This window comes from Pinus tabuliformis, chromosome 4_1 (assembly GCF_031772625.1).
Source record: "Pinus tabuliformis cultivar Carrire ecotype Pingquan chromosome 4_1, CPIR1, whole genome shotgun sequence".
In the NCBI taxonomy this organism is placed as follows: domain Eukaryota; kingdom Viridiplantae; phylum Streptophyta; class Pinopsida; order Pinales; family Pinaceae; genus Pinus; species Pinus tabuliformis.
Window position 1 is genome coordinate 468,780,194 of NC_142303.1, and position 288,358 is coordinate 469,068,551.

At 38.9% G+C, this 288,358-nt stretch overlaps 1 protein-coding gene and 1 pseudogene across 1 annotated transcript; one reads left to right on the top strand and one right to left on the bottom strand.

The window, feature by feature from the left end:
• The first annotated feature begins 34,112 nt into the window (after positions 1-34,112).
• Positions 34,113-238,227, top strand: LOC149176471 (Nucleotide-diphospho-sugar transferases superfamily protein). Its single transcript, XM_089419923.1, has 14 exons — positions 34,113-34,470; positions 34,689-34,744; positions 60,869-61,043; positions 61,441-61,542; positions 115,738-115,809; positions 127,658-127,774; positions 127,980-128,057; positions 177,561-177,623; positions 177,728-177,824; positions 206,370-206,448; positions 206,539-206,747; positions 207,009-207,154; positions 207,303-207,425; positions 237,606-238,227. The coding sequence occupies exons 1-14, from the start codon at positions 34,384-34,386 to the stop codon at positions 237,756-237,758; spliced, it is 1,557 nt and encodes a 518-aa protein (XP_089276049.1). The 5' UTR covers positions 34,113-34,383; the 3' UTR covers positions 237,759-238,227.
• A 23,276-nt stretch (positions 238,228-261,503) lies between these two features.
• Positions 261,504-262,439, bottom strand: LOC149176472 (peptidyl-prolyl cis-trans isomerase FKBP42 pseudogene; annotated as a pseudogene).
• Positions 262,440-288,358: the final 25,919 nt, after the last annotated feature.

Here is a 288,358-nt window from a genome sequence, read left to right on the forward strand (position 1 = left end):
CACAACCTAGAATAATATGTAGTAAGCCTTTAACAAATAATCACAACATATAATTAAAATGAACATGATTAAAATGAATAAAAATACAAAGTAAAAACAATTACAATAAAACATAAATAAGAAGATATTATTAACACAGTGATGACCCTAATAAAATAACAATAATAATTCAATAATTAACATAACAGAATAACTAAATCATAATCAAAACAAATAGAATAAGGGATAATTAACACAATTAGAATAGGGCAACATATCCTAAACAAAATTAAAATGAACAAAACATAAGAGAATAATTAATAAAAACAAATAGAGTAAGAAAAATGGATTAGCATAATAAACAATTAAAATCAATATAATTAATAAATTGATTAAAATAAATATAATTATAACAATTAAAATAATTAATACAAATATAATTAATACAACTATAACCCTAATGAAATAATAATTTTAAAATTCCTAAATATCACAAAAATACAATTAAATTTACAAAACATAATAGAATAATTAAATTAATTCTGTAATAATTTTAAACCCTAAATATCACAAAAATATAATTAAATTAACAAAATATAATAGAACAATTAAATTCATTTTACAATAATTTTAAACCCTAAATATCACAAAAATAATTAAATTAACAATTAAATTATAATTAAAACAAATAGAATAATTTAATAAATCCTAATATCTGTCGGCAAAGCAAAGCATCTCATACATCTCTATATATATGGAAAAATAAGACCAGTCTTTCAATAATCTTTTACATCCTGAATATGAACCACTGTTGCTAGTTCGAAACGTTGAAAAAAAACTAATGCGATGTATGCGGAAGATAATCTACATAATCAAGAAACAGGTCGCAGAATCCTTTGCCCCCAAGAAACCTTTTCGCTCGTTTAAAAGAAATCTTTCTTCTACCTCACAACCGCCAAATACTTTTTCAAATGCCGAATCTGATAAAAAAGAAAAAGAAGACTCATCAACTGAAGAGGACGTCGAAATAGAAGAAGAAGTTGAATTAAATGGAATGTGGGATTTTATCCTCCCAACTGAAGAAGAAGCACAATCTATGCCAGTAACCACAAGAAGTAAAAACTCCCCTGATATGTCTATAACAAATCAGAAACAAAAGAGTGCTACCCATGTAAAGGAGAAAACAATAAGCAAGAAGTCTAAAACTATCTAAACTGACCTTATTCCACTAGATCCTCCAAATGCTTCCAAAACCTTGGTACTCTGAGATATAGTGGAATATAACATAGTGGAAGATGTGAAAATACTAGAGTAAACATTTCATTACACGAACTCACTAAACTCAAACAACAATAGAAAATTATATTAAGAGAGTTAAAAGCAGTTCTTGTATCTCCCTTACCATCTGTTGTGGTTACTCAAGTTGCCTACGATATGGGAAAACCTCCCTCATCTTCAAACAAAGTAGATCCTTCAGATTTAGTCCTAATCGGTGATAGATTTATTTCTCATATTCCTCCATTTCTTCTTAATTATAAAATTTTCAACAAAAATGTTCATAATTGCCTTATTGATTTAGGAGCCTCTTCAAATATTTTGCCAAGATTTGTGTGCACCAAATTGAATATTACACCTCGAAAATCTGTAGTACACATAATTCAATTAGACAGGACAAAAGTAGAGGTACTTGGAGAAATAGCTTCAGTTTCAGTTAGGCTTTCCTCTAATCCAAAAGTTTCGCAAATAATTGATATTCTAGTGGCTGATATCCCTGAATTTTATGGTTTAATTTTAAGTAATGATTGGTTTGAAAAGTTGCATGTTACTTCGCAACTGATTGGTCTCACATGTGGTTGCCACATAATGGTAAACCAAACCAAATCAAGGTAGACCGAGAAAAGTTTGTGAAATACACAGTCACTGACCTCGAGGAAAGCAATGAACCCGCTGCCTTCACCAATAACATCACTGGAAAAAATCCTTTAATGCTCAGAGGTCTCCCTTCTCAGATAATACCATAGTGTCTCAAATAGAAAAAATTTCACAAACAGATGCTTCCAAGTGTGTAAATGTAGTAGATAAAATTTCAAATAATTCTTTGTTCTGAACTCTCTATTTTGACGGTTCCAAATATGAAGACGGTGCAGGCGCGGGATGCATTTTGATCAACCCGCAAGGTGAGAAAACCATGTTATCATGCAAACTTGAATTTCAATGCACTGATAATATCGTTGAATATGAAGCATTGATCCAAGGAATGTATAAAGCCATTGGTCTTAATGTCAAATATTTGCAAGTCTATGGAGATTCCGAAATAATTGTTAAGCAGGTAAGAAATACAATTCATTGTGTCTTTGGGCACCTTAAACATTATCAATCATTAGCCCAGAAACTTACTTCTCATTTCACTGCTTTTAACATTTCTTCATTTCCTAGGTTGCAAAACGCAAGGACTGACTTACTTGCTAATGTGGCATCCAAACTTATACTCTCATAAGGTTTCAGTCCAAACAGATTTTCAATAGAGTTAATATTTAGGCCATCTATTCCCGACAATGTAACAAATTGGAGAGTATTCAATAATGATACATAAATAGTTAATTTCATTACATCAGAAGGGTATGAGGAACATATCATAGATGAACATGAGCATGATTTGAAAATTAAACATAACCAAGACCAAAACCCAATCCCAAAGTCTGTAGTTAAGATGGAAGATCTTTATGATCTAAAGGATAGGTTCAAGAAAGTTACCAGTTCCAAAACTCAAAGTTCTACTTTGAGATTTGAAGTAGTCAACCTAGGGTCAACCGAAAAACCTCAAAATGTCAACCTAGGTCTTGGTCTATCATATGAAGAAAGAATATCATTCATTAGGTTGTTGAAAACATACAAAGGTGTCTTTGCCTGGGATTATGCAGATATCAAGACCTATGGTACCTCTGTGATTCAACATACCATACCTATGACTTCGAATGAAAAGCCAGTTCAACATAAGCTTCAGAAAATTCACTCAAACCTTGAGAGTCAAATCAAATCCGAATTGAACAAGCTTCTGAAAGCCAAAATAACCTTCCCTGTTAGACACTCAAAGTGGGTATCAAATATGGTGCTTGTAAGGAAAAAGAACGGTGTTATTAGGATTTGTATTGATTTTAGAAACCTGAATAAATCTTGTAAAAAATATAACTTTCCTTTGCCTACCATGAAGCAGATATTGCAATCAATTGTAGGTTCTGAATTAATGTCTTTTTTAGATGGATTTTCAGGATATAATCAAATTCTTGTGCATCCAGATGATAGATTAAAACAACATTCAGGACCAAGTGGGGAACATATGCCTATCAGAGGATGCCTTTCAGACTCATTAATGTAGGTGCTACATTTCAACGTGCTATGGCTATTGTTTTTAAAGGTCTGATTAATAGATCAGTTGTTATTTACTTAGATGACATCGCAGTCTATTCTAAGGATAGGAACAATCATTTAAGTGGCTTGAAGCAGATTTTTGAAAGAAGCAAGAAATATGGCATTTCCTTAAATCCCAAAAAACCTTATTTTGTTTTACCATAAGACAAAATTCTTGGGTTTATAGTGTCCAAGAAAGGATTTAAATTGATCCTGATAGAGTCCAAGAGATCGAAAAGGTTCTTCTCCCACATAACAAAAAGACCATGCAATCGTTCCTAGGCCAAATTAATTTTGTAAAAAGATTTGTTCCAGATTTTTCACAGATCATCCTACCCCTTCAAGCAATGATAAGAAAAAATGCAGTTTTCAAATGGGGCAAAGATGAAAGACAGTCATTTGAGTTAATTAAAAATGCCATTATTAATTCTCCTTCTTTAACAACTCTTGACTTTCTCAAAGCATTTGTATTATATAATTTTTCATCTGATACATCATATGCAGTAGTGTTAACACAGTTGAACGATAGAAATATCGAGGCACCCATCTCTTTTTTCAGTTCCAACTTTCAAGGTGCCGAGTTAAATTATTCAGCAATTGAGAAACAAGCATTTGTTGTTTTTAAGACCTTGAAACATTTCAGACCTTTTTCTTCTCAAAACGCATACAAAGATAGTAATACCCTACCCCGCAGTAAGGAAATTATTGATCCAAAGGGAAGTAGTGGAGAAAAGAGCCAATTGGGTTACCACGCTTCAAGAATATGATGTAGAAATCCGGCCAGCTAAAATTGTTACGGGCCAAGGTTTTTGCAGGATGTTAACTGGAGCTTCCCACTTATCAACAGAAGAAGATCAAGGTAATCAAGTACAAATATCAGAGGTAATCCTCAATGATGTACAATCACAATATGCTGATTTGAAATTTTATTTGAAGAACGTGTATGCTCCTATGCATCTTAATTATAAAACAAAGTGTGCTTTAAGCTTGAAATCAAAATAGTTTGAATTAGTCAATGATGTATTGTTTAGAAAAAAAATGATTTACTATTGTTAAGATGCTTGGAAAAACCTGAAGCTGAGAAGGTCATGCAGGAATTACATGATGGACCAGCTGGAGGACATTTCGGAGGAAATACCACAACTCACAAAATCCTGCATGCAGAATATTATTAACCAACAATATTTAAGGATGCACATAAATATGCAAGAAAGTGTAAAAATTTTCAAACTACATCAGGAAGAGAAAGGAAGCCATCATTCCCTTTGCAACCAGTAAACATACAACAACCATTCGAATAATGGCGATTCGACATAATTGGTGAGATTGTTCCTAACTCTTCCAAACATCATAGATACATCCTTATAGCCACTGATTATTTCACAAAATGGGTATAAGCTATCCCACTAAAGATAGCTAATACAGAAAGCATTATGGATTTCATTGATCAGTACATAATTACCAGGTTTGGCCTACCCTCAGCTTTAATGTTTGACAATGCATCTTATTTTTCTGGAAATACAACGGTAGAATTCGCTTTAAAGCGAGGTTTTAAGTTAAAATATTCAGCCAACTATTATCCACAAGGTAATGGATTAGAAGAATCGACAAATGAAAACCTCATCAGAATTATCAAAAGGACTATTGACCAAAATCATAGGAATTGACACAAAGCATTGACATTTGCTCTTTGGGTAGACAGGATTACACAAAAGGCCTTTATTGGTTCTTATCATTTTGCTTTAGTTTATGGAAAAGAGGTTGTTCTTCCCACAAACATAGCAATCCCATCTCTTGCCCTAGTGCAATTCATCGATGAAAACCCTTCCTCTTCTCTTTAGGCAAGACAGTTTCAGATTCTTAAGCTTGAAGAAGAATGAGAAAAGGCTAAAGCAACCCACTTCCATCATCAACAATTAGTCAAAGCCTCTTTTGATACAACCTTTGTCAGTCAAAAAACCCTTGAAGTAAGTGATTTGGTTTTGAAATGGGAAAAAGCACACGAGGAAAAAGGTAAACATACCAAATTCCAAAGACTATGGCTTGGCCCTTTTCAAATCATTGAGAAAATTGATTAATCAACATTTCTTTTACAAGACTTGCCAGGTAAGATAGAGTCCTTGCTCGTTAATGGGAAAATCTTGAAAAAATACTTTTCTTAGAAGATAGACTCTTCCAATTTTGTATCATATCACTTTTAAGATTCTTAGGAAAATAAAGGTTAAGTAGTATTTACTTTTGGCTTTTCAAAATAAAATCTTTGACAATATTTCTCATTTTTCGCTTCTATAAGTAAGTAAAAGTTAAAAGAAATAATTAGGACATTTGAGTACCAAAGTAAACCTGATTTATTTGGAAAAACTTGATCTTGCAAAAAACATTTATTCTATGAACAAACTCTTATCTTTATAGAGTATGAATGTTTTGTTATCAGTCAAGAAAATAATCTTTAACCTAGTAAGGACTTTCTGCAGATCAATATCTTAAAACTCTATCATTATCATCCAAAACTCTTAAAAGAGCCAATGATTCACCCCATCTGATAAAATTTTCCTTTTTCAGAGTGTAATTCTAAAATATGCAAGACTTAGAAGATAAAAAATCTCATTAAGAGCTTATTTACCATGATCATAGGAAATAATTAAACTGATATTCCAAAACTGCATATCAAAACAGGGTAATAGCCACTGATCTCATCGATCAGAGGACAAGGGGTCTCATCAAGAGCCAACTTGTTCAGTTTAGTTACAACCAGTGAATGGCATTGTCATTATTAGGTCACCAAGCCTAAACAATGTCTTTTAAGAAACCTAAAAGAAAAGATTATATTAAAAATGAAAAAAGGACAAGATCCAAGTGAGATTCAAAGTACGTGAATATCACCTTGAATTTTGAAAATTGTTTTAGATGGTATAATGAATCATTGTTGGTTAAAAGATAACCCTGTCGAGGCTATAAATGCTTGCTGGCAGCAGAGGCTCTATCTGTGATAAATGAGTAAACACCAAAAAACTAATCTGTAGAAGGCACCTGCTATATCACTTTAAATCTTATAATTGACTTATACAAACATTTGTATTTTTATCACTACAAGAGTAAAGTAGTTGAATAAATAGTTTGAGTAAGTGATTATGATTATAGAGAAATGTTGTTTACCTTATAACTCATGAAATTATTATTCCTATAACTCTAATTACTTTGAAAGTTTTAGGAATTTCGGAAAACTACTTAGAGATAATTGGTTCTCCAAGTGAATCACCAATTGTTGTACTATGAAATGACCCCCCCCCATTTATATATAGCAATAGCTAAGGTTAGAGATATAAATGGGGGCCCTTTTTAAATTTTTCGTCTTAGAATAATAAAACCTAAATCTAAGAAATTGTCTTAAAAAACTCTTAAAACAACCCAAAGATAGGATCCTTATCACAAATCGCAAATCACATTTTTCCATGTGATGAACATGAAACACCTTTAAAAAATTGGGATGCACGATCAAACCTCCCGCTGCGATATCCCGATCAAACAACTTATGAACTTGCAATCGCAAGTAATTAAGCTTTTCCACTATGAACTTCATTAACGATTTGCGAAATGCGATATTACGATGATCATAATCGCATTTCGCCTTATAAGCAGGGAACACTACATTACATCATTTTAAAGATTAACAATGTAAACTTTGAAACGGGAACTATAAACTCAAAACAGGAACTCTGGCCAAAAAAACCCCGAAAAAACATCAAAAACAGTGCTAAAAAACGAAAAGTGTGTATACTGGAACGATGTTTTTTTTTTTTTTTTAGGGTCAATTTTGAACATGTTTTAAAATGACAGTGAAAATGAAATTTTCGTGCAAAAAACACATTGAAAATGAAAAAGTGTTGATACTGGAACGATGATTTTTTTTAGGGTCAATTTTCAACATTTTTAAAAAATGCTAGTAAAACCGAATTTTTATGTGCAAAAAAAAAGTTGTTTATGAGAACAAACACACTAATGTTTTGGGTAGAATAACATTTTTCTTTCCTAAGTATAAATTCAGCATGTTTTCAACCATAACATGCTAGATACAAAAGAAATTGGAGTTTTTTCAACCATAAAATTTAAAAACCATGACATTATGAACAAATTACATGACTAAATGAATTCAAATGTCATTATTTGTATATTGAATGAAACATACATTATATCTCTAATTTAATGTTGCATTGTAGATATTCTAAACAATAAAAATTATCATAATTAAGACATATAATCCAACAACATAAAAATGACTCATAACTTCTGATTTAACACCATATGGAAATCAAAAAATTTATTTCAAGATACGATGCAAACATCAGTGATATAAACTGCCTTAGACAATTATTCAAAATCACTCATAATTTCTTGCACACCATCAGAATTCACATCTTTAGATGAATGACTGGATGTTGACGAAGATGTTCCATATTCTTCTCTTTCATCGACTAGTGCCCCATCTGAGTCTCTTTCATCGACTAGTGTTCCATATCCTCCAACTTTAAGATGTCTGTGTGGTGGCGATTTATATTTGTACCCTTTCTTTTTCTCTTTCCACCATTTTTTTTGTTAACTACCATCTCTGGCTTATACACATCATTGAATGGGTGTGTATTTGTGGCATACCAATGTACTTCAACACCTGTAACATCCTCATTTTCTGTAACTTTAGCAATCCAGAATGGATAGCCATTGGGATCTCCATCTGCTAGCACTGCGATCGTGCAACCCTCCTTAATATCTTGTACTGAACCCCTGTAAAGGTCTTCCATGGCTTCATGTTGTGCACGAGATTTTTTGGAACCAATATACATGTCTCTTTCCTCTGCCTATGAAGAATTAATAATACCTTGAGATTGTTGTTGTTCAACATTGTTTATTTCCTCATGTTTATTCGACACATTTTGTGGCCAAATAAATGGATTTTTCAAAGGTATATCTTCATTTGTTGTTGTTGACATGATATCACTTTGATTATTGAAAAATGACTCCCACCAAACTGAATCAACAATGTCAAAGTACTCATATGTATATCTAATACATTTTTTAATTTCTTCTAGGCAATCAGAATAATTTATATCTATATTCTGTCTTTGTACATTATGAACTTCACCAATTGACTTTAATAACAATATTTTTGATGCAAATATTGGATGATTTGGAATAAACTTCAAAAATTCCAAACCTGATGATGGTGCCCATTCTGCAGTAGTTGAATACTTTTTGCCCCATATTAGTGTTTTCCAATCAATCTTTTTGATACGAAATTGATGTGGAAGCTAATGTCATTAAGTTGTTTAATGCATTTCTCCTCACCATGCAATCCTAGAATAAACCTTCGCATGTCAACAGTTCCTTCCAACACATCAAAAGTAGGCTCTGGCATGTATGATTTCATTCAATTAATGATGGCAAGCTCCCAACTTCCTTCCTCCTTAATGTGACTGAAAAACGACTGAACATCTGATCAATATGGTCATGAGTGTGCCCAACAAGAAGGAAACCAACCTTTACCTTCTGAAAACTTCTCAATTCAACAAGCATGTTTAGATATCCAAAAACAACTTGATTTTTGTTTTCACAGCGAGTGTTGTCCAATTGTAGATACAAAACTTCAAGAAGATTACTAGACCAATGAGAAAGCACATCATGAATTATGGTTATTATCATATTTGCATCATTATGAATATTTGGAGCTGTGAAGTACACGCTTAGCAACATTTTCCCATTGAAGACCATACAACTGACCAAGTGATACTGAATAACATTTTCCTCCAGTAAATTTTTGGGTGTGCGAACAAAATGTAGTAAAAGTGTTTCCTTTTGGTCCATACCATCAATTATCAAACCCAAATATTTATTTGGATTATCATAACACTTCTTTCGATGCTTGTACAACTTTTTCCTTTCACTTGTTTGTTGTTCGCGATGCTCCCGAAGTTCTTTGACAATTGAATCTACACAACATAAAAGAAAGCCATTAAGAAATATGTTTTCATAGTTGATGACTATGTAATTTTAAAAGTTAAAGTTATGAGTGCTTACCTCTTTCTGACCCTTCACATTTGTCCCTTTTTTATTTAAGAGAAGCACATGTACTGCAAATCCCCATCCTTGTCTTCTTAGGAATACAAACATTGTTGAATTCTTTATTCCATACCTTCAAAAATATTGATATGTAATAAACCGGCCATGTCCCTCAGCACCTTCTGCATATTCTTTGTATAAGTTGTAGAGTCTTGAAAATTATCTAGAATATGTATTGTCTCTCTATTTGGCATACACTCTCCATGCTTTGAAAAGAAATCTTTCATCAATGACATTGCAGTGTTTGATAATGGCCCAAACTATCGTTTATGATGTACTTCTGAATAAAATGTGGGATCCTTTTCCAAATTTTCTTGAATTCTCGAGAGACGAAAATTCCTTATCGAATGAAACGTTTTGAAAGCCTTTCTACAGATAAATAAAGACCCAATATGATAATCATAACTTGATAATGTAGATTGCATGCACCCAACTAAATATGAATTTTTCATGTTTTTATTCATTGATAAATATTTCTTCCTTCTCTCTAATGCAAATTTGAAATCCATATGTTTCAAGCAATATTTTTAACAACATTCACTTGAAATGAGAGCGCATATAGAACTTCTTCTTGTCGGATATTCTGATCTACCCCTTGTATAACTAGAACATCTTGCATTGATACGAAAAGGTCTGCTCCTACTCCTCGATAAAATATTTCTTGGCAACATCTCCATCATTTGATCATCATTTGTATAAGAATTTTCATCATCATTAAGAGGAATGTTATCCACATTATGATTAGTTGTGCTTTTCAAATACTGACTTGGAGGATATTCTTCATCTTCCCCTTCTTCAGTGCTACTGTCATAGTCCATAGAATTGGGACTAAATGGAAAATTTGACTCGATGTTTATTGGATATTCTTCCTCGTGTGCATTATTAGTGTTGCTCTCATAGTCCATAGAATTAGGACTACGTCGAAAATGTGATTGTTTACTTACTGAAAATGCTACATCTTGTCCTTTGTCACTGCTACCTTTATAGTCATTAGGATTAGGACTAAGTGCTTCAACCTGTCCTCCATCACTACTACTCTCATAGTCCATAAGATTGGGACTAAGAGGACACCGTGACACTCCATTCTTTTGAAATTTTTCATCATGCTCTTCATCACTACTTCTCTCATAGTCCATAGGATTAGGACTAAATGGACACCGTCACACTCTATTCTTTTGAAATTTGTCATCATGCTCTTCATCACTGCTGGTCTCATAGTCCATTGGATTAGGACTAAGAGGACACTGTGACACTCCATTCTTTTGAAATTTTTCATCACGCTCTTCATCACTGCTACTCTCATAGTCCATAGGATTAGGACTAAGTGGACACCGTGACACTTCATTCTTTTGAAATTCTTCATCACGTTCTTCATCACTTCTGCTTTCATAGTCCATAGGATTAGGAATAAGTGGACATTGTGACACTCTAATCAGTTGAAATTCTTCATCACTGCTACTCTCATAGTTCATAGGATTAGGACCTAGAGGACACCGTGACACTCCATTCTTTTGAAATTCGTCATCATGCTCTTCATCACTACTGCTCTCATAGTCCATAGGAATAGGACTAAGAGGACACCGTGACACTCCATTCTTTCGAAATTTGTCATCATGCTCTTCATCACTGCTGGTCTCATATTAGGACTAAGTGGACACTGTGACACTCCATTCTTTTGAAATTCATGATCATGCTCTTCATCATCGCTACTCTCATAGTCCATAGTATTAGGACTAAGTGGACACTGTGTCACTCCATTCTTTTGAAATTCTTCATCATGCTCTTCATCACTGCTGCTCTCATAATCCATACGATTAGGAGTAAGAAGACACCGTGACACTCCATTCTTTTGAAATTCGTCATCATGCTCTTCATCATTGTTGCTCTCGTAGTCCATAGGATTAGGACTAAGAGGACATTGTGACACTCCATTATTTTGAAATTTGTCATCATGCTCTTCATCACTGTTGCTCTCATAGTCCTTAGGATTAGGACTAAGTGGACACTGTGACACTCCATTCTTTTGAAATTTGTCATCATACTCTTCATCATTATTGCTCTCATTGTCCATAGGATTAAGACTAAGTGGACACCGTGACACTCCATTCATTTGAAATTCGTCATCATGCTCTTCCTCACTGCTGCTCTCATAGTCCATAGGATTAAGACTAATTGGACATCGTGACACTCCATTCTTTTGAAATTCTTCATCATGCTCCTCATCACTATTGCTCTCATAATCCTTAGGATTAGGACTAAGTGGAATCCGTGACTCCTTATTTATTTGAAATTCTTCATCCCCTCTTTCATCAGTGCTGCTCTCATAGTCCTTAAGATTAGGACTAGGTGGAAGAATTGAATTTCTATTCATAGTGGAAGAATTTCTATTATATTCATTAATATGATTAGAGTTGTTACGTGATGAAGATGTTGATGCTTTACAAAGTGAAACTTCACTATCGGGAGAATCCATCCCTTTCAAATAGAAGAGGTTGAATGATACAAATGTAGACTCTCCTAAAGATATTATATAGATTAATAATGAAATTTTCCCTCCAAAAAGTTTCGCCAAAATATTTCCCTCCAAAAATTTTGTTTCATGTATTTCCCTTCATTATTTTATTCTACAATTTATTAAAGAATGTTAACTATATTTTTTAATGAAATAAATCTTTAAATTTAAAATTGTAAACTAAAACTTTTACCTAAATTATTTTAATAGTTAAACTATATAATATTTACTAAACAATTGAATGTTTTTTTTTAATTTTTATAATACTTTCTAAAACAAATTAATCCCACATTCACCGTGCTGTGAAACAATTCCATAATATTCGCTTTATCATAGTTTCCTATATTGCCATAAAAAATTAACATGTTAATTTTTTTAAAACAAATTAATCCTGCATTAACCGTATGGTAAAACATCTCCGTAATTTCACCTATATAATAAATTTCATTATCACTATTACTCACATCACATCAAGGTTTTGCGAGGTTCGTTGAAAAGCTTGGAGCGAATTTGTGGAGCAGCTACATTGTTATCAACAACATATTCAATGGAGAATTCTCGCAATTAAAAGGTTAGTTAATTTTTTTCCTTGCAAATTTTAATATTAAATAGGTTTAATGAAGTTTTTTTATTTTTATTTTATTTTTTTTTTTTTTTTTTTTTAATTAAAACTTTTTACGGACCAGATTTACCCACTACGTCCGTTGTGGGCATGGTGGGCCTGGTAAAACTCACGGCGGCCAAACGGGCCCGGTAATGCTCACAGCGACCAAACGGGCCCGTAGGTTAAGGGCGATGGGGATGGCTACCTGCCTATCCGCCCCTCCCCACTGGCTCACGGGGTGGTGGGTCGCTAGGGTGGCAAGCCGTTGGTGTGGCTCCCCCTGCGCCACCTCAGCGGCTTGCTCACTCACGGGGTGGCAGGCGATTCTGACTCAAGAGTCCGTCGGGATGGCGCGGGGGGAGCTACATAGCTTCCCCCGTGCCACCTCGGCAGGCCGTTCGCCACCACGCAGGCCACTAGGGTGGCGCAAGGAGAGCTGCACAGCTTACCCCGCGCCACCTCGGCAGGCCGTCTGCCACCTCACAGGCCGCTGGGGTGCTGCGGGCCAAGGATGGGCGAAGGGCAGTGGTTGGGCCGCTGATGTGGGCTAGGGGGCCGGACCCAACGGCCAGCTCGGTTGGCCGACCGATTTTCAGTGTGTGGCGGCAGGGCGATTTTTTTTCGAAATTGTTATGATTTATAAAATTAATTATCATTTATCGTTTTCGTTGTTAATTTGAGTTACTATGTTTTTGTCTTTTACTGATTTATGTGTTTCTTTTTTTTAAGGAAAATGGCATCAAAGAATATTTCTATGAATCTTTCTGGACCAAAGACTCCTAAAGGTGGATCTTCAAAAAATATTGGTGAACGAACCCCACCTGAGTTGATGGCTACAAATCTTTCAAATGCCTCAAATGATAAAAAGATGATTTCATATTGGAAGAAATCAAAAGAAGTGAAACTTCCATCAAGAGTTTGGTATGTGAAAGAAAGAGAAAGCCAAAATGTGCAGATATATCTATATATTGATATACCTAATGATAATGGAATTTATGACGTGATGGGAAGAGTCATAGACATGTGTTCGGTACCGGACAGTGAAGTTGTTTACATACTTACAAAACCGCCTAAGTCACATGAAAGGATTAAATACCAGTTATCATATTCATTGTATGACACGAGAGAGGTATATACAAAGTTGTGTAAACAAATCGTAAATGAGATGAAACAAAATATCGTAAGTGTTGTTATTTATATTTGTGTTTTGCGTTCTTGTAATTGTGTTACTATATTTTGTTAATTTTGTTTTTATTGACATATGATATTTTGTTTGGAAGAATTTTGTTGAAAGTTGTCAATTAGGTTGAGAGGCATTCATTTCATAGAGCATGATATTATGAAAGTTGTCAACAGTTTCTACTCAGTGTCATAAGAAGATATGGTAAACAAGCAAAATGTAGTAATTCATGATGCTACAAAACTAAATCCAAGGGATCAGAAAAAAATCCCCTAGTGGATAAATCTAGCAAGGGTAGACAAGTTACTTTTGAATACGAGGAAGTTGAAACTGGCAGTGAAGAATATGTTGTCATTACTGAGGATGACATTAGAACTAAGAAGAGTCGTAAAAGACCAAAAGTAACAATGCCCAAGGCTAAATCTGTTACAGTTAATGATGAGAATGTTATGAAGAAGAAAGTAAAGTTGAACATTTTGAAGTAATCATTACCAACAGTCAAGAAGCTAGTGAAACCTCAAAAGAAAGCAAAGAAATCATTATACCAGGAGCTGATTTAGAGGATGGCATTATCAAAACAAAACAAAATTCCATTCGACATAACTTGACAAAGAGAAACTTAATTGAGGGTGGTCGTTCATTTCAGCTTAATGTCAGACAAATCTATAAGGCAAGTGAAGGACAATGTCAATATCAAATCAGAAAGGCACATCATCTGCATGTTCACAACTTGAAGACATTGATGAGGTACAATCCATATGTTCATGTGGTCATTTATGTGCTTCTTGTTGATCCAGTTCAAGTTCCCAACAAAGAAGCATTTGATAAGTCAAAATGTTTTGAATACAATTATTATGTGCTTGGAGGGAACCATTCTGTAGAAGCTCAAAGACAATTGATGGAGGAATATCCCAATAACCCACGTTTTGAAACAATTAAATGTATCATTTATGCTGGTTGATCAGATATAGAAGAAAAGTTAGTGGCATGGGATCATAATTCAGATAATGAATATACGATGTCTATGACTTTCATCCAAAGGGTTATATTTATTCATAGTGAATTTGAAGAAAAATGTGGTGGGGATAGGATAAATGTCACTGTAGATTTCCGAAAGGAATGTTGTATGGAAATAGGCTATCCAATTGAAGAGAAAAACAATTCAAAAGGCGGCAAAGGCGACAAATTTAGTGATTTATTCAGAGGTGTTGATAACATTTTCTAGTTGGCATTTAGATCTGGAGAGATATGGGAGTTGATTAATGAGATTTTTAGCATGTGGGAGAACATTGGCATTAAAAACCAGAAGGTCAAAAATTCTGAGCCATTGATATGTAGCAACAGTAAATCAGGTCCTGAAATGAAGCAGCTTCCAGAAGATATGACTATCACACCATGGAGAGCATTGCAAGGAGTGAAGGAGGAAAAAATTATCACAACAATATTATCTCGTGTGAGGTCAGGGGAATTATCATTGGAGGAAATATCTAAGGAATTTAAAAAGTAAGTTTGTTGAATTATTTGTATTTATTTCTAGATCATAATTTTATTTTAAATATAACATATTGTTCTTGGTAGTATTTGTTATACATATCATTATATTAACTTTTTTTACTTTATCTATGCAGTCACAAAGTTTACATGAAAATTCAAAAACAAATGGTTAAATTGTTGAATAAAGATAGTTGAGATGATGTTGTATGCAACTATCAAGATTCAAGTTCTACATCAACATTAATTTTTTTTTTATCTTGCATTTAAAAATGTATGTTGATTTATACATTCATTTTTATTCATCAGTGTACTATTTTTAATTTATAACTTATACATATATTTGTTTATTTTATAAAAGATGAAGAAAGATTATAATGGAGCACCAGATAGTTTCAGAACCTTTATTGAAAACATAAAGATCGAAAAACTAAAGAAACAACGTCTTAGGAATGTTGAACTTGATCTAACTCTTACTCATTTCATTTGGAATGGGCTAGACACTATTCAATATCAATTAATACAAGACGGCTGTGAAGACATTGCTAAATTCATACCTAAAAAGGATTATGCCATAGTTATTGCAGATATTCCCCATGGTTTCAATATTCCAAACATTGACTATGATAGTGACCCTTATACTTATCAAGCTCTTAGTAAAGTGGTTGTGGGATTTCTAGAAGTCACGTCATCACCATTATGGAGATTTGTGACATTTCATTCAGACACATAATTGACAATGTTATTGTCAAGCTTCAAGGGGAAAACAAATTCAAGGATGCAACTTACATTGTAAGACGTTTAAAATGTATATTTGATTAATGTTAAAAAAATTCATTTATGTACAAGTTATTTGAACTTTTACTATTTCATGTTACAGGCAAAAGTCTTTTTTCTTCCTAGAAAAAAGTCGTAATTTTCATTAATGAGGAAAATTACATTTTGCAGATGCCAGCGGCATATACTGTACTGTGGGCTAAAAGCATAACCTTGTGAGTTCAAACTAGATAGAGGTGTTCTCCATGCAGGGAGACACTGCTATGAGATATGATCTTCAAAAAAAAATTACTTATGTACTTACTCTACAGAGAGAGTATCAAAAAAATAATTGTCATGTGAAAATAAACTGCTTAATAAAAACTTCATATAAATATTTATATAAAGACAACACTGGAAAATATATACAACAAAACCTTAAATCAGATCCCATTGAGCTTTACTAATCTGATATCTCTATGAAAGGTCTATGATAATACTGATGGAAGGTTCCATCAGTTTGCTCCAGATAGGTAAAAGTCAAATCTTCTTAACTGTGAAGATAAACTATTTATAAATTATTGTGAGTTCATCCAATTGATAGTTGGGCAAAGGATGATAGCTATATGTCTATGATTTTTAATCGGGTCGATGGAAAGAGTCATAGCCAAATACTGACGTATGATGTTGTTGTGAGAAAACTAACATATGAAGACAAAGAAGCAAAATGAGAGATAGTTAACATTTATCAAAAACCACAGTTATTGATTAACTATCTTATAGACATATGTTCAAATGAAGGAGATTGGGTTCTGGATTTATTTTCTAGCTCAGGTAAGTTTTATTATATGGAATTGAATTTCAATATGTTATTTCTTAATTTATGTGTCATTATACTAATTTACTTCATTATTTCTTTTGTACTTGATAATTAAGTACAACACTAGCATGTTGCCTTCAAAAAGGAAGAAATTGCATTGCCATTGAAAAAGATCCAATACAGTGCAATTTCGTTCAGCAAAGAATTAATGCTCTTCAATTTCTTCCAAATGCAATGCAATTAATTAGGTTGAAGAAAGGGGACTTTAGTGAATCACGTGGTGGTAAAAAAGGCAAAGGAACCCCAACCACCAGTACTCGAAATGATTGGAAAGGCATACATTGAGAGATTCGCAAACATCAAAGATCCATTAGAAGAGGAAAATGAACAAAATGAAGCAGAAAATATTGTGGAAGAAGACAATGATGAAACTCTAGAGGATGAAGAGTTTGGATTACGTGACATTGTTGATTAAATTTAAGTTATGCTTGGAAATCAAGCTCATTTTTTGTAACTATTAATTAGTTATACTTGTAATGTTTTGACTTTGACATTTTATGAGAAAAATATGCAGTCAATTAAGGTTGTTATGCGTTCAATATTTGTATGATGTGATTTTCGCATTAATTTTTATGTTAATCATTATTTTTTGAAAAAAAAAAAGTGATTATTAATTATTTTTTTGACATGAAATTCAAAAAAAAAAACACTATTATTTAACCATTTTTAGTTAAAAATTTCTCATAAAATTTGTGATTTTGACATGTCATTTCTAGCAAAAATTTATCAAAACATGTAGTTTTTTAGTTATATTTAAGTTAAAAATGGTTATTTTTATGTCAATTGTTAAAAATTATTGTTTTTTAGAGAATTATTTCATGTGGATTGAAAAATTAATTAACAATGTATATTTATTTAGAATAACGAAAATTCAAAATATCAACCTTCTTCTTTAAATATGCAAAACAATAAAAACCTCACTACAAAAAAAAAGAGAGGCCGCTTCAAAAATTATTAAATATAGAAAATAATTATTTACATTTCATACATTAGAAAATTTAAAGTCAAAAATAGGTCTATTAAAAAAATGTTTTGATGTAGAATTACCACTTTTTAAAATCAGCATGAAAATCATTACCATTCTAAAACGCAATGGACATAAAAAAAAAATTATAGTGCCAAAAACTATGCTCTAAAAAAACATGTGTGTTCTGCATCACCCATTTTCAAAATCGGATCACTTTTTTGCTATCTCTACGAAACGGGTAACAACATTAGTTCTCGTTTCAAAGTTTACATTGTTGATTGCGATGTCTGAATAGAGCAGTAAGCATGTGAAATAATTGCATTTAATATAATAATGAACTGTTTGACAGGGTAATAAATGTTTTGCGGCCCGAGGAGAGGTAATGATTTTCCAAGTTATGGGCAGGTAATGCTGGATATCTCATCTAAACCTTTCCCACGATTCAAAGTCATTTCATAAGAGCTTTCAGTCTTAATTGCCCAATACCGTATGCGCTAATATATCTCGTCCATTTCAGGCAAGCTACAAAAGACATGTCATTGAGGAAGGTGATGCAGAAACAGAAAAAACAGAGCATTGCAGAGTTCGTGTTTACAGAAATGGCTCCTATTTTCTCTTATACGGTCTGTAGCGCTGTCGAGGGAGCAACAGCTTGGGAGGTCATATACAACAGGCTCGTGGATGAGTGTCTCAAGGTTACTGTCACAAAAGCGACAACTGATTCAATAAAACCTTCAGGACTCCAATTCAAGGATGTTGTTTGTTTTTTCCTTCATAGGATAGGAGCGAGAGCTAAAATCCTGCCATACACTAATATGACCAAGTGGGTGGTGGAAAACCTCAAAATTTAAGATAGGCAATTCAGGAATTCGAGAATGGAACTCATGAGGTCATTCAGAGCAGAGGACCTAAAGCAAATGTACCATATACCTGACCCTTAGGATATATATGACAAGACATACGTAGCCAACTTCGCAAAGAAGAACCAAGAACCCCTCAAGGTGATTCAGGGCTGGAGAGTATTGGAGAACAAATTCAAATTCAAGAAATCAGGTATGTATGCTATAGCCTCTTTGGAAAACCCCTAGAAATATGCAGCTGCTATGTTATGTAGACTATATGGGTTACCCAAAAATACTAAGTTTTCTATATAATGGATTCTTCTTATTGATGCCTGTGTTAATTCCCACATTATGAATTGGGCCACCATCCTATCTAATAACCTAGCCACCATCATCATTGAATATGAATAGAAGAGATCCTCCTCTCCAAAGAACCTTCCTCCATTCTATTTTAGTGCCTACATTATGGATTCCATTTGTTTCTGCATTAAATTTCCTATCATGGGTTGGAAATGGACCTTGCAGGACCCCTATCCTATCCATCTCAACCATAAGCAAATTTGGGAATCCCATTATATGACCCATTTCTGTAAAATATGTCATGTTGTTATTATGCCGCCGCATCAATTAATTTTCAAAAAGAAAGCCCCCAGGCTTTCCTAAGAAGCCGCTACAAACCTTCTAGTTGTCGGCAAATATTTTGTTGAAGAATGGTTCACCTATATTAGGGTTTTTGGTAGCACAGTAGACCCACATGTCCTCCCTTTGTATATTTATGATAAACTATTTGCAAGGGAAATCGCCCACTAGACCGTGGGAAAAGACCTGACTAAAGTTCTCAAAGAAAGCAAGAAGTTATTATGGCCATCTTTTCCTATCAAGTGTTGTTCTTTTTCTTTAGCGAATTTTAATCATGCGATAAAGGAATTAGTAAGCCTAGAAGGCCCCAGGCTTCATACTTTGTCGAAAAGGCAATTTGATCTAGACAAGATAGCATATAACATCACTAATGCACTAAAGATTAATCCATATAACCATGAGGCTAACGATTTTCAAGACTTGTTACAGTTAGCTAAATCCTTCGAACAATCGTTTGAATGGGCAAGGGAAAATTTGAGTCCTGGAGATTTTGAAAACTTTCAGGAGTTCAGAAACAATAGGCTCGAAGTAATCCCGATGCACTTGTTCAAAATCGAGGACAAGCCTACACCCAGTGTGACTGTCAACAGCGAAGGACCTAGTGCCACATCTGTAGCTCAAACTGAAGTGCTCCAAGAGGATAAGATAAAGTTTATAGTCTAAATATTATTATGAGACAATAATATTTGACTTTTCTATTTTTGACTAGTATTCTAAAAATAGACTCTGATCACTCCTGCTGTGATCACTCATGTTGTGATCACTCCTGCTTTGATCCAAAAATAGACTTTGCGCCATAATTTGCCTGCGGGTCCACTTAGTGAAGGTGACTCCTTTCCACTAAGCTCCATCATCCTGTTGCATTCTCAACAAGCATTTCTTGTTGCACACTTTTCAACACTCCCTCTCAACAAGAAAGGCTTCCTCTCAAACCCGATCTTGTAACTCTTGAATGTTCTACATGCAACACATCTGCCCGGTCCACTTTGCTCCAACAACACTTGGAACAAAAACACTCCCAACTGACCACTCTGTTGGGCTAGGAACATACTCTGATGCTGAAGCTCTACCTGCTGCTGACAAGTGCTCCCTCTCTGACATCTGCGCTACTGCAACATCTCCATGCATCTCGCACCATTGCACACCTCTCTGTGCCACCTAGCACTGTGCAAAACACTTGTGCCTCTCGCATTGCTGCAGCCTGCATGCTATGCGCTGTCCTGGGATTCCCTGCATTGTCGCTCTCTCTGCCGCTCCATCCGCATCTGTCTCTATCCAATCAGTCAGTTCCTGCTACTCCACATCGGGGCTCCCGTAGCAAGGTCTCATCCAAGAGGTTGGGTACCTCAAGGATCCTGCCCCTCCTCCTTGGGACGATCAATCCACATCACCCCACCTCCTACTTGGAGGTATGGCTGCATGCGATCCCTCAACCCACCTGGCTCGAAGTTTCCCCCTACTGGAGGTCTCTGCATGAGTAGATGTCTCTACTCGATCTCCTCTCAGCTTCCCTTGTTGTGGCTGCTCCACAACCTCCTAAAGCTGTTGCACCAATCGTGGCTCCTACACAATCGTCTGAGACTTCTTCTGGCTCTGCATGTTGAGAGGTAATATACGCTCCCTCTCAACCACCAAGTCTCCATAAGTTGCCTTGCTGCTCAAGGGTCTGCATGCATCTTGAATCTCAAGAGCATACAGGTTCTTGACCCGTGAACCAATCTGCTTCACATGTCTAGTGATGATGTGTCTAAGGAAAACCTTTCCCTTACTGAAGATTACATCATAGCCTTTGTCTTCCAGCATCGCAATCGACACCAAGTTTCTCTTCAGTCCTGGTACATACTTGACATCGGTCAAGGTAAGGCTAGCTCCATGCTCCCTCTGAAAAATAACCATGCCTACACCTGAGACACTATACTTCTCATCATTACCCATCGCTATGAGTATATGGAGATCTTTCTCCTCCAAAGTACTAAACAAACTCTTGTCACTGGTCATGTTGAAAGAAGCTCCACTGTCAAGAAACCAACCACTTCCCACCATGGATGAAACCATGCATGTGAAGAGTGTGAAATCCAACTCAAACTGTGAAGCAAGTGCCTCACCTTCAGATCCTTCCCCGGATCCCTTCTTGGATTTCTTCTTTGGGCAATTAGTAGCATAATGGCCCAACTCATGACAACGAAAGCATCGCACCTTCGACTTGTCAACCTTCTTCCCGTCATTGGAAGAACTGGATTCGGAAAGAGAAACTTTCCCCTTCCCCTTCTTTGCCTTACTCGCTAAGGCACAGTTCTCCTCATCATGCATAGATGAAGAATTGTCTCTGGTGCGCTGTCTAATCTCCTCTTGCACAAGATCCGACCAAAGTCTCTACCATCCTGGCAATTTCTCCCTTCCATTCACTAGGTCCTGGTAGCTATGCCAACTCTTAGGAAGGCCAAGGAGTGCTAGACTCACCATATCCTCATCCTCAATAGTTACCCCCACACTTCCCAGCTCATCCCGACATTGGGTGAACTTCGTGAGATACTGGGGCATACTGTCTCCATTCTCACACTTGATGTTTCTGAGTTTATCCTTGAGCGCCAACTTCCTTTGGTTGCTCTTGCTTTGGAATAATTCTGTCAACGTTTTCCACATCAAATATGGAGAAGCCTTTCCATGGATGCTCGACACAATGTGATCCCTCACACTCTCCAACAGAATCCTTCGACATTTTGCTGCCTTCTTTTGCCAATCCCCGACTTGAGCAGCATCAGTAGGTTTTGGGACATCCACATCTATGAACTCCTTCAACCCTTTATCATCTAACACCGCCTCCATCCTGTCCTTCCATGCAATATCGTTCGAGTTGCCCTCAAGGGCATGCTCCAATCGCAATCTGTTGAAATACCTTTCAACTTTAACACCAAGAAAACACTGCTGCAAATTCGAATTCCACCAGCTCAAAAAACTCAACCGCTTCTGATCTAAAATTCGTGAGAACAAAGTATTTCTTGTACAGAGATCGAATGTATGGGCATTCACCGGATATCTCACCTTCCAAAGGAAGGATGAATCCAGAGGCTACCTGGCCCGATTACAGACTCTGCCTGAAGAAATAAAATGTAAACACTTTCTGAATAATAGATCTGATGATCAATAGCTCTGATACCATGTAGAAATTTTGAATAATAAACACATATTCAACAGAGATTATCTCGATTATACACTATTGCAGAATACATGCATAATACATAACCTCCTCTACGTTGATCATCAATTTGCAGAAGCAGAAACAATAACATGCGCACATAGAAGCATCAATCACACATATCAACACAGTGTTTTCCCGGGGAAAGCATCTCGCTAAAAACCCCAACTATCTGTATATTATATTGATTGAGAACATGTAACAAACATAGTACAATACTCCTCACAAGTACTCAGTACTATCTCCACCTGTTACACACAATACAACTCAGATTTGATCTCCAAATCTCCTCCGCTGCTTGCCTGCCTCCACTGCACAATACCTGCTGAGAATGAATGAGAATGGCTGATCCAAACTCCTATTTACCTTGTGAAAATCACCCACACTGTAAATCACGTGAGCACAAGCTATATTTCACTTGGTATTGGCCCACACTACGCAGAGATCATTGGCATAACTCAATCCCATGCATGTGCACAATCTCATGCACAACTGATAGCAATCTCAACCTCTAACACCTGTCTCCACTGAACTGTACATGCACTGAGTTAACTGATGTATTCTTCAGTTGCATTATGATTTAATAATTAGTGAATTAATTAATAACTAATTCACACAACTCATCACTTAGTCTATTGATAAGTTAGACTAAATACAACTAGTTCAACTAAGTCAAACTGAACACAACTCCATTAACTGCTCATCCAACTCCACATAACTCAACCACATGAGTTCTAACTGATGTCCTGCATGCAATAGCTCAACTAACTCATAAGAAAACGTATTTCCTTCTGATAGCTGCATGTGCCACATCTGCAGCTCAAACTGAAGTGCTCCAAGAGGATAAGATAAAGTTTATAGTCTAAATATTATTATGAGACAATAACATTTGACTTTTCTATTTTTGACTAGTAGTCTAAAAATAGACTCTGATCACTCCTGTTGTGATCACTCCTGCTGTGATCCAAAAATAGACTTTGCGCCATAATTTTCCTGCGGGCCCACTTAGTGAAGGCAACTCCTTTCCACTAAGCTCCATCATCTTGTTGCATTCTCAACAAGCATTTCTTGTTGCACACTTTTCAACGCAAATCATGACCCTTAACTGCTGACTTCATTCAACTCGGCGGATGCTGCCACCTCTCACCGATGTGATTTTCGCAGGACAAATCAGAACACGTTTTGGGGCACCTCCTCAAGTCAAATCGATGGCTGACATATGTGATTTGAAGGACAAGGTGGCAAACAACAAATCATCATCATAGCCTCTACTCATCAAGCCACTGTTTATTTTTAGAGTTAGTTAACTAGTTAGGAGGAAGGTTGTTTGAAACCTCCTCAAATTTTTGTATAATCTATTTTTGCACATTAGTTAGAATAACATTTATACCCTTCTCATGCATTTAGAGAAGGGTCCAAAATTTTATCAAAAACATTTGCAAAGAATGCACTTTTGTAAGTTTGTGAATGCTTTGCTGAAATTATGGAACATGATCGTTTCTTTTAAATATCAGACTACTTTCCTTTGTTGATGCACTATTGTATACTTGGGAGATAATTTGATCTAAAGAAAGGAGTTGATCCATGTCATTAGTCAAATGAGCAGAACTTCACACATATGGTACTTTTATCTTATATGATTGATTATGTTTCTGTTTAATTAGTGACAACACTTTATTTTCATGAATTGTGTATGGGATATATTCTTTCTGTTAAGCGTTAATTGCACTATTGTATGATGCCTAACTGAAATTGTCTACTTTCATATATAAATCATCATATATGCGATATAGTTTATACAATTTCTTTGACTAACTATTTAGTCAAAGAAATTATCTTTATACGTTATCATCTATGTTTTATGCGTGATTGATCTTTATTATCACATGTCAAGCAGATATCTTTGTAGATCGCATATCACATAGAAATACCCGGGTTTATGTTAGAATACGTTAGTTAGAGATTTGCAGAATAACTAAACTCAAATCTATTTCCATTCTATAACTAGAGATCAATTAATTGACAAACACTAGAGTTAACTCCACTAAATAGCTAATTTTAGCCATCAACTAGTTCACAACTCATTGTATGCCATCTAACTAGAATTAACTGACAATAACTCAATGATAGGCCACATCACACATGTTAACTAAATGCTAACTCAAGCAACTATGAGACTGAATTCAAATTAGCATATTTGACTAAGGCACAAGACCAAGAAGCCATTCCTTGCTACATTTTCAACATCAACATACTTGGAACCAAACATGCCTTTACAACCTTGAAGGTTTGCTTCATGTGGCTTTTCAACCTTTGCACTAAACACTCACATTATGCAACCCATAGGTCTATCACAAAAAAATTCCATGATAGCCTTGTTCTTATTGCACCTCTGTCTACAATAGGGCTCGACCCTATCATCACTTTAACATCATGACTACTTCAAGTAACAATTCTCTTAACATTACCTTAGCCAACCAGAATCACCCTGCAAAGATCCATGCAATAGTTCTCCAACAAAGCTCAACCACCTCAAAGATTAGGCCAAAACTTGGTCTATAATAAGATTGCAACTTCAGCCACAAACTATGCTTCAACTTGGCCTTCAAAATACCAGAAACCATACCTAAACTCGACCATCAATGCACCAAAACTTGGCCCTCAAACCATACCTGAATTCAACCTTCAAAACTTCAGGACTCGACCTTCAAACTAGGCTTTAACTCAACCTTCAAGCATTAGAATTTGACCCCTAGAACAAACCTATAACCCCTACATCTTGCCAAGCCACATATTAGATAAAGCCAAGTTATTCCTAGAGGAGTAGTGAATGAAAAGTGCATACACCAAGGAGGGAGATAACTAATAAAGAGGATTGGAGGATCAATTAAGGGAAGGATTGTATCTACTAAGAACCAAAACCCAAGCCCACATTGTCTCGTCTAGGGAAAGAATACAATCCACCCCACATTAGAGAAATGAAGGCAACCAACTAAGCCAATGTTGTTGAATAGGGAGAGACGTACAAGGGATATAACAAAGCAAGGAAGTCGAATGAGACAAAAGGACAAAACAAGCTTGAGGGCCACACAAAAATGACCACCTCATCAAGCAACCAAAGATAGAGCACTGATAATTGAAAAATTGAACACGCTATATTGAGATTAGAGGGACGATAGTTAGAGAAAGGAGTTGTAAGAAGCCTCATGAAATGATTACAAATAATAAGGCATCCTGATCAGGTGCTCAAAAAATAGCTCAGATTTCAAAGTTGTTGGATTGGTGTGGAACTTGAATGACTGCATAGTGCTCGTCATCTTGAATTTGGTGCAACTTGTTTCACACGAAACAAACTCTGTATGACTCCAGAAACAAGTTTTGTTCACTTTCCCAAAAGGTGAATTTTCAAAAGAAAAAAGACAACTCAGTCAGCAGTTTGTACTGCTGAAGTGGCGCTAGCTGGGCAGATGATGTGGACGTTGACTTGGTCAAACGTCTCCTTGGTTAATGAAATTGTGCCAAGTGGCACATTTTGACTGGTCGAATTTTTTTGGTTCTTCATTGGTTGAAATGATGGCCAACGACGGGCTAACACATGGCCTAGTCGAAGGCCGCCACGTGGCAGCCCGAGAGGCCACCAAAATTGTTGTTATATTCCGGGTAGAGGCAGCGGGGGTTGAACCCGCGACCTCCCAACATACAACAGAGCCCATTGCAAATGCACCACACAGTAGTTCTTAACATACGTAGACCGCATATTATATTAAAAGAGTTAAGCTGCATAATATGAGGGTTGGCACGAACTTAACTGCCCCATATGAACACTGCTACTGTCTAATCGCCAAGAGTTATGTCACTACCAGAGCTTTACTGCTAGGGTAGCCCATGTGAACACCACCCTTGAAGCCTCCAAGTTTTATGTGACCGCTAGAGGGAAGGGGCTAGCGCCGGGGGCTAGCCCCTGGGCTCATGGCCCTCTATATAACCCGAATTTCCGCATTTATAGGCCTTGGCGGCCAAATTACCTGTCTGACAAATCCACTCCGATTTCGACGAATTTGGTGGCCAGTTAGCAGAAATCTAGGCGGAAATGAGGGTTCGTGCCAGATTTTGAGCAATTTGTGGAGCGAATAGTGGAGAAACTAGGATAGGTCATAACTTCCCCAGTTTTCGACCAAATTGGGTGTAGAAAGAGGCTAGGTAGCCATTTTTGGACATTTTGGACTCATTGGAGCAAGTTATAGAATCGTTTGAGCATTGTAAACACATATTTTTACACATTTGAGCATAATGGAGAGGTCTAAGCCTTTGGAAGTTGGACCAAGGAGACGTAGCCCATGAGGGGTGAAATCCTTCATCATGTTCCTGTTGTGATGTGTTGTTGGTGATGTTATATACATTTATATGATGTTGTTCAGTTTCTTATTTATGTTAAAAAATTCTCATAAAATTAACATAAAAACTCATTTTCACTAGCAATAAACTCATGAATCCTTAAGCACATGAATAGCGTTTTGTTTATAATATGAGGAGGAGCTTAGCACAACAAAACTAATATTCTCAATCAGATCATTTTTTGTATCAAAGCACTAGGTTTTCTTTGTGCAAGAAGGATTTAACTGTTTACAAGTTTATGTCATGCTTACAAGGTTAAAACTCAAAAGGGGAGAAGGGAAGATGGTTGAAAGCCCTGAAGTTGGGTCAATGGGAAGGAGCGCAAGGTTGCCATAATCTCCAACACCAATTCTTCCTCAATTTGCGGTTGAGGATCTAGTGAGTATGGCTCATGAAGGAGAACCTACAAACATGGAAAAAGATGAGAAGGTCTTCAGGAAGACTTTCTTTGATATGACAAAGATGGTGAAGGTCCTCTATGACGATAGGAATACCAAGCTACAGGTGAAAGCTCCAAACCTCCCAAAGGAGAAGGTTCTTCAAGAGGAGGTAATGGAAATGGAGGTAAAACTCCACCCTCTCCACCATCTTATTCATCTTCTTCTTTACATGCATCTTCACCCTCTTCAACTAACACAACCCTTACTCATACTCATCAACATACCTCAAAAGGAACTGGTATATCACCCTTATTAAAACTTGATGTTAAATTTGAGTTGGCCATGTATAATGGTGAAGTGAATGCAGAGAAGCTTGATAATTGGATTCGTCAGTTGGAGGTCTATTGCAAAATTCAAATCTTCAAGAGGATCACATAAAGATTTAGTTAGCTTTCTTGAGAATGGAGGGTGCAACACTAGTATGGTGGGAATCAAAGACATAAGAGGAGATTAAAAAACATGGTAAGATCTCAATTTATTGTTCTGATTTCATTGTTGCAATTAAGAGACAATTCTACCCTCTAGCTTATATATAGAAAGCCATCATGAATTGGTGGAACTTTAGACAACTTAAAGGTCAAAATGTGCATGATTACACCCAAGAATTCAGAAAAAGGTCTCTAATATTAGGTGTAGATTCGCAATCACAAGACAAGTTGTTGAAGTACATAGGGGGTTTACACAGTTACCTTAGGCATACTATCTTAATGTTTAATCCCAATTATCTAAATGATGTGTGTGTGCAAACCACTCATCTTGAGGCAAGAGGGAAAAACACTCCAGAAGAAGGTAGTAAAAAATCATTCAAGGGTAAAGGAAAAGAAAAAGGTTTCAAAGGGAAGGGAAAGAAAAATGCATCTATCAAGAAGGAAGGAGAGAAATTAACATGCAAACATTGTTCCAAAGGAAGTCACAATGAAGCTTCATCCTGAAATGAAACCAAATAAAATCAACAACAAGGGAAAACAAAAGACAACTGAAACCACTCAACAAGATTTGGGATCCGATTCAGGTGATGAAACTAAATTTACAACCATGGGTATGAAAGGAAAAGAATCCATTGCTAGCACTAGTACTTCAAATTCACACAATGAAACTCCAAATGAAAAGAAGAGGATATAACTTTTTCACACAAGGGTGATCTTAAAACATAGTAAAATTGATACACTTTTCGACAATGCCTCTAAAGCCAATCTTATCTCTGAAAACATTATCAAAAGTTTAAACTTGGAAACCATTCCACATCATAAACCATGTCCACTTGGATGGTTGTGTGACAATGCACAATTGTAGGTTACTAGAAAGTGTAAACTGAAATTCGCCATTACTGCAAATTTCATAGATGAAGTGGAGCTCGATGTTGTGCCATTAGACATATGTGGTATAGTTTTGGGCAACTCGTACCTCTATGATAGAAAAGATATCTTCCATAGACATGAAAACAAATACAATTTGTTTAAAGATGGAGTAGAATATATTGTTAGAGGTCACAGCAAGAAACTAAATCTTTCATTAGTTAATGCAGGGCAAATGAAAAGACTAGTGAATTCAAGCAAGAATTTTGTGCTTCTAATGATCAAACCCAAGAATGATGTTGATAATGAAGATTTTAAAGGTTGTGATTCAAAATTGAAATATGAATTGGTCGATGTAGTTAACCAATATGATGATATGTTTCAGGAACCAAAAGAATTACCTCCCAGGAGAGGAATCCAACATGAGATAGAGTGGCAACAAGATTGTACTCTTCCAAATGTTGGCATGTACATGATGTCAGTGATGGAAAGTGCAAAAATTAAAAGGAACATTCAAGAGTTGTTGGATAAAGGGATCATCAGGCCATCTTCTTCGCCATGTGGTTCACCTATTTTTTTGGTGCCAAAGAAGGATGGAACATGGCACATGTGTGTGGACTTCCGTGCATTGAAAAAATTACGGTAAGGAATTGCTACCCACTGCCTAGAATAGATGATTTAATTGATCAATTGAAAGATGCAAAGTATTTTACTAAGTTGGACTTAAGGAGTGGCTACCATCAAATTAGAATAGCTGAAGGGGACATTTGGAAGACAACATTTAAAACAAAACAAGGTTTGTTTGAATGGCTAGTTATGCCTTTTGGTTTAGTTGATGCTCCTGTTACATTCATGCGTGTGATGAATGATGTGTTGAGGCCATTTCTTGACGAGTTTGTTATAGTCTACTTAGATGAAATCTTAATTTTCAGTAAATATCATGATGAAAATGTCATGCATGTGAGAAAAGTACTTGATGCCTTAAAGAAAGAACAATTCTATTTAAAGATGTCAAAGTGTGAGTTTGAAAAAACTTCTTTAGTTTACTTAGGTCATATTGTTGGAGGAGGTGAGTTGAAAGTAGATCTCTCCAAAGTTGATGTCATTTTGAATTGGCCAAGGCCCAAAACAGTTACTAAGGTAAAAAGTTTTTTGGGAGCAACCCAATATTGGAGGAAATTCATTGCTAACTTTTCTTCTATAACAACTCCTTTGCATGCATTGACAAGTGTGAAACAGGGTTTTCAATGGGCGGGCAAGCAACAAAAGGCCTTTGATGCATTGAAGGAAAAGATTAGTTCAACTCCAATACTTGCACTTCCAGACTTGAGATAATCATTTTAGATTCAGACTGATGCTAGTGACTATGCCATGGGTGCAGTTCTCATGCAACATGGTAAGCCTATATGTTTTCATTCGAAAATTTTCAATGGTGTAGTGATTAATTTGTAGCGACAACGACGATGGGTTTTCTTCTACTATTCCACTTGGTCAAAAGGAATAAGAAAGGTATAAGCGACAAATTTGTTGATGTACTTTCTAGGCCTATTGTTTGTGTAACTACTTTCCTCAAACATCATTTTGTTTCACATGAAAGTTATGTTCAGAAAAATACATACTTTCAAGATGTACATTCAAGCTTGAGTCAAAGGAATCAAGTGAATGAATTTGTTTACCATTTGCATCATTATGTATTGTATCATCTTGGTAATATGGATGTTGCTATTGATGGTAACATGGACAAAGCCAAAGAGTTCATTGAAGGAATCCAAATGGTACATCAAACAGTGCAAGATCAGCTTGAAAAGAGCAAAGGCAAGTACAAAGCAAGGCACGACAAGCATTGTGTAGATTAGAAGTTCCAAGTTAGTGATGAATGGATCGAGATTGGAAAGGTGAGGGAGCTGTACCCTCACTTGCTGGACAACTGAAAGTGATGTTTTAGGGTCCAAAAGGCTTCCAGTGGGGAGGAATGATCATGTGCTCAAAAAATACATCAAATTTCAAACTGTCAGATTGGCGTGGAACCTGAACGACCGCGTAGTGCTCGTGATCCCGAATCCAGTGCAACTTGTTTCACGTGAAACAGAGTCCGTATGACTCCAGAAATGAGTTTTGTGCACTTTCCCAAACAGGCGAATTTAAAAAAAAAAGACAACTCAGACAATAGTCCATACTGCTGACGTGGCGCTGACTAGGCAGGTGATGTGGACGTTGACTTGGTCAAAGGGCTCCTCAGCTAATGAAATCGTGCTAAGTGGCACACTCTGTTTGGTCAGATTTTTGTGGTTTTTCATTTGTTGGAATGATGGCTAACCACGGGCTGACAAGTGGCCCAGCCGGAGGCTGCCACGTGGCAGCTCAGGAGACCACAAAAAATGTTGCTATAATCCGGGTGGAGGCAGCAAGGATTGAACCTGCAACGTCCCAACATACAACAAAGCCCATTGCCAATGCACCATGTGGTAGTTCTTAACATACGTAAACCGCATATTATATTTAAAGAGTTATGCCACATAGTTTGGGGGTTGGCGCGGACTTAACCGCCCCATGTGAACACTGCTACTGTCTAACCGCCAAAGAGTGATGTCACTGCCAGAGCTTGACAATCGGGGAAAATTGCCAGGGTAACCCATGTGATCACCACCCTCGAAGCCGCTAAGTTTTATGTGATTGCCGGAGGGAAGGGGCTAGCCCCTGGGTGCATGGCCCTCCATATGACCTTAAATTTCCGCATTTTTAGGCCTCGATAGCCAAATTACTTGTGTGACAAATCCGCCATGATTTGGGCAGATTTGGTGGTCAATTAGCGGAAATCTGAGCGAAAATGAGGGTTGGGTGCTGGATTTTGAGCAATTTGTGGAGCGAATAGTGGAGAAACTAGGAGAGGTCATAATTTCCCCAGTTTTCGACCAAATTAGGTGCAGAAAGAGGCTAGGTAGACATTTTTGGACATTTTGGACTCATTGGAGTAGGTTACAGAAGCATTTGAGCATTGTAAACACATCTTTTTACACATTTGAACATAATAGAGAGGCCTAAGCTATTGGAAGCTAGACCAAGGAGGCGTAGCCCAAGAGGGGTAAACTCCTTCATCATGTCCCTGTTGTTATGTGTTGCTGGTGATGTTATGTACATTTATATGATGTCGTTCAGTTTCTTATTTATATTAAAACTTGCTCATAAAATTAACATAAAAACTCATTTTCACTTGCAATAAACTCATGAATCCTTAAGCACATGAATAGCATTTTGTTTATAATCTGAGGAGGATCTTAGCACATCAAAACTAATATTCTTAATAAGATCATATCCCTTACAAACTAAGAAGAGTAACCATTATATCCTCGAAAAGCTAGGAGTAAATCAACATTCCTTACATAACCAAAATAGAAAAATTGCCATTTAAAAGGAAACCTCAACCAAGAGGGTAGGGAAAATAGTAGGAAGAGACAACCTATTACAAAATGCACATTATGAAGAATTCGCCAGAGACCTCATGATGCTCAAAATTGAAGTATTATCACTTTGAACTCCTACATTCCATATAGTTGGCCTAGCTTGTTCCATAATACAAATGTACTTGCCTAGCATTCTAACTTCACTCTGTCTAGTGGCTCTGCAGTGCAATCAACCCCTGCCTTTGCATTAATAGCCTTTGATTAATGTCTAAGCATTAAAAATGCTACATGGAGAATAGTCCATAACAGAGGAATGGCTAATGTGTTGAGCCCAATACGTGAAATATTCTATGGTTTAATAGACAATTTAATCCAATGAATTGTGACGAAGCAACCACCATAGGGAATAATGTATATATTAAATATATTCAATAATATCATATTTAATAATGTATATATTAAATACAATTAATATTATCATATTTAATAATGCATATAGATATAGTGAATCATATTTCCTCACATGGAAAATATTAGTATATTTTATATGGGGAATATATATGTTCCTTTATGAAGGGGCTACTCATTCTCAAGAAGAAGGTCAAAGTCATTAATTACATCAATACTCATCATGTACTATTCATTCTCAAGAAGAAGGTCAAAGTCATTAATCACATCAAAACTCATCATGTCATTTGTGGAAAATGACATGATCAAGAAAATCCCAATCATTGTTCTCAACTACCCAAATAAATTCAATTCACCCTAATAAATAATATTTAGTAATATATATAAATACAATCAATGCTCCTATAAAAATATATAATGGTATATATCTTAAATATAATTAGAATTATTATAATTAATAATATATTATAACTTAGAAATATATTATATCATATTAGATCTTAGGCTTTTATGATCCATAATGTAATAAGCATGTCTTTCACATTAATCACATCAATATTATCGATGTGATTATAACATATTTAATATATATGTGTGTGGGGTGTATATCTTAAATATATTTAGTAATAGTATATTTCTTGAATATAATTTGTAATGGTGTATATTAGTATTATTATATTTAATATTTTAATATACTAATTAATTTTGATTATTAAATTATAAATATAATTAATATGGTTATATTTATTAATGTATTACAATAATATTTAGTAAAATTAATTTTGATTATCATTATTTTTTAAAATTAATTGATATGTAGTTTTTTAAATTAAATTTATTATATATGTGAGAAAAATTTAATAAAAAATTTTGAATATGTTTTTAATAAAGGAGTTGTTTTTAAGTGTGATTTTTTGGAGTTTTCGGTCGATTTTTGGCTAGAATCCAGTGAAAAAATTTGTGTTGAAATCTTGACTTGTGTTGTTTAAATTGGTTTTTTCACTGCATACATAGATTCAACCCCTAAAAAACTTTTGGAGCACTTTGATTATGCAGAGTTCACTAATCAAACTTAGGATCTCAATGAATCCTTACTAGATTTTAGACAAATTAGATAAAAAAATATTTATTTTTTTTCAAAATTCATTAACAACTCGTTTAAAAAATTAAAAGGTTTGAAAAAATCGATTCTGTAATAAATGTTTTCGCAAATAAAGACAAAGGAAAAAGTTTTTTATACTCCTCCTATGTTGACAAACTTTTTTTTAATGGCACAAAAGTTTTAAGAATTGTGCAACACGTTATTTTGCTATCTATTAAATATAAATAAAATTAAATATTCAAAGTAAATTGATTTCTAATACAAAATTTGATAATTTAAAATACAAATCTAACTGGGCGCTGAACCCCCGAACCTGTACAACTGTAGATATATATATATTTTATATTTTAACTATTTACCTAACAACCTTTTTGATGTTAAAAGTCAACTTCAACTGCTCGTCAACCTTAAAAAGCAGTTCACAAACTGTCAATTTTCAAACCATGGAATTATAGATAGCTATGTAGCTCTAGCATATTCGTTGTGGATTTCGTTCGATGCCGTGACAAAATGAAGAAAAAAGGAGGGAGCCTTGTTTGAAGGGGGAAGGCATTACGTTGTCCAGCTGTGCAGACCTGCAATAGCCAATGGCAGCAGCCTTTTGCCCTACATGCTGTCCAACAGGGCGCTTGGCATATCCACGCTGGCACGGTGTTATTGTCTGACCTGAAAGTCCTTAATAATGTCCTAAATCGAATCCTCTCCCCGCCCCTTCTCATATTCGTAGGTCGGTTTTCTGGTGAGAAGGCAACTCTGCTCAGCCAAAGACCGTTCGCCATGGCTGGATGGGAGGCTTTGGATGCAGTTTTAGCTTATGCCAGTGAGGTCTTCTACAGTCCTTTCGCCATTGCAGTGCAGATCCATGTATGTAGTCGATACCGGTCTCTTGAAAAGGCTGTTTTCTGAATGCTCCCGAGCAGTTTCTTTGGTCACGGAATTAATAGATTTGTATGTTTTTGTTGGGGTGCGAGGCTAGTTCGCATCCTTCTCGTTTCTTCCGCTTATAGCGCTAGATATTATTAAAATGTTTCTGGTTTTGAAATAATTTTGAAATAATTGATGATCTCATTTGTTGTTTGTAGGGCTGCGTCATTTGTTTGATACTTGCTTTCGGGTGGGCTTCAGCTGCTCGCGTCAGGTAACTTTATTGCTGATACAAGCTCTCTGGTTTATGAATGGAATGCTTTAATTGGTAGGTTTTATCGGAGGGTGAGACATTTGATTTCATTTTTGTTGTCCTTAGATAAGCATTCTTTGAAGGTCAGTCTGCGTAGTGACCTAATTAGATGGGTAACACGACCCTTTCAGGATTGATTCAAGTGCTTTCCCGTGTCACTTAAGGAAAATGGTACATTATTTTGACAAAGTTCTTAGTTTTCTAATGTACAGCACACTCACGAAATCCTGATGAACAGAGTATCTGATTAATTAGAAACTTAATTCTAGCAATTCTCCCGTTTCCTTTTTAAATGGAAGTTGCTTTGAGAAACATCCTTTGAAGTTTGGGGTTGCATCGCATGCAACTGACATACTGCTATACATTGTACAGCTGGAAATCCAACCAACAGGGAATTTTCATTTGTAAATAAGGTGCTTTTCATATTCCATTGGAAGCAGAGCATTTCAGCTCTCACACACAGAAACAGATCTATCTATCTATCTATTTGTGTGCTTAATGAGTGTAACAAGGGCAGTGCTGCAAATTTCATTGTGTATATTTCCTGTCTCTGTGCATGCTGTGGCTGCAAATTTTTTTATTCTTTAACATGGTATTAGAGCAGTACAGGTCTGATTCTCTCACATGAGAGATCCGTAGTTACAAGATTTCCATGTACTTAGTCCTTGTAGATCATAGACGGTTAGGGTGGAGTCTAGACGTTAGGATGTAATTTTTGTGCTTGTATTTGCAGTATGAACTGAATGCGTTTGCAGAAGAAGAGTTTGCCACTCTGTGGAAGCAAGAAGATTTTAAATGTAATAATTTACTGTTTCAAATGTGTTGCAGCTGTTTGATTTATTCTTCGGAGAATGTGAAATGACTATTCTGCAGATACAATTGTCATTTCTTTTGTTGATCACATTTTGCTCAGAATCTATAATTCTCCCAATAGTCTGGTTGATCAAAATTTCCGTAATCGATGATTGAATCAGCAGCCATTGTGCAAAATATTTGGATCAACTTCAAAGTAAATCAACATTATATAATTGATTTTGAACAATAGCAATATGCCCAAGGTAATAGTGGGCCTTCTTGACGAAGAGTTGAGATTGTTGAAACCACAGGTTTTGTAGGTTCATTATACCTCTAGATCTTCTAGAGATAGTGAATGGACAGTCGTTTCGGAGGTCGACTAGGAGATCAACGGGATGGTCAACTGAACATTTGATTGGTTGAGCAAGTAGAACAAACTCTCCATTGGTGCACAAAACAAAGCAGAAATAACGGAGTTTGTTATGTGCCTGTTACCACTCAAACCAGCAGGGGACCTAAAAGGGGTTCCTAAGAGGGCAACTGTTAGGTTAAGGGCAATGGTGGAGGCTTAGCTCACTGTCACTACAGTTAAGTCTCCCTGCTCTTTACGGACTTTCACCGATGGGAGGAGTCCCGGTAGTGTAGGGATCAATCGTAAAGTATATGGCAATGGATAGGTGGAAAGTGACCCTAGAAACCCTTTCCCAAGGATGGAGTGAAGAATGGAACTTGCTTGCTCTTTAAGCAAGGGACTTGGTCCTCCAGGGTAAGGGATGACTCGATGAGGATTGGAGGGTTGAGGGAGAAGGAATAGGCTTATAGATGAGGTTCTCAATCCCTATAATCCTTGGAAACTTAGATTCCCAAAAAAGTGAAAAGCAATTAGTTAGCGGCCATGAAAGTTCAAATGATGGATAGGATATAATGAGAGTAATCAACAATGCTGTGCTTTTTGGCTAACGATGTTGTTGCATTATCGGTAGTTAGCTCTCCAATGTATTTATAATGCCATTCTAGATCACAGTTTCTTTGGAAAATATGAGGCTGTTTAGTTACATATTTCCAATTTCCTTATGGCAACATTTGAGGAGCTGTTTCCCAACGTTGTTTAGTTTGTAGGTAGGAGACTAGGAGTATGGATGGTCCTCGGGGCCCAAGAAGCATAACTTCCTATGTTCAGGAATCTTTAGAGAGTAGAGTCATTATGATTGTTTCAGATGTTTTGGCTTGGTTCATGTGGGCTTGGATCAGTGGTATGTCCCACTACGTTGAGACGTACATCCTCTATTATATATTACATAATGATATTGATAGGGATCTATTACCACCCAAATTAGCAGTCTTGTTGAGGTCCGTACAATACACTAAGATGGCACACACAGGACAAGTGCTCACTGCCACCTTTGCATGAGTCCCCACTCTTTACTCCCAAGTTCCAACTACTGAAGGCCTATGGGAGGATTCCCTACACAAAACGCTTCACCAAAAAGATTAATAGACTAGTGCCTAATAATGGAGTCTAGGTTGAAGATAGCAGTTAATTATTTTAAATTATGCCAATATGTAAATGATATTAACCCAGAAAATAACGTAGACCGACAATTAAAATTACTTACAACTCAAGATATTTCAACTTTTATGAACCCAAAAGAGTGAGTATAGAATGCCCTTACCAAATGTGGAAGATACTCTTGAGTTGTATTTAACATCCCTTGGGAAACTTTACCCTTAGGATTAAAAGAACATATGACAAAGTTGTGCCAGTATCACAGTATCCTTTTTCAATTCAACAGAGATGACATTCAATGCACAACAATGTAAACAAGTAGATGATTTTTCAAAAATACCAACAGTACACATCAAGTTACAATTTTCATAGTCTCACTCTAAGGAAGTTACACCAGCAGAATCTGATGTACAAGACTCAACAATTTAGAAACAATATCACTCTTTTACATGAATTAAAATATTAATTACCCTATCAACAACACAACTGACCAACTTACAAGATCTTCCCCTTACCACTCAATTTGCCTTCACAATTCTGCTGCCTTGCTGCCCTATTATCATCAGAGAGCCCTAACAGATCTTGTTGCTGTCCTAGAATGAACACTGTTTGCCCAGACTACCTTCTCCAGTACTGGCCTTCACTGTGCTGCCTCAAGTGTTGCTTCAGAGAGGAGCCGCTGCCACAAGATGGCTCACCCAGTCCCTCGCTGCCTCAGGTTGAGCCTTAGGGAAGCTCTACTGCCTTGAATAACTTCGTTGCCACAGAAAAATATTTTTTCAAGAGAGCCACTGCCTCAGACCAAGGTCTCAGGGGATTCCGCTGCCAAAATCTATCCCCCTAATAACCTCACTGCTATAGGAAATCTCCGTTAGGTTAGATGCATGCCTTGAATTTGGGTTTCAGGTCTGTCTTGCTACTTGCAGACCCTTGTTGCCCCTGTAAATGCCTTAACAGGCCTACATTGCCACAGAGTAACCGTTTGCTACCCAAATAAGCCACAGAACTTTGATACCAGAAAATTTTTCTCTCAGAGACCCTTGATTGACACAAACAGATAAATGATGCTTCGGAAATTATGCTAAACAGAATGAGGAGAAAGGATTGGCTAGGGTGGAATCTTTCACTACCGAAACCAATAAGAGATAAGGGGTCTTAAAACCCTCCAAGAGCCTCAGCTCACAAATCAGAAATATCCACAAACCATGATGAGAAAAATGATTCTCCTCTCTCCTTTTTATAGATTCCCTTTGGGGTCTTCCCTCCTAATTTTAATTTGAGGGGCTAACAAGTTTCCCTCCATTTTGCCCCAAATTTGGCATTTTCCACAAGTTTTCCTCCAATTACCCCAATTTACCCAATGTTACCCCAATAACATTGAATATTGGGTTTCCCTCTTTTTACAAAAGACTATAAGCCTATGGGGCTGGATAGGCTACTTCATCCTCCCTTTGGCAATTTAATTAGAAGAGGACATTACATTGTACCTTTGATAAGCGACTGTACTGTGTAAATCTGCTTGCTGTCCTGCAGCTTTAGATCTGAAAAATGTAAAAAAATGCAGGAACAAGAAGATAAATCCCCTTTCGAGGCCACCCAAAGTACGTATACACTCTAGACTGATGATCTAGGGGTCGAGTAAGCTATGACAACGAGTATATATCAATATATAACCTCCTAAGCTTTCAATTTATTACAAAATTTATGTTTCCAACAAGCTGGAAACTTGTTGCACAGATTTGTGTTAAAATCCCCGTTGGTGAAAAACTCAGAAATTTATCATAGCAAATATGAATGTTTTCTAATGGCTGGAATGTGTACTAAGTAACCCTAGAACATATGAAATATACTTGTAAATGTTAAAATTTGGGTACTAGAGGACAAGTGGTTCCTTAAGGCTTTGATCTTTGGCCTAGGGAAAAGTGTCCAAATTTATTTGTACTTTTCTCCTAAAGTGACTTTATAAGTGGTAAAGTCAATTTAATTTAAAAGTGACTTTATAAGTGGTAAAGTTACATTCTAATTTAAAGGTGACTTTATTAAAGTCAATGAAGAATTAGAAAGTGAAAAAGTGACTATGAAAATAAAAGGCTAAGTGGGTTTTTATTTAAGTGGGTGAGTTAAAAAATAGAAAGTGAGAATTAAATGCACATTTATTCTCATCTCTAGATCTAAATGAATCTAAGCCATTAGATCTTAGGGTAACCATAGTTTTAAAACTCCGACCCCGACTCGGCTGAGGATCGACTCCGACTCCGACTCCGAAACGGTAATGACTCGGCCGACTCGATTTCAATGACTCGGTCGTTGTAAAAAATACATTAAATATTTATTTTTTTTATAAAAAAACATAATTTTAAAGATTTTAAACATAATTTTAAAGATTTTCATTCATGTTTCCAAACACACAACATTATAATATAGATGGAAGACAAAATATGATCAAAGTAGGCTCATGAACCAATCCATTATATCAAAATGGTACCCAATGGCGATACATAGTCAACTGTCATACATGATCAAAGACTCAAAACAAAAAACACATAACCAAGGAGGCTAGAAATGGCCTCTACAACAAAAGTAAATTGTGACGGTGACCAGACTCCAGTACTAGTACTACTGGCTAGTAGCTACTGCCAGAGGAGCCAAGATCATGTCGATTAATCTCTGGATCATCATCATCAGAGTTAGACAGGGGGCCCCATGGCTCCTCCTCCTCATCATCATCTCCAACTACAATTGTAGAAGTGGTACTACTAGTAGGCTGTGCAACTGCAGCAGATGCAAGCTGAGATAGAGTAGATATGCGGCCGCGCTTCTGTCGTGGCTGAGCAGAGGAAGCACCTACAACTGGAGTCCTTGCTGACTGTGACACTGAGGCTGGTGGATTGGGATCTGCATTCAACTGAACAACATGTTCAAGTTCAACTGATGTCTCGATATCTAAATCTAAATCAAGATCCTCATCAGGATCAAACTCTACTGGACAACTCTCCACTACCCAATCTGATGTTGGATCAATGTCTTCCAACACAATGGGATCTGAATCAGGTCTTTTGTTCAGCAAATGGTTTCGTCTGAGCCGGAGGTTGTATTGGACATAAACTAGATCATTTAACCGTTTTTGATCCAAATGGTTTCTCTTCTTTGTGTGAATCCTCTCAAAGGCAGACCAATTGCGCTCACACCCAGATGCACTGCAAGTTTGACTCAAAATACGAATTGCAAACCTTTGCAATTCAGGACAATGGCCACCAAAGGCCTCCCACCATTGTGCTGCAAAAAACATAGGAGTGTAATGAGTTAGCTCAACAAAATTACAAATTATATCTAACTTTCAAATTATAAACGATTTAACAAACTTAAAAAAAAAGTAAAACTATTAAGAATTTGAAAATTGAAATTTTTGTTTACCAGGTTCATCTGCTTCTCTTGCAATCTTTGCTAGGTTCTTCCCAAAGGTACCTGATGCATTGCTGAAGGTTGTGGCCTGTCGGTGTATCTCCAACTGATTAGACTCCAATGGGATCATGCGATCAATGCAATCAATCAGTCCATCTCTGACCCCCCCCTCAAAGCTCCTGACTCCTTAGCTTTATAATGATACCGTGGGTTCAAAAAATGCTCAGCTGCATGTATAAGGCGATGGAGTTGATTGTTCCATCTTTGATCAGTGATTGCCCAAATGGGCCCATACTTTGCCACTCTATCCTTGTATACCGTCTTTATTTGCTCCTTTGCTTGATCCATAGCCTCATAAATGAAGCCCATAGCCAACCTTTCCCCATCCACCAACCGCAACACCTTAACTAGTGGCTCAAAAAGCTTCACAATCTCTGCTGCCTTTCTCCAAAAAGTTTCTTCATAGACTTTCCTTTTCAATTCTTTGCCTTCCGGTTTGTTAGACCAATTGCTTTGATTCCATTCATCACTGGAAAACATCTTTTGCAGGTTCTATGTTGGAAAAGCATAGATTGCAATATCAAAAAATGTGTAGCAAATCTAGTGATGGCAGGTCTAATAATATCCTTGCCCCCAGTGTGTTTCCTCATGAGGCTCAAAATCAATGTATGATTGTAGATAAATTTTGTTATGCTTTTGGCATGATCTATAGTGTTTTTGACCCACTCTATTTTTCCAATATCCTCAAGCATGAGGTCTATGCAATGTGCAGCACATGGGGTCCAAAAGATGGTCTTGTGTTTTTCCTCTAACAGTTTACGAGCAAGAACATAGTTAGAGGCATTATCTGTGATGACTTGAACAACATTAGCCACCCCCACCTCCTCAACAACCTGATCCAATAGCTGAAACAACAATTGCCCATCTTTACCTTATCGGATGCATCAACTGATTTTAAAAACATGGTTCCCTGTGGGCAGAAGACAAGAAAGTTTATGATGGTACGATTTCTTTGATCAGTCCATCCATCTGACATGATGGTACATCCTGTTCTTGCCCATGAGTCCTTGAACTCTTTCAAATACTCTTTAATGGATTGAATTTCTTTCTGCAAACGATACCCCCTTAGCTCATGCATATTAGGGCCTTTGAAGCCTTTTCCAGCAGCATGTATGGCATCAAACGTAGGCTCATAATATGGTGAACGAGCAGCATTAAAGGGAATATCAGCATCATACCACCATCTAGCTTTGTACTCACAAGCAGTCTCCCTCAATTCTTTCTTCCAATGGTCATCTAAAGTGGGTTGCATTTGACTTTTACTAACTTCAGGACCATGTGCATCTGATGGAGAGGAGGGAGTGAAATAACTTTTGATAGTCACATCAACCTTTTTCATTTTACCCTTTCCCTTATCTTGAATAGAACCAAAAGAGGGAGGAACATATCGGAAAGGGTTGGATGTATTAGCTTGAGGGATAGAGGAAGAACCCTCAAAATCATAATGGGGGTTGGTAGCCATCATTTTTTGTATCTTCCTCTTCCTCCCAATTTCAGCCTGTATGTCTCTTTGCCTAGCCTTATCTTCTTTAAATTTCTCAAAGCTGGCCAACAAATGCTTCCTAATCTCCCCAATTTCTGGTGAGGTACATGGGGTAATTTGGCCTCTAATCCCTGCCAAGTGTTGTTTTAGCCTATTAATGCCCCTAGGACCTTCCTTAATTTTCCTATGGCAAAAGTTGCATTGCATTTGACTATCAACCATTTCAACATATGCCCAAGCAGGATCTCTCACTCTAGGTGGCATTTTTTGACTAGGAAATGAAAGCAAACAATTTGAAAATGAAAAAAAAAACATTGATTCAATGTTCATTTCTTTGACAAAAAACACTCTCTAGGCTTTCTAGATATGCACCTAAAATTTAACAAGCAAAAACAGATTTATAGAGGTGAAAAAAATACCTCCAAGCACAAACTGCCTCCTCAAGCTTGCTCCAAGAATCAGCTCCTCAATGCTGCTCCAAATGGCTGCCCAAGAAGCTCCTCACTCCATCTACAATGCTCCCCCAAGACTCCTCACTGCTGCTCCAAAAACAAGCTCAAGAACTGCTCACTAACTCTCAAAGAAGTTCTCATTCAAATGCATGAGATTGCTGTGAGAGAATGAGAGCATTTGAGTGTGTTAAATAGGGTTTGGGAGGGGGAAATGGACCCCAAATAACATTTAGCTAATTCATAAAACACCTTGAAGTCCAAACCAATCAGCAAACCCCTTAAAATTTCATTAAAATAATGTTAAATCGCTGTTTTAGTGGGTTACGGGCCGCTGTTTATGACTCAGCCGAGTCAGTACGGGAAATGGCCGAGTTGGCCGAGTCATTCAATGACTCGGCCGGGCCGCTGTTTATGACTCGGCCGAGTCAGTACGGGAAATGGCCGAGTTGGCCGAGTCATTCAATGACTCGGCCGAGTCATGGCTGACTCGGCCAACCGAGCCGTTTTTTCTGCCGAGTCACTCCGGAGGGCAATGAAACGGACCAATTCGACCGTTTCCGTTTCGGAATGACCGTTTTTTAAAACTATGAGGGTAACCCAAAAGGTCATTTAGAGAGTAAAAGGAGAAGAGGAGAGAAAGATAAATTCATTCTTTCATAAACATTTGAGAGAAAGATAAGAGAGAGCAAGGAGAAAATTATTAAGGAATTTAGACTTCTGTGATCCATAACATTGTTAGATAATCTTCGGCAAAATCACATAATCAATCTTTTGTCAACGCGTTTCGAACCAACCAGTGTGGTTCATCGTCAGGACAAGTTGAAGACTAATCTGGTTAAGCTGGTTTAAATATAGTATGCAGAGATTCCAACGGCTATAATGCCAACGGCTAATTTTGACCAAAGGTCTTAGTCAAACCACTAATTATATTATTAATATTGCTAAAACATATAATTTATTTATAATAGTTTATATACTAAGGGAGTTCCTTTGTTATTTTTGAGTATGAATAATATAATATCATTCCAATGTTATTTAGTATTAAATTATTCTTATTCTAAAAAGTATTGTTACATTAGGTAAATTGTGTATTAATTTAATAATAATTGTTTAAAGCTAGAAGTCCAGAGGTAAACTCTAATATATTATTTTAATTAATTATATCAAAAGGCCCAATCGAAAATAAAAATAATAATTAAATCATCTATATAATTGATAATCCCAATATTATTAAATTAGTATTCTTGTTAAATCTTTAATATTTAGTTACAATAGGTAAATACATAATTAAAGAATATGTTTATTAATAATAGAGTATAGTTAAATTGTGTATTAATTCAATATTAATGTTTAAAGCTAATGGTCCAAAGGTAACCCTTATTATATTATTTTAATTAATTATATCAAATTGGCCCAAAAATAATCTATGTTTATTAAAAGATCTATATAATATATAATTCCAATGTTTTTTAAATTAGTATTCTTGTTAAATCTTTATTATTTAGTTACATTAGGTAAATACATAATTAAAGTATACGTTTATTAATAATAGAATATAGGTAAAATGTGTATTAATTTAATATTAATTGTTTAAAGCTAATGGTCCAAAGGTAAACTCTAATATATTATTTTAATTAATTATATCAAATTGGCCCATTCGAAAATAATTTATGTTTATTAAATAATCTATGTAATTTATAATTCCAATATTTCTAAAATAGTATTCTTGTAACTAATGTAACTAATTAATAAAGATTTAACAAGAATACTAAATTAAAAATATTGGAATTATACATTATATAGATTATTTAATAAACATAAATTATTATTTTTATTTTCGAATGGGCCATTTTGATTAATGAAAATAATTTATTAGAGTTTACCTTTGGACCATTAGCTTTAAACAATTAATATTAAATTAATACACAATTTACCTATATTCTATTATTAATAAACATACTTTAATTATGTATTTACCTAATGTAACTTAATAATAAAGATTTAACAAGAATACATATTCCTATGTCCCCAAGGAGAACATGACCAAGCTAGAGCCAATTGCAGACAAGGGCATCTTTGTGGGTTATAGCGAGACCTTCAAAGCTTATCGGATGTATATTCATGCGCAGAGGAAAGTGGTTGTCAGGCGTGATGTGAAGTTCGAGGAGGAGAGTGCTTTTAGGAGGTCATGAGAGTTAGAGAATCCAGAGTCACCAGACCCTCAGGAGCAGTTGAGTCACTCACAGGGATCCAATGGTCAGGGATAAGGAGGTACATCGATTACAGTGTCAGGTTCATCAGTGAGCAGTGGCTCTCAGAGTTAGCTGGGTGGTTCTTCGGGCAGCATGCAAGGCAATCCACAGAGCAGTTCACAGGGTAGTCCACTACTGGACAGTTCGCATGGTACTTCAGCATCTACAGGCACAAATTCAGGCATGAGGTCAGTTGGCAGGCCTTTAGGAGTTCAGGCTTCTGATGATGATGAGGATTCTTTCATTTCGGTGGGAGAAGTATGCTCAGGGAAGAGGAAGCCCAAGTGGCTTCAAGATACCTTGCGCGAGGCCACATCAGTTGCTGTGCCAAAGAGACAGGTTAGAGAGAGTAAACCACCTGAGCGGTTCTGTAGTTACATGGCATTGGTAACAAGCATTGTCTACTTCGAGCCTTCTAGTTATGAGGAGGCAGCCAACCAACAGATCTGGAGAGAGGCCATGATGGAGGAGTATTCTTCTGTTATGAAGAACGATGTTTGGGAGGTAGTGCCGAGGCCTGAAGGTAAATTAGTTGTTACTTGTAGATGGCTCTACAAGATAAAGCATGCTGCAGATGGCAACAACGAGAAGTTCAATGCTTGATTTGTGGCGAGAGGGTTCTCACAGGTAGAGGGAGTTGACTATGAGGAGACCTTCGCTCCCGTAGCTCGGTATACATCTATTCGCTCCATTATATCGATTGTAGTAGAGATGGGTTGGAAGATCCACCAGATGGATGTGAAGACCACATTTCTCAATAGCTTCATTCTGGAGGAGGTTTATATTGAGTAGCCACAGGGCTTTGAGGTGCATGGGAAGGAGTCCCATGTATGCAGATTGAAAAAGGCACTCTATGGCTTGAAGCAAGCTCCTAGAGCTTGGTACTCGAGGATTGATACATGCTTGCAGCAGTTGGGTTTCACAAAGAGTGAGGTTGATCCGAACCTATACTTCATTGTGGTGGGTGAGGAGTTGATCATCACTGGTGCAGAGAGACCCATTGAGGGCTGCAAGAGAGATCTTGCTTCAGAGTTTGAGATGAAGGATATCGGCTTGATGCATTATTTTCTGGGATTCGAGGTGTGGCAGGAGGAGGGGCATTTCTTCTTGGGACAAGGGAAGTACATTGTGGATATTCTTAGCAGATTTGACATGGAGGACTGCAAACCCATGTCTACACCTATGATCACTAACTGGAAGAAGCTTCACGCTTCTGATTCCGAGTTGGTGGATCTTACTCTATACAGACAGCTGATTGGAAAATTGATGTATTTGGTCAACACTCGACCAGAGATATGTTTTGCAATTAACACTATGTGTAAGTTCATGTGTGAGCCCAGGAGGGTGCCCTGTGTGGCTGCAAAACACATGCTTCGTTATTTGCAGGGGACTGTGGATTTTGGTCTGGATTATAGACAGGGTGATGGAGTGAGACTGGCAGGGTACATAGATTCAGATTGGGCAGGTTGTGCTTTAGATAAAGAGAGTACTTTCGGGTGCTGTTTTGAGTTGGGTTCGGCAATTGTGTCGTGGATCAGTCGAAAACAACAATCAGTTGCATTGAGCTCAGCTGAGGCAGAGTATATGGCTGCTAGTTTGGTTAGTTGTGAGGCCATATGGCTTCGCAAGGTGTTGTTTGGTCTATTTCGTCAGGCATTGAGACCTTTAGTAATTTACTATGATAATCAGAGTTGCATAAAACTCATGGAGAATCCAATTTTTCATGACAGGTCAAAGCATATTGAGATCAAGTATCACTTCATTAGAGACTATGTCCAAAAGGGCGCTGTCAAGATTGAGTACATTTCCACAAATGAGTAGGTAGTAGATATTTTCACCAAAGCCTTACCACGGGGCAAGCATGTCTACTTCAGTGACAAGATGGGAGTGGTGAGGAACACTTTCCTCGGTAAGAGGGAGTGTTAAAATTTGGCAACGAGAGGACAAGTGGTTCCGTAAGGTTTTGATCTTTGGCCTAGGGAAAAGTGTCCAAATTTATTTGTACTTTTCTCCTAAAGTGACTTTATTAGTGGTAAAGTCAGTTTAATTTAAAAGTGGCTTTATAAGTAGTAAAGTTACCTTCTAATTTAAAGGTGACTTTATTAAAGTCAATGAAGAATTAGAAAGTGAAAAAGTGACTATGGAAATAAAAGGCTAAGTGGGTCTTTATTTAAGTGGGCTAGTTAAAAAATAGAAAGTGAGAATTAAATGCACATTTATTCTCATCCCTAATCTAAATGAATCTCAACCATTAGATCTTAGGATAACCCAAAAGGTTATTTAGAGAGTAAAAGGAGAAGAGGAGAGAAAGATAAATTCATTCTTTCATGAGCATTTGAGAGAAAGAGAAGAGAGAGCAAGGAGAAAATTTCTGAGTAGTGAGGAAGTGAAGGAGAGCAGCAAGAAGACATTTCAGCAAATCTGGGCAACAACCTTTATTGACACGCATCCCAAGGCAAAATCGTATAGCAGGAGAAAGGCATAGAAATCAAGGAAGAGGGACAATAGTAATGGCATGAATTTCGAGGCAGATTTGCGCACAATGTTCGAGGCATTTGTACTGCTGGAATCCGTACAAGAAGTTTTGGGCATGTTTTTTGAGGCAGGCCGTACAACATTTAATGTTGTTTTGTTGCTGGAAAATTTATGTTTTGGCTATTTGCTAATTGGCACGATTTTTGAGGTGGAGTTCAAGCACGACAATCGAGATAAGGTGTAATTTGTGGTTGCTGGAGTTTTTAATGTGTATTTCAGTTTCTTTGTAAAAGATTTTTCAGAAATAAAGAAGAGCTCTCAAACTGGTTTTCCCCAAGAGTTGTAGGGGGTTTTTCCAGGGTCACATTGACCAAAAATCACTGTGTTATTTTCTGTGTGTGGCTGTCATAATTTTTCTGTGTTTTATTTCTGCAATTTCAGCAGTTGTGAAATCTCTAAATTTGTGTTTTCAGAAAATATTGTCATTTCCAGATTTTAGAATTTTGATCATGCTTGAATTTAAAACTAAATGCATGGAGTGACAAGGAAAATTGATAACCAGAGTAGGGCTTGAAATTTCTTCAGTAAAGCAATTCTAGAATTTAATCGAAGGTTTGGATAAGTGAAACTTACTTGATTGTAATGCTGAGCGCGACAAAGGCTAGGGTTACAAGGTTTTTTGTCCATCGGCATGCCGCTGCCAAGGTTCATGACTCAGTTTCACACCAAGTGATTGTGCCATGGCTTGGAGAAAGGATTCGTGGCTATTATGTGCGCAATGCCTGCTTCCAATCGCCGGTGTTGGATTTAGGAGAGGCTTCACACGCCAGCTTCACTGCTCTGTTTCGACTGAACTCCCAGGGAGCTTGCAGATGAATTCTCTACATTTATCATCTTATAGTGCTGTTATAAGTCTCTTTCTGTTTTCTTGCACTATATTTCTCTACGTTTTTCAATAATAGGGTGTGGCGGTTGTGTCCAATTGATTGGGGGAATTTATCGGTGGGTTTTCTTTCGGCCACTACCCCCTTTACCTTCTGCTCGTTGTGTTGTCGTTTCTTAAACATTGCAGAGTTGGGGGCGGTGCCTCCACATGTTCCCTCTTTGGTGGCCTCTAGTCAGGGGGTCTCACTCTCTAAGCCCCGACTTGAGATTTCATCCCCATAGTCAGAGAATAATCTGAATTTGTTTTTTGGTTTCAGATTTTATCAAAAGTACCAGTAGGGAGACCTTGATATTTTTGGTAAGAGAATCATTCTCTATCATTTCTCTCAAATTGTTTATCTAAGGAAAATGGGGTCTGTCTACAGATTTTCAAAGCCTACAATTTGAAGGGAAAGTTTAGTGAGACCCCCTCCAGCTTAAAGATTACAGTATTAAAATAAATTCAACCATTATATTGAACTCAAGGCTCTGTGGGGGTGCTAATGGAACCAGGTCTACAAATGGTTCCTTTGTCTCTTTCAAAGAAGCATTGCAAAGGCAGACCACAACCCTAGTAGATCAAAATCCATAGATTCCAGGACCCTATATAGTAGAATAGATGGAGAAGGCTCCGAGTATGGAATTAAATCTCCCCGAGGTTTCTTCCATTTTCTCTGTTATTCAATCTAAAGCAGCTATTTGTAGATTTAATAGATTTTGGCCTAAACCCGAAGCTTTATTTGAGTGGATTTTCTTCTTATGAACTCCAAACTATGACATATAACTTTGCCCAAATGTCTTTTTCCTATTCCAATTCAAAATACAAAAGGATCTGGATTATGCTCTTAATGAAGGGCCTTGGTTCTGGGGTAGTGATGGGATGTTCATCACTCCGTGGTTCCCTTGAGTTTGATGCCAATATTGTGGTGGTTTCTTCCATGCCTATTTGGGTGAGACTTCCAAATCTATCTTTTCCATTATGGCACCATAAAGTCCTTGAAAATATAGGAAAAAACATTAGGAAAATTTAAGAAAATGGATCTGGGAAGAACATAAAATGGTCTCTTCACTTTTGCCAGAATATGTGTGGAGATTGATCTAAGCAAATGACTCTCAGATCATATAAATTGAAACACAATAACTTCCACTGGTCATAGGTTTTAGATTATGAGAACACGACATTCCAATGCTGTGTATGCTTTCAAAATGGACACTTACATAATTCTTGTCCACAGGCAAAAAAGAATCCAAAGAAGAAGAAGAGGCAGTCAAACTGACCAAAAGGATGGCAGTTCCTAGAGCATTATCTTTATAAGGAAGAAGAAGAAACAAGAGAAGTAAACCAAAAAAAGAAGAAATGCGTGATATGGCCCAATAGGGAGTCAAACCAAATGAGGACACAATAGCCCAGTTAGTGACAATTATCACTCAACAGAAAGAAATGGATCGTGAGGACTCTTTGACATTGGATGGAATTGGGGGGCACAAGAAGAGGTCATGTCTCAGAGAGCTTGGATTCAGACAAAGAAATCCCACAAGCGGTACGTGATTTGTTTTTGGTTCTCGTTGAACCAAATTGCGATGGCTGGCAAAAGGTGAAAAAAAAAAAAAAAAAAGGAAAAGATTAACACAAATTGTTAGTGTTAATTCTATTAACTTTTTTGTTGGTTTGTTGGCTTATGCTCTGTGGTTCATTGCCAATTATTGAACCTTTCTATAGCCTTTCGTTTCTTTTCTTCTTTGTCATGTACTTTTCGATATTAGATGCATACACACTATATGTGTCTACAAAATGTAATTTCTATACCATTAATAAAAGTTATGGTTTTTTTTCTCTGTGGAAAAAAAAGTGAAACTTATTTTGATATGTCCCTTGTAATTGGAAATTTGCTAGATTTAGTGTATGATTTGCTGTATGTTAAGAGCAGAAATAAGGTTATATTTATCCCTTGGATAAAATGTGGGAAACTCAGCTCAAAACCCCAATGGTCAACTAGCTATGTCAAGATAAAAATTATAAACACAAGCTAGCAATATGTTATTGTTTTTTGTTCTATTTAAACAGTAAAAATAAAAGATTTTTGAATAAATTGGGTGTTGTAAATAAGCCTTACCTTGGCCCAATATTACCTCTTCAATTGCTGAGCAGCAAATGACAACCCTTCTGGTTTAGCCTTGCAATTTGGACAAGAAATAAGCTTGGAGTCGAACGGCTAATTGCCTACACTCTTGTCTAAGACAATTTCATTGGTTTCGAAGTCCAATTAGGAGCAATTCATTGCAAAATGTCTTCGATCTATGGGTCAACTATGAGGTTGGTTGAGATCTTCTCTTAGTTGAAGATATTTTTGACAAGGATTTGTCCAACCACTTGGATCCAAAATCACCAACCAATAACAAAGGGTATAATGAAGAATAAGTACCGTGCTTATCACTTCCACGTGACCATGTGGCCCCTTGATGGATCATCCCACAAATTTATGTGTGATCTGGATCTATCTTATGAATAACAACTACCACAAGCACTAAGAAGAAAAGGAATAGAAAAAATCAACCCACAATGTACACAATGTTTGCGAAGGAAAAAGTTTGGTTATGGCATTATGATCTCACACTTCAACAACTAATGGGAGGAGGATCTTTCCTTTTATAATATTTCTTGTAACAAGTAGATAAAAACTAGTTTGACTCTTTCAAAAAATAATATTATTTGACTTGTCATCCACACATTTGATACTAAGTCACTTTTTATAATAATTTTTTTTGCATTAAAAATTGAATTGATTAACTCACAAGAGCCTCAACTTGGCTTGGAGAGGCAACACGTAGATTTGACTTACACACATGGCTAGGATGAGAGGTCACCTTGCATGGATAAGTGATTTGCTAGATCTCCAACTCCCTTGCTGTTTTGAGGAATTTGACACATGGATATTGTTTGGAATAAAATTTACATTAACTTTTGATGTAAAATTAGTCTCTACATGTCAAGTGTGGACCTTGATTTGCTACCTTTTGTCCCACCTGTTAGTTTGCATGTGTTTTGACTAGTTCCGAAAAATGCCTGATGGAGAAGACGCCCTCCCAACTTTGTCCTACATTTTGCTTAAGGGAGGTAGGCCACGCCATGAGGATTCCAAAGAGCTATCACTTGCCCAGTTTGGCCTTAGGATGTTACTGCTAGGTCCACTTGAATCTTGCCACATGAGAGCTAGAAATGTGCTGAAATTTTGCTTGCACAGGTTATGCCCCGCTCGATTGATGAATTCTGGCATCTGGTTTTCTTTGAAGCATGATTTACTTCAATTTTGATGTGAAGTTTGTCCATGCATTTCAAATTTTCACCCTGTCTTGCCACCTAAAAGCCCCACATGTCACTTAAAGTCTACAACCACCATTTGGATGCAATTTCTGAATATTGCCTTTATCTTTTACCAATATTTTTATGTGGCATGGCATCTATAAATTATTTTGAGCAGCTTGAGACCTTGCTAACTTTTTGACCTCAGGACCCCATGCATTGGGATCTGTGTATTGGCTTGGGAAATGTGAAATGCTGTGAATTGTGAGATTGGCATGTTGAGAACTATATGATGAATACTACACTAAAGCTAATGATGCGTAGAGACTCTATGACACATGACCACGTGGCAAGACATAGGTGCACAAAACATGGGCTGGATTGGCCCTACAACTACGATCAACCACATAATCAAAGGCTCCCTCAAACCATGAGTGCCGATGAGATCCACTCCAAGTCCTCCAATCCTATCCAAGACGAAAGGAGCTAAGAGTAGGGATAAAAGGTACCGGCCATGGTCGTCCTTACTAGGCCTAGGATATCTTAATACATAACTTGACATGGCCTACAATGCTTTAACTTGCATCCTTTGGACTTACAATGGTGTTATCAAAAATGAAAAATTGACCATATGTTCCCCTTTTGAAATGACCCTTATCTAGATCTATACGATTACGTTGTTTAGTACTTGATTGTAGGGGATGTCATCCTTCTAGGGGATTACGATGCACATACCAAAAATTCCACTCCATGAGAGATCTAAGGTGCTTTTTGTCTCTAAGAGATCAAAGTAGCTTGGTGGACCTTCACAATGTATCAAATGATGGTTTAGAACCTCTTTCGACATATGGTAGACACCACTTACATCTTGTGAATCCCATGAGCTGCTAATTTCAAATGATGGTTTAGAACCTCTTTCGACATATGGTAGTCACCACTTGCATCTTGGTGAATCCCATGAGCTGCTAATTTCAAATGATGGTTTAGAACCTCTTTCAACATATGGTAGACACCACTTGCATCTTGGTGAATCCCATGAGCTGCTAATTTTGAACGACGTACCTTGCTTCTTGGATTCTAGTAATTTCTCTTGTTTTCCTCATAGTGGGGGCATTAGTGTTGTTCACTATGACTTGACCAAGTAAGGCCCGATCTTTTTTATTAGTTAGTTCTCGATTACCATGATATTTTTTATGGACCATGCTCTCCTTTTATTTCACCCTAGAATTGACCCAACCCTTGTCCTATCTCACCCCCACCTTTGGTGCCCCCCTTGTACCACCATCTTGTTTGATATTGGGGTTCCAAATGTCTACTATTCTCACCTATGCTAGCTTCTTCATCCCCTCTTGTTTTTCATCTCTTGAGTTCGTGTCTTTTGAAGATATGATATGCTTTCCTTAGTTATTGGGATGGGACCCTTAGGTCCCATCCCCATATCATCAACTCTCCTTGTGTCATGTTACCCTCTTAAGTGGGTAGCCCCTAGGAGAAATTTTTTTCTCCTCTTTGGTCCACCAACCTACCAACAACCTTATGATGGTCCATAGATAGCTTCACCTCATAGCTCTCCACTTATGCTTCGGTTAGTGTTTTCTCCCATCAAGCATACTTCTTGAAAGAAGATGAGTCATCTATTAGAAGGTACACTAACCATTTCTATAATCATGTGCTTTCATTTAATGTTAAGGGCACTGACATTCTAATATGGATCACAGGTTGAGTTGGATGATTCACCACTTTTGATTGTATCCTTGTTCACACACTTCACTTGGGAGGTCATCTTGTGCCCCTAGTCCAATGTGATCTTCACTAAGGTATTTTCTTTCCATTGTTTAGGAGGGGCAGGAATAGGAGGCACTAATTAATGTAGCATGCCGAAGGCAATCCATACTTGTTAGTTTCCATTTGTCCTTGTATCCACTTGCATTCTTTGGGTTAATTGTCATTTGTCACTAGTATTGGCACAATTTATCCACATCTTTGACTTAGTGATCGAAACCTTGCCCTAAGAGGTTGATAGGCTGAAAGAAAGGTGAAAACATATATAGCCAGAAATGAAAGAAAATGAAAAATGCAAAATATGGCTAGGACTTATAATAAGCACATGGGAAAAAACCTAGCCTGAGCTCTACCCTTGTCATTAGCCATCATCCAGTTGCTAAGCATGTCGTGCTCTCTCTAAATCAAAGGAACTTATAATGTCCCTGCCTCAATGAGCAATGAATCAATACCTTTTTAAGGGGTATTAGAAAAATATAAAGCAAGTTGGTCATCCAAGCTATGTAAGAAAGAAAAGAAAAATCCTTGAAATAAAAGGCACATTAGAAGGGTGAAATGAGCAGGTTGAGGAAAGAGATAACTCAAGCCTCCATGACTGCTCCCTCCTATCATCATCACACTCAAGATGTTGGACCTCCTTCAACTTACACCAAGACAATGGGATCTTCCTTAAAGTCTTTTCCATTCCATGTACACATTTATCACATGCACTCATGGATCGATGGGGCTACCTAGGAAATGTCCTTCCCAATGAAGTGGGAAGCACCTAACAAGGCTAATTGTATAATCATCCCTAACACAAGTGTGGCAATTTGCTTACAAATCACGAGTTAGAAAGAAATTTGAAGGCAAGGCTTGTGAGAAATATTCTTGTGCTCCTAGCATTGAATATGTTTCACTATGACACTTCAATGGTTTCTTTACCTACGGATGTTGATCTCACTTGATCTTGAGGGTATGTTTTAGGTGGTTTCTCACAGATGCATTGGATATCCCTTGAGGGATGGCTTGACACCTTTCTAACACATTGAAGAGGATGTCTAGCCTAGCATGAGAGCACTTGTGACATTGCAGCCTCAGTGTTGCCCACATAGAGATGAGCGTTGGAACTTGAGGAGCCTCCTCATGGATATATGGTCTCTCTCTTCCTCGCCATCAAATGTTGAAAAGCTGAGCCAAGAAGTTAGACCCTTGGCAATATTGATGATGTGCCTTAGAAGACCTAAGACACCCCCAGGCTAGCCTTATTCCTTCTTGTGTTAGTTTTTGTAGCATTGGATGTGTTCTAGCCTTGAAATTTTGTGGAGAGGCTAGAATACACGAGATCTCTAAAACCTAGAAATCGTTTCTGGAAATTCCGCTTAGAAATGACTTGATTAGATTATTAACCAGTTTTTAAATATTTTCTAAGTCTAAACTTAGGGAATATGGTTTATTAATCAATATTAATTAGGTCAAGGCAAGAATCATATAGAAGCTCACACGGATCGATTCAAAGATTATCCTAGCCATTGATTAAGTTTTAATCTTGGCCATTTGTGCTCGAACAGAGGACTAAAGAGGAGGTTGATGTGGTGATGGAGAATACACTTGAGCAGTTCGATTTTTAAGCAAATCGATTTCCAGAGTAGCAACAGTCAATTGTTGGAGAGAGAGAGAACTAGAGATCGAAGCAATGTGAGAGGGGCAAAGACAGTGAGGTCGGAGGAGGCATTCTAGATCCAACGAGCGCATTTTCAAAGAGCCAGAAGAGGCACAGATAGGCTGACGCTGGGGCAATGCAACAACTTCTAGAGGCAGAGTTGAATTCCTGAGAGAGATTGACGTTTTCAGTCCCAGAGGCCGGGAAGGAGTCCTAGAGTGCCGAAGAAGCTTCTTTTTGGTCAGCATAAGGCAGAACGACTTCATCAGAGACCAGTCTGAGGCTAGACGTCCAACAAGCTGCGCAGAAGTTGACACAGAGGGTTAGAGGGCCGAGTTTCAGAAGGCAAGTCGTGCTGGGAGTTTGCCTGTGGGGTGAGGAAAATTCCTCACTAGATTTTTGCCAGTATTTTTCTCTGTAGGATTGCCAAATTTTAGCATCTAGTTGTACTCAGATTTTCTCACTGCTGCATAATAATAAAACCCTCATCTGTTGCACCGGTTTTCCCAAGTTGGGTTTTTCCAGGGACTTTTGTCCAAAAATAACTGTGTTATTTTTATGTGTGTGCTAGCATTTCTCAGCTTCCAACATTTTATTTTCTTCCGCAGTATTTTATTTGTGAAGGTTGCAGTGTGATTTATTCAATATTTTCCATAGCAAACAACAAATAAATTGTTAAATAAAATTAACAATTAGGAGAATAATTTCTAGTTGCTGCAATAGGGTTCCAGTTTGGAATTTTTCACAGATGGGCATTACCTTATTCTAGAGCCTAGTTCAGGATGGTGATCACTTGAGACACTTTGGGATGTTCAACATGTCTCTTTTGATGAAAATAACATGCCCTAGGGTTTCCATGTCACCTATGCAAACCCCAAGAAGATGATGCAAGGCTTCTTGATGATAACGTCTTGAACGAGATGTGGCTTGGAGATACACCCTTTCACTTTGATGAGATGTCTTGGAGTGTGGAGCACTCTTGGACCATTTTTGCCACGTTACTTGATGAAGAGGCTCATTAGTTGAGGATGACGTCATGTTGGAGAGCCATTTCTCCCAGAGATGTGGAGAAAATCTATCTTTTTATTATGTTTTATCATTATATGAAGCTATTTTTTGGTCTTGTGACCTACTAGTCTTGTTGGATGTTTTAGGCAAACTTTTAGGGCTTTTAATTGTAAATTAAGGAAATTTGATTTGGTTACCGTCATATATATATAAAGGGGAGTTAATTTACTTTGGATCTTTGTCACACACACTTGTCATTTCTCACTTGAATGAGTGTATACTAATAATTCTTTTCTCTTGGACGTAATGGCTAAGTAGAGTGCGAATTGTCTCAGGGAGGATATGTTTTGCACAAAGAGGCTTTCTTTGGATTTGTTAAGTGATGTTTGCTTGAATGGCGTAAGTTTAATGCTATTTTATTCCATTTTGCATGAAATTTTGAAAATAGGGTTTCACATATGCCATATTAAAAAGTGCAATATCTTTTGTGAACTCTTGTTTTTATGTATTTGTGCAAAATTTGCTATCAAGTATCCATCAAAGGGAATAATTTCTTGCATCCTTTGACCTAAGTCTCCTATATAAGAAAGTCTCTAGGGTTTCTAAAGTGAAGCGAATTGTCTTCCATCCTCTCTATTTAAGGTCCCCATCTATCTTGACCTCACGCTAGTTGACTCCATTGCTTGAATGATTAGAGGATTTGGTCTTGGTGTGTTTATCAACTTTAAATTTCATTTTTTTTAATTACTTGACAGTAACGACAATTAGGGTTTGGTTATAATTGCATTTTATAGCAATTTTGCACCTATATTTTATAGTCCTTTAGGTAGGAATTGCAACTACTTATGTTTAAAATGCAAAATCTATCATTTTATGTATGTTCTACCACTAATTTAAGGGTTGACGTCTAGGTTATTGCTGTTGTCTTGTGCATTTTCAGCCATTAAAAACCATTGTTTAAACTTTCCCTTGTTTACCTCTTTGAGCCACCTCAAACCTTTATTGATCTTACCATTAGAAGGTTGTTTTAATTGTTACATTGTTTTGCATGCTGTAAATCTACATATCTGTAAAACCCTATCTTGTAACAACATTCTTTATTTGATGATGGCTAGTGGGAAAGTTTACTTGGACATCTCTAGGCCATATCTCGGCCTCCAAGGCCTTGCCATTTCTTCCCTGTATATCATCATACTTGAGCTTGTCTTTATTGAAGATCCTTTAGGGTGTTTAGTTGCAAGTTCCTTAGAAAGCTATTTGGCTTGGATTCCTAAGTCATCTAACCTCTAAATCTTGCCAAGGAAGTCTCCCTTGTGGGGATCATATATAAACATAAATAACAGGGGGAGAAACCATTGAGGTGACAATGGTGCTAGATCCCAATCTTGCCCTAAGACCTATATTGCCAAGTGAGGCTTTGCACTAGGTTGTTAGATTTTGCGGTAACATGTCCCATGTCTAAATCATGTCCTATGAACTATTGGTATGATGAGGAGTGCAAAATCCATGACATTTAGCTTTGGCATTCCATATTGCACAATTGTACATATTACCCCCGTTTATGGAGATCCCATTGTTACCTACTTCGTTGTAAGAAACATATCTTCTTTTCTTTAAGCATACATGAACAATGCAATGCCGTTCTTCTTTCTCCCAAAACATTTTGGGATACTATCTTTCCTCACCACTCACCTCGTTATAGACCTTGGCCTTGACTCCCTCTTCACCCATATGAATGCACCTTATGATGTCCTCCGTCAGTCTCAAGTTGTTGTCTCCTCCCATCAATTATCATGCTTTTGTTCTTCTATATGGATATATGGTTGATAGAGTGAGAGTTGAACACCAGTTGAGTGACCAATGAGAGCAATTTGATGCAAAACTCTTCAAACATGGTATTTCATCTACCTTAGACTACATTGTAGATCTATTTAATCATGTTTTCTTAGGATTTTCGCCAACCTAGTCCTTGTACACTATTCACCCATTACACAAATCAGGGGCAATTATTGATGCAATTAGAGAATGATCATGGTGTTGGAAAATGTAATTAGTTTCGGTCTTCATAATTGTCATTGTACTCATGTCAATATGTCTATCTTAAGTATCAAGCAAAAGAAGAAAGAAAAGATATTATTTTCAAGCATGGGTTTCATGCTTTGTTTGATTGATCTTCTAGGTAAAGCATGTTCTTCATGCTTCTAGGGTTTGTCATGTCATAAGATTTATTTTCATGAGTCAAGAGAGTCAATGTCATGTATATAAGACCCATATGGGCAAGATGTATCATGTAAAATAATTTATTTTGAGTCTAGAAAGACAAATATGCCTCCAAGCACAAGTCGGCCCCAGTCAAGGACAAGTCGGTCTAGAGAGGGCTAATTCGACCTCATAAGAAGGCTATATATAAGAAGAACTTAACCTCCTTTAGCACACACTTTTGCAGTTCACATTCAAGAAAAAAGAGGCAAGACAAAAAAGAGCGAAGAAGTAAAAAAGCAAGGAAGATAACCCTAGTGAAGGAAAGAGACTAAAAACTTAATTTTTTTGCTCACATGTGTGAAGACTAGGGTTTCTGTTCTACTGCAGGAAGCCGAATATTGCAGGTCGAACTTACAAAACCAAGTGAGAGCCGGTGATATCATTAGGAAAAGTGACTTTAACGTTAGGAAAAGTAAAAAATAAACGATAGGGAGGAAATAAACACCCCTAACTCAAAGAAAAACTACAATAAAAAGTAATATTGTATTCTTTAATATAATAATAAATAATTAATGATTAAACATGATTTTATGAACTAACTAATAATACTAAACGTTTATTTTTGACTTTTCCTAATTTTCAATTCTCATTTTGACTTTAGGTTTTCCTCCCCTATTTATTCCTTTGTGCTTGATCAAATTTCTCATCACTGTATTGTCCTGAAGATGAACCACACTTGCTGGTTCGAAATGTTGACACAAATAACCTAAAGTGATGGATCCGGAAGAGATAAGTCACTGTTATAAGAGAAGTCGACCCTCTTTGATGATGAAATAAGGCTAGAAAAGGCACTTTGAAGAAGGCATTTTGGATGCTTTGACTTAGAGATGGTTTGCATAAGAGAGTGTAATGGACGTCTTTTCTTGCCTTGGAGAATGTGATTTGTTCCTTGGGGAGCACAAAATGCATTGTGAACTTGAGACTGCCATGTAGAATGATGGGAAATAGAAACCATGGCCAAAGCTGTGCATACATAAGATAAAATGGTCCATATAAGGAATAAAATAGGTGTGGTAAACATGTGTGTTTCCACCCGTACATGGTGCAATCACCTTTACATGGCAATAATCATAAGTTAGTAACTAAGGGCTCCCCTAAATCATTTGTCCATGTAGATCCACTTCCAAGACCTTCAAAGCCTACCTAGGACATTAAATGCCCATCAACGCAAGGAACCCACTAAGGGTTAGTCAGTACCTAAGTTGCATGGTTCGGGGAAATGGAAATGCATATCTGAAATGGGAATGTGTTGGAAACATGAACCCCAAAAAATCAGGATACGACGAAACATTATAGATATATATATATATATATATATATATATATGAGAAAATTATAATAAACTTTGAAAGAAAGCATTTAAGTTTTAACATTATAATTTAGAATAGAGATACATATTCATGAATAAATATAATTACATATCATCGAAATCATTTCCTATATTGGGATTCTCATCATCAATATCACCCTATAGGCATTAAAATAAGATAGAAAACCCTTACCATGTCAAAACCAAATTTTGTTTGAGTGAAGCGTACACAATTTAACAAAGTGACATTCTCATCCTTTTACTTCAAGAATTTAACATTACCATTAATTAAATAGCATTAATAGGGTGCTATGGTTGAATATTAGGCTGCCCCACTCATAAATTATTGCATTTTAAAAATAATTTGCATTTGGCCCACACACACTACGGAAGCATGTTCTATTGCCCCTAATGTGCCGTTTGGACGCTGAAATGTTATGTACAGATGCTGAAATGCATTTCAGCGGAGCTGCAATAGGTTTCAAAAAAGTGAAACATGTTTCAGCCGCGCTTAGGGGTTCCATACCAAAATGTGGCTGGTATGGGGGGGGTGTTCCACGTTCCTTGTTACTTAGGTCAGTACATAACTACCATAGACCTAGAGGCAATGAAGATGGGGATTAAAGGGCTTGGGCATGACCGATCCACTAAGGGAATCTAGGATACTTCACAGCCAACACTTGTACATATCATCCCACATGGCCTTACAGAGCAAAAATTGCACATTTGGGCTTCTAATAGTGTCGACTCTGGCCAGAAAATGTAGGGTACGCTGTAGAGGATTTGGGGTGTTACAAGACCCGAAGAGGTTATTGTATCTATCCAGCTTTTCTAGCATTTCTTTCTATTCTTACTTTATAGAGTATGGATCTTAGTTTAGATCTGTTTTTTACTTTTATGGGAGTGGCCCTTGCGCTGCAGTGTATTGGTACTTTTGCACTTAGCCATCCCATTGATAAAATTTTGGACATTAATAAAATTATCTTAGCTATCTTATCTTTTCTAACATGTTTTCACAAAGCTAAACTCATTATAGATTTGCGGACTTGTCTTTGTTCAACCAGATGGTGAATTGTATCGTATTTTTTGGCATCAATTATTTTTTCCCAAATTTCATTGCCATCAAATTTGAACATGAACATGGTCAGGGTGACTTAGCTTAAATATATATTGATATGCTTCCAACTTTAGTCAGACTATTAGATGTTAACTTTTACTGATTTCCTCAACTGTTTTTAGCCTCTCATAGTTGAAATATAATTTCATCCTTGCTTCTATTTAATCAGAATGAGACTTTGAGAAAGTAAAAATAAACACATTTGTTGCATCATAATAAACTGTCGTAATAACTTTATATTTTTTCCTTGTGAATGCACTGCTTCTCAAGTTGTTAATGCGTGAGTTTCTTATACTCCTTGCTAAGTTTTTCAGGTCCAGGGAGTTGAAGCGAATTAAGGATGGAGAAAAGGCTGGTAACAGCCTTGCTTTTCTTTATCCAAATATCAATGACCTTGAACACTCCACTCAAAAGAGGTTGCCAAGAGTTTCTGTTGTGATGCCTTTGAAGGGTTTTGGTGAACACAATTATAATAACTGGAAAAGTCAGGTTTGGAAATTTACCTCTTAAATTGGATTAGGTGTGCCTTCACATTCAATATGAATATTAAAAGGATAAGTGATTGTTGACATTATTACAAACTTCTATAGGCCTCTTTCAAATGCTTCTATACTTATGAAATGTGCATAACTGCTCAAACTCTATTAGCAAAGTAGGATGTCAAGGATCATACTTTCGAGTTGTCTGTGTGGTTTTGCTTTAATTATAAACCTTACTGTGTTAGCTTTGTAAGTTATTAACCTAAGAAAGTCACATTTGGAGATGCTTTGCAGATCAATAATTCACCATGAAATATGTTTGTTGATGCATGCCACCTTTTAATATGGACATGCATGGTTTACAGGATAAATATTTTAACTCAGTATAAATCTGTGGCATTGAACAGTTGGTTTCTCTCTATGGCGGGCCTTTGGAATTCCTTTTTGTTGTTGAAAGCACTGACGATGCAGCATTTCCTGTTGTATCACAACTGATTTCTGACTGGAAGGTATGTTTTAGCATTTCCTTACTGCTAAGTTCTATTATATGCATTTGGACACATGTTTTCATTTTGTGCATGTAGAAAGTAATGTTCAATATGTTGATGGCAATTAAGTATGTGGATTCTTTTGTTTAGTGTGGCTACCTGTAATGAGCCATGCATGCTTTAAAATCACTTTAGAGAGTTGTTTGCCTGAATAACATAAGAGCAAGCCAATCTGGTGTGTTGATGTTGGGAAGGTACATGGACCTAGCTGCAAGGTTCCTTCCATTCCTTGATCTCTCATACTCCCGATGAACTCATGGCAAACTGTCTGCGGCAACTGCCAAATCTTCTTGAGAATGCTAGAACTAGAAACTCTCAAGGCGGGATTCTTTCCATTTACATGACACAGTGAGGATTTACTGGCTATGTGTTTTTCTTTGTCATAAATTCTATATATTGAAGATGAAGCGTGGTATTGGAGGGTAGCATAAAAACATGGAAATTAAATGTATCTTGGCCTTCTTTAAAATATCATTACTCGTGAAAATGCTTGGTAGATGGCAAAAACTGGGAAGATTTTCATACTGTCCTCCAAGTAAATGGGAAAATGCCACATAAACATGAAGGTATTGCAAGAAATATAAAATCATGATATCAGAGAGTGAATGGAATAGATTGATGCCTAGAGCATTAGGAAATCCAAGGTAGACAATGCTACTTGCTTATTATTTGCAAACATTGCATGCAAGGATGAAATGAATGAAAAATTTCCTTATTTCAAGTTCCAAAATCTTGTGGCAGTCAATAATGATGATCCTTGCCTTCTCATCCAATAGGCTTTCTTCCACCCAACACATATGCATCCTCGACTTTTTCCTTGGTCGGTGTCATGTCTTCTGCTTCAATGTAAATATAAAAATGTGTTCTATGTGATTTCATTTTGATCATCTCATATTAATAATTATCTTCTTTCGTTTATATAGAACTTGTCTGTTATTGGTAATTTGCATAAATTTTAAATAAGATCTTTTCTGTTGATCATGAATGATTGATAAAGGTGACATGCTCTTACAGGGTCTATTTTGAAACTGAAGCTCGTCACAGATGACAAAATCCTGATTTAATTTTTATCAAGTGGCATTTTGACCAGGAAACTGTCATTCTTAGAGCCTATGTTCATGTTTAGATTCTATGCCAAGATCCAATTCATGGTTCACAGTGAAACCAAGGAGAGATTCACCAACTTGCAAATCTACATGGTATTCATGTTTATGCCAATTAATGGGCCTCTCCCCTCTTTCGTGTATATACACAAGATTATTGATGGTTATAAGCAGAAATGTATGCTATACTTTAGGCTAATGTTCTGCATTTATGATATTTTCTGCTTTATCCAAGACTAGCAAGAGTGCTCTTTCACTTATTCCAGCCCCCAATTTTTTGTTAAATCTCCTAATACCAGTCCAGATTTGTTTTCTCAAGGCAATTATTTATTCCCAGCATTTTATATAATTAACCAAAAATTCTGAATTACCGAAAAATGAAATCACAGGTATTTTAACCTCTAGAAATATATGCAGCAGAAAATGAAATTTCGGAGAGATCAATCACACATTGCAGCAGATAAATACCCACAACAATTCTCTGTCATTCATTAATCTGGAAAATTAGGGTTTTTGACCCACAAAGTATTACTAGGGAAATTGCAATTACTGGAACCTGTGACTCGGCCAAGCAAACCTATGCAAAAGACCTTCCGAAGCTACTATAAGCTTCAACATTTTTATCCCTTCAAATTCTTCTTATATCTTTGTAAAATATTGCCATATTTTTCATGGTACGAGGAAATTTGTTGATTTTTGGTAGCATCGGATGTGCTCTAAGTCTCAAAATTTGCAGGGAGGCTTAGACACAAGCATTCTCCAATACCTAGAAATTGTTTTGGGAAATTCCACCTGGAGACAATTTTATTAAAATAATTAATTATTTTTAATGGGACCGTAAGTCTAAACATAGTAAAGAAAAATAATTAAAGGTTATTAATCTAACTGTGGGTGAAACATCTAGAAGAAGACGAGAGTCAAACCAAAATGATCTAAGCCATTGATTAGAAGTTAATCTGAGCCGTTGGTTGTCCAACAGAAAGATATAAGAAGAGGCTTGAGGGGCACTTGGAGAACACATCGAGTAGAGTTCAAAAGATCGAATTTCTGAAGCAGAGCAATTGCTGGTGAGAAATTCGAAATGAGATTTTGCAGTGAGGGGCAGGGATAGTATTCGGTGAGGAGTCTTCCTGGGCTGGAGAGTACAAGGCACAGAGGACAAATGAAGTTCGCAGTGCTGACGTGGTGGTAGCGCAGAGCTTAGATGGAGATCGAATCTTGCTGGTGAAATCGAGTTTCAGAATCCAGGAGCCGGGGTGTGAGACTAGAAGGTTGGGAATTGAAGTTTCTGGCTAACAGAGGGTCCAAAGGAGGAGCAACGCAGGCCCCAACAGAGGTGACATAGAGAGTGCGTGGGGTTGACGTAGTTCTACGCAGACGCTGACACAGAAGGGGCGCAAAGCCTCTATTCCAATAAGATCAGAGTCAAATTCTTCCAGTGACAGGGTGAGAGTATCTCACTACTTGTTTTGTCCAATTTCTCTCTGTATAGGATAGCCAGTTGGGCATCCAACGAATTGTACTAAGAATTACTACTGCATAATAATAAAACCCTCAACTGCTGCATCAATTTTCCCACATTGGGTTTTTCCGGGGACATTTGTCCAAAAATAACTGTGTAGATGTGTTGTGTATTTCTTTCTTGTTCAGTTTCTTGTTTCTGCATTTTATTTTAAATGGTGAAGGCTGCAATGTATTAGTTTCGGTGTTTACTGTAGGAAACAATAAATAATTTGTTCAGTAATTAACAAATAGAAGAAACGTAATCAGTTGTTGCAGTAGAAATTTGGGCATCCAAATTTTCACATGGTATCAGAGGTGCAGGTGAAACAAGAGAGCAGTACCAAAAGAGCCCAGTGCTGAAGGAAGAAGGGAAGTCGAAGTGCTGCATAAGCAACAAATCGAATCCCCAGAGGGAGTGTGCAGTTCAGGCTAGGAGGGCAAGATTTTCGTGGTAAATCTCTCTTTGAGTGAGTCGACAAAGAGGTAGGATTTCCAGATCGAGATTTGTTAGCGGCAGAGGGAGCAATGCAGCAAAAGCTTCAACGAAGAGGGGTTTTATGGTGTGACGCAATTTTTTGCAGGCAGTTGCTGGGCAGAAAGACGTAAGAAGGAAGAAGAGAGACACTTGACCGAATTTCTTCCTCTCAGAGTTCCTAGCCAGGGAATTCGAATTCTCATTTGCTGAGCATCAACAAGAGAGAGGAGGACATTCGACACTTTCGTTTGGTAGAGATGGCAGCCAATGGGTTGAGAGATCAAGATCGGTTGGATGGTGCATCCAACTATGTGATTTGGAAGGCGAGGATGTCATGCCTTTTGGATGAACATTTTCTCAAAACCTATGTTGACAGCGTGGTAAATGTGCCCGCGGATCCAGATCCATTCAAAAGTACAAGGGAAAGGTGGCGAAGACAAAGAGAATGATCCTCAACGGAGTGAATGTTCATGTAGTCTATCACATCGCTGGCAGAGGGACTGCCAAGGATATGTGGGATGCATTGTCGGTGTTTTATCAAGGATATTCTGAGCAGTGGAAGATGTACTTAGAGCAAAATATGTGGTCCTCGCAGATGCGGAAGGAGGAACACATTGATCCGTTCCTTGCTAAGCTTCATGAGACCTGAGATGAGCTGGCAGATGTGGGGTCAACACCTCAAGCTTCTAAGATGGTAAGATTGACCCTGAATTCAGTTTTTGAGGAGTGGCAAGTTTTTGTCTGGGCACGGCGACGTTGACAAAGTAGAGGTCAGCCATAGTGCAGAGGCTTCAGAGGGTCAGTGTAGAGACTACCAGCAGTCAAAACTCCAACAATGAGATGCATCATACTGAACACTTGTTCAATAATTTGGGATGCTTTTTCGTTGCTGATGCTATAGCAGCAGTAGTTGGAGAAGGTTGCAGTGTAGATGCAGTATTGGCAGTGGTAGTGCCAGTAGCAGCACAAATGCAAAATTGAGAGGGAGTTGCAGTACAGATGTAGTGTTGACACTGGCAGGGTCAGTAGCAGTACAGATGCAACATTTGCACAGTTGTTGGTGGATAGAATGTCAAACATCAGGAATGCAGAGGGAGATGTTACAAAGAAGGGTGATGCTTCAGGGAGTGTTGATTTCTGGTAGCATCGGATGTGTTCTAAGTCTCAAAATTTGCAGGGAGGCTTAGACACATGCATTCTCCAATACCCCTAAATCATTTTGGGAAATTCCACCCGGAGGTAGTTTTATTAAAATATTATTTATTTTTAATGGGACCCTAAGTCTAAACTTAGGAAATTAAAATAATTAAAGGGTGTTAATCTAACTGTGAGTGAATCTTCTAGAAGAAGACGAGGATCAAGCCAAAATGATCTAAGCCATTGATTATAAGCTAAGTCACCGTATTCGTCCTAAACCCCCTGCGAATCCCGAATTCGGCGAGGCCGACACGATTCGGTCCGGATTTGTGTCCAAATCACAGGACACGTCGTGTCTGTTTTAGACACGTCATGTCCGAGGGCGTGTCTCGATTTTCAAAAGCGTGTCGTGATTTTAAGACACGTGTCCGGTTTCCAGGACTCGCTAAGCTCAACGCGGGAATGAAAAGGGCATGTTTGCTCATTAAAATTGTCATTTGGCAAGTGATTTGTGCTGTTGGAGCGAGTAAAGAATTTTGGCAGCTTCATGATCAAGTCTAGGCCCTAGTATTGATATGCTATTCATGGTAATGTTAAATTCTTAAAGTAAAAGTGACGTTCTCCTTAATCTTCATTTTCATCCTTTTACTTAAATTTTTAACATTACCATGAAATGACTCAGGATGTTTGAGAGTGGTTCCGGCCTCATTGGATTTCATATGGAGAAAGTAGAATTTTAGATTTCATTCAAAATCCAGCAGACTTATCAGTTTTTCAGGATTTTAGGATTGGGGGATTGCAATGTTTCCATTGAATTTTGTCATGTATTAGGGTATGGAACTCGTATTTAATCAAGAGCACCAAACCAAGAGCTTCTGAATATGTCGCTCCCGCTCCCGTTTTCGCTCCCGCTCTCCGCTTTCGCTCCCGCTCCTAAGTAACACTGTTCCTGATGATATGGGTCTGGACACCACTGTTGACTTGGCATTGGCCAACATGGATCTCAATGATCCAGTGCTAGAGCCTGTTAGATTTGATGACTTAGAGGGGTCAACCTCCATACCAGCAGATGCAGAGGCGACTATGGATACAGCGGAGTAGGAGGATGTAGAGGAGAGCAGTGGGGACCATGATGATGGGGACAGTGATGCTGATTGATGCCTTGAGGCTTGTATACCTGTAGTTGTTTTATATTTTCTATTTCTATTTGCCATTGGCATTGCACCAACACTACCTATGTAACACATTTTGATTTGATGACTTAATGAGAAAACTACAGTTGTCAGTGTGTTTATCTTACTATCTTGTAGTTGTAAGTTGTCTTTCAATTATGAATTATGAATCATGATTTAAATTTTTAATAGATTTATCATTTATGTGACCAGTACCATTGACATTTATTTGAATTTTGTATGTACTATGCATGCTAATAGCTATAGATGAAGATCTATGTTTGAAATCAATAAATTTGTATCATTAATTAACATTTGTGTAAGAAATATGATAATATCTAATTTTTAATATATATGTATATTTTTTAAATATATATATATATATATATATATATATATTTTTTAATAAAATAATATATAACGTGTCCTAACGTGTCTTGTTCCGGGGGGTCAGCGTGTCCGGATCCGACACCACGAATCTTGAATTCTACGTGTCCCGAATCCCCGTGTCAGGTGACTTAGTTATAAGTTAATTTGGGTTGTTGGTTGTCTAACAGAAAGATATAAGAAGAGGCTTGATGGGCACATGGAGAACACATCGAGAATATTGAATTTCCACGACCTTGGGTCTAGGTTAGAGTCTTAAAATTACTGACACTACCAAACCAAGAGTCTCAACCATAAACTACTTTGCACAATGGAAATATAAAGCAGTAAATCACACATGCACAAAACGTAGACAACTTTTTAATTTTCAACCCAACTTTGTTATATTAGCAACATATAATACAACAGTCTAGGGCTCCCGTACCAGTTATAATGGAGCTCATACATCCACTAGTACAAGATACAAACTGGGGCTTGGTGTCAGTCCATCGACAACCAATCTGTCCTTAGCAAGATACTCTGACCATCTGGCTGATGTAGAAGACCAAAATAGGGCACGGAGGGCTGCCACCTATCACTGCAAGATGTCCATCTCCCACAATGAACACAAGCTAGGAGGACTGCCCATCTTTTGCTGTAGATGTCCTTCCCCACACACACGTCTTGGGCTCCACAAACTGCTCCTGGTTTGATCAGACCCTTGAGCTCAACAACTGCCTCTCTCGCAACTACGTTTGTCCATTAAGGTGTTGCTCATCGGGCTCCAACTTGGACACTAACTCGCTCCAACAGACCCTGATGGGAGTCTGTCTCAATGTTCTGAACAGAAACATGTTCAGAATGATGACTCCACTGCTGTAATTCTTCTTGCTGAAGCTGAGATTCAAGCTCCAAAAATTGTACCTTTTCCTATGTATGTTGCAGACATGTTCGAATGTCAACAAGAGTGGTTTTGTTGATTTCGACTGTGTCATGATCAGAGGAATGTATCAGAGTTTTTAAGAACTCTAATACTATATTAATTTTGGTCATTTTCATTGAACAAATCAGGTGAATCTCTCGAATTAGATGGCTAAAGTGGTTGCAATGATAAAAAATACCCTTGATGGAGTATTCCTATGCCAGTCGATGGAGGCTTTGCACAATAAGTATAGTAGAGGTGAAGATAATAATTTTTCCTATGATACCATGGGATGGAAATTTTCCTTCCAATAAATCATCCAAAAATTTGTCCCTTGAAGTGAGTGACTCGACCCTCCAAAGGCAATTCGACCCTTTGGTATATGATGCAATAAACTGATGAAAATATATCAGATGGCTGCCACTGGGAATATAACACCTGCAATGAGCTCCCAATGATAATAAGATTGAATTGATTGATATGGAGGTGTTACTGAAAGAACTCGACTTCTCCAAAATTACGTTGCTACAGGTATAAGAAAAATGGTTCTTTAAGGCCACATCGATACATTTTTAGTAGTTTTTTGTATGAGAACCCACTTTGCCTTATAGCTAATACTTCCCACTTGTTAAAATTTGGGTACCAGACGACAAGTGGTTCCCTAAGGCTTTGATCTTTGGCCTAGGGAAAAGTTTCTAAATTTATTTGTACTTTTCTCCTAAAGTGACTTTATAAGTGGTAAAGTCAATTTAATTTAAAAGTGACTTTGTAAGTGGTAAAGTTACATTCTAATTTAAAAGTGACTTTATAAGTGGTAAAGTTACATTCTAATTTAAAGATGACTTTATTAAAGTCAATGAAGAATTAGAAAGTGAAAAAGTGACTATGGAAATAAAAGGCTAAGTGGGTCTTTATTTAAGAGGGTGAGTTAAAAATAGAAAGTGAGAATTAAATGCACATTTATTCTTTTCCTTAAATCTAAATGAATCTCAGCTATTAGATCTTAGCGTAACCCAAAAGGTCATTTAGAGAGTAAAAGGAGAAGAGAAAAGGAAAAAGATCATTCATTCTTTCATGAGCATTTGAGAGAAAGAGAAGAGAGAGCAAGGAGAAAATTTCTAAGCAGTGAGAAAGTGAAGGAGAGCAGCAAGAAGACATTTCAACAAATCTGGGCAGCAACATTTATTGGCACGCATCCCAAGGCAAAATTGTACAACAGGAGAAAGGCACAGAAATCGAGGAAGAGGGACAACACAAAAATTGAGGAAGAGGGACATCAACGAAGGCACAAATTTCGAGGTAGATTTGGGCATGAATTTCGAGGTAGTTGTACTATTGAAATCCGTACGATCCGTACAAGAAGTTATGGGCACATTTTTCGAGGTAGACCCTACAATATTTAATGCTGTTTTATTGCTAGAAAAATTTCTGTTTTCGTCGTTCGCTGATCGGAATGATTTTCGAGGTGGAGTTCAAGCACGAAAATCGAGATAAGTTGTAATTTGTGGTTGTTGGAATTTTTATTGTATATACTAGTTTCTCTGTAAAAGCATTTTCAGAAATAAAGAAGAGCTTTCACACTGGTTTCCCCAAGAGTTGTAGGGGGATTTTCTAGGTTCACATTGACCAAAAATCACTGTGTTATATTCTGTGTGTGTTTGTCATAACTTTGTTGTGTTTTATATCTGTAATTTCAGCAGTTGTGAAATCTCTAAATTTGTGTTTTCAGAAAAATATTGTCATTTCCAAATTTTAGAATTTTTATCATGCTTGGATTTAAAACTAAATGCATGGAGTGATCAGAAAAACTGATAACCGGAGTGGGGGTTGAAATTTCTTCACCACTCTTGGGTGTATTTGCTTACCGATCCTTTTTGTTTGAGGTGAACGAAATTTTCATAAACATCGTCTTCTTCTTTGTCATGGAACCTTTTGAGTAGGGCGTTCACAAAATTTTTCCAGTTGAACGAACGTGCCTCACATCAGTTGGACCACCATTGGAACCAATCATATGGTTCAACCTCTAGGTTGTTGGATGTCGTCATGACATGCTCTTGTTCACCTATTGGCGGGTTTGCTCCAAAGATGGCGTCCATTTTATTTACCCACACAATGGTGCCCTTATGGTCCTTACCATCGTACTTAGGTAATTCTCTTTTAATTCTGTGGAAGTCTCTTTCGGGAAATTTTGTATAGTATTGACTTCCTTGGAACTATATATGCGGTATTCGTGGAACTTCGTGCATCGACGAAAATTCATGACTTGGGAAGACTTTGCCTTTTGGAGTCTTGGGACTTTGTGGTGACTCTTGTGTGCTTAAGGGATTAAAGGGTGGATTGACTCCTCCCATAAACTGGCTCATCATGTTCTCTATTTTTTTGATATTAATTGCCATTTGGTCTTAACTGCTAATTATCCTTTCTGTGTCTTTTCCTAGTTCATTTTGCTTTCTTTCGACATTGTCAAGGCGCTTTCTTCTTGAAATGTCTTTGAATCACATCGACAATTGGTCCACTCTCATGCTGCCCTCCAACAGTCCACGAGTGGCCAATCCTTGCTGCAGCATCTACTCCTACTTAGGGCATCCAACACCTAGGAAACCCTTCCACATGGCTGCTAACAAACTTCCAAACTGTCCTCTCCTAGGACATCATCCACTAGCATCAATTCAACCTTAACACATCAATACAATACATACTTAGCCCGTTCTTGCACTTGCGTGTTCCTGTACTCGCATTCTTGCACTCGTGCTGTCCTGCACTTACGCGTTCCTGCACTCGCGTTCCTGCACTTCGCGCGTTCCTGCACTTGCGCATTCCTGCACTTCGTGCATTCCTGCACTCGCGCATTCCTGCACTCGCGCATTCCTGTACTCGTGTTCCTGCACTCGTGCGTTCCTGCACTCACGCTACCCACACCCGAGCTAGCTTTCTTGATGTGTAGACTATGAAAGATGCTTCTTGGATGTGTTAAATGACTCTCCTCCACCTTATATTTATACACAATACAAGGGCTCCATCAAATCACATGTGTGGGCTTGACAACCTGTCACAAGGCTTATTAACATCAAGCCGACCTTGACACTTGTTGTTCATGCCCACTCTTTAACTTCAAAAATTCATAACTCAACAACAACAACTCAGAATTGGACGATTCTCGATGCGTTGGATTTGTCTTGTCATCTACTATCATCCTCATCCATCACATGTCGTAATCCCGTCACGGTTTTGGCCCGGTGCAAACCCCAAGCTTGGGTTTCAAGCCCACAAGGCCATTTGTGGAGTTCCTTCCTCCAAATCCTCGATCCTCAAGGCTTGAAGTAGCTACCAAGCTACAAAAATCAGCAGAGTAGAGTTCAGAAGATTGAATTTTTGAAGCAGAGCAACTGCCGGTGAGAAATTCGAAGTCAGCTTTTGCAGTGAGGGGTAGGGATAGTATCTAGTGAGGAGTCTTCCTAGGCCGGAAAGTACAAGGCAGAGAGGACAGAATGAAGTCCAGAGAGAGGCTAACACTGGCTCACGCAGAGCCTAGAGGGAGATCGAATTCTTGCTGGTGAAATTGAGTTTCAGAATACAGGAGCTGGGGTGTGAGACCGGAAGCCTGGAAATCGAAGTTTTTGGCTAGCAGAGGGTCCAAAGGAGGATCAACGCAAGCCTCAGCAGAGGTGACGCAAAGACTGCATGGGGTTGATGCAGTGCTGCCCAAAAGCTGACGTAGAAGGGACGTAGAGCCTTTATTCCAGATCAAAGTCGGATTCTTCTAGTGACAGGGTGAGAGCATCTCACTACTTGTTTTGCCTAGTTTCTCTTTGTATAGGATAGCCAGTTGGGCATCCAACGAATTGTACTCATAATTACTACTGCACAATAATAAAACCCTCAGTTGTTGTACCGGTTTTCCCACACTGGGTTTTTCGGGGCACATTTATCCAAAAATAACTGTATATATGTGTTGTGTATTTCTTTCTTGTTCAATTCCTTGTTTCCACATTTTATTTTAAATGGTGAACGTTGCAGTGTATTAGTTTCGATGTTTACTATAGGGAACAATAAATAATTTGTTCAGTAAGTAACAAATAGAAGAAATGTAATCAGTTCCTGCAGTAGAAATTTGGGCATCCAAATTTTCACAAAATCACTATGGTGTAAGTTGCAAAAGTTGTTGAATCTTCCAAGATTCAAATGGGAAGGGAAATTGGTTAAACGTGAGACATTAAATTTATTGCTATGCATCTTCTTCAGATGCAATTAGTGTTATTTAGCAAACCGTTTTATGACTTGGAAAATCTTTTGTAAGTTGAACTGTCCTTTATGGCAAGAAGAAGCATGCAATGTAAGTCACTCCTTATTGATTCTTGTCAGAATATATAAAAGCCAAGGGTACAATTACGAAGATTATGAATGACCTAAAATTTTGTGACAATTCCTTACAACCGGAAACAAAGAGAATCTTCCCCACCTTTACATAAGGCTAAAGAGGATTTATTTCAAAAATCAACTCACACAATATCCAATAATATTAAGCATGTTTTAGATGTGTCAATTATACATATCCAGTGAGTTTCAGATAGGAGGGAAAAATGGATGGAATGACTACCTTCCTATGCTCATCAACACGGCCCCAGAGAATTTTTTTTTTGCTAAACCATGTGAGATTTCCACAAACTACGTCAACTAGAAATTTATCTCCTAACTTATGCAGTTTATTTAGCTTATGTCAATTATTAACGACAAATAACGATAAAGTCACACTGTAATTCTTCACAAACAAAATACGTTGCGGAAAATAAAATATTGGAACTGAGAAAGTAATGCACACACACAATAATTTTAACACCGTTATTCTGGGATAATCGTCCCTGGAAAAACACCAAAAGGAAAACCAGTTCAATATATGAGGGTTTTATTATTAATTCTTTAGTAATTTAGAGAGTACAATGATATGCTTTCCTAACACTGCCAAAGCTTCGGAAAATTTTCTCCATTACTCCAATTGGAAAATCAATCTGTAAACTCAACGTTTCCTCTGCAAGACCCATCTCGGCCTCCTCCAGTAATTTTCACTCCCTCCTGCTCTACACACTGGCTCAACTGGAACTCGAGCTGCTATTGGAAAGTTGTTCCTGCAACTCCTTTGTTCGCCTGCAACTCGCACTAGGCAACTCGCTCTTCCTCCGGAACTTGTTTCCAACAACTGGAAATCGATATGCTGCCCAGATCTGCACACTGGATGATTCGTACAACCTCTTTGCAGATAATTTCAACCTCTCTTTGGCTCTGAGAATATTGGAAATATTTGTGGAAATCTTCCTTGGAAATCTTTCCCAAATATGCTAGGCATCCCCGCCCAACATCCTCTGTATTGCTGCATCCTGTACTGCCGGCCATGGCCTTGGCACTGTCACTCCTGCATCCGTACTACAACTCCCTCTACATCCATGCTGCTGCTGGTCCATCCTCCCAGCATTGCATCTGCACTGCAACCAATGTTGCAGGAAGCGTCCACCCCCCCGGTTCTAAGGCCCGAAGCGCGTCCCATGCGGATGTGTCTAGGAAGTGTCCCCGGAAGCGCGCTTCCTCCTGTTTTGGACGCTTCCTGGAAATTTCGGAAGCTTTCCTCTGAAGCGCGCTTCATACGGCTCTTCGGCAGTACGAAGCTTGGCGTTTTAGAGGGCGAAGCATACGCTTCCGTACGATTCTGGAAAAGCGCCACGCTGTTTAGAAAATCGTTTTTTATTTTTATTTATTTATTTTATTTTTCAATTTTTTTTTTAGGTGAGTTTGCTTGTTGGGGGTGGGTCCACCTTGGGTTAGGGTGAGGAATGAAGGCAAAAAAACGTAAATATCACAAATGCTCCCTCATGGTAATGTTAAATTCTGTAAGTAAAAGTGACATTCTCCTTTATTTTTCATTTTCATCATTTTACTTAAATTTTTAACATTACCATGAAATGACTCAAGATGTTTGAGAGTGGTTCCAGCCTCATTGGACTTCATATGGAGAAAATAGAATTTCATATCCTATTCAAAATTTCGCAGACTTAACAGTCTTCAGGAATTCAGGATCAATGGGATTGTGGCATTTCATTAGCATTTAATCAAGAGCACCAAGCCCTATATGTACCCTAGTGTTGATGGTGTTAATTGTTGAACTCCTTTGTCACGCGACACGCCCTTAGCAAAAAATTACCTATCAATCAAGTCAAAATCATCGATCAAGCATGTTAAGCTTTTTCTACCATATTTTAAGTCTTGAATTAGGTGGTTTGATCAAAATTGGGCAATGTTGACTAATATCCCTAGACAATCGAGGTAGAGGCAAAGGCTAGACAAGAGGAGAAGAATCTAGATTCGAGATGGTTGATGCTCGAATAATTAATCCTTAATGTACAATGGATGTTATATCTATCTTGATTTATGCAAAAATATGCATGTTTTCATGTCTTCTACAACTAATTTGGTATGTGGTATGTTTGTTTTGAGTATAAATGCAAATATACATATATATATAGCAGACGCTTCGCTTCCTAGATTTTTGGAAAATGACGCTTCCGCGTCCCCGCTTCCAAAAAACGTCCTCGCTTCCAAAAAACGTCCCCGCTTCGTGCAACATTGACTGCAACCCCCTCTCATCATGCTGCATCGTGCTACTGCATATTGCTACTACACTACAACTTAGTTACTGAGAAGTAAGTAACTGATCCACCCAACTTTTGACATCCCTGTTAGGCTAGAAACGCTCGCGATGCTGAAGCTCCCTCTGCCGCTAACAAGTGCTCCCTCTACTGACCTCTGTGCTGCTGCAACAACTCCCTGCATCTTGCATCGTTGCACACATCTCTGTGCCATCCTGCACTCAGGCAATACTCCCGTGCCTCTCGCATTGTTGCAACCTGCAAGCCTCGTGCTGCTCGGGGACTCCTGCACTGTAGACCTCTCTGCCGCTTCATCCGCATCTGTTTCTACCGACATCTGCCAGTCCTGCTACTCCTCTTTGGGGCTCCTGTAGCAAGGTATAATCCAAGAGGTTGGGTACCTCAAGGATCCTACCCCTCATCGCCTGTAGTCCTCCTGACTACAGCTCGATGTCTCTCCACTTCTTCTCAAGTGGCACATGAGCACTCATGGCACAATCGTCATCCTCCTCGACTTCTTTCTCTGCCCTCGCTGGCGCTGCCTTTGAGTCAGAAGCCTCTCCCTTACTCTTCTTCCTTGGACACTGGTTCACAAAATGACCTAGTTCCCCACAATGGAAGCACTTGACCTTGGGGAGGTCCTTCTTCTTCCTCTTCTCCTGCTTTCCTGTAGATGCTAGAGCCGTATCCTCTTCCTCCTTCTTGATTCTGACCCCTTTGCTGCTACTCCTCGCCTTGGTCCACTGTCTGATCTCTTCTTGACAAAGAGCTGCCCATAGTTCTTCCTAATCTGGAAGACTGGTCTTGCCCAATATGCTTTGGACAAGTGTCTCCCAATCCTCGGAGACTGTGTTGAGTGCGGTCCTTACCATGAACTCTTGATCCGGTGTGGCCCCTATGGAAGTCAGTTGATCACGGATCTCCTTCAACCGACCGAGGAAGACATCTATCTGCTCTCCCTTCTGCATCTGGTATGACCTTCGCTGATTCTCTAGGAGCATCTTCCTCTACACGGAAGTATGCTGGTACAATGTCTTCAAAGTGTTCCACATCTCCTTTGCTGTTTCCTTCTCGGCAATATGTGGGACCACATGATCCTTGACCCCATCAAGGATGATACACTTTGCCTTAGCCATTGCCTCCTCGTACCTTTAATTAGTTATCGGGTCAACTGGGATAGACATCACTCTCAAGGCGAAGCCCTTGATACGATGTCTGTCTAGAATGGACAAGATCTTGGCTTTCCAGACGACAAAGTTGGACGCTCCGTCGAGCGTGTCTTGATCTCTCAACCCATTCACGACCATCTCGCTGCTCTTCTGTTGACTCCTGCGAGTCTTTTTACTTCCCTCCTGGAAGTCCTCTGTTCGACTCTTGTTGAGTCTCTCTACTTCTCGTTTGGAAGTTCTTGGTTAGACTCCTGCTAAGTCTCTCTACTTCTCGTCTGGAAGTTCTCTTCTGGACTCCCTCTGAGTCCTGATTTCCCTCTTGGAAATCCTTTTGCCAACATCAAGTTGCCCCACTCCGATCGTCTGTGTAGCTGCAACATTGATCCAGGTTCCTTGGCTAGAAATCCGCCTTGACAGGAACTCCCTCCACCTTGGTCTTGCCTTGTTAGGTACTGTTCTGATCACAGTACCCCACTAGCTTCGCTTTGCAAATTACCCACAGCCTCCTATGCCCCAACAACTGAAGGATTGAGCCTTTTGGCTCTGTGCAATCCCGACACTGGCAAAACAACTCCCTCAGCCAACTGCGTCAGCCCACCTGGCCTCTGCGTGGCTTTGCGTGAGCCTGTTTCTGCCCTCCTCAGCCTCTGCGTTGCCTCTCTCTGGCCCAGACTGATGACGCAGTCCCTCTGTGTCACTCCTTCCTTTGTTGCTTTCTGCAAGGATCAACTCTGTCACTCGGGACAACTAAATCTGCTGCAAATGCTCTGCTAAGCTGATGCCTTCAGTTTTCCTGTGATTTGCAACCACACTCTGATACCATGTTGAATTTTCTAAGTCTATCCATTAGAAAATTAATTTGTATTCTGCTGGTTTATTTATTCTACTTGTTTAAATTCGAACAAGTTATTTAATACATTTAAATACCGAAATAAACACAATACAATCACAACATCTACAGATCAACAATTGAAAGAAAACAAGCACACAAGTGACACTGTTATTTTTGGACAAATGTCCCCGGAAAAACCCAATGCGGGAAAACCGGTGCTGCTATTCTAAGGGTTATACTATTATGCAGAGTTTCTGAGTACAACTGGGTGCCTAACCGGCTCACCCTACAGAGAAAAATATATGGCAGCAATACCTCTATATTCGGAAACCAAGTATTTAGAAAACATGTCCCACGAAACCCTCTCTGGCATAACTGAAGCTCAGCGCTGGCCCTTCTGGCCTCTATGTCAGCCCCCTGTTGACTTGCGTTAGCCCCCTGAGGCACTGCACAGCTTCTGGGACCCTCTTCGTCACTCCAACAGCCTCTAAGTGGATGACACCATCCCTCTGCCTCTGCGCTGTCTCTACTGGGCTCTATGTAGCGTGGACTGGCTGTTGCTCTCACTCTCTCTGTTTTTGCGCTGGTCTCCTGGTATTGTCTCTGCCTCTCTGCCCAGTACTCACTGCCCCTCGCTGTTGATCTATGATTCAACTTTGCTTAGCAACCCCGCTCTAGCAAAATGAATGACTGATTACCTCGGTGTATTCTCAAACTGACCCTCAAGCCTCCTCTTATACTTTTCTCGTTGGTCCTTCAACGACTGAGATTAAATTTCTAATAGTTTTGGCTTGATACATGACTTTTGGAACCTTCTAACCCAGTTTTATATTAATACCCATTAATATTTTATTTTTCCTAAGTTTAGGCTTAAGAACTCCATTAAAAATATTAATTATTTTAATATCTCCCAAACCGGGTACAATCTGTCCAAACCATTTTTGGGTCTTGAAGAGCTCATGTGCTTTAGCCTCTCCACCAATTTTCATGGCTAGAGCACATCCAATGCTACCCCAAATCAACAATTGGGGTTTATTGTGCTAAAAAGAGTCTTTGATGTAGGACACTGGTATTTGTCAGGAAAAAGATTGTAGTGTAATTATTAGTAATGGTCATCATTATATTTAGTATTTAGTATTTACTTTATGTAAATTAATTGTACATTAAGCACTTTAGATTTAGAAATCAATAAACAATAAGAGGCCACATAACTTCTTTTTCCTTCTTCATTTGTATGTACATAAGAAGACATACTGATGAATGATAATGTGATGGTTCCCTTCTCAAGATCTCGGTCTCATTTTTGTTCAATATGTGTGTAATCTAATAGAGGAGGAACAATTGAAATAAGGATGTGTGGAGAAGGTGACTTTCACTACTATGTGGAAGGACATGAAAGAAAATTGGCAACATTGTTGAGAGTAGCAACAACTCACTTAGGTAGAGACAGGAATAATGAATGAGCAGGATCATTGTCAACATCATCATCCAATAATTATTTATGCAGGTGGAAAGTGTTATCACTAGATTGAGTGTCACTAGATAGAGAAGCATCACTAGGTTGCAAATTTGGGCTCTTTTGAAAATAGAGAACTAGAAGTTACATTTCGGAGAGTGGAGGGATTGGGGGTAGAAGGGGTCCCAACAGAGTATCTTGCAACTGTAGATGAAGTAGTCAAAGGAGTACATATAAGTTGCCCACCATCGAATGGAGATGGAGAAGGGTTCACTACAACTAGCTAGGAATCATCAATAATAGGTGGACCACTATTAGATGGAGATGAAGAAGGGTTCAATAACACTAGATGGGAACCATTAACAAGTGACCTAGTAGGAGGAGAAGAGACATGATCCATGGTTCTATGTTGAGAACCATCACTAGAACCATCAGTGGAAAGAAGAATTGTTGAAATAGGTCCTAGCAAACCATGAGGAAAATGTTCATCAAAGATAACATCATGATGCTAAGTCACCAAGTGAGGGTTGGGGTCATAAAGATGATACCTAGTAAAATCCTCATTGTAGTCAACTAGAGTAGAGTGAGGAGTGTAGTAGACAAGTGATAACATCATGATGTTAAGTCATGAAGTGAGGGTTGAGGTCATAGAGATGATACGTTGGAAAATCGTCAGTGTAGCTGTTACCCACCCAAAAGTGGGTAAGCCACAGGAGAAATTTTTCTACTAGGACAATCAGCAACCCTATTGATTAACACTTGACATGATTCCACGGACCCTTCGTATATTGCTTCTGTTAGTTCTCTTTCTCCCATCCAACATTCCTTCTTAAAGGAAGGTGGGTGATTCATCGGCAAGTACTATAACCATTTTGTAATTATGTGCTTTTACTTAGTGTTTTGGGGCATACTAATATGAATGTAGGGGTGATTCAAATGATTGAATGATATTGATTGTATTTTTGTTCCGTCACTTCACTTGGGTGGTTAGTTTTTGATCCTAGTCTTGTGGGAGCTCCTCTAAGGCCTTAGGGTTATAGGAAGGATACCATGGGGGAGAGGCTCTGATTGAAGTAGCACGTGGCCATGATATTCCATACTTAGCACTTTCCATCATACTCTTTATTCCATATCCATTCTTTGGGCTTGTGGTCATTGGTCATGGGGATCGGCACCTTCTCATCCTCATCCTTGAGTCTAGGCTAAAAAACATTGCCCAGGAGGCTAATGTAGCTAAAAGAAGAATAAAAGCAAAGAAACCCACAAGGAACGAAAAATATAAATTGCAAAAGATCGTTGGGACAAAAAATAGTACATGCAAAAAAGCCTAACATGAGCTCTACGCCCCTCATTAGCCATCACCTAGTTCCTAAAGCACTTGATGCTCCATCCATAAAAAGGCACCCTTGTATTGTCCCAACCTTGATGAGAGATAAACCACCTCATCCTAAGGCGTAATAAATGCTAGATCTCTCAAATTCAAGTTTGGGCTGGTAAGCTATGCACCCATATCAAAGCATTATCATAAAGAAGTAAAAGGCGCACCAAAGGGGTGGAAAAAGCAAGCTGACGAAAGAGGTAACTCATGCCTCCATGATTGCTCTCTCTGTACATTTATACACTCAAGATGTTGGACCACCATTAGTTGGTCACTTGGCTATGGCACCTTTCCTTGAAGTATTGGTTGTGCCCCTGACATCAATTATGCCCCACTATGATGTATTTATGGTTTTAGTTGCCTAATGATTGTTGATTTGCACTTGATCTTGAGGAGGTTTTGTTAGGTGGTCAATATCACAACAACAAAGGCTCCTAGTAGTGATTGGCCCACCTGCCCAATAGAGTACTAGAGGTTGTATTATCCAGTGCAGAGAGAGAAATTGACTTTGAGGGTGCAACGTTGCCTACCCAGAGCAGAGCATTGGGCTATTGGATGACTTCACATGAGACTTGACTGTTGGTTGATGTAGCTTGGACAAGTATGTTGAATGGTGTTGTCATTGATGCCAACATCGATTCTTGAACGCTCTTAATATTTGTTTGGAACTTTGGATTGCAGTGATTGAAGCTCCAAATCTCTAGAAGCCCTGGAAAACCCTAGAAGCCCCGCATTTGTTGAAGTTTTTGAGGATGAAGATTAGTTGGTTGCTCCTAAGATCGCCATCATTGGATGCTCCTCATTATGCCGATTCCAACGATATATAGCACATCATGAGGTTTCTCACTGTTTGCAGGATATGCTCTTTTGAAGGTCAAAGCCCCCTTGTTGTGGTCAAAATCCCCAAAGGGAGATGATGTGGCAACATATTATTGGCTAGACTATGGTGATGTTTTAATAAAGGAGTAAATTAAATCATTGAAGTCAACAGGAAATTTAAAGGGCAAATTTGGCTCCAAAATTTGATTTTTCAAAATTCAAATTTCCATCCAAGGCAAATTGGCCAGTCCCTCCTAAAAGCCTCTCTAGACTATAAGAGGAGATTTCTTCTCTCCAAAGGCAATGATTTGAATGAATATCTTCTGTGATTTTCTCAAGAAAATCTGAAGGAGGAGGAAGCTGAAGAAGTGTTTTTGGGCCAAATGATCTGTCTTTTTGCTTATGGATTTCGCTAGGATATCTCTATTTATTTTTGACAAAGGGATCTGCTGGGATTTTCATGTTTCTTCTGTGATTAATGTGGCCCTCTGTAATAGGGCAAGTCTGAACCTAATGGTGTCAAACCCTTAAACTCTGTGTAGTTTTAAAGTTGGTCTAAGTTTGAGGTCTTTGCTGGAAGGCTAGTCACATCTCCCTAAGTACCTTGACACGGGCATGGGTCTGGTATTTTTAGAAACCCTCTCTGAGGTACATCAGTGCTTGAGATTGCATCTTTTTATGGCATTGGTATTTGCTGGATTTTTTTGGTAATTTCTGGGCTTACTCAAGGGTGATTTGAAGTGTCTCTTGAAACCAGGACAAAGGCAATTATGCAAGAATAATTCGGCCCTTGACCCTAAGGCAGATCCGATCTATTTGAAGCTTTTTATGACGTATTTCTGAGGCACTTACCTGTGGTAACAACGAAGTTTTGTGGCACAATTTCTGTGGAAAACCGAGCTTATCTGAGGCATATTACCCTGTGCATGCGAATTGAAGATACAAGTTCACCTGAGGTCTGATTTCTGAAGTGTATCAGAACAAAGTGTAGAGCTGCGGGTCTGTGTTTTTGGTCTCCCCATCAGGAAAAATCTGAAATTTCTGATGGTCATTTTCATTCCATACTTGAGGCTATCCTATGGAGAAAGTTCGGCCCTGTGGAAGGGCATTCCTTGACACAGATCAGGTGCGGATTCGGGCCTTACGACAGAAGTTTTTATGGACGTGTTTTTTTGGCCCTGTGGTAGGGTTTCCTCTGTGCTAACCCACTTACGCTGAAGCTCATAGAAAGTCTTTATCCTCAAATCAAGCTATACGATGACATATATACTATCCTACTTGCTTGATCACTCTACGTTATTGATTGGAGGCAGATCACATTAGCTAAAGAAACTTTTTGTGAAGCATCTCAAAATCCGGACATCTTGTGTTTTATTTGCTGGTTGTTTAACATAGATCAGATCAACATCTCCTAGGTTGGACTAAGGTAAGGCCTGACATTTTTGCTGGATGAAATAAGGAGTACTCTTGGCCGTGGTGTTCCTGTAGTCACACATGTTTCGCAAGATAACCAATTATTCATGTGTGTCTGGTTGATGATGTAAGTGTGGCCTTCTCTTGAAGTATAAGAACACAAAACATTCAGACCTATGATTTGACAAATTGCTCCGGAACAAAACACTATGTAAAATTTGATTTGAAGATTGATAGTTGCAGAGATGTATGATTATTTGCTCTTTTGAAAGATTTGTGAAATAAGTCTGATCCCTGTACCTAATCAAGATTTGAAGCAAGAATCTGAAGCATCAGTGCATTGACAGTCATATTCCGACATCAGCTTAAGGGGATCTTCATCAATGGCAGCAAGGTATGAATCTTAAAGAAGTTCTGAAGGTTTGTTAAGACATCCTCCAGGGAACAGTCTTTCAAATCCGTGTTCTGAAGCGTTACATCAGCAGAACGTGTGAATATTGTTGGCATACATCAGCCGTTGGTTCAGGGTTGTTGTGTGAATTGAGTTAAAATCTGTTTTTATATGCTGCCAGCAATAGATGTGTGGCTATCGTGTATGCTGAGGGCTTGATGAAAATTAATGCATTGAGCTGATCGACAGATTTATGACAAGAAACAGTGCAGTGATTACGAAGACTATTTGGACAATGTTTAGAGCTATGTTGCCAGGAAACGTGGGTGCGGGGACGGGGACGGCATTTTTGGAAACAGGGTGCGTGGGTTTGTCGGGTAATATAATAATATTAAATTTTATAAATTATAAATTTATAATTAATAATATATATGAAATTTGAACATGCACATCATTAGAAGGAAATGCCCCATGCATGGTGTGCTCTGTGGTAAAGCAATCCCAAAAAGTTAAAAGTTAAAACAGTGGCAGCCTTACCCTTCCACAAAACACGCTTATTCATTTAGGCATATTTTCCTAGTTTTAATCTTAACATGATGTTATCAGAATGCTGTGAGAAATTGGCAGATTTTGATACTTAATTTAGCCATTGTCCAAAATAGCCCTTCGCCATTTAACAGCATCAGCTGATTACAGCTTATGGCTGGTCTCGACTCTCAATCCTACTTTCTATTTGACCGAAAATGTCTGAACCTGTATGTGTGCATTTACAGTTTATAATTTGATGGTTATTAAGTTATTAACTTATTTGGCTCGGGAATGAATGTTTCATAAATTATTAAATTCATTCCAAATTGATTTACAAGAATCTACAGGCTCAAATTACAGAGTAAGAGGTCTCTTTTCCAGTTCTGGTTTCGATGCCATATAATATTAAAGACATTGAAGATCCACAAATACAGGAGATTCATAATTTACATTGAGACTCTAACAAACCCTGGGCATAAGTTTTGAAATTGTTTTATAGCATAAGACTAATGGAGAGACTGATCATAAGAGTCTCCTGCGGTAGGAAGGGACTCATGAATGTGAAAACAGCTACCCTTTTTTTTCCAACTATGGTCATCACCTTATTAAATATTTCCACAAAGTTACAGGCAATATGATATGATATTCTGCTTGTGGGATTGTACACCCATAATGTTTCTTTTATAATATTGAGATATCATAATCATATATGATTTCAGAATACTGTGTCGCTCATAAGTTTTGAAAAACTTATCACTGTTGATAAATTTTTACAATGATTCATTAGTAATTACCCTTGAGCAGCACGTCATGCCCACAGAGCAATGCTAAGGCATGTGAACAAAGACAGTGTTTGGAAACTTGTAAATACCACGGTCCACTGCCGTTGAAGCTGCTCTGTCCACTGCTGTTGAAGCTGCCCACTGCCCACTGCTGCTGAAGCTGCCCGCTGCCGCTGGAAATGGTAAACGGGGACGGCTCAAGCCTCAAATCAGTGATCAGTATCACGGTGTTTGTTCCAAGAATAATCACATATCGCGGTATCAATATATTTGCTTGTGTAAAGGCTCAAGAGTTAATAGATTTAGGGTTTCTTAAGTTTACCTTTGTTATAAGTTATTTATTAAATTTCAATAAAAAAAATTATTTGAAAATTAAATTTTTAATATAGTTTTTTTATGAAGAACCCGAAGAACCCAAAGAACCCAACCCGAAGAACCCGAAGAACCCAAGAACCCAAGCACCCGAAGAACCCGAAGAACCCAAGAACCCGAAGAACCCAAGAACCCAAGAACCCGTTAAAGGAAAAGAACCCAATTTTTTTTTTTGAAGAACCCGGTTCTTCATGGAAGAACCCGGTTCTTCTGGGTTCGTCTGGGAAGAACCCGTACCCGAATCCGGTACTTGGGTGTAGGAACCTGGGACGGGTTCGAGAAACCCACCCCCGGGTGTGGGTACCCGTGCAACACAGGTTTAGAGCAGTCTTATGTTCTATGTTTTTACAGTGTCTAGCTGGGTAGCCTCATTATTGTACGCATACTTGTTAATGCTAGGGTTTTGTAAGATAGGGTTTCAAGTTGGGTTCTGTCAAGATTGATACACTGGAGCAGAGGTCTTGCTGCTGATGTGATGATGGTATACTTTTGTGCACAGTTATGGTTGATGATATCAGAGCATGCTGAGTATATTGAATCAGCAAGGGTTTGAAGCCATTAGTAAAATTGAACATGTGGTTGCAGGATTGTGATGCTAGGGTTTGAGACAGAGTATGCAGGACATAATACTGATGTTTAGAGCAAAGCTTCCTGGTGTCTTAGATGACAAAATATGATTGAGAGTTGCTGTTAGGGTTTGAGATGCTGATGATGTATGAGCAAATGAATGATTGTCATAGTTGGTTATTAAGCACCAGTGGATCCACTCTAAAAATTGTGAAACGTGGTCCGCGAGGTGAGCTAAGGGTTGGAGCCTTCAGGACAAGTGACAACTTGCTGAGTAGGGTGGCAGGGTGGTGCAAGGTAGGAGAGTGGAGTCTCGTTCAAGTTGGACCCCGAGAGCACTTCGGGGTGGCAGGGTGGTGCTAGTGCAGGTTGGAGCCTGCGCAGGGCGTTGGAGCGTCCTTCCAGTCGGAGCTGGTAAACAGGGTGTTGGAGCATCCTTCAGGTTGGAGCATATAAACTAGGGCGTTGGAGTTGATAAACAGGGGGTTGGAGCCTCCTTCAGTTGGAGTTGAAAATCTTGGAAGTTGGAACTTCCTAATTGATGTAGTTTATTGAAGACAAGTATTAAGAAACATTCGATGGTTTTTCTCCCGGAAGGGTTTCCACCTAAAAAACTCTGGTGTATTGTTTTCTGTTGTGCTTTGTTGAATGGTGTTGGTTATAACTTTATATTTATCTAATGTTAATGATAATGAATGCTCTGTAAAATTTAAACTTAACTAATTGAAAGAAACACTGATTCACCTCCCTCTCAGTATTTCCAACAAGGGTAGGAACACGAGCAGAAAATATCTCCAAGCCCAAGTTATTCTTTTGAATGTAAATGTCTTAATTAAATTAATTAATCAATTTTAATTATTTTCCTAAGTTTTAACTTAGGGAAATAAATAAATAAATTAGTAATAATTGAGACATGGTCGATTTCCTCTAGAGACTTGTAGTAAAATTTCTAATTGATCTTAGCCATCAATTAGATCATTTCATATATAGACCTTGGTTGAATTCTCAACGAGAGATTATAAAGGAAATTGATGGGTAGCTTTGTAGATAATAATGATCATTAGGATTTGACACCAGTGCGAGTTTCAACAATGGTTGAAGCAATGAATATTTTCAGGGGTTTTCTCTCATCAATATTCTTCTAGTTTCTGAGATTTGGAGGAATTCTTCCAATATTTTTCTATAGACAGGGAGGTCGAGTTATTGAGGTCGTGAGGGTTCCAAGAGGGTCGAGTTTTCTCTGAGTGAGGCCAAGATTGCTAGGAGGAGGTTGTAGAGATTGATAGGAGGGCAATACGAGTTGCCAACAGAGCTGAACGGCTAATTCCGTCCAAGCCGTGAGCATTAGAGGGTCCAAAAGCCACATGTGTGAGGCCGTATAGGCCATATTTGCCAGGAGAGGCCGTGTCAGGTTGCAGAGGGAGGCTGTGAGCCTTCCAGTGGCCAGCTCGACTTGTGGAGGTTAAGAAATATTTACTGGAGCTTTGATGAGGTTTGGCAAGCAATATTGTAATGTTCATCTATTGCAAAACTCGTTGAAGATTAATAAAACTCTCAGATCTGAAGAACTGGTTTTCCCTTCGAGGTTTTTCCAGGGACGTTTGGTCCAAAAATATTTGTGTCCATTTTGTGAATGATTTTCTATTAAAGTTTTTGCAGTTTATTTTTTGGGAATATTGCAATTGTGTTTTTTTCTTCTTCAGTGTTTGCAATAAAATAATTTTTCTTAGAATTAAATACATTAGATAATGATCGGTTGATTGCAATAAGCGATATTTTTATCGAGTTTTCACATTGACACCCCAGGGGACCCCTAGATGCTGAAATGTTGAGCCCATGATGCTTAATGTTGGAGATATTGATGATGTGCCTAGAGGACCCAAGATACTCCCAGGTTGTCCTTGACAATGTTTGATGGACATCACTTGATCCAAAACCCGGATGATTATGGTCATCCTTCAAATGATAAGGGAAGGGCTTGTACATCACCTTGGAGCCCCAAGGCTTGAGATATTTGGTGCTGTGTCACCCCTTTTCCTCTTTTGAGGGTGACATAGGGCACCTTGGGCATAACGTGTCGAAATGGAGTGACTTTTGATGGCTTGCACATGATCCTTGAGACACTTCTTAGAGCATGGAGCACTCGATAGCCCTTATCTCACATTTTGATGGCTTATTGAGCTCATTTGGAGGGTGATGGCACACTTTAGAGCATTTGTTCCCACATGTGTGGGCTTTTATGGCATATTTGTTTTGTTGTTGAGCTATGAGGTTGGCCTGTAATCTCCTCCTTGCGAAACACTCAAAAGTGAACTTGTCAATAGGGCTTTTAGATCATTCTTTTTGTAAAGTAAGTGTGATAAGGCTCATACAAATAGAGCTTCCTCCTCACTTCTATTTTCATCATCACACATGCAATTCAACCTCTCCAAAAGAGAGTGCAAACTAGCTTCTTTTTCTCTACTTGGGCATAATGTGATCTTCTATTGATGCAACTTGCTATTGGATGTGACTTTTGCTTGGAGACATTATTTTGGGATTGAAAGTAGTGTTATCGTGGAAGATTTTGTAAGTTTTATCGTTGATTATTGATATTTTGCATGCTTTCATGTTTAAAGTAGGGTTTTTCTTATTCCTTTTCCACCTTATCATTGGTGAAAGTTTGCTTCATTATTGCATGTAAAATTGTCTTCTTCATAGCCTATAAGGAAACTCTTTGTGTGGAGACATTATAAATAGTTTCTCCCCTCGCAAGAATAATAATTAGGGTTTTAGAAGTGGGTGCCCTAAAGCATCCTACCTTACTCCATCATAGTCCTTTCTTGGTATTTTGCTCCATTAAGCCTCCATTTACCCTTGTATTAAGGCACTAGTCTAGAAGTGTGTTGGTCACCTCAAAATTAAATAAAATCTCCCTAACTTTCTCTCTTCTAGATGACTAGAGCAACCGCTAGGATTTAGGTGCATATTTGTGTGTAAAAGTGTGGTGTCATTGCTTGAAAGTGGCCCTAAATTGTAGGTCGATATGTACAATCCCTCTAAAAGCAAAATCTAGCACTTTGGGTTGTCTTGCATGCCCTAGAAGAGCTGATGTCACCTTAATTTTGTGAAAATTCCTTGAACTGTAGCTACTGGAATTTATTCTCCTAATCGATTAGCAGTTTATTAAATTTTTGATTAATATCGAATAAATCACACTGCAATTCTTCACAACAAAATAAATATGTTGCAGAAAATTAATTTGGAACTGAGAAATTCATCCACATAATTAAGACAATTGTTTTGGACTAATTTCCCCGGAAAAACCCTGAAGGGAAAACTAGTGCAACAGATGAGGGTTTATAATATTATTATGTACTAGTAAAAACCTAAGTACATTAATCTGGATGCTCACTGGCAATCCTCCGGAAAATATAGTGGCAAAATAATTTGGAGAAATTCTCTCCATTTTGCACTAATTTAGTCTCCTATTGGCCTGCTCGAACTCTCTCACTGGCAACTCGCTCTGCTAGAATTTGCACTGCCCGGCCTGGGAAAATTGTACAACTTGCTAGCTGGCTCCAGATGAGTCGTCTTGTCTCCCTTTGCCTTTGGAATGGAGCTGCTCTGTCTTTTGGACAATCTTCTGTCCTCCAACAACTGAATCGACCTCCTTTTCGACACTTCGCATTGGGTTTTGGCTCACTCGCACTGGCTATGTGGCCCTCTTTGCAAAGATATTCGACCTTCTCTCTCTTGCCAAACTGGCACTGGAGAGACATTGCAAAACTCTCCGGAATTCTCCTGCTATTGCTCCCTCTTATTGATGCTCCTCCACTAGCTCAAATTCTTCCCTCACTGAATCACTATGCACTGGGAAATTCGCATTGCCTAGATAATTGCTCCCTCACTTGTGTCTCTCCTCATCCCATCGATTTTCTCTTATAATCAGTCGCTAGAGCTTCAACGACCATGATTAGATCCTCATCAACAACTAAGATCATCTTAGACTTGATCCATGTGAACCTCTAGAGCATTCTCGATCATCCTCAATTAATTCCCATTAATTAATCAATTTTCCTAAGTTAGACTTAGGCAATTTTTAATTATTGATCAATTAATTTAATTGAGGTGTTTCACAAGCTTATCTCGTGAAACTTTTTTTGGGTTTCGAAGATCTTGTGTTCCTTAGCCTCTTAGACACAAATCGAGACTAGAACATTGGTCCAATGCCACAAAAACTAACACTCCTTCTTAACGAGGAAGGTGTTATCTCCACCAATGCTACTATCCTGCATATGGACAATCCTACGCTGCTGATGTCTGACTGACCTACTCCACTTCTCCAAGCTGACCAATCTCCCTGTCACTGGAAATCACTGTGAAGAGAATATTATTCATCGTGCTACTGCACAAACTTTGATCTACTCATACTGTTGCTACTACTTCTTTGCTACTATCTTTGCACTACTGTTGCAACTACTGTAATAATGAGTCTGATCTCCCCAAACCCTGAAGCACTAGATTCCATAGGGATACTCCCTCTGAAACTAGACTCCCTCTGAGTCTCAATCTCCCTGTGGGAAATCTCTCTGCTCTCTCCTTGCAATTCGCTCTATCCTTCTACACTGGAAACTGGACTGCGTAGTTCTTCGCTAGGATTCTTCTGGTTGGAACAACACTGGTGTCACTGCAACTAGTTCTGCAACTGCCTCTCGTTCATCTAACTGCAACTAGCTCTGTAACTTTCTATCGAGCATCCTAATGCAATTAGCTCTGCTAACACTTAGTCCTGCTACTGTGATACTATGGGCCCTTATAGCAAAGGTGATGGTGCTATTGCAACAATCTGGAACTGATCTCCTTCTTGCATCTGCACTGGACCCAACCCAACTTGATATGCATAGGTACCTCCCCTTGGAGGTACTACTGCTATCGATGCAAACTCCTCCAATCTGGCAGATAATTCATCAATCTCTGTCAAAGTTGCTTTATGTCGCTGCTGCCCCTTCTTGTCCTTCATCCTTTGAGGACACTGGGTGACATAGTGGCCATACTCGCTACACCCAAAGCACTTGATCTTTGAGATATCCTTTTTCTTCCTTTCTCCTCCCATTGAGCCTATAGGGACCCTTCTTCGCCTTTCCTTTGGTTGCATGGGCTACGTTTTCCTCATCTTCCTCCTCCTGTATCTGTCCCTTGCTGCTGTTGCTGGTAATACCATTCGCAAGGTTGAGTCTCATCTCCTCCTGAGTGAAATCACTTAACAGACGATCCCATCTAGGGAATGTATCTCGTCCAGAAATAACTTGGACGAAAGTATGCCACTCGTTGGTGAAACTGTTGAGAGTTGTTCTGACTAGCTCGCCATTTGATGGTTTTTCTCCAATTACCGTAAGTTCATCTTTGACATTCTGAATCCTGGTGAGGTAGGGTGTAGCGCCTTCTCCCTTTTGCATTCTGGTGGTCCCCAACTTCTCCTTGAGAATCATCTTCCAGTTCTTTGATGGATTCTCATACAAATTTACTACAACATCCCACATTTCCTTTGCTGTGTTTAGTGTAGCAATATGTAGAATGATATGATCCTAAACGCCATCTAGGATCACCCTCTTAGCCTTGGCCATCTCTTTCTTGTATGTTGCTTGCTGTTGAGGATTTGCTGGTATGGCAATAAAGTTCTTCGCATGCTACTTTAGACCATACTCATCTAATAGGAAGTTTGTCTTAATCCTTGAGTCTTGCATTGGCCATCTCTGCGAAACTCAAATAAGTTGGAGGTTAAGCCTGGGAACCTCCTTCTCTTTCCTACTACTCACACTCCTCTTTGGAATGCACAAATCTGCTTGCCTTCAGAAATCCTTCTCTGACAACTCACACTAGCGGGACTAGCCAGCCTGCTACTGCAACTGGAAATATGAGAAAATCTGGAAATCTCCTCTCTTTAGTGTGCTTTTCTCTTCCTGCCTTGCGCAAGTCTGCAACTACAACACTTGCTGCAAATATTTTGTGCCTAGATCTGATAATTCTGCTTTGCAAAATCGACTGCATGTTGCTATAGATATGAGGCAATTCACACTTTTCCACCAATCTGGATTTGGAAATTGAACTCCACCCCTCTGTTATATGCACTGCCTGTTTTCCCTGCGTAGTTTTGGAGAAAGTACTTCAGATTTGCCACTAAAATTGCACGATCTCACTCCTTCCCGCCTCTAAGCTTCAAATTTGATCAAACAAGCTCTAATAAAATGTGAAAAATCCTTGAAGAACAACGACTAGAATTTATTCTCCTAAATGATTAGCAATTTATTAATTTTCTGATTAATATCAAATAAATCACACTACAATTCTTCACAACAAAATAAATATGCCACAGAAAATTAAACTAGAACTGAGAAATTCATGCACACAATTAACACAGTTATTTTGGATTAATGTCCCTGGAAAACCCCCGAAGGGAGAACCAGTGCAGGGGATGAGGGTTTATTTTATTATTATGTAGCAATAAAAATATGAGTACATTAATCTAGATGCCCGACTGGCAATCCTCTGGAAAATATATTGGCAAAATAATTTGTAGAAATTCTCTCCTTTCTGCAATAATTCGGCCTCCCTCTGGCCTGCTCGAACTCTCTCACTGGAAAGTTGTTCTGCTAGAATTCACACTACCTGGCCTGGGAAAATTGTACAACATGCTAGCTAGCTCCAGATGAGCTATCTTGCCTCCCTCTGCCTCTGGAATGAAGTCACTCTGTCTTTCAAATAATATTTCGACCTCCAACAACTGAATCAACCTCCTTTATAGCTCTTTGCACTGGGATCTAGCTCACTCACATTGGCTATGCGGCCCTCTCTGTAGAAATATTCAGCCTCCTCTCTCTTGCCAAATTGGCACTGGAGAGACACTGGAAAACTCTTCGGAATTCTCCCCCTATTGCTCCCTCTTACTAGTGCTCCTCCACTAGCTCAAATTCTTCCCTCACTAAATCACTATGCACTGGGAAATTCGCACTGCCTAGATAATTGCTCCCTCACTTGTGTCTCTCCTCATCCCATCGATCTGCTCTTATAATCAGTCGTTAGAGCTTCAACGACCATGATTAGATCCTCATCAACAACTAAGATCATCTTAGACTTGATCCATGTGAGTCTCTAGTGCATTCTTGATCATGCTCAATTAATTCCCATTAATTAATCAATTTTTGTTAATTTTTGGTATGTTCTATGCTAGAGCAATTTATTTAAATTTTCACAGTTAGCAATCACATCATCATTACGATAAACTGCAGATAGAACATAAATATAAAACGCAGAAGACAAGCCAAGACAAGAGGACACAAGATATGGCGCGAGCCAGGGACAAACCCCACAATGTGTGGGGAAACCCTTTGATCAAATCTTCTTTTATCTTCAAAGTTCAGCAGAGAAAGAGAGAGAGAGAGAGAGAACAATTACAATAGAAGTCAACACTTTGACTTTTGATATCCGCATGAGATCAGTTGAAGACATATTGCTTCAACTGATTCTCTAAGGTGACTCGCTCAACTGACATTGGGTTGCTCCTATTATTGAGCTACTCTTTGTCCCAGATTTGCACCTAATATTGCTGGTCTGCATTTAATGTATGTTATGCTGTCCTCATCCTACAACATCCATCATCACTGTCTTACTGCTGCATCACTGATGTTTTCAGTACAACTACCATCATTGATAACATCATTATTGTACCATGACTGTCCCTTGAAATTACCACAGAGGTGATCTCTGCATCTTCAAGGAGATCGTGATCTTACAAGAACTAGATCATGACTTTGTCACTGATCATTCTTGGCATAGCTTCTTCCATTATGCTATAACTATCACTGTCATTACTATAGCAGCTCTTGACATTGCTTGAAACCTTCGTAACTGCTTCTCATGGTGCCCAGACTTCCAGTAATTTCCAACAATCCTTTTCAACATGATTGTGTAAGATATTTATGCTGAGACTGAGGTTGTACCTTAAGGATCACAGTGATCTCCATTAATCCGAGACAGGGAGAACATCAAGGTTTCTAAGTTCTTTACATCACATAGATTGCTTATGAAGTAGATCTAATGAGATTGTGATCTTACCTTCCATCTAGGCCGAGACTGTGATGGTTACTGCCTCTGTCATGAATATGAGACTCATTATCACTGTCACCATTGATGCTGCGTCTCACCAATATGCCAAGTTTGTCTTACTGTTTTATGCCACTTCAAGTATGTTTGCTTCCTGAGATGCGAAGTCACTTTCTAGCTCCTTCAAGCCATCCGAGCTTTCTGTCCTTAAACCATCTGATGTGCAGACAGACCTTTGATGCATGACTGCGGCTTCTGCGGCTCACTGTGGTTACCTTATGTGACTGCGGCTACTGTGGCTCACTGCGGTTATGTTACGTGACTGCAGCTACTGCGGCTCACTGCAGTTACCTTACGTGACTGCGGCTACTACGGCTTACTGCGGTTACCTTGGATCCACTGATCTATGACTTCTTAACTCCTGTTGACTGCGGTTTACTGCCACTGTTCTTTGTTCCTTTGAGACTGCGGCTAGGTGACAGATAGATCCTCTGACCTGCGTATCATTACAACCTTTATTGACTGCGGCTCTTTCTACTGCAGCTAGGGCATCCAACGTATTCTCTTTTGTGTCTTCTCCTTCTCCAAAAACCCAAGACGTGGAGAGGAGGAGTTCACATGGAGAATGTGCTACAAATGACATCAAATCCTCTCTTATTTATACTAAAAATGTAGAGGTTGAATAGACACGTCGGTTGGGCTTCTAGAGCCTACATAAGAGCTGGTCGGCTTGACTATAATTACATAAACAAAATAAATTCATATCTCCATAAATACTTATTGGAATCGGATGATCTTTGGATCAATCCTACACCTCTCGACGAGAGGGATCCAATAAAATTATCAGCTGCCATAAATAAGCTGACCCACATGGAGTTTGGCCCTAGTTGCCAATTTAACACTCCCTCTCAACTAGGGAGAACTCCATCCACTGATCCATATGTACGACTGTACTATCTCTGCCATTAGTGCCTTGCACTACTCTGCCTAGCTCTGCTGGCTCTGCTCTGCTCTGCTAGCTCTACTCTGCTCAGCTCTACTGGCTCTGCTCTGCTCATCTCCGCTGAACTATGAAGAAGAAGAATTGATCGAGAATGAGTCATATCATTCTCCACTGACCTGAAGTCAGTCTCAGAGTGCATACCACTGGTCCCAGACCAGTCTCAACCGACCCAAAGTCAGCGTCATAGTATGTACCACTCTCACTGGTCCCAGACCAGTATCGCAGTCTCAGAGAGTGTACCATTGGTCCTAGACCAGTCTCAACCGACCCGAAGTCAGTGTCATAGTATGTACCACTCTCACTGGTCCTAGACCAGTATCGCAGTCACAGAGAGTGTACCACTGGTCCTAGACCAGTCTCAACCGACCCGAAGTCAGTGTCATAGTATGTACCACTCTCACTGGTCCCAGACCAGTACTGCACTGACACGAAGTCAGTCTCGGAGTATGTACCACTGGTCCCAGACCAGTCTCAGGCTTCAGCCGACCCGAAGTCAGCGTCATAGCATGTACAACTCCTACCACTGGTCCCAGACCAGTATCATTGATCCCAGATCAATGGAGGACATCCTAGCATAGGGAGTACGGTAGATACAACGATGCGTCCATCGGTACTACTATGGTCCCTAACTTCATTTCCCTGCTCATTGATCAGATGAGAGGTACTTCCCATGAGTCCCAGACTGCATGGGTAGAATGCCTCGACAGGAGAACTTAATCAATCCTGTCCTCGCAGGAGAACACATCAATCCTGCTACAATCGCCATGGAGAACACATCAATCCAGGCCTCACAGGAGAACACATCAATCCTGCTACAATCGCCATGGAGAACACATCAATCCAGGCCTCACAGGAGAACTAATCATCCTGCTACACAAGAGAGCGAATCATCTTGTCCCACAAGAGAGCGAATCATCTTGTTTCAGAGCGCACCACCAGGGGAGGGTGAGTCACCCTGTGGTCGTATGTTGCTCCAATAGAACTGCAAGCCCCCCAAAGCTCCTAGAGCTCAATGTATGCAGCATGCAGGACCCTTTTACAAAGGTCTCTTGACGACTCCAAGTCGTTCGGGAAAATCACAAATTTGATCTTTCCTTAGGGCTCTGTCCTGTACATCATCTCAGAGTGATGAAGCCTCCTTGATCATCGACTTACCATATCCCAGATAAGGCAGTATTTGATGTCTATCTGCCGGAGCAACTGTCAAAATACGGGATTCCTCAATAATCGAATCCCATCTCTGGTTGTCACAGAGAATCACAGTGGTATTCATCATGTGTACAAACAGCTCACTGAAGAGCTTCAGCAACCAGACTACCTCACAGAAGGCCATACTATCAGCAATATATTCTGCCTTGGTGGTGCTCAGAGTCACCGACTTCTGCTTCCTGCTCATCCAGGATATCGAGGTAGATTCCAAAGAGAAACAGTACTGAGAAGTGCTCAAGTGACCCTCCATACTGCATGCCCACTCATCATTCGAATAATCATGTGGTTTCATATTTCCGGCAGTGTATCTCAATTCATGAGAGATTGTGCCCTGAAGATATCTCAGAAGATTCTTGGCACCAATCCAGTGAGGCTCAACCAAATATGAGCTCACCATGCTAACTGCAACACAGATGTCCGGACGGAGGTTCTCCAAGAACATCAATGCGAATGAGTTTATGAAACTCAGAGGCATTTCCCAAATAAGGTCCGACATCACTACCATATAACTTCTTAAAGTTAAGATCCTTGAGGTAGTCACAGGCTTGCAACTTATCTTTCCATATTCAGAATCCAACTCCCTCTGTCTCCTATAAATGAGAGGGACTGCACCTGTCAGACATAGGTGCCAGTACGAGAGGTTTATCATCCACAACCTTCAAGTAATGGTTTGGATCGGTTTCACTCCTAGTGAATCTCAGCTGCATTAGACAGCTATCAATCCTCTCATACTACGCCCGAGGTGTTTTTCTTCAAGCCATAGAGGGCTTTCTTCCACCTGTATACATGAGTCTCAAACTCCTCGGGTTGTTCCAAACCTGTGAACTTGCTGCATGAGGGGAATGGTCCCCTTATAATATTTTCCTTCGGTACGTTTCAAACATGTACTTTCATGCTTCTTTTTGAATTCAGGCATCCTAGTCACCATCTGACTCACAGACCTCCGGTGTTGAGTCAATGGACATGGTCCCCAGTGGACTTCCTTCAACTTGATACAACCCTGAACTCAAAAACATATTTAAAAGATCTATTTTCAAACACGTACCTTTTCATCGATAAGTGCTACTGTGTAACCTTTGACTTCCATTTCCAAGATGGACATCAGGTTCGATCAGGTACATAAAAGAGATTCAGGGGTTCCTTGCTTTCGTGGAAGAATCGACCATTTCCTCGATGACCTGCATTACCAGTCATTCCTTGGATCAGGAATGATTGTTATCTTCATCTGGAGATGTGTCTCTGCCATTCAGACACTCCTTCGCATAACGACTGAACTTATTTCAACAAGGCATCCGCCTTTCACCCTTAGATCCGAACTTCCCAATGAAGTGATCCTTAGATGGACCATCAGAATCTTTCGCTGCGCCATTCTGATAACATTCTCTGCTTTGACTTCACCCTAGGTGAATTATGAGGAACCCATTGATCCTTCTGTCCTGTCCCAACTGTCTTCGGTGATTGCTCTTTCACTCTTGCTTGGGCATTGTCTTCAACTTGGCTCTGATACCATGTTAATTTTTGGTATGTTCTATGCTAGAGCAATTTATTTAAATTTTCACTGTTAGCAATCACATCATCATTACGATAAACTGCAGATAGAACATAAATATAAAACGCAGAAGACAAGCCAAGACAAGAGGACACAAGATATGGCGCGAGCCAGGGACAAACCCCACAATGTGTGGGGAAACCCTTTGATCAAATCTTCTTTTATCTTCAAAGTTCAGCAGAGAAAGAGAGAGAGAGAGAGAGAGAACAATTACAATAGAAGTCAACACTTTGACTTTTGATATCCGCATGAGATCAGTTGAAGACATATTGCTTCAACTGATTCTCTAAGGTGACTCGCTCAACTGACATTGGGTTGCTCCTATTATTGAGCTACTCTTTGTCCCAGATTTGCACCTAATATTGCTGGTCTGCATTTAATGTATGTTATGCTGTCCTCATCCTACAACATCCATCATCACTGCCTTACTGCTGCATCACTGATGTTTTCAGTACAGCTACCATCATTGATAACATCATTATTGTACCATGACTGTCCCTTGAAATTACCACAGAGGTGATCTCTGCATCTTCAAGGAGATCGTGATCTTATAAGAACTAGATCATGACTTTGTCACTGATCATTCTTGGCATAGCTTCTTCCATTATGCTATAACTATCACTGTCATTACTATAGCAGCTCTTGACATTGCTTGAAACCTTCGTAACTGCTTCTCATGGTGCCCAGACTTCCAGTAATTTCCAACAATCCTTTTCAACATGATTGTGTAAGATATTTATGCTGAGACTGAGGTTGTACCTTAAGGATCACAGTGATCTCCATTAATCCGAGACAGGGAGAACATCAAGGTTTCGAAGTTCTTTACATCACATAGATTGCTTATGAAGTAGATCTAATGAGATTGTGATCTTACCTTCCATCTAGGCCGAGACTGTGATGGTTACTGCCTCTGTCATGAATATGAGACTCATTATCACTATCACCATTGATGCTGCGTCTCACCAATATGCCAAGTTTGTCTTACTGTTTTATGCCACTTCAAGTATGTTTGCTTCCTGAGATGCGAAGTCACTTTCTAGCTCCTTCAAGCCATCCGAGCTTTCTGTCCTTAAACCATCTGATGTGCAGACAGACCTTTGATGCATGACTGTGGCTACCTTACGTGACTGCGGCTTCTGCGGCTCACTGTGGTTACCTTACGTGACTGCGGCTACTGTGGCTCACTGCGGTTATGTTACGTGACTGCAGCTACTGCGGCTCACTGCAGTTACCTTACGTGACTGCGGCTACTACGGCTTACTGCGGTTACCTTGGATCCACTGATCTATGACTTCTTAACTCCTGTTGACTGCGGTTTACTGCCACTGTTCTTTGTTCCTTTGAGACTGCGGCTAGGTGACAGATAGATCCTCTGACCTGCGTATCATTACAACCTTTATTGACTGCGGCTCTTTCTACTGCAGCTAGGGCATCCAACGTATTCTCTTTTGTGTCTTCTCCTTCTCCAAAAACCCAAGACGTGGAGAGGAGGAGTTCACATGGAGAATGTGCTACAAATGACATCAAATCCTCTCTTATTTATACTAAAAATGTAGAGGTTGAATAGACACGTCGGTTGGGCTTCTAGAGCCTACATAAGAGCTGGTCGGCTTGACTATAATTACATAAACAAAATAAATTCATATCTCCATAAATACTTATTGGAATCGGATGATCTTTGGATCAATCCTACACCTCTCGACGAAAGGGATCCAATAAAATTATCAGCTGCCATAAATAAGCTGACCCACATGGAGTTTGGCCCTAGTTGCCAATTTAACAATTTTCCTATGTTAGAATTAAACAATTTTTAATTATTGATCGATTAATTTAATTGAGGTGTTTCACAAGCTTATCTCGCGAAACTTCTTCTGGTGTTTGGAGATCTTGTCTTCCTTAGCCTCTTAGACACAAATCGAGACTAGAACACCTGTCTGATGCTACAAAAAACTAACAAATTTATTGATGTTTATACACATCTAACTGCCCTAAAACCTGTTTGCCTAAGCCATCCCTAGTATCTAATGGAAACCCTTGTTCTATTTTTGTTGAATATCATTTATAGGTTTTTTCTTAGGCTGCTATATGCCATTTCATGCCCTAATATCAAATATCATTCAAACCCTAATTTATAGCAGCCTTGCTATTGGTCTAATTTTAGAGGGCTTGAACCCTAACATATGAATATTTTAGTCATCTTTGGCCTTGCCAAGCCCTCTATCCATCTTTAGACCTTTAAAATAAGTCATCTTGAGCCCTAAAGATTAGAATACCTTATAGGGAGCATAATGAAGCCTCCCTTATGGTTGAAATCCCACTAAATGTTGCTGAGGTGATAGTGGCAACCCTTCCTCATTGTTGTCATAAGGTTTAGCCCCTTGCTTTGTGAGGCCTTTCATCGAATGTGCTAGATTTTGTGGTAACCATAGCCAACTAGAGTATCGTGAGGAGTATACTAGACAAGTGATGTATCTTACTTTTGAAGAAATGGGTGGACCCATGCTTTTGATCCAAAGATATAAAAGTGTGAGATAAAAGGCTTTTTCCTATAAAACCACTCACAAGGAGTCATATTAGTGACTGAACATATAGGATTGTGATTGATGATGTATGTTTCACAACCAATGACCTCTCCCTTAAAGGACATCTTCATATTCTGAGAATGAAGCATATAGTGGGCCATTTCCATGATTGCATATTCTTATGCCTAACGATTTAATTTTGGTTAGAGTAAAGGGAACAATCTTTTGCAAAGAAATTTCATGAGATTGGAGAAATTGTTGAAAAAGATCACTAGTAATCTCTCCTCTTGAGACACTTGATCTTTTGTCTGTGTTGAGCTTCAAACAATAGTTTTGAATTCTTAGAATTTTCCAACCACCTTTTGTTTGGATTTAATGGTGTAGAGCCATAGAAACTGAGAATGGTCATCGATAAAAGAAAGGAAGTAATTGGTCCCCCAAGAGAAGTGGCCATTGGATTGTGGATATCACTATGAATGAATTCAAGTAGCTTAGAGGCATGCCTTGAGTTTTCTTTTGGAAAGGCCTCTTGTTGATGTTTGCACATTGTTGTAGCCACCTAATCCACACTTCAAGTCATGTGGAAGAAATCTTCAATCCATTGGAGTTGAGTTTACTGTCACTCTATCCCGACTCCTTTGTTTAGGCTAACTCCTAGTGAAACCAAGGGCAGTGGTTCCAAAAAAATAAACTAAGGCTAAGTAAGCTATAACAAAATAAACAAATTATTCTAGGAGTTTATTTGATTACCAAAAGGACAAAACCAACAACATCTAACTCATACTACTTACAATCAAATAATTAAACGACAAGATTGAAATAGTGAGATAGACTAGTGGCCGGAGTATATGCTTGTGTATTGAAATAGGAACTTGGGCAAATGTAATTGTGGCCTAATGAAGATGCTGCCAAATGTTTTGGAGAAGTGCTTTTGGTAAATTATGGTTAATTTCACTTGGAATTATTTAAAGTGAGTGCAAAATGGAGAAATAGACATGTGATCCGTACGTGATAGAAAATGATTAATATATGGTTTTCTTCCTTTATGGCTTTTATCCTTCGGATGAAAACAAGAGAGTCCCTTGGAGATCCAATAGGAAGAAACGTAGTTTCATGGCATACCCCTGATTTCACAAGTCAACAAAATGCTTCCAGACTTATGATAGAAGTTTTTTTTCTTTCTTAAATTAGACCATCTACCACAACACAAGTCCTCTCTGAATCATGTCAATGGTCAAGCTTTTGCTTGCAGTGACTGAGAGCATAATACGACTTGGAGGGGAAATATTCATTACTTTATTTGCAAAGAAGGAAATCTAATCTAAAACAAAAGGAAATCTAATTTATGAGTAAATGAAATCTAAGTTAATAAATGGATGTTTTGTGGTGCTTGGATTTATTCATTTAAATTAATTTTAACCAAATTGACAAAACCATGAAAATAAGAGAAAACACGAAATCCCCTTGGGGTAGGGGATAGGATGCCTTGAGCACTCCCACTAGCTCCCTCAAGGTTACAATGATGTTTTAGAAGGTTTGGTACACTTTGAAACAAAGGGAAATGGATTGTTGACCCCTTTTTAACTAGGGGGAAGGATATGGATGCCTTTTGGTGTCCCGGATGGTCTAAATCACCAAAATTTGGGCAACACTTCCCCTTGTATGTTCCAAAACCTGCAAAAAACAACAAGCTACTAATGGTGAAAGATGCCCCAAATGACTTTGGGAACACCCGCAAAAGTTAGTCCCAAAATCAGAAATTTTCCAAGTGAAAACTTATTTAAAAAATGAGAAAATCTAGTCTAAACAACCAAGAAAGAGCTAACAATAGTTAGCTGTCTTAGATGTTTGTTGTTGTTGGAATAACAAACGATTGACACTAAGATTTTCCAAATATATCAATGATAGCTTAGAAATGTAGCCGGAAAAGATTTTAGATATTTTAGCTTAGAAGTAAGAGATGAGGAAGAAGCTTGTAGGAGGAATCCTTGGGCATTGGAGCCTCTTGTTGGAGCATGGTGGGATATTGCTTCTTATGGTTTGAAGTTAATGGAGCATCTTGTTGAATTTCCACGGCCTTGGGTCTAGATTAGTGTCTTAAAATCACTGACGCTACCAAACCAAGAATCTCAACCATAAAATACTTTGCACAACAGAAATATAAAGCAGTAAATCACATATGCACAATATACACAATTTTAAACAAAATTGTACAATATGTACAATCCCAATCTTCGTTATATTAAACAAATTGAGTAATACAACAGTCTATGGTTTACAAGATACAATGACAATCTTCGTTGTAGCTTCTATGTTGTATCTCGTCCTGCCGGTCCTTCGCTTCCGTACTGCTCACTAGTAGTGCCTTAGTCCATCAAGGCATCTACACTTCGAGACTCCAAGAGGGCTGCCTCTTATCACTGCTGCAAGTCACGTCTGCTACAATGAACACGGGCTCATCAACTGCTCTCTGGGTAGGCCTAATTCCCGAGCTCCAATCTGCCACGCTAGCAACAACTTTTGTCCATCAAAGTGCTGCACTTCGGCACCAAAACTTCAGTGAATCTTGCATCAACAAAGTCCTTCTTATCTACTGCGCTAGGGCTACTTTGGCTAGCCAACTCGTTGCCCTCCAATCAGTTGTATGACACCCAGTCTCGTCACTGTCGATTCTGCTCCTAAGATGACACTACACCACAGAATGTCATCTACATGGCACCGACAGGCTGCACAAAAATCTGATCCAAACTGGTCACTTCTTGACCCAACGTTCCTCCACAAAACACTGCTGTCCTTTATGTTTGCATATTGCTGTTTGTGACAGTGCTGGTTAGGGCACTTGTTGCAGCCCTTAACTCCTTTGACAGTCCCCAAACAACCCTTCAATCAACTGCGACATACCCTTGAAGGACTCCTCCTTGCTGCGTTGTTATCTAGGGCATACACCAACCCCTTAACATGCCCTATGCAAGCCCCTGCTGTAGTGTTATGGCCTACGGCCTAACACATAACAGTGCTATAGTGAACAACGCTCCAAACAATGCCCAAACAACTCCTAAACAACAACGTAATGTCCTCTGCTCCTCGACCTAGAAGCCCAACATATCGGCCCTAGAACAACTGCCTTTTTAGCCCTCAAACAACCCTTAGAAGGTCCATAATCTTGCCCAGAACTCGGCCTCCAAACAGACCTCTCCCATGCTGCTCCTTGGCCTTCAATTCAGACTTATTCTCATGTTGTCCCTTGACCCTTTTCTTGCTGCAACTAGGGCATCCGAATTTCAGAGCTATCTTGGATGAATGTTGCACAAGATGGATGCCTTTATCACCCTCATATCACCTTCTATATATACCATAAAGAAGGGCTCAATGTCACATTTGAAGTGACACATCCATTGGCTCTCAAGTCGGCCTACTTGACAACCAATAATTACTAGTCAACTTCAAAAATTCATATCTCTCTAACGACAACTCGGATTCAGACGATTTTCGTTGCGTTGGAATCGTCTTTCCAAGCACTATCATCCTCATCCATCACATGTCGTAAATCCATCAATGTTTTGTCCCAAATCTCGATGGGTGCCAAAACCCCATACTTGGGTTCCAAGCCCACAAGCTGCCCTTGTGGCGCTTTGTCCTCCAAACCCTGAACCCTAGGGCTTGGAGTACCTCCCAAGCTACACAAATCAACACTCCCTCTTAGCGAGGGAGGTACTTCTAAGACTAGGAAGTATCTCGTCATCATCATCACTGCTCGCAACACTTGCCCAACTCTTGGTGCTCACAATCGCAACAATCCCTATACAGTGAACTACGCCCTTCTCGGAAGTGTCGCTGTCACTACTGGAAGCAACCTGCTTCTTCTTCTTATCCTGTAACGTCTTCCACTCTTTCCATGATTCCTTCTTGGCAGTTGTAGGAGCACCCTTGCTCACCACTGACCATGCATTCTTCTTGTGTTTGCAGAGTCTCCCTCTGAATTTGCAAGCTCCCTCTCGAACTAGACTCCCTCTGAGTCTCTGGAACCTGGATCTTCTCGGGAAAGTGTACCTTCTTCTCGGGAACCTGTACCTTCTCCTTTGAAGCCTGCATTTGCACCTGCACCTGCTCTTGCTTCTTTGGAACCTGCACTTGTGCCACTTGCTTCTTTCCATGATCTATAGGCTTGGCCGTCAACCTGTAGAAACCATGCTCTCTAACTCCGAGTACAATCCCATTGGACTTAGAGCCTTTGAGCCTGAGTCTTGCCTTTCCATCCTGGAACAAGACATTTTCCATCCTGGAACAAGACATCAAACCCCTTCTTCTCCATCATCGAGATGGAGAGTACATTATATTTGAGTCCTGGTACAAACAATACATCCTAGACCCGCATCATACGTCTTGTCTCCATCCTGAATGGCACAACACCCGATCCTCGTATCTCCAACTTACTCTTGTTGCCCAACACCATGTGCAACTTCGAGTCCCATCCAATTAGAGTCTCAAAAAACATCCTGTGACCCTGTCATATGCTTCGTTGCACCACTGTCCATGTACCATCCATCCTCTTTGATAGTACTCTGCGAGAAATGAAAAATCATAACAAAATCCTCCTCTTCTTCCAATCTTCTAGCTAGCTCATCCATCTCTGCTTTATTAGCAATAAGGGCAATCTGGTTCCCTTTTCTTTTCCCATCATCGCCCTTTTTCTTCAGACATTTTGACAAAAAATGACCCGTCTCGCCACAGTTGAAACACTTGACTTTACTCAAGTCCTTCTTGTGCTTACCCTTCATTCGTGATGCAAGTGCCACATCATCATCTAGGGCTTTCTGCTTTAGCTGGAGATCCTCGTCTCGCAACTCTTCTTGAATGAAGTCATTCCACAGCCTATCCCAGTCTGGCAGCTTCTCCCTGGCAACGATCCCTTTGATGAAGGGCTTCCATTCCTCAGTGAACCCTTTCAAGGCAATCCCTACCATATCTCCATTTGAGACAATCACATCGATGGCGGCAAGATCATCTTTGACCTGAGACAATTTCGACAAATACGAGGCCACACTTTCACCCTTTAACATCTTGGTGGCCTTCAACTTGTCCTCTAATACCAATACTTGGTTCTCGTTCTTGTTTTGGAACAAATTCTGAAGAGCCATCCACATCTCATGTGCGGTGTTCTTCCCAGACAAATGAGGTATTAGGGCATCTCTCACACAATCTAGGATGATCGGTCTCGCCCTCGCATCCAAATCTTTCCATAATTCCAGCTCCTTAGGTTCGGTTGGCTTCTTGATTTCTTTCTCAGCAAAATCCCAGATCCTGTTGACTTGCAAGATCAACTTGATCCTTTCCTTCCATGGACTATAGTTGGACAACTGTCCAATCTGTCCTCATATTGGATACCTGCCTGTAACTTCGACATTGTAGTGAACCCTTTACTCACAATGTGACCAACTCCCTCTCAGGATGTACTTTGGTGCGCACAACTCTGATTTACTTGGTTCCAAAGTAGCTCAAACAGGCTCCGATACCGTGTTGAATTTCCACGACCTTGGGTCTAGGTTAGAGTCTTAAAACTACTAACGCTACCAAACCAAGAATCTCAACCATAAACACTGCTGCAAGTCACGTCTGCTACACTGAACATGGGCTCATCAACTGCTCTCTGGGTTGGCCTAATTCCCGAGCTCCAATCTGCCATGCTAGCAACAACTTTCGTCCAACAAAGTGCTGCACTTCAGCACTAAGACTTCACCTAATCTCGCACCAACAAATTTCTTCTTGTCTACTGCTCTAGGGCTACTTTGGGTAGCCAACACGCTGCCCTCCAATCAGCTCTATGACACCCAATCTCGTCACTGTCGATTCTGCTCCTAAGATGACACTTCACCACCACGAAATGTCATCTACATGGCACCGACAGGCTGCACAAAAATCTGATCCAAACTGGTCACTTCTTGACCCATTGTTCCTTCACAAAACATTGCTGTCCTTTATGTTTGCGTACTGCTGTTTATGGCAGTGCTGGTTAGGGCACTTGCTGCTGCCCTTAACTCCTTTGACAGTCCCCAAACAACCCTTCAATCAACTGTGACATACCCTTGAAAGACTCATCCTTGATGCCCTGTTATCTAGGGCATACACCAGCCCCTTAACATGCCCTATGCAAGCCCCTGCTGTGGTGTTATGGCCTGCGGCCTAACACACAACAGTCCTGTAGTGAACAACCCTTCAAACAATGCCCAAACAACTCCTAAACAGCAGCGTAATGTCCTCTGCTCCTCGGCCTAGTAGCCCAGCATCTCGGCCCTAGAACAACTGCCTTTTTAGCCCTCAAACAACCCTTAGAAGGTTTATAATCTTGCCCAGAACTCGGCCTCCAAACAGACCTCTCCCACATTGCTCCTTGGCCTTCAATTCAGACTTATTCTCATGCTGCCCCTTGACCCTTTTCTTGCTGCAACTAGGGCATCCGAATTTCAGAGCTATCTTGGATGAATGTTGCACAAGATGGATGCCTTTATCACCCTCATATCACCTTCTATATATACCATAAAGAAGGGCTCAATGTCACATTTGAAGTGACACATCCATTGGCTCTCAAGTCGGCCTACTTGATAACCAATAATTACTAGTCAACTTCAAAAATTCATATCTCTCTAACGACAACAAGGATTCCGACGATTTTCATTGCGTTGGAATCATTTTCCAAGCACTATCATCCTCATCCATCACATGTCGTAAATCCATCAATGTTTTGTCCCAAATCTCGATGGGTTCCAAAGCCCCATACTTGGGTTCCAAGCCCACAAGCTGCTCTTGTGGTGCTTTGTCCTCCAAACCCTGAACCCTAGGGCTTGGATTACCTCCCAAGTTACACAAATCAACACATCTAGCCAAAGTGATCCACTTCTCCAAATTGAGGTGCTTGTAAAGCTTGCAAAAAATTCTTGCCAAGAAACTTTGTTAAGATATAGGTGTTTCCTACATATTAAATCTAGAAAATATGCCAATCAAACTAGAAGCATATATAATCTTGAGTTCCAAGATGTTAGACAACAAATAGATTTAACAAATAGCCAACTTCAAAAAAATTATACCTACTAGGTAACAATACCCCTTCAAAGGCCTATAAAAAAGCTTAAAGAAATATAAACACAAAGCAAGGTTACCTCATATGTTAAACATCAAGCATCCACACAAAGCTTGTACACCATTATTTGCCTCCAAAGCCTTTTATTCCAAATCACAAGAACAACTACAAATGCTAGCAAAGCTCTCGTCCAATCGTACCCCCTAACTTATTTTGAAAATGGAGGAGAGTTCTTTGTTTTATAGACCAAGAGGGAGGAGTTTCCAAAGAAACTCTTCACTTAGAAAAGAGGAAACTCTTCAACTTAGAAAAAGAGGAAACTTTTTTAACTAGAAAAAGAGAACTTTTTCTAATTAAAAAAAGAGGAAACTTTTTAACTTGGAAAAAGTTAATTTATTCACCTTTTGGAGTGAATAATTAATTTTCATGAGGAGAAATTAATATCTTCTCTCAAAAGGGGGTATTATGGTAAAGTGGGTATTTTGAGTTAGAAAATGAGTACCCCCAAGGCATATGACACCTCGTAGTACCACTTTTTGAATTATTACATAAATGTTACAAGGAAAATCTCCATTTGTGGGATTTTTTATTTTTTTTTTTTTTTTTTTTATTTTTTCAATTATAAAAAAAATCATAGAAAAATCTAAATTCAATTCCGTAAGACTTTGGATAATGAGTTGCATGGTAATATACATTGAATCTAGACTTAGACAACACCATTGAGGCCTAGCCATTAGAATGTACTTCAACTTTGGAGGTATGAGTGAAAAACTTAAGAAATTATTAATCTCTAAAAGGCAAAAATAAATTAATCAAGTAAGTAAAACTCTAGAGTAACTTCCCTCATAACCAAGTCGTAGGGAGCTAAGTCTTTTACATAAATTCATCATGTTATTATCATTTATTACAATTCCCCCATGGGGGTACGAAAGTCGCATGGAGAAGAAAAGTAGAAAAGGGAAAAATTGCTTGCAAGGCTTTTGAACTTAAAATTTGAACAAGTGTCTTGTTCAACCTTGGTGGCTCACTGCAAGTCCTGCCTGGTACATCTAGGGAGGTAACGCACAACACACATCCTTCAAAAACATCACTAAAAGGGTTGATTTGTGGAAGACTTCAGTGAAGTGAAGATGTTTCGTCGGTCACAAGGAACCATAATTGGTGTGACCTAGATGAAAGTGCCATAGTTTACTATCATGATTTGCATGGGCCACCTTTGTAGTGGGTTATTTGAAGCTAGAGACGAAGATTTTCCCAGCTTGTACATGTGTTTAGCACTTTAGATTAAATGCAATATTTGAAAGCAACTACCTTGAGCTTGTCATTTATGTCTTTGAAAACCTATATATCTGGCCAAAATTTCACGATTTTATTGGTGTGTGATGTGATAAATATAGAAGATTGTCGGACTCTAGGAACATGAAGATTGTCCCCATATTTAGCATTATTAATCACGACAATGCCACAACCAAAAACTTGGAGAGTCGAGTCATTACTGATAGTTACTTGCTCATCTTTATGTTGATCATTATAGGCAAAGAGAAGGTGATTATGCTTCATCATATCTAGTTGCCCCATAATTCACAATCCATTTTTATGAGGAAGTTGAAAGCATTAAAGCAAAGTGCATGGCTAGCTGTGCAGTATTAGAGGTGTCGACCTTGTTTTCAAAGAGGCCATTGTTGCTATCTATTTGCTTGGAAAAATCTTAAATCTTTTGAAGACAAATGAGACAAATCAATATTCCTTAGAAATTAGCACTTTTAAATCTTTTTAGAGCATTAGTTAATCTTCAATTTTTATTAATGTTTATGCAATAATAACAGTAAATAAAAGAACACAGTAGACACAAGAATTTTAGGTGGAAACCCCCTCCGGGTCAAAAACCACCGAACGCTTTTCTAATAAATTCTTTAATCTTCAGCCCCAACTAGAATGAAAGCAACAACTTCCTAGAATTCTAGAAAAGCATTATTCTCCAGCTCCCACTAGAAGGATGCCCCAATGCCTTGGTTTCTTCAATAGTCAACTGAATGGATGCCCCAACATCCTAGACCAACCTACCACCCTGAAGTGTTCACAGGCTCCAACCTGTAGGCGACTTCATGCACCAGCCTATCACCTCCCTACCACCCTATAATGACTGAAATGAGACAAGAGTGTGGATTTCCGTACCAGGGACAACGATCCACGATACAATATGATTTACAATGATTTTGACTGAACACCCAATCACATTATGACCTGCAACCCAACCATGACATCATCCCAACAATGACTCCTATACCTTCCAACACTGCCTCTTTGACTCTAGGCAGAATGACCCTTTCACAAATGACTCTTTTACAATCTTTACAATGATGACTCTTTTACAATTTTACAACGATGACTCTTTTACAAATATCTCTTTTACAATGATGACTCTTTTATAAATGACTCTTTTACAACTTTACAATAATGACTTTTGGCCTTAGCAATACTTCACGATTTCTGAATGGTTGTCATGTCTTCAAGGATGTCCCACTGCAATGCTCCCTTTGATTTGATACTTCTGCTCTTGAATTCTTGCTTGAAGTTGTACTTGAATCTTCTTCTACTTGCATGCAAAATTTGTTTGGCGAAACCAATCCCAAAACAATACAAAATGCCCTTCAACTTATCTTTGCCTACAAAACACATGTAAGTGCATAATAATGAATAAATACAAATTAAAATTACAATGCGTACTTGAATTTTGCTTGTCACTTTTGTTGTTGACTTGTTGCAGCAGTAGACAAAGACTCCCACTCTTGATATAGGCCTGAATTCTGTGCAAGACTATATCCAAAACTGACCTAAAAATATATACAATAAAAACTGATGATGGATCCTAGACTTCTGATGGACCAAGTTCTAAGTACAACAATAGAGACCATTCTATCAACTATGACAAGACAAGTAACATGAACTTACAACATCATATAGATTTAGCAAACTTGGTGTAGAATCAAGAATCTATAGCATAAAATGTGTAGTATCAAGAATAAGACATCCAAAAAACTAATTGTGACATATAGAGACATAGAGATATAACTGAGACACTGTATATACTTACGTTGTCCTGTAAAAACATATGCCAGAGATGATACTCAAAATTCAAATGTAAACACTAATCATACATACCTTGCTGTAGGAGACTTACCCTTGACTGTTGATGTGTGGTCCTTACTGCAGTGATCCTTGAATGCATGCTTTTTCTTGCCTTCTAGGAGCTCGATATTGAATCTGTTGTATCTATGTAATTTCGGATCTCTAGGGTTTGAAATTTCGTCCTATGGTAGCCCTCTGAGTCCTCTTTCCAACCCCATAGGTCTGATCAAGATTGGATTCTTCAAGAAAGGGTTATGCCCAATCTCCCACAATGACCTGATTATTGACTGGTTCAATAGAGCGAACTTGTATGGAGTGCCACGTGTCACTGTTGCGACCTTTGGCCCTAAAAACACTACTCAATAAACTATAGTCCGTCCTCTCTCTGTGACTTTACAAAATTTGAATCCAATGCTCAGAGAGAAAGTTATGATGATTTTCCCAACATCACCTGTTTGACATGGAATTCAAGAGCCTGCAAAAACCCTAACTTCCTCAGATCATATCTCTGAAAATATAGTGAACCAAGATCTGAAATTCGGTCAAGAGGTTTGTCAAGATTTAAGCTCAGATGGGTTTTAATTTCAGCTTTTGAAGTTTCGCAGGAAAAAAGTTATAGCGAAAATGCCACAATGACCTGTTTGAAGCCACAAAATCCCTACTAGAGAAGGATATGAGGGTCATTATTTATATGAATGTCTTGAGTTGAGAGGGTCCTCAACAAGTAAACGTTGGAGGGATTTTAGGAGAAAAAAACATTATTAATTATTGACTATTCAATGACCACAACCAATTATGAGTGCTATGCCACAACCCCATAGGGTTTTAGTCCACTAACTGGGGTTACTAACTTCAAACATGAATATCTCTCAAATCGTGAAGAATTACTTGGCGTGCCATATATCAATAGAAACATCTCGACGAGTAGAATCCATCTAGAAGATCCTTGACTCAGAATAGAGTAAGTTTTCAAGTCAAAATGCCCATGCAAGATCGGGGTAGCCCTTGGTGCTGCTTGGGTTGACGTCAATGACAACCATTGATCAACAAGGAGCTCACCATCCTCTTTTTCTTGGAGGATTTAGGAGTTTTTTTGTAGTTTCATGTGTTCATAAGGAAGATGTCGCCTTAGAATGGTTGATGACAAGGGGGTAGGGCTCCTACATTCCACAAGGTGACTTGGTTCTGAATAAAGTTTGAAAATACATCCTCTAAAAAGGGAGAAGCATGTGCCTAGATAAAGAGATAAACATTGTAGAAGATGAGCACCTTTTTGAATTCAAGAGATATATTATTTTGAACAATGCTTACATCTTTTGAGTCAGAATTTTCTTTACCTCTGCATGTGATAATGTCAACTTTTGGGTTCTTGAACTTTGCAATGTACTCTTTGACTCTCACAAAGTTATCCATTTTGAGATTTGGAAAGCTCCGTGTCGAGTCGATTCACTTGAGTGGTGTTCAGTGTGCCAAATTTGCTTTGCACTTTTGTTATTCTTGGTGTCATGAACAAGGTCTGGCTCCACATAGAGAGTAATCAATCTAAGGGCTTGATCTTTTACCAAGTAAACGAGGTCATTGAGAGTGGGAAGTGTCGAAATTTACATATGTCTTCTCTACTGATAATTGCTTTTAATGATTTACTTCATTTTATTTTCTTATCCATCATTTCATTATTAAACAATTACACAAAAGACATCAACCATTTAACATCTACAAGGGAAGGATCATGAAAAGACAGCCACACAAAGAACACAACAGTTTACCCTGGGAAAACCCACATGGGGGAAAAACCCAGCAACTTTTCCTCAGAGAAATCATCAAGTTCAACAGAGATACATCAGTCATATGCTAGGTCAAACTGACCATCAATCTAGCTAGGTCAAACCTGGTCCAACCCTCCTAGTCAAGTCCAACAACTTGCCCAAGAAGCTAGCTCTGGTCTGCCTAGCTAGGTCAGAATTTCAGCCTCCCTTTTCCTCCTTAAACTCGGTTCTGACATGCATTAGTCCTGAAACTAATCCTGAAATTCATCATGCCTCAGACTGCAACTCATTCTGTAATTCGTCATGCCTCAGACTGTAATTCATCCTGTAATTTATCATGCCTGAGACTTTCATATACTGCCTCAGACTGTAATTCATCCTGTAATTTATCATGCCTGAGACTTTCATATACTGCCTCAGACTTGTCTTATGCTTTTCCTCAGGAGATCTGGATTCCAAACTCAATATGAACAGAAGATCTGAATTACTCTTGGAGAGGAGGTCGAGTTACATATATATAGTCATCTTGCCATCTGAATGGGTGTGTCCCTTAACTAAGCCGACTTGAATATTTGGAGAGGCCGACTTGACTAGGAGGGGGCCGACATGGCTAATATGGAGTCACAAATCTTCAAATTTAAATTTTCAATTTTCTTCTTTTGCAAAGGCCATGAAGAACATGCCTTTCACATTTTTCTTTTGACAAAACAATAAATACATTTTTCTTTTATCACAAGCATGAAGAATATGCTAAATATAAATTTTTCTTTTGACACAAAACCATTACACGTACAAAATTTGTATGTTATGAAGACCGACCATAGCTACAAAATTCAACAGGAAGGTGTTTTCCAAATACATTCATAAACCTTTGCTGTGAGTAAGGATAAGACCAAATATGGTAGTTGGCCCTGTTAAAAAGGGGAAAATGCTAATTTCCATCCATAGATGCATAAGATCACAGCATAGCTCCAGAAAATTTGCAGTATTTTTGCTGAAAAGAGAGACAGAGAATGGTAGAGTCCTAGAAAAGGGCAAAGATCAGCAAAAGGTCCCCTTAAATATGCAGGAAAGTTTAAAAAACTGCCAAAGGAGGAGGCTGCTGGTGAAAGAAACAGTAAAAAACCTAGAAACTTGTTTTCCGACTGAAAAAGGGGTGCTGAACTTTCAGACCTGAAAAAGCCCTAAAACAGTTCTGGAAACCTTAATTTCAGACCTGAAACTGCCCTATAAGAATGTTGGATAGAGAAAGAAGAGTCCACATTGGCTCTGATAGTATGAGCTCATATGATAGTGGATGTATGGTGAAATATCCAACAAACCTTATACCGTCCAAGTGAAAATACAGCAGGAATGAAGCAACACTTAAGTGATGAATGTAAGGGAGATTTCTGTAATACCCAAGCATATTAACAAGAGAAGGGCACTAAAGGAAGATTGGCCTTAGGCCTTGATCAAATAATAACTTGAGTGAATAAATTACAAATGAGGAGTGTGCTTTATTTAAATTTTATTTACCTGCTTCAGGATTTAGGGTGCTAGCCCCGTGAGGGTGACTAGGTCGTCCTAGTCAAATATAGAAAAATACAATAGTGGGTTAATGCCCATATAGAGGCTCAATAAAGTACGAATACATCAAATAAAGGGTTGGCATGTAACTTCAAGTGAAGATTAACTATAATTTCAATGATGCCAATACATTTTAGCAGCTAAAATCAATGATTGAGTGCCATCCTAACTAAATATTGCACTTTTTCAATCATGAGATTAGTCCCACATAGCACATACACAATATAGACTATGAAAGGATTCATTAGGTAAAACCACATATTGCACTCTTTCAATCATGGGATTAATCCCACATTGCATTCACAAGACAGACTTTGAAAGGATTCATTAAAGTATTAAAGGAGCGCTCTAGAGATACCGGAGAGCAAGAAGAGCATGAAGAGAGACAAACTTATTGCTATAATACCTAAGTGCAACGTAAAAGGAGTGCAATCTAGCCAAGGGATTCGACCATGAAAAGCCTTATAACTGTTAATTTTTAGGGCCAGATAGTTCTCTGCTGTAGATAATTGTATTTTAAAAATTTTCAACATTTTCACATTACATTTATCCCATAAACATTATAACATCATTAGCAATTATGTAGAGAGAACATCAACAATGCAGCAGAACAGTAAGAAACAATAGAAGAAAAACATACACAATAGAGACACCAGGATTTAGGTCAGCAGCCAGGGCAAAACCCCACAAGGGGGAAAACCCAACCAAATTCTTCTTCTTAGATATTCATCAAATATTCAGCTGAGATACAATGTACAATAATATTGAGACATGTCTATCAATCATATTAGGCCTCCTAGGGCCGTTCCCAGATCATACTAGATCCTCATAAGAATGGTGCAGACATATTTGTCAAGGAGACATTCACAAGCCTTGCTGCCTCCTTATCACTTTCACAAGTAGTAACTCGGCCATAGGAGCATTTGTCACTGTCACTGTCAAGAGCACTAGAATCACTGCCATATATCACACTGTCATATATCACTGACATGCCATACAACACTACCATACAATTGTCATACATCACAGTCAGGAGAACTCTCCATATATCATTATCATAAGTATAAGTGTCACTGCCCAAATATCACTGTCATATGTGCAAATAGCACTGCCCAAACATCACTGTCATAGATCACTGCAGTCCAATCATCAGAACTAGAAGTATCACTGCCATATAATATCATGAAGTCATGCGTCACTGTCATGCCATACATCACATGTATCAAACTGCCATAAGGACAATGCATGTATAGTTTTCATGCCATACATCATATATATATCACTGTCATAAGAACAACCATGTCATATCTCTGTCATATAAGAACTGCCATGTCATATCATTGTCATATAAGAACTGTCATGTCATATCATAGTCATATAAGGACTGCCATGTCATATTACTGTCATATAATATTGTCATAAGGACAACTGTCATTACCATAAGAACACTGCCCAATCACAGATGATTATACCTTTGAGCTCAATGAATGAGGGCTCGATGACAAGCCCTTTTTGGACACTAAGGGCTTCTCAGATATGCCCTCTAGCAACTTTTACACAGCCCTTAACATTGTACACAGCCTGCCATATAATTTGACCAACCAGGACCTATTAATTTTTGCAATACATTATACAAGAAAATAAATCTGACGTCTGCTTGGAAGACTCAAACACCTTGGTCCTGGCTAGGGATTTCTGTGACGTCAGCCCTAAAACTCCTCCACAAACTTCGCTCAAGTCCTGTATCTCTGCGCTACCAGTTTTGGATAATGCAGCTTCCTTTTATAGTGGTTCCAGCCTAGAAATTAGCTCAAAGCTAGGGTTCAACCTTCCTGCAATTGACAGAGATTTTGGCCTGTTACACCTCAAAAAGCTTGCAAGGATTATGCCCAGAATTCGGCCAGGTCTTAGGTCTGTTTCCAAGGGTGATTTCCATCTGTTTAGGGTTCGACCCTCCTGCAATACTTTGGCCCTGATTCCAAGACAAACACATCACCAAACTGTGTACAGAATGTCGTACTTAACCCTTCTCAAACTCGGCCTGTAAAAACACAAGGAAAGGTAACAATCTCGATCTTCTTCTCCACCTCAGAATAGCTTCTATAGGTCTCGGCTGCCTCAGATAGAGATGCCACAGATGCCCAAAAACTACCATAGATGCTCTCAAAATTGAATGCCAAATAGTGGAGGATAGGTGCCAATTTATAGTTGATCCACCATGTGAAGGGTTGCGACCATTGGGGCAGACTGACATGAATATTATGAGGCCGACTTGTATATTATGGGGGGAAACACAAATTCAAATTTGCTTCTAAATATATTTAATAAATTCCTTAATGATTGCTTGCCCAAATAAATTTGTGACATTAAATAATAATAAGAGGAGGGCCAAATAATAATTTCCTTTACCCAAATTAAATTCTCTTTGGGGCAAGATGGGTTTCTCTTGGGGAATTTCATCCCTAGCTGCCCCAAATTTCAACAATAACTGTATTGAGAGCTAGATTAGTTGGATTGGTCATCTCATACTCCTTTCTGTTTATGTTGTAAACAAACTGTGTAATAATGAATAAAGAGTTATTGTAAATTTTAAACAAAGATGAAACAAACTGCTAATGATATTATGTACTTGTAAGCCATTGTACCTCAGTGAAAATGAAACCAGTGACATGCCAGTATGAGGGAAATAGCTTGATACCTATGCTCCCTCATGGAGTTACAGCACCATCTTTCCTCACTTGGATACTGCATATGCTAAATCCATTTGAAAGGAAGTTAATGCTAATGTCTCACCTTTGTTTTGATTAGTGGGCATTGTCTTAAACGTAACTCTGCTGATATTAGTGGATATGCATAATTTGTGAACTACATTCTTTAATCAACTAAGTGTTGAAGCATTTTCTTTGTCAATTTTAAAATCTGAAAGAAGAGAGAAGTTTGAGACTGAGTATAGGTTTCCATTCAATGGTTATTGATTTATACTATGTGATTCCATGTCTAATATTGCTTACTATTTCAGTTAAATTGCATTCAGTCGAGGAATATCAAGCAAGATTTTTTACATTATAATCTGTGTCGTTTATAGAACTAGTTGAATGGCTGTTTTCCCTGTAATGTTATTTCCTTGGCATGAACAAATATGGTTTGGTTGTATTTGGAAGGATGTGTATTGATTGCTTTGGTGTTGTAATGAAATACTGATTTCCTTTTCTCGGAACTACTTATTTTTTAGGATCGAGTTGATGCAAAAGTTATTGTAGCTGGATTGTCGACAACATGCAGCCAAAAAATACATAACCAGCTGGTAAGTTCAATTTTAACTTGCCTTTTGTTTGCTGACCATTTTAAAGTCCCCAAAGTGACAGCACACATAATAGTTAGTCGTGATACATGTACATCTCCTCCCAAGGGGGTTGTTCTTTAGAACCGTCTTGATAGCTATCGGACTTGGTGGATGACCTCTTTAACTAGGATTTTTCCTTCCTTGTGGACAACTTTGTTTCATTTGTTCAATTTGCTATTTGTTAGTTGTTTGGAAATGCATAATAGTGAAGTGGTTTCTTGATATATTTATTTTGACTTTAGAACAAATGGAACATATAATAGAGCAATTTTCATTTCATGACAAGTATTAATGTAATAAGATCATTCCACAAAGATTCTTAAGTAAGAAATATTATATATTAATATATCAAAGATAAATAGGTATAAAAAATAATTATACCCAAATTGTGTTGAAGCTTGTGGTGGCTTCAACACAATAGGCTTGGTGTCTTAGCATGTGGAAGATTATTTATTGCCTCTTTAGGTGCTTGCTTGGCGGAGTAGATTGTAAGCGAACAAAGTTCGTTCTTCAAGTTAAATTCTCCGGAAGACATGGAATATGTAGATCTCCATTGAGATACAAGAACATATATTAAAATGTATGAATAAGAATGATGATACAATTGAGAGTGAGGGGCTTGCTTATATACCAAGTAGGTGTCCCTTTATGAACATTTATGTCTCCTTATAAATGCCACTTTGTTTAACTAATTATTACTTATTTACATATTATTATGTTTATTATTTATTATCTATATTTATTACTTTTACATAATTATATTCATAACATTTCCTTCCTCTTCAAAAAGCTTTGTCTTCAAAGCTTGCTAATGAAAGGGTTTGATCTTTTTTTCTGCTATGAATGTCTCCTCGTCTTGGGACAATCATCTTTGTCGATACAAGTTGATATGATCTTTGGAGTGATATATAAAATTGTCGCACGGAGGAAGGATCTGACCATCCTAAATTAATCTTTTGTGAAATCTTTTGATTACTGGAAACTTGTGATGAACTGTTATCACTAGACTGAGTTGTGTGCACTTCAGTGTTCTTCGAAACATAAGTTTTTTGTTTATGTTCTGAGTGATACAGATTCGTAGATTGATTGGGATGTTTGTTCTTGTGATTCAGATGTAGATACAAAGTTCTTTTGGTTTCCCTTATCATGTGTGTGGCTAGTTCTGATTTACCTAAGGTTTTGATGTCGTCGAGTTGGTTACAAAATCTCCACTTGGAATTTCCTTCCGTATCTTCTTCTTGAGTTGTGATATTCACTGGATTAGTATTCATTCCATTTTCTTCAACTTGGACTCAAACGACTGGAGACTTCGATACTACTTCTTGAAATTGTTCTAACTTGTCATTTAGTGACTTCTTGTCACGTTTAAGCTTCTTTATTTGTGTAAGGAGATTTTGGTTATGATTCCTTAGATGTAAAACCTCTTCGCTTTTTGGATTGTTGATTTTATTCTTAGTAGCCTCATCATCTTTTAAACTTTTGATTTGTTCTAATAATGTTTGATTAAGGTTCTTTAAATGTAAATTTTCTTCTTCTTGTTCCAACAAGTGCTTCTTGAGTTCCTTCTTTATGGCTTTAGCTTTCTTGACTTGTTCGAGTAGTTTTTCATTATGTTCTCTGAGGCACAAAATTTCTGTCTTCATTGGAAATGACTTCTTCAAGCTCTTTCTGTTTCTTTGGTATAGTTTTTTTATTATCTTGAAACATTAATTCCGAAATATCCTTAAAGTCTTCTGATGAAGGCTTTATCGGTTTTGACTTCATTGTCACATCAAAATCTTTTTTTCTAAGTTTAAGATGAACGTACCCAATTCTTTTAACCAAGGTTGACCCAAAATGATGTCAATTTTTGGGTTAAACATAGTTACGACATGGAATTGAGAGGTGCATTCATAGTGGTCAATTATTACTTGTAAGTCATTAATTTCATATTCTTTTTTGCCAAAAATATCTGTTCTTTCTCCTATGTCTGACTTTGGAATTAATAGTTAATTTGCTAGATTAACATTGATGTAATTTAACTCGTGACTTGTGTTGATGTGATATTAATTTCCTTCCCTTAGGTATCCCCTTTTAATGTAATTAATCTATAATATGCAATTGGAATACTTTTATAGGAAAATTTTCCTTCCTCTCCTTTTGAATTAGACTCCATTTGCCTTTTCCGAGATGAAATTAGGGTTTTCGAAGATAACACCTTCTTAATCTCTATAATAAAATATTATTATTTCCTCCTTCTGTAATCTTGTACCATAGTACTCTTTTTCTTGGGGGAGCTTTTTTTTGTTGTTGTTCTTTATCAGTAATAACCTTCAAACTTATTATTCCTTAAAACCTTAGTATTGAATCCTTAGCAATTTCCCCTAACTTTCTTTAGTGAAATGTATAAACTTTATAACCCCTTATATATTATTTTCTTTGTATAACCTTTTAGATCTCTTATAAAAATATCCTTTTTGACTTATATATATATATATATATATATATATATATATATATATTTCCCACTTAAAAAAAGTTAATATGGCTCCACTATTTAAATAAACTGCTCCCTATATTTATTATAATGCTTTTAAAAGTACTCTTCCTTTGTTATAACTTGTTATCCTTATGTCTCTTTATAGTTCTAGATCTAACCCTTTATATACTTTAATATAAGGATCTTTTAAGTAACCTTCTATAATAATACCCACTTTGTACTTATATATATTTTCAATAATTTTATGACTTGAACTTTTCTTTAAAATACCCTTTTATAATATAAAACTTTTCTTTATAGATCTTTTATTTACAACCTTATCTTTTTTTTTTTGAAAAGTTACAACCCTAGTGAATTGTGGCTATTTATCTCTTTGGGGTATAATATAAAATATATGTTGTCATGAATTTAAACTCATAAAATGTTAAAATATTATCTAAATAATTAAATGGTTAATTGCAATCAATTAATTAGGAATGGCCAATCAACTCCTATTAAAGGAGCACCGCCTCATCGTTGTAATCATCATTCTAATATTATCATCTTATCAAATATATTACATACAGAAATATCTGTGTATTCTCAGAAATCAGTCAACAATTAGAAATCATTTTTTTCTAACAGTGGTATCAGAGCCAAAATTCTTTTGGTGACACCCCACATCACCTTGCTGGCTGTCAGGCCCTACAAGTCTCCTATCCTCAGCCTGCTCCATTGTTTCGCTGCTGCAAAGCTACTGCTCTCGGAACAGTGATGCACTGTGCTTTGTGGGGGCAAAGCCGTTGCTCTTCGAACAATGGTGCAGTTCCCTAAGCTCAGTGGCGTGGAGGAACAACGTGCCGTGGAGGAGCAATCATGACGTCTGTAGTTCTGGCGTGGAACAACCGTGCCACCGTGGAACAATCCACTGCCAGCATCTGTTTGCGCGTGCAAAGTCCAAGGTGATCGAGAGATTGTTCGCTACAAGTCCAATTGTGGTCAACGATTGTGATTGTTTTCTTTCTTCTTTTTCGGTCATACACTGGTCCATTAACACGTTAAAAACTATATATATTTTATATAATTATAATTATATAGTATATATAAATTATAATCATAATATATTTATATATATTTTTTTGTTGAAGCAAGAGTCGAGCCTTCTATATTATTAAAAAGGAAAATAATTACATAAAGTATAGGGCCTACGAGGGCCTGTGGGTCCCAGGCAGCGCGTTGTCCACCGAGACTTCAAACCAAACCAACGAAAATAAAACCTAACAAACTTCCCTTCAAATATCAGCGGAGGCAAGACAAAAAGAGCTGGCTCCTAGCGCCCATAAAACCTTAAACATACGGGTCCTAATAGAAAAGGAAATAAATTCCAAAAGGAAGCCGGGTCCACATTTCATCGAACTCAGGACATTGTTTCCCGCCCGGGAACTATTGCCCCTCCCGCCTTGCCTTTTAATCTGAACCATCCATTCCTCTCTACGGATCCAACGGCCAAGGAGAAAATCATGGTGCCAATCTGCTCGGCGCTTAACTCCCGGAACCGCTGACAAGCATGATCCTTCCTGACCGTCGATCCGCCATGATTAATCCAACGATCAAGAATCATATCGCACGGGTCAAGTGGACCGAACAATAGCGCGTGATGAGGGTGGTATTTGGTCCCTCCCCTTGGCCACGTGTCGATTGATGAATGGAATCGCTCCCGAAACTTCAAAACCGCTTTCTGCCTAGAATGCATGCGATATGCCGAAAACCGCTCCAAGAGCGGTATGGTGTCCAAAGTGAGAAAACCCGCGGTATTCCAGCCCGCCGAAAAAATTCGGATTCCGATCCTCCTGCCCATAAACTGCGAATTCGATTCTTCCGCACATTTTGCCTCTGTAGCCTCTGTTTCCAAAATTTTCTGGGATGCGGAGACCGACAGTGAATTGCCTTCCACACGGGCCAGATTGAGAGATGGGCCGAAACACAAAAAGGAACCTAGTCATCTGGAACCAGCCTCCCAGGCTCTATGTTGAAACACCCTGCGATCCTCTTTAACCTGGTTATGACAAACCGACTTTAAGCTGTTCTGAGGCATATCTTGCCGTTCTATTTTAACCTTACACTCAGGATGGTTCACTCCATGATTGGCCATAATATCCGCCAATTTATTGGCCGACCTTCGCACATGATTAAACCTGACTGTGCGAAGGCTTTGGACGTGTTGTTGAATCCTCTGAAAGACTTGGATCAGTCTCCAGTGTTTGGAGACTTTTTCTGGCGCTGTACCATCGCTGATTCTCTTGACTGAGTTAACAATTAGCTGAGAATCAACTTCAAGAATCACATTTTGGCGGTTATCCTGCTTTAGAAAGTCGCGACACTGTTCCATAGCCATGGGCTTTGCCATATTGTTAGTGGCCTTTCCTAAATGGTAGTGAAAGATGACAAGAATGCTGCCATTTTTATCCCTCAACACCCCTCCAAAACCAGCAGTTCTCGGGTTGCCTTTTGAAGCCCCGTTAATATTGTATTTTAAAAAACCTTGTGGGGGAGGGTGCCAGATTTCCTGCTCAGAGACCCTCCCTTGAGGGATGAGCCCCTGCAATCCCAATCGACTAAGAATCCTCGACTCTGCAACTGAAGGAGGGTTCTTAGGGGGGGTCCTTACAATGGTACCAACCGTTTCCTTAATCTGGTGTAAGATCTGCTCAAATAGTCGATGGGGGGTGCTTTTCTCATTCTTGAATATTCTTTTGTTCCTTTCTTTCTAGACATTCCATATAACAAAGCCTGGTGAGAGAGCCCAAGCCGTGTCTAGATATTCATACACCTTTGGTATTTGTCTGTCTGCTAGAATAAGGCAGCTAACGAATCCCACAACCCTGAGGTAAAACTGCAATTGTTAAGAAGATGCTCCATAGTTTCTTCTTGTTCACCATAGCGCTGGCATCTGGAAGGCCCCAAAACTCCCCTCTTCCTGATGTTTTCCCAGGTCAAGATTTTCTTATGATAAACCAGCCACATGAAAAGTTTGATCTTCATCCAGCCTTGATGCCTCCATAGGTTCAACCAAATCCTGTCTGGTACTTGGGAATCCAGCTCAAGGAGTAATCGTTTTCCCTCCTTGAGATTAAAGCAACCCTCATTATTGTTGCCCCATCTGAGTTGGTCCTACCCCTCGGTAACCAATATTCTCCTTTGCTCCATCAAATTCCTAAGCTCGTTTGCCTTTTCTTTCAAAGGGCTGCCATCCCTGTATTCCAGGTGCCTCCAGGTTCTCCATTTACCTGCACTATTGGTGTGATCCCAGAAATCTTTTACCTTAATTAATCCTTTAGAGTTTGTCTCATTCTTGAGATCCACAAAGTCCTCTGATATTAGTATGGGTTCCTGTTGCCATTTATCCTCCCAAAATAAGGCCAAATTTCCATCTCTGATTTCCCAGAAGCTATTTTTTTGTACCAATCCTCTATTCTCCCAGGCCTTGTTCCAGACTTGTGAGCCTTTAATGCTTCCAGACATTCTTATGTGATCATTCGACTGCCAAGATCTGGCATATTTCCTGTTCCATATACTAGCCCATTGTGCCTTTGGATCTTTGACCCAATGCCGTCATAATTTTGCCCCTAAAACCTTGCTAAGAATCTCCGGATCATCCAATCCTAGTCCCCCATGGTTTTTAGGTTTGCAGATTTTATCCCAGGCCACCAAGGCCCATTTCTTTCTTTCCTCCCCTTTACCCCAAAGAAAGTCTCTTTGAATGGATCTGAAATGTTGCAAGACTCCTTTAGGAGCTGGGATCACTGATAGCATGAAGACTGGGATTGCTTGAAGAACATATTTTGTGAGGACCAGCCTTCCAGCCAAGTTTAAAGATTTTATAGTCCATTTCTTGATTTTGTCCTGCATCTTGTTGATCACTGGCTCCCAAATGCTCGTGTAGAGGTTTATCAGTAAGAGGCATTCCCAAATATTTTGAAGGAAGGATGTCTCTTTGAAAGCCCAGAATTCTGGAAATATTTCTCTGAATGGCTATATTAGTATTAAAGATTTTTTTTTTTTGATTTGGAAAGATTCACTTCCATACCTGAAGCCTTGGCAAAGTCTCATAGGATTTGTTTATATGCGAGAGCTTTTTTGACTGTTGGGATTCCCTGCAGCATGGTATCATCAACAAATTGATGATGAGTCAAGGCCAATCCATCATCTGAAAGTTGGAGACCTTTGATCTGACCCGAATCTTTTGCATTCTTGATAGACCTGCCCAATCCTTCCTTCATGAGGATGAAGAGAAAAGGCGAGAGAGGATCTCCTTGTCTGAGGCCTCTTGAAGGAATAAAAGTCTTCGAGGGAGAGCCATTAACCAGAATAGAAAAGCTGGCAAAAGTGACCAGGGCCATGACCCATCTTACCAGCTGTGATCAAACCCAAAAGCAATAAGAACTTTCCTAATATAGGTCCAATTCGCTTATCATAGGCTTTAACTATATCCAATTGCATAATCATTCCTGCCTTCCTATTGCTGGTTAGAGAGTGCACAACTTCATGAGCTTGGATGATATTATCAAGAATCTGTCTACCTTCCACATAACCAGATTGTTCCACCGAAACTAGAGTGGGAAGGAGAGGCTTGAGTCTATTGGCCACTGCCTTAGAAATAATCTTATAAACCACATTGCAAAGAGCAATGGGTCTAAACCTATCAGGAGTTTGAGCCAAGTCCTGTTTAGGGATCAGGGCAATAAAGGAGGTATTGAGCGCTTTCAAAATGGTCTTATTCCTTCTGGAATCTTCCACTACATTCAGAATGTCTTGTTTGAATATACTCCTGCAGGCTTTGAAAAAGTCCACACTGAAACCATCAGGGCCTGGCACCTTACCATTCTGCATTTCCCTAAGGACTTCGCTGATCTCCTCTTTAGTCACTGGCCTGTTAAGGTTATAATTGTCCTCTCTAGAGACTAGACTGGGTATATGTCTTGTAAGATCCCTGATGGCCTGTTCTCGATTTGAAATTGTTTCTTTAGCAATATCGCTGAAGTGCCGAACTAGCACAACTTCTATCTCCTTATGAGAATTGAGAAAATTACCATCCTTGTCCTTGATCGAGGAAATCCTGTTATGGGCTCTGTTCTCAATCGTGGATCTGTGGAAAAATCTAGTATTCCTCTCACCTTCTTTCAGCGATTGAACACGAGACTTTTGTCTCGAATATATTTCCTCTGGTTTGCATAAATTCTCCCAGTCTTGATGGCATTTGGAAACCTGATCACTTTTGTCTTTGTCAAAGCCATCCGTGATAAGGGCTTGATTGAGTACCTGCATTTTATCTTCAACAGATTTTTTAGCTTCAAAAATATTGCCAAATTCCTTTCTATTCCAGTATTTGAGCCCGAGCTTGATGTGTTTTAGCCTCTTATGAAGAAGGAACATTCTTGAGCCCTGAATATTCAGATCTTCTGACCACCAGGTTGTAATGTTACCAATGAAATCTGGGTGGGAGAGCCATATATTCTCAAATCTAAAAGGTCTATTCGTAGGGGCTCCAATGTCTTGCACCTCTAGTTGAACCAGCCAGTGATTTGAGCCTCCAAATGGGAGGACTCTTGCTATCATTTCTTTTTCTATGAGCATAAGATCCTCTGAGATCATGAATCTATCTAATTTTGAGGCCACCTGAGACTCACCTCCTCTTTTGTTGTTCCATGTAAAGAGACCATTACTTGTTACCATGTCCACTAACTTCATGTTATCTATGAAAGTTTGAAAAGCGACCGAATCTTTACTTGTAATTCTGGTTCCCCCTTTTTTCTCCGAAAGTGATTTGATCATGTTGAAATCACCCTCCAAAATCCATGGTAATCCTGCATGTCTTTTTCGGAGATCCTCTAGAGAATTTAGAAACCTAAGTTTCTCATCTATTCTTTGAGGACCATACACATTCGTTAGCAGGTAGGTTTCCTTGTCTCCCACAGGCTGAATGACCATAGATAAATAATCTCTAGATGCTTCAGCATCTATTATGCCGATTTTTTGGGGATTCCAAAGAGTGAGAACCCCACCTGCAGTATTTTCTGCTTTGACTTCCAGAAACTCAAATCTATTAAGCCATTTGTTGTGGATTTCTTTTATTTTTTGAATGGAACATTTGGTTTCCTGGATGAAGATCACATCCGGAGCTACTTGTTTCATTCTATTATTCAGAATTCTTTGTTTTCTTTTACTACCTAGACCCCTAATATTCCAAGAAGTAAACTTCATAATTAAAGATTTGTAAAGGAGTAGTTGGTTAGGTCTTTCATCTTACCTGAATCTATCATTAGCTTTCCACATTCCATCAAAAGCTCATTCTGCTTTTTTCTGCCTCTTTTCTTTCCTGGGTTTCTGGGTGCTAATCCTGGTGTGGTTTTCATCATTTTCACACCTTCGCTGCCCAATTTTTCCTTGTTTCTTTGCCCCTGCATTCCTTTGGTTTGAGTTTTCCATAAGAACAACTGCTGAACTCTGCTGAACTCCTCTGGTGGTAATGAATCTATGCCTTCCCTGGTTCCTTGATCCAAGAAACCTTGTAGATCTAGGTTCTCTTTCTCCAGTATCTCCTGTAGTTCATGGTCCTCCATTTCCATCTCACTCTGGGTCATTTCATGGTCCATCTCCGGCTTTGTTTCATTCATCGTAGTTTCTTTCTGCTTGATATTATCTTGTGCTATGCCCTCCTCCCCCGACGTAACTACTTCTGTGTGATCTTCTTTTGTAACACCTTCTTCCTCTTTGAGAACTTGGAACCTGTTCTGACTGGTTTGCTGTCCTCTTGATTTTTGTGTCTTTGGCCCTCTTTTGCTTCCTTTTTCTTTATGTGCCACTTTGTGATAGCTTTCAGTATCTTTCATAGTGTCAGCTTTGTTCCTATTTTCTATTTTACTGAGAGGGCAGTCTCTGACTAGGTGCCCATGCTCATGGCATTTGCAGCATCTGAATGGTATATGTTCATAATCTACTGTTTGTACCCACTCTTCATCAAATACTTCCAAGATTACCTCATCCGGTAGGGCTCCAGAGAGATCCATCTCCACACAATGCGGTTTCGACCGGTGGGCCTGCTAACCGGCTGGTTAGACCGGTAACCGGTTAGCAAGGCTGGTTTTGAAAACTATGGGTACAATCGATGTACAAGACATTCAATGGGGATGTGGGCCATCTGAACAAACATGTGTCAACATGCCCAAATGGAAACCCCATGCTGAAGTATGCCCATGGAAGAGCCTTCATCAAACCAACGATATACCCCATTTACACTTTTGTTGTTGCCCTGGATGATGAACAGTGCATGGGAAAGACAGAACAAGGAGCTGGGCCTCCAAGTGTCTCTCACAACCTGCAATCCACCCTTCTTTGTTGGTGAGAGAAAGATGCCTATGTGAATTTGTGAAATAGCTTAATAAGTCATGGATTTTGAAGGGGGTAACATGAGCCATGACTCATCTCAGCATTCAGGATGTGGCCAATGTCAACAACCTCAAATTTATAAGCCATTGCATTTAGAATAGGAATTATGGGTTGTGAATTCCCTCTAAACTATTCCAGATTTAGATTTCTAGCCTTCTCTTCAAGAAGACACGCTGCTAGATGTTTGGACAAGGACCACTGGAAACATGCAGACTACAACATACCTGTTTGACAGAAAAGGAAGCCTGCCTTGCAAGCTTAGTTGATCTCCTAATAAATATGAAAGCAACAATTACCCCATTTATAAAGGAAATTAGCAACAATATCATCTTCTGCAAGAAGGAAATGATGATCATCTGGAGTGGTCCTCATGTATTGTCATTTGTGATGCCATTTCCATGCAATTAGGCCTTTCTCAGGTTTTCGACTCAGCATCCTGCAATCAGCAGTTAGGCAGCAACAATGCACAGAAGACATTCCAACAGTTCTGGACACCGAACTCAATGTGTTTTGTATTTCAATAATAACATTATGGTACAGACATTTCCAGTTAAAATTTCCTTTTTGTTTCTCAGACCCTTCTCTTTCTCAGGGTCTCTCCAACTGCTCCTCTCACACTGCTGCTATTTTGTGGTTTTGTTCTGTTTTCTGTCTTTGTTCTTGCTAATTTCTTCTGTTGTCATAATTCATCTATTTATTTTTCCTGTAGCAGTTCTGGTCTTTTGGTCTTCCAGTTAATTGATCTATTGCATTCTCTAGCATCCATATTTAGTCATATTTCCTTTAGTTCTTTTGCTGCATTTCCCCCTAACCAGGACTAATGCTCCTGCATGTCATTTTCCTATAAGTCTATGTTCAGCAGTTTGTCAAATGTCTTGTAGTGGGTTCATAGTCTGTCCTTAGTAATTTTCATATCTAGTATAAATTGGCTTTTGGCTTTCATCTGTTATAGCGAGCTTGTCCTTGCAATGCTTTTGTTCCCTGAAGGTTGATAGTTTTGTGTTCCTAAGTTGTGACAATGGTGCTGGGATGTACATTTAAAGTAAAGGCAAACAATCCTCGAAAAGATTTGTTGAAGGCAAAAAACTGGCAAACAATAAAAGGTGCAAAATATTGCACAATCCTTGAAAGATTTGTTGAAGCCTAACATTGATTAAACACCAAGTTTCTGCCCTCTAATCATGCTGGAACACTCTTTTCTCATATAGCGAGTGGAAAGGAAGCAAATGAGACCCAAAATTGCCTCATATAGACTTATGCACCAGCAGTATTTTAAGAAAACATCATGAATTTTGTAAATGTGAGAAAGGATCACTATATTTTGTTGGTGATTTCTTATCATGGGGAAATTATCAGAAAAAATTGTGAAATTGCCTTTTTCTATGCTCTTCTGAGTATTTTGAAAGTTCTGTTAGGTCTAGGCTAACCTTGGTGCATTTTGAGACATTTAAAAAAAAATGGGATAGCAGAATTACTGAGATAAGTGTATTCACGTCCAACAAATGACCACAAAAGCAGGTCAACATGACTAAAAGAGTACATCAGTCAAAAGTTACAATGTGGGAAAGTTTTTGTAACACTATGTTTCAGATAAAATATTTAATCTGAACCCTTGGCTGGAAATAAATAAAGTCTTAACAAATCAATAGTGGTTGATTAGGGGACTTGATCTGTAAAGCAGCTGACGATTAATTGCTATTGCTTTTTGTGCCCTTGCTTATTTACCTTATATGGGGATTCTCTTTAGGACATTTTGTCTTGCTTAATAAATTGGGCCATTGCTAATAACATTTGATAGAAAGATCACACAATGAAGAGTATTGAGGCTTGCCACATTACTGCATTGAAGTTCAAATGTATGTTTACTAGTAATGTAATTCTGCGACAATTATTTTTTATCTATAGGCAGGTGTGGAGAGAATGCATGAAGACAGCAAGTATGTACTATTCTTGGATGATGATGTTAGATTTCATCCTGGATCAATTGGCGCTCTTACTGCAGAAATGGAGAGAAGACCTGAGGTTATATACTTGCCTCACAATATTATTTTCTTTCATATTTGGTGTGCTTGGGTCTTTAATATTTTAAGTGTTGCTACTGTTTGATTCGTTTCAAAAAAGTAATGATCAAGTCTAGGTTTTTCAGATAGTCAAATTTGCTTATAATGAGCCAGGATGAAGATGGTTATGCTAAAATCTTGTTTTGCTGGCTGGGCTTGGGATGCAGATATTCATTCAGACAGGCTACCCTATTGACATACCTTCTGGGAGTTTGGGTAGTTATTGCATTTTTGAATATCATATGGTATGTCTCTTTTATTGAAACACCTGTGTCAAATTCTATTCTTGAGGCAACTCTCTCTTATTGGTTTCCCCTTGTTCCTGTATCTTGTTTTGTTATTTTAAAGCTTACTACATAAGTGCATTTTCAGTGAGAAACACAACATTTCAACCTACCATTACTTTGATAATAATCAGTTGACTGCTTTAGAGAAAGAAAGGCACTGTATTGTATGTATCTGGTGTTGATTTCTCAAGGTCTTTTGTTAAATTATGCTATGTTCCATGCTTAGAGCAGTTTACTTCAAATCTTTTTATTAGCCACTGTTTAGCAATCATATAAACATAAAGTAAAGTGCAGATAGAACATTAAACGATCGACAGAAAACAAGCCAAGACAAGAGACACAAGATGTGGCGGCTAGCCAGGGACAAACCCCAATGCAGGGAAACCCTTTGATCAATTCTTCTTTAAACTTCAATAGTTCAGTAGAGAGAAATAGTACAATTCAAAATTCTGTAATTTTATAACAGCAGCAGCAAACCTTAAATCAGCGAAGTCAAACTTGGTCAAAACAGCCCCCAATTGACTTCTAGTCAACTTGAAGAACTCGGTCTTCAACAGCTATCTTCAGCAGCCCAAAACAGTCCACAATAATCAGTCAAAACAGTAGTCAAAAGTTCAGCTATCTGCGGTCAGCCCTAACCAATCAACGCTGGTCAACTTTCAGGTCAACGCTGGTCAACGCATCCACCCCTAAAAAGTCAGCGCAGGTCTTTCCTTGGTCAACGCTCCATAAAACAACCCAGCGTTTCGTCAACACAGCCCTAGAAATGTCAACGCTGCCCTAATTCAGTCAATGTTGCCCTAATTCATCCTTCTCCTTGCACGTGTGAGAGAGGCTGCCCTAATTCGTCCTTCTTGCTTGCCCAATAAGATGAGGAGAGAGAAGATGAGTTGAGATGAGATGAGTTGATAATGAATCAACCTCACTTGTACTTATATGATTTGCTGGGCATGTGTGCCACACATTTAGCTGCGGGTCGACCTTGACAATTTGTCAAATAAATACAAATAAATTCATATCTCCAGAAATACTTGTCGGAATCGGATGATTTTTAAATCAATCCTACACCTCTCGACAAGAGGAATGTAGGAAAAATATCAGCGCCATAAATAAGGTGACCCACATGGAGTTTGGCCCTAGTTGCCAATTTTAACATCTTTTAATATGATAATTACTTATAATGAATTCTTAATTTATTCTTTCTTGCTAGATAATCGGATTCGTCCTATAGGCCCCCATGAATCCCGAATCCATCGTGTCCGACACGATTCTCTCGAGATTCGTGTCCAAAACCATGACACGTCGTGTCCTATTTTGACATGTTGAATCCGACTGCGTGCCACGATTTTGGTAGCGTGTCCTGTTTTCCAGGACTCGTTAGGCGGCAAAAGTGACCTGCACGGGTATGAAAAGGCCGCATTTGGTCATTACAGCCACACATATTTTCATTTGGCAAGCATTTTGGCAGCTTAATGATCAAGTCAAGGCCTTAGTATTGATATGCTATTCATGGTAATGTTAAATTCTTAAAGTAAAAGTGACATTCTCCTTAATCTTCATTTTCATCCTTTTACTTAAATTTTTAACGTTACCATGAAATGACTTAGGATGTTTGAGAGTGGTTCCGGCCTCATTGGATTTCATATGGGGAAAGTAGAATTTTAGATTTCATTCAAAATCCAGCAGACTTATCAGTTTTTCAGGATTTTAGGATTGGGGGATTGCAATGTTTCCGTTGAATTTTGTCATGTATTAGGGTATGGAACTCGTATTTAATCAAGAGCACCAATCCCTCTATGTACCTTGATGTTAGTGACATTGGTTGTCGAACTCCTGTATCATGACCCTCCTAAAAATGTACGCATCACTCAAACAAAATCTTGACTTGACATGTTATACTTGTTCTATCTTATGTTAATGCTTAAAGGGTGATATTAATGACAAAGATCCCTATACAGATACAGAGGTAATGACAAAGATACCTCTGGATATTAATGCTTAGAGGGTGATATTAATGACAAAGATCCTGATTTTCCAACAAGACTAAAAAGTTAGACATTTCTCGTGGTGGCAAGAGGGCCAAGCATAAGAAATAGATAATAGATTGACATGTATTTGAATTTTGTATGTACTATGCATGCTAATAGCTATAGATGAAGATCTATATTTGAAATCAATAAATTTGTATCATTAATTAAATTTTTTGTAAGAAATATCTAATTTTTAATATATATATATATATATATATATATATATATATATATTTTAATAAATTAATATATAACGAATCCTACGTGTCCTGTTTCGGGGGGTCAACGTGTCCGAATTCGACACCACGAATCCCGAATCCCCGTGTCAGGTGACTTAGCTTTCTTGTGATCACATTCATCATTAAATAATTACACAGAAGATCTCAAAGTAGAGACAATAATGACAATAGGATCATAAAGAGATGGCCAAAGACACTAGAAACAAATATTTGCTTTGGGAAAACCCATTTAGGGAAAATCCTAGCAAACTTTTCTTAGAGAAATCATTCAATTCAACAAGAGATACAATTTGATCTTCAGTTAGAGACAAGGTCAACCTACCATAAGCAAACCTAGATCAAACCTAGTTAACCGTTAAGCATAGATAAGTAGCCTCAAAAATTTGGTCAGAGATCCGGTCTACTGCTCCTCAAAGATTTGATCTGCCTCAGAGATTTGGTCTGCCTCAGTGATTTGGTCTGCTCAGAAGAAACTTCGGTCTCCTTATAAACTTGGTTTGCCTCAGAGAATTAGATCTGCCCATAACCTCAGTCTGCCTTAGAAAATTCGGTCTCCTATCTTTCTCTCTCTCAAACTCGGTTTGCCTCAGAAGAAGCTTTGCATGAACAAAGGAAAGAGTGATCTGAATTAGTGCCAAGAGGAGGAGGATGAATGGCATATTTATAGTCTTCTTGGGAGGCCAAATGGGTGTCTCTTCATGCTGGGCCGACATGAACAGAGGGCTGACTTGATTTTTTTTAGTGCCAAAAATTCCAATTCCCTCTTTTTAAGCCAATATGAAAACCATATTTATATTTATCATTTCACATATATTTTGGAGGGCTAGAACAAATTATAAACACTGACCATAGCTACCAAAAATTCAACACTCCCTCTTAGTTAGGGAGGTATTCATAATAACTTCTTCAGATGTTCTCTTGTTGAAAAATTTCTCTATCCCAAGAAAAGGTTGTAAGAGCTTGCTATGTTGATAAATCCATCCACCTCATGTTCTATTACAGAACCATGTGGAAAGCATCAACATCATGCTCGACAAGTCGTCACTTGGAGCAATTCACCAATTAACCAAGTCGTCACTTGGAGCAATTCGCCAATTAACCAAGTTGTCACTTGGAACTTGGTCGATACCTGTGACCTATGGTGAAACCCTGGGATATTGCCATTCCTACATGCTAATTGAATGGTAATTCTGCTGCTCGATGCTAAAGGCACTCACTCACCGACCTGGGGAGAATTCTGGGCCTTGATGCTCTTTGGGCCATTCTCCTTAGCCACATTACGATGTCCAGACCTAGGGAGAATGTCTGCCTTTGATGCTATAACATCAACACTCCCTTTGATTAAGGGAAGCATTTTCAACTAATCTAAGCTTGTCCCTGAAGTAAACAAACTTCACCCTGTGATAGAGACCTTGTGAGAATGCCAACATCCTGCTCGTTTGCAGAAATGCATTGGAGCCTTATTGCTCTCTTTTGTACCATGTGGTGGTACGATGATCTCAATGTGCTCTGACCTGTGATGATGGTTGTCTCCTACACTTGATCAAACAATCCTGTAATTAGCTTCCAAAGCCACACTGTGCAACGAACAAAGTTTGTGTACACAGAGGAATGCTCTGATGCTAATGTGACGGACAAAGTTCATATATGCAACAAACTATTTCAGAAGGTTTGAAATATAAGAATATCCATGATAGGACACTATATTATGTATACGAATATTTGAATACAAGTGAGATGATTACAAATGAGGGTGAGGGCCTGCTTATATACCCTATGCAGGTGCCCCTTCACAAACAAACATGTCCTTAGAACATGTCTCTTCTATACTAACTATTAGTTAGTTAATCATTAATTATGATTATTATTGTTTACATTACTTTTTATTATTTTCTATAAATTATATTCATAACATTGCCTTCCTCTTCAAAAAGCTTTGTCCTCAAAGCTTATCGCTATCAAGGTGTGTCATCTACTTCTTGTCTTGCAATCTGTTCATATCTTCTATGAATTCTTGGAGTTGTCATCTTCGTTGATACAAGATGATAGGATTCTCTAAGTGAAACAAATTTGTCACATTGAGAAGGGATTAGACCATCCTAAGTTAATCTTCTGTGGAATCTTGCGGTGCCTGGAAACTTGTGATGAATTTTATCATGAGTGGATTGTACAAACTTCAGTATTCCTTGGAACATAAGTTTGTCGTTTATATTCTGAGTGATACTGGTACATAGATTGATTGAAAAGTTTGCACTTGTGATTCGGATGTCGATAAGGAGTTCTTCTATTTTCACTTTCCCTTATCATGTGTGTGACAATTTCTTTATTTACTTCTGGTACTGATGTTGCTAAATTGGATACAAAATCGTCACTTGGAATTTCCATTGTCTGAATTGCAAGATCTGAATATGCTTTTCCTTCAACTGGTTTATCGTTTTCTTGAGTTGTGATATTGATTGGATCGGTGTTCGTATATTTTTCTTCAACGTGGATTGAAGATTTCGACACTTCTTCCGTGATAAATTTTTCTAATTTTTGGTGCAATGATTTCTTATCATTTTTAAGTTTCTTAATTTGAGTGAGTAAACTCTGATTATGATTTTTGAGACGTAAGAGTTCCTCATTTCCTGAGTCGACTTTACTTTGGCATTCAGACTTCTCATCTTTTAAACACTTAATTTGTTCTGATAATTTTTGATTAAGGTTCTTTAAGCATAAACTTGTGCTTCTTAGTTTTACACTTTTTGACTTGTGCTAGTAATTTTTGGATATGATCTTTTAAACGAGATTTTTTTTCGTTTTTATTGGATATGACCTCCTTAAGCCCTTTTTGCGTCTCTGATATTGTGTTTTGATTCTTTTGCGGTATCAATTTTGTAATATCTTTAAAGTCTTCTGACAAGGGCATTATCAATTTGACTTCATTGTCATGTCTCGAAATGTGATCATCAACTTTTTTTTCCCTTCTCCATGTTTAACATGAACACACCCAATTCTTTAAAGCAAGGTTGATCAAGAATTATGTCAACCTCTCTGTCATACATTTTTACAACATGAAATTGAGATATGTACTCATAATGATCTACTGTTATTTAATCATTAATTTCATATTTTTTTCCAAAATATCTGTTGTTTTGCCTACATTGGCATCTGAAATTAATAGTCGATTTGCTAGATTAATATTTATGTAATTTTCATCGTTGTTTGTACTAATAGCAATATTAAATTTTTTCCCTGGGATGTTCTCTTTTAATGTAATAACTTGTGATGTGTGATTAAAATACCCTTATAGGAAAATCATCCATCCTTGATTTATGAATTGGACTCCATTTTGCATTTCGAGATGAGATTATGGTTTAAATTTAACATTTTTTTTTATAATATATAAAAAAATATTCCTTTTGTTTTTAAATAATCTTGCCTCCACTAGCTTACTCTCTAACTTTTTTTTTTTTTTTTTTTAAATATATATATATATATAATTTTAAATTCTAATTTTATAAATCAAATCTTTTTTTGAAAACCTTTTATATTAAAATACCTCCATACCTAAAATCTCTTTTCCTAATCCTTGGGTTGAATCTTTTTAATAATTTATAATATTCCCTTCACTTACCCTTAATCTTTGAATTTTAATTTGGAAACCTCCTCTTTTTTTATTATTAATTATTCTCAAATCAAAATTTGAGTACTCCTATTTCAATTAATAATGTTGTTGTCGACTTACTAAGAGATTCTCATGGACTTTTTCTTTTAACTAATGTTGTAGTCGACTTACCAATTTTTTTTTGGACCGTCACGACTTTTAAATAGAAGAGTGGCAGTGGTTTGATTCAGGTATAGCTGACTGCGGGGAACTAGAGACGGTCGGGCAATGACCATGGTTGAAGATGGGAGCGGGCATGGAAAACGATGGTGAATAGGGTCTGTGTGTTGGTGGAGAAAGATGGTTATGCGACAGTTGCTGTAGGCTGCGATGAAGACGACTGCAGAGAACTTCAGAAGATGGCTTCTAGTTGCATTCAATGTTGGTGGTGGCTGCAGCTTTGGCCGGTTTAAGCGACAAATGAGTGCGGCTGGGTGACAATGGAGGATTGCAGGGTTGCTGGCGCAATGTTCCCTTTTGTCTTGTGGCGATCAGGGTGGCTACAACTTTGGCCGGTTTAATCGACAATTGAGTGCGGCTGGGTGACGATGGAGGATTGCAGGGTTGCTGGCGTGATGTTCCCTTTTGTCTTGTGCGATTAGGGTGGCTGCGACAGTATCAACGTTGTTAGTGGAAATTATGGTGGCTCGCCTAGTAGTGGCTGCTGTGAGACCTTTGTTTTCGTATATGTTTTTTGTTTGTTAATTTCTATGTATATATATATTTTTAATAATTTTTTTTATATATGTTTTTTTAATTTTTTTTTTATATAATTTTTAATTTTTAATTTTTAATTTTAATTTTTTAATTTTATTTATTTATTTAATTTTTTCGATTTCCTTTTTATTTATTTATATAATTTTTTTAAACTTTTGATTTCTTTTCCTCACTCTTTTTTAATTCTTATTTTATATATATATACTTTTTTTTTGTCTACTCTTTCTTTTATGGCCAAAGGCCTCAATGACGATATGCAAAATGGAGAAACTCCAACTCTTGTAGTGAAACGCTTCAACAACAACATGGTTGATGACTTTTGACAGCCAAGGACCTAGATCGGAGAACGCGACTCTGTGCAACGGTTAAGCAACCAGAGGATTGAACAATTCTGATACCAATGCAATGGACAAAGTTAGTATAGTTCGTATACAACAAACTACATTAGAAGATTTGAAATATAAGAATATCCATGATAGGACACTATATTCTATATAAGAATATTTGCATACAAGTGAGATGATTACAAATGAGAGTGAGGGCCTGCTTATATACCCTACATAGGTACCCCTTCACAAACGAACATGTCCTTAGAACATGTCTCTTCAATATTAAGTATTAGTTAGTTAATCATTAATTATGATTATTATTGTTTGCATATTTTTTATTATTTTCTATAAATTATATTCATAACACACTACTTCACAACTCGCCAAACTAGCATCAATATACTTAGCCTCTGCAGTCTTGAGTGCGACAAATGTTTGCTTGTTGCCCAAGCAGAATCCAAACTGACTCATCATCCTAATGTGCTCTTCCTATCTTCAACACTTTGTGCAATTTGAATCTGTATATCCCTACAATTGCATCCTTTACTGGAATCATTACCACAACTGCTTGACACAAGCGCAAATCTTGTTGCAGCAATTTGGTTGCTCCCTTTGTTACTTAGCTTCTTCAGATTAGTTACCATGGAAGTGGCCATGGACTAGATGTCCATCATCCCAAATTTCTGAAGGATCATGATAATATGCTTACTAGGCTTCTGCCACTCTTCTAGCTCCAAGAAGTAAAGTATTCAACCAAGATCCTTCATCTTGAACTCAGAGGTCAACTCTCTCTGACACTGAAGCAGGGCTTGACAACTTCCTCTATCATGAAGGGAAATCCTCCTACCATTGCTACAATGTGACTCCTTCTTCTCACGTCAGAAACAAGTCATATGATAAAAAGATCAACCAGGGCTCATTGGATATCCATCTATTCAAGAATACCATGCCAGAGGTCTGTACAAATCTTTCTTCAGTCTGATAGCTCGACCAAATATTTGTCATAATCCTTTCTCTTCCTGGGAGAATCCTTACTTTGTACTCCTTTATGTTGCCATTTGCTGCATGCTAGATCTTGTAGATCCACTTGGAATTCACCACTAACTGCTCTTCGACATAATGGCATCCTTCAAACTTGTTGGTTTGCTTGCTCCCTCTGAATTAGGAGATCTTCCAGTCATTAGGTACACCGTACAATTTGTCTCTCTCGAGTGTAAAACACTCAAGTTGAGTTTGTGCTTTTTCTTGGGGGAATCCTCTTGCCATAAACTTTTGCTTCATTTTTCCCAATGCTTTCATCTGCCGCCAGAGTCTTGGCTACCTTCACAATGTACCTACAAACCTCATTAGGAGGCCATGGAAGAACAATTATAACCCAACAAAAGAAACAAACACAAGAGGCTAACTAATAACAAAACAATAATAATCAAGGAAGAGAGATATAAAGAATTTATCTTTTGAGGAATGTAGGGAATTTGTCATATCTCCCTTGATCCTTGCCTTCTTTGCAGAAATCATAGAGATCCATCTACAAACATATCATCTTTGTCCTCATCATTAGCCATGTTGCTTTCCTTTCCTTTCTTGCATGATCTAGGGTTTCTTCATTCATCGAAATCATCATCTTTCAATACTTTGGGTCTAGCTCTAGGGTTTTGTCCACAAACCCTAGGGTTTTCTTAATCATATCCTTCAAGAACTATTGGATCTTCCAATAAGGGCTTATATAACTTCTTTTCTCAGCTTCCTCTGATTCTTAGTACGAATAACATATCTTAGCCAATACAGTCATAACAATGTTATGCAAGGCATCTTCTGTATATTTGACAAGAGTTCTTACTCAGGCATACATGATATTTTCACGGTAGTACAACATACTCTACTTTTGAACACGTATCCAAAGGAAATGTCCTTACACATGACCAAACATGAACTTCAATCTACACGTCATGCTTCAAGATGCCAAATGTTAACTTCTTCTTACAATTAATGAGTAGCTCCGAATATCAAGTTGACAACAAGGTGAATGTCCTTAAAGTGATAGTTTCAGAAGATGGAATAATGGTATTATAATGTCTTTCATAAACATCAAGAGTACTCACTTTAACATTTGATCTATCAATAGTCTTCAAGTGTCACAGGCATGTGATACTTGAAAGTACTTTTCAACCATGGAACTTGCCATTGCCATTTTGTAACATGAATTTAGTTGCTTAATCAGATTCTAGGATGTAATAAAAAATGTTAGCCATCTAATCCTTAGTTGAAATATAATTCAACTCAATGTGTTGCTCTGCAATTCCTTTAGAGTGAAATGGTGATGCATCAATAGTAAGTCCTTAGTCCTAACATGAACACATGGTACTTTGTGTTTTGGAGAATTTGGTATCTATGGATAAATACTAATTCCCTAGATAAGTAGCCATATCTAGAACAACAATTTAAAGTACTTTAGCCTTTTCCTATAAGTAATAGATAAGACAAAGAAGATGAGAAGACCTACTTGTAGTTCCGCTTTCCTCTTGTCTCCTTTGTATCGATCCTGGCGCTCCTTCCCGTACTTAACACGCTTGAGAAGTACCTGTAAACACAAACAAAAGACAAAGAACCAATCAAAGCAAAAGATCTATTGTATACAAGTGAATGGAATCAGATACATTTCACACATATAAGCATAATATGACAATCCAAACATATGGGAGAAAGGTTCAAATACTTTATTGAATAGAAGAAGGAATTACAACCATTGTGTCTGATTCAAAGTCATTCCTCTAGCTTGGATCCCATCCACATCACATCAAAAGCATGACAAACTTGTAGCATTACAATACTTGCTTCAAAGCCAATTCTCATAGCAACATTATCTCCTTACAATTCAACATCATCCAGCCTCTAATCACTTAGATGAGGGGTCAATTTATAGGGAGATGAAAGAGGTTTTGTCATAAATGGTGGTATTGAATGGCCTTCCATACTTAGAATTAGTTCCATGGAGGAAGGGATGAGAGGATAGGATGCATTTTAACTCATTCCTCATCCATTTTCGAGCTCATAGGAGTTGATAAGTGAGGGAACCTTGTAGATGACTCCAAAAGATAAGAATATTCCCCAAATCCTATTTGAATTTCGCTCAAACTCGCCTAGCGCAGGTGAAAGGAAGCCTAAGCGTTCTGCAGAGCACCCTGGCATGGACTTAACTGCTCTGCAACACACCCTTACATGGGCCTACCTATGTTGGTCCCTCTAGAGGCCATTTCTGGATGCCCTCAAGTCATGAAATTGTCTGGGAAGGAGGCATTCAAAGGGGTGACTTGTTTAGGGCATGTATCAAATGAAATTAGGGTTTGATGAGCCCTAAAACACTGATCTGGATGATGGGATTGATATGCCCAAATGGATCTGTAACACTTTGAATGCCATATGGTACCCAAAAGCAAGTGTACGTTTCTTCTTATCCAACTTGATTTGTTGTTGAAGACATCACAGATGGTGAAGAAGAGACACATTTGTAATGAGATATGGATGGAGATCGAATGAAATATGCCAACCTTCTTTTGCTATACTTCCATGGTTAAGCACTAGTGTAAACGATCTAGATAAGACCCTTCAAAAACTTTGCGAGATAAGAAATCATATCAAGTGGAAACTTCACACTCTCGATCAACAGAAGAATTATGTTCTTCGATATAGTAGATTCATTAAATTGTGTCATCAACATTGCAAAAACATGGATAACATGTCTAGAAAAATTGACGTGGAACGCATTATGCATTTGCAGATCAAACATGCCTTGTCATTGTTACATTTATAGATGTCAAGATGTTTTGATTTAAATGACTACAAGGCCCGTGCTATTTCGAGTTTGCATACTTCGAGGAAAGGCCTTTCTATATTTGCAACTCAACTATCAAACACTCACAATCCTTATCGACAGAAGTTATATCAGTATATTCTTCTTCTTGAATTCAAGGAATGTTTCCAAAAGAACTTTGATTGAAATCACTGTGAGTGAATCAAGCAATGGTACATGCTTCACGTTGTAAGGATGGAAAGTCAAGAAGGCATCCAATCATGCTTAGACTTTAGCAAACTTTTTACACAGAAAACAAATTTGCTAGCTTCCTCATTGGTTTGAGATGTCAGGACCTGCTTCTTAGTCTTTCAAATCTTGGCTTGCTGGTTGAGGCATTTCATATTCCCATTTGGCCACCTTTCGAGGCTTCTTGACTTTTGTGCTAATACTCCTGAAGCCTTGCAGCCCTCTATTAGGCTTGTGGCCTAGACTCAGTTGTTTGCTCATAACCTGAGGCTTTTCGGCTTTCAATCTGGCTGAGGCCTTTTTCTGTCTTGGCCCTTTCTCATAGTTATAACAAGCTTTTGGCCTAAACAATAGATAATCTTCTCCTCCTTTTTATTTAGCAGACAATATCCTCATCATTGACTTATCTTCTTTCTATGGCACAAATAGGAATGTAGATCTTGGCCTATTCTCTGTGCTTCTTGGATTAGGGCTTCTAGGGATATTGGCAGAACAAACCCTAGAGGATAAAAATAAATTCTTCAAGGCTGCGCTTTCATCGACGCTCTGATACCATGTTGATTTTTCAAGAACCTTTTGTGTGATAATCACTTCTAATGAATGCTTAGTTTAATATTTCTTGTGATCACATTCATCATTAAGTAATTGCACAAAATTTCTCAACAGTAGAAACAATAATGACATTAGGATCATAAAGAGACAACCAAACATAACAGACACAAATATTAATCCTAGGAAAATTCACTTGGGGAAAAACTCAACAACCTTTTATTAAAGAAATCATTCAATTCAACAAGAGATGCAATCTGATCTTTAGTTAGAGACAAGGTTAATCTGACCATAAGCAAACTGAGGTCAAATTTGTTTAAATAAAGATCTGAATTAGTGCCAAGAAGAGGAGGACAAGTGACATATTTAAGTCTTCTTGAGACGCTGAATGGGTGTCTCTTCATGCTGGGCCGACTTGATCTTTTTGAAGCCAAAAATTCAAATTTCAAAAATTGAAATTCCCTCTTTATAAGCTGACATGAAATTCGTATTTGTCTTTATCATTTCACATATATTTTGGAGGGCTTGAACACATTATGAAGACCGACCATAGCTACAAAAATTCAACATCTAGTTCATAAAAAATTAACAATAATTTCAATCATCATGTTTTATATTTGCTTGATTATGTTCTTTTGTTTCTCATGGGAATTATTGGTGTAATTTATGCATATGGCCATGACTCATTCATGTGAAAATTCCTAGACTGAAATCCCTACTGTAGCAAATTGATGTTACTTCTCCTACTTGTTAATCCATTCAAGTTATTTATGATGTTCTACTGTAAATATTGAAGTAAATACATTGGAAGCTTCACTCTTAGATTATTATATGCAGAAACAAGAAACTGAGCAAGAAAGAAATACACAACATATCTACACAATTATTTTTGGACAAATGTCCCCGGAAAAACCGATTGTGGGAAAACCGATGCAACAGCTGAGGGTTTTATTATTAAGCAATAGTAATTTCTGAATACAATCTCTGGATGCCCTGCTGGCTATCCAATACAGAGAATATTACTGACAGAGAGATGAATGAGATTACCTCACACTATCACTGGAAATCCTGGTTGATCCAACCACTGAATGACTAGCCCCTAGTTGCCTCTACGCAGTCATTGCATCAGCGCAACGTCACACTGTCTAGGGTCTATGTCACTCCTCCCGGTTGATAGATTTGCCTTTGAGATCCTGACTTCTGCTCTCCTGGTCTCACACCCTGGGTTCCAACTATAGAAATCGATCTCCCCAGCAAATTTCTGGACGTCCTCAAGGCCCTGTGCTGCCTCTATGTCATCCTACGCAGCCTCTGCATGGCCCTACGTCAGCCTTTTCTGGCTCTGCCCTGCCTCTCCCAGATCTCTCTCTGCCTCCTCTGCTGAATATTCCCGGATTAGGGGAAATCTCCAACCGAAACTATCCCTGCCCCTCACTGTAAAAGCTCACTTAGAATTTCTCACCGACAGCTGCTCTACTTCAGAAGTTCGATCTTCTGAACTCTACTTGATGTGTTCTCCAAGTGCCCCTTGTAGGGACCAACCCTATATATATTTTTCCTTTTTTTTAATCACAATAAAATACAACCAGAAGAGAAAAACATTGGGAATTCAAATTTTATTCAGCACTATCTAACACATCCCTGAATTTCATTTCACTGAACATATCATAAGATTCACATATATTTAACTAAGGCCATAAAAAAATCATACAAAATAATATTGCAACACATGTACCGTTCACCAGAAGATGAGACTTCACTTGATTTGCCGTTACTTGTCTTCTCTTGTTGTCGGTCACCTTTGAGTGTGAATGACGACGTACTTGATCCGAATGCGATGACCCACCGGTTAACCTCCCAGCCTACTCCTTGGGTACTCTTCTTCCCGCGGACCCCCGAGTTGCAATGGGGTTGACCGTTGTACAATGGAGGAATGCAATAGCTGGTACAGGAGAGCACTCCTTGGCTCAAGAGTCCCCTCTCTAAAATCCTCTACCTCACCAAACTCACTATAGTTTCGTAATCACTACTCTGACATAGTCTCATCCATCCAACAATAGGGTTCCCAAAAGTCCCTTCTCCCATGGCTTGCCCCTTCTTTTATAGGAGTCCTCATAGGTGACACTTGGCATGTCATGCATAATTAATTATTTTTTTATAATTCAATAGTTTGATTATTCACCCACCCATGTGTCACTCTCTCATCAAGGGTCTCCAAAATTATTTACTTAAATTTTAATTTAAAACTAATATTTTCCTCACCTCAACAAGATTCCTATTTCTTCTCCTAGTTGCCTCTTGATCCCCCTTTTTACTCCTTAATTTGTGTTCATTACTAAAGTCAATTAATGAGTCAAGATTTGATCCCCTATCTACTCCCTAATTTAACTCAAGTTATCTCTTAGATGGATATTCTTATGTTGGTTGTTGCCACGTGGAGGTTCTCTACATTTCTCTAAAATTTAATTTATTAATCTTATTTTAATTGACCATCCTCTTCTCTTAATTAGGTTTAACTATTTTAGAATTAATCTTTATCCTTACAATTATGTCCCTCTTTCCCCTTTTACCTAATTAAACTACATAATCTACCTTTTATTTTCCAACATGGGAAGGGTAGAGTTTTTAAGGTAACCTATTTTATTTCTTCTAATGTTCCTCTTAACCCAAGTTTTATTTTTGATTTAACTACCTCGGTTTCTAACATCATTTACCCTTGATATAAATTTACTTAGTTTTCATTCCTTGATTATATTTATTAATTAATTTATTTTTAATGATTCCAAGGGTGCCAAGTTTGGTCGTGCCCTTCAAGAACTTCCCTTGAAGTTCCAAGTGTGCCATGCCTTATAATTTATTTGTGATGCCAAGGGTGCCAAGTTGGTCGTGCCCTTCAAGAAATTCCCTTGAAGTTCCAAGGGTGTCACACCACTTACCCTTCAAGCATTCAGTGACTACGAGGGGAAAGTATAGGTGCAACGACATAGACCATCATCTCTTATGTTGCCTGCTATAGTGAGACTAATGGTGTCGGGGATAAAGGAATCTGCCCTCATGTGCGCCCCCGATAAAATCCTCATGAGCGAACCAACTTTAGGACCTGCCCTCATGACATCGTGATCTTCAAGGCGAAGGTGTTTCAACCTTTCTAGCCCAAGTCACGGTGGGAGTGCTAGTGGGTGAGATCAAGGACATTGTCCCACCCCTCCCATGCAGTTCCATCCAATTGTACAACCCCATCACCCATATGTGAGTCATTCGGCCAAGCATCTAATCTGTGCCTGTAACCATTAACATATCATCAGAATATAGATAAACATATATAGCAGGTTTCAAAATCGACTTAGAATTTCAAAGATAAAATAATATAAATTTTCATCAAACCAGGTGTCAGAAACTCGTCTTGTGCGAGTGCCTCTGGTGGTTTCCTGCCATACTCAATAATAATCAGTGACAAGGTTTCTCAGTGTTTGTCATTGTCATAATAGCATTATTACCATCACCTGATCATTCACATCATTGTTAATTGTGAACCAAAACTAATGCAAGTAGGTAACATAGGGGACACATCCATCATGGCTATCATCATCATAACATCAATGGAAGCATACATATTCATCAAAGCTATCAACATCATAACATCAAATAGATAACAAACATAACCATTTATGCCACAATCATCATAATATCAATAGAGAACATGCATAACCATTAATGCTATCTTCATCATAATATCAATGGAGATCATACATAAACATCACAACCACTAATATCACAACCAATAATAATAGAGTCATGTGTCCGGATCCTCAACCTGAGGTCCTCAAATAATAAAGTGTGGGCCTTAGGGCTAAATAAATGTTAATCTCATATCACTGTCAGTCAACTAGAGCGGGGCACTACATACACCCCCTCTTAATAATAGACTTCGTCTCGAAGTCCTTGGAATAGGTAAGAAAAATGGTGACGCATCTCCTCGGCGTCCTCTCAAGTAGCTACACTAGGAATATAATTGTCCCACTGGAACTTAACTTGGTCCACTAACCATCATCTAATCTGCAAAGTTCGCTGGTCCAGTATGCGAACTGGTTCAACCATTACTGTTCCCTTGACCGAAACCTGCAAATGACCAAAGTCAATAACATGCGAAGGGTCTGAAATATAATGACGAAAAACATAAATATGAAACACATCATGCATATGTGCTAAAGATGGAGGTAAGGCAAGCCTATATGCCACCAACCCTTTCCTTTCTAAGATTTCAAAAGGTCCCACAAACCATGGAGACAATTTTTCTCCCATTCCAAATTCTTATAGAGCTTATTTTGGGGCCTTACTCTCAGGAACACCCTATCTCCCAATTCATAACTTCGTTCTACCCGATGTGCATCAACATAGCTCTTTTGTCTATCTTGCACTTCCTTTAGCCACTCCCTAATCATAGTCATTTGTTCTTCCATATCTTGCACTATTTCTGGTCCTATTAATACTTGGTCCTCTAGTCGGTCCCAATTGAGAGGCGTTTTGCAAGGTCTTTCGTATAAGAACTCAAATGGCGCCATCTTGATGGAACTCTGATAACTATTATTGTAAGAAAATTCCAAGAGGGTTAAGAACTCCTCCCATCTCTTTTGTTGGTTCATCACACACATTTGAAGCATGCCTTCAAGGATTTGATTAGTCCTTTCTATTTGCCCATCTGTTTCAGGGTGATAAGAAGTGCTGAAGTTCAATTGGGTTCCCAAGGCTTCTTGGAAACTGGTCCAAAACCTTCCTGTAAACACTGCTCCCCTATCAGATATGATCTTCCTAGGCACTCCATGCAGTCTCATAATCTCATCAATAAAAACTCTGCCTATTTCTGGTGCCTTATATGTAGTCTTAACTAGTATGAAATGGGCGCTCTTGGTCAACATGTCCAACATTACAATTATGGAATCATGTCTTCTTGAGGTCATTGGTAGTCCCACAATGAAGTCCATTGTTATAACTTCCCATTTAGATTTTGGTATCTCATGGGGTTGCAATAATCATGCTGGATGTCTGTGTTCAACTTTTACATCGTTGACACTCTAAGTATCTTGCTACCAAGTTTACGATGTCCTTCTTCATCCCTTTCCAAAAGAAGAGTGGTTTCAGGTCCGCACTCATCTTCTTAACACCAGGGTGTGCCATGTATATTGCGTGATGTGCTTCGTTCAAGACTAACTGTTGTATATATTCATTTGGTGGTACATATATCTTTCCCCGAAATCGTAGTAGCCCATCGTTATCAAGGGTGTATTCTTCATATTTTTGGACTCTCATTTCATCCTCCCTCAAACTTTTGCTAACCTCACGGCGGGAGTGCTAGTGGGTGAGATCAGGGACACTGTTCCACCCCTCCCATGCAGTTCCATCCAATTGTACGACCCCATCACCCATATGTGAGTCATTCGGCCAAGCATCTAATTTGTGCCTGCAACCACTAACATATCATCAGAATATAGATAAACATATATAGCAGGTTTCAAAATCGACTTAGAATTTCAAAGATAAAATAATATAAATTTTCATCAAACCAGGTGTCGTCAACTCGTCATGTGCGAGTGCCTCTGGTGGTTTCCTGCCATACTCAATAATAATCAGTAAAAAGGTTTCTCAGTGTGTCATTGTCATAAGAGCATTATTACCATCACTTGGTCATTCACATCATTGTTCATTGTGAACCAGAACTAGTGCAAGTAGGTAAGATATGGGACACATCCATCATGGCTATCATCATCATAACATCAATGGAAGCATACATATTCATCAAAGCTATCAACATCATCAAATAGATAACAAACATAACCATTTATGCCACAATCATCATAATATCAATAGAGAACATACATAACCATTAATGCTATCTTCATCATAATATCAATGGAGATCATACATAAACGTCACAACCACTAATATTACAACCAATAATAATAGAGTCGTGTCTGGATCCTCAACTTGAGGTCCTCAAATAATAAAGTGTGGGCCTTAGGGCTAAATAAATGTTAATCTCATATCACTATCGGTCAATTAGAGCGGGGCACTACACCCGTCAAGCCTCTTCTTATATCTTTCTGTTGGATAACCAATGGCCCATATTAACTTATAATCAATGGCTTAGATCATTTTGGCTTGATTCTCGTCTTCTTCTAGAAGTTTCTCCCATAGTTAGATTAACACCCTTTAATTATTTTAATTTCCTAAGTTTAGACTTAGTGTCCCATTAAAAACAATTAATTATTTTAATAAAATTGCCTCCGGGAGGAATTTACCCAAACGATTTCTGGGTATTGGAGAATGCATGTGTCTAAGCCTCCTTGCAAATTTTGAGACTTAGGGCACATCTGATGCTACCAGAAATCAAAAATTCATATTCTAATTAATGCAATTAAAATCATGGCGAAGGTCATACGTTATTCTTTTATTGTGTCACTAGGTGTGGTTAAGGTTGACCTAGTGAAATTTTATATATAGGCTAATGACCCTCTTTGGGATATATATAGGCTAATGACCCTCTTTGGGAATGCACCCTACTTTTGTGTATATTGTACCTAGGGATGATAATATGGGGTATCTAGGGAGGTAGCTATTACCACTTGAATTAGCAACCTTGGCAAGGTCTGGTCAAGGGGCTAATTGGCAAGCACACATGGGATGCATCCACAATCACCTCAGCGCACTCTCCTCACTTTAGGCCAACTCCTAAAATGCTATGGTGGTTATCTTGATCTACACACACTTAACCAATGATTTTAGAAGACCACTGGCTATGAACATTCAATATGACGAAGGTTAGCAGTTAAAAATACAATAAATGCCAAATCTGATATATAATATCCTACAACAGAAAATACAAACTAGCAAGGAGACCTTAGTTGAAGAACTCAAGTAAAAATTACCTTGGAAGCTTAAGAGTGAGAGAAAGGCACAAAACTCAAGTGAGGTGAATTATCTTTGATTACCACTTGATTTGGGACTTGAATGGGGCAATCTTGCTGCTGTTCTACACTTTCATGGCTGCAAAATGTTAGTTTTCTTAAGACCAAGCTATCTAATTTGTGAATTTTATGAAGTAAAGAATTAAAATACGAACTTTAACTTTTAATTTACAAATATATTGAGTTTTCTAACTAGCATGCAATGGAAACACAAGGAATGGATGAAAACAAACACACCATAAAATTTGTGCACAATAAATTTTACACAGAAAACCCCAACTGGGGAAAACTTGCAAACTATGTGTTCTCTTTATTGTTGAAATGCTAATGTTCTATGCTGTAACAATCACTTATTACAAATTTTTTATGCTACAACATTAGATAAACAATTGTAGATAAAACATGAATCAAATGCATAATAGAAGACAACCAAGAACAAAATGAGACAGAGAGGATTTAGGTCCAATGACTAGGGCAAAACCCACAAGGGGAAAACCCAACCAAATTCTTCTTCTATTAGAAATCAATTGTTCAGCAGAGATATAGGGTACAATGAGAGATCAAGAGAATGAGTATGTTCACCCAAATATGAACAAGTTTAGCATGAAGATCACTGATAGCAACAACAAATGCACACACTAAATCAAACTTCCCTTCAACTAAATCAACACTAAACATTGAAGCACTAAATCAACCATGGCTCACCAAGTTCTGCTCTTACTCTCCAAGTCTCTCTCTCATAGTCTTCTTCAACTCTCTCCAACTCTCTCTCAAGTTCGAATTCTTCTTTCACAATGCACAAGTAGTGAGGGGAGAAAGAATGAGGCACATATATATAGGAGGAGCAACGAATCCATGCCATAAAGGAGGAGTAACTTGCATGCCAAGAGGAGTGTAACTCATGCCCATTTAGGAAATGTAACTCATGCCATTAAGGAGGTATGCATGCCTTTGTAACTTATGCTTTTAAGAGAGAGTGTAACATATGCATTAAAGAGTGCGTAAGAGGAATCTTTTATGACATGCTTTTATTGAGTGTAAGAGAATCTTTTATGATGTGCTTTAATGAGTGTAAGAGAGTGTAAGAGCATTAATGAGAGTGTAAGAGGAATATGCCATGCCAATAATGAGAGTGTAAGAGAACATTATTGAGAGCCATGATTGAATGATTTGAATTTTTTTTTAATAATAATATAATTGTATAATAATAATAATGATGATGATGATGTTGATTAAGTCGAAATTGAACTAGTAGGATTGATTGATGATCAGAAGGGATTTTCTATCAACAATACTTGATTACCAATTCATGCAAGGTGATTTACTATTTTTGGAAAGTCATACTTTCTATTTTTAGATTTTTATTTTTAGACTTTCTATTTTGAGAAATTCATCCCTGAGTTGCCAAATTTTCAATATTTATTTTCTTTAGTAATAGCGAATTGCATAAGGAGATGGGATAAAACTTCGCTTCACTCAAAAAATGGCTAGCAGACTTCTACGCACACGCTAAACTCTGTCAAACCAAATCAACCTCCCTCTTATGCATGATGCGAGTTTCATGCAGTCTCATACGGTCTTCTGCGCAACTACTCTGTGCAAACCTATTCACTTCACTAATGGAAGCACAATTCTGAAGATGATGACAACTATACAACCTTCTTTATCTAGCTAAAGTGCACTAAGTAGAAAACCCTTGTGCTGGAATTCACTCTGCTCTTTTTGAAGTGATAACACACTAATCTGATGCAAAATGACGAAGTCTGTGCCCTTTTTCCCTCCTAGAATTTGACCTGGGTTCTCTGGTCCCACAGAGGGCTGAGATTAAGTCTCCTTGGACAGCTGAGATCTCTCCATGTCTTGACTATAGGAAATTTAAATTTTCGTAAGTCAAGGAATAGTAAAAAAATGATTTCTATGCCTTGGCCCCACTTGTGGGTCCCTTTGCCAAATTGAGTGCACCTAGTAAATCTGGCTGAACCCTTCCTCCTCTAACTTCATTTAATAGTCCGCCTTAGAGAGGAAGGTGTTTTGAACTACACCCAGTTTGTCCCTGAAATAGACAAAGCTCCCTTTAGGCAAAGCCTTGGTCAATATATATCTTGTCTACTCTACTATAAGAATGTACTGAAGCCTGCTCTTGCCCCTCTGAACATAGTCTCTGATATGATGGTACCTGATCTTGATGTGCTTGGAGCGATCATGCAACATTGAATCGTTAGAGAGCTTAATGAAACTCTGATTATCACAATGTATGACTGTAGGCTCCAACCTCTAACTGAAGAGCCCAACAAGCAACTTCCTCAACTAGATGGCCTCACAAGCTGCCAGGCTGGCAGACATGTATTCAACCTTTGTTGAGCTTAGTGCCACTGATCTCTGCTTCCTGCTGAACTAGGAAACAACTGCTGACCCAACACTGAAGGCACAACCTGAAGTACTCTTTTTGTTTGTGGAACCCCCTGCCCAATCTGCATCTGTGAAGCCTTCCAGCTTCACTCCAACCTGTCTGTACATCAACCCATAATCCACTGTGCCTCTGAGGTATTTGAGAATATGTTTAGCAACAACCCAATGTACTCTAATAGGCTCTACCATGAATTGACTTAACTAGTTCACTGCATAGCAAATGTCTGGTCGTGTGTTTGCCAGATAGATCAACAACCTGATAATCTACCTCTAGAGAGGCATCAACTTGCTCTACTTTGTTAGCATCTATCTTCCTCCAGTTTGTCATTGGAGGTGTGGCCATGGGCTTGCAATCCTGCATGCAAAACCTCTTGAGAATATCAAGAGCATACTTGCCCTGTCCCAAGAAAATCGGTCCATCTCCCTGCCAAATTTCCAACCCAAGGAAATAGTGAATAAGCCCTATATCCTTCATGTCAAACTTAGCTACGAGATCCTTTTCGTAGTCACTAATGAGATTCTTGTCCCCTGTCAATATGAGGTCGTCTACATACAACACAAGAAAGAGAGGCTGCCCCCCAACCATATGTAGTAAAGGTTAGGGTCGACTTCACTCTTGGTGAAGCCGAGTCCTAGAAGATAACTGTCAATGTGAGAGTTCCACTCTCGCAAGGCCTGCTTGAGCCCATATAAAGCTCTTATGAGCTTGCACACTTCAACCCATAAATTGCCTCATTCTCGTCAACCCTGGATCTATCTCTTTTCTTCTCTTGGTTTAAAGAGGGTGCAAAAAGACTTCCTGCAATGTGTAGAGGGGAGACTATCTTACTTATGAGATAGTTAGGTGCACTCCTATCTTTTTCTCTAGCCTACCCTCTCTCTTCCCTACGAGTGGGAGCTTACCTTAATTTCTTCTTGTCTCCCTGCTATGTGCCTCGAACCCCGTCTCGCTGCTCTATGTAAATATCTAACTCAATCTCCTCGTTGAGAAAGGCAGTCTTCATGTCCATCTGGTGGATCTTCCATCCCATTTGAGCTGCAAGTGCTATAATGGTCCTAATTGATGAATAATGGGCATTGGGTGCAAAAGTCTCATCATAGTCAATGCCCTCCACCTATGAGAACCCTTTGGCTACGAATTTAACCTTGTATTTCTCCACACGCCCGTTAGCTCTGTGATTAATCTTATGGACTCACTTGGATCCAGTTACAGATCTGCCCTTCGCCCTAAGCACAATCTCCTAGACATCGTTTTGCATGATGGAAGCGTATTCATCCACCATAACATCACGCCAAACCTGCTGAGAGGCTGCCTCCTTATAGCTAGAAGGCTCTATATCTATGGTCTTAGTCATCAATACCATAAAACCTAAATATCTTGGAGGCTATTTTCTCTACTTGAATAGCTGGGTGTCACAATCCCGTCTTGAGCATCCTGAATCAATTGATCAACCCACCTTGACTTCCTTTTGCCTATGCTAGGTGTCATTAGTGGGATCTGCTCTCTCTTCTCTCTCCGTTGGTTCTTGTGCAACTTCCCCATCTGATTTTTGTACGACTTGCCCAACATCTAGCTGTGACGTGGCCTGAGGGGTTTGCTGAGCCTCTTGTTTAGGAGCTAGCAAATCCTCCACCTATGCTGTAGCTTGCTCACACTCTAAGGACTTGTTGTGAGACCTTTCCTTCTCAAACTTGACATCATTCTTGATAACTATCTTTTTCCGTGCTAGTACGTACACCTTGTATGCCTTGGATGTGTTAAATTTAGCATTAACATGTTCTTTGCTTAGGTCAGTCACTTCATTAGCCCATTATTAATTCCATTATTCCATTACAAATCATATTAACCATTGACTTATAACAGTAACTGATGAAAGAACATCCAATGTAAATGCAAAAGACAAGCCAAGACAAGAGAACACAGGGATTGGCTCAAGCCAGGGAAAAACCCCAAGATGGGGAAACCCTTTATCAATTCTTCTTTCATTAATATCAAATGTTCAACAAAGAGAGAGAGAGTACAATAAAAATTAAGATCTACTATCCTTTGTGCATCAACAAGACTAGTTAGGGCACGCCAATAACCCTAAACCAATTCTCAAAACACGGTGAGTCTTCCTCACATTGGTTTTCTCCCTTGTAGTCCACTTTTAGATATCCATATTGATATAGGGTTTGAGGCTCCTCCTTAATGCACCCTACAACAACCCTGTACCAACAACTAGATGAAATGAATCCAAAACTAAGGAAGAAGCCTTTAACCAATTGCGCTGTACCTTCTTGTGACTGCGACATGAAGGGAAGAGCCTTCCTAGGCCTTACGACCCCTCAAATTAGTAACCCAACCTGTTGTTGTAGTTGTTCCTTTCCTGCGGCTTGAATAGAGACAGAAGATACAAAAACAAGCACAGAGGGCCTTATTACCTCTTCTCTGAATTGCGGCCTGGGATAGTAAGGCATGCGTAGCCCTAAACAACCTTCAAACAACCCTCCGAGCCTCCATGCTGACTATTGCAAACCTCAGACAACTGCGGCCCCTCTCCCACTAGAAAACTGTAGCCAAACAAAGACAATCCTCTCACAAACTCAGTTCCTTGCTCTTGGACGCTCTAGCCTTAGATCCGCACCCTATTTCAGAAGAATTTTGCACCTTGATGATGGATCAAATGAGGTTTGAAGCACCTCTATATATTGGAATTAGAGAGGGTCAAGAGACATTTCGTTTGGACTTTATGGAGGAGAGGCCAACCTTGACAATTTTGCATATAAGTGGGCATAAAATCAAAAACACATTTCTCCTTAACAAAATTTAATGATCTTTAGGTCAATTTTGGTCCTCTCGAAAAGAGGAATTAAATGTTGCAAATATCTTCCCCAAAGGAACTGTCCAAAGTGGAATTTGGCCCTAGTTTCCAATTTTAACACTCCCTCTCAACTAGGGAGAATTCCACCTGCCAATCCATCCATCATCATGCAATCCTGTCATCATACACTATCTATGCATCTCATCTCAACTGTGCTGAACACTGATATAGATAATGAAGAATAATTGATGAAGAGTGAGTCACAAGACCTTGCCACTCTCCACTGACAAAAGTCAATTCCCATAACGAGGGGCCGTACTCTAATCAGACTTGATCCAAAGTGATCAAGTTGTTTGAACATCATACATCCTAGACATAGGGAGTAGGAAAGTACACGACGCGTCCATCGGTAGTGCTATGTTGGCTATCCACTTTTCCCAACTCATTGGCCAGATGAGAGCTACTTCACATGTGTCCCAGACTACATGGGTAGGATGATACTGAAGCAACATCAGAGAAAGAATATATCACATCCTGCTTAGAACCACACGTAGGGAAAGGATAAACCACATCCTACATTCACATGTCACAACCAACTTAGGGAAAAGATTAAACCACCTCCCACATGCATGCAAAACCACTGAGAGTAGGGAAATGACGAACCACGTCCTACATGCATGCCAACCTACATGTGGGGAAAAGGGTGAACCACGTCCCACCGACATGTCAACCATCGATCGTAGGGAATGAGCATCCTACATGTGGGGAAATGGTGAACCACGTCCCCACCGACATGTCCACATGTGTCAACAAGCAGATGCCTACGTGCATCTCTCACTTGGGTATTCGTAGGAGAAGGTGAACCACCTCATCCTGCTCATATGCCCAAGGAGAAGGTGAACCACTCATCCTATGCATATAACTTCAATTGTAGGGGAAGTGAACCCCTCACCCTACATATATGACAACCACCGTAGGGGAAGGTGAACTACTCACTCTATGGTCACTCATAGCATTATGAAGTTCCTCAGGTCCCCCAGGAGCTCCCAAAGGCCTAGATAGCTGACACAATTACTGCGTGGGCTTCTCCTAGCTACTGCGTCACCCTCACTTGGCTCATAATGTTGACGCAGGCAGTGTGTGAGCCTCTGCGTCACCTCTTCTACACTGCGTCACTTTCCCTTCTGTGTCTCTGGCTCTGGAACAACGCTGTCAGTTAGGACAACTGCCTCTCTGCAGCAGATTTGCTGAATCACCCTGCTGATGGCTTCAGTGTCTTATGTGAAAATTTATGAATCTACACATCAGAAATCCTACTGCAATCACTGGTTTATCATCTCCTACTTGTTTTTACATTCAACAAGTTATTTAATAATTTTAAATATTGATGAAAAACACTTCTGCAGACTACACTGACTTATAGATCATAAACTGAAATAGATATGAGAAAAACACACAAGGGACACCGTTATTTTTGGACAAACGTCCCCGGAAAAACCCAATGTGGGAAAACCGGTGCAGCATATAGAGGGTTTGTATTATTAAGCAAGCAGAATCTCACATCGGCTAACCTTTCAGAATATCGGCAACAAGAAATACATACGAGGGTTTACCTCGTTCTCTAAGTCACAACTGATCCACTGAATGGCTAACTCCGGCAAGCACTGTGAAAATCCCAACATAATCTGCTCTGTGTGGGCCAGCGTCTTGCCTCTAGGAGACTGCTTCACTTCTCTGCTAGATCGATTTTCTCTTTGGAGCTTTGAATTCAACCCTCCTGGCTCAGAACATCGAACACCCAACAAAATCTCGAACTTGACGATTATCTCGCACTACCACTGCAAGAACCCTCTTGGCCTGCATTAGCTTTGCGTGAGCCCCTTCCTGGGTTGCGTAGGCCTCTGTGCTGCTTCTCTGATGCTATTGTTGCCTCTTTGCCTGGTGCTCGTTGGCTCAGAACTCCCTGCCGATCCAACTCTCTGTTACTGCCCCTCTCGTTGCAACTCAAATCACCTATTCGATTTTCTCAACAAACCTTGCCCCAGAAAAATTGAATTGTTTGATCACTTCTTCTGTTTCCCATTGACCCTCAAGCCTCCTCTTATACTTTTCCTGTTGATGAATGAACGGTCGATATTAAGTCCCTAATCAACGACTAAGATTAAAAGAGACTTGATCTTCGTCACTTAGATGTTTCTCACCCATATTCTTATTAATACCCATTAATATTTTTATTTTCCTAAGTTTAGACTTAGGAACCCATTAAAAATATTAATTATTTTAATAACTTGTCATCCAGGTGGAATTTATCCAAACGATTTTTGGGTCTTTGAGATCTTATGTATTCTATCCCCTCCACAAAATTTTGGAGCTAGAGCACACACGATGCTACCTAAAATCAACACAAACGATACCAAGAGATGAAATTGATCTGTCATCCATATGTGATAGGATTACCTTCATAATCTAGGTTGCAAAATACACAGTTGTCATAATTTCATGAGGATCACACTGGTTTCTATGAATACAACTACTGCTTCAGGAGTAGTTTTCCCTTTTCTGACTTGGTTACAGATGCAAAGGGCTTCACAATTATGCCAAGGTCAAATTTGTGCATCATCAGTGAATGTGCAACTCCTCTTCTTCTCTTAGTTGCGTCGTTCAACACAGGAAGCACCCCTCTCAATACTCAATATTGCCATATTAATATTCCTATGTCAATAGTGTTCCTGTCGTCAGCCATAAGCACATCAAGAGATATACAGCCTTAAGAGTATAGTCAAGAGAAGGATGAGACATAGTTGATGTACTGAGACCCTTGTAGCAAAAATATGACTAAGTCATCCATTAAACTGCTGCAACAACATTATAATATACTATGATTGTGCCATATCGAGTAACTTGACAGAGAGCAAGTGCCATAAAACCGAGCATCGAACCAAGGGTAATGTGAACTGTAAAGCAAATTATACATCATGTTTGATGTGCCGAGATCATTCCAATTTACTGAGTCATGAGAACCCATATATTCAAGAATGCCGAGAATATATATATATATATATATATAGAGTGCAGAGATCAACTGAGATTACTGTATATGTATGAAGGTAAGATAAATGTATACAATAGCATCAGAATTATACTGTCGAGACTATACACTGAGGAGACTTAAACAAAGACCATATAACTATAACTCAAAGATTATAACGCAGATACCATATAGAAGATATGCCAATACAATGAGGCTATACAGAAGTGTGCTAACATTGTCATTATGATTAGACCATTCCAGTAGAGAGAGTCCTCCATCATGTAGAAGTCCACTTATGAGAGATCAAGAGCAGTTCTAAAACATCTGCTTCAACCATGCTTCAATAAGTCTTCAACGCTGCTTCAAGACATTCTCCAAGATATCAAGTTGCTTCAATAGTCTTCATAAGGATGTCTTTAAACCAAAGCTCCAAGGGTGCTTCATGTTTGTTGCAATGCAGACTTCCAGTTGGCTCTACAAGGGGTGCAAGATAAAAGTCAATATTGTGCTTCCAAGGTCTGCAAAATGATGCTACCCCTGTGCTTTCAACCCTCAGTACTGTGCTTCCAAGGTAAACGAGGATTGTGCTTCCAAGATTTCTTCAAGAGTTAAGGTCTTCTATAATTGTACAGTGACAATGAACAGAGTTCTGGAAGTTTGTAATGATTCACATAATAATACAGAGAGGTCTGCAAGTCTGTTAGGATTAAAGTGAGCTTCTATGATCCACTTAATGAGACTTGTCTCCACGGTTTTGAGTTTAAGCAAAGATGAGAATGCCACCGGATCCAAGGTAGAGATAGTGACAGCGAGTTCATCCACAACAGAGGTCACAACTCTGCAACTGTAGTCACAGGATCGCAGGAATGTTACTACAAGTACGAGTATTCTCCAGGTTCAAATTAGTATTCTTCCACAGGTCTGTAATTTCTACAGGAATATTCTTCAGGTAATAAAAATACAATAGATCCAAAACTATATGCACAGGTCCTGCAATAATTCCACAGGTCCGAGATCTCCTTCACACTATCTTTTGTTCACCCGCTCTATGATGACTGCAAAATAATCTTCGAACATATCTCTTGATATCAATCAAAACACACCTTATATATTGATACATACCTTGGTTCATCAGTGAATGAGGCCACAAAAAATTGTCAACAAACCGACTGAGATTGCCTTTTTTTTTTTTTGGCTCTTGCTTGGGCTTGACCTCTCCTGAACTCTGATACCATGTTAAATTTAGCATTAACATGTTCTTTGCTTAGGTCAGTCACTTCATTAGCCCATTATTAATTCCATTATTCCATTATGAATCATACTAAGTTTTAACCATTGACTTATAACAGTAACTGATGAAAGAACAAGCCAAGACAAGAGAAGACAGGGATTGGCTCAGGCCAGGGAAAAAACTCAAGATGGAGAAAACCGTTTATCAATTCTTCTTTCATTAATATCAAATGTTGAGCAGAGAGAGAGAGAGTACAATAAAGATTAAGATCTACTATCCTTTGTGCATCAACAAGACTGGTTAGGGCACACCAATAGCCCTAAACCAATACTCAAAACACGGTGAGTCTTCCTCCCACAGGTCTGCTCCCTTGTAGTCCACTTATAGATATCCATACACTGATCTAGGGCTTGAGGCTCCTCCTCAATGCACCCTACAACAACCCTGTACCAACAGCTAGATGAAATAAATCCAAAACTAAGGAAGAAGCCTTTAATCGATTGCGCCGTACCTTCTTGTGACTGCAGCTTGAAGGGAAGAAGCTTCCTATGCCTTATGACCCCTCAAACAAGTGACCCAACCTGCTCCTGTAGTTGTTCCGTTCTTGCGGCCTGAACAGAGATATAGAAGATATGAAAACAAGCACAGAGGGCCTTATTACCTCTTCTCTGAATTGCGGCCTGAGATAGTAAGGCATCTACAGCCCTAAACAACCTTCAAACAACCCTCTAAGCCTCCTTGCTGGCTACTGCAAATCTCAGACAACTGCGACCTTTCTCCCATAGGAAAACTGTACCCAAACAGAGACAATCCTCTCACAAACTTAGCTCCTTGCTTTTGGATGCCCTAGCCTCAGATCCACACCCTATTTCAGAAGAATTTTCCACCTTGATGATGTATCAAATGAGGTTGGAAGCACCTCTATATATAGGAATTGGAGAGGGTCAAGAGACATGTCATTTGGAATTTATGGAGGTGAGGTCGACCTTGACAATTTTACATATGAGAGGGCATAAAATCAAAAACACATTTCTCCTTAACAAAATTTGATGATCTTTAGGTTGATTTTGGTCCTCTCGAAAAGAGGAATTCAATGCCGCAAATATCCTACCCAAAAGAGCTGTCCAAAGTGGAATTTGGCCCTAGTTGCCAGTTTAACAAGATGTCTAACTATATAGCCCACGAAAATCCCTTTTTTTGTGGTAGGCTCCAACTTCTTCTGGCTTTCTGAAGGCATATGGCCGTAAACTATACTGCCAAAATCCGGAAGTGTGTAACATCCGACTTCTTGCTGGTAAATTCCCTGTCTGGTGCAGCTCGTCAAGCACCTTATGTGGACTCTTATTCTGCGAATAAACTGCAGTATTGCATGCCTCTTCCCGATGGAATAATGGTAGTCCTTGGTCATGCAACATGGCCTTGGCCTCTCCAACAATGCTCCTATTTTTGCGCTTTTCCACCCCATTCTGCTGAGGGTTATAGGGTGTGGTGAGCTCTCTCTTGATGCCATCGGCACTCAAATCCTTGAAGGCAATGGAGATATACTCTGCTCCATTATCTGATATCAGCACTTTGATCTTCTTCCCTTTTTGGTTCTCCACCAATGGTTTGAACTCCTAGAACTTCAATAACATCTCATCTTTCTTCTTCATGAAGAAGATCCACGCCTTCATCGAATGGTCATCAATGAAGGTGACGTAGTACCTGTATCACATGAGGGATGGAGAAGAGAATGAACCACATACGTCCTAATGAAAAAAGTCGAAGATGCCCTTGGCTTGGTTTTCACTGTTGGGAAAGGACGTCTTGGCATTCTTGCCAAGTGTGTAACCCTTGCACACGTCATGTTGGTCCGTGTTGCGCTGTGGCAATCTTGTCTCTATCTCCTTAGGATTTTCAGTGCTCCATGGTGAAAATGTCCCGTACGCCTGTGTCACCATGTTCTCGACCCTCCTTGCTGCTGCTCAAGGTCGCGACTGTCTCAAATTGTACCCTGTAAAGGTTCTTCACCCTCACACCAATCTACTTCATAGCTCCAAAATTTAAGGGCTTGAGGTAGGCTTTAAATTTGGTGAAAATAACCTCAATACCCTTTCCTCTAGGGTTGAAACAAAAACAAGGTTCTTGTTAAGGCCTAGAACATAGAGGGCATCCTTGAGATGAAGAGGGTTACCAAACACCCTTGGTCAAGTACCTGCCAACATCACCTAGCTCAATGTGGAACCACATTTTGGAACATAGAGGACATCCTTGAGATGAAGAGGGGTACCAGATTCCCTCTCAAATCATGATAGTACCCATGTGCATGGTCAAGTACTTGGCATCATCACCTAGCTCAATGTGAAACTTGTTAAATTATGGTATGTTCTATGCATAGAGCAGTTTACTTCTTTTCTTCTTATTAGCCACTGTTTAGCAATCACATAAACATAAAGTAAAGTGCAGATAGAACATTAAAAGATTGACAAAAAACAAGCCAAGACAAGAGACACCAGATGTGGCAGCTAGCCAGGGACAAACCCCAATGCAGGGAAACCCTTTGATCAAATCTTCTTTTATCTTCAATAATTCAGCAGAGAGAGAGAGATAGTACAATATCACTAATCAATGATTTACAACAGCAGTAATGAAACCCTTGAACAACAATAGCAAAAGGGATCAATCAGCTCCCAAAATGTCCTCAAGACAACCTAGGAGAACTCGGTCTCCAACAGAAGTAGTGGCAGCCCAAAACAGTCAAAGTAAGATGGTCAAAACAATAGTGAATGCTACAACATACTGCAGCCAACCCTAACCAGTCAACGCTGTCATAAATGTGCCCTCAAACAGTCAATGCAGACTTGTTCAGCTCTTTGGCTAGCCTAGGAGAGGCTGCCCACACAAGGCCGCAGTCAATGGAGGCAATATGTTGGTCAACGCAGGCCTAAACCACTTGCTGCACCTTCTTGCGTCCTTGCTGCCCTAACTGCATCCTCCAATGCTGCCCTAGCTGCGTCCTCTTTCCCACGTGAGATCTGTGTCCTCCTTCCTTTGTATACCCAAGAGACAAGGAAGAGATGAGAGGATGAGATGAGTTGAGATAATGACTCAACCTCTCCTCTATTTATATGCAACACTGGGCAAGAGTGCCACACACTTAACTGCTGGTCGACCTTGACAATTTGTCGAGTAATTAAAAATAAATTCATATCTCCATAAATACTTGTCAGAATCGAATGATCTTTAGATCAATCCTACACCTCTCGACAAGAGGAATCTAGGAAAAATATCAACTGCCATAAATGAGGTGACCCACATGGAGTTTGGCCCTAGTTGCCAATTTTAACAAAATTACATGTCCTTCTCTGTTAACTGGCTGAAAATATTCCTTGTTCCCAGTCATATGGTTAGATGTGTTGGAGAATCAAGTAGAGCAACTATTCAAACAATATGAAGTTTTGATAGAAAAAGAAAGCAATGGTGAGATCAATCTCTTACCGTTTCTCTTTTTGAAAAATCTTGTCCATTGGACCAAGTGAAATTGCCTTTCCTTTTGCTGCTTGTCCCCCAATAGAACTTTCAAATGGAAATTTGGTGGTGCCTTTCCTCAAAAATGGAAGGGGGTCATCATTCTTGGTTTTTCTTGATTTTGCAGCCACATTTGCCATACCAACATGAACTCTTTTTCCATTTCTTTCCTCTTTTGTAAAGGAACAACTTTACAAGCTCCAACTCCACAACCTAGTAAAGCCAACAAATGGTCTTTCACACGGTAATATGTGCTTCTGAAAGAACTTTGGCAAAATTTGCATCTCCAATGCACATTGCCTCCTCCCTTCCCCTTGGTGCTTGGCCCATCCTCTTTTGTGACTTATTTCCACAAGGGATATTTTTCAATGTTGTCTTTAGGAGGAAGTCTTCCCTCAACATTACTTGCAGCGGACTCTGATGATATTGGGGGAGGAGGGGCATCTCTAATGGGGATATTCTTCCCCTTCCTTTGCCCCCTACCTGCTGCCCTTGATTGAGCCATTAATACTGTAAAAAAAAAAAACAAAACATGCACAAATTTGTAAAAGAAATGCATATACAAACTGCTATAATAGAAATGCAAAAAAATAGAGATGAAATGCACTTACTTGGTGCTTGAATCTCCTTGCCGAATGCTCCAAACCCTTAGCTCGTTGCCCACGACTCACTGTTTGCAAAAATGAATGAGAGAAATGGTCAAAAATAAAAAGAACAACATTGTTTTAAAGCTGCGAGTTTCACTTTTACGGGATTTGAATCCCAAAATCGGGACACGATGTGTCCTAACGGGACACGACCGAGATTCGATCGTGTCCTGTTAGGACACATCGTGTCCCGTTTTTGGGATTCGAATCCCCTTGAATCGTGTCTGATTCGTAGGATTCAGATACTTCACCAGATTTGGACGAATTCGGTTTCAGAGACTTTAACTATTACGAGGGTTTTGTTTATAAACTCTAATTTACCAAACCCTAAGAATCTAGGGTTTCATTATATATTCTAAACATCAATAACAAATCCTAAAAGGCTAGGGTTATGACAATACCAAAACCCTAAACATTAAGATTTTATCATGTGATCTAAATTTTATCAACAAACCCTAAGTGGACTAGGGTTTCATTATTAACATACCCTAAGCATCAAAAGGGTAGGGTTTTACAGTGAACCCTAAAGGTTAGGGTTTCACAAAAATGAACAAATGGAAAGCGATAATATAACAAGGGTATATTCAATCTAATGATTAATCACGCTAACAAGAATCTTTATGATTCAAGACCCTAGGCATAAGAGAGTTGGTAATATGAAACAAATTTAAAAAATGATCGTACTCTTTTAATGAAAAAGATTAGCTACAAATCTTGTGGTCTTAAACATACTTGAAGTTTCTCCTTTTACAAACCTTGTAGGGTTTCCTTTATTGAAGGGCTCCCTTTGAATTATGCTAGCATCTTCATGATTCATTTCCTTATGAATCAATTTGTGCCCAAGGATCCAACTTGATTTATCAAATTACCATACCTGCAATATTTATTGACAAGTACAACCAAAATATATGAGTACAAAAACATAATGACTATCTAGGGTTTCCATTATCTTGAATGAGTTCCAAGAGATTTTGAGTACTAACCCTTAATTAGCTCTAGGGGCATTAAGTCAAAATCTAATCATCATTCAAATTTATTTTCATAAATAATTGTCATATACCTACAAGCCCTTAGATATTATTAGATGACCAAAAAACATAAAGAATAGTAACAATACTTACTTGACTGTGATGAAGGCTGCAGGATGTTTCAGAATGTTAGCTGCTTTCTTTTGATTGTAATAGAATGGGCTTGCTACATGTCTCCAAATGGACTTCACTCACACTGATATATATTCCTTTTCTTATTGATATAGACTGCTTAAAATGCCTTGCGTAATAGAGATTCTCTTTATTGGCTTTATAAGTCTTGACCTATATATATGTATACACAAATCTCTTCAGATTTTATGCCTTAGATACTCCTCTTTTGGTTTATGGAGTTATACTCTTTCCCTAAATGAATAGAAGTTCCTTTTTAATGACGACTGTAGTCTTTGTGGTGGCTGTAGCTTTTAATGAGCTTAGGCCAGTTCTTATTCAACAAGTTCTTATTCACCTTTTTATAACTTGGAATGACAGACTCCCTTTTTCAGATTCCTGAGATAATATATAGAAATTCCGATCTCTGATATGAATTCAGTATCCATATTCTATATTTTATGCATAGGTATGTGTTCTTCTTTCCTATGATCTCGGTCTTGTCAAGGCTAGTAATCTAGCTATTTAGATATCCAAAAATGCTTCTTGACTCCTTTTTATTGTAGTGGCTTTCAAGTTCAGGACCACAGCCTAACTGCAGAAAGTTCTGTTCTCTTTTTAAATAACTCGACCTTCAAAAGAAGATTTGAAACCCTTTTCTCTTAGCACAAATGTGATCTACTTAGCTGCCTTGATTCACTTACCTTTGCTTTGATACCATTGTGAGAAATCCATTAGGGCAATATTTAGGGTTTCTTATTAAGTTGATTTCTCTTTTACTTGACAAGTTCTTGTGATTAGTTATTACTTCTTTTTGTTTGATATTATATTATCATCAAGACATTTGCCAAAAACTTAAAAGACAACTAGAGAACAAAAGATGTGTAGGCACTCAGCCAGGGAAAATCCCCTATGAAGGGGAAAATCCCAGTCAAACTCTTTCACTAGTAGATTCAAACAACCAAGAGCTAAGACTAGAGACCTCCTTTACTCTACCAAATCAGCCTCCCATGACCAAGTCAAACTGTTAAGCATTAAATCAAAGGAAAATATCATGCAAACTAGGGTTTCGATTCCTTTCTTCGTCGTTCTGCAATTTTCGGTCTCCTGCACTTTTTCGACCCTGTAATACTTCAGAATAATTCATACTTTATGACAGAGGATCACTAACTTCAGTTCTTCACTTGGCTTCCTTCTCTTATAGGCATTGGATAGGTTCTCTTTCATATTTCGCTACTTGCTTCTGAGCTGCAGATTGAATGTCTTGTCTCTTGCAATAGGCTGAATGCACTTGTGTATATATAGTATAGTCCGAATCTCCAATTTGAGGCCGAATTGAAGGATTAGGAAGCTAACTTGGCGGAGGAGGAGAATTTACTTAAAAAATAATTTTTCTTTCTTGACACAAGGATTCCAAGAAAGGTCTACAATATAATAATAATGTTGATGACTCAAAATATAATCATTGAAACCTACAATGGAGGCTTTGACCTATTGACCAATGACCCAAGCATGAAACCCATGCTTTAATAAGTCAATAAAATTTATTTTTCTTTCTTTTTGACAAACACATTACATCATGACTCAAATAAAATTAGGAAGACGGATACTAGTTACACTTTTCAATAGGGGAAAGGGACATACTTGTTTGACCCCAGTGGTAGTTTCTATAAAACCTGATGCCCCATGGGCTCTGTGGAGATGACCAAGTATCGACTTGTGTTGGTGCACGATGGCAGTCAACAAAGTCTCTGGAATACAAATGTCAAATGCATGGTGTGGGGCAGAGTCAAATGCTTTTCAAATATCCACAAGGCAACAGTGAAGTTTTGGATATTCATGCCACACCTCCTTGATGATGACCTCGAGTGTAAGAATATGATCAAAGATGGTGCACAAGTCTAGCTTGTGGTCTAGCTCTAAATTGCCTCTACTCAAGATCTCTAGAGAAACCTAAATGGAGGACTGTTAATTTAGGTATGTTCAATGCTTAGAGCAATGTATTTCAATTTTCACAGTTAGCTCAATATATTTTCCAGATTAGCAATCACATCAACATTAAAGTAAATTGCAGATAGAACATAAACATAGATCACAGAATACAAGCCAAGACAAGAGGACACATGATGTGGCGCTAGCCAGGGACAAACCCCAATGTGGGGAAACCCTTGATCAATTCTTCTTATAGGTTCTTCAATAGTTCAACAGAGAGAGAGATATAGTACATATACAACAGAAGTCAACACTTTGACTTATCTAAATAAGAGCATAGATCATCTCTAAGAAGATGATGCATGAGGTAGCTGAATTGAGTTGAAGACATGTTGCTTCAACTGATTCTCCAAGGTGACTCCATCGCCTTGCTGCACCCATCATTGTGCTACTCCTCATCATGATGCTGCACCTCACTGTGCTGCACCATGTTGCACCCATCATCACTATGTTGCATCTCATCATGCTTCACCAATCATGACTGTACCCATCACTGTACTGCATCATGTGCCATTGCTGCACCATGTTGCCATACTGCTGTCCCATGTGGTAGCTGCACCATGCTTGTCACCATGTGCTTGCTGCACCTTGCTTATCATGCTGCTCCATTGTGTTTGTAGCACCGTGCTTGCTGCTGTCCCATTGTAGCATTGCTGTACCATGTCATAGCTTACTGTCCCAAGTACCGTGCCCCAACAAGCACCATGTCCTTGCTGTCCCATCTACCATGCTCCACCATGATTGCATTTGCTGCACCTTACTGTTGCTCTTTTCCCGTTGTATCGTCATGTGCTTGCTGTACCATTGCTATCATTGCTATCATGCTGCCCATGCATCTTGCCGCACTATCATGCATTCAAACTTCATGGGTCACCTTGCTGTCACATTCCTAGCACAGCTGTCCCACTGTTAGTGACTACTGCTCCTTTGATTGCTTGCTGACCCATCTTCCTTTGCTGCCAACACACCATACAAATGCTGCTGTTTGTCACTTCATTACTGCTGTAATTTCTGGGACTGGTTAGGGCACACAACAGTCCCTAACCGTCCTTAGATCTGGCCCAGAATTTCCCTTATGAAATGTGGCCCACCCTAGTGTGAACAAACCTCGTTTAGATGACTGCGTCTAGGGTATTCTAGGACTGTAGCTAGGGCTTCCTTAAGACTGCGGCTAGGGCTTCCTTAGGAATGCGTCTAAGGCTTACTTAGGACAACATCTATGGCTTCCTTAGGACTGCGTCTGGGGATTCTTTAGGACTGCTTTTAGGGCTTCTTTAGGACTGTGTCTAGGGCTTCTTTAGGACTGCGTCTAGGGCTTCTTTAGGACCTGCGTAGAGGTTCCTTCCATGGCTGAAATCTGATTTCCATTAGGGCTCCTCTCCTAGATTTCTCTTCCACTAAAACCCAAAGCAAGTGGAGAGAAATCAAGAGTGAAGTGTGTGTGAAATTACTCTCAAGTCATCTCCTTTTATACTAAAACGTTGAGCACATGAAGGGGTTATTTGGTTGCTAGCCGACCTTGATGAATTGTCTTATAACACAAATAAATTCATAACTCCATGAATACTTATCGGAATCGAATGATCTTTAGATCAATCCTACACCTCTCGATGAGAGGGATCCAGGAAAAATATCATTTGCCATGAATAAGATGACCCACATGGAGTTTGGCCCTAGTTTCCAATTTTAACACTCCCTCTCAACTAGGGAGAACTCCATCCGCTGATCCATCTGCCAGACTGTACTATCTCTGCCATCAGTGCCCTGCACTTCTTTGCTCTGCTTTGCTTTGCTGAACCATGAAGAAGAAGAATTGGTCAAGAATGGCTCATTCCATTTTCTACTGACCCGAAGTAAGTTCCTTATGAAGAGAGTGTGTCATACGACTCTTACTGATCCCAGATCAGTTCCAAAAGAGAGTGAGTTATGTCTCTCTTTCTGACCCGAAGTTCGTGCTAATTGGTCCTAGATCAATATCAAAAGAGAGTGTCTCAAACCACTCATACTGATCCCAGATCAATGGAGGTCATTCTACCATAGGGAGTACGGTAGATACAACGATGCGTCCATCGATAGTACTACTATGGTCCCTAACCCCATTTCCCTACTCATTGGCCAGATGAGAGGTACTTCCCATGATTCCCACACTGCATGGGTAGGATGCCTCGATAGGAGAACCACTCATCCTGTCCATAAGTCACCTAGGGGTATCATAGGGGAAGGCTGAACCATTCACCTTGTACACAACGCACCATTAGTGTAAGGTGAGTCACCCTATGGTTGCTTGTTGCTCCAAGAAGTACCCCAACCCCCCCCGGAGCTCCTAGAGCTCAATGCATGCATCATGCAGGACCCTCATAAGAGGGTCTCTCAACGACTCCAAGTCGTTCGGGAAAGTCACAAATTTGAACTTTCCCCGGGGCTTCAACAGAATGTCTGCGACTTGTACATTAGTCTCAATGCGATGGAGGCTTCTCGCTCATCGATGTACCATATCCCAGATAAGGTAGTATCTAATGTCTATATGTTGGAGCAATCATAGAATACGAGATTCCTCAACAATTGAATCCCCCCTGGTTGACACAGAAGATCACGATGGTATCCATCATGTGTACAAACTACTCACTGAAGAGCTTCCACAACTAGGCAACTTCACATGAGATCATACTTGTAGCTATGCATTTGGTCTTAGCGGTGCTCAAAGCAACCGTCTTCTGCTTCCTGCTCATCCAGGATATCGAGCAAAACCCAAAGAGAGTCGGCACTCAGAAGTGCTCTTGCGATCCTCCACACTGCTTGCCTAATCATCATCAGAATAATCATGTTGATTCTCATTTCCGGCCGTGTATCTCAATCCATGAGAGATTGTCCCCCGAAGATATCGCAGAAGATTCTTGGCACCGATCGAGTGAGGCTCAATCAAATATGAGCCCAACATGCTAACTGCAAAACATATATCCGGACGGAAGTTCACCAAGAACATCAATGCGAATGAGTTTATGAAACTCAGAGGCATTTCCCAAATCTGGTTTGGCATCACTACCACATAACTTTTGAAAGTTAAGCTCCATCGAGGTAGTCACAGGCTTGTAGTTTACCATTCCAAATCCGGAATCCAACTCCCTCTTACTTTTGCAAATGAGAGGGTTTGCACCTGTGAGAAAGAGGTCATCCTCAGAAGGTGCCGATATGAGAGGTCTATTATCCACAGGCTTAAAGCAATGGTTTGGATCGGCTTCACTCCTAGTGAATCTCAGCTTCATTCAGACAACTATCAATCCTCTTATACTACGCCTGGGGTGTTTTGCTTCAAGCCATAGAGGGCTTTCTTCCACCTGCATACATGAGATTCTCGATCATGAATCTCAAACCCCTCAGGTTGTTCCAAACCCGTGGACTTGCTATATGAGGGGAATGGTCCCCTTGTAAGATTTTCCTTGGGTACATCTCAAACATGTACCTTCATGCTCTTCTTGAATTTAGGCATCCCTGTCACCATTTGACTCACATTGGGTAGGGCCCCATAAGTAGACCTCTGGTGCTATAGATGAGATGTGTCAACTGACATGGTCCCCAATGGACCATCCTGCAACTTGATACAAATTGCCAACCCTGAACTCAAAAGTATCTTGAAAATCCCATTTTCAAACACGCACCTTTCCATCGATTAATGCCACCGTGAAACCTTTGACTTCCAGGTTCTTCTTATGATTAGGTACATAGAGAGATTCTTGTAAATGAATTGAGTTACCCTCATCCAATTGAGGGGTAACATTCCCTACATCCTTTTTGGGATAAGTGGCATCGACTCCAAGTATAATCCCATGATTGTTTCCATCTCTACCAAATTAGAGAAAGCACCCTTCTATCTGATGAAGTGCCTTGAAACACTACAATCAATAAGCCAAATTCCCAAAGAGTCTGAAGGAGAGGGCCAATACAAGATAACGCTTCTTTATCTTATCAGAAATAACATTTGATTCTTCATACCTGCGCTTCCTTGCTTTTTTTGAAGAGTCGAACGTTTCCTTGATGACCTGCATTACTTGTCATTCCTCTGATCATTGAAGGTGTCCCTGGAATGATTGTTATCATCATCAAGTGATGTGTCCCTACCATTCAGACACTCCTTCGCATAATGGCTGAACTTATTACAAACAAGGCATTTGCCTTCCATTCCACCCTTAGATCGAACTTCCCAATGAAGTGATCTTTAGGTAGGCCATCAGAAGCTTCTGCTGCGCCATTATAATAATATTCTCTTCTTCGACTTCACCCTTGGTGAATTTGAAGAGGGATCCATTGATCCTTTTGTCCTTTCCCAACTGTCTTCGGTGATTTCTCTTTCACTCTTGCTTGGGCTTTGTCTTCACCTCAGCTCTTATACCATGTTAATTTAGGCATGTTCAATGCTTAGAGAAATTTATTTCAATTTTCACAGTTAGCTCAATATCTTTTCTAGATTAGCAATCACATCAGCATTAAAGTAAATTGCAAATAGAACATAAACATAGATTGCAGAAGACAAGCCATGACAAGAGGACACAAGATGTGGTGTTGGCCAGGGACAAACCCCAATGTGGGGAAACCCTTGATCAATTCTTTTTATATGTTCTTCAATAGTTTAGTTAAGAGAGAGAGAGATAGTAGTACATATACAACAGAAGTCAACACTTTGATTTATGTAAATAAGAGCATAGATCATCTCTGAGAAGATGATACATGAGGTAGTTGAACTCAGTTGAAGACACGCTGCTTCAACGGATTCTCCAAGGTGACTCCATTGCCTTGCTGCACCCATCATTGTGCTGCTCCTCATCATCATGCTGCACCATGCTGCACCCATCATCACTATGCTGCATCTCATCATGCTTCACCAATCATGACTGTACCCATCATTGTACTGCATCATGTGCCATTGCTGCACCATGTTGACATACTGCTGTCCCATGTGGTAGTTGCACTATGCTTGTTACCATGTGCTTGCTGCACCTTGCTTATCATGCTGCTCCATTGTGTTTGCAAAACCGTGCTTGCTGCTGTCCCATTGTAGCATTGCTGTACCATGTCATAGCTTGCTGTCCCAAGTACCAGGCCCCAACAAGCACCATGTCCTTGCTGTCCCATCTACCATGATCCACCATGATTGCATTTGCTACACCTTACTGTCACTGTTGTCCCGTTGTGCCATCATGTGCTTGCTGTACCATTGCTATCATTGCTATCATGCTGCCCATGCATCTTGCCGCACTATCATGCATTCAAATTTCATGGGTCACCTTGCTGTCACATTCCTAGCACTGCTGTTCCACTGTTAGTGACTGTTGCTCCTATGATTGCTTACTGTCCAATTTGTGTTTGCAGCACCACGTGACCTCGTTGCCCCGTCTTCCTTTGCTGCACCATTTGACCTTGCTGTCCCATCTTCCTTCCCTGCCAACACACCATACAAATGCTACTGTTTGTCACTTCATTATGTTAATTTGGGGTAGCATCGGATGTGCTCTAGCCACGATTTTGTGGAGAGGTTGGGGCACATGAGATCTCCAATACCCAGAAAGGGTTTGGGCAGATTCTAAACAGTTTGGGAGATATTAAAATAATTAATATTTTTAATGGAGTCCCTATGTCTAAACTTAGGGAAATTAAAATATTAATGTGAATTAATATAAAACTGTGTTAGAATGGTCCAAAAGTCATGGATCAAGCCAGATCTAATCTTAGTCGTTGATTAGGGACTTAATCTCGGCCGTTGATATGTCAACGAGAAAAGTATAAGAGGAGGCTTGAGGGTCACTTGGAGGGTACACCAGATGATCAGTGATTCTATTCTCTAGAGGAGGGTTTGCTAAGAGAGATAGAATCAGTGATCGGAGTTGCAGCTGAGGGGCAGTGAGTACAGAGAGGCAGAGATAGTGCCAGGAGATCAACGCAGGAGCCAGAGAGAGTGACGCAGTACCAGCTATGGCTCACGCAGAGGAATCCAGGAGCTACATAGTGCTTCAGACAGGCCAGCGTTGCTGACGCAAAGGGCCAGAAGGTTGACGCAAGGCTTCCTGAGGTTGACGCAGACCCATTCAGGGTGACGCAGGGCCAGCACAGGGTATAGAGAGGTTGACACAATCCAGAAAGGCTGACGCTGGGGTTTTTGGGGCAGAGAGAGGCTGACGCAGTCTAGAAAGGCTGACGCTGGGGTTTCTGGGGCAGATTGGAGCTGAGGAGCCGTCAAAGATTTTATCTGGGGTTTCATTTGGGACATTTGTCTCAGACTGAGAGGGACGACTGCCGAGGGCGTTCTTTGTTGGGTGGGCCGGTTTTGGCACCCAGATTGTACTCTGAAATTGCTTAATAAGAAAACCCTCATATAGCTACACCAATTTTCCCGCATTGGGTTCTTCTAGGGACATTGGTCCAAAAATAATGGTGTCATTTTGTGTGCTTGTTTCTGTTTCCTTTAGTTGACGATCTGTAATATGTTGAGCATGCACTAGTGTTTATTTTCAGTATTTACATTGTAAATAACTTGTTAAGTAATGGAACAAGTAGGTAGGAATAAATCAGTAAAGTGCATGGAAGGTTTCTAACTGGTAGACTTAGAAACTTCAACACATTACTGCTGTAATTTCTGGGACTGGTTAGGGCACACAACAATCCCTAATCGTCCTCAAATCTGGCCCAGAATTTCCCTTATGAAATGCAACCTACCTTAGTGTGAACAAACCTCATTTAGATGATTGCCTCTAGGGTATTCTAGGATTGTAGCTAGGGCTTCCTTGGGACTGCGGCTAGGGCTTCCTTGGGACTGCGTTTAGGGCTTCTTTAGGACCGCGTCTAGGGCTTCTTTAGCACAACGTCTAGGGCTTCTTTAGGACAACGTCTAGGGATTCTTTAGGACTAGCGTAGAGGTTCCTTCCATCGCTGAGATCTGATCTCCATTAGGGCTTCCTCTCCTAGATTTCTCTTCCATTAAAACCCAAAGTGAGTGGAGAGAAATCAAGAGTGAAGTGTGTCTGAAATGACTCTCAAGTCATTTCCTTTTATACTAAAACGTTGAGCACATGAGGGGGTTATTTGGTTGCTGGCTGACCTTGACGAATTGTCTTATAACACAAATAAATTCATAACTCCATGAATACTTATCGGAATCGGATGATCTTTAGATCAATCCTACACCTCTCGATGAGAGGGATCCAAGAAAAATATCAGCTGCCATAAATAAGATGATCCACATGGAGTTTGGCCCTAGTTGCCAATTTTAACAAGGACCATAGCATAGAGTCTAGAGAAATGTGGCTTACCATGATTGTCTTGTAGTTGTTTGGATCACGACTAGAAATCAACTTTTAGATGAGGTGAATAGTGTGGTTTGACCAAGACTATGAAAATCCCATATGGGTCACATCATTAAACACGTTGGCCAAGTGTTTATCCATAGCATGAAGACCTTGCTTGAAGAGTCATGTCTGGAACCCTTCCTTATTTGCTACTTTGCTAGTGTTCATCATCCAAACATCCTTGATATCTTGGTAGGAGAATAAGTGGCAAGAAGAGGGGGGGGGGGGCGACATAGGTGACTAGGTTTAGGGGTTGCCATTGGACATGATAAAGGGAGGAAGTATGAGAAAACATGGATTTTGGATTGGGTAGGGAAGGGGGGTGCCAAGGGAAGAAGGCGCCTTGAAGTTGTTAGGGGAGGGGATGAGGGAAGCACTCAACTCTCATCTACTATCGAAGATGAAGAGGTGCTTCTTGTGGTGGTGGTAGCAATAGGAAGCCTTAAGATAGGGGTATGAAGGATGAGTGTGAGTGAATTTGTGCTGAAGTTGACTATGGATGAGCTTACATTCGTTGTCATACCATTGGTTCATGGGACATGACCTGATTTTTAGTGAAGGTGAGGTGGATTTAGGGTAGTAGGGTAGGACTGAATAGCAACTTCCCAAATGGTGAATGAAAGATAGGTGAATTTGATAGTGGTAGAGTGAAGTTATGAGAACTGGGACTTGGGTGGAAGAATCTGGTGGAGATGGGAAGTAAAGATGTCAGGATCACTCTCATTAAAGGGAGGTTCGAGGTGCATTGGGGGGTACGGTTTAGGGGAGGAAGGGTGTTAGCTTGAAGAGAGAAAGATACAAGAGCATGGTTAGCTAAGGTGATGGAAGTCACTTAGAAATGGTGGATAAGGGGGAGTAGAACTTGACTGGACAAGACATAATCCATTACACCTGTGCCTCCACCATGAGATCCACAAGTGAAGAAGCGAGAATCCGGGATGCATGGGAGTCAGTTAGGATCAATAGCTTCCTTCAAGGATGAAGTGAACTTGTGGGAGTAGTGTATCGTCAAGTCTTGCTTAACTTATCTTCAAGGGATTGAAGAGCTTGTAGGAGTAATAGTTTGTGACGAAGATCTTGTATATAATGTTGTTGATACAATTTACAATGTTCATTTAGTCGTGCACTTTGCATATGGTTTTGATCTATTATGCCACACCCTTGATCGAGGTATATTTCGTTAGTTTTGCATTTCATGTTTTCTTGGTTCAAGTACTTGGGCCCATATTCTAGTTTATTCTCTATGTGGCTCTTCTAGGGCAAATGTTATCCTTGATGGAGTTTTGTTTCATTGTCTACTTGTATTGTTTCTTCTATTGCTTAGTGGATATTCTTCTTTTGTTGCACATATGATAGTGCACTTTGCATCTTGGGCCTTATCAATTTTAGTATGTGATGAAATCATCTTTGATCCCATCACATTTGGAGATGTTCTTTATGTTCCATGAGTTAATGGTTTGATAGTGGATACTTCATCTTTATTATGATGCTATATCTCAGTGTCTGGTTCATAGAGACATTAGTGGGTGTAGAAATATTTCCTATTAAGAGAATTCAAAAATTTCACCTCTTAGCCAGAGGCTACTTGGATCTCAACCTTTTGAATTTCAGCCTTAGGGGTGCTGTGAAATATGAACAAAAAAAGCAGGAACAATGGACAATGTTTCAATTCTTAACAACCCTGATCATCTAGGCAATTCGAGAGAATATATGCCAGTGTGTTTCAATAAGTTTCAGTCCTCCAGGGCAATCTTATCAAGCATAAACCAGATCTGAAACTCTTATGGCAGCTGTAAACACAAGTGTAAAGCTACCCTTATATTCTTCAATTATAATGTTAAATTATTTAACACATTCATCCTTATGTCAAATCAGCAAGACATATAGAGCTACAAATTTCAAAATATGAAGAATATAGATGGCTGAAAATTGAACCTGCAATTTACACAAGTATTGGATTGTTGGAGACTTCATTAATATACATAAAAATGAAATTCATGTACATACCATAGCCTTATCACAAGACTAGTACAATATTTTAACTTTTCAAAACCATAACGAGGTAAAACCATGAAAAATTAGCTCACACCAAGGATATCCAACAAACATGCATCACAGAAGCATGTCCTCCAAGGTAAGGTGTCTCCTCTTCTTCTTGACTTCAGCATATACAACCTCTACTTTCAACTCAAAATCATAACTTGCAATTATCTAAGAGATGAAACCCTAATCCCTAGTTTTCAAGGTGCTTCAACAAGCTCAAGAAACCTTGGTGACTCTAGTAGAGAGAAGTTAGGTACGCGAGATCATCTAAGAGAGAGAAGCGGTGCGCTCCTCTTGATCACATCTCTAACACAAGAGTGATAAGAAGAATGAGCAATCAGTGAATGAGCAAAGGACTTACTTCTTCCGCTATATAGATGAGACCTTAGAGGTAAGAGCGGAGAACAATACATATGTGGGGCAATACCTTTACAAGGAACCCACAATAACACATGTAGGTTCACAAAGGTGAAGTGCCACTCTCTGAGGGTATAGATGTCAAGCTCGACAGTGAAGTCTTCCACGAGCAAGGCTCCAAATACATGGGTGCTCCACGAGGTGCGTTTGCTCCTCCTACAAGCCTCCAAAAACTCCATCAATCTTCCTGAGCCATCTACTCCACTAGGTCTATTCTCCTTGCATGAACATTGTCGCAAACCAAGCATCCCAAGCACCTTCAATCCTCCCTGGAAGCATTCAAGCTACCCTGTGCTATCTAGGTCTCAATGTCCTCCTTCGGGATGCAAAACACTCCTCCAAGTAGGGCATTCTCCAAGCAAGCAACCATCTCCATGTGACCATCATGAAAGACATTACCCAAATTGTTAGGAGATCTCCAATGTCTTGGGAGAGAATACCAGGCAAGCTGAAGCGAACAAAGTTCCTTCTTAAAATTAATTACTCCAAAACACTTGGAATATCAAATTTTCCATTAAGGATATAAATATTATATTAAATATGTGAATAAGAATAAGAATGATAATGATTTTCAATGAGAACAAGAGGCTTGCTTATATATCACGCAAGCGTCTCTTCATGAAGAGTCATGTCCTATTAGACATGCCTCTTCAACCTAATTATTAGCTTAACTTAACTATTATTTATGATTATTATCTTTTACATTATATTTATATTATTTATATATTTTATTCATTACATTGCCTCCTTCCTCAAAAAGCTGTGTCCTCAAAGCTTGTCGATGAAAAAAAGCTTGATCTCTTTTTCGACTTTGAAAGTCTTTCTCTCTTGGAACAGTCATCATCGTCGATACAAGCTGATATGATCTTCTTAGTGACAAACAAAATTGTCGCATTGAGAAGGGATTAGACCATCCTAGATTAATTTTCTGTATAGCATTCTGATCACTAAAACTTTGTAACGACTTGTCCTTGTAGCACTGGGTTGAGGTTACATTACTCTTTTTTGGAACATTAGTTTGTTGTTTCGGTTTTGACTGGTTCAAATATGTAGTATGGTTGATTCGTCTGTTCTCATGATTTGGATGCCGATACGGAACTTTTTTTGTTTGATTTTTCCTTACTGGGCATGTGCCAATTTTTATATTTTCTTCTGGCGAAGATGTTGAGTTTGTTATGAAACATTCATTGGGGATGTTCATCGTTTGAATTGAAACATCCACGCGCGTCTTTTCTTCAACTTGCTTGTCTTCTTCCTGAGTTGTGACATTCATTGAATCGGTATGTGTTGTTTTGTCATCAACTTGAATTCCTACATTTGATGCTTCCTTCTTGATAAGTTGTTGTACCTGGTTTTCTAGTGACTTCTTATCCTTCTTAAGTTTCTTAATTTGTGTCAGCAATTTTTCGCTATGGTTTTTAAATCGAGAAACTTCTTCATTTTTGTCAACATTGATTTTGTCAATTTCTTTTTGCATATTTTGTAATAGCTTTTTACCTTCTTGAGACATTACTTTTGAAATATCTGAGATATCTTGTGGTGTTACTGAATTTGGTTTTAGTGTAAAATCTTGGAGCATTATTTTCTTCTTCTTGTAAGAAAATGTTAAAACCTTCTTCTTTGTATTTAGAATAAAGGAACCTAGAGTTTCCATCCAAGGTAACCCCAAAACAATGTCACTATCAATGTCAATATCGTCAAAACGTAAGGTTTTCACGGTGAATTTTGAGGTAAAAGTATAATCTCCAATATGTAGGTGTAATTTGCTTATATTGTATTGTTTGCCAAAAATATTTGTTTCAACTATATTTGATTCAGGAATCACCAATTGGTTAGCACATTTAGGACTAACATAATTACAGATAGAGATTATGATGTCCCTTCGTGCGAGCGATCCGTTGATTTGAAATAATGTATCAACATATTTACCAAAGGTTTCAGGAAACCTTTCATCTCTCATTTTTGGACTACACTCAATTTCTTTATCGGTTGACTCCATTTTTACTTCTCTAAGATGAACTTGGGATTTTTTTCTTTTTCTTTTATATATAATATTTTTTTAACTCTCTTTTTATTTTAATCTATAAAATATATTTCCACTTCTCTCTTATAAAAATCTAATTTGGATGAGTCGTGACTAATTTGGATGAGACGTGACTCTTGGTACAGTCACAACCTTTAGATTTGAACGATTAAAATTATTTAGATCACACCTTTTTTCTCCAATGTTATCAAAATATCTTTTACTTTTAAAATACCATGGGCTATTACCATGGGTTGTTTTTAAAACCTCCGTTAAAATGTTCTCCATGTAAAAAGTAAAATGTATTCCTTTTCTTTTTCTTTTAACTTTCTAAAATACCATTCTTTTTCTTTTAACTTTCTAAAATACCATGGGCAATTACCATGGGTTTTTCTTAAAACCGTGGCTTCTCCACGTAAAAAGTTTTAAATATACTTGAAAAGATTCCCGCTTATCTTTATTATGCACTTTTATCAATAATGTAAAACCCTTTTATATATATATATATATATATATATATATATATATATATATCTATATGAAAAGATTCCCGCTTATCTTTATTATGCACTTTTATCAATAATGTAAAACCCTTATATATATATATATAATTTTTTTTTTTTTTCACTTTCTTTTTTCTTCAGAATATATTATTTCCTTTCCTCTTTTTTTTTATATACCCTTCTTCTTTATTTTTTATTAATTTTTTTTTAAAATAATGGCCAAACACCTAAAAAATGGAGAATCTCCCAATATGTAGCGAAACACTTCAATTATGACAGCAACGGAGTTGATGATAGGTTGATAGCCAAAGGCCTGGTGATCAGCCAACGTGGCTCTGATACCACATGAAGCGAACAAAGTTCCTTTTAAAATTAATTACTCCAAAACACTTGGAATATCAAATTATCCATTAAGGATATAAATATTATATTAAATATGTGAATAAGAATAAGAATGATAATGATAATGATTTACAATGAGAACAAGAGGCTTGCTTATATATCACGCAAGCGTCTCTTCATGAAGAGTCATGTCCTATTAGACATGCCTCTTCAACCTAATTATTAGCTTAACTTAACTATTATTTATGATTATTATCTTTTACATTATATTTATATTATTTATATATTTTATTCGTTACACAAGCTTTGAAGTAAGTTCAACCAATCTTTGAGTAAGCCATCTCCTATGTGCAAATCCATCATGGACATTATCTCGTGTATATCCATCAGATAGGTTATTTTACATTAAATGCAATTAAATTTTCACCCAGGATTGGGATATTCTTTGTGCTTTAGAGGCATTGGCATTTTCTATATAATACAAACCTACCGTTCATGTTTCCATTATTTGTTAATTGTACATAAATCAGCTAGCAGTAAGTTATTTATGTAGGAAATAAATGTTATATCATTTTTAATCATCCCTTTTTATGAATCAAAATATTGACAGTGGATGGTTGATGTTCTGAAAATAACAAAAGATTATATAATTAATACAAAGTAAAAAAATGTGAAAAAAATTGTCTTAATATTTAATTTTTGTTTGTCATGAAAGTCAGACAATTAGGAGATCACTACCTTAGTATTTCTTTTAACAAGGAAAATCTGGAAAACCATTTGAATTTTCTCTATGATCTACTTATGGTAAACGGGGTAAAGTGTCAGTGTTGATTATGATGTCTAACTTTGCGGGATTTGAAGAGCGTTGAACGTGTGACTTTCCGTACATATTGGAGGAGAGACTCATGTCTGGCTTAGCACCACTTGAGCTAACACTTGGTGCTTTTAAATGCTTGGAATATCTCATCTTGACCTCAAGCACTGAAGTGAGAGTGAGATTGCTGGTACCTTTCCAACCCTAGTCAGCCAACAAGGGAAAGCATGTTATAACTTATAAGTAGGATTTGAACTTAGGTGGGGAGGATAACAACTTCTCCTCCTAACCAGCCAAACTAGACCCAATTGGCTTAAGCAACTACATTACTTAGTATACAGTATAAAATATGGAAAATATAAATGAATGTTAGGATATTTTTGGAATGATTTTGATTGGTAAAAGATGGTTAAGCTAACAGGAGGTATTACTATCGATTCAAATTTTATTAACAAAATTGTGATTTTCTCAAAAGGTTTTGTTATTAATTTTTGTAGGAGTTTATCGTAAGGGGTTTGGGGGAATGGGAGGGAAGGCAGTAAATTCTTAGCATGGGGGAATATCTAGAAGCTCATGAATGGACGTGTTATGGTCTTTACTGGTTGAAATTGATCAAATTCTGCTTTGACATGCTTTGTCAATGTTGATTGTTTTGACATGTCTCCCCAAACTCTAGTGGAAACAAATGCTAATGTAATTTCTTTTGTTTTACAGCCTTGTTCAATGGGTTTCGCCACTGGTGGAAGAACATTCTTTCTCTGGGGTGGATGTATGATGGTAATTTTACCTTCAAGTGTTTCTCAGCTTATTATCCATTTCAGATTTCCAGTTTCATGGTCTGAGACCTTAACTGACATTCCTTGGCTTTGCTTGTGCTTTAGATGCATGCAGATGATTTTAGGAAAAATCGGTATGGCTTAGTGACAGGGCTTCGGAATGGGGGCTATTCTGACGATATGACACTTGCTGCTGTTGCTGGTATTATGTGATGCAGCTGACTATGACTTTGTTTTATTTTTTCTATAAATATTTTCTCCGCATTGTTGTGTGCAGCAGTCACCCCATTTTTGTAAATAATTGGGTCTGAAGATATAAGCCACTTTTATAAATACCAAAGTCAATATCTAAATTGTGTGCAATGTTGATTTTCTAGGAGAAATCTGATCTTCTATTCTGATAATTACTTCCAATGATTTCTTTAATCAAGTTCACTTACGTCATATACATCATTAAGCAATTATACATAGAAAATCTCAACATTAATGCAATAATGACAGTAGGATCATAAAGAGAGCCCAACATGAGACAAAATTTTACCCTGGGAAAACCCAAACTTGGGTAAAACCCAACAATCTTTTCTTAGGAGAAATTCTTCAATTCAACAGAAGGTACAATATGTTTTTCCAGTCAAATTAGGTCAAACTGATCACAGAATCCAAATAGGTCAAACCTGGTGAAACAGAGAAATTCGGTCTTCTGCCTCAGCTAGTCAACTCTGGTCAACCAGGCCGAAATTCAACCTCCTGCAACTGCCTCAGGAATTCTGTCAACTGTGGTCAAACTGATCAGAAAGTTAGAAACAAGCCCAGAAAATTTGGTCAAACAGTCAACTGCTGCGGCCACGTGTGAGAAAAAATACTGGTCAACGCTGGTCGAATACTTAGACAAATTCAGCTGCCACAGAAAGGTAATCTTTCTCAGGATACTCAGCCTCTTCTTCAGTCCTTGCACGCGTGAGACAGATAGAATGATTTATATGAGTGAGTGAATTGGTATCCAAGTGATGAGTTCGAGTGCCTTTATATATTGATTGAGGGTGCCCGAATTGGTGTGTCTTTATGGCTGAGCTGAGCTGATCTTTTGCTGGGCCGACTTGAGTTTTGGAGGCATATTAAATTCAAAATTTAAATTTTTAATTTCTTCCTTTTAACTTCAGTAGCTGGGAATACCGACTGTAGCTACCCCAAAAATCAACATGCAAAGCGTGGGATGAAATGCAACAGTTACAAAGATATAGCGATCTATTAGTTTTTCAATCATTTAGATAGAAAGTTATCATTACTTAGCTTTGACTATTATCTGAACAGTGAACACTTTCAATTTACAATTCCAATAAATAATCTAACCTCAGCAACACTTATGAAAATTGGAAAAATTAAATAGAAGGCTAGCTTAGAGGATAAATTGATGGATAAGCTTATCAAAGCTAAGTTGTCTTGAAACTCAAAATACCACATAAATGATTCTCTTATATTGGATTGTGAACTTGAGAAGTTGAGCTTCAGATAGGTAAACATGATATTTGGAGTTAAAATGCATTTTTCAATCTTAACAATGTATGGTGCGAGCTGAGACTCATAACATAATTGTTTTGGTTTTAACAAGGTGAAAAACAAGTTTTTAAATCTCCTCTTTACTGGATCAGTGGATTGGGTTCTGGTGGGTTTTGTGATCCACATAAAGTCACTTGATGTAATTTTTGTAGGCTTTTCATTTTATAACCAAATGGTTATATCTGGCAACTGAGGTCTTTGGTGCAGATAGGTGGGTGTGCACCTGCTACTGACCCAGTTACAAAAATGTCACAGTCAGAGACTCTTGTCGTCCTTGCTCGGGGAAGCAATTCCGTGCTGTGCACCTAAGTTTTATTGATTTTGTTTAATATAAATTTGTCAGTCTTTGCAAATCTGTTTCTGCCTATGGACAGTGGCTTATAGCACCAGGAGACATCCTTTAGAAAGTTATTAATTACCCACAAATTATATTCTTTTGAGAGAATCTACTAATGAATTTAGTCTTTAGACTAATTGATTAGCAAGCAGTACTTGCCATCTTTAACCATATCTAATTGGAATTATTTTATTCAATTTTCTATCAGTTTCCTTTTATGCTATATCAAAAAGAGACAGCCAAACAATAAGAGACACAAGATTACCCTGGGAAAACCCAACCTTGGGAAAACCCCAGCCAACTTTTTTTCTAAGGAGAATTTCGGTCCTTCTACTTCTGGTCAACTTCCTTAGAGAAATTCGGTCAAGCTGTGCAAGAATGAGCTCGATCAACGCTGGTCAAAGGCAGCTTCAGTTCTGGTCAAACTTTCTTTCTTCCTTTATGTTGACTTCGCACATGTGTATGAGAGATGTTGTTGTTCTTGTGAGTGATCCGAATTCTTCCAAGTGAGGAGGTCGAATTGTCTTATTTAGTGTTGTGGGGGAGCGCCCCCCCCCCGCTCCCACTCCCAATCCGCGCTTCGGGTGGGAGCGCGCTCCTGGAATTTTTTTTTTTGGTCCCTGCCTATTGCCGGAGCGAAGTAGGGAGCGATTGCTCCCGTCGCTCCGGGAGCGTTTTTTATAGCCTGGGAGCGGTCGGGGAGTGATTGTTCCCAACTACTCCTGGGCTATAAAAACTGCTCTCGGCGGGTGAGCGACAAAAAAATTCACGCGCGGAAAAAATAAAGCCAGTGGAAAAAATTAAAACGTCGCTGGTTTGGGGGGAAAAGGGAGGGGAGGGAGGGAGGGAATATAAGTAAATCCTCCCTCCAATCAATTTCATTATTTTAGAAGAGAGTGAGAGTGAGAGCAAGAGGAGAGTAAGAGAGGGTGAGGAGCAAGAGAGAGTGAGGGGCAAGAGAGAGCAAGTGAGAGTGAGAGCAAGGAGCAAGGTGCAAGGAGAGAGCAAGTGCCAAGGAGCAAGGAGCAAGAGAAAGCAAGGAGGGGAGATTGGAGGCCAAAGAGGTAGGTTCTAGCAATTTTTTTTTAATGTTCATGAATCATTACTAAATAAATAAATAAATTCTTTTCTCTCATTCTCATTCCCATTCCATTTTGTTTGCAGATTCAAACATTATGTTTATATTTCTTGGCATTTTCTTCTTCTTGGTTCCTTTTTGAGTTATTATGGTTTTGGAGAGTAGAAAAAGGAGGGTTGAAAATGAAGAAGGGGATGAAGAAGGGGGTCATAGTGGATTTGATGAAAACCCCAGTGAGGAGGAGCTGGAGGAGAGTGAACATGAGTCAGCTCAAAAAACTAAACAAGACCAAACTCCATTGTGGAAATATGTTAATAGGCTTGAAGCAAGGAAAGAGGGTGGAGCCACTAAATTTCATTGCCACCATTGCAACAATAATTACACAGGTTCATACACCCATGCCAGAAAGATCCTTTGCGGGAAAAGGCCATGGGATGGAGATAAACAAATAGGAATCAAAACTTGTTTTGGTGTGTCAGCAGCAGATAGAGCCAAATACTTAAGGGAAGAGGAGGAAGCCCAATACAAATCTAAAAAATCAGAGGGTTTCTTTGAACCAAGCTCACAATCACATGCACAAAGAACTCCTTCAGCATCCTCCCAAGGCAGTGGATATGGAGGCACAGGGTCACCAAGTTGAAGGCGTAGAAGCATATCAGATTTCCTTGATGAAGGGTGTAGGAATGATGTGGATTCAAAAGTTTACAGGTTTCTCTATGCATGTGGGATACCATTCAATGTTCTTCGCTCACCTTATTGGCACGAAATGGTTTCTGCCATAAATGATGCCCCTAAAGGATACAAGAGCCCTGGGTGTGACAAGGCAAGAACCGTTGGACTTGATAATGAAAAAGCAAAAATATCACATTCTTTGAATAGAATGACAAGTTCTTGGACTGACCATGGGTGTCCATTATATCTGATGGATGGACAAATGTAAAAGGCAAGCCATTGATAAATGTTCTTACTGTGTCTGTTAGTGGTGCCATCTTTCTTTCAGCATATGATTACTCAGACAAGTTCAAGACCGGCATCAACGTTGCAGAACCATTACTTGAAACAATTGAGCATATTGGGCCATATAATGTCATCCAAGTCATCATTGATAATGCTTCTAATTGTAGGGCAATGGGAGCAATTATTGAGGATAAATACCCCAACATATTTTGGTCTGGGTGTTTGGTTCACATAATGAACCTTTTGATGCATGATATTGTTAAGAAGAAAAACGAACAATACAAATGGATTGGTGATTTGTATAAGAGAGGCAAAGAAATGATAGAAGTTATTACAAATCATAGCAATACCCATGGCCTTTTCCGCAGTCACTCAAGATTGGAGTTGTTGAAGATTGCGAGGACTAGATTTGGTAGCTATTACCTCATCTTCAGGCGCCTTTTGAAGGTAAGAGAGTCATTGGCTAGCATGGTATCAAGTCCACACTGGAAGGTATTAAAGGAAAGGGGCTACAAATGCAACTGACAGGCAAGGTTTTGAATAGGTGGAGGAGGCCGCTCTTGATGGTATGTTTTGGGCACGTGTGAGGCAAGTATTGGGTTTCACCAAGCCCATTTATCACATGATTCGGTTTGCAGATATAGATAAACCAGTGATTGGCGAGGTGTATGAGTAGATGGATACTATGTTGGGGCAAATAAAAGATATTGTTCATAACAATGATCCCAACTTGTATAAACTGATTCATGATTGTGTGTGTATACGGTGGGATAAACTTAATGTTCCACTACATTGCTTGGCGTATATCCTTATGCCAAAATACTACTTTGCATCTTGGTTGGGCCAACGTGCACTGTAAGGGTCAAACCCCATATAGAAGAAGAGGTATCTACAGGATATTTGCAAGCATTAGAAAAGTTGATACCTGACAGGGAGGATGTGCTAGTGTACGTCTTGAATTAGGTAGATACTTCAGTTGCACTGGTTTGTTTGGTACCTTTCATGCAATGGAAGATAGAAACAGATTTGATGCTCTCACATGGTGGGAATCATATGGCAGCCAGGTACTTTTGCCAAAAGTGGCAAAAAAAGTTCTCTCACAGGTTGTAAATACTTCTTCTGCAGAGAGGTGTTGGAGCACCTACAACGTCATACATAATGTGAAAAGAAACAGACTCAATGAAAACCAGGCAGAAAGCTTGGTTTATGTGCACTACAACTTGAGGTTGTTGAGTCATTACTGTGATCGGGCTTATGAGGATCCAACATATAAAATTTGGGACAACCAACCAGAGGATGATAATTTGGAGGATGGCACTATACATCTTGAAGAATTGGAAGCAGAACTTATGAGAGAGGAAGATGAAGCAATAACCATGCCACCTCCACCATCCAGTAGCAGTGCTCGAGTTCCGAGTCTTGTTCCAGGGCATGTGCCTTCTGGTTCTAGTCGTCGGTCTGTGCGGGAGGAGACTCCTAGAAGACCACCATGACCTGCTCATACATTAGACACTTCTCGTGGCAAGGGCCACATGTAGTAGATAATAGATTTACAATTTACTTGTCTTTTCTAGTTTCTATTAGTTTTCATAACTATTGAGTCTTGACTCTTTCATAGCATAATGATATTTTTTGTAAACAATAAATGATTGTGACAAGTTTAAGTTTGAATTTTGAAGTTGGCAATTATAACTCATTGGTAATGATTCTGAATTATGAATATGATGCTTCGTGAAAGTTGTTTCATTTCATTTCATAATTCATTTTATAACATTTCATTTCATGTTAGATATTATTTCTTGTAATGGTTAAACTTAGCTTACAAGTACAACTTTGGTGATCAATGATGATAAATGTTATATATTGAATTTTTAATTTTAAAAGCTTGAAGTTGAAACTTTAAGATTGATGAATCATGATTCATGAGACTCAATATGTTGTATGTTACTAACTTGCGGATGTGGTTGATGAAAATTATAACTTCTAGATGATTGATGTTATATGGTTCAATGATCAATCTATGTTTTTTTTTTTTGGTTGGTTTTTATATCTAATTCATCATTCTATATGTTTTTGTTGACATATATGTATCAAAATATAAAAAATATATTATATAAAAATCACTCCAGGATTCGCTCCCAAACCGGGAGCTTTTGAAAATGTTTTTCCCGCACCTGTTTTCGCTCCCGCTCCCCGCTTTCGCTCCCGCTCTCAAGTAACACTGGTTTTATTTATAGTGGTCAAATAGATGGGTTTGACCAAGGGTCACACCCATTCACAAGGTGGGACTGACTTGACTTTTTGGGGCCTACATGAAGGCCAAAAATAATAATAATTATTTTTCATATTGACGGAGAATCCGTGGGTTATTGGGTATCCCATAGGGTAGGGCCGGGTCCGGGTTTAGTGGTATTGTTGAGTGAACCTTAGCGATCGATCCAAAGGAACATCTCTATCTCTTACTACTTCACTTAGCTAACGAACTAAGAAAATGAGAATCCTACCGGTTGTCACCATTAATATTTTCTTTTTGTTGATTTGGAAGGCTCCTTGGCATGCGGGAATACCTCCCAATGCTACAAAAATCAACACTCCCTCTTAGCGAGGGAGGTATTCTCCTGCAACAGATTTCCCTTTAGCTGGGAATTCTCCTTCATAAGAAAAGTTTCATGAGCTTGTCATAATGATGCATGTCCTTTTGATTAACATAAATATCCAGGGTGGGCCAAGTTCCTTTATGGCTCCTCAGGCAAATATATCAAATTCTTTGGTCATGACCTTAGCCTAGGCATCAAATTTTACTATTTTTAAAGAGGATTTGCTTTTGAACGATTTCCAAATTATCATCCTTTGGGTGGTTGTCCCAAATTTTATATGTTGGATCCTCAAATTTTACTATTTTTAAAGAGTATTTGCTGTTCCAGAGGTTGAGCCAGATGATTTCAGAGTCCTTTGTGATGTACCCGTATTCTTCTGGTATTTAAAGGTGAATCTCATCTATCTCCTTTGGTTGAAATAACCAAGTCTTTCTAGCTTCTAAGGAGAAGATCTGTCCAATATTATAGTTTCCCTGGAACATTCACTTTTGGTCGACCTATCCAAGTCCTTTTGGCTTCAAAAGTGAATGTATACATCTTTTCTTGGTCAAAATCCTTTATGACCCAGCCAAAAATCCTTTTTGGCTTCCTCATCATTCCTTTTAATGAGGGAGACATCTAGCATCACACTAAGCTCAAATTTGTCCACAATCTATTCATTCATGAATATACTAGGGCTCAATTGTTCCTTTCTTCATCATGTCTCGAATGAAGTGATCTGGTCATTGCCTTGTGCAAAGACTCACTTCATTTCCTGAGATATATCCAATATACATCATAAGTACTAGTGTACAATATATGTATATTGACTTGAGATGTTGAAATTCAGATATTTGGTCCATGAATACGGACTTGTAGTTCATCAAAAAGCTAGACAAAATCCTTCATCTTGAGGTCTTCCTTGTGGTGATCTTGGTTGCTCCCTCTGTCACGAAAAACCTCTGTTTTGAAAAATGGCCGGTTCGAAACCGACTTGGCCAAGTTGGTCCGAGTCATGCCCCCACTGGGTCGACTTGGCCTTCAAACCGGAATGGCCTGCCGGTTTATTATTGAGCCGGCCGAGTTGTCTAACGACTCGGCCGACTCGGTAATAACCCAGCTGGCTCGGTGACAACAGCCCGAAAAGGGCAGAACAACGCGGCTTTTTTTTGGAATTTGATTGTTGGCGACCCCAAACCCATTTCTAATCTGCCTTTAGGTTCTTTGGGGTCCATTCCCCTCTCCTAAACCCTATAAAACCCACCCAACCCCTCTCATTTCCTCACAGCAATCTCATTGCATTTGAGTGAGAATTCGAGTGAGAGTTTGTGAGGAGTTGTGGAGTTTGTCTTTGGAGCAGCAGTGAGGAGTCTTGGGCAAGCATTGTAGCGAGTGAGGAGCTTCTTGGGCAGCCATTGGAGCAACATTGAGGAGTTCGTTTGTTGGAGCAACCTTGAGGAGGTAGTTTGTGCCTAGAGATATTTTTTTTTCACTTGTAAAAATCTGTTTTTGCTTTTTATTTTTTTGTGCAAATCTGGAAATTGAAAAGTGTGTTTTTGGTGAAAGAAATGAACATTGAAGCAATGGTATTTTTTTGTTTTCATTTTCAGATTTTTGCCTTTGATTTCCAAGTGAAAAAATGGCACCTAGAGTGAAAGATGTTGCTTGGGCATATGTTGAAATGGTTGTTAGTCAAATGCATTGCAAATTTTGCCATAGAAAAATTAAGGAAGGTCCTAGGGGCATTAATAGGCTAAAACAACACTTGGCAGGGATTAGAGGCCAAATTACTTCATGTGAATCACCAAAAATTGGGGAGATTAGGAAGGATTTGTTAGCCAACTTTGAGAAGTTTAAACAAGAAAAGGCTTGACAAAAAGAATTAGAGGATGAAATTGGGAGGAAGAGGAGTATAAAAAAAACGCTGGCTACCAACCCCAATTTTGATTTTGAGGGTTCTTCCTCTATCCCTTGTATTGATGCATCCAACCCCTTCCAATATGTTCCTCCCTCTTTGGAGTCTATTCAAGAAAAGGGTAAGGGTAAAATGAAAAAGAAGGGTGATATGAATATCAAAAGTTATTTCATTGTCACACCCTCCTCTCCATTAGATGCACAGGTCCTCAAGCTAGTAGAACTTTGCAGCTCACTTTAGATGACCATTGGAAGAAAGAATTGAGGGAGATTGCTTGTGATTACATATGTAGATGGTGGTATGATGCTCATATCCCCTTCAATGCTTCTCGTTCACCATATTATGAGCCTATGTTTGATGCCATACATGCTGCTGGAAAAAGCTTCAAAGGCCCTACTATGCATGAGCTAAGGGGGTATCGTTTGCAGAAAGAAATTGCCTCCATTAATGAGTATTTGAAAGATTTCAAGGACTCATGGGCAAGAACAGGATGTACCATCATGTCAGATGGATGGACTGATCAAAGGAATCGTATCATCATAAACTTTCTTATCTTCTGCCCACAGGGAACCCAATTTCTAAACTCAGTTGATGCACCTGATAAGGTAAAAGATGGACAATTGTTGTTTCAGCTATTGGATGAGGTTGTTGAGTAAGTGGGGGTGGCTAATGTTGTTCAACTCATCACAGATAATGTATCTAACTATGTTCTTGCTAGTAAAACGTTAGAGGAAAAACACAAAACCATCTTTTGGACTCCATGTGCTGCACATTGCATAAACCTCATGCTTGAGGATATTGGCAAATTAGATTGGGTCAAAAACATTGTAGATCATGCCAAAAGCATAACAAAATTTATCTACAATCATTCATGGATTTTTAGCCTTATGAGGAGACACACAGGGGGCATAGATATTATTAGGTTTGCCATCACTAGATTTTCTACTCATTTTTTGACATTGCAATCTATGCTTTCACAACATAGAAACTTGCAAAAGATATTTTCCAGTGAAGAATGGAAGCAAAGCCAATGGTCTCACAAATAGGATGGCAAAGAATTGAAAAAGAACGGTAATGAAGAAATATTTTGGAGAAAGGCAACAAAGATTGTGAAGGTTGTTGAGCCACTGGTTAAGGTGCTGCGGTTGGTGGATGGGGAAAGATTGGCTATGGGCTTCATTTATGAGGCTATGGATCAAGCAAAGGAGCAACAAATAAAGGGGGCATAGAAGGATAAAGTGGCTAAGTATGGGCCCATTTGGGCAATCATTGATGAAATATGGAACAATCAACTCCATCGCCCTATACATGCAGCTGGGTATTTTTTGAACCAACGGTATCATTATAAAGCTCTGGCAGCAAAATCTTTGAAGGGGGAGGTTAGAGATGGATTTATTGACTGCATTGATTGCATGATCCCATTGGAGTGTGATCAGCTGGAGATACACTGACAAGGGAAGCAGATGAGCCATGCAAACAAAAATTTCAATTTTCAAATTCCTAATACTTATTTTGTTAAATCGTTTATAATTTGAAAGTTGGATATAATTTGTAATTTTGTTGAGCTAACTCATTACACTCCTATGTTTTTTGCAGCACAATGGTGGGAGGCTTTTGGTAGCCATTGTCCTGAATTGTAGAAGTTTGCAATTTGTATTTTGAATCAAACTTGTAGTGCTACTGGGTGTGAGCGCAATTGGTTTGTCTTTGAGAGGATTCACACGAAGAAGAGAACCGTTTGGATAAAAAACGGTTAAATGATCTAGTCTATGCCCAATACAACCTCCGGCTCAGATGCAACCAATTGCTAAACAAAAAACCTGATTCAGATTTGATTGTGTTGGAAGACATTGATCTAACATCAGATTGGGTAGTGAAGAGTCATCCAACAAGTCCTCCAGTTGCAGGCACTTCCTATGCTCAACTACGACAGAAGCGCATATCTCGTCTATCTCAGCTTGCAGCTGCTGCACAGCTTGCTAGTGCTACCACTTCTACAGTTGCAGTTGGAGATGATGATGAGGAGGAGCCATGGGCTGGCCTGTTTGACTCTGATCCAGAGGTTGAGCCAGATGATCTTGGCTCCTCTAGCAGTAGCCAGTAGTACTGGTCACAGTTTACTTTTGTTGTAGAGGCCATTTCTAGCCTCCTTGGTTATGTGTTTTTGTTTTGATCTCTATATCATCATCATGTATGTATTGGACAGTGCATTGGGTGCCATTTTGATATAATGGATATATTCATGAGCCTACTTTGATCATATGTTGTCTTCTATCTATATTCTAATGCTATGTTTGGAAACATGAATGAAAATCTTTAAAATTATGTTGTTGTTGTTGTTTTTTTTTTAATAAATAAATATTTAATGTATATTTTACAACGACCGAGTCATTGAAATCGAGCCGACCGAGTCAATATCGAGTCGGAGTCGGAGTCGACCCTCGGCTGAGTCGGAGTCAGAGTTTTAAAACATTGCGAAAAACAATCCTTCTACTATTCTTTTCATAAGCAAGTTCTTCGCTCCCTCTTTCACATAGGCAAGTCTTTTGTACTATTACTACTCCTTACATGAGACATCATATCAACAATGTTCCTGTAGATCTTATCATAGAAGTAGCAATTAATATTCAGTAAAAGAATTACAAAGACAAAGGGCTATTAAGAAAAGAGAATAAAATTAATCAAAGGAGAAGAATATAAGTTACTTATCCTTTGATGGAATTGGTGACCCCCTCTTGATCCTTGCTTCCTAGCTGAATTCCACCTGTGATGCAGGAGCATTCAGCTCAGAAGAATCATTGTATTTTAGTAGACATAGGGGGGTCTTGTGTTTTAAGGAAGTTGGTTTCCTAAGTGTTAAAATTAATGTAATTACTTAGGCTTTTGAGTGATTTTAATGAGAATAGGAATTAATTAAGTATTGTGAGGCATATTTGTAAATGTTCTCGAATGTTGGAGAACATGAGAGATTTAGGATAGTTGAAAGATTTGAGAATCAATTGTAAATCTTGGATTAAAAATAGGTTTCATGATTTGTGGATTAAAGAGGATCCTTAGGGATAAAGATGAGATTTTAGGATTTTGTTGAGAAGTTTATGGATCTAAACCAGGAATTGGTTATAGAATCCTTTTGTATAAATGTAAGCCAAAAAGGCAGAGAAAAAGTTAGTCAAGTTAGATAGTTAGCTGGTTAGCTAGTTAGAGGTTGTGAGTTAGAGGTTTGATTGTAAGCTTTCGGGTAGGTAGGAAATCAGAGGCCACTGATACAGAAGATCAGGGCAAGGAGAGAGTTCCTGTGTAAATACCTGTTTATTAATACAAACAACTCGATTCTGAGTTTATGTGTGTGTATGGAGTAATTCAGTTATAATCTGTGTGTGAACTAGAGTAAATTATATGTAACAGAGGTTGTAGGTGGAGTTCGAGCAGAACACGAGAAGAAGTGATATGAATGATCGTATTGGATCGCTTGAATCCATTCGAAGGATCACAGTCGAGGTTTAGGAGTGATTGTGTTAAGAGCATGCAGAGTTAAATCAAGAGGGAGTTGTGTTGCAGGACAACTAAATACTGAAACCACAGAAACACGGAGAAATGGCATAAAAACGAAGTAGAGGAAGGACAAAGAAATGAGGTGACGATGTACAGGGGTCGTTGGATCTATGAGATCAACGAACGAGGTTGAAGGCGATGGGCGACCAAGATTAAGTCACGCAACATAAAGTAAAAGAAATGAACGACAGAGGTTAAACTTAAGTGTTAGCGGAAGAGGAATCCAGAGGAGTTGTCGTAGCCGTCTGATAGGTGAATATCTATGGTCATCACGCGCCAATAGGCTTGTGCGTTAGTCAAGGAAGAAAGGCGGGTTTATAGGCGGAAGCTGTTTATCGGATGGAGAAAAAGTGGTAAGTGGTAATTCGGGTTGGTCACCCGATTCCATTTATTGACTGACACATAGCACACCGCAGGAGAGAGAAAACCACTTTATTGGGCGGGTAAACCTCGTGCAAGTGGCTCATCCAATTCACCGTTAACTGTTGGATCAAGTGCGCTTTGATCAACGGTAGAGGATCATCGATTAGGTTTGTTGATCGGGTAATCCAACAATCGTCGGATTGAAAGGTAAGATCAACAGTGGAGATTGATGCTGATAAGGCTTTGGGAAAAGCAGACCCGAGAAGTTTATCAACACGAGTTAAGTGATTTGAGTTCCGGCGGATGAATTGGTTTAAGTCGTGATACGACGCGACGACCGTTGATTTGATGGAGTGAAATCAACGGTGGAGGATGAGTGCGATAAGGGTGAGCATTGGAAAATGTGCAAAGGTCGTGGATTGGCAGAAAGGTAAAGTTAAGTGAGTTATGTGTATTTGTATTATACTAGAGTTATAATAGAAATAAAAGAATTAAATGTACTTTGGGTTAAGTCGAATTTAACCAAAGTCCTAGACCATGGTTTGGGTTGATAGGAGCGGGTAATAAAAATTAACCAAAGTTGTTATGAAGGTTGAAGGGTTGAGTTATAAGGTTCCGCTCAAAAGCATTAATTGAGGGTCAGACTTGGATGGTCAAAATTAATGTTTCCGTATAGATTTAATTAAAAGCCTAAACATTTATTTGTGAAGGTTTTCACCATGGATAAGGGGTGATTAATTCCTGGGAGGGGTGATTAATTTTATTTGCATAATGTGGGTATTGTCGGCTTTGCCATCATCAACCTGCAATCTCATCTTTAAAATCAATCAACATTGTTTCTTGTAAGACTTGTAAAGGTCTAGGTTTTCTGCACTCCCTAGATCTTCCAATGACATTCAGTGTTCCAAGTCTTATACTAGGGTTTTATCCTTTAGATCCTGGGGTTTACAATAGGGTGCCCTTTGCCTCCAATGTTATTGATGATCTCAATCCATGTCATGATCCTGGGCGTTTATCAGTGTATTTTGAGCAACAATATAGTTATTGTTTTTCTCCCTTTTGCAGGAAAATCCTTCTTCCTACTATATAAATTTGTACTTTATTCCCATAAGTCTTGTAATGGTAGTCTTCTCGAAGGTCTTCCTTTATAGGAAGGGTTTACAGTTATAAAGAAAGTAACAAGGCTCTATATAAAAAAATAAAATAATAAGAAACTTGAATAGAACAAAAAATATTATCTCTTGATTGAAAGAATCCTTTGACTTCTTTTGAGGTGGTTGGTTATCTTTATCCTTGACATCAGCTACTAATGTATGCTTCTTTTGGATCATCAATACCAAGTCATCCTTATGTTATCAAATAGATGCATGGCACCAACTTTACGTGCATCAACAGTCTAGGTATTGCTCTAGGGTTTCCTAGGACTTTCACATCAAAAACAATTTTTTCTACTTCAGCAAACTTGTCATGTGCAAGTTTACTTTGCTATGTCATGGAATGAATCATTGTCCTTTGAAAAGAATTTGTTATAGAGCCATCACAAGATTCCATCACTCCATCCTTTTGAAAGTTATTGACCACCTATGAATCATAATCAACTTTTCAACATCCCACAAGCTAACATCATAAACCACATTATTCTCATTAACGATGCTTTTGAGCCTCATCATCTGTCCTTATGCCTTAGTATGCTTGAAAAAATGACCTCAGATCTCGCTCAACAAAAGAAAGCTTCATACAAATGACAAAAGTAATCAACCAAAATGATGAACCTTGAAATTCTTCAACAAAAAAATGATCAAGTCTGCAAATTGGTCTTCTTCTTCTTTAGATATTTAATGAGTTCATGCTTCAGACTCCTCTAAATTAGTTGCTACCTCAGATCACCCGAAATTCCTTTATCCCATTCTCAGGCAGCAATAACATTTATGTACCCAAAACCATTATTAGTAGATTCTAATGGAAATCTTCCTTGTAGCCCTTTAATGGCTTGTCTTAGTGTTAAGTTATGGTAGTTCTATGCTTATAATAGTTTACTTCTTTTCCTTATTATATTCCATAGATTAGCAATCACATGTACATAAAGTAAAGTGCATATAGAACATTAAACGATCGACAGAAAACAAGCCAAGACAAGAGACACAAGATGTGGTGGCTAGCCAGGGACAAACCCCACAATGTGTGGGGAAACCCTTTGATCAAATGTTCTTTTATCTTCAATAATTCAGCAGAGAGAAATAATACAATAAATCTGATTCATATCAACAGTAGCAAACCCTAGATCGGTAGCATTAGCATTAGCGGCTTCATCATCAAACTAGGGCAGACGATATCTCATAAACCCACTGTCGGATCAGCTTGATTCCACCACCAAAAGTTGCGGCTTCTAGAGGAGGTTCAAATGAACCTACAATGCAGTTCAGATGAGGAGATCTTCTAGTCCACGTAGGTCAGTCTTTACTTTTGCAGTTGCAGCCTCAGTTTCGGAAGCTTCCAGCTTCAAACTAGGGTAGTCGATATCTTGCAAACTGTCCGTCAGATTGACTTGATTCCACCACCAAAATTTGCGGCTTTCAGAGGAGGTTTAGATGAACCTACATCGCAGTTCAGATGAGGAGATCTTCTAGTCCACGCAGGTCAATCTTTACTTTTGCAGTTGCAGCTTCAGTTTCGGCAGCTTCCGGCTTCAAATGTCTGAGGGAGAGACCCTTTTATGCGCAGTAGAGAAGAGACTCTTTTCTGCTCAGTAGAGCGAGAGAGATGTGATGAGATGAGTGAGTCCAAATGAGGAAAAGTCCTCCTGTATTTATACATAACGTTGGTGTTTGAATAGATGCGACTGTTGGGCTTCTAAGCCTACATGAATTGTAGGTCGGCTTGATAATAATTCCATAATCAAAATAAATTCATATCTCCATGAATACTTATCGGAATCGAATGATCTTTATATTAATCCTACACCTCTCGGCGAGAGGAATCTAATAAAAATATTATCAGCCATGAATAAGATGACCCACATGAAGTTTTGCCCTAGTTGCCAATTTTGACACTCCCTCTCAACTAGGGAGAACTTCATCTGCAATCTGTCTATTAGTCGTTACTATTCATCCATCAAATGCACTGCCCTGTACAGCCTGACCCTTGCCTTGCTCTGCTCTATTCTGCTTGTTCTGCTTTGACTTGTTCTACCCTGTATTGATCTGTACGACTCTGCTCTGTTATGCGCTGCTTTGCTTTGTTCTATTCTGCTCTACGTTTGTCCGAATTATGAAGACGAAGAAATAATCGAGGATGTATCATACTGACTCAAACTCAGTCTCAGAGTATGTATGACTGGTCCCAAACCAGTCTCAACCAACCTGAAGTCAGCGTCATAGTGAGTACAACTCCACTGGTCCCAGACCAGTATCATCCTCCATTGACTCAAGGTCAGTCTCAGAGTGCGTACCACTGGTCCCAGACTAGTCTCAACCGACCCGAAGTCAGCTTCATAGTAAGCACCACTCCTACCACTGGTCCCAGACCAGTATTGCAGTCTCAGAGAGTGTACCACTGGTCCCAGACCAGTCTTAATTGACCCAAAGTCAGCGTCATAGTATGTACCACTCCCACTGGTCCTAGACCAGTACTGCACTGACACGAAGTCAATCTCAGAGTATGTACCACTGGTCCCAAACCAGTCTCAACCGACTTGAAGTCAGTGTCATAGTATGGTACAACTCCTACCACTGGTCCTAGACTAGTATCATTGATCCCAGATCAATGGAGGTCATCCTAGCGTAGGGAGTATGGTAGATACAACGATGCGTCCATCGGTACTACTATGGTCCCTAACTTCATTTTCCTGCTCATTGATCAGATGAGAGGTACTTCCCATGAGTCCCATACTGCATGGGTAGGATGCCTTGACAGGAGAACTAATTAATCCTGTCCTCACAGGAGAACACATCAATCCTGCTACAATTGCCATGGAGAACACATCAATCCAGGCCTCACAGGAGAACACATCAATACTACTACAATTGCCATGGAGAACACATCAATCCAGGCCTCACAGGAGAACACGTCAATCCTGCTACAATCGCCATGGAGAACACATCAATCCAGGCGTCACAGGAGAACACATCAATCCTGTTACAATCGCCATGGAGAACACATCAATCCAGGCCTCACAGGAGAACTAATCATCCTGGTACACAGGAGAGCGAATCATCTTGTTCCATAAGAGAGCGAATCATCTTGTCCCACAAGAGAGCGAATCATCTTGTTCCAGTGCGCACCACGAGGGGAGGGTGAGTCACCCTGTGGTAGTATGTTGCTCTAGTAAGAACCGCAAGCCCTCAAAGCTCCCAGAGCTCAATGTATGCAACATGCAGGACCCTTGTACAAGGGTTTCTTGACGACTCCAAGTCGTTTGGGAAAATCACAGATTAGATCTTTCCTCGGGGCTTTGACAAGGTGTATCGACCTGCACATCATCTTAATGCGATGGAGCCTCCTTGCTCATCGACTTACCATATCCCAGATGATGTCTATCTGCTGGAGCAATCGACAAATACAGGATTCTTCAATAATTGAATCCCACCTCTGGTTGTTATAAAGAATCATAGTGGTATCCAATGTAAATCCAAACAGCTCACTGAAGAGCTTTCGCAACCAAACTGCCTCACAATGCTAACTGCAAAACATATGTTCGGACGGAGGTTCACCAAGAACATCAATGCGAATGAGTTTATGAAACTCAGAGGCATTTCCCAAATCTGGTCCGACATCACTACCATATAACTTCTGAAAGTTAAGATCCTCGAGGTAGTCACAGGCTTGCAGTCCATCATACTGAATCTTTCCAATATCTTTACCACATATTTTCCTTGAGATAGGAAAATTTCCCTTGGCTTCTGCCACACTTCAAGTCCTTGGTCCTTCATTTCAAATTCAGAAGCCAACTCCCTCTTACATTTGTGAATGAGAGGGTCTGCACCTGTTAGGAAGAGGTCATCCACATACAACACCAGTATGAGAGGCTTGTCATATTCAGCCTTAAAGTAAAGGTTAGGATTGGATTCATTCCTAGTGAATCCCAGCTTCATCAAGTAGCTATCGATCCTCTCATACCATGCTCGGGGTGCTTGCTTCAGCCCATAGAGAGCCGTCTTCAACCTGCATACATGAAATTTTCAATCCTAAATCTCAAATCCTTCGGGTTGCTCCACATAGACCTCTTCTTTGATCGAACCGTGCAAGAACACGGTCTTGAAATCCATCTGATGTAGGTTCCATCCTTGTGAAGCCACAAGGGCTTTTGATCAAGCGGATAGTCGTATATCTGGCAACAGGTGCAAATATCACATCATAGTCTATACCTTCCTTCTGGGAGAAACCACGAGCAACAAAACGAGTCTTATACTATTCCATACTTCCATCTGCTGCAACTTTATCTTGTAAAGCCATTTTGAAGTAACAATTGTCTTGTCCTAGGGTCTGGGAACTACTTCCCAGACATCATTCTCCATAATGGTCATATCATCCTTCCATACTTTATGCTTGATGGCATTTGAGAATGATGAAGGCTCATTTTGTATGATTGTGCTCATGATGGTCAGTTATCCCTGATACCTATTAGGTTTCTTACTTTCACGAAGGTTCCTCGGGGTGCAACATGTCCTTCATCATCAAGTATCCCCCTAAGCCATGAAGGCCTCTTCCTAGAAGAGGGAGGCTCAGGTGGATAAATAAGATCCACGGGTTCCTCCACATCAGGCATCATCTATCCATAGAGACAGCTTCCACAATCGTACGATCCTTCCTTTCCGCCGCACCATTCTGCTCAGGAGTGTGTGGCGTAGTAGTCGCCCTCTTAATGCCAGCCTCAGATATGCCTGAGTGAACTAGTTGTAATATATCAGAGGTCTTGCTTTGACTTGAAGGGAATGGTCCCCTTTTGAGCTTTCCTTTGGCACATCCCGAACATACACCTTCTTTTTCTACTCAGAATTCAGGCATCCCTGTTACCATATGTCTTACATCAGGTAGATCTTTGTAATGAAGGTGGGCAAACCTCCAATGCCAAAGTTCGGACTGAAGAGATGTGTCATAAGACATGACACCTACCTGACTTTCATTGACCTGATATAATGAATCAACACGAAGCTCAAGTGTAAAGGCATCTTTAACATTATTTTTCGATACACGTACCTTTCCATCCCTGAAGGTTACCTTGTAGCCTTTGTCTTCCATTGCTGAGATGGACACCAGGTTCTTTCGGAGGTCAGGTGCATTTAATACATCCTGGAATTTCTAGCCTTCTTGAATGCTTGTCCTCTTCCTTGATTCCCAGCTCTCCTCTTACCTTTGCTATTGAATTTGTCATTCCTTTGATTGCCATCAGAGGGATTTTGATCATCGTCCCAGTGTGAGTCCTTTTTATCAAGGCATTCCCTTGCATAGTGACCTACTTTATTGCAAATGTAACATCGTCCTTTTCTTCCACCCTTAGGTCCAGCCTTTCCTTTTGATTTAGTCCCGGAATTATTTCTTTTATTAGCATGAGAAGAAAAAGCAGCAGGAGGAATTTTAGGCATGGGCATTTCTTGCTCTTCTACCCTTGTTTCTTCTTGGATGCATCTAGCCATTAATTCCTCAAAACCAGGAATTACATTATTGTTCAGAAGAGTAGTCCTAAACACGTACCATTCGGATGGTAATCCTCCAAGAGTTGTGAGTGCCATTTCTCTGTCAGTAATAGTCTCCCCAATAGATAGGAGATCGTTCTTGATCTCGGTGATTCTTAAGAAGTATGCTTGCATACTCTTATCTTTACCCTTCTTGATTTCCCTCAACTTATTTCTAAGAAACAAAACTTGATTTGCATCATTAACTTTAAATAAACTCACCAGTCTATCGTAGATTTCCTTGGAGGTGCCTAGTTCAGAGATGTAGGCCACCAAGTGCTTGTCGATAGAGTCCCAGATGATCTTCTTTGTGTTGAATTCTCTGTTTTTCCATTTGTTCCAGGCAACAACGGATGCATTTGATGAAGGCTCAACAATATTGCCTCTTACATGGTCCAACACTCCTTGATCTTCTAGGATAGCCTTGCCTATCTTCTCTTCGGTGATTGCTCTTGCTCTTGCTCGGGTTTTGTCTTCACCTCAGCTTTGATACCATGTTAAGTTATGGTAGTTCTATGCTTATGACAATTTACTTCTTTTCCTTATTATATTCCACAGATTAGCAATCACATGTACATAAAGTAAAGTGCAGATAGAACATTAAACGATCAACAGAAAACAAGCCAAGACAAGAGACACAAGATGTGGTGGCTAGCCAGGGACAAAACCCACAATGTGTGGGGAAACCCTTTGATCAAATCTTCTTTTATCTTCAATAATTCAGCAAAGAGAAATAGTACAATAAATCTGATTCATATCAGCAGTAACAAACCCTAGATCAGCAACATCAACATTAGTGGCTTCATCATCAAACTAGGGAAAATGATATCTCACAAACCGACCATCAGATTGGCTTGATTCCACCACCAAAAGTTGTGGCTTCCAGAGGAGGTTCAGATGAACCTACAACGTAGTTCAGATGAGAAGATCTTCTAGTCCACGCAAGTCAATCTTTACTTTTGCAGTGGCAGCTTCAATTTCAGAAGCTTTCGGCTTCAAACTAGGGCAGTTGATATCTTGCAACCCATCCGTCGAATTGACTTGATTCACCAAAATTTGCAGCTTTCAGAGGAGGTTCAGATGAACCTAAAACGCAGTTCAGATGAGGAGATATTCTAGTCCACGCAGGTCAATCTTTACTTCTGCAGTTGCAGCTTCAGTTTCTGCAGCTTCCGGCGTCAAATGTGTGAGGGAGAGACCTTTTTCTGTGCAGTAGAGAAGAGACTCTTTTCTGCGCAGTAGAGAGAGAGAGAGATGTGATAAGATGAGTGAGTCCAAATGAGGAAAAGTCCTCCTGTATTTATACACAACGTTGGGGTTTGAATAGATGCGACTGTTGGGCTTCTGAGCCTACATGAGTTGTAGGTCAGCTTGATAATAATTCCATAATCAAAATAAATTCATATCTCCATGAATACTTATTGGAATCGAATGATCTTTATATCAATCCTACACCTCTCGACGAGAGGAATCTAATAAAAATATTATCAGCCATGAATAAGATGACCCACATGAAGTTTTGCCCTAGTTGCCAATTTTAACACTTAGCTCTCATGTACTTCCATCAAGTTATTTGGATGCTACTCTGCTGCTAAATTACTTCTTCCCGCTTGATTGTATTTCTTCATCATAGGCACTCAGTCTTACTATTAACAAGTTATTTCACTAGGCTTGTTGTCACACAACTGTCTTCAACTCTAAGGCTTGGAGCCATTTGTCAAACAATAATAAAAAAATCAAGTACTTGTTGAACTCTTGTCTCTAGGTCTGACTTCAGATTTTCTAAAACTTGACTTCTTCAAGGTACTATAAAGGCACCTCTTTCACCTAGGCTCTAATACCATGTTGATTTTTCTTATAATAGAAACTGATTTCCTAATCTAATAATTAGTTCCAATGATTTGTATTCTCAAGTTGTCTTTATGTCACTGATAACTTTAAGGAATCAGATTCGGCATGGTAGACCGAGCCAGACCCCTGCTCGGGTTGGCTAGGTAGAAAAACCAGCCCAACGACTGGTTTGTTACTGAACCAGCTGAGCCAGACACTGATTCAGGCTTGGTCGAGCTGGACACCGATTCCAACTCGGTTGGTTTGGTAATGGACCGACCGGTTCGACCGAGCCCGTCTTAAACTGGCCGAGCTAGTCCGCAGGGAAAAAATGCAGCAACTAGGACTTCAAACTCAATTCTGTTTTGGTTTTTTTTCTTAATGTCTCTACCCCTCTCCCGAGCCTATAAAAGTGACCCAACCCCCCCACATTTAGTCACAACTATCTCATTGCATTTGTGTGATCATTTATGAGGAGTTTGTGAAAAGTTGGAGTTGGTTTTTGGAGCAGTAGTGAGGAGGAGTCATGGGTTTCTCCGTTTGTCTCTGATTTAGTGTTATGGATATAATTCATATAGAAATAATAATAAATATAAATATAAATAGTAATTAATTAACTAATGGTTAGTTAGTTAGTAATGAAAAGGCATGTCTTAGAGACATGACCGTTTGTGGAAGGGCACCTGCCTAAGGTATATAAGCAGGCCCTCATTATCAATTGTAATCATTCTATATCAATTCTTTTATACAATATACAATTTACAATTACTAGCCTACGATGGATGTCTTTGTCTTCGAAATATTTTAAATATTTTCGGTGGGTATACGACTTTTGGTCATTACATTAGTATCAGAGGCACGTCTGATCCGGCCATTGGCCATCAAACTTCGTCAACATTGTTGCCGTCAAGATTCAAGCATTTTGCTATGTAGTGAGAGGTTCTCCATTTTGCCAGTTTCACTACTATGCCTTTGGCCATTATTTAAAAAAAAATATTTTCAGAAGTGTGTATATATATATATATATATATATATATCTATTGAAAAAAAATTATAATGATAAAAAAAGAAAATCATGAAAAAGAAAATAAGAAAATAAACAAAATTCGAATATATAAAAAAATTATATTGAAAAACAAACATAAGTAAAGAACAACACACACATACTCTTCCCGGGCCGACTGACCATTGTGTGCTTCGCAATTGCATATTTTCCTGACTCGATAATTGTTGTTGCTGATGCACAACTGCTCCTCAATGGAAGACACCGTTACGAGTTACTCAAGCTGAACCAACAACATTGTCATTGTTCCTCTCTGATAGTGTCGCTTCTGCCACCGACCAACCACCACCGTTGTTGCACACCGCCGTCCCTTGGACTCCACACCGTATGTGCCTAATAGTTACCAGTGGCTGCTGAAGTCGTGGGAGGGTGAACGAAGCACAACCACCTAGCCAACGCTACCTTTTGCAACCACTCGACGATTGCACAAACGCACAAACGACCAGTTGTGTTCGCACCCACGGAAAAAATCACATTCATTCCCGACAACTCTTACTCTTGCCCGCCACCAACCGCTATCAATTCTACGTAACCACTTCTTTATCTTGCCACCTTTCGAGCTGCAAGACTCTGCCGCATTTTCCAACAGTCATCACTCTTCAAACACTGCAAGGGATTCATTGGAGCCACCATCGCACAACCCACCAATCCAGCCAGTTGCACCCGTCCGCCTTGACCGCCATGCTGTCCACCGTGCGATCCTTGTCCGCTGGTTCTACCTGGTTCCACCATTCGATCATTTTCGAATTCGACCAATCGCTCCTTGGACCAACATACCCTCCTCCACCTCCATCGTGTCCCCAGTCGTGCACTTGTGTTTTCTTGGTTAGTGTTTTGAAATTCCATTTCGTTGGTTAAAAAAAATATTACACATTTAATTAATTAATTAATTATATAAATAAATTAACTTCAAAAATTGATTATATTTTTATAGTTTATTAAAGAAAATCATATTTATATATATATATATATATATATATATAGATATATTATAAAAAAACAAGAAAACCCAAAATTATAAAAAGTTTAAAGATTAACTGAAATACGAATTTTGGTGAACATATTCAAGTATTATTCGACGAAAAATTATCAACAACATGGCGTCCAAGTTAGAACTGAAGGAAGGACGATTTTCCTAAAATGGACTTTCAGTTATGGATCACGGATTAATTACATTAAAAGGAAGTATCCAAGGAAAATAATTAATATCACTATCAACACAAGCAATGAAGAAAATTACAACAACATTAATTTGGCCAATCAACTATTAGTTCTAGAGCCAAACATTGATGAAAGGAAACATATTTTTGGCCAGTAAGAGTATAAAATTAGTGATTTACAGGTGACAATAGATCATTATGAGTACATATTTCAATTTCGTGTTGTAACTATGGATAATAGAAAGAATGACACCATTCTCGGTCAACCTTGGTTTAAGGATTTGGGTACATTCATGTTAAACATAGAGAAACAAATTTTAACGTTTCCTTATAAGGGGAAGATGGTCACATTTCAAGACATAACAAGTAAATCAAATCAATAACATCTTCATTAGAAGACTTTAAGGATATTTCTGAATTGATGTTTCAAGATAATAAACAAACTATATCAAAGAAGCAAAAAGAGCTTGAAAAAGTCATCTGCAACAAAGACAAAGAAATTTCGCGCCTCGGAGATCACAATGAAAAACTACTCGAATAAGTCAAGAAAGCTAAAGCCACAAAGAAGGAACTCAAGGAATGTTTATTGGAACAAGAAAAAGAAAATTTATGTTTAAAGAGCCTTAACCAAACATTATTAGAACAAATCAAAAGTTTAAGAGATGATGAGGTTACTAAGAATAAACAATTCACAAAAGGATGAACTTGTGCGTCTAAGGAATCATAATCAAACACTACTTATGCAAATTAAGAAACTTAAAAATGACAAGAAATCCTTGAATGACAAGTTGGAACAACTTCAAGGTGAAGTATTGAAGTCATCAGTCGTTTTAGTCCAAGTTGAAGATAAAGGAATAAATATTAATCCAATCAATATCACAAGTAAGGAAGAAGAGGAATCTAGAGATGTTAAAACATATGCAGTAGTTGCAGCTCAAACGATGGACATTCCAAATGATGATTCAGTTGGCCACTCAACAACAACAATGCCTGAAGAAAATCAGGAATCAACCACTAACCTGATAAGGGAAAGCGAAACCAAAGGAGCTATGTATCGACATTTGAATCATAAGAGCAGACCCTCCAATCAAGCCATGTACTAGTATCACTCAGAAATAAATGACAAATTTGTGTTCCTAAGAACAATGAAGTTTGTAGAATTGAATCATACAATAACTATTCACCACACTTCTCCAAAGATCAGAAGACTCCCAGAAGATTAATCTAGGATGGTCTGATCCGTTCTTAGTACAACAATTTTATCTATCACTCAGAGTATCATATTGTCTTGTATCAACGAAGATGAAAGTTCAAAGACGAGAAGATGTTCTCAACAAGCTTTAAGGACAAAGCTTCTTGAAGGAAGAGGCAATGTTATGAATATAATACATATAGAAATGATAATAATAATAAATATAAATATAAATATAATATAAATAATAAGTAATTAACTAATGGTTAGTTAGTTAGTAATGAAAAGGCATGTCTTAGAGACATGACCGTTCGTGGAAGGGCACCTGCCTAGGGTATATAAGCAGGCCCTCATTTTCAATTGTAATCATCCTATATCAATTCTTTTATACAATATACAATTTACAATTACTATCCTACGATGGATGTCTTTGTCTTTGAAGTATTTTAAATATTTCTGCTGCGTATACGACTTTTGGTCGTTACATTCAGAGTCTAAGCCAGATGATCTTGCCTTGTTTAGCAGTGAGTAGTGATGTTTTGTTGTAGAGGCCATTTAGAGCCTCCTTGGTTATGCGTTTTTGTTCTGATCTCGATATATTACATGTATTGGATAGTGCACTGGGTGCCATTTTCATATAATAGATATATTCATGAACATACTTTGATCATATGTTGTCATCTCTCTATATGCTAATGCTTCAAGTTTGGAAACATGAATGAAAATCTTTAAAAATATGTTTTTTTCCATTAAAAAATAAATATTAATGTATTTTTTACAACGACTGAGTCATTGAAATCAACTAGGCCGAGTCGATATCGAGTCAGAGACAGAGTTGGACTTAACCTTTGGCCAGTTCCGAATCCGAGTCAGAGTTTTAAAACTATGGTAATTATACATAGAAAATCTCAACTATAATGCAATAATAACTATAGGATCATTAAGAGACAGCCAAACAATAAGAAACACAAGATTACCCCGGGAAAACCCAACCTTGGGAAAAACCCAGCCAACTTTTCTTCTAAAGAGAATTCAATCTTCAACAAAGTTTACAATAGAAATTGTCTAGAAATCTGTGCCAAATTCCAAGCTTTTAATACCAGTCAAACCTGGTCAAAGGAGGGAGAACATCTGACTTCTGTTAGCTTAGTAAAATCTGGTCAACTGAATTTTGGTCATTTTGCTTCTGGTCAACTGCTGTCAAAGGAGGCCGAATTTCAGCTCTGCAACTTCCTCAGAGAAATTCAGTCAAACTGTGCAAGAATGAGCTCGGTCAACGCTGGTCAAAGGAAGCTTCAGATTTCGTCAAACTTTGCTTTCTTCCTTTCTGTTGACTTCACATGTGTGGATCAAAGATGTTGTTCTTGTGAGTGGTCTGAATTTTGTTGAGAAATCAAGATGCTTGTGGATTAGGGTTGATTTCTCTTAATAATTGTGAATGTTTGTTGGCTTTTTATTTCTTTTATTATGTTCTCTTCATCAAACAATTACCAAAATATACAAAACACAAAGATCACAAGAGACAAAGAACACAAATATGTAGGCTCCAAGCCAGGGCAAAACCCCACAAGGGGGAAAGCCCAAGAAAATCTTCTTCTTATAGAATTAGATCAAAGTGAGATATCCAAGACCTGAGAACAAGACCAAGACTTCCACAAAAGCCCCAAGTCAGCTGTCCTCCAAATATTCTTTCAATAGGTAAACGCTGGTCAAACCTCTGCCATTCTGATCAAACTTCTGAAAATTTCGGACCTGTAGTGATGGCTGAATTCCGGCCTTGTAACAGCCTCAGAAACCACATAAATTCTCGCACGAGTGAGTAGAAATTAGGGCAGAAAACTCTCCTTTGACTTCACTCTCTCTCTCCTAATTTTTTTGTTTTTCTTCCTTTTCCTGCACATAAATCGATGTGATTGGTTGAGTGATCAAATAAGGTCGAACTGCCTTCTATTTATGGATGTTCAAGAGGTCAAATAACTGCCTCTTCTAGGCTGACTTGTCTAGGCAGAGCCGACATGGCCTTGTGGATGACAAATTGACTTTTTGACTCAAATAAAATGATTTTTCTTTTCATTACAAGAGGTCCAAATGGGACTTTGACTCAATTTCATTTCTTTGACTCGTAATATATATATATATATATATATTTTTTTTTTTGACTCAATTGACCCTATAAGCATGAAGAACATGCTTTGGCTAGAAAATAAATACTAATAATAAATATAATAAATGAATATAATGAGTACATCGATAGTACATTTGAGTTACATTATGAAGATCGACACTAGCTACATTTCCAACAAATTCTTCCAAATGAGGAGGTCAGATTGTCTTATTCATAGTGGTCAAATAGATGGGTTTGAACAACAGTCACACCCATTCACAAGGTGGGGCCAACTTGACTTTTTGGGGCCTACATGAAGGCCATAAATAATAATAATAATTATTTTTCATATTTAATATTTTCTTTTTGCTGATTTGGAAGGCTCCTTGGCATGCGGGAATACCTCCCGATGCTACAAAAATCAACAAGTCTCAAGACTATATTTTGATGACCTTAGACCGAGTCTTTGAGTCGTCACTTTTTTTGTTTTTGTTTTTGAGTTTGAGTAATTTCAATTTACTATTCTAGTCTTAGACTTTAGTATCTACTATTGAATCATTTATGATGCATGAATCAATTTATTTCGTTATTTCATTATCGAATTTGAATTTGAATCATGTTAATATATATATATATATATATATATATATATATATATATATCCCTTGATGGGCCCCTGTCTCCCTTGAATTTCCCTAAAATTTGGGGGTTCTCTCACATGTCTTGCCTTTGTGTCTCCCCGTTCCTGCGCCCCCCGTCTCAGAAACTTGGTGGAACATTGCCTTATATAGGCTCTACTTGAACTCCTCTTTGAATGAAAAACTGTAGAAAACCCTTGGGCAGTCCATTCTTAGGGTTTTGACTATGTCAATATGCTACATGTCATTAGCTAAACCAAACTCTTCAAAATCATTATTCTATGATAACAGAGCTTTTCCACTTGTTTCAAAGGGAGCAGTCTCCTCTTCTTGAACGATGTGTGAAAAAAGGGTCAATGAGTGCCAAGTGTCATCATCACATCAAGGGCACTCTACATCTTTTAACACCTGACCAATTCAAACATAGAAACCTTTAAAAATTTGGTGTATCCTTGGTATGTGTGCTTATGGTTCTCCTCAAATCCTTTAAACTAGGACACTATTCTTGATTAGGAATTGTCTTCATTCATTATCACAATAAAATTTAATATGCACCCTCGAGATGTGGAGTGCTCCTAGGATAGACTTTGTTATCTTGAACACAATCCACATGTCATGACTGAACATAATGCACATATGTCATGATGTCCTAGAAACCCTCTTTTGTCTTGCAAGTATGGAAAGCTAAACCAAACTCTTTAAAAATGCATCGATATGCCACATGTCATTAGCTAAACCAAACTCTTTAAAAATCATTATTCTTTGATAACAGAGCTTTTCTACATATTTCTAAGGGAGCAGTCTCCGCTTCTTGAACCATGTGTGAAAAAAGGGTCAATCAGTGCCAAGTGTCGTCATCACATCAAGGGCACTCTACATCTTTAAACATATGACCAATTCAAACATAGGAACCCTTAAAAATGTGGTGCATCCTTGGAATGTGTGCTTATGGTTCTCAAATCCTTCAAACTAGGACACTAGTCTTGATTAGGCATTGTCTTCAATCATTATCACAATAAAATTTAATAAGTACCCTCTAGATGTGGAATGCTCCTTCTAGGATAGGCTTTGTTACCTAGAAAGCCAATGGTTTGCCTCCAAATGTGCAAATTTGCCTCAGGGGTGTGAAATGCCCCATAAGGTACTCCCCAATGGAAGAAATGCATCAAAGTGTAGAAAGGTCATTCAAAGCAAGATCATCAACCTAATGAATGAACTCAACCTCCTGTAATTCAAGCACTCAAGATCTCATGCATATTTGGGTGATAACAGGGTGGATTCCTTGTAGCATACACCAGTGGGGTTTGGAAAATATAGTAAACTTCAAACAACCAAACAACACTTGTTATTGCATGAAATTAAAATATTTGCATAACCTTATATTGGCAAGCAATTAAGGTTATGGTCTCTTTGTAGTTCTTGTAGCCATTTGAGAGCATCCAGTGTTTAACATATGACTACATTGTTTGGTTACTGAATGCAAAGCTTTGTAGAAAGTATCTCTGCAATATTTTCGAGCATAGAAAGAAAATTCTAAAGCAAACCAAGTAATTCCTTACCATTTTTTGTAACGTCCAAAAGACCAAAGTAGGTCTCAAGGGATGGTAACAATCATCATCGTCATCATTATCTTGAAACTGCACTGCTGGAACTGTGACATGTAAATGGCAGTAATTGCTATTTAGCATTAAGAATGCTGATTGGAAATTTTAGTTATGATAAATACTGAGGTACTGGTCTGATTGCTTTTGCAGGGGCACACAAAAGGCTGATTAGTTCCCCCCCAGTTGCCATCTTTGTTCATCCACTTGCAAACGATATTACCTTTTCAAGGTGCATGCACTATAGGTAGTTATGTTTTACAATAATTAAATCAGGGAATTCAATTTATGTTTTGTTTCCTTTGTCATAATTGGCATGCAGGTATTGGAACTACCTGAGAAAGCAGACATTTGTTCTGGAGTCATACAACTCAAATGTCAACTGGATGATGAACCGTGCCTTATTTTTCGTTCATTGCTATTGTTCTTGGGGTTATGTTTCACCTTTTATCATGGCGTTTTTTCATCTTGCTGCTGCTTTGCGATTCCTTTTTAGCAGTTACCCTTACAATGAGGCATCTATCAGATCTGGTATGCCATATAGTCTGTTATTATCTTTCCATGAATTATTTAAATTCAGCATGGCAACTGCCCCATTTAAGAGTTTACGCTTTAATTTCTTTTTGAGATAGAGAATTAAGATAAACTGGGCAATTCTATCCTTATTCTTAAACGCGTATTTCAGATTAGTATATAGTGTTTTCTATACTGCCCTTTTAACACTTTCATAATCCTTTCTGTATTACCTTCGATGTTGAATAAAAACTACAATCTGACAACACTGTTGAACAGGCTTGATGCATGTAGGTTATTTGGCTGCATGCACTGTAATAGAAATTGTTTCTCTTTGGAACATTACAAGGGTAGAAATCAAACTTTGCAATGCATTGTCTCCAGAGGAATCACCTATCTCTTTTGGGCAGTATAACTGGGGTCTTGTGAGTAAGAGAATATTTATAATTTCAGTTTCTTATATATTGAATGACATACTCATTGCTTGGCAGCTTGAGTAGATCATAAAACTTGCTTAATTTGACTTCTTGACTCAACAACTGCCTGGATACCTGTTTATTTCTCTTGGTGCAGATATTCATAGCAATGTTGGTTGACAACTTTCTATATCCCGTATCAGCATTTTATTCACATGCTACACAGTACATTGATTGGTCAGGCGTTCGATATCACCTAAAAAATGGGAGGATATATCAGGTTGTATTTCGCATATCTGTTAACACATCGATTTAAGCATTTGTTCTTTCAGTTACCCCTTTGTTATGAAGATTATCATTCTAGAGTATTGCCTATTAATTTTTACCAAGCATGCTGATGAAATTTTTTCTGTAAAGAAATAGGTTCAAGATCTTACTGACAAAAAATGGCATGGTAGTTAATGACGTAATCCTTTGCATCCAAGTGTGTATATCTGTATATTAAACTTCCAAGGATGACCTCACATGAACTTTTGTTTTCCTTGGAATATCTGTGGAGGGCGGCTCAACTGCCAGCCACAATAGTGGCTGGTAACCTTGAGGGACTCAACTGGATTTGAGTTTGTGACCTATAGCCTCCCTGTTGGCAACATGCCTTGGGTAGATTATTTAACTGATTGGGCTAACCCTTTGTGCTAAGAGTACACAGATATATAGATTAACCCCATGTCATTGTCATTCTAAACTCAGAACTTCAAGTTGATTGTAATCTCAACAAAATTTAATCTTTTTTGTGCAGTGATGTCATATATATATATATATATATGTTCTGAAGATTTCTTTTTTTGGAAATACATGTTGTTTTACATGACTGCACAAAAAAGATTACAGTGTGTTGAGATTGCAATCAACTCAAAGTTCTGAGTTTGAAATGGGAGTAAAATAGATTTAATCCACAAGTAAATTAATAATGTGTGCATGTGGCTTAAATAAATATCAAATAACATAAAGGAGAGAACTAGAAGCAATCACAACATCATTCACAGGACACCATATTTATCATGGAACTCTTTAAAGTGTATTCATGTTGCAACATGCAGTATATATATATATATATATATATATATATATATGATGGAGGTGATGCACAATATATAATGGGAATTCATCCAATTGTGGTGATCATATGACAGATTAGGATAGGGTTCTCCTTATATGCATAGAACGTTATGTTCTTGATGGTTGGGGAATGGCCTTCCACTCTACTGATTAGGACATACTAACTAGGGCTTCCTAATAATGACATCCTACATATTGATATGACAAACATAACAAGGGCTCTGAATGGAACCAAAAGACCAACCCAATAGCTTGCAATAAGAAAAAGGAAAGAAAAACTAGCACTAAAACAGTACTAACATCATTCACAGGAATTATCATGGAGCTCTTAGTGCAAGTGGCAGCATATTTACCTATATATATACATGTGATCAATAGAGATGAATGTGATGCATAATATATAATAGGAATTCATCTAATCATGATGATATCTCAAATTAAGATTGGGGCCTCTTTATACACATAGCAGGTTATGTTCTTAACGGTTGGGGAACACCCTTCCACTAAACAGATTAGGACATCCTAACTAAGGCTTTTTAATCATAACATCCTACATGTTGAGAACAGACATAAAAAGGGAATTGAATGGAACCAAAAGACCAACCCAAAAACTTGCAATTAAAAAGGAAAAGCTAGCACTGTAACAGTTCATTGGAGCATTCGTTAATGCGATAGAGAGAGAAAGATCAAGTGAACAAGTGAGAAAAAAGTCAAGGAACAAGGAGTGCACAACACAAGGTTTGGGGGCAGATAGGATTAAACACTTTATATTAGAGAGCCTTAGCTCAATGAGGAAAAGATGATATACAAATGAAGCTTGAATGGTGTATTTATAGTATGTACCACTCAACTTGGGAGGGTGTCCTCCCAAGAGGGTTATGGGTCCACACAAGCGGGGGCACACTCTCCAGGAGGGTTATTGAGCCTACATATCTAAGTTAACTAGGTTAGCCTTAACAACATTAAGAAAATAATGTATGGCCATAATGATGATTACAAGTACATTGATGATACATATAAATGGGTTTACATATCACTCCAATGATTCCAACATCCTTCGTTGAGATAAACAAGGGACCACAGAAAGAAGTCATTACAACACAATATTTACACCCCTCCTCAATTCCATAATTCCCACACCAACATGGTTCTAGAATTTAGTGAAGGTGGCCTCTATTAGAAGTATAGTGATGTTCATGATTGTTATGGTAAAATATAGCAAGCCTAGTGCAAAGCCTCACTAGATAGGCCTAGACCAAGGGGCAATAGGAGATCGACCATCATTGTCATGTTAGTAGCCTTTCTCTAGCTAGTTAGTGGTAATTGAACCTCAAGGGAGGCTTCCCTCTATGTACAGCACCTAACGATATTCAATAAGGAGGGTTCAAGGTGATGAATGAGGTGTAAAGACTGGGATTGGGCACTGGCAGAGCTTTAAGGGATAAGATAATCTTTACCAAGGTACATGCACCTTGTCCCTAGACCACTTAAGCAAATTAGAGGGTTGTTATAAGTTAGGGTTTGATAGATTTTCAATGATAGGGCATGCAATGTCATATAACAAATAGATGAAATAGTCTTACAATAATAAATCAACAAAGGATCAACATTATCAATTAGATATGCTAATATGCTACGTTTATGGTTTGCAATTGAGTTTTTATGGCTAAAACATGCATAAAACAACAATATAATGATGACTTCAGGCCTAGAATTAGGGTTTTAACATGCAATAAATGATAGATTTTGTTTTTTGACAATTATTTGATGCATTTCCTACTTAGAGAAAAATAAAACATCAAATAAAATTACCTTTTAGCAATATTTCAAAGAAACCCTAACCTAACCCTAAATATTTAGAACTTAAGAGAGAAGAGAGAGACAATAGTAAATGTAGAGGGGTTGATCACCACCACCTAGTCTAGTTCCTTGATCTAAGTGGGCAATGGAGTTACCTAGGGCAAGTTCAATGACGACTGCCTTGTTGAAGAGGGTGAGAGGATCAAAACCTCTTCTTGCAAACCCTAGTGATTTCCTTAATAGGGAGATTCTAAATTTATGAGGTGCAAGTTGATGAGGATGAGCCTTTTGGGGCATATTTGGAGGAGTATACGAGGGAGGGGCAAGACTTTCAAGTTGCCATGACTTTCACAGACTTTTGCAACCTCAAGTGTAGAGACAGGCCTAAGGGAGCCAAGAGGGCTATGATATAGAACCAGGAACTACATAAGACATTGGGGAAAGTGACCATCCCAAGTTTTGATGGGTCCTCAAAATGTTCATCTAGATCATGGGTTCAAAAGTTGGACACATATTTCTAGCTCCATCAGATGAAGATGACAGATGCCATCAAGTTGGCTACTTCCCATCTGGATGGTGAATGCTTTGACAAGGACTTAGAGATTCATTTTAGAGAGATGGAAGATCTCAAGTAGACTGGCAGTTTGAAGATTTATATCTCATATTTTCAGAGGTTGGTAGTGATGGTCACCGATATATCTGATGCACAGACGGTGACGTTGTTTGTGGAGGGGTTGTCTAAGCCTCTGTGGTTGGGTTAAGGCTTATAAGCCTGCCACTCTACAAGATGCAATCAGTAGAGCTAGAGATATGCAGGATGCCATTCCTAAGAGTAGGTTTCCTCCTAAACCATCCTTCCCCTAGAGGGGTTTTGTTGGGACATAAGGCGACAATATTGATTGATGGTGGGGCATCCCGCAACTTTATAAACAAAGCTATGGTGGATTGGCAGGGGATTTCGACAAAAGAGCTTGATGGTTTCACAATGATCATACTGGGTGGTTATCAAATGGAGTGCACTAGATGGATCCCCAAATTGAAAATAACCATGGGGAATTACACATTGACAGATGACTTCTTTGTGGTGGATGTACTAGATACCAATGTGGTACTCGGAGTTCAGTGGCTTTATTCCATTGGGAGATACACTATTGATCAAAGAATTATGAAGATGGAGTTCATGGACCATGATGGCAAAAGGGTAGTCCTGTGAGCCATGCATCAATATTTGCCCAAGATAGTATCATCTCATAGCATGGAGGCAATGTTGTGGCATGGAGACATCGAGTGGGTAGTTGAGTGCTATATTTTTTATAGGAAGCCACCATATTAGCCTCGACAACATCCAGATGATATCTAGGTATTACTCCTTAAACATCAAATTTTTTTTGGTGATATTTCTCCAGGTAGACCCCCAGATAGAGGGTTTGAGCATGTTATAGAGTTAGAGGAGGGGGTTCAGGCAGTTATAACTAGCCCTTACCACCATCCCAAGGTATACAAGGACGAGATCGAAAAGGCTATCAAGGAGTTGTTAAGGTTGGGCCACATTCGTCCTAGTTCTAGTCCCTTTGCTTCTTCGGTAGTGTTGGCTAAGAAGAAAGATGGCACCTTGAGGATGTGTATTGATTACCAAGAACTTAACAAGAAAACAATAAAGAATTGGTATCTGATTCCGAGGATTGATGAACTAATGGATGAGTTGAAGGGAGCAAAATGCTTTTTGAAGATAGACCTTCAATCGGGCTACCACCAGATTAGAGTTCGATAATAGGACATCCCAAAGACTGCTTTCCAGTGCCATTACAGGCACTATGAGTTTTTGGTTATGCCATTTGGGCTAACTAGTGCCCCCACTACATCTCGGTTCTGCATGAACCATGTGTTCAATAGACAACTGCAGAAGTTTTTGTTGGTTTTCTTTGATGACATACTCATTTAAAGCAAGACCCGTGAAGAAAATTTGAGGAACTTGGACGAGGTGTTGGGAACATAGAAGAACAAATCTATGCAAAGATGTCCAAATGTGAGTTTGGTATGAAATGCTTTATTTGGGGCATGTGATCGGGGGAGATGGGGTCCAGGTACACCAGGATAAAATCAGGGCAATCATTGAGTGGCCTACCACCAAGAATGTGATAGAACTGAAAAGATTCCTAGGCCTCTGCACCTATTATAGGAAGTTTGTTAAGGGGTACTCACAGTCGACGGCGCATCTGACAGACCTCACTAAGAAGGGAGCTTTCAGTTGGACAGATAAGGCACAAGCAATCTTTGAGAGGATGACACAAGTGATAAGTTCATGTTCTGTGCTAGCTTTACTAGATTTCACTCAACCATTCGTGCTTGAGTATGATGCTTTAGGGATAGGGATATGAGCTAAGTTGCACTAAAACAGATATAAGAACATATATAAATACAAAGTTTAAATGAATATTACAAACTTTAAAAAAATCCAGATATGATACGACAAGGAAGTGACACACACATATATATTATTGTTATATGGAATTTTCACAATTGTGGACAAAGGTGAATTCCCTAGATCTAGTGGTCTGATCTAGAACAACAGAAGGTGAAAAGCATGAAGTTTTCCTTAGAGAAATTAGAGTATGGGAAAGAAGCCTACCTGGAATCTGTAGCAAACTTTACTTTCCTTGTCACTTGTAAGCTCCAATTCTAGCCCCAAGTGCTATAATTAGAACCTGCATACACGACTAAGACAAGCAAATGAACCACAATCCATGTAACATAATCTAAAATCTATATTCAATGAATCAACATGGCATTGAAATACATGAGTGCAAACATAACACAACAAATATAGGAAAACAAGATACTCTTTGTATTGACAAATATAGGAGAGAGTTTACAACCATAAATAGTAGCTGACTTTGTAGATGTCTCCCCAAGTTGACTTGTCCTTCCTTGTCACAAAGCACACCTCAACATCAACCCTAATGCATGAATATGATGACTCCTTTAGGCTCAAAGCAACAACATGAGGGAACTATCAATCTCCAAAAGCCAACCCAGACCTTATGGGAGGTAGTAAATTTATAGGATGAGTGTGGTAGTTTAGGATTTACCATTATGGGCTTGAGATCCACATATGATGGGAGGATGAGCTCAAGGGATAAGAGATAAGGTCTCCAAGATAGGATCAGATAGGAATTCAAGCTCTCTATCCGTGGTAAATAGTTAAAACTACCTTGGAAGCTTCTGGAAGAGGAAGCTTCAGAGATATTTTTAATTTTCTCGAATTTCTAGAATCAGCGCACCTGTAGAAGGGAGCAACAAGTGCTGGCTGAACAAGCATGCAACATGAGCTGAATGCAGGTGACCAAGTAGGCATTGTGCGCTGGGGGTAAAACCAATGTTTTTGAGCTAATTGTCCCAAAAACTCAGACTTTTTGGAGAAGTGATGCTTAGGGCTTTGTGAAGGGATTATGACAAAGTGTTCAAGGATGTTGATTGATCCGGTTTGCAGGCCTATTGAACAAATGTGACAAAATGGTTTGTAATAGATTGCCCCCTAAAGTACAAAGTTAGAAGCAGTGATTGAGGACTGAAGTGCTTTACCTTGTGACAAGTCTGGACTGAAGTGCTTTACCTTGTGACAAGTCTGGATCAAGAACAATTGGTCGAGATCATCATCTGTTACAATACATTTTTCATCATGATATCACTGCTGAGGGAGTCATACCCATACTTAGCATATAAGCCATATTACATGTACAATGATAAAAAAATCTCGTCCACTGATGACAGAGAGTGGAGCCATGCTTGGATAATCTTTTGTATGATCATAGCCATCATACTCTGTGATCTGGTATGAATCCTAAAAGTGCAAACCAGATGGATGAAACTAGATGCGGGGTCTTCTATCTCGTTCACTCGATCGTTCAATAGTATGAATCTAACGATGCGATTAAATGAGCTGCAGTCGAACATGGTAGACACCATCTGATTACCGACCAATGATGTAAGCCGTTAATAGAGGCAAGGGAAATCACCGATGATGTTAATGGCTCTCAAGGTACAACAATACAATCTATGTGGTGTGAGTAGATGAATTGAAGTCGAACAACAAACAAAATCTTCTAGTCGAAGGTCAATGATGAGGACTTGTTGTCGAGAGCGAGGAATCTTGCCGTTGATGTATGCAAGCTCGAAGGTACCAAAGGGAGTTTCTAAGTCAATTTCCTGGATAATGTGCTGATGCCGATAGGAAGCGACCCGTCGCAGGAGGGCCTTGATGTATCCCCCATCAATGACACAAAACAGGTATCAAAATTCGAGACAAAATGATGCTGATGTGGAACTGGTTCAGGAATGAAAAACATGAATGAAGGCTTAGGAATATTGTAGCAAATATCAACTGAATGACTTCCCTTGAACATATCAGCAACAGTTAATGGAGTTGGCAACATTGACCCAAAACCGAATGCAAAGGTTTTTAACCTATGTTGCATGGGTTCTCGAACCCAGGGGTGGGCTTCTTGAACCCGTCCCAGATTCTCATCCCTAAGTACCGGATTCGAGTATAGGTGTTTCTAAGAAGAACCCATAAGAACCAAGTTCTTCTATGAAGAACCATGTTCTCCATTAAAAAATTTTGGGTTCTTTTGTCTTGACGAGTACAGAGAACCCTGATAATGGGTACTTGGAACCCCAAAATCAGGTTCTTTGGGGTTCCTTTTAGTTTTTATTTTTAAATTTTTAATTAATTGAATGGGCTTCCCCTAATATTCCAGGTAGCTAGTTCTTCATCTTGCGAGAGGAATTGGAGTACTTATGCCTTTATCCATTTAGTAAAGAGAAATAGGTTGGGCTCAAAGAAGGCAGAGAACTTAGTGTACATTCATAGCACACTTCGTCTCATATCTCAAAAAGACCCTGAGTATAAGGAGGGTCCTTTCAAGAGATGGGACCAATACACAGATGATGCTATGTGTGTGGACGAGGAGATACAACTAGATGGCCTTATTGCGCTACCTCCATTTTCTATGGATGAGAAGGAGCCTCAAGATGAGAGTGATTACTACTTGGAGAGCATGCTAACTGAAGATCTAAGTGATGTTGATGACATAGCTTGAGGAAGCCATTGTTCACTATTAACTATTTTTATTTTAGTATTTTAAAATTTCCTAGTTCTTGTTTGGAGATGCCTTAAGGCAAATTTTGAATGTAGTATGACAATGGGCATATACAATGATTCTTATTAATACGTAAACTCCAATTTGCACTTGATATCAAACTAGAAATTTTGAAATTTCATTGTGAATGTTGAATGTTCAATGATGTGCATGTTTAAATATTTAAAATTTAAATCATAAATATTTTAGTTTTCTTTTTTAAATTGAAAAATATACAAATTCATATATATTATAATTTATAAAATATAATAGTTATATATTATATATATAAACTATAATATACCCTCGACGAATCCTCACACCCTGTTTCAAAAAATGACGTACCCATCCTTGTCCCCGAACCCACGTTTCCTGGCAACATAGCTTTTATCATGGTGTGATGAAACAAAAAGGCAAGCAAATTTCCCAACCCAACAACCAGGGAGATGAAGTGGAAGAGTGTCATGTTCAAGAGTGACTCACTGCTATTAATAGGTGAAGTACCCTGTTTTTCCAATTTCCCCAACCATTTCTGGTCAGTACCTCTTTATTTTTGACAAGCTTGAGGAGGATAACATATGCTTGATCTGTAAGTTCATCCTTTGGATGAATTCCTATGAGCATATTTAATGAACCCTGAGAAGGAGTGGTTTGGTCTCGTTATGTTCGACAAGTCCAATGATGTTTGATGCTTTTACAAGTCCAACGGAGGTATAATTCGACTTCTTTTCATGTTTTGAGAGTTTGAAAAAGAGGCGAAAAAGAAAACTCCAAAGGCTCCTTTTCGTAAAATTGTCTCGAGTCCGAAAAGGTAGAAAACTATACTTAGGAGAACCCCTTAGCCTTATACTCAGGAGAACTCCTTAGCCTTCTTTGACTAAGGCATTCCTTTTTCGTAAATAGTCTATCCTAGTTAGGAAAAGGGTTAAACTTATACTGGGTAGATGTCTGTTCATTTACTTTAACGAGTTCAAAAGGACAAGTGCTCGACAATCTTTTCATATTTAGGGAGTCTAAAAAGAGCTGAAAGAGGACTCCTCCTGGAGGAACAAGTGGTATAAAGGGTAGCAACTGGTTCCGGTCATGATGGAACTGCTCAAAACACATAGAGGTCAAGAGGCTGGCTAATAAGACCATTCATCACAGTGGTTCCTCAGAAAAGGGTAGAAAACAACCAAGTGAAAGTGTATGATCAACCAAGTAGATGGTGATGATGGAAAGAGAAAACCAAGGCTCATCTGACAGAATTAGGTTGATAAAAATGGCAATCACGAGAGGTAGGATGAAAATGGTTTCATGTTTACACAAGCTTGAAACATGGGAAACTATGCTTGAAATTGGTTTCATTTTTACTCAAGCTTGAAATGGAGGAAAAACTATGCTTGAGAGTAAGAGTGGTTTCATTTTTACACAAGCTTGAAATGGGGAAAACCATGTTTGAGATAAGTTTGCATGCCCCCAACATAATGACTCAATTCTAGGCACATGCACCCGAAGCTTGATTTCATTCACCTAAGTAGACTACTGGTTACTAACAGGTGGATGGAATGAAGGTTCATATACGAGATCAAGTGAAAGACTCGACTTGGAATTTACGAGATCTAATGAAAGACTCGAATTGGAAGGGGATTTGTTTCATTTTTTAACGCGCTTGACACAATAAAAGAACTATGCTCATGACACCTTGTTTCATTTTTTAATGATCTTGACACAAGAAAAGGAACTCTGTTCTGGGCACTTTGTTTCATTTTTTAACGAGCTTGACACAAGACAAGGAACTCTACTTCGGGATCTCTAGTTATATTAATCATGGCTCCCTAGAGACCATGGCTTCCAAGAAGCTCTCATTAGATGAGAGAACAATGTTTTGGAAAGGATACATATCATAGGATCCAAAGGAAAGATCAGGCACCAATGCTCCCAGTACATGATACTCTACATCACCTACTAGATCATTAGTAGATGCAGGCATGGAATAGGTTGCCACATAATTAACCTGTGGCGGGGGAGATACCACTTGCATATAAGGACCATTTAGGGAAGCTGGTTGACTGGGAGTCAAATTAGGACCAATAAACAAAAGCTGGTCAATGGTCACAATTCTTCCTTCATGCAAAAAGCACATCACACGAAAGATGAAGATACAAGAGCTCCCATGTCATAAACATAGTCATGCCCAAGGAGTAAATTAAAATCCAAAGGGCCTTGGACTACATAGCATACATATAGACAGTCTTTCCTCCCATAGTAATAGGAAACCGAGGAAGGATCCCTAACAGTTGTCTAGTTCCTCTTAAAAAAGCCAACAAATTTTGTGTAACGAGCACAAGTTGTAGAGAGCCGCAAGCTTGTCGAGCAGTTGAGGACAAAATACTAACATACGCGCATTCATCTATGACTGTGCTAGATACAACCATATTATAAGCCTGTACTATGATTTGGAAGGGCACGCAAGGAGGAAGACGATATCCTATGAGTCGACTACAATCAAAGGAAGTGATCATACTACTTGGAGGGGATGCCGTGGGAATAGGAGAACTGCCCGTTTGTGCCACGGGAATAGGAGAACTGCTCCTCTGTGCTGTGGAAACGAGAGGATTGTCTCCTAGTTCATTGGAACCTAAAGAAATGAGAAGAACCTAACCGGTATGAACTTCACTCTCTACGGGAAAGGTACGATCAACTGAAGGTGGAATCAAGCCAACCATTTTCTCAACTAATAGTTGGTCGGGAACAGACTCATGGGATTCACGTTTAGAGAGAGTGGGATTTTGATTAATCACTTCATCGACTAGTGGAGGATTGGTAGAAAGCTTTTGGTAACCAGCCGAAAGACGAGGCTAAGAAAATGTAAGGTTTTCCAATAATTTTGAGGCTTCATCCATATAAGGACAAAGGTCAATAAGATGATTCCCTTCACATAACCTATAGGGAAACTTAACTTTACCCCTTTTCCCTTGGACCTTACTATCACACGTTGATGGTTTGTCATCAACATGATCTCCAAAGGCTGATGATCGGGACTGATGTGAGCCTGTGGACCACACTTCTAATACCTGTTGAATATCAACGCAATCTCAAAGAAGGTGGTCACCCTTACATAACTTGCAAGGGAATTTAACTTTGCAGGGTTGATTGGAAAGTTTCTCCATACTAGTTGCATTCATAGCAATGTTTGCTTGGTTGCACCCTGCTTATTTTGCTTCTTCTTCTTCATCCTTTTTTTCTTCTTAGCTTTCTAGTTACTAGAATCATGACTTTCACTAGGCGAGGAGGAAGAAAGGGATGAATAAACAATAGATGAAGAAGGAAAAGGTTCAACTTTAGGATCAATTTGAGGTTGATGTTGTTCAGGTGAAGGACCACTTGATTGAGAAGTAGTTTGGACATCTGGAACCAAGGAGGTCGAAAACAACCAAATTGGTAAACCAATGGCAAATCTGGGAAGGGACAATGTTGCCATATAAGGAGCACCAATATTTCCAAAAGAAGGAAAAGGATTAGGATTCCCATCAGAGGGTTTTCCTTGATTGGTAGATTCAGGAACTGTTGCCATTAGTTTTAACCTAAGATCCACTAAGGAGTTGTTCCACAGTGAAGATGTTGTTCTGTGGTCAATTAATTGATTTTAGAAATTAAAGACAAAATAAAAATAAAAAGGGGTAAACTATGCAGAGAAGGATTAACAGGTCACTATGAACTGCAATATACCACCTTGGTAAACCAAGGATTTATGTACATGCAGGCAATGTCCCAGAATGCTATGTTTGACGTATCACAAGTGACAAGGCGGCCGACTCGTATTCGTAAAGTTGGCTTGCATACTATGCTGGACTTCCAAAATATACCTGGAGGTATGTGGAAGTGTAGTCCATATTAGCGTTGTCTAATACGTAACTGTTCGATGAGAGCGTTTCGATATACTTAGAGTAGGTGGAGCGCCATTTGATATACCCGAAGGTGCATGGAGAACGATTTGATATACCTGACGTACGTGGAACAGGATATCACCCTCGGAATGTAACACTCATAAGTAACGACAACTCCTATGTTTAAAGACGTCGGAAGACGTCTCTGGCTTAGAACTCTACATGTGTCATTGAGTTTCAAATGCTCCTTAGATTAATTGAGTGAATTTTAGAGTTTAGCTTGAATTATGTTTCGATTTCAAGGCTTAAAACTCGATATCACCTGAACACACCTATGATGCAACTAATATGACAAAAATGACTATTTTCGTTTTTCTTTTAATAATGAAAGTTCTAACTAAGTAGGGGAAGAAGAAATCAATCAACAATGCAACAAACAAGTGATACAACATTCGATCTCTTCAACTTCACTATTCCAATGAAAATGAAAGCCCTGTATGCGATGCAAATAATTGTTTTTATTTTCTTTTCTTTTAATGTTTCAAATGTAAAGAAACATATGAATGCAACTTGATCGCTGATGAAAAGAAACCAAACAACCTTTAACTGTAATGTAAAATTTAATTTTCAAATTCAACAATCAATCTATGCATACAAACCCTAATTGACAAGAAGAAAGAAAAAACGAAACAAAATCTTATCAAAAAAGTGATGACACTCAGAGGTGATTAACACTCATACGCAGTTTTAGTCCCCCTCCCCCTATCCGCCTCCGACAATTGAGGGGAATTTGTTTTGCAAAGATACAAGCAATAACACACAATTTCACACAAGGGATTGGCTTTACAAAGACACAGACAAACTCAGAGACACAAGGAAGACTTTCTGGACCAAAGCAGGATGAGGAGCAAGGCGAAGGAATGCAAATTTTTGCATCCTACAAGATCAACGCAGGTGCAGAATAGGAAACAGTGCACTGCAACGTAGTCACAAAGAAGAAACGGGTGTGCTGAAGCGCTCTGTCTGAGAACAAGGAATACGCTAGAGCTGTTTCGGTCAAAACACGATACAAGAAACCCAACCAAGCTCGAAAGGGTGTTTTCCTAAGGTCAATCAATGTCTGAGTGAGTCAATTAAGATGAGGTGAAAAATTTGCTAAGGCCAAGGAAACCACTAAGGGGAGAATCCTTCCCCAGTATGGTCATCAATTTTTATGTGGAATTTTCACGATTGCGGACAAAGGTGAATTCCCTCGATCTGGTGGTTTGATTTATAACAACAAAAGACAAAAAACATGAAGTTTTCCTTATAGAAATTAGAGTATGGGAAATAAGTCTACCTGGAATTTGTAGCAAGATTTCCTTTCCTCCTCGCTTGTAAGCTCCAATTCTAGCTCCAAGTGCTATAATTAGAACCTGCACACATGACTAAGACAAGCAAAGGAACCACAATCCACGTAGCATAATCTAAAATTTCTATTCAATAAATCTACATGGCATTGAACTACATGAGTGCAAACATAACACAAAAAATATAGGAAAACAAGATACTCTTTGTATTGACAAATATAGGAGAGAGTTTACAACCATAGGCTCAAGAAGAGCTCTTCAACATTTTATTTGACTCTTTGACTTTCCTATAGCACTTCAACACGTGCTAGACCTATGCAATGAGCAAGAAACTCATTTTCGGTGATAAATCCAATTTTTGTGTTTTTGGTGATGACCCTAGCTGGTTATTTATAGTTGTTCGTTCTCCATATTAAGCCGACTTGACTAAGTGAACCGATGTGTCTCTTATATGAGGCGACATGACTGAGTTTTATCTTGTTTGGAGGCCAACTTCATCAGGAGTGATTGTGCTTGTCTTTGGAGGGCTTTTAGACTTTTCTATTGACTGTATATATTACACATAGGTTCAAAAAGAGCTCTTCAACATTTTCTTTGACTCTTTGACTTTCTTATAGCACCTCAACACGTGCTAGACCTACACAATGAGCAAGAAACTCATTTTATAATTTACAAAAATAATATTTATTTATTTTTACAAGTACAAAAATCAAAATTACATTTATGAAGACCGAACCTAGTTGCACTTTCTTCAACACTCCCTCTTAACTAGGGAGGTATTCATAATGGTACTTGGTCATTCTCAATTTGAAGAATTTCTCATAAGAAGAATTAGATTGGTAACCCATCTGTATAGCATCATAGTAACCAACATTGTTTCCACAACAAGGCCTTGACTAACAACTCTATCTCTCATCAGATCAGAGCATAATGTTGGCGAGACTAATGACTATAGACACCTTCATCATTGTCTCTCAAGGTACATACCCACCCGGGTGTTCACTGAGTATGACCTTCTAGGACTATTCTTATCTTAGTTTCCCAGCCCACAAAGAATATTAGTCCTCTTGCCTACTCTTGTCTTGGATGCCCTACACATGCTCTGAGAGCATCAAACGCCAGATTATTACCCAATCCTCCATTCTTTCTTCCCAAATGAAGACAAGAATGTCGTGTCTATGTCTCCCTCTCAACTAGGGAAGATACATCCATCACATGTCTACATTTCTCTTCATGGCCTTCACTAGCCCTTCAGTGAAGTCGAATTACTTGTCTTGAGGCTGACTTGGTGTGGAGGAGACTAAATTCATTTTTGACTAAAAAATACTTCTTTTTACATGATCCGAAAGCCCAACAAGGGTCTCTTTAAATGTACAATGACTCTAATGACTCAGAATAAATCCTAGAAGTCCTCATTGGAGACTTTGACCTAAAACATAATGACCCAAGCAAGAAACCCATGCTTTAATAAGTCATAATAATAATAATAATAATAATAATAATAATATTTTCTTCATTCTTTTGATAAGTACATCTCAAATACATTTATGAAGACCGAACCTAGATACAAATTTCAACACTCCCTCTTAACTAGGGAGGTATTGATCAATACAAGTACAAGGAAGATCTCAAAACACATGAACCATGAAGAGCTTTAGGCACTACAATGCCATGGACTAGATTCCTGACTAGGGTGATCTATCCAAGGTCCTCCAATATTTTAGGCACCACAATGCCATGGACTAGATCCCCTACCAAGGCAATCTGTCCAAGTGGGACTAAGATGGACTAAAGCTTTTAGCCTCTCTAGGTACCATCATGCTTACTTATTAACCATCAACCCAAGGATCTAGGTGTGTATCCGAGGTCAAAGCTCCATGACCAATGCTACCCTCCCTACTTTGGGACCTAGACATCAACACAAAGTGTCAGCTAGATGTCCTCCTAGGGAATGTCTCACACAAAGCCTCAACTTTCTCAATTATTTCAATCTGTAACAAATCCTCCCCGATCAAGTAGATCGACAACAAATCTCTCCAAACAAGCTTATTGAAAATACTAAGCATGTAAAAACATGCTATCAAACTTCCAAGAGATTTACCTATACAAACACAACCCCAATCAGTAACAAACTTTCAAATGTACATAAATAGATACAAACCTCCGGGGTCTTCCAAACAACTTGATGTTGCTTCTCAACTTTTCATAGTAGGACTTAGAGCTTTTCCAATGAATCTTGATAGAAGATTCCTCAACCATGCAACTTCCTTTCCTACTTCTCATGCAACAACATATTCCACAAATCGATCCGACTTTTCTTATCTCAGCAACCCTTCAAAATACATTCTCCAATTTCTTCTATCAAGGTGTCCATCATGACTATGATATGACCTCCCTCTCAACTAGGGAGATTCCTTTCATCCGTGCTCCCTCTCAATCTAGGGAGATTTCTTTCATTCAAGATCCCTCTTAACCTAGGGAGATTTCTTTCATTCAAGCTCCCTCTTAAACTAGGGAGATTTCATCCAGTCTCCCTCTTAATTTAGGGAGTTCTACTTCTTTTCTACAACATCAGAGAATCTTTCATGGCTTCCATCCTTCTCGTCAGAGTTATCATGAACATCATCATTCACATCATGCTTATCACATCAACTTTACTTTACGAACATCTTCACTATCTTGAAGATTATGTACCTGCACAACTTAGATAGCAAGTACAACCAAATCTATAGAAGCATGAAGTTAACCATATCAAAATCACGGAAGCATTCAACTTTATATATCAGATACCCAAACTTAATTACAAACAAGAGACACATACTCTTCAACTTCTTGCTAGGGTTTTTGTCATAAACCCTAGACTACTTCATCAAGACTTTGAGCATTTCATAACAACCATCATTACATCTAGGGTTTCAATGTTTCTTCCAGAGGTATGACATACCCTACTACAACATATTGCAAACCCTAGAAACAATACAAACAAACATAAATCTACAATGTATCTGACAACTTTCAGAATTCATATGTTAGATTTCCTACTAGGATTCAATGCGAGATCTTATATTTCATACATGAGCTTTTAACATCCAAAACCAATCAATAGCTCAATTCAAAGTAACATGACTAGCTTCCAGTAGGGTTTATTGCAAACCCTAGATTTTCTCAAACAATCAAACATCAATCATAACTAAAGCTCAGATTTCAACAATCTTACACAAATCTCAAATTATCACATAGTCATCATATATTAGAGATTTGGACTTCTACTAAGGTTTAATTTCAAAACCCTAGAATTTACATATACCATTATCCTATAGAATCAAACTTCGGCTAGGGCTTCATTCCAAACCCTAGGATTCACGACCATCAACAATTAGGTCATTTGAGGTATCTAGGATTCCATCATCATGCACAAGCATATCATGTGATAGCCAAACCCAACTACACAAATATTAATAAGAGTCAGACATATAACAAACTTGATTAGACTATGGTTTGATCAGACAAACACACATCCCAAGGATTTCATTTTTAGGACATCATAAGGGTCTTGCTTATACACTCTACCAAACCCTAATGTTCTAGGGTTTCAATACAAAACACAACAAACCCTAAATTACCAATACTTCAAAGGCTCGAGATTTCAGACATCACTATTCAACCCTAACAAGTTAGGGTTTCCATAACCATACCAAAACTCCAAACACGTCTTCATCAAAACATATGACATTTTCTTTCAACAATAACCCTAAGCAGATTAGGGTTTAACACATAATCACTGACATACCCTTAAGTTAGGGCTTTCACAATGAACCCTTCTAGGGTTCCACAATAGCAATCAAAGATCTGAGGAGGGTAGATTTATCTAATGATGAATCACCAAATCAAGAATCTTTAAGATTCAAAAAAGCTAGACAAAAGATGTTAGTAATAGTTTATCGAGAATAAAGATGGAGAGAGAAAAACTTGTAATTCAAAGCATACCTCTTGTTTCTTAACAAACCTTGTAATTCCAATGCTTTGCTTTTGTGATGCCTTCTTTCTTGAGTCTTCAACTAGTTTTCCTAAACAAGGAAAATGAGAGTAAAATGTGATTAGTATTTAATGTAAACAAAACCAGATAAGTAAGGAAAACTAAAGATGAAAATGGTAATAGGATGCTTATCTTTGGAGGTTGATGAGAGCTCCCTCCAAGCTTGAGGGATACCTATAACCTTAAGAACAAATAAAAATGTTTTTCCAAAGATATGTTAAACCTAAAAACTAGAAATCAAAGTGAAATAAAAAAAACTTAGATCAAAGGACTTTAGTAGTGTAAGTCCCTTAAATCCAATTCTTCAGGCTTAGTCTTCTTTGGAGATCCTTCTTCAGCTACATTGGCTTGATCCCTGCTTCTTTTCTTGTTCTTCGGATTGTCGGGATAATCACTTTTATAGTGACCCATATTGTGGCATTGGTAGCATTCTATCTTGGACATATCAACCTTCTTTCTTGGCCCTCTTGACTTCTTGGAGTGTCCTTTCTTGTGGGAAGCGGAGTATGCATTTGACACCTTTTTTTCTCCATTGTTGGATACTAATGAAATTCTTATTTCTTCTTGGGTGCAAGCATTCGATAATTGTTCAAAGGTGGGAGCTTCTTTCCAACTATTGAGACTCGAATTAAAAGAACTACAAGTAGGTGGTAATCCCAATAGTGCAGTGCTTGAAGTTCATCTCTAATCCTCGATATCCTTACAAAGAAGGAAGCCACAATATCATCCTTTGTCATCTTAGTAGTCCTTAACTCATTCTTCAAGCTTGCTACTTGACCAATATTTTTGATAGTGAATAATTTTGTCAATGCTTCATACATTTCTTGAGCATGGTCTATATTGGAAATGTATGGGACAAGATTGTCCTTAATGCTTTCTACCATCAGAGTCATAGCCAATATCTCCAATTCTCTATACTTCACCTTGTTTGCATCACTGGATTCTTCGATAGGTTTCTTCACCTTTCCTCTGACCACATCCAAGACCTTGTTCTTTTCAAGAATGAGGTCAATTCTCTTCTTCCAAGATCTGTAGTTTGATGCTCCTTCCAACTTGTTCTCACTCTTTAATGTGTTAGACATTGTCCCTGAAGATAGTGAGCTTCTTCTCTTCTAAGAGCTCCTTATATGATCCCTAGATCAATCCTTTAGATTCCTTCTAGTAGATACTCAAGACTGCCTTTTTCCTCCTTCACCTTAGCTTTGATACCATGTTAGAAAATCAGAAAGGCAGAAAGATTTTCTTATATAGATAATTACTTGTGATTCTTTTATCTTTATGTTCTTCTTTATCTTTTAGTTCATCAAGCAATTACCAAAACAATAACACAAGGACAACAAATGTAGGCGGACAACCAGGGAAAAATCCCTATCTGGGGGAATACCCAGTCAACAATTCTTACTTCAATAGTTTCTTGAGATAATCCAAGACTCTAGACCTAAACAAAGTTCCCTCCACACCAAGTCAACCCTCAATCCTTCTTGTAGATGATAGCTCTTCCAAAGCAACTTCGACCTAGCAGCATCAACAACAGCTTCAATCCAGTAGTAGCTTCAACCCAGCTTATGTAGCAGCAACAACTTCGACCAAGCTTGGAAGACTTCGATCTCCCTTGATACACCTCAAAATAGGGTAAGAGTTGTCCCAAAATTTCGATCTTGAGGTCTACTATCTCCTTCTAGAAACTCGCACTCCTTTCCAACCCTTCTTCTAGCTCTTTCTCAACTTTGCACTTTTCCAGCTTCCAACTTCAGAAATCGAACTATATGAGAGAGAATGAGATGCTCCCAATGAATTCGAACTCCTTGTATTTTATAGCCCTTCTGTGAGGTCAAATTACTTGTCTTAAGGCCGACTTGATCTTCTTGAGGCTGACTTGGTGTGGAGGAGACTAAATTCATTTTTGACTAAAAAATAATTCTTTTTACATGATCCGAAAGCCCAAGAAGGGAGTCTTTAAATGTATAATGACTCTAATGATTCGGAATAAATCCTAGAAGTCCTCAATGGGGACTTTGACCTAAAACATGATGACCTAAGCATGAAACCCATGCTTTAATAAGTCAAATAATAATAATAAAAATATTTTCTTCATTCTTTTGATAATTACATCTGAAACACGTTTATGATGACCGAGCCTAGTTACAAATTCAACACATACTCACCTGACAGGGTTACAACAAATTCCCATTCTTGAGAAAAATGGGAAAGCATTTCGATGGATTTCATCATGGGGTTACCTCAAGTGCAAGGAAAGGACTACATTTATGTGGTGGTTGACAGGCTCACAAAGTTTGCACACTTCTTCACCATACCTTCCTGATACTCGGCAACACGGGTAGCAGAGTTTTCTTCAAGGAGAGATTCTGATTGCACGAACTGCCAAAGACTATCGTCAGTGATAGGGACCACTGATTCACGGTAGGAATTTGGCAAGAGTTGTTTAGGTTGGTTGGGACAAAGTTAACACTGAGTACTAGGTTGGCTAGAGGGCTATTTGAGAAACTATGTGTCAGGTCAACAAAAAGCTTGGATAAAGTGGTTACACTTAAGAGAGCATTGTTATAACACCACTTATCACATGTTGATTGGGATGACACCCTTCAGAGCCTTGTATGGGTATGATGCACCAATGTTTGTGGATCAAATGTTTGGAGACAACAAGGCACCTAAAGCTAAGGATTGGATTCAGGAGAGCTAGGACACACTGGGAATCCTCAAAAATAATTTGCAGATGGCTCAGAATCAACAAAAGGTTTATACAGATAGGCATCTTGTGGAGCATGGCTTTGAGGTAAGGGACTTGGTATATCTTCGTCTGCAGCCCTACTAGAAATCATCACTTAAATTGAAAGGGGCAGAGAAACTAAAACCTAGATTCTATGGACCCTATAGGATTTCGAGGCGTATAGGAGAGGTGGCATACGAGCTACAACTCCCAGAGGGGTGCAAGATACATAATGTCTTCAATGTTTCATGCCTTAGGAAGGCCCTCGGACAACACATCGTCCCTTCTACTAAGCTTTCACCATTGGACGAAGAAGGTCATTTGATTCTGGTTTTGGAAGAAATTATGGAGGTAAGGGAATGAAAGCTAAGAAGCAAGACCTATTGATGATGCCGCATGGGAAGGAGAATAGGTGCTCCAACATCCTGGATTGAAATTGCTTGAGGACAAGCAATCTTGGGCGAGAATGATTGTACTGTCCCCATTCGCTTGGGAGACATAAAGAGAAGATTTCGCTAGCCTCATTAAGTTCTTGTAGTCTAGGATGAGAAAATTAATCAAGGGGACATAATTCGCCTAGAACAACCCACTAAAGTGACTTTATTAAAATAAAAGGTAAAAGGGTGACAAAAGGGTCAAGTGTGTTATAAATAAGGGAAATGAGGAGTCTCTCCTCATTCTTGCATTCACTCAGTTGAAAAATAAATTTTTGGAGAGCTCTTGAGAAGAGAGTTTGGGTTTTTTGGAAACCCTCATTCTGGTTGTTGGTTTCGTTGTTGAAACTATACACCCTAGCTAGTGTTGGCGCAGAATCACTCGGATTTTGAGATTGTGCTTCATTGTTGATGGAGAAAGGTATTGGTAGAGAAAGATAACATCTGAAGGTGTCATCAGTTGATTTTATAACATGTCTTTGGGTATTCTATATTCTCTATAATAGACCGAGCTTATCTCCAGTCCATGTGGCCATTTGCTGAAGGAGTCGAGCTGCTATAATGGGACCGAGTTTTGCCATAAGTCTGAAGGGCCAAGTTCTGTTATAAAAGGGGTTGAGTTTTGTCTTAATTTTGAGGGTCAAGTGGTAAACATTTTTATAGGTCAAGTTGCTGATTTGAAGAGGGCCGAGTTCCTTGTCTTGTGTCTATTCAAGCTGCTATAGACATCGGTTATTACTTGCTGAGGAAGTTTTGGGAAGGCTGAAGGTATTATTAGTTATCATACTTGCTTATCCTTGGAGTGGTTGTCGTACAACCTAACTGTTTGAGGAAAGGTTGCTATCATTTACCCTCATATTTCTTTCTAGAATTGTTGTAGCAAGCTTCTATCAGTGGCATGTGTAATTTCTGAGTTCAATGCAACTATATATACTGCTGTTTGGAGTGTTTCCATAGCGTCTATTTGGCACTGTACATGTTTTTTCAAAAATAAATACAAAGAATGCACCTACAACCACATGCATGCAAATTGTTTGGCTAAATACCTTAGTGGCCAACTAAAACAAACTCAAATTTTTAGCGGGAATTTTGAGATATCCCAAGGGGAGTATCTTACATGTATTTTCTCCCTTGACCCAACCTTCTTTATATAAGTTTGAGTTATTATTAAACCCACAACCCTAATTTGCAAAGTAATTGATGGTTGAGACTAGAGATCAACTTCCCTTTAGATCAACCACTGAGATTTATATAATTCACTAATGCAAATAACCTTTATATTTTATGAGACTAAACTCACTTTTTTCTCATAAAAATATATTACTTTAATAATTAAAGTAATTGTTAAGGTGGTTTAATTAGGCGACTACTCCCTCTTAGCAAGGAAGGTATTCTGTACCACTCCTAGCTTGTCCCTATAAAACAAAGGCTTCCCTTTCACCAAAGATTTGGTGAGAATGTATGCAATCTACTCATCTGTAGAGATATACTGAAGTTTCATTGCCCCTTTCTAGATCCTATCTTTGATGAAGTGATATCTGATCATAATATGCTTGGACCTGTCATGGAACAATGGATTCTCAGAGAGTTTGATGCTTGGACCATGTTTGGACTTGTCATACAAGATAGTTAATGCTTTGAGGTCTCTAACAACAAGGACCATGCAATCCCATCATTAAGAAAAATCTGGAGACATTATCAATACAATGCATCTACAAGAGGAGAGTATTGATGTGGCATGGATTCCCATCATGGGGATTTTCCACTATAGTGAGATAGCTTTCCATTATTGTCATCACATACATGACAACTAGAAACCACTAATGGCTCGCAATGCACTGTTAAGATCATAGGATAGAGAAAAGAATTGAATGGAACAACCAACAAACCCTAAATCAGCATGAACCATAAGCACATCCTAAAGAGAAGAGAAGATGAACCCATGAACAAGGAAACAAAAGATATGGTGCCCATAGGCTGAAGAATCAATTGCTGTGAATCACTATCAGGAGATGATTCAAATGAGAGCTTGATCTTGTGTATTCATACACAACTCAAGTGAGGTGCCCCTTTTTAAAGGGAGGCATCCCTACAAGTACACAACTCAAGTGAGGTACCCCTTACTGAAGGGAGGCATCCGTACAAGTACACAACTCAAGTAAAGTGCCCCTCACTGAAGGAAGGCATCCCTTCAAGAGGGAGTTATAACTTATGGGATCATATAACATCGTCATGCATCCAAGAAAGTGACTCAGTCGACCTAGTCAAATATATAAAAATAGAATGAAAAGGGCACTTAACCATATATGACTACCCGGAACTGTAGTCAGTGTTGGTACCAGAGAGGTAGGATGCTAACTAATCAACATAAGGACTTCTGCTTCAAGATTGGAGAAACCTTTGGTGAGGGTAATGCCTCATAAACCAACTGTGTCTAAGAATTGTCATCCATGTGGTATTATTCACAACACACAATTAACAAAGACACATGTAAGTGCTGGAAGCAAAAATTTAAGGGCTTGCTTCCAAGAATGGTTGAATGATAAATGACATGACATAAAAAAAAAATGGATTAGACAGACTTACAGATACATGCAATCAAGCATCATTGAATGGAAATTGGTTGAGCCTTGAAAAATAGAACATGATTGGTCAAGTTTTCAGGAGATGGCTGGAGATTACACATGTTATGTATATCATAGATGGAACTAAGCAACTTAAGCCCGCAACACTAAATCTCAGTTTGGATTGTGATGAGGGACATTAGTTTGTTCAATCTAGATACTCTTGGAAATAACTATTATTCAATTCATGGACTACTCAACCTCCCTTGCAAAAAAGTATTGTCCTATGTCTAAGAGTGGTAGTTGCAGAATCTGTGAATTGGAAGAATAGACTGGATATGTCAAGCTACTGAAAGAGACCATTATTTGCCCACTTTTAGGTTTGATCTGTTGGATCAAAAATATGCTCAAATTTCAAATTTGTCGGAATAGATTGAAACTTGAACAACTACGTAGAGTTCGTCATTCTGAATCCGATGCAACTTGTTTCGCGGAAAATATACGTCATATGCTCCCGGAAATGAGGAAGGCATCCCTTCAAGAGGGAGTTATAACTTATGGGATCATATAACAACGTCATGCATCCAAGAAAGTGACTCAGTCGACCTAGTCAAATATATAAAAATAGAATGAAAAGGGCACTTAACCATATATGACTACCCGGAACTGTAGTCAGTGTTGGTACCAGAGAGGTAGGATGCTAACTAATCAACATAAGGGCTTCTGCTTCAAGATTGGAGAAACCTTTGGTGAGGGTAATGCCTCATAAACCAACTGTGTCTAAGAATTGTCATCCATGTGGTATTATTCACAACACACAATTAACAAAGACACATGTAAGTGCTGGAAGCAGAAATTTAAGGGCTTGCTTCCAAGAATGGTTGAATGATAAATGACATGACATAAAAAAATGGGATTAGACAGACTTACAGATACATGCAATCAAGCATCATTGAATGGAAATTGGTTGAGCCTTGAAAAATAGAACAGGATTGGTCAAGTTTTCAGGAGATGGCTGGAGATTACACATGTTATGTATATCATAGATGGATCTAAGCAACTTAAGCCCGCAACACTAAATCTCAGTTTGGATTGTGATGAGGGACATTAGTTTGTTCAATCTAGATACTCTTGGAAATAACTATTATTCAATTCATGGACTACTCAACCTCCCTTGCAAAAAAGTATTGTCCTATGTCTGAGAGTGCTAGTTGCAGAATCTGTGAATTGGAAGAATAGAATGGATATGTCAATTACTGAAAGAGACCATTATTTGCCCACTTTTAGGTTTGATCTGTTGGATCAAAAATATGCTCAAATTTCAAATTTGTCGGAATAGATTGAAACTTGAACAACCACGTAGAGTTCGTCATTCTGAATCCGATGCAACTTGTTTCGCGGAAAACATATGTCATATGCTCCTGGAAATGAGTTTTGATCGATTTCCCAAACACGCAAATTCTGGCAAAAAATTGTGCAGTGTACCTAGTCAAAAGTCCGTAGAGATCATTGGGCCTGCTGACTATGCAAGGTGATTAGGCTTCGAAAAGGGCCAATGACATCATGCCACTTGTCAAATCTTTATTGGGTTGAGTTGGCAATTTCGTATTGGTTGTTGGTGTGTGAAACATGGACCAACCAGAGGTTGCCACGTGGACTAACCAAAGGCTGCCATGTGGCATCTCTGTGGCCACTAAAAATTTGAAGTCTGGATTGCACTCTGCAAGGTTTGACCACTGAACCTATTGCAAACCAAACACCACATATACTAACACGCCAACCGTAGTCCTTTTTTAAAGGACTTATGAAATATACATATTTAAACATTGTTTGGGGCAGAGGTATGGTTAAGGGCTGAGGGCTAGCCTCAGCCCTGGTCATCGCGCCCACATGGACCAGGGCTTACCCCTGACCCCCCAACGTTTAAACACAGACCATGTGACCAAGAGCCTGGAACCAGGGGCGTGCCGGGAGGGTGCCAGACCCTAGGCGCCAGCCCCTAGTCACATGGGAGCCATGTGACCACCGACGCGTGCATAGGGGTCATTAGGCAAATTAATGATCCCACAATTTGCGCTGGCAGCTCGCCAATTTATCACCCAGTTAGCAAAAAAAGGGGTGGTCTTGTAAGACAGTTAGCCGGACTTGGCGAATTTGTAGGTTTACTAGCAACAAAACTTGAAAAACTCTTAACTTTCTTAGTTTTTGGTCTTTTTGGGAGCAAAAAGAGGCTAGACATGGTTTTTGATAGCTCTGAAGCTGTTGGAGCAGGTATTGAAGCCATTTGAGCACTGTAACATATTGTAATCACCATTTTTTGAGCATAATGATATAGGGCCAAACATTGGAAGCTGGACCAGGAGACGTAGCCCAAGAGGGGTGAACTCCTTCATCACTTGCTATTTTGTGGTTATTGTTATGGTTTTATTGTCTGCAACTTTATGCAGTTTATGAGTTAAATTCATGTTTTAATGTGTGTATGAATTCAAGTTAAAGAGCCATAAAAACGCATTTAATACACTTGCAATTTACATAATCCTTAAGCAGTTTCATATACAGATCAAGTTTGGTATCAGAGCTTAGGTTTTTCTTTGCTGCTGTGAGGATTTAATTGTTTGCAAGTGTTTCTGATGCTTAAAAGGTTGAAGCTCAAGATAGGAGAAGGAAAGTTTGTGGGTGCAAGTTCTCAAGTTGGAATAAGGAGAGCACATTTGCCACAATCTCCACCACAACTTTCACGTCAAGTTGTACCTGAAGCTTCAGTAAGCATGTCACATGAAGGAGGACTTGATAACATGCCAGATGATGAGAAGGCTTTCACAAAAGCATTCTTTGACATGACTCATATGGTGAAAGTTTTCTATGAAGAGAGAAACACAAGATTGCAATGTGAGATCTCCAAGCCTTCAAAATGGAATGGTGACAAACCACCATACCTTCATCTTCATCTTCTTCCACAACAACCCTTACACAAACACCTCCACATTCTCCAAAGGGACATGGTAAAACTCCCTTATTGAAACTTGATATTAAATTCGAATTGCCTATGTATGATGGTGAAGTGAATGTTGAAATACTTGATAATTGGGTACGTCAACTTGAAGTATATTGCAGGATTCAAAACATCAAGGATGATGAAACAAAGACAATTTTATTTCATTAGCTTATATGCAGAAGGCTATTATGGATTGGCAGTATTTTATGCAATTAAAAGGACAAAGTGTTCAAAACTATAGTCAACAGTTTAGGAGAAGAGCACTAGTATTGGGTGTAGATTTGTCATCTCAAGACACTTTGTTAAAATATATTGGAGGTTTACACAGTTATCTAAGGCACATTATTCTCATGTTCAATCCCACAAATTTAGATGAGGTTTGTGTTCAAGCCACACATCTAGAAGCAAGAGGGAAACATATTTCAGATAAGAAAAACGAGAGTTCCCTTGAAATTGGAGAAAAAGGAAAGGGTAAGTTTAAGGGAAAAGGGAAGAAGAATGCTTCTATTAAAATGGAAAAAGAAAAACTCACATGCAAACATTGTTTGAAAGATGGCCATGATGAAGACCATTGTTGGAAACTCCATCTAGAGTTGAAACCCAACAAAATTAAAAACAAAGAGAAGGAGAAAACAACTGCAATTATAGAACATGACTTAGGTTCAGATTCAGGAGATGAAACCAAGATTACAACGATGAGTTTGAAAGGTAAGAACATAGCAAACACTAGTTCTTCAAGTTGTTCTAATGATACTCAAGATGATGAAACAAGAATTGAACTTTTCCATATTAGAGTTGTTTCAAAGCATACCAAAATAGACACTATTTGATAGTGGTTCTCAAGCAAATTTGATTTCTGAAGACTTAGTCAAGAAGTTAAATCTAGAAATCATTGCACATCCAAGACCGTATCCTTTAGGCTGGATATGTAAGAATGAAAATTTGCAGGTGACAAGGAAGTGTATCCTAAGATTTGCAATCAATGCAAACTTTCTTGACGAAGTTGAACTTGATGTAATTTTGCTTGAGATTTCAGGTATTGTTTTGGGAAGCCCATATCTTTATGATAGGAGGGAAATATTTCATCACCATGAGAATAAGTACCACTTGTTCAAGAATGGAAATGAGTACATAGTTAGAGCGCATAGGAACAAGATGAGTTTGTCTCTTATGCATGCAGGACAAATGAAGAGAATTGTGAATGCAAGTCAAAATTTTGCTTTGTTAATGTTCAAGCATAGAGATGTTGTGAATGAGGCCTTTCAAGGAGATGCATCAAATGAACAATTTGATTTCATTGAAGTTGCTAATGATTGTAATAAGTTGTTTCAGGGTTCTAACATGTTGCCTCCTAAAAGAGGTAAACAAGATGAGGAAAAATTGCAATAGCATACATCATTGTTGAACAGTGATGGGAACAAGATGCTGATGCTAAAGAGTGCAAAGGTCAAAGAGAAAGTGCCAAATAAATTTGACAAAGAAGGCATAGGTTCCACAAGTTCTTCTTGGGGGTTTCAAAATGGTGCATGGCAATGGCGAAAACACTTGGTCAAGAGTCGAGCCAAGTACAAGGCAAGACAAGCTAAACATCGTCATGTCGACAGTGTTCGAGGTGAGAAGAATTTCAAGTTGATTAAGTTTCCTTTGATTGACAACCGAGGAAGGAATATGTTTGTTCCTTCAAGGACAGTTTGCTGCTCTGCAAATTCTGGCATCTACAACAACAAGATAAGGTCTCCATAATCAAGGAAAAGATCAGTTTTCATGAAAAGTTTAAATTGTTGAATTCAGGAAAATTCCAGTGGGTTGAGACTAGAAGGGTGAGGGAGTTGTACCCTCATCTAATTGTTTAGTAATAAAGAGCTTTTGGGGTCCAAAAGCTTCCAATGGGGAGGAGTGATCCATTGGATAAAAAATATGCTCAAATTTCAAAGTTGTCGGAATGGATTGAAACCTGAACGACTACGTAAAGCTCGCCATTCTAAATCTGGTGCAACTCGTTTCGCGGAAAACGAATGTTGTATGCTCCCAGAAATGAGTTCTAATAGATTTCCCAAACAAGCAAATTTTGGCAAAAAGGTGTGTTGCCCAGTGAGCAGTTCGTATAGTTGACTGGGCCTACTAACTGTGCAAGGTGATTGGGCTTAAAAAAGGGCCAATGATGTCATGCCACTTGTCAAATATTTATTGGGTTGAGTTAGCGATTTCGTATTGGTTGTTGGTGTGTGAAACGTGGACCAACCGGTGGTCGCCACGTGGACCAGCTAGAGGCTGCTACTTGGCACCTCGGTGGCCACTAAAAACTTGTTGAAGTCCGGATTGCACTTCGCAGGGTTCGACGACTGAACCTATTGCAAACCAAACACCACATACACCAACGCGCCAACCGTAGTCCTTGTTTAAAGGACTTATGAAATATATATTTAAACATTCACCACATACACCAACGCGCCGACCGTAGTCCTTGTTTAAAGGACTTATGAAATATATATTTAAACATTGTTTGGGGCGGAGGTATGGTTAAGGGCCAAGGGCTAGCCCTAGCTCTGGTCACCGTGCTCACACGGATCAGGGGCGGGACTGAAGTGTAAAAACTTCTGGATAACATAAATATATATAGAAATAATTTATTAATAAATGAATAGACAGATGATGAGATTACAATTGCGGGAGCCTGGCTTATATACCGCCAGGAACACCCTTTGGGGAAAGGGCATGATCTTATGATCGTGCCCTTTCATCTAATTTAACTAATATTTAATAATAACCTAATCTAACTAATTTTTACATAACATTGCCTTCCTCTCGAAAGAATGCTTTGTCCTCAAAGCATACGTAACGACGGATGTTGTTGACAAAATGCTTCATTCTCCCAAGAAGCTTCTTCTTCGGGCAAGTCCTTCCACTTGATCAGATATTCCTTGATAGTACGATATCGAAGCTTTCTTTCTCTAGTAGACAAAATACCTTCTGGTTCTAAAATGACTCTTCCTTCATCATCAAGGGATGGAAGTGTTGTTTGTGCTGTTTGATTGTTACCTAGTGCCCTTTTAAGGCAAGATACGTGGAAGACGTTGTGAACACGACTTGTCTCTGGAAGGCTTAAACCATACGCAACTTGGCTAATCTTTTTGTTAATCTGATAAGGTCCATAAAACTTTGGTGCCAATTTGTTTTTTCCTTTCTGTTTTAAGGATAATTGTTTGTATGGTTGGAGCTTAACAAATACCCATTCTCCAACGTCAAACTCTCTTTCGGTTCTGTTACGGTCTGCTTGTTGCTTCATACGATTCCTTGCATTATTTAGATTAGAAGTGAACCTGGCTCTGATACCAGATGAAGTGTAAAAACTTCTGGATAACAGAAATATATATAGAAATAATTTATTAATAAAAGAATAGACAGATGATGAGATTACAATTGTGGGAGCCTGGCTTATATACCACCAGGAACACCCTTTGGGGAAAGGGCATGATCTTATGATCGTGCCCTTTCATCTAATTTAACTAATATTTAATAATAACCTAATCTAACTAATTTTTACATAACAGGGACCAGGGGCCAGCTCTTAGCCCCGACCCCCAATGTTTAAACACAAACCATGCGACCAAGAACCTGGAACTAGGGGCGCGCTGGGAAGGGGCCAAACCCTAGGTGCCAACCCCCAATCACATGGGAGCCATGTGACCACCAACGCGTGCATAGGGGTCATTGGGCAAATTAATGTTCCGACAATTTGCGCCATGGGTTCGCCAATTTGTCGCCCAGTTAGCGGAAAAAGGGGGCGGATTTGTAGGACAGTTAGGCAGACTTGGCGAATTTGTAGGTCGACTAGCAACAAACTTGAAAATCTCATAACTTTCTCAGTTTTTGGTCTTTTTGGGAGCAGAAAGAGGCTATACAAGGGTTTTGGAGGAAGTATTGAAGCCATTTGAGCTCTATAGTATATTGTAATCACCAATTTTTGAGCATAATGATATAGGGCCAAAGTTCAAACATTGGAAGCTGGACCAGGAGACGTAGCCCAGGAGGTGTGAACTCTTTCATCACTTGCTGTTTTGTGGATACTATTATGGTTTTATTGTCTGCAATTTTCTGTAATTTATGAGTTAAATTCATGTTTTAATGTGTATGAATTCAACTTAAAGAGCCATAAAAACTCATTTTATACACTTGCATTTTACATAATCCTCAAGCAGTTTCATATACAGATCAAGGTTGGTTTACATTTATTGCTTAGTTATGTTCTGCTTTCTATAGCTAGGTAGTTCTTTGATTGTTGATGATTATATATTTGCACAAAAGAGTACTTGAAAGATTGTCTTCTTTGGTTTGTTTAGTATGACTTCATATATATGTGTACATGTAATGTACATATATATGATTGAGAGGAGAGAGCTAACCATTAAGAACGTATGCATTTGTCAGATTCAGCGGCACAGGGATTGTGTGATAGAGAGTTTCGAGAAAGGAGCAAAAACTCAGAAGCTAAAAACAGATTTATTGCCCCAAGAACCTTTTATTAGCTCTATTGTCAGAATTATTTTAAACTGGAGCCAACCGAAGAAATTTGACAACTAGCTTGCTAGGTTTGTTTTCTGATGTATGGCTTATGTACTTGTAAGGGTGTTGTAATATAGAGTTTGATTATCAAATCAATACTGAAAATTAGGCCTTTGATTGATGGGAGTTGTGAAGCTGTCTGTCATAGTTTCTTCATCTGGATTAAGGCAGGTGGCTCAAACATCTTACAGAAGCATTGCCAATTGAAGAGCGGTCTGCATATTGCAGAATGATCTTTACTGTAAAGTTGAGGCTATTCCACTGATTTTTTTCTTTTTCTGGGCAAGGTGGTGATTCTTGCTTACAAACTGGTTTACTGCTGTGTTACATTTCCAGGAAATCATTCTTTATCTGGGCTTCATTATTGTATTTGTAGTGAGACAAGGATATTTGAAATTGGCACTTGCCCATGATATTTATTCTCAATGTAAGATGTTTAATTCTTACATAATCTTTGCACACGGGTGTACTTTGCTTCTTGAGTCCATTACCTCGTACATATTTTTTGTCTTGTCTTATAAAGTTTGCATATATTTGTTTATATTTTATATTACTTATGATAAATCTCTCCTGACATCATGCATGTACTGTGACCCTTCTTGAATATATACCTGTTATGTAAATTTATAGTACGGGGCTGTTTATGCTCTAGGAATGTTTGGATAACTTATTTTCAGTTAATTGTTAAATACCTAATTCAGTGAGTTTCAGTTTGCATGTTGGTTTATTAGCATTTTTGTGCTATTCCATTTGCTCATATTCCAAATCTTTCGGTCAATCTGTGGTTACATCTTTCATGAAATTTAACATGGGCAGTGTTACTAGGGAAGTGTGTTTAAAATAAAGAACAAACTGAAGTTCAACAAAATGATTTGTCTTGAGAATTGTTTTTGTTCAATACTCAATAGAGTTATGTTTTTTATAGCAAAATACGAGATTCTAACCTTTCATTTACAGTTGCAAGTAACGAGAAAATTGTATGAAAATTCATGTATGCTATTTATGTGGAACTGCTATATAACAAAATTATACATATATCATTTTGGAAGTAAATTAATGCGGCAGATTTAAGTGGATAATATCACGATATAGTTAAGAGTTGAAGGAGTTGAACTTCAACACTAGTAGGCAATAAGGTTGTGTTATAATCAGGCCACTAAGAGAAAAAGGGGGTTCCATTATGTTCGAGTGCATTTTGTTTCATAGATTAGTAGAGCCGCTGAGAGTGGATAGAGAGGGCTAAATAGAGAGGGTTGGTGTTCTATAGCAGTCCATAGGCCACATGTCTCACTCTGTACTTGCACTATTTTCCATTCAAAGGAAAAGAGCGTAGAGCAACCTCACATTCTATTTGGGTTTCCCCCCGACAGGGTTTCCCAGATCATATCTTGGTGTCATATCACTTGTGAGTGATTTCTTTTTCATGTTCTCTATTTTCCACATTTTTTATATTTCACATGCATAAGCAAAACAAAATAACTTAATAATCCATAAATCTAAGGAAAAAATAAGCCTCAATATAGATATTGGATGTTAGTAAATTTTCATTAGATTTGTTTTGATGAACTGTCTAGTGGAATATCCATGGAAATTTGTAGGTCATTTTGGTACAAGAGCAGTTTGGGTATATTATGGGGAGTTGTAGGGGATCCATATCAGTTAAATTGTAAGTCATAAAACCTCAGCCATGGCTGGTGAATCTATTAATAACCTTCAAGATCTAACAAAGGAGACATTTGCAATGCTAGAAGAGAAGGTTACAGATATTAGTGGTAATATGAACCTTTTGATGGTGGCTTTGGCAAATAAGATTGTACTAAAAGAAGATAAAGGTTTCAACTTGAAGGTCAAATCAAAGGGAAAATCAGGGGATTGAGAAGAACCAACGAAGGAGGCTAAAGGAGAACCTAGAAAAGAACAACCAAGTTCGAATTCCATGGACCATTCACAGTGCCCGCTCAAAATAGAAGAAAAGGTTGACATTCAACCATATCAAAGTGATATTGATGCTTTAAAATTTTATCATTAGTCACAACTATAGAGGTTTATTTTAATGTTCATCACTTAGAGGAAGAATAGAAAAATTCTTTCACCCATTTGAAACTAGAGGGCCATGCCTTGACTTGGTTGGAAAGCCATACAAAAGCTTTGCAGGGGGATTCTCCAATGACTAAGTGGGAGGATGTCAAAACTTTCATAAAGTCCTTGTTCTACCATATCAATTTTGCAAATGAATAATGGATTTGGTGGCATTGCGATTGGTAGAGATAGGGACAATGTACAATATACAACAAAATTCAGGAATATGACAATAGTGTTGGGTATTTATCCAAAGAACCTAAACATACTCCTCAGGTATTGGTGGGGGTTGGGCTAGGGGGGTGGATTCTAGACAGCCATTTGCAAAAGCAAGTGATGATGTTCAAACTGTTGATTTGGGGAAGCATCCGATGTGCTCTAGCCACGAAATTTGGTGGAGAGGTTGGGGCACATGAGATCTCCAGAAAGGGTTTGGGCATATTCTAAATAGTTCATAAGATATTAAAATAATTAATATTTTTAATGGAGTCTCCAAGTCTAAACTTAGGGAAAATCAAATATTAATGTGTATTAATATGAAACTGTGTTAGAATGGTCCAAAAGACATGGACCAAGGCAGATCTAATATTATCGTTGATTAGAGACTTAATTTCGGCCGTTGATATGTCAACGAGAAAAGTATAAGAGGAGGCTTGAGGGTCGCTTGGAGAGTACACCAAAGTGATTAGTCATTCTATTCTCTAAAGTGGGGTTTGCTAAGAGATAGAATCAGTGATCAGAGTTGCAGCTGAGGGGCATTGAGTATAGAGAGACAAAGAGGCAGAGATAGTGCCGAGAGAGCAGTGCAGGAGCCAGAGAGAGCGACGCAGTAGAACCCAGGGCTCACGCAGGGCCATGCAGAGGTAGCCGAGAACTGTGTAGAGCCTCAGAGAGGCCAGTGTTATTAACACAGAGGGCTAGAAGGTTGACGCAGGGCCTCCTAAGGCTGATGCAGACCCATTCAGGGTGACGCAGGGCCAACGCTGGGCAGAGAGGGGCTGACATAGTCCAGAAAGGCAGACACTGGGGTTTCTGGGGCAGATTGGAGCTGAGGAGCTACCAGAAGGATTATTTAGGATTTCAGCCGGGAAATTTGTCTCAAACTGAGAAGTATTACTGCCAAGGAAATTCTCTGTTGGGTAGGTCAGATTTGGCATCCAGATTGTACTCCGATATTGCTTAGTAAGAAAACTCTCAGAGAGCTGCATCAATTTTCCCATGTTAGGTTTTTCCGGGGACGTTGGTCCAAAAATAATGGTGTCATTTGGTGTGATGTAAAAATTTCTGTTTTCCCACCCCGGTTTTCAGTTTCTCCTTATTTCTCCCATGTAGTTAAATGCCCATTCCCATAACCATACATTTAACAGACCGAAAAAAATAAATATTGCTGAAAACACAAATTCTGGAAATTTTTCAGAATGCTGGAAATTGCAAAATTAAAAATCAGCAATCAAAAACAGCCATTAAAACACATTAAAACACTGATATTTTTGGTCAACTTGACCCTGGAAAAACCCCCTACAACTCTTGGGGAAAACCAGTTTGAGAGCTCTTCTTTATTTCTGAAAATTGCCTTTTTACAGTGAGAATTATTCAGCAAAAAATTAGCAAGCAAATTTACAACTTATCTCCTTTCCCGTGCCTCACAGCAATTTGGAAATTACAGCAAACAGGACAGCAATAAATGTTGTACGGCCTCCGTTTTGTGTGCAGAAAAATCAGCAAATTGCTCCTCGATTTTTGTGCAAAAATCTGCCTTTCACTATGTGCTGAATCAGCTGTACAAATCTGCTCAACTGCTGCCTTGGAATGTGTGCCAAGCTGCTGTCTCCTTCTCCTCCCTGCTCAGAAATCTCTCTTGCTCTCCTTCTCCCAATCTGCTCATGAAAGAATGAATGACTTTTTCCTCCTTTAATATAACTCCAAGTGACTTTTGGGTGATCCAAGTGACTTTTGGGTGATCTCTAAATCCAATGGCTGAAATAGATTTAGATCAATGGCTGAGATTAAATGCTCATTTAAATCTCACTTTCTATTTTTTAATTCACCCCACTTAGTCATTTATTTCCAAAGTCACTTTTCCTTTCTAATTTTTCATTTACTTTATAAAAGTTACTTTAAAATTAGACTTAGTAACTTTATCACTTAAAGTCACTTTTAAATTAGATTTAACTTTATAAAATTATAAAGTCACTTTAGGAGAAAAATTAAATTCTTTTGGACACTTTTCCCTAGGCCAAAGATCAAAGCCTAAGGGAACCACCTGTCCTTCGGTACCAAATTTCAACATGTGATTGTTTCTGTTTCCTTCAATTGTTGATCTGTAATATGTTGAGCATGCACTAGTGTTTATTTTCAATATTTACATTGTAATAACTTGTTAAAGTAACAGAACAAGAAGGTAGGAATAAATCAGATAAAGTGCATGGAGGGTTTCTAAATGGTAGACTTAGAAACTTCAGCATGGTATTAGAGGGTGATTGCAGATCACAGGAGGACTGAGGACATCAGCCGAGCGGAGCAATAGCAGCAGAAAACAACTGTCCCAATGTGACAAATGATGTTTCTAGCAGAGTAGCAACAAGGGAAGGGTGACGCAGTGCTTGCATCATGAAGGGTGAGGCAGGAAGAGGCAACACAGAGGCTAAGGAAGGCAAAGGGAGCCTCATGCAGAGCCACACAGAAGCTAGGAGGGCTGACGCAGTTGGCTGAGGAGGACGGGTTGCTAATGTCGGTGTTGCGCAGAGCCTAGGAGCTCTCACCTTCAGGTTGTTGGGGTTTAGCAGGTTGTGGGAACATTGCAGAGTGGCGTTGGTGAGGTATTGTAGTCAGAAAAGTACATGACAGGGCAAGGCCAAGAGGGAGTTGCTACCGAGGGTTTCTAGCCGAGAAACCCGGATCAGTGGAGCGGTTGCACAGACGATCAGAGTAGGGGGCATCTCGACATCAATAGAGGGATTTCTAGGAGGTAAATCGAGACTCAGAGGGAGTAAGATCAAGAACTTCTAAGCGGGAAGTAGAAGAGCATCATGGCATTACACGGAGTAAGAGACCAGGACAAATTGGACAGAGCGTCGAACTTCGCAGTCTGGAAGGCCATCATCTTATCCGTACTTGACAGAAATCGTGTCAAGAACTTTGCCTTGAAGGTTATAACTATCTCAGTCGACCCAAATGATAACGACAACTATGAGGAGGCAATGGCGAGGACCAAGAGCATCACCCTTAACGGGGTCAAGGACCATGTAGTACCACACATTGATGAGAAGGAAACGACATATGAGATGTGGGAGGCCCTCAAGAAATTGTACCAGCATACTTATGTGCAGAGAAGAATGTTACTAGAGAATCAATTGAGGTCATATCAGATGAAGAAGGGAGAATTGATTGACAGCTTCCTCAGAGGACTGAACGAGATTCGAGATCAGTTCACTGCTATAGAAGCCACGCCAGATCAGGAATTGATGATGAGGACAATCCTGAATGTAGTCTCAGAAGACTGGGAGGTATTTGTCTAGAGTATACTGGGCAGAGGGACACTTCCACCTTGGGATGAGATGTGGGCTGCTCTCCGCCAAGAAGAGATCAGATAGCAGTCGAAGATGGGTAACGACAACAAGGGGATCAAAGTCAAGCAAGAGGAGGAAGATGTTGCCCTGACATCTGAGGGAAAGCAGGGAAAGCAGAAGAAGAAGGATCTCTCCAAGATCAAGTGCTTCCACTGTGGGGAGCTAGGACATTATGCGATCCAGTGTCCAAGGAAGAAGAGTAAGGGAGAGTCTTTCGAGACTAAGGCAGCACCAACAAGGGCAGAGAAGGAAGTTTTGATAGAAGATGACTGTTCCATGAGTGCACACACACCACTTGAGCGAAAGTGGGGAGACATCGAGCTGTAGTCAGGTGGACTACAGGTGATGATGGGCAGGATCCTCAAGGTACCCAACCTCTTGGATTAGACCTTGCTACGGGAGCCCCGAAGAGGAGTCGCAGGACTGGCTTAGTTGGGTAGAGATGGATGCAGATGGAGCAGCAGAGAGAGCTACAATGCAGGACTCCTGAGACAGCGCAAGGCTAGTAGGCTGCAGTAGTGCGAGAGGCACGGGAGTGTTGCACCAGTGCAGGATGGCACAAAGAGGGGTGCAACGGTGTGAGATGTAGGGAGTTGTTGCAACAACGTAGAGGTCAGAGAGGGAGCACTTGTCAGCGACAGAGGGAGCTTCAACATCAAGAGGGTCTCTAGACGAACAAAGAGGTCAGAGTTGGGAGATCAGTTACTTACTTTTCCGTAACTAAGTTGTAGTGCAACAGAGTGAAGTACGATGCAACATGATGAGAGGAGTTGCAGTGTTGGGAGAAAGGACCAGCAACAACCCGGATGCAAAGGGAGTTGTCGTACAGATGCAACAGTGGCAGTGGCAGAACCATAGGCAACAATACATGATAGAACAGTGCAGAGGATGGTGGGCAGCAGGCCTAGCATCAACATAGGGACCGATGCCAGATGATCAGAGTAATACTCAGTGAGGAGTATTGCTAGAGCACATTCCTTGCTAAGAGAGAGTGTTGATTTGGGGTAGCATCGAATGTGCTCTAGCCATGAAATTTGGTGGAGAGGTTGGGGCGCATGAGAGCTCTAATACCCAGAAAGGGTTTGCGCAGATTCTAAACAATTCAGGAGATATTAAAATAATTAATATTTTTAATGGAGTCCCTAAGTCTAAACTTAGGGAAAATAAAATATTAATATCTATTAATATGAAAATGTTTTAGAATGGTCCAAAAGACATGGATCAAGCTAGATCTAATCTTAGTCGTCGATTAGGGACTTAATCTCGGTTGTTGATATGTCAACGAGAAAAGTATAAGAGGAGGCTTGAGGGTCACTTGGAGAGTACACTAGAGTGATCAGTCGTTCTATTCTCTAGAGCGGGGTTTGCTAAGAGAGATAGAATCAGTGGTCGGAGTTGCAGCTGAGGGGCATTGAGTATAGAGAGACAGAGAGGAAAAGATAGTGTCGAGAGAGCAGCGCAGGAGCCAGAGAGAGTGACGCAGTAGCAGCCAGGGCTCACGCAAGGCCATGTAGAGGTAGCCGGGAGCTGCGCAGAGCCTCAGAGAGGCCAGGGTTGCTGACGCAAAGGGCTAGAAAGCTGACTCAAGGCCTCCCAAGGCTGATGCAGACCCATTCAGAGTGACGCAGGGCTAGCGCTGGGCAAAGAGGGGCTGACGCAGGGCCAGCGCTAGGCAGAGAGGGGTTGACACAATCCAGAAAGGCATATGCTGGGGTTTCTGGGGCAGATTAGAGCCAAGGAGCTACCGAAAGGATTATCTGGGGTTTCAACCAGGAAATTTGTCTCAAACTGAAAGGTATTACTGCCAAGGAAATTCTTTGTTGGGTAGGCTGGATTTGACACCCAGATTGTACTATGATATCGTTTAATAAGAAAACCCTCAGATAGCTGCACCAATTTTCCCACATTGGGTTTTTTCCGGGGACATTGGTCCAAAAGTAACGGTGTCATTTGGTGTGATTGTTTATGTTTCGTTCAATTGTTGATCTGTAATATGTTGAGCATGCACTAGTGTTTATTTTTAGTATTTACATTGTAAATAACTTGTTAAAGTAACAGAACAAGTAGGTAGGAATAAATCAGATAAAGTGCATGGAGGGTTTCTAACTGGTAGACTTAGAAACTTCAACATGGTATCAGAGGGTGATTGCAGATCACAGGAGGACTGAGGACATCAGCTAAGTGGAGCAATATCAACAGAGAACAACTGTGCCAAGGTGATAGATCTTGTTTCTAGCAGAGCAACAACAAGGGAAGGGTGACGCAGTGCCTGCGTCATCAAGGGTGAGCCAGGAAGAGGCAGCGCAGAGGCTAAGGAAGGCAAAGGGAGCCTCATGCAGAGCCACACAGAAGCTAGGAGGGCTGACGCAGTTGGCTAGGGAGGCCGGGTTGTTGATGCCGGGATTGCGCAGAGCCTAGGAGCTCTCACCTTCAGGTTGTTGGGGTTTAGAAGGTTGTGGGAACATTGCAGAGTGGAGTTGGTGAGGTACTGTAGTTGGAACAATACCTAATAGGGCAAGGCCAAGAGGAGGGAGTTGCTATTGAGGGTTTCTAGCTGAGAAACCCAGATCAGTGGAGCGTTGCATAGACGATTAGAGTAGGGGGCATCTCGACATCGGCAGAAGGATTTCCAAGAGGGAAATTGAGACTTAGAGGGAGTCAGATCGAGGACTTCCAGGAGGGAAGTAGAAGGGCATCATGTCACTATACGGAGTAAGAGACCAAGTCAGACTGGACAGAGCGTCGAACTTCCCAATCTGGAAGGCCAAAATCTTATCCGTACTTGACAGAAATCGTGTCAAGAACTTGCCTTGAATGTTATAGCTATCCCAATCGACCCAAATGATAACGACAAGTACGAGGAGGCAATGGAGAGGGCCAAGAGCATCATCCTTGACGGGGTCAAGGACTATGTAGTACCACACATTGCCGAGAAAGAAATGACATATGAGATGTGTGAGGCTCTCAAGAAATTGTACCAACATATTTCTGTGCAGAGAAGAATGTTACTAGAGAATCAATTGAGGTCATATCAGATGAAGAAGGAAGAACCGATTGACACCTTAGAGGACTGAACGATATCCGAGATTAGTTGACTACTATAGAAAACACGCCGGATCAGGAATTGATGGTGAGGTCGACCTTGAATGTAGTCTCATAAGACTCGGAGGTATTTTTCCAGAGTATAATGGGCAGAGGGACACTTCCACCTTGGAATGAGATGTGGGTTGCTCTTCGCCAAGAAGAGATCAAATGACAGTTGAAGACGGGTAGTAGCAGCAAGGGGATCAAAGTCAAGCAAGAGGAGTAAGATGTTTCCCTAGCATCTGAGGGAAAGCAAGAAAAGCGGAAGAAGGAGGATCTCTCCAAGATCAAGTGCTTCCACTGTGGGGAGCTGGGTCATTATGCGACCAAGTGTCCAAGGAAGAAGAGTAAGGGAGAGTCTTCCAAGACTAAGGCAACGACAACAAGGGCAGAGAAGGAAGCTTTGACAGACGATGATTGTGCCATGAGTGCACATGCACCATTTGAGCGGAAGTGGGGAGACATCGAGTTGTAGTCAGGCGGACTACAAGGGATGAGGGGTAGGATCCTCGAGGTACCCAGCCTCTTGGATTAGACCTTGCTACGGGAGCCCCGAAGAGGAGTAGCAAGACTGGTTGAGTCAGGTAGAGATGGATGTGGATGGAGCAACAAAGAGAACTATAGTGTAGGAGTCCTGAGACAGCGAGAGGCTATCAGGCTGTAGTAGTGCAAGAGGCATGGAAGTGTTGCGCTAGTGCAGGATGGCACAGAGGGGTGCAACAGTGCGAGATGCAGGGAGTTGTTGCAGCAACGTAGGTCAAAGAGGGAGCACTTGTTAGTGACAGAGGGATTTTCAACATCAGGAGGGTCTCTAACCCAACGAGAAGTTAGAGTTGGGAGATCAGTTACTTACTTCTCAGTAACTGAGTTGCAGTGCAACAGTGGGCAACACGATGCAACATGATGAGAGGAGTTGTAGTGCAAATGCAGTGTTGGGAGAAAGGACCAACAACAACACGAATGCAAAGGGAGCTGTCGTACAGATGCAGCAGTGGTAGTGGCAGAACCATGGGCAACAATACATGATACAACAGTGCAGAGGATGGTGGGCAATAGGCCTAGCATCAACACAGGGACCGATGTTGGGTGATCAGAGTAATACTCAGTGAGGAGTATTGCTAGAGCACAATCCTCGCTAAGAGGGAGTGTTGATTTGGGGTAGCATCAGATGTGCTCTAGCCACGAAATTTGGTGGAGAGGTTGGGGCACATGAGATCTCCAATACCCATAAAGGGTTTGCGTAGATTCTAAACAATCCAGGAGATATTAAAATAATTAATATTTTTAATGGAGTCCTTAAGTCTAAACTTAGGGAAAATAAAATATTATTGTATATTAATATGAAACTGTCAACAATGAGAAGAGGAGATGACCAAACTCTTCCATATAGAGGTACAAGTCAAAAAGGCGAAAATCGATGCTTTGCTTGACTCAAGATCACAAGCGAATCTCATTGCTACAAGGCTTGTCAACAAATTGAGATTGGAGGTTCATGACCATCCTAGCCCATATCCTTTAGGATGGGTCAACAAGGAGGTCAGAATAAAGGTAAACAAATAGTGTAGAATGAATTTGTTATCAATGTTGGTTTTATTGATGAAGTGGAATTAGATGTAGTTTGACTTGATGTATGTGGAGTGGTGTTTGGCAGTCCCTATACGCATATGCATGATGGAAAATCCATATGCAAAGAGCCAATTGATACTACCTCATCAAGGATGGAAAATCCTTCACCATCAACACACACAAGGGTAAGTTAAAGATCTCCCTAGTCAGTGCCAATAAGGGCACGGAATTGATTAGTGTTAGCAAGACGCATGTTTTGCTATTTTTAAGAGAAAATTACTATGTAGAAGAGTCCATGACGGTCAAGTCATCCTTGGAAGGGTGTACTCAGGAATATAAACAATAATTGGAAGAGTTGCCACAAGCATACATGGGTGTGTTCCAGGAGCTTAAAGGGTTATGAGTCAAGAGAGAAGTGGAGCATGATATCTAGCCGTTGCTAGATTCTCCATTTCCAAACATTATGTTGTACAGACAATCCATTATAGAAGTAAATGAGGTGAAGTAGTTGTAGTGACAACTAGAATAGAGTGTCATTCGACCAAGTCCCTGACCATATGGGTCACCCATCATAATTGTACCAAAGAAGCATGGGACTTTCGAATGTGTGTTGATTATAAGGAATTATAAAAATTAACACTTAAGAACAAGTACCCCCTATCAAGGATAAAGAATTTGTTGGGCTAGATTTAGCAAGACAAATACTTCACCAAGCTGGACTTAAAATTAGGGTATCACCAAGTTCGAGTTAGATAAGAAGATATTTGGAAATTCGTCTACAAAACCAAACAAGGTTTATATGAGTGGTTAGTCATGCCATTTGGTTTATGTAATGCACCGGATACATTCATGAGGTTAATGAAGGACCTACTGTAACCTTTTTTAGATTCATTTGTTCTTGTTTATTTTGATGATATATTTGTATACAATGCTATTTGTGAGGAGCACATCTCACAATTAATGCAACGGCTAGAGACATTTGAGAAGAACTACCTATTGTAAAATCTCGAGAAGTGTTAGTTTGCACAAGTCTTTGGTGTATTCAAGCTATGTGATAGGTGGACAGTTGAAGATAGATCTTGCCAAGATGGCGACCATCATGAAATGACTGATGTTTACCAATGTTTTTGAGGTCAAGAGTTTCTTTGGGGAAACACAATACTCGAGGAAATTCATAGCCTTGTTTCTCGTAGTAGTAGCACCACTCCATGCCATCACAATGAGTGGCAAGATTTTCCAGTTTGGAAAGGCTGAACAAAAAGCCTTTGAGGAGTTAAAGAATAAAATTATTGAAGCATTGGTTCTTTCACTACCAAAATTTTAGTACCCCTTCGAAGTGGAGACAAATGCAAGTGGGTATGCTATGGGAGTGATCTTGATGCAACAAAGAAGGCTTGTATGCTACCATTTTGAAGTGTTTCATGGGGTTCTTAACTACCCCACCTACGACAAATGGCTCTCTGATTTGGTGCAAGCTGTGAAAAAGTGGAAACACTATTTGATGTGAAAGGAGACAATAATCCACACAAATCACCAATTGCTATAGCACCTGCAAGCCCAAAGAAAGTTAAAACAAACCAAACATTACAATTGGATGGTGTTTTTACAACAGTTTCATTTGGTGATAAAGTAAAAGAAGTATAACACAAAGAAGTTGGATGCAATGCTTTCAAGGCAACCCACTTTAGAGATCACAAATTTGAAAACTTTGATGCAGGTGGAGCTTTTCACCCATTGTTCATATAAAGAGGCATACACAAAGGATGAGAACTTCAAGGAGGTGTGTCAGAAGTTGTAGAGCGAGAATTGTGTACACGATGGTGACAAAAGAATTGACTACCATGTCCATAATGGGTTACTTTACAACTTGGACAAGTTATGTGTTCCTAAATGTGATCAATTGCAGCGAACGAGAGAGACTCACACCTCCAAGGTTGTAAGGAATTCCTGTGTAAGGAAGGCAATGGCCAACTTACAGAGAATCTATGTGTATTGGCCCAAGATGCAAGAATATGTAGCAAGGCTCATAAGTGGATGTATGCTTTGTTTTACCAACAAGCCTAATAACAAGAAACAAGGTCTATACCATCCCTTACTTGTACCCATTCATCCTTGGGAAAGCATTCCCATCGACATTGTGGGAGGTTTACCAACTAGGAAGGGACATGCCTACTTGTTCGTGTTAGTTGACAAGATCAGTAAGATGTGCGTTCTCATGCCTTGTAAAAATATCATCAACATGCAAGAAGTAGAAAACTAGTTCTTTGGATAGGTCTGGGTGCACTTTGGAATTTCAATGAACATCATTTTAGACAAGAACACAAGATTTCTTAGTGCATTTTGGACTACATTGCATGAGCAGATTGAAGAGGTCTACAACATTCCATCCACAAACATATGGGAAAACAAAACTTGTCAATAGTACTTTGGTGCAACTTTTGAGGGGTTATAATTAGAAGCATCTAAAGACTTGGGATGAAAATATAGTATTGTATACAACACTCTTTTAATAAAACAATCCACACTTCTAGTGAACCCCCATTTGAGACTTGTTTTGGATATTTTCTGCCTTATCTTTGGATATTGCATATGGACAATGAGGAATTAGGGATGGTTTTACAGGGGATGTTTAAAGGGAATATAAATTTGTTGATAAGGTCAGTTAGGTCCATTTATAGGTACAAGAGGTTGCCAAAGTCACGGGAAAAATACAAGGCTAGACATGATCAACACAAAATAGAGAAGTTGTTTAGAGTGGGAGATAGAGTATCATTACAGATGAAAAGGGAGAGGCTATAAGGCCCTAGTAAGAAAATAAATGCCCTATGATATGGTCGCTTTTAAATATTGGAAAAGGTGGGAGATAATGCCTATATATTTAGTGTACCCCCACATTCACATTTACTCAATGGTGAATGTAGAAAGTCTGAAACTTCATGAGCCTTCCATGGTGGATCAAGAGAGGAATCAATCCTACCTTCTATAGAGAATTTAACACCATAGGCTTAGGAAAAGTTGACAAGATGTCCAAAACTACAAGACAGGGAAAGCATGACTTTTCACAGATTGGGTTGAAAGGATTTTCCAAGCAAAGCTAAATGGTACTCTAGGAAGAAGTTAGAGGAAAAATTTTCTTACCTTATTAAGTAAAATATTTTTGGCACCAAACCCCCCCGAAAATTGGGAAGTATGATCTTTATTGTACTATTATATCATTGTCGTCGATTGATGCTTTCAAAGTGAAAAAACTGGAGGAATCAACTCACAAGACCAATTTTACAAGCATGTCTTAGTTCAGTGAATTGGGGTTTTAAAACTTTCAGGGGTAGTTTGAGGCATTTCCTGAAGATTTTTGGGGTCCAAAGAAACTCTGCCTTGTGAAATACCCCCTATCATTGTTCTACACTCAGATGCCTTTCCAAAGACACAAGAAATACCTCAAGCATACTCCTTATGAAAAAGTTATACAACCCAAAAGTTGACCTTGTTTGGAACACCATGATTCAAAAGGATGCCATGTTAGCCCCATTACTCATGGAACAGGGGCTAGCCACGTGAACAGGACGAAGAAGGCTCTAGAAGGGTTAATATTCTAACTCTAGTTAAGAGTTTTTAGAGTGAAAAGTAACCACTAGTGGGCTATCATATTGTGTTATAACTAAGCCACTAAGAGGAAAATGGGCTAGGATTTAATACTAACCATCCATCACTTTGGAGATTAAGGGTTAGGGTTTTGGCTCAATCATAATTATAAACGAGAGCCTAATGAAGGAGAAAGATACATTGATTTCATAGGAGAGTGAATTTCTCAAGAGGAGTGAGTAACTCAAGGTTGAAGGGAAATGAAAAATGTGTAGTTGGATGTTCGAGTGAGCACAAATTTTGTAGGTGGACTGCACAAGTGAAGGGATGAGATTTACTTAGGTTGAGTTTGAGAGTTTGTTGTGAGCTTGGAGAGGCTAAGAGCATCAAGGCCAAGTTTGTGCAAGTGTGTTGTGAGTGTGGGTAGGTTGAGAGGGTTGTGGTTGCTAACCAACTTCTAGAGGGATTAATTTGTGAGAGATAGCCAACAAAAGTTTAGGATGATTTATAGAGGGATGAATTTATGAGAGAGAGCCATATTTTCTTTGTTTTCGCTAAGGGTCATTTTCCCTATTAAGGGCGCCCTTAATTTTCTTGAGTAATAAAATGTGAAGGAGAATTTGGAGTGATATTTTTTGTTTTGTTTGTGACTGATTCTCTATTTATGATGCAAATTGTTTAAGTAAAATATTAATGTGTTTTTGTTTAGAAATTGTTTTTTTTTTTTTTTAAGTAATTTGCTCGCTGAATTCATTTTCTAGGCATAAAATAAATTGTTAGTAATTTAAATTAGATATGATATTAGAAAAATTAACATGATATAAAAAAATAAACTCTAAGAAGGGGAAGATCGATTTTGTCTCGTGGTTTACAACAAAATAAATATTCTCCAATAGTTATATTCTTTTGGGTTGAGTATTTGATTGGGAGTCCATAAGGATGGTTGCAACTAGGTTGAGGCTTGAACATTGGTTGGAGGGTGCATCCAATTACACTCCTTGAAGGAAGGGATAACGTTGGTGTTGATGGAAAATTGGATTTAGGAGTTTACAGATCAAGAGCTCACCCCTCTTACTGATGTTACACAGTTACTGACTACCCATAATTGAAATGACATGAAAGCTAGGATAATCATTCTAAATAGGGTGAAGGATCATGTGGTCCCTCATCTTTCTAGAAAGAAAATATCTAGGGAAATGTGGGAGGATATGACAAAGTTGTACCAAAGCAACAATCACAATAGAAAAATGGCGCTGAGGGAGAAGCTTAGGAGTGCCAAGATGTCTATATCAGATACAATAACATCTTATCTTAGCAAGATAATTGTAAAGGTTTGTGATGAGTTAGCTATAGTTGGGGAGGCCATGTCATAAGAGGAGTTGGTGAGGATGGCTTTGAATGGATTCAAAAAGCCATGGGATTCCTTCATCAAGGGTATTGTGGCATGAGAGAAGCTTCCAAACTAGGAGAGGTTGTGGATTGACTTCATCTAGAAGGAGATTTGAGAGAAGTCTCTACATGGTGGTCAATAAAAAGGTGATGATGAGATCTCGTCCTTACCACTCGGGAAAGGAAGCGTAAGGGGAAGAGCAAGAAGAATTTCAATGGAGAGGTTATTTCATAGGATGGGAAGGTGAAGGAAATGAGAAAAGTAAAATGATTTTGCATGTCATACATTTGGCCATCATGTAGGTCAATATATGAACAAAAGGAATTGCAAAGGGAAGGAACATGTCACAACTTCAACATATTCATAGATCAATGAGTTTTCCACCAGGTTTAAAGAGTTCTCGCTGATGTGTTGTCTTTCTGGCACCATAACAAAGGGTTCCAAGTTCGTGGATGATGGTGCTTCTCGTCATGTTACATGATCACAAGTTGTTCACTAGTATTTTAAAGGGTGACTAAGAGCTACATATGGAGTTTGGGAACAATGTCAGGTGTGTTATAGAGGGTGTTGGGGCTATTAAATTTCATATAGAGCTAGGAGATCCTTTGGAAGTGATAGACGAACTATATGTTCTAGGGTTGACCAAGAAACTCGTAGTAGTCTCAACCATGGAGGAAAGGGTACGAGGTCTACTTTGGAGATGGATAAGTACTTGTTAGGTCAATATATTTTAGTTTGACCATAAGACAAGTGATTGGGAGTAGAAGGGAACTTATACGCATTAAAGGGTTATTTTGTATGTTCCTTGGTTCATGACAATGATAGATTATGCAAGTTTTGGCACAAGAGAATGGGCCACTCACATCACAAGCCTTATCTATGTTGAGAAATGTCGTCACCCGACTTTCAGAGTTCAACGTATAGTAACGGGGTGTGTGAAAAGGTTGTGCACTTGGAAAGTATGCCAAGACGATCTTTTGTAGTAGTGATAGTAGCTCCAAGGACATATTGGATTTGGTACATTTAGACATGTGTGGTCATATCTTAGTGTCATCATTGAGGGTTTATAGTTGTTATGTGACATTTATTGATGATTTTTTAGGAGGACATGGATATACTTCATGAAGACCAAGGATGAGGTCTTTAGTTGGTTTCTGGAGTTTAAAGCTCTCATGGAGAACCAGATAGGGAGGAAGATCAAAGTTTTGAGGTCAGATAATAGGGGACAAGTATACCTCTAATGACATCAAGAAATTTTGTAAGGAGGCAAGAATCAAGAAGGAGATAACAATATTGTACAAGTCTCAACAGAATTGGGTTGCAAAGAGAAAGAACAGAGCCATCATCAGAATGGCTAGGACAATGATCCATCGTTAGGATTCGACCATTTTTCTTTTGGCAGAGGCTTGTAACATGATGTGTACATTCAAAACGTGAGTCCTCATAAGGTCTTAAGGGAAAAGATTCTCAAGGAGGCATTCACATGGGTGAAACCAGAGGTTTCGCATTTTTGTATCTTGTGTTTGATAAATATCCATGTTCCTTCAGAGAAGAGGATGAAGTTGGAGCCCTTAGCACATAAGAGAATCTTTGTGGGGTATAATGACACTTCAAAGGTATAGAAGTTGTACATTCCATAGCAAGGGAATACTATGGTAAGCCGAGATGCTAGGTGTGAGGAGAGCTAAGCTTTTAAGGAATCACATGAACTCCTTCCAATAGTGGTAGAGGATAAGGAGTGAGAGGCTCCAAATATTGATGAAATACCAACATCAACAACAACCATGGCTAAGTTTTTATATTAGGAGGAGGTGTTGAAGGCTCCTTCCAGTTCTGTTAGGAAGAGGCCAAGATGGCTAAAGTAAACATTGAGAGTTGCCCCAAAGCATGTGGAGGATCCTAGGATTACTTTTAGGGAGCGTAGACCATTGAGATAATTTCCTAGTTACATGGTGCCCATGAGAGACATCATTGATTTTGAGCCTACAAATTATGTTGAGGTAATAGGTCAATAGGTTTGTAGGGATTCCATAATGGAAGAGTATGCTTCCATAATGAAGAATGATGTGTGGGATATTCTGCTGAGGCTAGAGGGGAAGTCAATGGTTAGTTCAAGATGGATATTTAAGATCAAGAATGTTATAAATGGCAGTATTGAAAAGCATAAGGCTAGGTTTGTGGTAAGAGGGTTCTCCTAGAATGAGGGAGTGGAAGATGAGAAGACATCTGCTCTAGTCACTAGGAATACTTCTATCGGGGCTATTATATCTATTTCTTCAAAGATGGGGTGGGGGATATATTAGATGGATGTGAATACAACCTTCCTCAATGGGGTAATTAAGGAGGGTATACACTGAGAAACCATAGGTTTTTGAGGTGCATGGGAGAGATGATCATGTATCAGGTTGAAGAAGGAACTTTACAAACTCAAGTAGGAACTGAGAGCATGGTACTTGAGGATTGATGGATATTTGATAAACATGGGCTTCACTAAGAGTGAGGTGGATTCCAAATTGTATTACACACTTGTTGGAGATGATCCACTCATATTGGTGTTGTATCTTGATGATCTATTTCTCATGAAGTTAGAGAAGCTCATAGAGATGTGTAAGAGAGAGTTTGCTACAGAGTTTAAGATGAAGGACATTAACATGATGCACTATTTTTTGGGATTGGAGGTACAAAAACATATAGGCGATATTTTCTTAGGATAGGGAGAATATGTAGTTGATATCTTAAGGAGATTTGTGATCGTGGATTGCAGATCTATGTCTGCACCTATTATCACCAATATGAGGAAGCTAAATACTTCAAAGTCAAAGTTGGTGGTTCCCACACCGTATAGGGTGATGATCAATTCCTTGATGTATTTGGTCAACATTAGCCCAAAAATATGCTTTGTTATGAATACCTTAAGCTAGTTTATGGTGGAGATGAGGAGGGTGCATTGGGTGGTATTGAAGCATGTGCTTAGGTATGTAAGAGGTACATGGAGTATGGGATAAAATATGCCAGAAATGGTGGAGTGTAGTTGTAGAGATACACAAAATTTAGATTGGGTTGTGAGTGCAATGGACATGAAGAGCATCTTAGGGTATTGCTTCAACTTGCATTTGACAACACTCTCATGGTTTAGTAGGAAGAAGTCTTTTGTGGCACTTATTTCAATAGAGGTCGAATACATGGCAGTGAGTTTGGCAGGTTGTGATGCCATTTGAATTGCAAGGTGCTCACGGAGATATTTGGTTTTGACTTGGATCCCGTTGTGATAGTTAGAGTTGCATCAAATTCTTGAAGAATCCAAGGGAAGCTATGAAGCTCCAATATATCTCCATACTTGAGCGGGTCACATATAATCTCACCAAGCTCCTTGTGAAGGAGAAGTTTGTCCTTTACAAGGATAATATGGGGGGTGGTTTAGAATACTTTACTCAATAGGAGGGAGTGTTAATGATGATAACTCATACATGTACTTGTACATAGGCTAGGTGTTAAGCATGAAGAAATGGTCCAAGACTATCTAGGTACTTGATCATGTTGAGTAAGTGACATCTATGATTTCTTTCCTATTCATAACTTAGGAAAAAAAACATTATTTAAATTAATTAATTAGTGTTGGCTATTAGGCTAATGTTTTCTAAATAAAAATGATTTAATCACTTTAGTGGATTAGATCTAATCTCTACCATTGATATAAGTGAGTTAGGATTTAACCCTATCCATGCATCACTTTGGAGATTGAGGGTTAGGGTTTTGGATCAATGATAATTATAAAAAAATCCTAATGGAGGAGAAAGACACATTGATATTATTTGGAGAATGAATTTCACAAGAGTAGTGAGAAACTTAAGATTGAAGGGAAAAGGAAAGTGTATAGCTGGAAGTTCGAGTGAGCACCAATTTTGTAGGTGGAGTGCACAAGTGAAGGGATGCTATTTACTTGGGTTGAAGCCAAGATTGTGCTGCGGTCTTGGAAAGACAATAAATATTGAGGTTTAGTTTGTGTAGGTGTTCCGCAAGTGTGATGAGGCCGAGAGGGTTTTGGCCACACTAGTTGAGGGGTTGAGCAACTTCATGAGGGTTGAACTTGTGAAAGACAAACAATGAAAGGGAAATATGAATTTCTTGAGGCCTATTTTTTCCAGGTTCCATTAGTTGTATTTTCTGTGTATTCTTTTTGGGTTATTTTCCTTGTTAAGGGAGCCCATAATTTTCCTTAGTAATTAAAAGTGAAGGAGAATTTGGAGGGTGGAATTTTCTCTACATTTGTGACTAATTTTCAATTTAATTTTCTGCTGCAAATTTTTAAGTTAAAATACCAATGTATTTTTATTCAATAATTTTTCAGAATAATAATTTACTGGGAGAATTTATTTTGTAATCATGAAATAAATTGATAGGAATTTAAATAAGATATTGTATTGGAGAAATTAACATGATGTGTGCACCAAATACCCATGCCAAATTATGTTAAACATATTCAATGATTTCTTTTGTGAGTTTACAATTAGGTGCGTTATCAATAATGACTTGAATGACAATAATATCCAATTTATTGGATGGTTTCTAGCGAAGGTTCTAGAATATAAGCATTAATATTGTAATATTTGAATAATCATGCACTAGAACAAATTCCACGCCATTAGTGAGTGAATAGGCTAAGAATATTTAGAAATGGCCTACCTTTAACATTTTTCCAACCATCAATTACAATGGGTACCCATATTTGGTCGAATCATTTGGAAATTGTTACAAAGCATTATGGACTTTTTCTTTTTCCTGATCTAGTTACCTACTTTTGTCTTTTTCATACTCATGATTCTTAAACCATCTAGGAACATTGTTGATAACATTTTCCCAACTAACAAATAGAAATGATATCCATTTTTGGTCCAATCACTTGTAAATTGTCTTATAGTTATGGATTTTAGCTTTTCTATTGTCTAATTATTGGGTATTGGCTTTCTCATGCTTGGGGCTCTTGTATCCTTGTAGGGATTATTGATGGTGGTAATGATATCATGCCAATAGGGGGATTGAAGAACATTGAATGGTATGCCACATGCAGAGGAAACTTTCACACTTGCATCCACATTTTCCTTGATAGTCTAGTAAAAGGCCTTTCCTATTGTTCTAGACCCATAAGAATAGTTGTGGATCTAGTGGCACTGCAAAATGGAGCTTGGACAAACATTCTAGGTGAGGGCTTATATTGAACCCTTTTGTTGATTTTGGTTGATATTTTATGCTTCTTAATATATATTTTACTTTTGTTGATACATTATGATAAGCTTTGATTTTCATGTTTCGGTTGGACCACTTGAAAATACCCACACATGGGTATATGAACTTGTGTAAGTTTTCCTGGCTTACAAAGGGGAAAGCAATTTAATGGTTCAACTCCCTTTCCCTCTAGGAAATTATTTCACATTTTTTTGCAAGGGCGTTAAGAAATTTCCACTCTTATCTCATTGTCACTTTCATCTTCTTCCCATTCTTCCTATTCTTTGATGGTTGGGTCATTATGAATATTCTCATGTTACTTGAGTTTCCCATATTTCTTTGTTACCTGTCAACACCATTAGAATAAAACATATAAGCATACACCACAAACTCATCATATATTTTGAAATACCCTTGTAATATAATGAAAACGATGGAAGATTGAGAAATAGTAGGAAAAAGGAACATTCATATGTCATGAAAAAAGAACACAAGGGGGGATTTTCCCTTGAGAGAGAATGGAATTAGAGCTTACCTTTTCAACTCTACAACAACAACTAGATGTGACTATAGAAATGTTTAATCTTCACTCCAAGCTCTAAGAAATCATTTCAAAAATGAGCAAGAACCCCAATCAATTTTTTTAGAAAAGATGAGTGATAAGATTAAGATCAAATAACATAATTTTATTATGTCGAACAAATGACTACACAAGTAGGCCAATAAGACTAAAAGAATAGATTCATTATAGGTACAAAGTGGGAGTACAAAAGCAACTCCTAAATCATTGCTAAAATACAAAAAGATGATGATGCAAAACCAAACTCTTTATGATGCCGAGTATCTAAGTTTCTATTGACATGTTAAATGTTTAATTAAGAGAGATAAGAGAACATGTAGGTAGAATAAATATGCTAGAAACAAGAAATTCTTTGAATTGAAGAAAGGAGAGGATGTCAAAGCATGTTGTAGTTGGTTGTCAAGGAAAAGTTAGGGGTTTAAGGGTCAAGCTCCCCATTGGAGTCATCAATCACTATGAAAGGGACATTTCACTATGGGATAATATCCTCTGTGGAGGATGGACTCAAATAGAATTGTGCTTTCTATCTATTAAACCTTCTCTTGACCCCACATCACATGGAAACTTAATAAAAAAGGTGCCAATTTAGTGAAATCATAGGGGCATTCAAGTTCTTGAAGAGAGCATTTCGGGGATCATTTTTTTTTATGTTTCCAGTGCATAGGGAGTGTTTAAGAGGGTGCATCTTTTTATTTGGAAGCACACATTGAATACTTACAAAGAGTGGTTTATAAAGAGATTATATAATTGGAATATGATGAGATTTACAAAGGGAAAGCGTGCTTCCTAAAATTATTTGGCATTGGTTACAAATCATGATCATTCCTTTTAAGAAACTTATGTCTCTCTTTTGTTCAAAGCATGTTGGGGAGTGGGTACAAGATGGGGAAGTGCTAATTTTGGCTAGTTATAGAGTAGTAGAGTGTTAATGTTGGCTAGTGATAGAGTTGTCTTCCTATGTACTTGTGTGAAGCAATATGGATAAGGTTTGTAAACCCTAAAAAAGATAAGAGTGCTATTTTAGAGAATTTCTGTGATACAAGAACAATTAAAAAAATATGCATAATAAAAATACATTTAAATCACAAGGAAAACTTTTAATAAAATTAACTCTCAATTTATATAAAAGAAGAAATAATTTTCCTTTACAATATATGAGATCACAACATATAAAAATAAATAAATAAATAAAAGAAAAAATAACCATCCAAATAAACCATCAATATTTTATTATAATGGATCCCACAAAATAGGTCAATCCTCAAATTATGAATTTAATCCAACTGCTTTTGACTATATGCATAAGAGGAAAAGTGGCAATGCCAAATAAACCATCAATATTTTATTATAATCGGTCAATCCTCACATAATGAATTTAATCCAACTGCCTTTGACCATATGCAAACAGGTAACGAGATATAATGAATTTAATCCAAATGCCTTTGACCATATGCAATAGGTCAATCCTCACATAATGAATTTAATTCCACTGCCTTACCTATGGAAATAGGGAAATGAGATGAGATTTGAAGGTAGAGGGTAAAAATAGTTTATGAGATTATTAGCTTTTTGTTTTTTGCCATTTTTTTTTTTTCTGATTTAAAATAATGATGAGCTGACTTAATCTTCTAACAATTCCCTCTCTAAAAAGACAATGTCAAGGAACTGATGTTCCCTTAACATGTTCCCATAACTTTCTAGAATGTCTTTGAACTGATGTTAACATGTTCCCATAACTTTCTAGAATGTCTTTGAATGCATCACATTCCAAAATGAAATGTTTTTCTGATTCCACAGACATGGAAAATGACCCAACCTTCCAACAATCACCTCACTAAAAAGACAATGCCAAGGAACTGATGTTAACATGTTTTAATAACTTTCTTTGATATCTTTGAATGCATCACATTCCAAAATAAAATGTTTTTCCGATTCCACAGACATTGAAAATAATGTACACACTCGTTCATCCCAAGTTTCTTTAGGCCTTTTCCACCGTCTTATTTCACACCTAAATTGATGTGAGTTGGTCCTTAATTGAGCAATAAGAACCTTTGCCCTCCACCAAATAGTAGCTCCAATGAACTCTTTTTGTTATAAATCACAGGTAAAGTTGAATTCCTCAAACAAATGCTAGCTCCAATGAACTCTTTTTATTATAAATCACAAATAAGTTGAATTCCTCTAACTCTTTTGGTTATAATTCCTCAAACTCTTTTCGTTTTAGATCACACAAAAAATTGAATTCCTCAATATAATATAATGAGATACAATGAGGTACAGACAAATAAACTTCAACGTTGTGCGGTCCTCATCACGAGCTTGGCTACGGTTAGAACATCCGCAAAGCGTTTTGGTTTACCGCCTTACACTATTCGATTCAATCGGGTCGTCGCTGCCTCCATTTTATATATCATTTTTCCTATACCCCATCATGAATGTGGGCAAGCTTTAAAAGAGAAATCACTCTTGGAATAGAACCACATCCTCGCGTCTGAGTTGTAATTTTGCGAAGTGTTGAATATGCGGGGCACACAACAATACTCCTGGTTCAGATTGTTTCCAGGGTAGCAGTGAACGCCTTACTCTCTCGAGGAGTTATGCAATCGGTGCCATATTTGGGCATAAATTCTCCGTTGCTCTGTGTAGACCGGAATGATGCGGCACGCTCCCTATTTAAATCCAGATTCTTAAATCACAGTATCACTTGGAGAAATTTTCCTAACCTTCTGAAAATCCTCCCTTCCATCATCAGTCTGCCCTAGAGCAGGTCGTGCCTTACCACATCTGAATAAAGCCTTGATATTTTTCTCATCGTCAGCTAATACCATGTTTCATTGGCCAATGACTTCTTCATAATGGTTCAGCTTCAACAAACATTGAGCCATATTAAAATTGCAAGGGTTCTTCACAGCAGTCACCATATCCTTGTATTTTCCAAACAACTGAAACATAAAATCATCTCCCATGTATGCTAGGGCCATTTCATACTGTTGCAAAGCCTCTGCTAATTTGTCCTTCATTATCTTCCTGCCGTCTCTTATCCGCTGCTTCAATTCGCTCCTCTACTGTCATATCACTACCTGCCTTACCTTCCTTGACAAACCAATAAGCTCAAATTCATATATAAGATTGGCTTTAGGTGGTACATTTGGAAAAGCGGAATTCCCTTCCTCCACATAACTTAATTGTCAGTCCACATGAAGCAATTCACGTTCACTAGCTTTTATGCTAGCCACACCAATGGCGGCCACTCAATTCTTTTTCTCACTACCCAAAACCAATTCAAATGGCTGTTGTTCTTGCCAGCATGTCAATTCTGTGAAGGCTTGCTCCCATTCTCAGCCTTGATGATTTTTTTTCATAATGAAGAACTTCCCTTTCAGAATTAATAGACACAAATGAACAGGCTAAGTGGGATGTCTCTGTATTAACTGTATCATAAATCTAAATTTCTGGTGATTCCTTTCTAATTGCCAAACAAAATGCTGGCCAGCAACCTGTAAAATTTGTTAAATTCAAACTTTTTCTACAACTTCTCTAATAATTCCTTAAATGTGCTCAATTAGCAACGCATAATTCTTAGCAATAACAGCCACATGAACTGCATAAATCACCCTTGCCATACTTCCCTTAACAAGTGGTATAATACTGTAAATAAATGTTGCCACTATAAATCTCAAAATATTTAATCAAGAGATACACACCAATAATGAAGATATTTTGATCCTAGTCTGCTTATAAGAAAGCAAGTAAATATGTTGATGATGTAATGCTACAATTGAACTTGCAAGTATGTTGATGTCTTGCTACAATTGAACTTGCTTTGTTTCTCCGAGTAAGGCTACTTGTTCGTATCTAGCCCTGTTCACCAAAAGCAAGTGAAAATATTTTCCAGAGGTACATAGGTACTTCTGATAAAAGAAAAGGTAACAGAACGCACCATTTCAGTGGTAACAAAGCCAACAATGAAGAGTTTGCTTCTTTGTAGACGTGCCTCCTTTTGTGATAAGGGACTGAGGGACTGAGGTGGCAGTTTGATGAGTTGAGATCGTTGCAGAAAATCTACAAGTATGAGAAGAGTGCAACCACTGTTTCCTTATTTTTCTAGAGCAATTCTTGAGCCTTGTTTATTGAGCATTACATCACCAGTTTAAGAATCCTATGGTAGGAGAATGCTTGTATGTCTAAAGCATCTTTTTGAGATGGAGAAAATATGACATCTCTATAAGAATCTCCTTCCATATTAAACATTTGCTCAAGCTACTTGATGAACTCAACATACCTTGGTATAACTCCTACGATGCTCTTATTTCCTTGCGCAATCTTGGAGGAAATTTGATTCGAAGATAAAAAATAGGCTCAAAATAAAATTGCTCAGAATCTCCTTAAAACAACGTCAATTCGTAGTTTTCGTCGTCCAGATTCCAACTACGCTTGAATCGCCTCAATTCGACGTTGTATGAATAAGTTATGACATTTTGATTTTGTTTTGCCAACAACTAAAAAGTCAACAATAGGGTTAACTGGGCTACTGACTGGGAAATTTGTATAGATGACATCATCATCTAACTGTGCAGGGTACGGTTGGCAGTGGACTAATCAGTGCTTCACATGTGGCATTGTTGTACAAGTGATTTATCGAATTCTAGTTGGTCAGTTTGTTTTGATGTGGCCAATCACAAGTTGCCATGTGGCCCAATGGGAGGTTGTCACGTGGCGTCTCCTGGCTAGATTAAAATTTTGTTGAAGGGTCAAACAAGCTTGGCAGGGTTCGAACAACTGACCTTGCCATAACAAACCGACCTCCAAACCATCATGCCACGATTGTTGCCTATTAACTCATGACGTGCAGGGATTATTTGAAGTTTCAAAAGGGTGCATATATGGGAGAGGGGTTGGGCATTAGCCCTAGCCCATGATCACAAACCACCCACACGACCCTGGCAGAGGAGCAGTGATGGAGGGGGCGGGCACTAACCCCACCCCCTGGTCATAGAGTTTGGCATAAGACTATGAACAACAACGAAAGTGTGCCAGTTGGAGGGGGACGGGGATTCAGCCCCAACCCTTGGTGCTATAGGTGCCATGGGACCAGGAAGAGAACCAGGTTCCACTGGGGGCGAAAGTTAGGGCTTGGCCCCCCAGTCATGCGTCCCGTGTAACCAACGACCCAAAGTTTGGGGGCTAGCTTGGCGAGGGTGGGTAGTTAGCCCGACCGCCATGCAACCACTGACAGGGCGGAAAATTCAGCGCTTAGACGTTATTGTACAATTTAATGACACAAAAATTTATCCATTTTGTGGTGGGAATCTCGTTGGTCCTGGGAAAAATTATCGCTTGACGGACTGAGAAAAGGGCTGCGTAGTCAGCAAGTTTTGTCAATTTGCGGGACACATAATAGAACTTGGCTTGGGGAATCATATCCTGCTCTATTTTTAACCTTTTTTAGCTCATGACGAGCCTAGATGGGGGTTTTTGAACGTCCTGGACTCAACGTAAGCCTCAAATTTCTAATTTGATCAATTTATAATGGAATTTTTGCATAATCAAGTATTTTAGTGCTAGAGGCAGAGTCAGTTTTGAAGCAGTTTGGAGGCATATTTGAGCATGGAGGGAGCCTGCTTAGAGGTTTTCCATCCTTTTAGTTTCATCTGCAGTAGCTATTACTTCTGTAGAGAAGATGTTTTAAGTCTTTTCTCAATGTGTTAAAGAGAGAAGCCTTTTTAACTCTTCATTGTGGAGGAGTTGCATGTTTATGCTCTTGATTTCTGATGGAGTACAAAGAAATTTTGTGTGAGAGTCCTTTTTATGCTGACATTTTCATGAATTGCTATAAGGAGTCATTTTTATGAGCGAGAATTCTTTGTAGGAGAAACAAGCCACTCTACTATCAACAAGTTGTATGTACTCATTTGCTGTTGAAATCAATATATCGGTCTAGATGTTGGAGCAAGCCCGAAGATGTAACCTAGGAGGGGTGAACTTCGTCATCAAATGCTCGTTTCTACTCTTCATGTTTATCATTTTGAGATGCATGTGAATTTGTTTCTCTTTTAAAATCATGTGAAAAAAAAAACTTAACTCATGTTTTGAAGAGGTTATGAAACTTGTTTACCTTTAAAAACCCATTGTAATGTCCCTTCCTAAATAATTTTGGAACACGATTTAATTTTGTATTATGGGGCCAATTTTGGAGTTAGTGGACCCCATTTGATTCTATTAGGAGATTAGACTAGGAGAAGATGTTTTGTTTTAAAGTTAAGTTACACATGGAGGTCACCCTCACTAGGGAATTACGCACCCCCTAGTTTGATATGCAGAGAGAGGGAGATAACTTTTGCATGGCGTTGGTTAAGTGGGGCCCATGATGGAGGACGAAATGGGGGGAAATTCCGCCACGAAAACTATATAAGGAGGGAAACTCTCTCTTCTCAAATCATTCATGAGTGTATATTGATTTCTCTTGGTTGCATGAGCTTCTTAGCCGAATCACTGGTTGTTTAGCATGAGTTCTTCAGGTGAAGATCTCATCCTTTCTTCGAGGGAGTTCAAGTGCCACCCTAGGAAGGTTTCCTTCATTTCTTCAGGAAGAGATTCTCGTTGTGGTTTCCAACAGTAGCATTTCCTTCCAGGTGGTGCGTATTCCTGGAGGACGCAAGGAGATAGGAAGTCGAGTTGTTTGTGGATCTAAGTAGGAGAGTTTTGCTGTGGGATTTTCCTGAGGAGAGGCTGAGGATTTCCAGCCTTTGGGGGAGTTTGGGGGCTAATTGGGCTTCAAGTTTGGCAGCGTGATTTTCGCACTTCTTGGGCCAATGCAGAAGGAGTGTGTGAGAGCTCATCCGGTGGGTATAATATCAGACCTTGGGGCTAATATTTGACAAGGAGGTTAGAGGAGATATTTGGAGTGGTGCTTTCTTCCATTTCAGAGCTTAGAGGAGGACTTTGTGGCCATTTCTTGCAGGCCATTTTGCTGTAGCTACTTGGAGGGCGTAGGCCATAAAGGAGGTCAAAATTGGGTGGTTGGATATAGGCCAAACCCTTTCTTTGTTTTTCTGGGTTTTGGCCAAGCCCAGATGCTCTTTCCATACTATTGTACATTGCTCCATTACTAAATAAAATGGCTGAGCTGGTTCCCATTTCTGTTGTGTATTGAGTATTTGTTGATAGTTTAATTTTTTTGTGCAATAATCAATTTGGTTTTTGTGTATCACTGTTTGTTTAATTTTGGAACATTACAATGGTATTAAAGCTTAGATTTTGGCTCAGCCATGGGGAAACTTTTCTATGAGTGAAGAAGACCGGAAAAATATCACTTACAGAGGGCAAAAGTAGAGCAGGGAAAGGGAGTTGGAGATTACTCCAGACACGGAGGATTGTGGGAAGGATGTAGTAGCAGAAGATATGGGTGAGCCCAAGAGTAAGGAGGAGATGGATTTCAATAGTCTCTTGAATGCTTTGAATGATTTAGAAAAGGGGCAGAAGGCGATGTTGGATGAGATCAAAATGCAGAACTGGGAGCGAAGCACTCACCGGGAGTTCTTAGTTGGAGAGAATTCTAGGGCCTCTCAACAATTCTATCATCCTTCTTTCACTGCGCAACGTCCATCCTTGAGTGAGCCAGCTCAAGCTACTTTACCCTCTTTTATACCTTTGGTGCAGGAAGAGACTGGTGGAGATGAGGATTCATTATTGATGGGGGAGCATTTCCGAGAATGGCAATACATGGGGGCAGACATCAGAAAAGCTCTGACCTTTATAGACTTTTGCAAGCTCAAGCAAAATGAGAAGGGGAAAGGTTGTCGTACTCAAAACTATGAGCTACATTGTTCTATTGGGAAAATGTATTTCCCTACATATGATGGCACTTCCAAGTGCACAACACGTGCTTGGGTGGAGAAACTGGACACATACTTCCAGTTGAATCGAATGACAAAAGTAGAAGCCATCAAGATGGCCACATTGCACCTAGAGGGGGAAGCACACAATTGGCGGTTTCATGGTTTTTCCACTCTAGGACATGCTAGCATGACCTCCTATGAGGATTTCACATGGAGAGTAGTGGAGCACTTGATTGAAAGGATCTAGAGGCTCACTTCAGGGAATTGACCCAGCTCAGGCAGATAGGGCATCCAGAGCATTATATCTTGGGGTTTTTGAGGGTCTTCATCATGGTGCCTGATTTGTCAGATACGAGGAGAGTATACACATTTGTGGAGGGATTGATAAAGACATTGCGAGGACTAGTGAAATATCGCAAACCATCGACTCTTCTGGAGGCTGTATCTTGCACTCGGGATTTGCAGGGGGCCATTCCCAAGGCTCGAGCTCCATTTCCTACCCGCACTCCCTACCCACAGAAGGGAAGTGACACTCGTGCACCTACAGAGAAGAGAGCAACCCAAGGGCGAGGCCCGTTGCATGACGAGACAAGGAGAGACCTCATGAAGAAGAAGCTATGATTTACACGCTGGGTACCTGGTCATCAACACACAACAGGAAGGGCCCATTACATTGAATTCTTATCATATAGTGATCAGGAAGATGAGGAGGAGTTGGAGTTTGGTGGCGAACAGTGAGGGGACAACAAGGAAAGGAATACCACCACCACCACCTCAGGGAGGAGCATCCTTTGCACCAACAAGGGGAGTCCCTGCTTCCTTGTGTGTGATTCCCAAATTCTTGACCTTGAGGATCAAAGGTACGGTACAGGGGCAGTGTGCCTTAGTGTTGGTAGATAGTGGGTCCACCCACAATTTTATTGATGCTCAAATGGTCTAGAGGAGGGGCATCACCACTGCTGAGTTTGAGGGATTTTTAGTCCTAATACCAGGGGAGAAGACTATGCAGTGTACTCGATACGTTATCGCTCTAATAGTGACTATGGGAACTATTCAATGACATACCACTTTTTTGTGGTGGATGTGCTAGACACCAATGTGGTGTTGGGAGTCCAATGGTTTTATTCCCTTAGTTGGGTTACCACCGATTGGAAACAATTGGTGATGGAGTTTATAGGGCCAAATGGCAAGCTAGTGGTTCTTAGAGGCATGCATTCATACCCCTGTTAGATAGTTTCGACTCACCAGATGGAGGCCAATTTGAGGCATGGAGACATAGCATGGGTAGTAGAGCTAAGGATTTCAGAGGTTGGGGGGGGAGGCCACACCACCACATCTGGACATACAGGCAGTACTGGATAAATATCCAGTGGTTTTTGGAGATATACCACTGGGGCAACCACTTGACAAAGGATTTGAGCACACTATATAGTTGGAACTCGGTGTGCAGGAAGTCATCCCCATACCCTATAGGAATCCCAAAGTCTATAAGGATGAGATTGAGAGAGCCATCCAGGAGTTATTGGCATTGGGTCACATCAGACCAAGTTCTAGTCCGTTTGTTTCCTCAGTTGTGCTGGTGAAGAAGAAGGACGCGACTCTTCGCATGTGTATTGACTACAGGGCCCTCAACAAGTAGACGTTGAAGAATAGGTATCCCATTCTGCGTGTTGACGAGTTGATGGACGAGCTTAGAGGGGGAAAGTAATTCTCTAAGATAGATCTGCGAACGAGGTATCATCAGATTCGAGTGAGAGCAGGGCATTTTGAAGACAACCTTTAGATGTCATTATAGGCATTTCAATTTCTTGGTCATGCCCTTTGGGTTCACCAATGCACCAACTAATTTTTAGTCATGTATGAACCAGGTGTTTTGAGGCCAGTTGAGGAGGTTTGTACTCGTATTCTTTAATGACATCTTGATTTACAACTGGACATGGGAGGAGCACCTGCAGCACTTGGAGATAGTCTTACGTATATTGGAGGAGCCGCAGTTCTATGTAAAGATGTCTAAGTGTGAGTTTCGGTTGACAGAGATGCTTTATTTGGGACACATCATCGGTATAGATGGGGTCAAGGTGCATGAGTAGAAGATTCAAGCCATTCAAGATTGGCCAGAGCCCCGAGATGTGACAACATTGAGAGGGTTTTTGGGCATCTGTACTTATTATCGGAAGTTCATGAAGGGATTCTCACAGTTGGAAACACCCCTTACTGCTCTGACTAAGAAAGGGGCCTTTGTGTGGAGCAAGGAAGCTCAGACAATGTTCGATCACCTCAAGGAGGTGATGAGTTATTGTCCGGCTCTAGCACTTCCATATTTTTCTCAGCCTTTCACATTGGAGTGTGATGCATCAGGTGTAAGGATTGGGGCAGTCTTGTCCCAAGATGGGCACCCCATTACTTTTGAGAGTAGGAAGCTTCTACCTCATGAGATGTCGTATTCCATTTACGACAAGGTGATGTCAACCATAATGCATGCATTGGCCAAATTTAGACAAAATTTGGTGGGGAATCGATTTTGGTCGAATACGGACCACAATAGTCTTTGCCATTTTATTAGGTAGCAGGGCTTCAATGATAGACAAGAAAGATGGGTCAGCAAAGAGCAGGCCTATGATTTTGATATTGGGTATGTGCGGGGAAATAAGAATGTAGTGGCAGATGTACTATCTAGGAGACCAGTCGGGCTTTCACTCATAAGAATCTGTCATGACTGAAAGGCCCAGTTACTGGTAGAATACTCCAAGGATCGTCAGGCATGCGGCATCTTGTAGGGTAGCAATGCAGATGAGAAATACAGGGTGATGGAAAAAGTCATTTATTATAAGGGATGCATATTTTTGGTTTTAGAATCACAGTTGAGGGAGTGCATCCTTTGAGCAGCTCATGATTCTCCTTTGTCTGAGCACCGGGGATTTAGGAAGACATATATGGCAGTGAGAGAGCTCTTCACTTGGAAGGGCCTCAAGGGAGATGTATTGAGGCATGTAGAGGAGTGTGAAGCTTTCTAGAGGAATAAGGGAGAGTTGACCCATCCAATAGGATTGTTGCAACCTCTTCCCAACTCTGAGGGGAAATGAGAGAGCATCTCTATGGACTTCATTACTGGACTTCCCTCAGTACAAGGGAAGGATTGTATTTTTGTAGTGGTTGATCGGTTGACCAAATTTTCACACTTATTTCCCATACCAACGTGATCTTCAGTTTCACAGGTGACAAAGCTGTTCTTCAGCGAGGTCTTTCGTCTACACAGACTCCCGAAGACCATAGTTAGTGACAAGGATAGCCGACTCATGGAGGATTCTGGCAGGAGCTCTTCAGATTAGTCAACACTGAGCTCACCTCGAGCACCAACTATCATATGTAGAATGATGGTTAGACAGAGAGGGTGAACAAGTGGTTAGAGGGCTATCTCAGGAATTATGTGACAGGGCAGCAAAGGGCTTCGATTCGATGGTTGCACTTGGGAGAGTATTGTTACAACACCACTTATCATATGTCCATTGGTATGACTCCTTTCCATGCTTTATATGGTTATGATGCTTATCTTTTGCTGATATCTTTTTTGGAGACATCAAGGTCCCAAAGGCCAAGGATTGGATCCTGGAGAGCCAAGATATCCTCAAGGCTCTTTAGGATAACTTACAGGTAGCCCAGAACCAATAGAATATGTATGCTGATTGACATCAAGTAGAGAGACAATTTGAGGAGGGTGACTTGGTCTACCTTCGATTGCAGCCATACTGACAATCCACACTCAAGCAGAAGGGGGAAGAAAAGCTGCAACCGAGATTCTTTGGGCCGTATAAAGTGAGAAAAAGAGTTGGAGAGATGGCTTACAATTTGGAGCTACCACCAGGGAGCAATATTTATAACATCTTTCATGTATCATGCCTCAAGAGGGTGTTGGGGCAGCAAGTTACAACAATCATGGAGTTTCATCCACTTGATGATGAGGGGAATTTGATCTTAGAGCCAGAAGTCATCTTGGAAACCAGAGACAGGAAGATCAGGAGTAGGATAATCAGAGGACATTTGGTGCGATGGAAGAATCTACTGGATGAGGATGCTACTTGGGAGGGAGAGCACATTCTGGAGCATCTGAAATTGAAGTTTCTTGGGGACAAGAAACATTTGGGAGGGGAGGACTGTAATGTCCCTTCCTAAATAATTTTGGAACAAGGTTTAATTTTGTATTATGGGGCCAATTTTGGAGTTAGTGGACCCCATTCGATGCTATTAGGAGATTAGACTATAAGAGAAAATGTTTTGTTTTAAAGTTAAGTTACACATGGAGGCCACCCTCATTAGGGAATTACGCACTCCCTAGTTCGATATGCATAGAGAGGGAGATACCTTTTGCATGGCATTGGTAAAGTGGGGCCCATGATGGAGGACGAAATGGAGGGAAAATTCCCCCACGAAAACTATATAAGGAGGGCCGCTCTCTCTTCTCAAATCATTCATGAGTGTATATTGATTTCTCTTGGTTTCTCGAGTTGCTTAGCCGAGTCACTGGCTATTAGCGCGAGTTCTTCAAGCGGAGAGCTCATACTTTCTTCGAGGGACTTCGAGTGCCACCCTAGGAAGGTTTCCTTCATTTCTTCATGAGGAGATTCTTGTTGTGGTTTCCAGTAGTAGCATTTCCTTCCAGTTGGTGCGTATTCTTGGAGGACGTAGGGAGAGAGGAAGTCAAGTTGTTTGTGGAGCTAAGTAGGAGGGTTTTTTTGTGGGATTTTCCAAAGGAGAGGCTAAGGAGGATTTCCAGCCTTTGGGGGAGTTTGGGGGTTGATTGGGCTTCAGGTTTGGCAGTGTGATTTTCGCACTTCCTGGGCTAGTGCAGAAGCAATATGTGGGAGCTCATCTGGTGGGTAGAGTATCAGTCCTTGGGTCCGAGCTTTGCCGTGGAGGTTAGAGGAGATATTTGGAGTGGTGTTTTCTTCCATTCAGAGCTTGGAGGAGGACTTTGTGGCCATTTCTTGCAAGTTGTTTCACTGTAGCCGCTTGGAGGGCGTAGGCCATAGAGGAGGTCGAAATTGGGTGTTTGGAAATAGGCCAAACCCTTTCTGGGTTTTTTTTTGGGTTTTGGCCAAGGCATTTGTGATTGAAATTTCAGAATTTTCCGAGCACTAGAGGTGGGGTTTCTTACAACACCTTTCTAGCTAGCAGTTGTCATAGCTGGGAGACAACACAAAGCTTTAGAGGAGAATTTGTTTTCTAGCATTTGGGATTACTGTCGACACCTAAGTTCTGTCTAGATTTCCCTTGAGGCAAGCTCATGTTCTCTTTCCATACTATTGTACATTGCTTGATTACTAAATAAAATGGCTCAATTGGTTCCCATTTCTGTTGTGTATTGAGTATTTGTTGATACTTTAAATTTTTTGAGTAATAATCGAATTGGATTTTGTGTATCACTATTTTTTTAAGTTTGGAACATTACACCCATTTTGTTATCTTGCAAAGTGTCAGAGGATGGTTGTTTTTTGAGAGGAGAAGTGCTCCTCCATTTTCATATTAGGTGGTATGAGAGTTATTTCTGACCAAATTGCAAGTATGGGCAAGAAATTGAAGCATGAAAGACTCCAAGAGTAAGAGGAGATTAATTTGTCTCCTCGAATGGAGAATGTTGAGCTAATGAGATTGCTTGAAATTTCAGAGGAAGAGAATAGGAAAATGCACCTACAGTTGCAACATGTAGTGGAGGAACAAATTGGTGAGAGTTCCATCTTGGAAGCAACAAAGAATCCCTCCAAGATGAAGTCAATTTGTGGACATGGTATGTACATAGGATATGGACCCCATGTTGAGAATGATTCTTGTGAGTTTTGTCAACATCTGAAATATTCTCCTTATGTGCAAGTTGGTAAAAGTGGTTGGCTTGATTCATCATCCACTTCTTCATCAATATTTGAAACAGGAAAGATAGATGACGAGTCAAAGGAGGTAATTAACATTTCTAGTTCTACTCCTTTAGCTAATGTTGATAACATATATTTTATAGCCTTTGAAGCTTTTAACTTGGATGGGTTATAAAGGAAGAGGCCTCAGAGTTAATGGCCAAGGTATCACTAATCCTATCGAGGTGAACGAATGACCACGATATGAAGGATTGGGTTATGGTCATGGAGAAATTGGAGAGTGATCTAAAATAGTTGTGGCAAATAAATAATAAAGTGATGATATGTCACAACATGATGGTAGTGATGATGGAAAATTGTCTCTAAAGAAAGATGAATTTTCCAAGGGACATGCAAAGTCCAATCCTCATCATCAAATTCACAACCCACAAAAATATAGAAAAGATAGATTAACGACTTAAAAATCACATCTTCGAGGGGGCAACCTCCTTTACATTACACAAATGAACAATTATTGGATGATACAAATGACAAGACCTCCTTTCTATATATAGGAGTCTAAGGGGTCCCAATACAATCATAGCCTACATAACAATAATATTGTAGGGGCACAACACAAACAATAATGGGCTTTTATGGGGCATAATAATAACAACATGGGGACTATATGGGCACAATAATACACTAAGGGGGTTGGAATAATAACAATAAGGGGTTACACTAGTAGTATAGGGACCTAACATGCCCCTCTCCTTCAAAAAGTGTTGTCCTCAACGCTTGATTAGTTCTAGATGCTTCTGTATAAATTGTCATCCTCCCATGTGGAATCTTCATTGGGTAAGTTCTTCCACATGATGAGATACTCTAAAATTGATCGATTTCGTAGTTGTTGATTTCTTGTTTTTATTACTGCTTCCCGTTCCAATATGTTTTTTGCTTCCTCGTCAAGTTTTGGCAATATTATTTGAACTGTGATCTTCTCACCTATAACCTTCTTTAAGCATGAAACATGGAAAACTAGGTGCACTCGGGAAGATGCAGGAAGTTCCAATTTTATGCCATAGTACCAACCTTTTGTAACACCTTGTACAAACCATAATACTTTGGTGATAATTTATTATCCTTCTTAGCTTGCTTGAGGGACATTTTTTTGTATGGTTGTGGTCGTAGAAATACCCAGTCACCTACATCAAAACTTCTTTCGCTGCAATGTTGATTTGCCTGTTGTTTCATTCTATTCTGTGCCAAAGTGAGGTTATCCTTTAAGAGTTTGAGAACCTTTTGTTGATGCTTGTTTTGATCTTCCACTAAATTTTATTTTAAAGATGCTGTGATGGACAGTGGATGATATCCATTAAGTGCCATAAATGGGGTCATTTTTGTTGCAATATGGAAGGAAGTGTTATACCACCATTCAGCTAGAGGCAACCACTTCACCCATTGTGTTTGTTTATCAGATACAAAGCAACAAAGATATCCTTCTAAACATTTTTTCACTATCTTAGTTTTCCCATCAAATTGAGGATGATAAGATGAGCTATGGGCTAACTGAGTACCCAAATATTCCACCTCTTGTACTCCAAAGAAACATTTGAAGATTTTTACATATAATTGTTTCTCCTCCAATAGTTTGATCACCCTATCAACATGTTGAACATGATCCTTCCAAGACTTGTTGTAGATTAGTATATCATCAAAAAATACTAACACAAATTTTCTAAGGAAGGGTTTGAAAATGGAATTCATCAAATCTTGAAATGTAGAAGTGTTAAAATTGGCAACTGGGCCAAACTCCATGTGGTTTAGCTTATTTATGGCAGCATGAAGTTGAATGAGAACATGGACATGATGGACAACAACATGATGATGATGCACATCTACTAGGGCATCAACATAATGATAATACACATCTGTAAGGACAACAACATGATGATGATGCATATTAGTATAGGCAACATGATAAGATCATGAACATGAAGGGCATCATGATAAGATCATGGACATGGGAATCATGATGATTATCATGATTAGTGCAGCATGGTTATGCAGTGGTGTAACAAGAGGACCAGATGCAACACAATGATAGGTGAAGGAGTCACCTTGAGAATCAGTTGAAGCATAATGTCTTCAACTGATCTCATCGTTATACGAAATGATCTATGCTAGATCTAGATAAGTCACAATATTGAATTCTGTTGTAAATGTACTATCTCTCTCTCTCTCTCTCTCTCTCTTTCTCTGCCGAACTTTGAAGAACATAAAAGAAAAATTAATCAAGGGTTTCCCCACATTGTGGTGTTTGTCCCTGGCTAGCACCACATCCTGTGTCCTCTTGTCTTCGCTTGTCTTATGTGATTTATATTTATGTTCTATCTGCAATTTACTTTAATGCTGATGTGATTGCTAATCTGGAAAAGATAATGAGCTAATTGTGAAAATTGAAATAAATTGCTCTAGCATAGAACATATCTAAAATTTAACATGGTATTAGAGATGAGGCAAAGACAATGCCCAAGCAAGAGTGAAAGAGAAATCACCAAAGACAACTGGGACAAGGACAAAAGTATCAATGGGTTCCTCATCCCTCTTCAAATTCACCGAGGGTGAAGTGGAAGCAGAGAATACTATCAGAATGGCGCAACAAAAGTTTATGATGGCCTTCATAAAGATCACTTCATTAGGAAGTACGGATCTAAGGGTGGAAGAAAAGGTAGATGCCTTGGTTGCAATAAGTTCGGCCATCATACGAAGGAGTGTCTGAATGGCGGAGACACATCTTTTGATGAAGATAACAATCATTCCAGGGACATCTTCAATGATCAAAGGAATGACTGGTAATGTAGGTCATCAAGGAAATAGTCGACTCTTTAAAGAAAGCAAGGAACCATAGAATCTCTTTTATGTACCTGATCGCAAAAAGAACCTGGTGTCCATCTCGGAAATGGAAGTCAAAGGTTTTAGGGTGGCACTCATCGATGGAAAGGTACGTGTTTGAAAATAGATTTTTCAAATATGTTTTTGAGTTTAGGGTTGTATCAAGTTGAAGGAAGTCCACTGGGGACCATGTCCATTGACACAACACCGAAGGTCTGTGAGTCAGATGCCGATAGAGATGCCTGAATTCAAAAAGAGCATGAAGGTACATGTCTGAGATGTACTGAAAAAAAATATTACAAGGGGACCATTCCCCTCATGTAGCAGGTCCACAGGTTTGTAACAACTTATGTAGTTTGAGATTCATGAACGGGAATCTCATGTATACAGGTGGAAGAAAGCCCTCTATGGCTTGAAGCAAAACACCCCAGGCGTAGTATGAGAGGATTGATAGCTGTTTGATGAAGCTGAGATTCATTAGGAGTGAAACCAATCCAAACCATTAATCGAAGGTTGTGGATGATAGACCTCTCATACCAGCACCTTATGCGGACGAACTATTTCTGTCAAGTGCAGACCCTCTCATTTGCAGAAGTAAGAGGGAGTTGGAGGACATATGTTTTGTAGTTAGCATGGTGAGCTCATATTTGGTTGAGCCTCACTAGATTGGTGCCAAGAATCTTCTGAGATATCTTCGGGGCACAATCTCTCATGGATTGAGATACACTGTCAGAAATATGAAAACTGCATGATTATTCGAATGCTGAATGGGTAGGCACTGTGGAGGATCACTAGAGCACTTTTATGTGTTGGTTCTCTTTGGATTATGCTTCGATATCATGGATGAGCAGGAAGCAGAAGTCGGTTGTTATAAGTACCGCTGAGACCGGATACATAACTACAAATATGACCTCGTATGAAGTTGCCTGGTTGTGGAAACTCTTCAATGAGTACACATGATGAATACCACTATGATTCTCTGTGACAACCAGAGGTGGGATTCGATTATTGAGGAATCTCGTATTCGATGATTGCTCTAGTAGATAGACATCAAATACTACCTTATCTGGGATATGGTAAGTCGATGAGCAAGGAGGCTCTATTGCACTGAGATGATGTACAGGTCGCTAAAGCCCCGGGGGAAAGATAAAATATGTGATTTTCCTGAATGACTTAGAGTCGTCAAGAGACCCTTGTACAAGGGTCCTGCATGTTGCATACATTGAGCTCTGAGAGCTTGCGGTTCTTACTGGAGCAACATACGACCACAGGGTGACTCACCCTCCCTTGGTGGTGTGCACTGGAATAGGATGATTCTCTCTCCTGTGAACAAGATGATTCACTCTCCTGTGAACAAGATGATTCACTCTCTTGTGGGACAAGATGATTCGCTATCTTATGGGACAGGATGATTCACTCTCTTGTGTAGTAGGATGATTAGTTCTCCTATGAGGCTTCGATGATGTGTTTTCCATGGAGATTGTGTAGCAGGATGATTACTTATCCTGTGAGGATAGGATTGATTAAGTTTTCCTGTCGAGGCATCCTACCCATGCAGTCTGGGACTCATGGGAAGTACCTCTCATCTGATCAATGAGAAAGGAAATGAGGATAGGGACCATAGTAGTACCGATGGACGCATCACTGTATCTACCGTACTCCCTATGCTAAGATGACCTTCATTGATCTGGGATCAATGATACTGGTTTGGGACTAGTGGTAGGAGTTGTACTTACTATGACGCTGACTTTGGGTCGGTTGAGACTGGTCTGGGACCAGTGGTACATACTCTGAGACTGACTTCGGGTCAGTGGAGGACTGGTCTGGGACCAGTGGTACCCACTATGACGCTGACTTCGGGTCAGTGGAGGATTGGTCTGGGACCAGTGGTAGGAGTGGTACCCACTATGACGTTGACTTTGGGTCAGTTGAGACTGGTCTGGGATCAGTGGTATGCACTCTGAGACTGACTTGGGGTCAGTGGAGAATGGTATGAGACAATATCGATCAATTATTATTCTTCATAGTTCAGCAGAGCAAAGTTGAGCAGAGCAGAGCTAACAGAGCCAACAGAGCTAAGAAGAGTAGAGCTCAGCAGAGTCAGTAGAGCTGAGCAGAGTAGAGCCAACAGAGCTGAGTAGAGTAGAGCCAACAGAGCTGAGCAGAGTTGAGCAGAGCTAGGCAGAGCAGTTCAGAGCTAGGCAGAGTAGTGCAGGGCACTGATGGCAGAGATAGTACAGTTGGACATATGGATCAATGGATGGAGTTCTCCCTAGTTGAGAGGGAGTGTTAAAATTTGCAACTAGGGCCAAACTCCATGTGGGTTAGCTTATTTATGGCAGCATGAAGTTGAATGAGAACATGGACATGATGGACAACAGCATGATGATGATGCACATCTACTAGGGCAACAACATAATGATAATACACATTTGTAAGGACAACAACATGATGATGATGCATATTACTATGGGCAACATGATAAGATCATGAACATGAAGGGCAGCATGATAAGATCATGGACATGGGCAAGATGTTGATTATCATGATTAGGGCAGCATGGTGCAGTATGCAATGGTGCAGCAAGAGGACCAGATGCAACATGATGATAGGTGAAGGAGTCACCTTGAGAATCAGTTGAAACTGAATGTCTTCAACTGATCTCATCGTTATACGAAATGATCTATGCTAGATCTAGATAAGTCACAGTGTTGACTTCTGTTGTAAATGTACTATCTCTCTCTCTCTCTCTCTTTCTTTGCCGAACTTTGAAGAACATAAAAGAAAAATTGATCAAGGGTTTCCCCACATTGTGGGTTTGTCCCTGGCTAGTGCCACATCCTGTTTCCTCTTGTATTGGTTTGTCTTCTATCATTTATATTTATGTTCTATCTACAGTTTACTTTAATGTTGATGTGATAGCTAATTTGGAAAATATAATGAGCTAACTATGAAAATTGAAATAAATTGCTCTAGCATAGAACATACCTAAAATTTAACAAGAAGGTGCATTGGTAAGGCGAAAAGGCATGAAAAAAATTCGTAATGACCCTCATGACTTCTAAATGTTGTTTTCGGAATGTCTTCAGTCTTCATTCTGATTTGATGATATCCTGAACGAAGATCCAACTTGGTGAAGTAAATTGCTCCATTTAATTCATCCAATAATTCATCAATGATAGGAATGGGAAATTTATATTTAATAGTAATCTTGCTGAGCTCCCTATAATTCGAACACATGCGCCATGATCCATCCTTCTTGTGTAACAATACCGCTGGAGCAGAGAAAGAACTTTGACTAGGTAGATTTATACCAACCTCTAGCATTTTTGCAACCATACGTTCAATTTCACTCTTTTGGGCATATGGATATCTGTAGGCCTGATGTTCGGGGGAACACTTCTTGGAATCAAATGAATAGAATGCTCATGATCACGAATAGGTGGGAGGCCTTTAGGAATCTCAAATACCTTGGAATGATAGTCCAAAACGTTTTGGAGATATGGAGAAATAGATGATTTCGATGTGGGAACCTCTAGTGAACATAATTCTACAATTACACCCCATTGTTCTTTCTTTAGAATCTTTTTCATGTTGTTATAGCTGATTATATTTCCCGATTTCCCTTTGATACCCCTTAATTCAACTTTGTTTCCTTCCCAAAAAAAATTCAAGAAAAGTTATTGAAAATTAAAAGCTATCGTACCCAAAGAGTGTAGCCATTGGACTCCTAATACAACCTCTGCATCACCCATTGGAATGGAAAGCATTGGAATACTCAAGACATATCCTCCCATGGATGGCTTGATATTATGGCACTTTCTAGAGAAATTAGTAAGCGTTTCTTGTAGCAAGTTTGTCAAATATGTCTTCAAAGCTTCCATGTTTCCTTTAATTTTTTCTTCTATACCATCTATCTTAGCTTCCACGCCCTTGAGTTCCTTCAAACTAAATTTTCAACCAAACTTATGCAAAACTTAAAAAAAACTACACACCTTTTTTCACTTTGTAGGAGCTCGATATTGAATTTTTTGTATCTCTGTAATTTCAGATCTCCAAGGTCTGAAATTACGTCCTGTGGTAGCCCTCTAAGTCCTCTTTCCAACCCTACAAGTCTAATCAATATTGGATTCTCCAAGGAATAGCTATGCTATATCTCCCACGATGACTTGATTATAGACTGGTTCAGTAGAGCGAACTTGTATGAAGTACCATGTATCACTATTTTGACCTTAGGACCTAAAACCGATACAAAAAAAGTACAGGCCATCCTCTTTCTGTAAATTTTTACGAAATTTCAATTTGATGCTTAGAGAGAAAGTTATGACGATTTTCCGCAGGTCACCTGTTTGGGATGTAATTCAGGAGCCTGCAACAACCCTAAATGTCTTGGACCATATCTTCGAAAATATAGCGAAAAAAGATGTGAAATTCGGACCCGAGGTTCATTACGTTTCGGCTCAAATGGGTTTTTTTTTTTTTTTTTTTATCTTCTTAAACTTCGTAGAGAAATATTTATATAAAAAATTCCACGATGGCTATTTAGAGCAGCGAAACCCTAGAATCCAAAGCTGTGATACCAAATGTTATGAAACCAGCTCACAAAAAAGATAGAAAAGATAGATCAACTGTTGGAAATACTGAGAGGGGGGTGAATCAGTATTTCTTACTATTTTTTTTTTAAGTGTTCTAGTGATTGCCACAAACATATATAGATATGTATATGTTTACACAGAACACAGAAATCAACAGCTGGAATTAATGCTTTTATCAAAACTCAAGACAGTGCAATGAAATAAATACAGTATAAGTATAAACCTTATTGTGAATAGTTGCCAAGCTCCAACTTGGACTTTAGTGAGGCTCCAACCTCCAGAGCACCAACTCTGTTTTGCAGTGGTTCTGCACTTAGGAGCACCTACCCCCAATGACTTCAGTCTTGTTTAGTTCTGAGGCTCCAACCTCTTGGGCTCCAACCCAATCTTGGTATACACTGGTATGCTGCTGCACTCTATTGAGCTGAGGTTCTCTCACTCCTACTCTCCTGCCTCTGCTGCCCCTACAGCCTCCGCTTCTTTTACTGCCTCTTTTGCCTCTGCTGCTTCTACTACCTCACCCTTTGGTTCTTCACCACAACAACAACACCAATAGTTCTCTGTTTTTACTGTTTTATGCATTCTCATGCCTTTGTCCATTCGTTTCCGCTTACTCGCTGGCTCTTTGGCTTCCTTCTCGCTCGCTTGAGCTTCGACTTCCTCAACACTCGCTAGACCTTCTGGCTTCCCTCCTCCATTCGCTTTAGCTTCCTCTGCGCTCGAATTAACCAATGCTTCACGGGACACGTTCAAGAGGAAGAGGGGCCGAATTACAATAGAAATGATGCTTATTAAAAAATATCAGAGAGGTCCCTGTTAGCTCTGCTACATGTCTTGACATTTGGAGGACCAGACGCAAGCTTGGCCATGTGATAGGCGCCGAGGCAGCCCGTAGCAGTCTGTTTGTTCTTTCTCCTTTATTGTTCTTATACTCTCTTAACCCTCGCCTTCTCTGGTTTTTCCTCCATAACTCAGCATAGACCTCGGTTTTGTCAAGCCCCTAGGTGCTAAGTATTAAACCCATATAACCACGCGCCTTCGCATAATTCTTAATCTGCCGTTCTCTTGTCACATCAGTCAAACACACGTGAAGTTAAACCTGCCATTTGATCATTCATCAGGTGATCTGACGACGTTCGCTCCTCCTGATCCCGCGAACCGCCCACGCGTTAACTAGCGATAAAGTGGTTTTCAAATGTTCCCTTCCGCCATGCGTCACAGTTCTAATGGAATCGCAAGCCCGTGTATGAATACCACTTGACTCCCAGGGGCGGTGCAAGCATTACTGCTTAGCGCTTAAGCCTGCTCTCCCCGCACGATAAACCTTATGCATCTTCCGCTCCCGAAGTACCGATGCGACGATCGGCAATCGAAAATTAGAGGTTTTAATGTGGCAGGGCCTTTACCACTCTTGATACATAATCGTGATGCGACAGACGCGATATTACAATAGGCACGATATAAAAAGGACCATTGGGTCCGCAATTGTATTCGCAATTAGAGGGTTTTGGGGGTGACAACCCTTTTGAACTTTGCGATATATATATTGCTCCGTTGTTTTAACTTTGGTTATATGCTCTGTTGTTGTAAATACCATATAACTAAGTCTTTGGCCACTGATGGTGTATACAACCTATATATGTATGTTTATGCCTCTGTCAATGTAAATACATATATATACACGTCTTTCTTCCTTTGTTTGCGTTAAATGCATATAACTCTTTTGTGGCCTATACGGCTCCCGATGGCTCTGTGTGCTCCTCTTCTTTGGCTCTCGTCTCCATCTGCTCCTCTGGTGGCTCTGTTCCATCTGTTCCTCTTGGCTTCATCTGCACTTTGCGCTGTTTTCTCCTCTGGTGGCTCTGTCTCCTCCTCTTGAATATTGCCATATTGACATCAATGACAGTCTGTGTCCAACAATCTCCCCCTTTGTTATTGATGGAAATATTCTTCTGCTCTCTCCCCCTTTGACATCAATGGAAAAGGAATGCATATGGACTCCCCTTGACAACCTGTTCCCCCTGTCCTGCTACATCTTTATGAATAAACTTGAGTGATGATAAAGAAATAACCCCCATCTTTTGACGCAGATGTTCGAATGCTTCTCGAGGAAGAGGTTTTGTGAAAATATCAGCTATCTGCTCCTTAGTACTGATATATTCCAGGACGATGTTTTGTTCAGCTACTTGTTCACGGAGGAAATGATACTTGATTGGTATGTGTTTGGTTCTTGAGTGCATCACAGGATTTTTGCTGAGACTGATAGCACTTGTGTTGTCACAATAGACGGTAATTGGTTGATCTGTACATATGTCGAGATCTTTTAGAGCTTCTTTCATCCGTAGTATCTGAGTACAATATTTTGCTGCAGCAATATACTCGGCTTTGGCTGTGGATAATGATATGGATGATTGTTTTTTGCTGAGCCAGGATACCAAACAGTCTCCTAGAAAAAATGCATTTCCACTAGTACTTTTCCGATCATCTATACTTCCAGCCCAATCAGCATCGGTGTATGTAGTTACAGTCAGTGTTGAGTCCTTTGGGTACCAAAGATCGAAATCAAAAGCTCTCTTCAGATATCTGAGAATTATTTTTACAGCTAATAAATGGGATTGTTTGGGAGCATATTGAAATCTTCCCACCATTCCTACTACTTGCATTATGTCTGGTCATGTAGCTGTTAAGTATAGAAGGGCTCCAATCATTGACCTGTAATGAGTTGCATCTACTAGAGGGGAGTCATCATCTTTGCTCAATTTGCATTTTGTGGTCATAGGTGTGCTCATGGGTGCACAGTCCTCCATTCCATATTTTTTGAGCATATCTTTTAGATATTTGGTTTGAGATAGACACAATCCTGCTCTAGTTTGAGATACTTGAAGTCCAAGGAAGTGGGACAGCTCCCTTATCATTGACATCTCACATTCTTTTCACATGCTTTGAGAAAATTCATGGCTCATTTCATCATTATTACTAGAAAAAATCAGATCATCGACATAAACAAGAGAAACTAGTAACTTACCTTGATCTGTCTTTATGTATAGATTGCTTCCAGCCACTCCCTTTTTGAAGCCTTGTTGTTGTAGATAGTGATCCAGTCTTGCATACCAAGCTCTAGGAGCTTGTTTCAACCCATATAAAGCCTTTTCAACTTACAAGCTAAGTCCTTTCCTGCTGTTAGATCAAAAGCTTCTGGCTGCTCCATGTAGACTTCCTCCTTGAGTTCCCCATTTAGAAATGCTGATTTCACGTCCATTTGATAGATTTTGAATCCTTTTGAGCAAGCAAATGCCAAGAACATCTTGATAGCTTCCATACTAGGCCATTGGTGCAAATGTCTCTTCAAAGTCAATTCCTTCAATTTGTGAATAGCCTTTGCAGACAAGTCTTGCCTTGTTTCTGATAACCTGTCCTTCCTCATTCATTTTATTTTTGAACACCCATATGGTTCCTATTATGTTTTTGTCCTTTGGACGAGGTACCAGCTCCCATGTCTTGTTCTTCTCAATTTGGGACATTTCTTCTTCCATGTCTTTTACCCAATGAGGATCCTGACTTGCTTCTGCAAATGTTTCTGGTTCTATCATAGATAGGAGGGCAATGACTTTTCTCTTGGGTGTGATTGTTATCCTTCTTCGGGTCTACACACCTTCATCTTTATCGCCAATGATCTGCCCTTCTGGATGATGTCTTTGGACATATTTCATCTTTGAAGGGGTATTAGGTGGTTCTATTTCCTCTTCTTCTTCTTCTTCTTCCTCATCTATTTATTCTTCTTTAGGTTCTTCTTCTTCAATGAGAGAGTCATCTTCATGTTCTTCAATTTCCTTTTCTGGAAGATCTTCATCAACCTTTACATCAATGCTTTCCACTATTTTCTTCAGTTGATAATTATAGCACTTGTAAGCCTTGCTCCGTGTAGAGTATCCAAGAAATATCCCTTCATCAACCCGAGAATCAAACTTTTTGGGTGAGCCATCATTTATTTTTATGAAGCACTTGCTTCCAAAGATCTTGAAGTACTTCATCGAAGTAGGTCTTCCTTTCCATAGCTCATAAGGAGTTTTTTCACAACTTGGTCTTAATTGAGTTAGATTTAATGTATAGACAACTGTCCCTACTGCTTCTCTCCAGAATCTAGGCTGTAAGTCTGTTGCTAATAACATTGTTCTTGCCATTTCTTGGAATTTTTGGTTTCTTCTTTCAACTACCCCATTTTGCTGAGGTGTTCTGGCAGCCGAGAATTCCATTTTAATTCCATGAATATTACAGAACTCACTAAACTCGTTTGATGTGAATTCTCCTCCTTTGTCTGTTCTGAGGCACTTAATTTTTGAATCTTTTTAATTTTCTACAAGGGATTTTAGATTCTTAAAACACTCAAAAGTTTCAGATTTATACTTTATGAAATATATCCACATCATTCTAGTATGATCATCAACAAATAACACAAAGTACCTTTCCCCTTGGAGTGCTTGATTTCTAGTTGGCCCACACACATCAACATGGATGATCTCCAAGGGCTTTGAGGTATAAATATCCTTTGTCTTGTCGCTGATTCTGGTCTGCTTTCCATGTTGACATGGACCACATACTGCTTGATTTGGTTTGAACAACCTTGGGATGTCTCGTACAACTTTGATCTTGCTGATATTGATAAGATTTTTGGAGCTTGTATGTCCAAGTCGCTTGTGCCACAGCCAAATCTCATCTGTCTTACTCAAATAGCATTTATTTTCTTGAATCTTGTTTAGAATGTAAGTGTTGTCTAGTGTTCTCACCCCTTTTGCCACAAGTTTCCTTGAGGCAGAGTTCCTTATTTCACAGTCTTTGGTGCTGAAAACAACCTTATGTCCTTGATCACAGATTTGGCTGACACTCAGGAGGTTGTGTTTAAGTCCGTCAACCAGCAGAGAATCTTGAGCTTTTCCTTTTCCATTGATCAGAGTAACTGTTCCTTTTCCTGCAATTCTGCCAGATCTGCTTCCAAAGGACACATTCCCTTCCTTTTTGCTCAGTGAGACAAACTTCCTTCTGTCTCCTGTCATGTGTCTGGAGCACCCACTATCTACAAACCACTGGTTTCCATTATTTTGAGCATATAGAGCCAGGCCGTATTTGTCCATGCTAGAGTTCTTGCTACTCGTCTTTCTTCCTTTGAGTGGGTAGTCTTGTTCATAATGTCCATTATTGTAGCAGAAAGAGCAAATCAGATCAAATTTAGTCAAGGGATCAAATGAATTGAAGGGTTTTGATTTTTCCTTGCCTTTTGGGGGCATATGAGTTGATTATTCAGTCCTTTAGCTTTGTCTTTTCACTTTTGCGAGCCATACAATGTTTGGCTTGATGACCGAAGTTTTTACAGTGAAAGCAGTGTCCAAGAAAGATGGTTTTGTACTTGTTGAAGCAACCACGGTTTGAGTCGATTTCCTTCCTGGGAATTACTCCTCCCTCGTTCTTTGGATTTGCGATGGGCCCTTGGTGGAGTACAGGTTTGTATTTGCTGTAGTGTCCATGATTTGACTCCACATTCTTCTTTGGAGTAATTCTTTCTTCATTCTTGGGATTTGGGATGCACTTTTGATAACATACTTTTTCATCTTTTGGATTGCAGGAAAGCGCATCGGCATAGATTTTCGCACTATTCTTAGTGCTTGAGGATTCTCCTTTGAAACCTATTCCAGACTTGTCATGTTGAGGTTTTTGATTTTTCAGAATAGTCTCAAGTATTTGAGAGCTTTTACGGCCCTTTTTAATTTGCTCCAACTCCTTTCTCAGAGACACTAGTTCGGCCTCATGTTCTTCACAAGTCTCTTCTTTTTCTTTAAGCTTTGCTTCCAAGAAATCTTCTCTCCTTCTTATTTCCTCATTTTCCACTTTGAGAGAAATGAGTTTGTTTCGTAGTTTTTCATTTTCTTCAATGGTGCTAATTAACAGTTCATCTACATTTCCTTCCAGCCCTGAGTCATCATCATTTGTGAGTGCCATGAATAATGTTTCTTGGCTTTCATCATGATCACTTTCCTCATCTGATTTCTTTTTGATGACCACAAACTCATCCTCATCAGAGTCATCTTGCTTGGAGAAGAAGTTTTTCTTATTGAACCCTTTCTTTTTGTGTGCCATTCTTTTAGAATTTCCTTCATCATCACTGTCATGTTTATGAGGACATTTTGCTGCATAATGACCTATTTTACCACATTTAAAACAAATAAGAGGATACTTGCCTTTAAGCTTAGATCCTCTCTTCAGCTTTCGTAAAAATTGAGCCAATTTGGATTCCACATCTGACTCATCACTACAGTCACTCCTTCCTTTCCCCTTCTTTGACTTTGAGGCCTTGAATGTTGCATCTTTGGAGCTTGGGCCACCTTTCCTTCATTTCATAGGCAGTGAGAATTCCATGGAGTTCATCCATTTTGAGGGTATCTAGATCCTTTGCTTCTTCTATAGCGCTTATTTTGGAGTCAAATCTGTCTAGAAGAGACCTTAATACCTTTTGAACAATGGTACTTTCTTCAACTTTTTCGTCCAATCCTTTCAGGGAATTTACCACTTCAGCTACTCGGAGGAGGTATGCTGCAATATCTTCTTCATCTTCCATCCTCAAACTTTCAAATTGTCTTCTGTGAGTTTGAAGCTTTGCCTTTTTGACTTTTGAGTCTCCATCGTACAAGCCAACTAGCTTCTCCCACATTTCTTTGGCAGAGGTACAGTGCATGATTTTTGTAAACTCGGAATCAGTGATTCCACTAGTGATGGAGTTCATGGCCTTTGCATTTGCGATGTAGGCTTTCCTCTCGTCTGGGTCTGTTGGAAGAGTGGAAGTCGTTTTGTATTCATTTTGAACAAAATTCCAGACTTCAGGTCCAAGGGACATTAAGTAGTAGGTAATTCTTTTCTTCTAAAAACCAAAGTTAGTGCCATCGAACAAAGGAGGTCTTCTTGATGCTTAATGATTTCTCATCATGGCTGCGTATCCTTCTTCAAGCTATTAGGCTAGTATGAAGAAGCTTGATATGATACCGATTGTTGGAAATACTGAGAGGGGGGTGAATCGGTATTTCTTACTATTTTTTTTTTTTTAATTGTTCTAGTGATTGCCAAAAACATATATAGATATGTATATGTATACACAGAACATAGAAATCAACAGCTGGAATTAATGCTTTTATTAAAACTCAAGACAATGTAATGAAATAAATACAATATAAGTATAAATATGATTGTGAATAGTTGCCAAGCTCCAACTTGGACTTCATTGAGGCTCCAACCTCTAGAGAACCAACTCTGTTTTGCAGTGGTTCTGCACTTAGGAGCACCTACCCCCAATGACTTCAATCTTGTTCAGTTCTGAGGCTCCAACCTCTTGGGCTCCAACCCAATCTTGGTATACACTAGTATGCTGCTGCACTCTATTCAGCTCAGGTTCTCTCACTCCTACTCTCTTGCCTCTGCTGCTTCTGCTGCCTCTACAACCTCTGCTTCTTTTTCTGCCTCTTTTGCCTCTGCTGCTTCTACGACCTCACCCTCTGGTTCTTCACCACAACAACACCAACAGTTCTTTGTTTTTACTGTTTTATGCATTCTCATGCCTTTGTCCATTCGTTTCCACTTACTCACTGGCTCTTTGGCTTCCTTCTCGCTCGCTTGAGCTTCGGCTTCCTCAACACTCGCTTGACCTTCTGGCTTCCCTCCTCCATTCACTTTAGCTTCCTCTGCGCTCGAATTAACCAATGCTTCACGGGACACGTTCAAGAGGAAGAGGGGCTGAATTACAATATAAATGATGCTTATTAAAAAAATATCAGAGAGGTCCTTGTTAGCTCTGCTACATGTCTTGACATTTGGAGGACCAGATGCAAGCTTGGCCGTGTGATAGGTGCCGAGGCAGCCCGTAGCAGTCTGTTTGTTCTTTCTCCTTTATTGTTCTTATACTCTCTTAACCCTCGCCTTCTCTAGTTTTTCCTCCATAACTCAGCATAGACCTCTATTCCGTCAAGCCCCTAGGCGCTAAGTATTAAACCCATATAACCGCGCGCCTTCGCATAATCCTTAATTTGCCGTTCTCCTGTCACATCAGTCAAAAAACACGTGAAGTTAAACCTGTCATCCGATCATTCATCAGGCGATCCGACGACATTCGCTCCTCCTGATCCCGCGAACCACCCGCACATTAACTCGCGATAAAGCGGTTTTCAACTATTCCCTGCCGCCACGCGTCACAGTTCTAATGGAATCACGAGCCCGTGTACGAATACCACTTGACTCCCAAGGGCGGTGCGAGCATTACCGCTTACCACTTAAGCCTGCTCTCCCTGCCCGATAAACCTTATGCATCTTCCGCTCTCGAAGTGCCAATGCGACG

What these genes read in the sequence shown, in the direction of transcription:
- LOC149176471 (XM_089419923.1), top strand. Translation starts at nt 34,384, where the DNA reads ATGGCTGGATGGGAGGCTTTGGATGCAGTTTTAGCTTATGCCAGTGAG. An exon ending in ATAATAACTGGAAAAGTCAG is followed by an intron (nt 61,044 to 61,440) that starts GTTTGGAAATTT and finishes GGCATTGAACAG; the next exon opens with TTGGTTTCTCTCTATGGCGG. An exon ending in GACACTTGCTGCTGTTGCTG is followed by an intron (nt 177,825 to 206,369) that starts GTATTATGTGAT and finishes TTGCTTTTGCAG; the next exon opens with GGGCACACAAAAGGCTGATT.